The sequence below is a fragment of the Haemaphysalis longicornis genome, unplaced genomic scaffold (assembly GCF_048455015.1).
Source record: "Haemaphysalis longicornis isolate Haplotype H1 unplaced genomic scaffold, Haemaphysalis longicornis Haplotype H1 scaffold_3, whole genome shotgun sequence".
NCBI classification, from domain to species: domain Eukaryota; kingdom Metazoa; phylum Arthropoda; class Arachnida; order Ixodida; family Ixodidae; genus Haemaphysalis; species Haemaphysalis longicornis.
Window position 1 is genome coordinate 223,948,273 of NW_027526335.1, and position 286,440 is coordinate 224,234,712.

Sequence of the window (286,440 nt, forward strand, 5' to 3'; positions counted from 1 at the left end):
CCTGCTCCTCCACCGTATCTGCCGATGATCTCGTTCCCTCCGTCCGCGACGGCAGAGACGGAGAAGTGAGATCGTCTAACACCGGGTTTGAGCTTTAATTTTACATAAAAAAAGAGTTTCCGCTCATGTGCTACACCAATACAATTCACCCACCCACCATTCATGCATCATGCATTATTTGAGCCTTACCAACAATATCTCCTTGAAGTAATAGAGAGTGTGGTTAAATGCATTTCACTTCTTTCTGGTTTCACTATTTGCGGACCGACGTAAGTGACTTCAAGTGCCGTCGATCGCATGGGTAATCGTTGTGGGTGCCGTTTACAGCTTTGCTTTCCAAGCCCATTCGCAGGGTGGATTGGCGCTAATTTTTTTCTCTTCCCGCGCTTTCCTCGCGTGCTGTTGTTCAGGAGAGCGAAACAAAAAGAACAGGCCGCGCATTTTTGTGTGTTTGAATTTATGCTGACGCTCAAATAAGCGCCGAATGCAGGGCAAGGTAAAAAAAAATTAGCAGTGGCTTAGCTCGGCTATGCCAGGATATACGTAGCGTGAGCTGAGGTACAGGTACATTTGGTTATTCTTAGGTTTTCTGGTTGTGTAGGATTAGCTGATTATCATGCTTACTGCTGCTAAAACGATTTCCAATCCAATACAGTCCAGTCCAGTCACTGCTCCTCGCGCATGCGCAGCATGGCTGTCCAGGAGCCACGCGACACGGCTATCGAGCGGTTGCGGCGCAGCGTCAGACTTAAGCTACTGTGCAACCGAGACGCACAGATAGGCACGCGCCGGCGCCAGTGCGTCTGCCGCGGCTATGGCGTCACTCCTCTGGAATGCGCAGACCGGCAAATGTGGAGAACCAATTTCAATCCAACACAATCCAATTTAATCCAAGCCAAGCCAAGCCAAGCCAAGTCAAACCAAGCCAATCCAATCCAATCTAATTCAATCCAAGCCAACCCAATCCAGTCTGATCCGATCCGAATCAATCCAATGCTCCTCGCGCTTGCGCAGAACGGTCCTTCACGGCACACGCGAAACTGCTCAACCTCGGCCAGTGTAGCTTACGCTACTAAAAAAAAAGGGGGGGGGGGCGGCGAAGCGCTGCCTAGCTTCTGCCTCCGAATTGTTCCCTGCCTCAACGTTATATTTGTCTTTCTTTCTTTATTTGCAGACAATGCCAAGGGGATGAAACTCCGCTGTTTTTCTGTCCCGTGACTGCAGCGATCCTAACTTTTGGGGGCTGTACTACCTACCAGCATAAATGAACGCTGTTGTTGCATTTTATATTTATTACCAGGTTACTTATTAATTGCGGAATTTTTAATATGCAAGTGAACTTAAAAGTTGCAGCTCGAGATTGTGAAAATACGAGCGCCACCGCGAGTGGAAAACGGGAACCGCGCCTTTCTACTTCGCACCCCTGAAAAGGGGCGTTTCTTGTCGCGCCCACAAGTATGCTACGATCCACGGTGTTCCGAGGGCCGTTTTAAATGCAGAACATTTCAGTAACTCACGATGTCACCCGCGTTTACGTCCGTAGTCCGCACCGTCGTCCCTTATATATAAAAAAAATACTATCCGGCGCCCGGTTTCGATCCCTCGACCCTGCGGGCGGAACGCAATGTACATGGTGCTCTACCCACTGCGCCACAAAGCCGACACAGAATGGGACACTACGAACGCGCCTTATATCATTGACTCATTCAAATTACAGCTGACGAGCGCTCTCTCGTCAGCAGTTGCCACAAGTGCAACAACATTAACGTAACGCAAACTACTTAACGACGTGCGCCCCCGGAAATGCTCTGCATTTGATCGTGCCCCTCGCGAGGGAGATGTTTCACTGCGTCTTCTCTCGGTCGCGGGACCCGTGGCGCCATCTGGCGGAAGCGCGGCACAACTCGTAGCACTTTGAAAAGATGCGGCGCCAGCCAGCTGTGTGTGCGCGTGCCGCACTTGTACAAATGGCGAGTGCATTGGCTGTCCACAGAGCAAAGCATTCGTGCAAGTAAGCCGTTGCAGTCAGTCAGTCAGTCAGCCAGTCAGTTAGTTAGTTAGTTAACAACTCCGCAAGCATTTGCGTTTCTTCTTTACACCCTTAGTTCTCGGTCAAAAAGGGTGTAAAAAAGTTTCGCGTGTAGCAAGGAGAGTGTAAAATGGCCTGATTCACTTGCGGAACATAGGCGTTCGGCGTTCTTTAAAAGTGGCATAGAAGCTTAACTCATAAATTTCTTGCTCCGAATCTTTGCTACATATACTTGGGAACACAATTCTTTATGTTTTGTTCCACATGTGGCTCACGAGGAGACATTCGTCATGTCATATGCGTGCGCACAAAGAACATGTGCCGACAGACAGAAACTAATATTTTTTTACCACCGTAAAGTTCGTTTAATCGAAACAGACGCATGAATAGATTCGCGCCGTCATCACAGATAGTGCTGTATTGAGTGGTGTCAAAATTCTTCACGCCAGGACGCGTAACATTCTTTTGGATCCCGGCGGACGAAAGGTACGATCTGCATGGTGCTCGTTTTGCTTTTCTACGCTTGCACGATATAACAGGATGCGGTTGCAGCAGTAGCTTTATAATTTAAGTGAGCATACATGTGCACTTTGTTTATTACATTCTGATAGCCGTCTTTGACTCTTGAATGACGCATGAAATTTGCGGCAGAGCATCTGGTAATTAATCCAATGTCTACATTAGCTACACACGTTTGTTTATACGTGCGTTATTGATTTAATGCGTTTCGATCGTGTGTTTTGCATTTTAGCGCAAGTGAATGCACGGTATGCAGCAAAATGTATATGAGGCAACGTATACAATAACTAATGAAACAGTGTAAGCCTATGTGCACTCTTTTTAGTAGCTGTTGATTGCCTGCGTTGTTGTTGTTATTGTAATATTAATATTATTGTGAATATTTTAATTATTATCAGTATTATGGTTATCGTTATTACTATCAGCCTATTTATGTCTACAGCTGGATGAAGGCATCTACCTACATTTATGTCTCAAAGGGTGGGTCCGTAGGTTCCTATCGTGTTGTTAGCACTATGTTAACTAAGTATAGTGACTACATAAATTATTTTATTGCGTTTCAATTGTGTGCTCTGCATTTTCTCTTCACGTGAACCAACGGAATATAGCAGAATGAATTTGTAGCAATAAATATACAAACTAAGCAATTACTGTATATGTTTATAATACAATCATAACCATAATTCCACCACTTATAATTTATACTTTACGCTTCAGTTCCGTGCTTCGAGTTTGCGCTTTAAGTACAAGAACGATATATTCACAAAAACGCAGTTACGGCTATAAGTCGATAAATAATTAGACAATGCAGGCTTAACCTTTGCTGGTAATTTATTAGAGGTTCTTAAATAAGGTTTTTATAACCGGTTTACTGCACGGCCAGAGAAATACCTGAGGAATACATAGTGCGCGAAAGTATATACGCATGAATATTGCTTGGCGATTGTGGTGTGTGAGGGCTGCTTTCGTCTGCAGAAATGTATTTTGGATTAGGAGGAAAGGTGGGCCATTGCCACCGAACATTATAATCGCACAAATAGAAAAACGTATCCGCGTCTCTTAATAATAAATGCTGATTTTAATTTAAAATTTGCCTTTACGATTGGTGTTGTCACATGTCGTCTTTGTAGCCAAAATCAATTTAAGAAAGAAAGATTCGAAATATATAAGATCACGTTTATTTCGAATACAGATGCCCGTTCTCACTCAAAACTATGTGCGCCTGAAAGCAGCATGAAAGCTTATTCATTCTAACCCAAATATACAAACGTGCTTGTTGATGTTCCAGATCTCGCGTTTGGCTCCAGTGTGCCAGAAGGCAGGACCTGGCTCATTTACCACCTCGACAGATGTACAGCAGCTACCGGCTGCGTCCTGCCCATTTCGCCAGCAGAGACTACGCGGACCTTGACCAGACAAGGCACTGGACACGTATGCACTGGCTGGATACCTATTTATCAGCATGCTGCCATGTACCTTACATTTTTGTTTGCGACTAAAAGCGCAAAATATCCAAGTTGTGTTTTAAATGCAGAGCATTTCAGTAACTCACGATGTCACCCGCGTTGGCGTCCGTAGTCCGCGTCCGCATCGCTCCCCCTACACTAATATAAAAAAATAATACTTGCCGGCGCCAGGTTTCGATCGTACGACTCTGCGGGCGGAACGCAAGCTGCACGGTACTCTACCAACTGAGCCACAAAGCCGACACAGAACGGAAGGTTACGAACGTGCCTTATATCCTTGACTCATTCAACCGTCGGCCAGAGGTGCGCCCTCTCCCCCGCGTCCTCCTCGCCTTCTCTCCGCTCGCAACGCCCTCTCTCGCCGCGTTCGGTTCGGGCGCACAACAGGTGGGGACGTGCGCAACACCCTCTCTCGCCGCGTTAGGTTCGCGCGCAAGAACAGGTGGGGCGCTCGCATCGCGCTCTCTCGCCGGGGTCGGTTCGCGCTTAAACCACATATGTCGTTCGCGCGCGCTGCGGTCGCTAACATCTGTGGCGTGATCGTGACGTCAGCATCACGCGTTCGCGTGGTGGCGATTTCGGCGCTATAACACTCTCTCGCGAGGGGCATTGGATTGGATTCGATTGAATTGGCTTGGATTGGCTTGGATTTGGATTGGATTGGATTAAAGTGGATTGTGTTGGATTGTGTTGCATCATAGCCGCGCCACGTTGCGTCATAGCCGCTCCACGTTGCGTCATAGCCGCGGCAGGGGGTTCACGGCACGTTTCACCAGCGACTTCATCGACAATGTCTACGCTGGAAGACAACAATTACAACAACAACAACCAATACATAATCCATACGACTTGCAGGCGCGCCCCCCCGCAGAAATGCTCTGCATTTGATCGTGCCCCTCGCGAGGGGGATGTTTTTTACTGTATGAATGGTACATTTAGGCAATAAAAATTAAAATATCTCTACTCTTTATTCTTGTCTAGATTGTGTGCACTAATAAACCAAAACAACGTCGTGCTTATAATAAGTGGTGCAAAAAGGAGTGGACGCGCAAAACTTCATCAATCAGGACAAAACAATTGCTCTTTTGATAACGTGGCGGGTTGCGCAACAGGTACAAGGTAGTGCGCTGGCCATCTGAATATATTCCACTCGCTCAATTTACCTTGCATGAGCGTCCCAAATGAATTTGGTGCATCTCCCAGTGCATGTCTGCAACGCGCCGCCAAGTTTTTAGTACGGCCCCCATACACCAGGGGTTTGTCCGGCGCTGCTAGCGAATATCGCGTCCCATGCAAGGTATAGGAAGTTTCACTCCCCTGACAAGGCCACGGGTCGCGTGATTGTCTGGACCAATGAGCGTCGGTGTCGCGGCGACAGCTTCTGCTCGAAACGTGCTGGTTTTCTCTCAACGTAGCTAAGGCTGCGCGGAAGGTGTGCGCTGACCGCCCGTTGAGTTAGCTGGCCTGTGTCGGCGGGCAATGTGTCCGTATCGCGGTTTGCCTTCAATTCCGTGTGCTTGGTCCATCACTGTCTGTGTGCCAGCTGTCTGCGTGCCGTCTCTCTCTCTCTCCCCGTGACGACGTCTAACATTTTTTCACCATTTTTCACCTGGTGTAATGTTTTGGTGAAAAACAAACAAACAAATCGACTAAAAAATCGCTCATTGGATACCGATTCACGCAGAACAGTGTGTGATACGTGTAGTGCTGCCTATTTTGCGCCGATTACGGGTCGTCGTCCGCGCTGCGAGCGTGTTTTGCATCGTTGCGTGCTAGTACCGCAATCCTGACTGTTGCGCAACGGGTGCAAAATTAAAAAGAAATTGTTCCGCGTTATTGTGATATGCTCGTTCTTTTGTACGTTCGCGGAGCCTGATTGTGACTTTTTACTGCAAAGCAGTATATATCGAACCCCCCAGTGTTCATTCCGGGGTCATCGATTTACTCGACGCCGTTCCAAGGCTCCTCCTCACCACTGCTGACCACTGTTTCACAACTATTTTCCCCCTCGCCTTCACCGATGCCCCTTTAGCAAGTGGCGCAGTCGGCAGATAATGGCGGTAGTGCGGTTATCAGATGATTGCGAAAAAGAAACAGGTGCCCGGATGGGCGTAAAAAATGCACTCACGAATACTATACTTCCTAACAAGAAATTTGTGCGAAGCGCCAGCTGCAGTCTTCTCTGTCACGGCGCATTTCTGCTGTGTCTCAGGAAGTGTTCGCGTGATCAGCGAACGCAAGGGGGCGTGCGCTACTCAGCCGCTACCATGCAGCGTACCGCGCCGGCGGCCAGCTTGTTGTAAATCATGTTTGAACATCCCGCGCAAATGTCAAATGGTTCGGAATAACCCCTCAGCAGAGAGCAGCGAGCATGTTGTCCCAAATTGTGTTATAACCAGCCGCGCAAATGCCACGTGGCATGGATTAGGGGAGAATGGAACACCGTCTGGGGAAAGTCTCAGGGGAGGACGCTCTTTGGTGGCGACGCATGAGACATGTATTAGGGGAAGGCAGTCAGGGAGACGACGCCATAGCCGCACGTGTCGTACTCCACGTCCCCCTTCGCCAGACGCTCCTCTCTGTTTTCTTTCTTTCGTCGCTGCTGCGTTCCCTCACTCAGTCACGCGGATATAAACAAACGCCGCTCCCACGAAGCTCAGGTAACGGCTGCCGAAGGGCTGCCCCCTAAAACGACCGAAACCCGCTGTCCCCGTTTCCGCTCAAATTTCACTCCGCCACGCAACTGCGAATACTTTCCGGTTGAAGGGAAACTGGACCAGTTGGAACTCCGGCGTGAATCCAATTTTTTCAGCTTGGACGGCCTTCCGAGCGACACTTTCCCCGGTGTCTTTCACGCCTAAGTATGCGTGCACTCCAGTTTATGCGTGCATGGTTTGCGGGTGGAAAAAGGGGGACGTCCACACACAGCTAGGCTTCATGCCGCTACCGATGAAATGCCGGCTTGGCTGGTGGGAGATTTCGATGTAGAAATTACATGGCTCAAAGCGCTTAGCCGGTTATCATCCTACATCGAGTGGTTCAGGTGTGGGTTGATGTGATACACAGACACCTTACACGGACCTTAAGGTGCCTACGATGGAGAAGGGACACGGAGAGCCACATGTTTGTACGCGAGAATAGAGCTGGAGGGCTTCCAGGTTTTAAATCGTTACAGGACAGATGCATGCGGTTCGTTTGGAGGAGGAAGAGCAAGAATTGAAGTGTTGGCCCGAACACAAGCGCGAACGGGCGCATAAACAATGGAAAGCTGCTGGCGCCGCCATTACTTCCTCGAGTTCAGCTGATCGAGTAGCGGCGAATCCCTCCCCGATGAACAGCAACTTTCCCGCTTGAAACGCCGGCGTGACTCAATATCACTTCTTCAGAGGGCTTTCAGGAGATGTTTTCAACCGCGTCTGTCACTTCTAAGCTCGCGCACATGATCGGTTGGCGGTTCATACGTGCACAGGTTTGTAGTGGAGAATGGTGGGAGGGAGAATGGGGTCCACGCGCAGCTATAGGTTTTATGCCCGTACTGCTGGATGGAATACCCGTTGTGCTGGTGCGATGTTGAAACGCGGACGTGATATGGCCCAATAGAACTCTTCCTGAGTCTTTAGTGGTAGAGCGGGTTGGTTTTGTGTGTTTCACAAACAGTAAGAAGCTTATGACGCGGGAGAGACATAGCCAGCTTCATGTGTGTCTGCAAGAACAAAGCTTGGATCCTTGAGAGGTTCATAAGGCTAATTGGCTAGGAAGTATGCTTCATCGCAAGGTACAACAAACTTGTTTTGTTTCGTGCACTACGTGGACTGCGTCTAGCTTTGCGGGTCATCCATCTTCACAGAGTGGAAGGAGCATTGCAGGTGACGGGCGCTAATGTTACTCGTACGCGCTTTGAATTGAATAAAGGCGTTCTTAGACCACTGTAGCTTGCGCTGCTTTGAAGCGAAGATTGCTAGAGAAATAAAATATTTTGAGAATAGCTTTTTTTAGAATGGCAAATTCATTTCGGCGTAGGTTATCCATCGTCTTCGTAAGCGGTGCCGTATAAATTGCCGCACTGACTCGCAGCTTAATTTGTAGGTGTGGAACTTAAACACTACGTACACACAGCGTCCATTAAAAGTGACCTAGCGCCAAACTTCTTTTGTCTCCGGTAAGGCGGAACGTTCAATGCGAATCCTCGAAAAACTTGCAACTTTTGCCGGCATTTGTGTTCACCTCGGGTAGGTTGTCCGACAGAACAGGTGGGCCCGGTTGCTTGAACATACGTGCTTGTTGACAGTCTTATTGAGAGTCTAGTCTTATTCACACAATAAGATTCAGACCAGTGCACTTCCTCGAAAGCGCCAAGGCTGGGCTAAAGAGCGGTCTCATTGAAGAGTATGGGCCTCGTGCACTGCAGTTCAAGTGAACACGTAGCGCCACCTGGTAGCGGCGGCGAAGTTTTTCCAAAAGAGGAAGCTAATTTTCAACGGGGCTCAATTACAACACCAACGGGGAAGTTAGTATACAAAACATGACAGCGTTTCGTTACGTTCACAGTTGTCATTTCAATATAAATATTCCTCTGACCACATGTGCGGGAATGCATGCTAAATAATTTTACAAAGCGCGCTTCTCCTATACAAGCAGACGGCAGCACACGGATGAGCTGCTGGCGACAGCGACGTTTACAAAGCACACAGCACATAGTACCCTTTGCTTATTCCAAGTTCAGTGCAAGTGGTTGAATTTTTACAAGTAATCCAATGAGAGCTTGCTTCTGGGCTAGTATGTATATTATTTCTTGTAAAAAAACTGCGCTAAATTGAAATTACGAAGACGAAGGACGGCGGAAGACACGATGCAGACTTACGAAAGCGCAACTATCAACTGGCCTTTATTTTCCGACCCTATCAGAAAACACTGGAAATATAAACATAGAAACAGAAACGTTCAAAACCCCGCACAAAACACTATCTGTGTTAACTTCTTGATAGTTGTTATCGTCACTTCTTTTTTGCGCGGTCTCACTCACAGCTGGCCACGTGCGCTCGTCGTCCCCTCTCTCTGGATCACTGTCACACGGGGAACATCTTTCCGCAGAAGGCGAATTTCCTTGTTTTTTAGAGTCACCGATGGCTGGCTGACGCATGCACCTTGGCTCCCCGATGCCATACTAAAGGCTTCTATAACCTCCCTGGTCGTTTTGCTTTCGTATGTCTGCGTTTTCGTAAGTCTGCATCGTGTGTTCCGCCGTCCTTCGTCTTCGTAATTTCAATTCAGCGCAGTGTTTTTACAAGAAAAAAGCAATCCAGGCCGGTGCTCCGCTTTTACCATTGATGTTGAAAACCTTTTCTATTCCCTGCCGCATGAACAAGTTTTGGTGTCTGTGAAAGAATGCATCACCATCTACAACGACGAGGTTAAGTTTATGCAAAGTTGCAGAATTTCAGTGGAATCCTTCCGGGAGCTGCTGCGTTTCTACTTAGAATCAACTATTGTAGGATGGTGTAACAGTGTTTATGTGCAGAGTTCTGGAATCTCTATTGGGTTGAAAGTTGCTCCTCTTGTTAGTGATATTTTCTTGGCTCATGTTGACCGTGTGTTGGAACGGGACTTGGAGGGTCTGGCACTGAAAACGTTCAGGTTTGTTGATGACTACTTAGTATTTTGTGAAGACTATGACCCTACAAGAAAAATGGTAGACATTTTGAGAGCATTCAAACGTCGCGCTTTCGGGCTGACGTTTACGTGCGAACCACTGAGAGAAAGAACAATCCAGTTTTTGGACTTGTCGTTAAAGTTAGAGGAAAATCATGTCTGCTGGCTCCATGGTCCGCCATCAAGGAAGCCTCCACTGAACTTTTCATCGGCACATTCTAAGATTGTGAAATACGGAATTGTTTTCACCTGCCTCAGGTCGGACATTTTCAAGTCTTGCTTTCACCAAATTGAGTTTAGTGCACAGTAAGGTAGACTCAAAAATGCTGGCTACGTTGACGTAGTCATTGGGTCGACCCGTCGTAAGTTGTTGTACATGGTAAAGAAGAACTTGTCTCCTGCATGTGATGTTGTCAAAGAAAAGAAGAAGGAAAAGATCGTTGTAATCCCATACCTGCACAATGTTTGACACCGTTTGAAAAAAGTGAGGAGCAGATATAATGTCAATGTGGTGTTCACGGCCAAAAATAAGTTGAACCGCATCTGTACCGCCATCGAAAAGAGTATTAGTACAACGGGCCGAGCAAACAGCTGTGGTGTCAAACGCGAAAAACAGTTTGTTCCTTGCAGATCAAACGTGGTCTATTACATTCCTCTCAAATGTGGTCGCTTTTATGCTGGCCAAACGGGACGCTGCCTAAATGTTCGTTTGCGAGAGCATGACAGTTCACTTAAAGGGGTGCCTTCAGGCCATCTTTCCACCCATTGCGATAACTGTGGTTGTACGCCTTTGCTACATAATACAACAGTACTGTTCCGGCACGTTGACCAAAAAGCGAGACAATTAGGGGAAGCATATAAGATTTAAAAAAATTTCTGACTCGTGTGTTAGCGCTCCCTCTTTGTCGCTCTTAGATGCAGAATTTGCATATCTTGATGAGAGCGGTACACGAGAACGTGCGCCTGCGCAGTTGCTTTTAATAGGTTCATTTATCAAGTTTTTATGTTTGTTTCGTAACTTGAATGGCTTTATATTTGTGTCTCTTCTATAAAAAATGTTAGTTTTGGTCCAGCGCTTGTCCTGTTATCCTCCCCTTTGTCCCGTGATCTGTGCGCTGCGAAGATGGATCTGTACCAACTAGCCCGGTTTTCTACGTTACTTCAGTATATTAGCGATAATTTGCAATTTTTTAAATTTGTTGATACGCGAATATCAGCACAAATAAAGAAATGAAAGAGCAACAATCCGAGAAATAACACTCCGTACGCTTGAGAACTTTCGACTTAAAATAATTTCACAAAACTGGGATAGCATAGTTGCTCTTAACGATGCAGTGAGCCGTATGATCAATGTTGTTTGATGAATGCCTCAATGGAAAATTGGGCGAGTTATACATTATGAAAAAGGTATACGCTTTACACCTAGTTGGCTATAGGTCAGCCAAACCTAAATTACAAAAGCACTACAGGTACGTGCCATAAACTAACGCATGCAGCATCTTCATGTTAAATGTCAATCTTAAATGTCAACGCTTCAGGCACGTGCGGGGTGACGTACAGAGCAGGCACGTAGCCAGGATTTTTTTTCGGGGGGGGGGGGGGGGGGCAAGGCCTAATTGTTCGAAACAAGCTCTTTCCATGGCAAAAAAAAAAAAACAATTGCCCAGAAATATAGAAGGCGCCTAATTATTAGAAGAGAACGACAACAAAGGGGAATGCAGCGAAAGAGGCGAGTTAATCCGCGATGGAAAGCAAGTTTTTGACACTGCAATAAAGCTAGTGCCTGTGCATTTTCCATCCAAATAATCTCCACCAAGAAGGGCCGTACAGAGACAGTGACGTAAAGAGGAGTGACAAAAAAAGGGGGGGATGCAACGGAATCAGGCGCCTACTCAGGGAGACGTGCGGCAAATAAAAAAACAAATTGTCGGACGCTTTCTCTACCCGAATTCTCACTCGGTGTCTCAACAACAGGCCGGCGAGAAGAACGTGAGCCATTTTATGACAGCAATTCTTAAACAAAAACAGGCATATTTGGGAAATCAGTTTCATTGAACACAAAGAACGAAAACACGGGTGCTTTTATAATCACAAAGATGAAAAATGCTAACATTCGTTTCTACAGCAAACAATTTTAAAGAATGGCATTGAGATTGTTTTGCTATATAGTAAAAGTAAATGCAAAAGAAAAAAAAACGAACACGTAGCTTGGCCGAAAAGAGCGGTTCACGCTGCAATTTTCAAACGTCGTGGTTTCTCCATAAACACAGTGATAACTTCGTCGACACTGACTTGCATCCGGTGAATGGACATAAGGGCCAGGCCATTAAGCCGCTCTTCAGCCGTCCGGTTCCTCAAATATGTTTTCACTCTTTATATGTTTACAAGGGTAGTTTGCCCGGTATCTTTGTGTTCCTACCACCCGTGGAATCTCGCACTTCACTCCGAACTCCGCCGCTCTATCTTGACATAGAGAAAATATTTTGTGGAATTCTGCCTCCGCGTTAGTGCCCATCTCTTCGAGTTTAGTCAGCACCAGGTCAACCTGCTCCAAGGCGACGCTCATGTCAATAGCTGGGCTTTGCAGATACACAGACAAGTGGTGTGTGAGGCCTAGGAATGTCTCACTAACAGCGAGGCATAGAAGAAAGTTGAGTGAACAGATTCGCTGATGGAGGCAATGAGCGGTGGACGCTGTTGCTTTATCAGGGGAGGTGTCCATGAACTTTTCAAGTGAGTGAACTATCTCAGAAAGTGCTTCTCCAAACAATACGACTGAATCATGACGTTCCACCCACCTTGTTTCACAATATCGGCGCAGCCGGCGGAAAGACTTTGTAGACGCTTCCAGATGTTTTTTCAGGACCGCTGTCCTTTTGGGTGATAGCCGAAAGGAAGTGCATACCTCACTAATTGTTCCAAAGGCTCGTCGAATGTCTTGGACAGCTGAAGCGTCGCTCAAACAAAGGTTCAGGGAGTGCGACGAGCAATGCGTGTACAACGCCGTTGAGAAGTCGTTCCGGATGAGCGCCTGCACGCCGTTGAATGCCCCGCTCATCGCTGCTGCTCCATCGTATCCTTGCCCTCTCATCATGTCCAAGTGCAGGCCAAGATTCAGCAGCTCCCTTTTCAGTGTTTCAGTCAGGCTAGACGCCCTGACGTCGTCAACAGGTACTAAGGAGAGGAAATCTTCCCGAATGGTTGAAGTAGTAGGATCGACGTAGCGTACGCACAGAGAATTGCTCGGTTTGTGATACATCCGTTGTTTCATCTGCCAGCACCGAAAAAAATCCGGCCTCGTTTACCTGTCTTACAATTTTATCTTGTGTAAGTTTGCCAATTATCGAAATAATTTCTTTTTGAATGTGCGGGCTGGAGTAAAGAGCATTGCTGCCTGCTGTGCGAATGTGATTGGTCAAAATGACGTCTCCGCCATTCGCTCTATAACGTTGGAGCGCCCTGAAGTTGCCGTCGTTCTGCAAGGGTTCCTCAAGAGAAAGACGCCCCGAATCCTTGTCACCTCTCAGCGCGAGGTCTTGACGGCCGCACAGTAAAACTGTCTCGACAATCGCGCGCAACTTTGCCTTGTTGTCTTCGAGCTCGCCCTTTGCTTGTTGATTAAGCTGTACGTGGACACTGCTTGATTTTCCTCTGGCGACTCTGAGAAAGCATTCGGCGTCAACCGTTGCCGTCTTGTGGTATTCAGTCCGTGCATGATTCTCGAATGTCTCAAGGGCATCCTTCCACTTCGTAAACGGAACTGTTACGAGGTTCTTACATGTCTGGTGAGAGCCTTTACCCGCTCCGCTCTTACGACAAAAAAGTACGCAGGTTTTGCAGAAAGCTCCCTTCCGCACATGAGAAAATGCAAGCCGCTCATATCACTGCAGCCAGTGAAACTGAAACGTGCGCCTTTTCCCGTTTTGGGCGACCGAGATTTCAAACTTGTAACTCGGGGTTGGCACCCATACGTTAGAGTATACCCGTTCTCGGATGATTGACAAACATTCCGATATCATTGTGACAAAGAGGGCTGACAGTCTCCACACAGTCCTCGCAGTCATCCGTTCTCTCGGCATCCACGTCTGCAGGTACTGTGACGTTTTCGGAGGTAGAGCCGTCTTCTGATAAAAGAAGGCTTCCTTCCTAGATGCACGATAGAAATATAAAAAATAATCATACATAAGTTTTCTGACAATAGTTTTTACTTCATGTTTCAATTAATTATTGTCGTAGGACTTATGCTAAGTTCCCCTTTTACAAGAACCCTAAATAAAAACGACTCCGAGTATCCGTACCTTCAATACATTTCATTTTTCGCGCCATATGTGCCTGTGTATAGTGCTCTTTGATTTAGACTAGATGCAGTCGAGTCTCGTTAATTCAAACACGATTATATAGAATTGACGTTGTAGTCCTGTGGAAGTCATCTGTATTTTAATGGGCGAAAACGCAGTCTTATCATTATCATGGCATTGAACCCTTTTCGTTCCCTAGCGGTTCGTTATTAGAACTGAACTTACTCCAATCTAATGCGCACCTTTTGTCCCATTTATACGAGTCCAAAAATTGCCTGCACTTTGAAACCGAATATTGAACCGCAACCACGTTCGCGGGTTTTGTAACAGCCTCCCATGATCTCATCGAAGGGTTCAAATGGTGTGTTATCGACTCATCGTCATTACGAAAAAGCGACAGAGGTTATTTTTGCGAGTACGCGAACATTCGTTTAGTGTTCCAATGAACTCTAAACGGTGGTGCGCCGTTGTCATTATGAAAACTGTCGTGTAAGAAAAGACCTTTAGCATGTTGAATACAGCTGCGTCGCGTGTTTTTGCGTGCCCGACGTCGTGGTGACTGTGAGTAGCGCAAAAGAAGATATCCGTGCCTCGAACACAAACGCACTAGCGGAGTTTTGCCATCTGTGGAGGTCAAGGTAAAAGACCTTGAATTAACACGCGAACTGTATTATACAATAAATTTAACTGCCAGGAGAAAAACTGCTCAATCAAAGAGGGGCGAGCTGTACATGTCTCTCCATCTTTGTCTTCTTTTTAAATCGTCAACATAGGAGCATAGTAGAGTATTATCTTTAAAATCTGCTATCAATACCTTCAAGTGCATTTTTATATTGAAACTGCAAAAATTTGGTTTGCGTTAGACTGGAGTAAATTCGGGCGTCTGGGCTGGAATAGAATGCGTGTTTTACCGATGGCGTAACGGGGCCATCGTTTGCGGCCATGGAGACATCATTCCTGATGGCCCTATTAAAAAGTGGCATGGTTGTAGTGATAAGAAAACAAAAAAGCGTCGTGCAGTCATACCCGTAGCAAGTATACAAGATATTTAAAGCGATGACTGCACTCGCGCTATATGAGGAAAATTGCACTCCTCGACAGATGCATCGTGTTTAAATAGCCATCTCAGAAATAGACATTTATGGCAAAACCAGTATCATAGTATTGCTCAGAAGTTCACAAGCTCGGAATTACTAAGTTGCCCCTTCGCTAAAGCGGGCGTAACAAGCAAAGACAATAAGAAACACAGGACCCACCTTTGGAACTTTAGCGAAGAAGCTTGTCAATTTCATCGTTTGTCCTGGTCGCTTCCTGGCCGTTGAAGTTGAACCCTGGCTGGCACCTTCTTTCCCCATGGCTGCGTTCTGTTCCGCCAGAGCGCCCCGACACAAATTTGCTTGGTTTGAAGGAACGCCGAACAGAGGTGCTGAATCGGCTGAATCATGCCTCGCTGTGCCAGCCCGCGGCGAACATGCCCCTATATACATACCTGGGAAGGAGCGCCGAGGAGTCGCCCTCCCTTTTCCCTCTTCGGCGGACCCCAGCAAGTCCGTTCGTCGAATTCAAACTGCGGACAGTGGAGAGTACTACTTGGAGAGATATGAACTGCTCGCGCCGACTCGCGGCTGAAACGAACCTCCGGGCGCCGACGGCGCGTCCCAGCGGCGCGGCATTCAATGGAGTCACCCAGCTGAGAACTAATCCCGCACTTTGCTTTCTTTGGCATGTTGTGCATCCACTAAAGATGCAATCAGTCGCGAAGTCACCGCCGTACTTAGGCGGCCACACGCACAAAGTAAGAGGAGGCGACGCCGCCCGTGTACACTTACTGGAGAGCCCCATATCCACTCATTCCGGTTCACTCCTTCCGCCACGCGGGCGCTTGCCCGACGACACAGGCAGCGGACGAAAGTTGATGGGGTTCGCAGAGGCGCCAGCGGGGTCGAACGGGTTAATGGGTCGTCAAGACGTCGCTTTCCGTACAGAAGTCCCCTTTTCCTAGCTTTCGGTTAGCTTCCGCCGTCAGGTCGCGGAAAAACTCTGCGTCTGCGGCAAAGAAAAGCCGTACGCGTGCGTGTTCCCACGCCGCGCCGCTATCAGTCAAACAAAGCACTTGAATACTCCCCAAGTTGCCACCACCTCACGGCGGCGATCCGTGCTGCGGTGGCTAATCCGCTTATCGGCGACTTCGAGCACCCTCCGCGGGCCGAACGCGGCCCTAACGACCGTAGGTGATGACAAAAGCCCTGGGCGGCATCTCCCTTTCGTCGGCGTGCTGCGTGCTGACTGTTTCCCTCATTGGCGGCATGTGGCCGACGCCCGAGAAGCTGTTGTTCAACGAGTCCCAGAGCGTGGGAATGGAGGAAATGTTTTTCCGGGACTTCGATATTGGTGGTCCCGGGGACGTCGACCTTCCGCAGAAAGCGCCACCGGAGGCGACAGACTTCCAGCTACGAGAGGGGGAAAGATGCCCTCTCAGTGTGTGAGCGCGCGCGTGCGTGCATTTTGACCTTTTCGGAATTTTTCCTGATTGGTGCCTCCTGACCACAGCGTGGAGACAGGGAGAACAGGGATGGACCAAGCAAAGTCTATTTAATCTCGCGCCACCAGGAACGCAATGCCTGTTCACTCAGACCCTGAACATGTAAATACTAGTATAAAGCTTTCTTTCTCGATCGGCTTGGTAGGCAGGGCAGTTTGGAAACAGGCTCGGGATAGTATCACCAGGCCCAAGTCGTCGCAGCTGGAGAGGAACTGCAAGTAACACAACCTCGTCCACTTCGACCCCGATACCCCGCAGTCGCAACAACATGCTCTTGCTTTAATTCCGCGTTATTTTAAGTCTGTGGAAAGTTATGCGGCCTTACAAAATAAGGTCCTATTTAGCTGTGGGATAATAACCGGAATAAGCGTAGATTTTCAGTAATACTACGGTTGATTATTTCTTTTTATCTCTGACGACTTATTATCATTAGTATCTTTATTTGAAAAATCAGCGAAAGTAACATTACTTTTTTTCCGTTTTCCTGCGCATGCGAAACAGCTGCGTGACTGTGCGCAATTGCTTGGGGAAAGGAACCTGTCGCTTTCTAACGTTTTTAGAAGAACTTGTAAGATTCTGTGGCGTTAAAGGCCGACTGGACGAATTTCGGCGGGGGGGGGGGGGGTGCGGGCACCCCTGGCCCCCCCCTGCCTACGTGCCTGGTACAGAGGATTGGCCGTCCAATAAATTGCCCGGGAATCCGTTCGCTTCGCTGCAAAGGGCGTCTTCTGCTCCACTCCTATACCGCCCTTTCTCAGCCCCCTCCTTCCCCCTCCTCTCCGTGTCAAGAAAAGGACGGGGGAAGAGAAGACAGAGACTGGAGGACACCGTTCCGAGCCGCTGCTTCTTTCTCTACACTCCGGTCATAGTCCCCCCAGCATAGACGCACCGAAGGTTGGATGAATTCAACTTTCCCGCGTTCTTACTGCTGGCGCGCAATCTCTTGGGACCTTTCGTTACTGTTCCGCTTGGCGGTCAGACACGCGCTTGATGTTCCGTATAGCGAGCACGTTGTATTTTGTGGTCAAAGTATTGTTATCAACGCGTTTTTTGTGTTTGAAAAATTCCTTCCACGAGTACTTTTAATTAAAAGAGCCCTGACAGTATCAGTTATGTAGTTATGGTTGCTTCAAATGTCCCGAGCGTTTTCTTTTTCCTGAACATTGTTCACAAGTATGCAAGTATGCAAGTATGCTACCAGATTTACTAGCTTGGAAATGATCTGCTTTGATGTAAATGTATCGTTCAAGAATTTGTTAAATTTTTGGTCATGCGGCTGAGTCGAGGGGCAGACAGACAGACAGACAGACAGACAGAGAGACAGACAGACAGACCGACCAAAATTTTCGCGTTTTGCGGGAGGAGGGTCGGAGGCACGGATGGGCAACCTCAAGAGGTCTCGAGTTCTCGAGGTCGACGTCAGCCTCAGCCGACGATGTGAGGTCGAGGTGAGGTCACGGGATTTTCGGCCACAACATAAGCCAATGAGCTTGAAGTTGAGTGAGGTTGGGGCTGGAACTGTGGTTGAGTGGGAGTTGAAAATGAGGGCAAAAAGCCCGCGGACAAAACGATGCGGGTTGGCCAGTCATGGAGAACTTTCAGTGGCACGTTCGGGAATCCCTGTGAGGTGCAACACCCCGGTCTCCGACGAAGGAAAAGAGGCGCCAGGTCTCTCCAGTCTTGCACCCTTAGCGCTAGCTGTGCCAATTTTTTTTCTTGTAGCTTCATGCCGGCGTTCGTTCGGTTGGAGTCGGCGCACTGTCACGTGGTGCGGTCACGTGGCAGATTGTGTAAAGGATGGGCCGGACCACGCGAAACGAAGGGAATGCTCTTGGTGTGAACGGGGAGAAGACATTATATTCACAGACTTAACAGGACAGAGGTTTGGATCAACTACGAAAGGTTACACACTAAATGTTATACGAGAATTGTTAAACAGGAAAACACCGGGTGATCCGCTCCAGCGCCCGCAACTACCGCCCCCGCGTAAATGTCCCAAGAACAGAACCCGCTCATGGTCGGTCGTATGAGGACGCTCACGGTCGGTCGTATGAGGACGTCGCCCTCGTAGCGGTGCTTGCGTCGTCGAGGCTGGCTCCACAGGTTGCGATGCCGGAAGTATCTCAGCCGGGTCAGCTGAAGGGCTTGATCCCGCCTCGCGCCCGGTCACACGCCGTTCGGCACGCCGGAGCCCGGATGACGGTAGTCCGTGGTGGCGACGATGCCCCGGGCCTTGGCGGCAACGCCCGGAACAGTGGCGGAGACTGGCGACGGCCTTGCCTCGCTGTGGCACGTAGACCGGACGTCTTACGCGGGTTCTCACAGTGTCGTGCCCCGTTCGATCCGCCTTGTCTCTTGGCTGTTGTTGTTGTTCCTTCTTTTCGTGGCGCATACCCACTAGGGTGATTGGCCAGGATCGGGTGATATATTGGGGCTAATGTGCCCGCTTTAGGAGATGAATTTTGGAGGAAAACAAAAAATGTTGATCAGAATAATCGCAGTACAAATACAGGAATTTGTAGAAGAAAAATGTGCGCTATATGCAGGAATTTGCAAGAAAAGGCTATGCGGGAATTTTCAAAAGGCTCTTCTTTCGTCTGTGTAGGGTAGGCGCCTAGTCTCTGAGACGTAGGTGTGGACGGCTGTCCCCACCGGTCCTGTGAGAAAACCTAAGCGAAATGGCACCAAACGACAGTATGACCGGCATTGAAACGGTAAGTCCAAGGCGGTGAATTGGCTCCACGGGGTATTTTATTTTCATTAAAGACAAACCGCGGCAATGTAAGAGAGAGAGAGAGAGAAACAACATTTATTCAGACCTGCGTAAACCCGGTGGGTTACCTACTGGCGCTACTCGCCGGACACCGTGCAAGGGGTGGTGGAAAGTCGCACTTTCGGCCGCTGGCGTTCGATGGCCGCGAGCACGAGCTCGGCAGCCATCTTTTGGAGTTCGTAGTTGACGCTGGTGACCGCGTCCCTCACGCTTGGCGGGAGCGGATCATCGTCCTCCTCCGTTGTTGTTGTCGGTGGTTGATTGAGGCAACCCCACAGCATGTGCTGCATGGTCGCACGAGCGCTCCCGCACAGCGCACACTCGTCCGTTGGGTATAGTTCGGGGCACACGTGCTTGGCGACCACGGGCATCATCGCCCGCGTTTGGAGCTGTCGCACGAGCACCCCTTCCCTCCTGGAGAGTTTGCGGTGTGGCGTCGGGAAAGCACGCCTAGTCTCTCTGTACCACGCAAGCACATCCTTGTAGGAGCTGACCGGGGTTGCCTCCTCTTGTTCCCTGTAGTAGTCTTCTTCCGCGTTCGATGGAGTAGGAGGAGGGGGCAGACTCGCCTCGGCCGCACCCTCCGCCCGAGCCGCCGCCGCACCCTCCGCGGGCGCAGCAGCAGCAGCCGCGGCAGCGGCTGCACCAGCGACGGCGGCGCCATCGTGTCTCGTTAGCACGCGCGCCGCTCGGTCCGCCTCCTCGTTGCGGTTGGTCCCGGTTCCCACCGGTGCCACGTGTGCCGGGAACCACTTGAGGACCGACGGTAGCGTCCGTCGGGGCAGGGCACCGCACACCCTGTTCGCGCACTCCGACACCGAGTTCCGAGCGTAGCTCAGTATCGCGTTTCGCGAGTCACTGATCATTGTCGCGCACCGTGGGTCCACTAGGGCCAGCGCGATCGCCAGCTCCTCCGCCTGCGTTGAGTCCCGGGCCCTGACGCTGCCCGCCGAGCACAGCTTCCCGGAGGTCGCTGCAATCACGGCCACGGCGTACGTGCCCCGGCGGCCTGGGTATTCCGCCGCGTCCACGTAGAAGGCGTTGGTGTCCGCCGCGTGCACGGCCGTCAGGGCTTTCGCTCTGGCCGCTCGCCGCTCTCGGTTCTCTTCTGGGTCCATGTGCTTCGGCAGCGGCGGCACGTGCATGGGGGCGAGCAGCCCGCGCGGCAGCGACCGCGCCGGCTTCGGCATCGGCGGCCGGCTCGCCGCCCCCCCCCCGCCTCCGCCACCGCGACCACCGCCACCGCCACCGCTCCCGCCCACGCACCCGCCGCAACCCCCGCCGCTCTCGTTTTCGCCTTCTCGCGTTAATTCCGACCGGAAGCCTACCCTACGTAGAATAGCCCTACTGGTTCTCGTCTGCGTAAGCCTCGCGATCTACGTGGTGCCCTGGGCCTCGGCTATCTCGCTGAGGGTGTTGTGCACCCCCAGTTCAAGAAGCCTTTCTGTGTTGGTATGTGCGTATAGGCCCAGGGCCGTCTTATAAGCTTTGCATAGCAGAGCGTCCACTTTCCCTCGCTCCGCCACCGTCCAATTGTGGAATGCAGCTACATATGCAACGTGGCTGACGGCGAACGAATGGACCAGCCTGAGGAGATTCGCCTCTCTCACGCCTCCGTGTCTGGACGCCACTCTTTTGATCAACCTCATGGGCATTGCGACTTTTGATTCCAACTTGGCAACGGTGAAGCCGTTGTGTCCGAGGGCGTCGATGTGTAGTCCGAGGACTCGCAGCGTCTTCACCCTCGGAATGGCCGTCCCGTCCCGCGTCTTCAGGTGAATGTTATTGTTCAGCAGCTCCGACTTGGTCGGGGAGCACGTCAGACCCGTGTCTTTTAGGTGATCTTCGACTGCGTCGATGGCCTCTTGCAGGGACGCCTCGATCTCGCCGTCACTGCCGCCGGACACCCACAGCGTGATGTCGTCCGCGTATATGGTGTCCGACTTTCGGGACGCCCTGGAGGCGCTGGGCGACCCCGATCATTACGATGTTAAACAGCGTCGGCGAGATCACGGCGCCCTGTGGCGTCCCCATGCTCCCCGGGCTCTACTTCAGCAACTCCATGTCACCGGCAACGATCCTCGCGGTGCGGCCCGAGAGGAAGTCGCGAATGTACGCGAACGACCTCTCCCCCATGTTGAGGCGCGAGACCTGGTCCAGGATGGATGAGTGTCGGACGTTGTCAAACGCCCCTTTCAGATCTAGGCCTAGCACCGCCCGGGTGTCCATGGAGCCGGCCGGCCGGTCGATGACTTAGTTCTTGAGCAGCAACATTGCGTCCTGAGGGCTTAACTTGGCCCTGAAGCCCAGCATGGTGTCCGGGTACAGGCCTTCCTCTTCGAGGTATGTCTGCCACCTGTTGAGCAGGACATGCTCCAGCACCTTCCCCACGCAGGACGTCAGGGATATCGGCCGCAGGTTGTCTATGCTCGGTTCCTTTTCCGGCTTCGGGATCAGGACCGTCTTTGCCTCCTTGCAGCTGGCCGGGAGCTTGCCGGTTCGCCAGCACTGGTTGTAGTACCCCGTCAGCGATTTTATCGCCGCATCGCTCAGGTTGCGTAGCGCTTTGTTGCTAACCCCGTCCGGCCCCGGGGCGGACTTGCTGTTTATCGTTTGGATGACTGCCCGCACCTCCCATTCCTCGATGTCGGCGTCGAGCTTGGCGTTGGCCTCGCCCGCGTAACTCGGGAGGGGGGTCGGCGGGGTGGACGGGAGGTACTTGTCGTTTATACGCCGGCGGACCTCGGCCTCGCCGAGCTCCCTTTTCGCTTTGTGCAGCGTCGGTGCGAGGGTGTGATGTTGGGCCCCTTTCGTTTTGCCTTCGTCAAGGAGGTGCCGGAGCAGATGCCAGGTCCTGCTCTTATGGATCTGGCCGTCCGCTTCCTGACAGACCGCCTGCCACTGCTGTCGGCAGAGCACCGGGCTGTGCTTCTCGATTTCGATGTTTAACAGTGCTATTCTTTTGCGGAGCCTTCTGTTGTGGCGTTGCCTCCGCCATCGAGCCTTCAGCGAGTTCCTCGCCTCCAGCAAGTGCGCGAGGCGGCTGTCCAGCTGCGGGGTCTCTTCGTCGACCTCGATTTCCTTGGTGGCTGTTTTCGCGGCCGCGTTCAAGGCTCGCGTCCACTTCTCGATGTCTCCATCCTCCTCTTCCTTGGCCTGTCCGATGATCAGGGCGTCCAGCTCCGTTCAGTATTTATTCCAGTCTGTGATGGCCTGCTTGCGGGTTACCGGGGGTCGGCCGTGCAGCGGCACCGCAATTTGACGCAGTGGTCGCTGCCCAGCGTCTCGCCCGTGTTCCGCCAGCTTACTCCCGCGGTGGCTTTGCTGCAGAAGGCGAGGTCCGGATTCGTATCGCGCTGCACCGACGTGCCGTGTCGCGTGTAGATGTTCGTGTCGTTGAGCAGGTGGAGTTCCGCCTCGAGAGCCTAGTCGTGCAGATTTCGCCCCTTGGCCGTGGTCTTCTGGTACCCGCACGCCGTGTGCGGCGCGTTAAAGTCTCCGCACACGAGCGCGGTGTCGTCCCCGGCAAGCTGCTTCGTTCTTGCATGAGTGATTTGAACTTTTGTTGGGATTGCTTGGGGTTACTGTAGATGTTGATTAAATACGTGCTTTCTTTCTTCTTTCGGCCCGTCACGACTTCGATTGCCAAGTGTTCAATGGTACTGTTCTGCAGTAAGCCGTGTTCTATGTACGTGATTCCTTTCCTCACCAGGGTACACACTCCCTGCCCCGCGCCTTTCTCGGCCTTTCTTGCGCTGGGCGGGCTGGCATAGGAGCGGTACCCCGGCAAGCCCGGGGAGGGGTCTTCCATGTGCGTTTCCTGTATTATTATGACGTCTGGTCTCTTGCCGACACTCTTGATGTATTGTTGTAATGTTGCCTTCTTTCCTCGCAGGCCATTCGCGTTCCACTAACAAACCACAAGCTCGCGCGCTAGCGTTGTTCCGGCCATGTTGGGCGAGTGACTTTGGACACCTGCTGTTGCTGCGGCGGCTGTGGTTGTGGCTGTAGTGGTTGCTGTGGCGACTGCGGCGGCTGCTGTTGTTGTTGGTGGTGGGTGATGTCGGGGATTCTCGCTAGTAGTTGTTGCAACAGGCTTTCCACATTCGCTATGCGGGTACTCATGTCCGCTGTCACGGCTTCTACTTTAGCTATGCGGGTGCTCATGTCCGCTGTCGCGGCTTCCACCTGTTGTGTCGTGGGCGACGGCGAGCGGCCTCGGCAGCGACGGGAGCGAAGGCCGGCCGCCGGGCCCACCCACAAGCCCAAGAAGAAAGAGTGCGGCCTGCTCGCACCAAGGCCAGAACCCAAAGAGAACGTTTATTGTTCAACAAGACGACACCGAGACGCATACGCACGTGACCCGTCACGTGCGACCACAGCAACGACATCTAGTTACAATTAATACAACCAAGCGCACACAGTGAGCGGGCGCTCCACTAGAGGGCGCCACTACACCACATCATCTTCCCGTGCAAAAGAAGTTCGCACACTCTGCGAAATACGCCAGTACACCACATCATCTTCCCGTGCAAAAGAAGTTCGCACACTCTGCGAAATACATACAGCATCTTAAATGCACACTCCACATCATTCCCCCGTGCTTTGAAGAATGTGTGCATCTTCCTTTCACTTGACTCACACAACAGGCTATCAGTCGCTCACGACAGTTCTATAAGTCCCAAAAAAAAACCCGTCCAAAAAAACATTTTCGTCAACGACAGTTCTCTAAAGTCCCCCAAAAAAACCCGTCCAAAACACTTTCAATGATGATATACGATTCAACACAGACATGACACGTCCAACATGACGCAAAGCATGAACCGTACGTATACCCCTTACTGCACATATTCGCGAAGCCACTGAGGCTGCTTAGTCTTACGGCGCGGACGCGTAGACGTTGAACTTGCATTATTTGACGATCCAGAAGCCCCCTCATTTTCCCTTGTGTTGTCTACATGGCTATTTGGATCTGTTTGTTCACTATTTTCTTCCTGACATTCTAATGGTTCCCGAGGGACAATGGATTCAGACCTTGCACTGGTAGAAACCTCCGACAGATCAGGGTCTGTCTGAACACTGGGGCTTGTCCCTTCTGACAACTGTAGACTAGGGGACTGACTGTCACAAATGTCCAAGTTAGACAAAGAGTACAAAAACTCTTTATGCCTCGACGAGAGTTCAACATTGTCAAAGGAATACGGTGCTGAGCCAACCTCGATTCCCTTCGGAACGACTGTGAGTTTTGAAGCGTTCCAGATCTTTCCATCACTGAGCTTAAAGGTGAAAGGTGCAACCTGAGCTTGCACTGTCAACGGATTACTATACTTCAGAAATCCTTGCCTACGGAATTTTACCTTCACGACATCTCCCACCTTTATGCGGGTCTGCTGCGCACCTTTCCTTCTGTCAAAGTACTGTTTAGCTTTATGCTGCTTCGTGAAGACCTGATTCCGAACATGAGGCAGGAAATTGTCCGATTCTGCTGCCCTTTTACGTATCCTGAAGTTGCTAATATCCACTTTGGAACGAGGCTGACGTCCATGCAGCAAAAAAGCTGGAGAAAGACCTGTCACTGAATGTGGTGTGACCCTATACGACCCAAGAAATTGTGTAATGCTTTTCGAAGCATCCTTGCCTTCCAGTCTGGCTACCTGTAAATGTTCTTTGAGAACTCGGTTAAAACGTTCAATCTGGCCGTTAGCCTGAGGGTAATAATTCGACGAGAAGACGTGGCGGATACCTTTCTCCTTTAGATACTCTTGCATTTGTTTGGAGACAAACTGGGGTCCATTATCCGTCACTAAAACCTCAGGGAGCCCTTCCCGACTGAAAGAAGAGTCCAACAACTTAATGACATCCTCAGTTGAAATGGAATTTGTGCCCAGAACCTCAGGCCACTTAGAGTAGTAATCGACTAGTGTAACAAGAAATCGGGGGTATGACACATCTAACGGACCGACGATGTCCATTCCCAACTTTTGCCAAGGCCCTTCAGGCCATTCCACTGGCTGCAACGGAGCTACATGAGGCTTAGCAGACTTGTCTGCCAGCTGACAAACGTGACAATGCTTTACATGTTCTTCAACATTGCGATCCATTTGAGGCCACCAGTAACGTTCCCGGAGAAGTTGCTTCGTTCGTACTAGTCCTTGATGATTTTCATGTGCTAACTCGAGAAACGTAGGTACCAGTACACAAGGGATAACTACACGGTCATCACGCGTGAGTAATCCGTCCACAACAGAAAGTTCATCCCTTACATGGAAGTAAGCTGTTAAGTCACTGTGTACCTTTTTCTTATCAGGCCAACCCTTTGACACATACTCTGCTACCTTCTGCAACGTTACATCGGCCTTCGTTGCCAGCTGCACGGTTTCTTTATCGACTACTGATGTTACTAGTGACACTATCTCTTCCTCCTTAACAAGTTCTTGACCGGTCTGAATGGGTAATCTCGATAGAGCGTCAGCCACCACATTTTCTGACCCTTTGCAATACTCGATGTCAAAATTGTAGTACAGCAGACGAGCTGACCACCGTGAAATCCTTAAAGGTCTCCGACCTGAGTCTCCTGCGGCTAACAAAGCCACTATAGCCTGATGGTCAGTTCTAAGTGTGAACCGTCTGCCCCAAAGAAAAATGTGCCACTTTTCACACGCGAACAAACAAGCCAGCGCTTCGCGCTCTCCCACAGAGTATTTTCTCTCAGTCTCGGACAAAGTTCTAGAAGCAAAGGCTACTGTTTCAAGCCTACAACCATACCGCTGCTGTAGTACCGCGCCAATTCCCACATCAGATGCGTCGGTAGTAACTACTACAGGCAAGTCAGGATTAAAGACCTTCACAACCGGGGAACATGTGAGGCACGCTTTCAACTGATCGAAACTGCGCTGAGCATCATCAGACCAACAAAACGTCTGACCCTTCCTGAGCATGAGGCGAAGTGGTTCAACTATCTCTGCATAGTTCTTTATGAACTTAGCATAGTATCCTGCAAGACCTAAAAATGATTGTAGTGACTTTATGTCCGTAGGAGCGGGAGCATGAACTATAGCTTTTACTTTGCTCTCCAAAGGTGAGATGCCCTCAGCCGAAATCTTGTGACCCAAAAAATCAAGTTCTTTGACCGAAAACAGACATTTGTCGTTCAACTTCATGCCACTGTTTGCTATACATGTTAAGACTTCAACCAAGCTCACGTCATGCTCAGACTGAGTCTTTCCCCACACAAGAATATCATCAAGATAGCAAACGACATTTTTGCAATTCTTCAAGATCTGAGACATCATTTTTTGAAAAACCGCAGGCGCCGACGCCAGACCAAAACACACCCTCTTAAACCTGAATAAACCTTCATGAGTCACGAAAGTAGTTAAGTCCCTACTGCCCTCTTCCAGCAACAACTGATGATAAGCCGACGCCAAGTCAAGCTTAGAAAAACAAACAGCACCATGAAACATCTGCAACAGCTCTTCAACATGCGGTAAAGGATACCCATAAATGATAATTGCCTTATTCGGTTCCCGGAGGTCCACACACAGCCGAATGTCCCCGTTCTTTTACCGGACGACGACGAGTGGCGAAACCCACTCCGAGGCGTCGACACGCTCAATGACATCATTGTCCTCGAGGCGTCGCAGCTCGCTGGACACTGGATCACGGAGAGCAAGAGGCAATCTTCGTAGCTTAGATGCAACTGGAGTCACACCTGGCCGCCGTTGGATCTTATGCGAGACGTCCTTGACAAGACCCAACTCGCCGTTGAAGAGATGTTCGAAACCCGGGGGCACGTTCACGGGACACTGCACTGCACACACCGATGCTAGTCGACACGTAAGAGACGCACCGTCGATCTGAATGCCCAGTTGCGGGATGGCGTCGAGCCCCAAAAGAGATGTCCCTTTGTCGGTGACGTAGAATGTGACGGAGCAAGACCGTTGCAAGACTTGAACAGGAGCTTGGAATGAGCCGCGGATGCCGATACGTTGTTTGGAAAAATTCCACAAGTTGACGGAAGCCTTGGACAGCGCATGCTGTTTACTGAAGTGACGCTTGAAATCTTCGACAGTCATCAACGACACGGATGCTCCGGTATCGACTAAGAGTTGCATGGTCACTCCGCTGACTTCGGCTTGAACGACTAAGTCCTTTCTTGGAGGATTGTTGACGCTGACTTCAGCTTGGACGACTAAGTCCTTTCTAGAAGAAGTGCTGACTGTTAAGACGGAAGATCTTGCGGGTGCGTTGATCTCCGTGGATGCTGGATGCTCTACAGGTTCCGGTGTCGAAGCGGATCCCGTAGCTTCCTTCGAAGAAACTCGATGCACTGGTGCCGGCTTACGGCACATCGATGCGAAATGTCCCCACTTATTACAAGAGTTGCAGCGCCGATTTCGGGCTGGACAATTTTGAAATGCTGAATTATGCCATTTATTTCCGCATCGTTCGCACAACTGAAGCTTGCCTACAAACTTCTTCTGCTGAACTGTACCGCGGAACTCTACAGCTGACTGCGGATGGAAACGTCGATCTTGGAGGCCACCATCTTGCCTTCCCGAACCCGGTGGAATGACGTCACGGCCTCCCCGGCTGGCCAGGCCATCTTGAATTCCTGTGCCGCCATCTTGAGCGCGCCGGCCTCCCCGGCGGCCCAAGCCATCTTGATTCTCCACGCCGCCATCTTGAGCGCGGCGGCTTCCCCGACTGTCATCTTCCGCGACGCCACCTTCTCCTCGTCGACCTACTGCTTGTACTTGATGCGAACCGAAGGCTTGGTTCGCCAACGACAAAAGATTCAAAACTCCGACCAATCTCTTCAGCTTTCTCCAAAGACAACCTTTCGCCATGTGCGAGCAGCTTTTCTCTAACCTGGGGGTTAGACGTTCCATGTATGATTTGATCTCGGACGCGCTCCGCGTACGTCAGCCCGAACTTGCAACGTACGGCTTTCTCCTTTAGAGCGGTCACGTATTCTAAAAAACTTTCCCCCCGAAATTGACGACGGCTTGTGAACTCATGTCGTTCAACAAGCGTATTTGTGGACGCAGCGAAGAGCCGGTCCAACTGCTCCAAAAGTTGGTCAAATTTCGAAATGGCCGGAGCCGAGGATGCGGTCACACTACAGTCGGTCGCGGAGTCGGTCACGATAGGGCTGGTTACATTAGCGTCGGTCACGTTACTGGCGGCGTCCCTCCTTGCTTCGTCCTGCTCCGCCTCAGCAAAATACCTTCGTTGCCCCTCCCTACCCAAAACGCTGACGAGCGCCGACGCGCGTCGTCCGTCATTCCAGTCGCTGCCGCCAGCCGCCTCGAGATGGGCCTGAAACAATTTTTTCCAGTTATGCCACGGAATCGGAGGCGGCCCCGGCAATTCGAGGAAAACGGGCAGGTTATCGAAGAGGCCCATGCTGCCAAGCAGGAAGGAGAGAGATGCAGGAGCAGAATCAGAAGAACGAAGTAGGGCGAGACCTAGGCGATGGTTCGACGAGCGTCAGCACAAAAGAACGCTAGCCCTCGCGACGCCAGACGCGCCGGACAGTCACACTCGAGCGAGGTCAAACGCACCCACGTTTTCATTCTGCCGGACCCGTCGACGATGTCGTCGCAGCAGAAGAAAATGATCCCATCCTCGTCGCCAAAAAGATGTTGTGTCGTGGGCGACGGCGAGCGGCCTCGGCAGCGACGGGAGCGAAGGCCGGCCGCCGGGCCCACCCACAAGCCCAAGAAGAAAGAGTGCGGCCTGCTCGCACCAAGACCAGAACCCAAAGAGAACGTTTATTGTTCAACAAGACGACACCGAGACGCATACGCACGTGACCCGTCACGTGCGACCACAGCAACGACATCTAGTTACAATTAATACAACCAAGCGCACACAGTGAGCGGGCGCTCCACTAGAGGGCGCCACTACACCACACCACCTTTGCCAGCCTCTGGTTGATGGCTTCCAGCTCTTTTTCCTCGTGGTCGACGCGCTCCTCCACCCGCTGTTGGCGGTGTTCGAGCGCGTCTAGCATAATAACCCGCCTCTTGGTTCTGGGGCTGAAGTCTTCCATCTCCTCCTCTTCTTCTTCTGTAGTTGTTAAATCGTTTCTCCTCTTCATAGCTGCCATTACTTCTTCTTCCTCTCTTTCTTCTTCCTTCTCCCCTGTGGACCCCGCCGTCTGCAGGCCAGCCGCGTACTCCGGCTCCGACTCTTCCTGCAGCTGCATTCGTTCTTCTCGCGCGTGCGCTCGCCTGGGCGCCTGTCTTCGCGCGACCTGCGGTGGTTGAGTTCGCAACGGCAGCGATGGCTGTTGTTGCAGCTGACATTGTTGCCGTTGTTGTAGCTGATTGAGGATCATGTCCATTTTGGCACTGAGTTCCTGTATTTGCCTGTCTTTTAAGTGCGAATGCACTTTATAAGCGACCCTGAATTCCGTTGACCGCCGTCCGTACACATAGCAACAGCTGCGGGTGCGCGCGCTCCTCGTCTTCCTTGGCAACGGGGGGAGATGGGCGCGCGCTGCCTGGCCGCTGACATGGCACATACCCACGTGGGGGATTGGCCAGGAATCGGGCGTGAGAAGGGCTAATGCACCTGCTTAAAGGAGTACTGACACGAAATTTCAAAGCTGAGATCCGCTCTAGCAATCAAGTACAACGACAACACAAATAGGTGTCTGTACATGGCACATACCCACGTGGGGGATTGGCCAGGAATCGGGCGTGAGAAGGGCTAATGCACCCGCTTAAAGGAGTACTGACACGAAATTTCAAAGCTGAGATCCTCTCTAGCAATCAAGTACAACGACAACACAAATAGGTGTCTGTGAATAAATGCATCTTTCTTTCTTTGTAGTTGTGTGTGTGTGTGTGTGATCTCTCTATCGCGAACATTACCGAACCGCGCAAATTCAACTCCTGCATTCGCACTCTCACATTCTTCCCCTCGGGGAAATGCGGGGAAATTTTTCGCGCTAGCTGCGCCTTGAGACGTGCAACATCGTTCGTCTCCGGCATTGGTTGATGCTGTTGTTGCAGTTGTTGCCTTTGCTGTGGCCTCGGCTGCGGCGGTGCTGGCAGCGGCGGTGGTACCGCTGCCGCCTCTTCTGCCACTGCCCTGGCCCACGTGATTCCCTCTCGCAGCTGTCCGCCACCGCCGCTGCTGCTCCCTCCGCGGTTTCCCGCGCTGCCGGTTGACCTTTCCGCCGCCGGAGCGCTGCCATCTGTTGCGTTTGTCGTTGCCGTTGCGGCTGCCGTGACCTTTCGAGCGGGCTTCGCTCCAGCTGGCCCAGCCGCCGCCTCTCTGCCGTTATTGACGTCAGCCGCATTCCTTTGTGGAATCGACTGCCTTGGCTGCTGCATTTTCGCGCCGTTTTCGGGTGCGTGCTGCTGCTGCTGCTGCAGCTGCAGCTGCGGGAAGTCGGCTAGGCCTAACTTCGGCACGAGTTGCTGCCGCTGCTGCCTTTGTCCCTCCTCTGCACGCCGGCGCTCCCACCTTCGTTGCTTCACCAAATGGGGAGTCTTATATCGGTTCTTACAACCCGCCTCCCCGGTGGGGTGAGCCCCGCCGCATAGCTTGCAGCGGGGGTTGCATTCCCGCTCGTACGCAGGGCCCGGGTTGGACGCTCCGCACGCAAAGCATATCGTAGTGTTTGGGTAAGGGCACACGTCCGCGCGGTGCCCCAACCTGCCGCAGCACCGGCACACTTCGTAGTGTTGCCTGTATAGACTGCATTTGGTGATTGCCACCCCGAACTTTATTGTATTTGGTACCTTGGTGCCCTCGAAGGCTACGATCAGCGTGGTGGTATTGCCTATTCTGTGCGCTTCGAGCGCCGTTGGATTCTCCTCGCTGACTATAATTTCCTGCAGGTCCTGCTCCGTATACACGGTCGGAATGCCCCTGATGACTCCTTTCACGGTGCCCTCGGGTGCCGGTGCGTACGCGAATACTTCGTGCATCCTGCCCGCTATCCTGAGCGAGCTGATGCTCGAGTACTTCTGAGCTCTCTGCTCGTTCGGGGTGCTATTGACTATAATATTCTGCGAGTCGTTGGTGCAGATCGCGTCCTCCCTAGACGCTTGCAATGTGGTACCCACCATCTCGAAGATGGCCTCCATGAGTAGCGGTGCCGCCGTGCGAGCTACGTTAGGCCCGCCACGTGGCCGGAGTATTACCCTAAAATCGCCCTTCGGTAGCTCGCGCGGCATGCGCGCTGCCTTCGTTAGCCTGGCCGCGACCTGCCTAACGAACTTTGCCTGATTCTTAACGGGGGTTGCGGCGGGCGCGGCAACGGACGCGACCGCGGCCGCGGAAGCGGTAGAAGAAGAAGTGGGGACCGACTTACCGCCGGCCGCTTCCTCCCCGGTCGTCCGCCGCCGCATCCTTCGCCTCGCCTCTTGCCATCTGCCTTCTCCGCCCTCCTTCGGTGTTGGATCCTCGCCGGCAACTGCGACCGACATCCTCCATTGCGTGTAGTTGACTTGCATCGTTGGCGCTTGCCGGTGGTTGCCGTCCCTCTCGAACTCGGGAATCTGGGTGGTAGTAGTAGCGGTGGTGGTGATGGTAGTAATAGTAGCATTGCTGTCCTCGATGTCGGTGTCCATGGTGGTGGACATCTCTCCTTCCAGGATGGTCTCCGTCTTCTCCGCAGCGGCCGTCATCGGCGCGCCTGGCTCGGGGTCGAGCTAAGCCTACGTTAGGCTTAGCTGGCTCACCGCGTTGGCCGGTCTGTCGAAGCCGATAATTGATGAAATAATGATGCGACTTGCCCAAAGTTGGTCTCTGCTGATTCCCTGGGTTAAGCTGCACAACCCTGTACCGGAATCACTTCGATGAAATCGATTGGCTCAGCACTATTGATTCAAATCATCGGAGCCGATGCGAGGTGCGTCCGCTCCCTTCGGCGACCGCAGCGCCAAAAAATGCTCTATGCTCGGTCTCGCTCGCTCTTTCCCGTGCCCCGTTCACACCTCCTCTTCTTCCACCTCAGCCGCAACTGCTTGGACTTGGAAGCTTCTTGTTTGGCGTACAACGTTGGGCCATTCCCCTTCGCGGGTATATTTAATCACAGAGTGGCACGCGGGCGGGCTTGGATTTAACGTTTTATGGCTATGCTTCTCCAGTGGTGCCGCCTCCTAACTTCTTGCTTCCTTCCCCAGGCGCATTCAAGCGATCTATGACCGCTTTCCACCGGGCATAGAGTTTCATACAATAACAACTAGAGAAGAATCTGGCGCTGCGATCGTACGCCTCAATGGGCATTGTAAAGATGTCGACGGTTCTGCACAGAATGGGGAAGGCCGTTCACCCGGGCAGGATGGCAACCCGACCCCGGGAATTTCTCGCGGCGCACGGAAACCGGGAGGGACACGCGTGAGCCGCTCGCACGTGGGTATGCGTGACTCATCGCAGGCAGTGGTGTCGGCTGCCCGCGGCAACCCGTTCAGGAGGCCAAGGTACCACGTGCCGCCGGCCTGTCCGCACCCTTCATTTTCCGAGAAACACGCAGCCGATGAGGGCGACGGCCTGGGGGAATGCAAGGGGGACAGGTCAAAGAGTACCCCACGGGGGGAGAGAGGTATTTTCGTCTTGTATATTTCTGTGCGCTCTTGCCACACAGAGGGAGCGAGTGCACGTGTCCATCATATTGGTGGTGTGTCATGATTGGATGTTTTCTGCATGTGGGCTGGACTCTCCGTGTTCTAAAAACGGAGCGCGAGAGTCCGGCCGGCCGTTCTGATTTACGGTGCGGTGCGTGCACCATCGGCTTTGCCGAGGAAGTCAGTCCCAATGTTTTCCGCTTTTGACTGTAATGTACAAATGTAAATAAGTATACATAAATATTCCTTGCATTACTTGAACTTCGTCTTCGAGGCCCCATTTGTCTGCAATGAGGAGATCTGCTACCCGGAAGACCGCAAAGCCACCCCAACCTCCAGTTGGCGTGCGAGGCCGAACTCCAACGAACAATTACTGGCGCAGTCGGCAGAACGGGTAGCGGAGGGGGAGACTAAGAGCAACGACGAACAAGGAAGGAATGAAAAGGGAGTCAGCGGATTCAGCACAGCGGTCACCGGCTATGACGTCGGACGACGGTGTTCGAGACACCGGAGAGGCGAGCAGCAGCGGATTCGGGACGAGTCCACTGCTGGGTCAGCGGTGACAGCTGGGAAGCCACCACTTGGAGGGAGGGCGGCGTGTCACAAGGACCGGCCGCGTACTCCATTGGCAACGAGACCGGCGACGGCGGCAACGACAGCAACGGAAGTCAAGAGCCAGCGCGTCGCATCTCGTCGGAGGGTGAGTCCTCTTTGTTCTTCACCTTGGCGTGGGCATCGCTGTCTGGGTGGGCACTAAGGGGTGCATGAACACGCGGTTCGCGCATTTAAACCCGGACAGGCGGAAGGTGAGAACAATGGCCGACGGAGAGGAGACGGTTGTGTCGGACGGCAATGGACATGAAAAAATGTGAGGTCAGAGCTGCGGAGGAGCGGCGCCGGGCCCTCGAACTCGAGCTCGAGCTGGAAAAATTATGAGCGAGTAGGAGAGAAGAAAATGCGGCGCAAAACGCCACAGTATTGGAGAGAAGTGACGCGCGGGCGGAGTTGTGTCGGTACTCAAAATGGTTGTCAGGAGCGCTACCGAAGCTTCCGGCAGAAGTGCCTGTCTGGTTCGAGGCAGTCGAAAACACTCTGGAAGCGTACGCTGTCCCGAAGGAACACTGGGGCTAAATTGTATTCCCTCTGATTGCGGAGAAGGTGCGGTTCCTTTCAACGCGCTTGACACCATCGCAGCACAGGGAGTATGAAGTGCTGAAAAAAGTGGTTCTAGAGGAGTTGAAGCTCTCGGCAGGCGAATATCGAAGGAGGTTCCTAACCTCGAAGAAGCTACCTAGTGAAGGCTGGAGGGCGTTCGCAACTCGCCTGCAGAGTAATTTTAATTGCTACGTTGAAGAAAGGGGTGTCAACACGTTTGAAGGGCTAGTTGAGTTGCTAGTAGCAGACCAGCTTAAGAACACGCTATCTTAAGAGGCTCTCCGATATGCAGGAGGGTGAGGGGTGGAAGAAAACGCCAACATTGGCGGCGCTGCTGCAAACGTTCGAGGAGGAGCGGGGCAAAGACAGCGCGGTGAAAAAGCCCGAGCAGAGAACGGAGGAGAAGAGCTCGCATACACGAGAGGGAAAGAGAGACCCAGACCGACTCACACGCGATTCGGGAGGCACGCAGCGGACAGACACAAGGCAATGGTATAGAGGGTGCTTCTCGTGCGGCTCAATGGGACACAAGAAGGCCGACTGCCCACACAACTCGAGGGGAGCGGCACCCAACGCCAAAGGGGACAGCCTCTCCGCACGTGTGGCAACACAGGAAGGGGTCGCCGCACAAAGCGAACTAAGACTGGTAACGCTGGCGTGTCAGGATAGGCGTATTAACGCAATTTTGGACACAGGTGCCGAAATAACGGTCGTGCGAGAGAGCATGGTCCCTCCGGATTTGATTAAACCGTATGGATCCATTGAGTTAGTGTCAGCTTTTGGCGAGAAAGTGCAGGCTAAACTCGCAGTCGTGCCCCTTATAATAAACCGTGACTTGGGCATTTTCTCGGACATACGAGAGGCGGTGCCAGTAGTATGCGCCCTGACCGACAAACTAGTGTCGAAGACAGACTGCTTGCTGTCAGAAGAAGCCTGGGAGTCCCTGAGGGAAGAGTGGGACGTGAAAGGCGTGGGAGCAACAGATAACCGCCAGGTCAGAGACTACAGGGGGTCGAACAGGCAGAGCAAGCGTCGGCCGAACCGGACGTAGAACCAGTCAAAGAGATCGCAGCGCCCCACGCTGGAGTGCACATAGTCACCGGGAAAAAGAGTGAAAGCGATTTGCATGACGCGGAGAAAACAGATGACAGCGTAGCAGGGGAAAGCAGTGCTACGGCGGTTTTCAAAAAGGAGCAACGGAGTGATGTTACTTTGCGAGAATGCTGGGAAAACGCCAGGGTCGGGAAAGCAGGCATGACGGAGGTAGATCGGCTACTCTACCACAAGGATAAATTGCTGGGGAAACCAGTAATGCAGTTGGTGCTCCCCGAGTCCCGGCGGGAGGAGGTTCTTAAGTTAGCCCATGAGTCAAACTGGGGAGGCCACCTTGGGTTGAGAAAAACCAAGGCACGAATCAAGTACAGCTTTTATTGGCCAGGGATTGAGGGAGATGTACGGAGATATTGCGACAGCTGCCATGGGTGTCAGACGAGGTCCGATCGCCGCCAGACGGACAGGGTGTCGATAGAACCCTTAGCGAGGCCGCGATATCCGTTTGAGCAGATTAACGTCGACGTTATCGGCCCACTGGATCCACCCTCAGGGAGGGGCCATCGGTACGCATTGTGCATCATCGACTTGTGCACACGCTGGCCCGAGGTGGTGTGCTTGCGCTCCCTCAGCGCGAAATCTACCTGTGACGCCCTCCTGACGGTGTTCAGCCGAACAGGGATACCCGAGGTCGTCGCTTCCGACTGCGGGACGAACTTCACGGCTGAACTCACAAATGAATTTTTGAAGAGGTTAGGCTGCTCCCCAAGGTTTTCTACTCCGGGTCACCCCGAGAGCAATGGAGCTGTAGAGCGCTGGAACAGAACGTTCAAAAACATGCTGTACCATATAATCCAGGACGAAGGAAGAGAATGGGACAAATTTGTACCGTTCCTTTTACGGGCGTACCGCGAAGTGCCGCACGACACGACAGGAATAGCGCCGTTCCAAATGTTGTATGGGCGTGAGCCAACCGGCCCGTTAGCCGTGTTAAAGCGCGGCTGGGAAGGGCAGATGAGTGTACCAGCGACACTGGGACCGTCCCCATCACAGTATATGCAAGAGCTGAAGGCCCGTTTAGAGCATGCGGCGGAGGTAGCAGAGTTGATAAGCTCAAAGCAGCAGAACGCGTACGCGACCCAGCACAACCAAAGGGCGAAGGGCAAAGCCTTTGAGATAGGCGACAGTGTACTGGAGTAAAGTTTGGTTTGTTGGTGAAAGGTGGTTGGTGTCGTCGTGGAGGGTGGTGAAGGACCCGATGACGAGACGAGGCCAGTAGGTGATGAAGAAAAAGAAGTCTATTTACACGTATTTACAAGAGACGACGAAGAATAACATAAGACAAGGAAAACTGGATTAAAATTAAAAGGCGCCGCAGGGCGCAAGGGGTATCGCGGCACGATCCCTCGTGGGGGCCCGGAGGCCAAAAAGGTGCCAAACCGCCGCACGGTTGGCTGGAAAGATGCGTGGGGTTCCGGCGCCCAGAAACCGCCACGGGAGCGAGTCTTCGTGCGACCGCTTGCAGTCGCAGCTCTCGACAAACTCGTCGAAGCGTGTGCGCGCAGGGCGCGAGCAATGCCGCCTCCCCCACAGCTGCGCACATGCCAAAAAGGGTTTTGACCTCCGCTCCCCCCCGGCCGTCCCCGAAGGTCAAGATGAAAGGAAAGCCTCCCCCGACGCCGCACAAAAGGCGCCGGCGAGGCCCAACAAAGGGTGCGACTCGCTGGCGTCGGCGGAGGCCGCCCAACATTCCGACACCGGATGGGGAGACCCAGCAAGGCCACGAGAAGGGAGGGGGGTCATCGTCAAGACGGGGGTCCATCGGCGCTGCAATCATTACAGCTCCCCTATCAAAAGCCTGTGTCAGGACTGCTTGGAATACTACAGGCTCCAAAAGAAAGTGATCACAGCGCGGATAACCCCAACCACAACAAACAAAACGCGAAGAATATCCTTTGAGGGCTCCATGCGTGCAAGCGTAATTTCCGCGTGCCAACAAAGCACCAAGAAAAAAAAGCACAAATGATGCATAACACGCCCGGGGCACATCATGCAACCAGAAAAATACCCGCGTGCGGGATACAACGACAAAGGCAAAATTAAGACTGACTCGCGACAACAAGGGAAAGAACAAGAGAAAATGGCAGCAACATGAGCAGCGCAATCGTAAAACGAAGCAACAAACACAGGGTGGACCGATAATTTCCGCTCCAAGCACAGAGAAGAAAAAAAAGAAACAGCAGCGTAATGAACCGCACACGCACGTTCAATCCGTTCACCACAGTTCCTCCTCCATGTCGCCCGTAACACTCACTTAATCGGGCGCAGCTTCGAAGTGAGAGTCCACACCTTGGTTGTTGCGCCAACAGCGATATTTAGCGTTCGACGAGGCGCCAGGTGATCCGCCTCTGCAACCAGTGAGGGAAGCCCACAATGCCAGAACCACATGCATGGCCAGGAGCCGAAGTTGTAAGACGCTTCCGCTCTCATGTCCGCGGTTGACACTGTCCCCACCAGCGCATGCAACGTTGCTTTGCGCTGCCCCTTTGTCGACCTTCGCTCTCATTTCGGGCCCTCGATTTACTGCGTCCGCACGCAGCAGTCTATCAGCGTTCGGCGCTGTGGAGCTGCACCTAGACTTAGGAGACCCCAAAAGCTTGTCCAGCTCAACACGAGAGCCATTGCCACAGCTTGTCGACGGCTTGTTAACGCTAATAAGCACTGGCGGACCATGCTGAGGACGCGTACCAGCCAGGGCGGACAACGGCTCAGTGCCGTCCGAGGCCATGTCGCTCGCCAGGGCATCAACTGCCCGCGTTAGCCCGCTGCATACCACCGCCTCGGTGCATGCCGTCTTTCCGCAACCGCAAATGCCCGAGGGCGCTACTGCCACCGGAAGCCCGTTTGAGCAGGCTCGGGCTTGATTCGGCAAAGATTCCCGAGCAGTGCGGTGCTCAAACACGTTCGACGCCACTGCGCCTCGTCTACGCCTGGGGGGACCAAAGAAGTCACCCGGTGTACGACGCAAGCCTCTCATTCTACAGTACAATGGCCTGTCGAAGCAAGGGAGCACTGGCGGGTATGCCTGGGCGCGAGCACCGGTTTGAGCGGACGGAAGCCGTATGGCGTGCAAGTCTGGGTCTCTCGACATGGCACAACCGTCCTGTCCCCGTTCTCCGCCGTCAGCCGCCGTGCCTGCAGGAGCTTTATCACCGGAGCCGTCCGCAGTAGCGTCTGTCCCAAGCAAACCCTTTGGGCAGGGCCGGTCTTGATACGGCCGAGATTTTGAAGCACCCAAGTGCACGTTGGCTGTCTGACCGACCGCCTCTATTCCCACCGCCGTGGATCTCAGCGGAGCCGCCTCGGTATTGCCCGGCCCTTTTGTTTTGCCCGCACAGTCGCCGACCAAGCCCGCCACCACTTCCCCGGCGCATGCCTTCGCGGCGAGCGTGCCTGCCCCCGTGGCGTGAGCCGTCGACTCCGCTGCCCTTGGCTTTGTAGCCGAAGTGCCGCCTACAATAGCCCTCGACGGGATAAGAACCGCGGGGCTCGCGGTCGCGCCTTTACGGGAAGCCAGTGAGACGGATTTCACCGGCCTGGTCAGCTGAGCAGGGGTGAAGATCCTTTTCAACACCGCAATTTTGTTCACTGCGTCGAGGCTCAGCTTGAAGGGCTTAGCGGAGACCCTAGGCCCCACTAGCCGGCCGTCCACCTTGTATGGCCGTCGTTTTGAGATTCCGGAAACCGCCGCAGTGACCAGATGCGGCTTTTCACATGCCTCGGAATCGGCTACTTCGACCAACCGTTCCCTCTGTGGGGGTGGACTGGCTTCGCGATCGAGATAGCGGTAACGGCGGCAGTCAGCGGACGAATGTGTTGTCTGACCACAACTGCAGCACGGCCGCACAACGTTCTCGTTTCCCGGACGCGCTAGGAATTCCGCTTCTGCCAACCTCACAAGCCGCTCCAGCTCTCGCGTTTTTGCGCGTTCCGCTTCGAGCACTTTGTCCCTAGCCATGCTGGGCTCTGGCAATGAGGATATCCCACCAAAAAAAAGAAAAGGTGCAGAGACGGACCACTCACCGTCGATGATACGGCCGCTCCGCTGCTCCACACACGTCAGTCCCACACGTCTCGCGGGGATCGGAAGGTGCTGAAGTGAAGTTTCCCCGGCAGGAAAACTAATTCATCCGTTGCCGTTGTCTTGTAGGCGGCGCGCAGCCGCCCTGCTTCACCGTTGTCCTTGCGTGTAGACGACTTTTTTCTTCTACTCTCGCGGTCACCTTTGGGTCACACTTTGTTCACGAGATCGTCACTTGAAGCGACGAAGATACCCACGACGCTGTCGGGCTGCGCCAGTAAAGTTTGGTTCGTTGGTGAAAGGTGGTTGGTGTCGTCGTGGAGGGTGGTGAAGGACCCGATGACGAGACGAGGCCAGTAGGTGATGAAGAAAAAGAAGTCTATTTACACGTATTTACAAGAGACGACGAAGCATAACATAAGACAAGGAAAACTGGATTAAAATTAAAAGGCGCCGCAGCGCGCAAGGGGTATCGCGGCACGATCCCTCGTGGGGGCCCGGAGGCCAAAAAGGTGCCAAACCGCCGCACGGTTGGCTTGAAAGATGCGTGGGGTTCCGGCGCCCAGAAACCGCCACGGGAGCGAGTCTTCGTGCGACCGCTTGCAGTCGCAGCTCTCGACAAACTCGTCGAAGCGTGTGCGCGCAGGGCGCGAGCAATGCCGCCTCCCCCACAGCAGCGCACATGCCAAAAAGGGTTTTGACCTCCGCTCCCCCCCGGCCGTCCCCGAAGGTCAAGATGAAAGGAAAGCCTCCCCCGACGCCGCACAAAAGCCGCCGGCGAGGCCCAACAAAGGGTGCGACTCGCTGGCGTCGGCGGAGGCCGCCCAACATTCCGACACCGGATGGGGAGACCCAGCAAGGCCACGAGAAGGGAGGGGGGTCATCGTCAAGACGGGGGTCCATCGGCGCTGCAATCATTACAACTGGTGTTTGACGATCAGCGCCCAGGAAAGAAGTTTCCACAGTGGAAGGGGCCGGGAAGTGTTGTCGGAAAGTTTCGCGAACACTCATACTTCGTGGAGATACCCGAAGGAGGTAGGAAGCTGGTTCACGCCAGCAAGCTGCGGTCGTATCAGAGGCGAGCAATGACGGTCGGGGTGATTTTCGATGAGGACCGGGCGTTCGGGGAAATAGAATATGTACCTAGACCTAGGCCGACACGAGTGGCGGTATCGATCCTCCCAGAGGACATGACGGCTCACCTGAAGCCGGAAGAGCGCAGCCTAATTCGCAAAGTGTTCAGAGAACACCGAGGCCTATTCCATGACAGGCTAGGGGTAGCTAAAGTAGCGGAGCACAGGATTCTCCTTGAGGAGGGCTTCACCCCGAAGTCGGGCTACCCGTACCGAACACCCGCAAGCTTGAAAGGCGAAGTGGGCAAGCAGGTGGACGAGCTGCTCGATATGGATCTTATATACCCCTGCGAAAGCCCCCATGCTCACCCGGTTGTATGCGTCACCAAAAAGGACGGGTCGATAAGAATGTGTGTAGACTTCAGGAAGCTCAATGCGGGGACAGTGGCTGACGCTTACCCAATGGCATTGCAGCAAGAGCTCGTCATGAGCGTAGGAAGTGCGAATTACATCACTCTACTCGACCTTAGGAGAGGGTATTGGCAGGTGCCGCTAGCGCGATCAGCTCAGCTCCTCACCGCTTTTGTCTGCCACCGGGGGCAGTTTGCGTGGAGAGTGATGCCGTTTGGGCTGAAAAACGCAGCTCAGACATTTCAACGAGCCATGAACGAGCTCCTACTCCCGCACTCTGCCTACGCGTGCGCGTACCTTGACGACATTGCGGTGTTCAGCGAAACGCTGACCGATCACGTGCGACACTTGCACGCCGTCTTCGCGGCGTTGCAGAGAGCGAACTTGAAAGTAAAGCTCGAGAAGTGCCAAGTGGCAAGAGGGTCCATCCGGTACTTGAGACACGTAGTAGGCTCGGGGAACCACGCGCCCGACCCTGACAAATTGTCCGCAATTAGGGGGCTGAAAGCACCAGAAACCAAGAAAGAGCTCCGTAGTGTGCTCGGGCTGTGCGGTTATTACCGAGGATACGTGCCTAACTACGCGGAGGTGGCAGCGCCGTTGACGGAGCTGACAGGGAAAAAGATTTCTAGCAAAATTCCGTGGCCAGCCGAAGCTGAAAGAGCCTTTCAGAGACTCAAGGCGGCACTCTGCGAAGCCACAGCGCTCGGTACGCCAGATATCGACAAACCATTTTGGCTGCACACGGACGCCTCAGCGGTTGCGGCGGGAGCCTGTCTCTCACAGCGCGCTGCGGATGGCTCCGAGCAACCGATCCCGTTCGCGAGTCACAGATTCTCTCCAACGCAGGCGCGATGGTCAACCATAGAGAGAGAAGCATTCGCGGTGATCTGGGGGCTGGGAAAGTTCGACCTGTGGCTGTTTGGCGCCCAGGTTACGGTGGTGTCGGACCACAACCCCATCTCCTTTCTCACCCTGAACGTGCCACAGGGAGCAAAGCTAACGCGCTGGGCGCTCGCTTTGCAGCGATACAATGTGGCGGTTCAGCACCGAAAAGGGAACGCTCACGGTAACGCCGACGCACTGTCTAGGTTGCCGAACCAGAACTGGGAAACCGACAGCGGTGGTCGCGACGGGGAGAAGGGTGGAGAGGACACGATTCCTAGAAGACAAGTGCAGTGACACTTCCATGGGACGCAACTGCAGCAGACTCAACATGTGCACGGTGCGCGTAGGGGTGCAACAGTGTAGGGTGTATGCATGTGTAGAACTGAAGTTACAGTGTTTCCCTCGAGTGCGTGTTTGGCGCGTTTTGTTCGCGCTACACGAGTGTTGTTGAGCGTCTGCACGCAGTAATAAGGCGCCTATGTAGCATGGCGTATTTGTTTTTGTTTTGTTCTCGCTGCAAAGTGTTTTCAGCGCCGGCGCGCCGTAATTAGGCAAGCGCGCCCCAGTACGCGTCATCCCTCCCCAGGGCATGTACGGTCAACCGTCGATTCTTTGGTTGGGTTTATTCTCAAAGGAAGTCGTGGGACCCCTTGGAGAATTTTAGGAGGGGCGTGTAAAGATGTCGACGGTTCTGCACAGAATCGGGAAGGCCGTTCACCCGGGCAGGATGGCAACCCGACCCCCGGGAATTTCTCGCGGCGCACGGAAACCGGGAGGGACACGCGTGAGCCGCTCGCACGTGGGTATGCGTGACTCATCGCAGGCAGTGGTGTCGGCTGCCCGCGGCAACCCGTTCAGGAGGCCAAGGTACCACGTGCCGCCGGCCTGTCCGCACCCTTCATTTTCCGAGAAACACGCAGCCGATGAGGGCGACGGCCTGGTGAGGAATGCAAGGGGGACAGGTCAAAGAGTACCCCACGGGGGGAGAGAGGTATTTTCGTCTTGTATATTTCTGTGCGCTCTTGCCACACAGAGGGAGCGAGTGTACGTGTCCATCATATTGGTGGTGTGTCATGATTGGATGTTTTCTGCATGTGGGCTGGACTCTCCGTGTTCTAAAAACGGAGCGCGAGAGTCCGGCCGGCCGTTCTGATTTACGGTGCGGTGCGTGCACCATCGGCTTTGCCGAGGAAGTCAGTCCCAATGTTTTCCTCTTTTGACTGTAATGTACAAATGTAAATAAGTGTACATAAATATTCCTTGCATTACTTGAACTTCGTCTTCGAGGCCCCATTTGTCTGCAATGAGGAGATCTGCTACCCGGAAGACCGCAAAGCCACCCCAACCTCCAGTTGGCGTGCGAGGCCGAACTCCAACGAACAATTACTGGCATGATGGGTAGTTTCTGGATTCGGATTGGCGCTCGATCGCTTGTGAAAGTTGCTATGGATTGCAGGCAGTTTCGTTTTCGTTTTGGATTTACATGAACGTATTTCCCTACGCGGGGTAATGAGAGAAGCGATCAAAAATACGTTTCTCCTTGAACTGCATGCCTCGCGTGCACTGACGCCGCCTTGAGTGGATGTTATTAGAGTTGCGAATTGGGTGGGTTATCAATTCATTGCCGCACAGCGAGCACGAAAACACAAATGACGGCGCTCTATGCGGCGAAGTTGTCTGCGAATTAGGAGTTCCGGCGCTGCTCGTTCGGCAGAGCAATGTATTGTCAAAGCTGACGGCGGTTGCGAATCGCTTGGAACAGCCACACCTTTCGTGCGAACGCCGGCTCCTACGGCGTAGAACAGCCGGAACAGCTGCACCGGTGGCTGATAGGAACTTAGCTTGATGAATGTCCCTATTTCAGGCAAGAATAACTTCTCCAAAAGTAATCGGTTTCTTTTTTTTATGAGCACAATACTTTTCATAGTATTACATACCACAAGCGACGAAACTTTTACAAAGAGATTTTAAAGAAGTCCGAGTTTTGTTGTCATCATCATCATCATCATCAGCCTATCTACGGCCAGTGCAGGGGAAAGGCCTCTCCTATTATTCTCCAATTACCTCGGTCCTGTGCAACTGTGACCAATTTATTCCCGCAAACTTCTTAATCTTATCTGCCCATCTCACTTTCTGCCGCCCCCTGCAGCGCTTGCCTCCTCTAGGGATCCACTCTGTTACCCTTAATGACCAGCGGTTATCTTGCCTTCGCATTACATGCCCTGCCCACGTCACATTTCTTCTTCTTAATCTCTACTAATATGTCCATAACACGTCTTTGTTGCCTGACCCACTCCGCTATCTTCTTGTCCCTTAATGTTACACCTATCATTTTACGCTCCATTGCCCGCTGAGTCGTTCTCAATTTAAGTTGAACCCTCTTAGTGAGCCTCCAAGTTTCTGCCCCGTAGGTGAGTACCGGTAACATGCAGCTGTCACACACTTTCTTCTTCAGTGACAATGGTAGGCTGCTATTCATTATCTGAGAATGCCTGCCATATGCACCCCACCCCATTCTGATCCTTCTAATTATCTCTGCCTCGTGGTTGGGATCTGGGGTCACAACTTAGCCTAAGTAGATATATTCGCTTACCACTTCCACTGCCTCGCCACCTATCTCAAACCGCTGTGCTGTCCCGAGGTTATTGATCATTACTTTAGTTTTCTGCATATTAATTTTCAGGCCCACGGTTCTACTCTGTTCATCCAGTGCGGAAAGCATGCTTTGCAATTCGTCCCCCGAGTTACTTAGCAAGGCAACTTCATCAGCAAATCTGAGGTTACTGAGGTATTCTCCATTAGCCCTTACTCCCACCTGTTCCCAAACCAACGTTCTGAATACTTCTTGTAAACAAGCTGTGAATAACATTGGAGAGATTGGGTCGCCTTGTCTGACACCCTTCCTTATAGGTATTTTACTGCTCTCCTTATGGAGGATGATGGTAGCTGTGGACCCATTGTAGATATCCTCTAGTATTCTTACATAATGCTCATCTACCCCCTGGTTCCGTAATGCCTGAATGACTGCTAGGGTTTCGACTGAGTCAAATGCTTTCTCATAATCTATGAAGGCTATATATAGGGGTTCAGTATACTCAGCGCACTTCTCTATCACCTGATTGATCGTGTGAATATGGTCCATTGTTGAATAACCTTTACGGAACCCTGCTTGTTCTTTAGGTTGGCTGAAATCTAAGGTTGCAGAAATTCTGTTAGCGATTACCTTGGTAAGTACCTTGTAGACGACTGACAGTAAGCTAATCGGCCGTTGTTTTGTTGTAGTTGGCGGCAAATGGCAAACCGGCTCCACAAACCTCCTCGACTCCGCGTCTGCTGTTTATTTAAACGCGCAGTTTTATTTTGTGCAAAACCAGTTTTTGGTCACTAACTTTCTCGTTCGTCATGTAATTTACAAACGGAGTACCGGGCAATAAGAGTATTTTTGTAAAAAACAAAATTTGCGCAGCCATATCCTCTTTCGATGCTAAGAAATCCGGTTCCAGAACTACCCATCATTCCCATTGAAGCGTAAGCGCCGCTGCCATGTTCGCGTTGATACTAGCACCAGTTTCCCCTCTATAGTTATTTGTATGAAAGTCTATGCCGCCGGGGGCTTGGAACGAAAGCGACTTTGGCACAGCATGCCTGCACACGCTGCTGCATTTCCTGTCGCACCCTCAGGGGAGCAAGGCAGAAGCCGCATTTCCAGGTTAGGCTCCCTCGCGCAGATATCCACCCGCTTTAGTTTGGCTGTTCACCTGGCATTTTGACGGTGTGCATTGTGGTCATTGTTACGCTCCGGCGATCAACTAAATTCACCGTGGGCTTTCGAGTCACTCACCCTAAGCTTCACGCCAGTCCGTGCATTGCTCCTAGTGAAGAAATCGACGCTGTGAGAGCAGTGATGTGCGAAGTTCACCGAATGTTGCGTTCTGAGAGAGAGAGAGAGAGAGATAACTTTATTCGTCCAGAAGTAGGGAGGCTGGGCTCTCTCTGCCGCCGTGTCAGTCAGCAAGGAGATTTCGGTTCCTGGCGGCTTCTTCAGACAAGGCGTAGCTGCATCAGGGGTTCGGAGCTGCGCAGCAGTGTCTCCAGTGTTCGATGTCTGTGAGCGGTAGGGGGGTTTCGTTTGGCGGTTTCTTCTTTTCCACATAATGGGGGCGAGGTCGGCGGCGTGGCCGCAGTGTTTGCATTTACCCGAGAACACTTCTGGTAGGAAGCCACTACAGGCCACCATGCATCTACCTGTCTTTCTTTATTTACTTCGTAGATACTGCAGTACGAAGACGAAACATATGGTGAAACAGATATATAGAAGAGTGAGTACATCCAGAACAAAGCACTGAAAAACGATGCAAAGAAGTACACCATTAGAAAACGGCAATCCATTCAGGAAATCCTCATCATAGGGCTGTGAAGGACGCTTCCCATTGGCGGGAACAGCAGAGGGATGGGATCCACATTAAGGAGTAGTGACACGAAATTTCAAAGCTGGGATAACTGTGTAGAATGCTTCTTTTTTATCAGGACATCTTTTGTAGCAAGCTGAAATAGTAACCGTTCAGTGTAACATATTTTAAATAATTTTTAATCTTTTCCCGTACGAGAAACCCCACAGCGTGCCGGCATGACATCATCTGCTTTTTGCCCCAAACTGCGGATCCCGGGACGTAGGCGATGCATTGACTGAGGTGGGCGCGCGCTGCTACGCCGTGTGTACACACCATGGTTTTGGGAATGACGCTATGCTGCCCAGGCGCGTAGGACGGTGAAGATCACGGCCGGTCTGGGCGCGCACGCGCGCGCGTCCAAACTGGCAGCGGTGCGACAAGAATGGTGACGTCACGGGCGCCCCCCTGTCATGGCGGCCGATCGGCGTTCGAATCAACGTCTCCATTAATGATTCTTTACGCTGCGATCGACCGTCTAATGTCCCATTCTATGCTTAGTGGGCTGGTAGGCACCCATAGCAGCGAAAAAAACGTAACACGGCAATTTGGGGTCAGTGCTCCTTTAAATTTCAAGTGCTCATTTCGCGGCCAATTTAGAGAACGTTAACGTTCTCTGGATTTCTTGCTCAGTGGCCGAGCCAATTGGCTCGGCCACTGAGCAAGAAATAGCGTCGCAAGCGGGCTGTAGTTACGCATACGTGAGAGCAGACTGCACCGCTGGGCCACGTAAAGCGGAACAGGCTAAAGCATCTGCAGTCTCATTGAGTACGATACCTGCATGTCCAGGGACTCACACGACGCGCACAGTGACTACGTGATCGGGAAAAAAATGCTGGAAAATTTTGAGATGAATGCATTTCCGAGGTTAATCAAATTATAGAGACAGGCAGTACATTATGAAGATAACCTTTGGAATGGAGCTGGGAAGTTTTCGAAATGCCAGAGATCATTATGGGCCCCACGAGTAAAAGGAAATATGGTTTTGTCGTCGGATGACACCACCAAAAATGGCCGATGGTACTGCACAAACGGAGGTTCATTCAAACAATGTAACGGAATGCCTTGAAAATATCATTTGCTACAATTAGGCCCGGGTGGGAATCCAACCTGGGCCTTCGAGGTGCGAGACGTTCCGACTTCTACACGGTTCTGGCTGCAGATTAAAGGCGAGCCCAGTGCGTGCGCCATTGGCCACAGGACGGTGCAGCGAATGGGGAGGCGGTGCACCTGAGAACGGCTGCGGAGAACTTTGGTTTCGGGAAATTGGGGGCGGGAATAAGTGTCGCCAGCCTGCCTCTTGAAGCAGTTTTTAGTCGTGACTATGTCGAACGTGCTCCCAGTCTCTGCACTAGCTGAGGCGGTCCGCCATGCAAGTACACCTACAGGGCTGAAGCACAGGAGGCGAACATTGCAGCGGAGCTTGATTAAAGTCCATCGTGTGTGCTGGTTTGATGAAGCTACTAAAGGGCAGATTTTTGTTTTAATGAGAAACTTCAGTCATAAAAACGAAGTTTGTACAGAACACCGTTTGGACCGATAGCTCCATAGGTCCAAGAGAAAATTACAAGAAATTCACAAGCAATTCACAAACACTTAAGCGTCAGAGCATGGAGGGCTCAAGAAAATTGAGATGTACACAAGGTTGCATGTCATACAGCTGGAATTTTGCACATCACAGATAGGCACAAAAAATCCAACAGAAAAATAATGTCACTAAAAAGATGATTCATATAGCAAGAGTTTCAGATAACATTTCACAAGACTTGTAATGCTGTGTAGCGGCAATCTTAAAATTTCTCGCTGTTTTCACCTCTATCGAATGGTCGTTCCATATTTTGACTCCAGGGAACTCGATCAGGCGTTCACCATATACATTGTTACATTTGGAAAGGTTGAATTTGAAATTCGAGGCTTGCCTTGTACTACGAGAGGGTAAGGTGAAAAGGCTTAATGGAAAGGGAGAATTGGTGTTCATTATATTGTTGATCACGAGCGAAATTTTGTAGTTACGCAAGAACCAAAACGACAGTACGTGATTATCATAGAAAACGTTGTTTCTGGAAAGACCTGAATCAGTTGTCAATGCAGTCAATGCTCGTTTTTGCATACAAAGTAAAGGCGACACGTAGGTTTTATACGTTTGCCCCCAAGATTCACAACAATAACTGATATGTGAATGACAGAATGCATAGTAGAGGGAGCGTCGTACATCGTACGGAAAATAATATCTCGCCTTAAAGAGCGCGCGACACCCAAAAGCTAGTTTCTTGCATGTGCCATTTATTTGTTCTTTCCAGTGTAAATGACAGTCAAAAATTACTCCTAGGTATTTCAAATGCGAAACTTGCTGTATTTATGAGCTGCCGAGCGTAAGTGTAAAAAAACGTGGGTGGTCTTGTACCTAGAGTGAAAAATGGCGTACTTAGTTTTGTCTACATTAAGTGTTAAGCTTTTTTCAAAAAACCAAGAAGATAAGTTTTTCAGCTCACTGGTTATTCTGGTTTGAATTTCCTGAAGAGATGTTCAGAAAACAACAGCGGTATCATCTGCATACATTATTAATTGTGAGGAGAAGTGAAGAGCGTCAGGGAGATCGTTTATATAAAGTGAAAACAATATGGGACCCATAACGGAGCCCTGTGGTACACCGCAAGTTATCTCTTTATCGTCCGACAAAAACCATTGATAAGAACCCTTTGATTCCGGGAGGATAAATAGCTATGAAAGAATTTCAGTGTGCACTCTGTAAAGCCATGACTATAATTTCTGCAGCAACATTGGATGTTAAACCATGTAACCTGCCTTTTTAATATCCAGAAAAACAATGACAGCTATGTTATTCTGATGCATCGCACAATTAAGAGCCTGTGATAAAGTAAGTACGGCTGTGGAATCATGGTGATATAAAATAGCCAGCGCAAGAAAGACGAGGACGAGGAAGGTAACAGACACAGCGCGGCCCTCACAACTGACTTTTTATTGGAAAAGGAAAAACATACATACACCAAAAACCGCGCATGTCAAAACAGTTCAATTCAAGAATGAATCACTGCACAAGCCTGCAATTCGTCAAGTCACACGTTCTGCAACTTAACAGATTTCGCTTTTTTGCAAGGTCACAGAAGCTTGGCTAACCCAAGTTTCGCAATTTTTTTTATATGAAAAAAGCCTCAGACACTTCCCTAGTATGTTGATTAGTGTGTTTGAACAACACGGTTGTGTCAGATAAAACCGGTGTACACTTGTGTACACGTGTACACGTGCGGCAATGAGAAGCCAAGTTAGAAAGCGAATAGTTCTGAATGGACAGAAAATGTTCGCGCAGTCGCTTATTGACGCAACGACCAGTTTGACCTATGTAGCAAAAACAACAAGACAACGGGATATGATAGACAACACCTACAGCACACGCAACATACTTGTACTTGTGGTTGACAGTGCACATGTTGTCAACGGACTTTATATTGCTATCTCTTTTTTTGGCAACCAGTGGACAAATTTTTGATAACTTATTTGGAGCTTTGAATACGACGTTAACACAATAGCGGAAACCGACGTTTTTAAGCCCGCGGGCAATCCTATGGGTGTATGGAATTACTGCAAATTTCTTTTTCTTCTGTGAAGGATCACCACTTGAGTCACTTTTAGCACGACCTTTAACAAGTTTTATTAACTTATCGGTGACAGCCACGAGTACACTAGAAGGAAAACCCGCGTCTTGTAGACAGGCTACTTGCTTCGCAAAGCTATAGCTTCTAATAAATGTTTGCAGGATTTTTCTAGTGCAGATCTTAAACACAAAAAAGCGATGCCCCTTTGTACTACTTTAGAGTGGGCTGAACTTAAATTAAAGATAGGTTTTGCTGAACGGGGCTCATAACAAAAGCAAACGTGACTACTGTTAAAATACAAACTAAGGTCGAGAAACTGCAGCAAGTTATGTTTTGGCACCTCAGAGGTGAAAGACAGACCCGTTCCTTCGGTCTTAAACACTCCTAACACCTTATTGACAGCTTCAGGCAGTACAACGCATTGTTCAACCAACACCAAATAGTCATCAACGTATCGAAAGATGCGCTTCACGGCTCCATTTAGACATCCTTGGACACACCGATCAATTTTGGCTAAAAATATCTCGCATAAAGCGGGCGCCACGCGCGGGCCGATACACACACCTGATCATTGAATGAGGGTCTGCCCTTGCCAACCTACAAAAGTAGAACTCAGGTAAAAGGCCAGTAACTCCATAAACCCTTGAAAAGAAGTGCCACTACGGCTCCTAAAAACAAGCTCGTCATTTTCCTGAGTAATACACGGTTGAACGCATTGTAGCAACCTATTAGTTTGGATAAGGAAAAAACATGTCTTCGACATCAATGCTGAACCCCTCGCAGAAATCAGTCTCACCTTCTCGCTGGAATTGTACTACTGCCCCCGAATTTTCTACTTTGAAAGGATCCTGGAACCTCAGCTGCTTCAGGTGGTTCTCTAAAAATCTGGAAACGATCTTCTACAAAGAGATTGGTTCCGTAATTATTGTCCGAAAAGGCAAATTAGACTGATGGGTTTTGATAGTGAAGAACGGGGTGAGTTCCAAACTTCGGGCCTTTGAAACAGAAGAGGATAACCTCTCAAGGTTCAGGTCATGCAAAAGAGCCACTGCCGTATTTCTCACTTTGCTCAAATTCACAGAGGCAGTTTTGAAGTTTTTCTTTCCATTGCCTTACATGGCTTTTCAGAAAACATTCCCTCATCCAAAATCACAAAAAAAACCTTTCTTATCTGCCACAACAGGTCTTAAGTTCCTTTAGAATAGAAACGTGGCCAGCGGGTAGACAGGAGACACATTCATTTTAGGGCCGTCTGTCCTAGTCAAAGCATGAACCCACTCAACCACGCACCTTGGACGCAAGTCGTCTTCAACCCTCCCCGAGACTGTCCTAGCCCTCACTACCTTCTGAACCGGTCGTTTCCAGATTTTTAGAAAGCCACCTGAAGCAGCTGAGGATCCAGGGTCCTTTCGAAGTAGAAAATTCGGGGGCAGTAGTACAATTCCTGCGAGAAGGTTAGACTGAATTCTGCAAGGGGTTCAGCATTGATGTCGAAGACATGTTTTTTTCTATCCCAACCAATGGGCTGCTACAATGCGTTCAAGCGTGTATTACTCAGGAAAATGACGAGCTTGTTTTTAGGAGCCGTAGTAGCACTTCTTTTAAAGGGTTTATGGAGTTACTGGCCTTTTACCTGAGTTCTACTTTTGTAGGTTGTCAAGGGCAGACCCTCAGTCAACGATCAGGTGTGTGTATCGGCTCGTGCGTGGCGCCTGTTTTATGCGAGATATTTTTAGCCAAAATTGATCGTTGTGTGCACGGATGTCTAAATGGAGCCGTGAAGCGCATCTTTCGATACGTTGATGACTACTTGGTGCTGGTTGAACAATGTGCTTTACTGCCTGAAGCTGTCAATAAGGTGTTAGGAGTGTTTAAGAGCGAAGGAATGGGTCTGTCTTTCACCTCTGAGGTGCCAAAACATAACTTGCTGCCGTTTCTCGACCTTAGTTTGTATTTTAACAGTAGTCACGTTTGCTTTTGTTATGAGCCCCGTTCAGCAAAACCCATCCTTAATTTCAGTTCAGGTCACTCTAAAGTAGTCAAAAGTGGCATTGCTTCTTCGTGTTTAAGATCTGCACTAGAAAAATCCTGCACACATTTATTAGGTGCAAGCTTTGCGAAGCAAGTAGGCCGTCTACAAGACGCGGGTTTTCCTTCTAGTGTACTCGTGGCTGTCACCAATAAGTTAATGAAAGTTGTTAAAGGTCGTGCTAAACGTGACTCGAGTGGTGATCCTTCCGAGAAGAAAGAGAAATTTGCAGTAATTCCATACACCCACAGGATTATCACGGGCCTAAAAACGTAGGTTCCCGCTATGGTGTTAACGTGGAATTCAAAGCTCCAAATAAGTTATCAAAAATTTGTCCACTGGTTGCCAAAAAAAGAGGTAGCAATATATAGTCCGTTGTCAACAAGTGCACTGTCAACCACAAGTACAAGTATGTTGCGTGTGCTGTAGGTGTTGTCTATCATATCCCGTTGTCTTGTTGTTTTTGCTACATAGGTCAAACTGGTCGTTGCGTCAATAAGCGACTGTGCGAGCATTTTCTGTCCATTCAGAACTATTCGCTTTCTAACTTGGCTTCTCATTGCCGCACGTGTACACGTGTACACAAGTGTACACCGGTTTTATCTGACACAACCGTGTTGTTCAAACACACTAATCAACATACTAGGGAAGTGTCTGAGGCTTTTTTCATATAAAAAAAACTTACGAAACTTGGGTTAGCCAAGCTTCTGTGACCTTGCAAAAAAGCGAAATCTGTTATCTTGCAGAACGTGTGACTTGACGAATTGCAGGCTTGTACAGTGATCCATTCTTGAATTGAACTGTTTTGACATGCGCGGTTTTTGGTGTATGTATGTTTTTCCTTTTCCAATAAAAATTCAGTTGTGAGGGCCGCGCTGTGTCTGTTACCTTCCTCGTCCTCGTCTTTCTTGCGCTGACTATTTTCTATCACCATGAACCAATTCCAACTCGCCCAGCTTGCCATCTTGGCACGGCTGTTGAAGTATATCTATTTTCTACAATACCGTGCTGCTGAGGTGCAATAATATTATTTTCTTTAAGAAATTTTTTAACCTGTTGCGCAATTAGTTTTTCGAAGAGAGTGTTGAGCGCACTCAGTGCTGATATCGGCCTGTAACTGCCTGGTTCGTTTGGATCTCCATCTTTGTATATGGGGACCAGTTTTGCAACTTTGAGTATATCCGGGTAACAGCTATTTTCAAGGGAATGGTTGAAAGGTGGCATAAATAAAGGCCAATGATATCAATGTTTCCTTTTATAACCCGCATCTGGATGCCATCAAGACCCGATGCTTTATTTACTGCCATTTTACTGACACTAGATGGCACATCTTCTATAGAAATTTTATGAAAACAGAAGTCATTATTTGCAGTTCCTTGTGCAGGAATAGCTGATAACTGTAAAGGAAATTACCGAGCGAGGCCAGAACGAACACTATTGAACTAATCGTTAAAAGTAGAAGTAACGTTGTTAAATCGTTAAAAGTATTAGTATTAGTAATTGGGTGTGAGTGTTTTGTCGATCTTTTCCTATTACGTTTTTGACAATCTTCCATAGTTGTTTCGTGTCACCTTTGCTTTGTACATTTTTGCGTAATACAGTTTCTTCAATTTTCTAACCATTGCTACTGACCTGTTTCTGTAATACGTAAACTGCGTGCGGTAATACTCATTTGTTTTGTTTGTCTGTTGTTGTAAGAATCCTTACTCTTCAAAACAGCAAGTATGTCTCGAGTTATCCACGGGTACACAGGATCTTCCTAATTATGTTTGATGCATTCGTGTGTAGATTGGCTAATTACATTTGTGATGTAAGAAACAAAATTTTCAAATTCAATGTTTACACTGTCACTACCCAGGTTTTCAAAGTTATCCCGCTTAAGTAGTTTTCTAACGCTCACATAATCAATACGAGAAGTTCGCTTCGGGTGACTATGAAAAGGCGGTCTCATACAGGCTCGTGATAAGAACATAAATGTTGAGCAATGATCAACAACAACGACATCGCACACACCGGCTCGCAAATTCATGTCTAAGCTGCACAACATGCGATCGATGAGAGTGGCGGATTGACTGGTAATTCGGGTTGGGGAGTTAATGAGATTTCTTAAATTGAATTACTGCAAAAGGAAGACATAGTCAATACAATCGTCCGATAAAAGATCAATATTAAAATCACCGCAGACTATGATGGTTGTCGCATATGACATCAAAATGGTTTCCATTTCAGAAAGAAATTTTTGCACACTAGAATGCGGCGGGCGGTAAATAACACCAATTATGAGGCCACACTGCAACTTTAGAAAAAGGGATTCAGTTGCGTCACTGCTGTGTTTCTTAACTTCAGAAGCGCAAAAGGCAAGTCCAGTTTTGATAAAAAAGGCTACGCCACCGCTGCGTGTAGTGCTGCACCTAGGCATCGATAGCATTTTGTAGCCTGGTATAAAATCAGATTCACCTCCCTTCAACCATGTATCTACGACGGCAATGACGTCATATCGAAAAGAAAACTGTGACAGGTAAGCGGGAAAATTATCGGAATTTTTACGGATTTCCGAAATGGTAAGAGCCATCTGATTAAACAACTTTGTTCAGGTCTTCTGCGCATGTGACATGAAGTACTTTTGTTTTTTCTGCTTTCCGCATTAGAATTTTCCCGTCGGAAACCCAAGTGTATTTCCAGTTCTTTTCTCGCTTTGCTGCCAGAGCCTTTCCTTGTAGTAGCTTATTCGCAGGACAAAGATGTTCATTGATGAAGATGGGATCTTTTTCCTCAAAACCAAGCGCAGATGTATTAAGCCGGCATTTCTTGGCTGCTAGTAGGATACGGTTTCGGTACTTCAAGGAGGCAAGTTCACAATGATATTTGATTTAGCTCTATCTTTTGTTGGCACACGCTGTATAACTTCGATGTCTGTTTCCGTGATATCCTCTTTCAGCGAAGAGCAAATGGCCTGCATTGTTTCTAAGAGATTCTCATCTTGTGTCGAAGGGACGGCCTTAATTTCAAAATTTGTCTTCCGACTGTACTGCTGGAGGTCAACCACCTCACTCCTTACTTCTTTCAATTCTTTTACAAGACGGTTGTTTTCCTGTTTAAGGTGGCGGTTGTTTTCTTCTACAAAAAAAGGGTCTCTTTCAAGCGTCACTATCTCTGCCTTGAATTCTTCGAACTTCTTGTTTATAAATTTCAGCGACGCTTTCACACTTTCTAGTTCTTTCTCAATTACTTTTGTCAAGGCCTCTTTCAGCCTCTCCTCCTTGCCATTGAAGCGAATCTCAAAATCGGCAAATGCTTTTGCCAATCCTTTTATCGTGGTAGGTATCTTGTCAGCCATCTTACTGGAAAATTTACACTAACAACATAAAATATAAAAACACTCGCAGAAAAACACCCACGCCACTTAGAGCAGACCAGGAGCTAGAAAATTGTGGCTAAAAAAACCAACGAACCTGCGCAAAGAGTGAACAGCAGGTGAGTCACTCCGCAACTGTGCGGCTGCCTGGTCTGTACCGAAGTGATGGTTCCCCCAGGTTTGCCCGAGGTTATATAGATGCCACGCCTCCTGCCGTCATGTCGTGTCACAAACAGAGGAGGGCAGGCGTTGTAGTGGCAAATCCGTGGTGGTCGTAGTTGCGCGTGTGAAGCGCTGTGGTATCAGGCAGAATAGGCACTTGGTCCGGTCATCCGATTCAATTATTTAATCTTGAAGATTCCGCCTGTGGGAACTGCGCAAAGGGTGAACAGCAGGTGAGTCACTGCGCAACCATGCGGCTGCCCGGTCTGCTCCGAAGTGATGAAGCTTCTAAGTACAAGTTCCAGATAGGCTGTGGTCTGGAAGGCAATGATGACGAAAGGAAAGCGAATAAAAACACGCAAACCCCATGCAGCAGTAAATAAGTGTCACTAGTATCGCTAGCAGACGCCACACTGCTTTTGTTCTCGGAGCAGGAAAGCACAATTCAAATTTTTGTGGATCGTAGTGATAGTGTCGTGGCATGAAAATGAGCATTTTTGGGCGCAATAATATGCCTTATACGGCTTGGTCTCAGTTTGGCCTCCCGTCGCAGCAAACCTGGTGCCTCGAGACGATATTGCTGCTCAGGAGTAGGATGTGTTGAACAGAGATGTGTTGTAGTACCTGCCCTGTCGTGCCGGTACTCCATCTTTCGTTTTAAAGGGGTCCTGAAATACCTTCCGCCGGTGCGTGGATGTACATGTAACCAAATAAAGCAATGTATTAGCAATCTCCTCCCGCAAGAATTTTGTTGAAGCGATGAGTATTAGCTGAGAAATCGTAAATCAAAAACCGCGCATTATCGTCGCGCCGCGTTTCCTCCTCCTTTCAACTTACTCTCCGCTGTTGACGGCGAGAGAGCCTTCCCTCCCATGATGCTGCGCTCCTCCGCGGTGACGTACTTCCGCTATTGCGCTGGTCACACAGCCGTCTGCTACGGGCATGGCTACGGGCAAGATTTGTTGACACCATGAATCCCGCACTCAGCTCAAGGCTGGAAAAGCGAACGAAAAATCTGGCCCCATGTGTGCGGCGGCCTGGCCTTGCCCTTTCGCGGTGTACGTTGCTGCAGAACTTTGCTATCGGCGGCACGCGACTTTTTATCGGCGGCGAACTCGCAGCGCACTGTTTATCCAAAAAGCGCCGTATCAGATGTGGCCCCGCTGGTGCCGGGTCTTATTTTGTGGCGGTGGTAATTCCTGCCGGCGGCATGTGAAAAAGACATTTTAAACCGATCCAGAACCCGTGCACAAAACGCCCGTTCAGCTTCGGGCGACGCGTGGTGGAGAGCGGCAACGTTGGCAAAACATGCTCCGCCACGGCTCTGAGCTTCCTCGCGCTGGAGCGAGCACCATTTCTTTGACAATATCAAACAACGGTTGCCCTGGCGACAAGGCACAAACCGCTCTAGAAGTCAGTTACGGTTGCGTGATCCTGGTTCAGCTTGGGGCCCCACCTCGCGGCATATGGGCACTGCAGGCATACTACTCACTCCCATTTGGAAGTGCGAGATGCGTTTGGCATTACAGGAGGCTATGGTGTGTGTGTTGTGGACGCCTTTGTTTCGCGATGAAATGCGACGTTGTGCTTCTGCGGGTGGATAGTGCTTCCCATGGTCTGGATTATCTTTCTCGAGCGGCGTACGACTCAACCTTGAGTGGGGTATGTGCAGTGTGCGTGGCTAAAAGCCATCTCGGCTTGTGCGCCAGAGTTAAGTGACTTGCTGTTCGTCCACGCAAACCGCGCGCGAGGCGAGTGCCGAATTTACGAGGGGCAGGAGGAGGCAACCCATCGTCTGTCAATCGCGGTTCGGACTTGCAACGCATGTTGTGACGTTGTGTTCGTTCGAAACGCATCTCTGGATTGTTTGGAAGTTGAATAAAATGTATGCGTCAAACCCGGGCATTCGGCTCAGGGCGTTCTTTGCGATTGCAAGAAAGAAGTGCCACGGGGCTTCAACTCTTTCTTTATGGAACGTACTCAAGTAAGAGAATATTCATGTCGTATTATGGCCCTGTTGCATTCAATACAAACGGTTAAGCGTTTGTTTACACTTGTTTCGTTTGTCGTAAAATGTCCAAGCACTCCGGCACTCCGCTGGCAGATCAGCCGGCGAGCCGACGCTGAGCAGACGACTCATCCCTTTGTCGGAAGTGCGTGAAAAAGCCGCCCAATAGCAGGATGTCTAGCTCATGACGAACATCTGGGAATCGATGATGTAGACATGTGAAGATGGCGGCGTCCAAAAACACGAAGGAAAGGGTGAGAAAAAAGCGACAAACTTTGCAACAAAAGTGTGAGCTTTCCGCTGCGCGTAAAAGAGTAATACTTGGCACAAATGATGTTGACGACCCAGTCTAACGATTGCGCTAGTCAATTTAGTGTGCTCAAAACGCCTTTCAGGGCCCCTTTAAAGTGGTGGGCATTGTCAGGAAGAAGAAAGTGGGGTGAGATTCATGTAGACCGGGGAACGACCACGTGGGCACGTGTATACCCGATGTGCGGCAGCAGTGAGTGGCATTTGTCCGTTCTAAGTTCGTCACAACTGTGAGCATGCCTCCAGAATGATGCAATGAAAACATAGTAGCACCACATCTCCAGCTTATAGTAGATGCCTCTCTCGTGTCACTGCTAGCCGCAAACTGCAGAGGCCCACGGTACTATGCTTCCTTCCGCAACGTTTTATGCAAGAGCCGCACCTCGCAAGGGGACCCCTGTGGGTGCAGTGCGAGGTGTAACGACGATAAATACACATCATTCAATTTTTTTCTTCACCGAACAGCTTCTCAGTACGCGTTCAAACTTTACACAAAGTTCGTGTTTTTTAAATATATATATATATATATATATATTTTGTTTACACCATTGGGAACGGTGACAGCATTTCCCTGTTCATTTAGAAAATAATGAAAAACTATTTTTGCCTATTGGAGAGCGGTCCAACGTTACTGTTGCTCTATATAGCTCCCGCAAGGAGCTATGTATAGCGTATGTATCTGTGTATAGTACGTGGTGTTGAACTGGCCCGCAGCTGCTCGTTTAACCAGACATTTGGCTCGAAGGCTCCTCTTGAACGATGAGAGTGAGCCCGAGTGACGCCGACGACAAATGAGACAGTCTCTAAGCCGACGCTGCAGCCGCTGTACCGACGTCACGGTGCAATCGTCAGGTGCCCGGAAGCACGCGCCCTCGGCGCAGCATTGAGTTTCTATGCAGAGGAGAGCGCGTGCATCCGGGCACTCTACGCAATCGCTCGTTGGAGCGCCGCCCGTTGTCGCGCTCGCCGCTCAGGGTCACCGGCGTGACGGCGGCGTCTACTGAGAGGGACTCTGGTAGCAGCAGCGGCTCTCGTGTGCAGGCTGCACTACTAGGATTCCTGCCACCACTGCCACTGCGCATGGAGTCGCTGGCAGACGAATTTGTACACCTGGAACTCGAGGCCCAGCTTTCGTCGTTTCAGCAGTTTCCGCGTTGAGGGTTCCACCTCGCTTGGCTGGCGCAGGTTGCAGTTTGCGTGCGGGCCTGCAGGGAGAGAGGATTCTTGAATGAGACCGAAGAGGTCAGCCTTGCACAATGCTCGGCTTGCTACACAGATGTTTGAATGAGTAGTATGTCATGAGTGTTAAATAGAAAAAAGTGGCAATAATTAAATGGAAAAAGCACCGTAGCAACACACGCACATACAAAAAAGTAGCGAGAGATGCAGTCACTAGCTTGCGTCTAGTACGGAGCCTATCAAGAAACTCACAAGAGCTTTAAAACCCCGCACCGCATTGGCCTTGCTGAGGCAGGGGCCTAAAAAGTCTTTGCCGTAAACTCTGGGGCGTCATTCGCGCGATCGAAACGCGCGGACAAACATACAACGCAAGGGCGTAGGGAGGGGAAGGGGGGCTATGGGGCTTCAGCCTCGACCCCACCCCCGAAATTTTGTCGCGCTCTCATGCACGGCGACCAAGACAACCACCTGCGCCAGAAACCACCCTAGGATTTTGTCTAGAAGCCCAAGAATCGTGTCCTGAAAGCGCACCTACTGTGGCCCGTTTCCCTCCTGGAATGCCTAACTTATGCAGGGCCTTCATCCACGGGGGCCTTCTGAGAGCTCGCGCTCCGCGACCCGACGGAGAGTCGCTGCTCAGAAGAAACCTGGAGAGATTCGCCAGCGAAACATCAGGCGTGGCTGCTTCAGTACCTCCATGCAACCAAGGCCCCCGCCCAAAACCAGTGCACTGATGACGCCTCTATATATGTTGCGAATTTACCTGCGAATTTGGTGCTGCAGCGCCGTTCGTGCGGCGCCGTTTGTGTGGCAAAACGATATTTTGCTGCATGTACAATAATGGTCGTTTTCCGCACGAGCGGTGGCGCAGCAGCAAATTCGCAGATAAATTCCCAACCCGTAGAACGGGATATCTGTATAAATATACACTTTGTCGCCAGTGGCGCTTCTGTTGCCCTAATAAAAATATAGTATTCTTGCTTTTTTCACCGCAACTGCACATTTTGACGTATTGTAACGGCGTAATTTGGTCCAGCACCGCTACTGTTGAAGAATGAGTCCGACGAAGAAGCACTCGAAGGTTTTAGAGGTTCAAAGGTCAACTGATTTAATTACTGATACTTAGATTTAAAACATCGAGGCAAAACGTTACAACTGACACAGATAAATAGGAGACAACAGGCAATCAAGAGCACTTAAAAAAACATAGTTGGAGGGCGAAGGGCTCCCGGCGTCTGGCCCCGACGACCGGCAGCAAGGCTCTGGTGCAGCTGCCGCCCCCAATAGCCAGCGGAGCCGCGTTATATTCGCTTCAAGCGGTCCGGTGGGGGACGTATTGGGGGAAAAAGTGCATCCTGGAGCGTCCAGACGCAATGGAACAAGGCTTCCTGTAGAGCACTGCACGGGCCTGATTTCAAGGCCCGAGCCCGGCTCGAGCCCGCTTTGTGAAGCCCGAGTCCGACCCGGGCCCGTAACGCCTAGCTCGGGCCCGGCCCGGGCCCGGGCATTTGTAAGTGAAGCTGGCCCGGGCCCGGCCCGGGCACGTCGTCTCAAGCCCAGGCCCGGCCCGGCCCGGTCATTTATTTTTGAGCCTATAGGGAGGGCCCGCGTGTGTGCGACCAGGCCCGCTTTTAGACGGTGAAGAAAATTTATTATATTTTGTTCACTATCTTCGTAGCGGGCAATCACACGGAGAAGGTAGTCTGTACAAGCACGTCATGAACTAAAACGCAAAAAATAAGGGTATAAAAGTTTACGCCACATCGGCGTGAAAGCTCATATTCTTACACGAGAGAGTCGGAGAGACACCATCACCTTTGACGACCAGACTCTCGGCAGCTTCACATGGTTGTCTCAGCCACAAGTTGGTATCGCTGAAATTTTTTGCTCCACATTTGAATCCACGAGTATGTACGTGCGTTGAAATATTTTACCTGCAGTGGTTTTTAAGCGGTGGTGTTTCATCTAGCACGCGAGTTTGATTCCCGCCCACGGCAGCCGCATTTAGATTGGGGCGACATCTAAGACACACCTGTACATTGACATAGGTACGCAGCTCCAGGTCGTCTGAATTAATTTCTTTCCCCCTGGGGCATTCCTTGTAATCGTGTCTTTGGTATGTTTACACGAAAATATAAAATCTTTATGTGGTACATAAAACGTTATTAAAATTACAGTATAGTGAATATCAGACCCAGCAAAACACGTTTTTAAAACAATTCGTACAACTAACATCAAGAAGCGGGTAAAATTAAACTCAAAATATTCATTTCAATCCTCTTTTCTACACTTTCCGTCAGAACTATTAGCGACCGGGCCTATGAATTCAAGCCCGAGCCCTGCCCAGGCCCACGGCGCCAAGCCCGAGCCCGGCCAAGGCCCGGGCCATTGAGCCCGGGCCCGGCCCGGGCCCGCCGATAATCGACTTCGGGCGGCCCGGCCCGGCCCACGGACCGGGTCGGGCCCGGGCTTTCGGTCCGGCCCGGGCCCGTGCAGTGCTCTAGCCTTCCTGCAGCCAATCGGGGAGACGTTTCTTAGCTCCAATCAGCTGTTTCCGCCAAAGTGAAAAGGAAAAAAATCCCCCCACCTCCCCGAAGGGGATCGTGCGGAAATGCGAATGCATTGGGTGCACCGATGAGTGCGGTGCGAGTAATTATTATTAATGGCGTACTTAATGAAGAGAGACGAGAGTGCGAGTCCTCCAACCGATGATGACGTTGAAGCAACTGCAGTGACGTCACCGCCAGCGGGAGGTGTAATGCTCAGGTTGCATTGTGTTACACTTCGTGCTTGCGGTATCGTTGCCGCGAGGGATTCGACTTCACCGACTTCCATCGCTATCAAGGCGCCATGCGCGCGCTCCACTGCATTATATAGATTCCGAGCGCAACGAGCGGAGAGAGGGTACGCGGAGAGGAGAGAGAGCCCGCCGAGCTCCGCGATGCGAGCGCCCTCACACGCCAGAGCGCGCTCCTCCTCTCCACTCACTCTCCGCTACTCCGCCCGAGCTCCGCGATGCGAGCGCCGCGGGTCCGCCGCGCCGAGACGACGACGACGACGACGAAGGCAGAACTACGAGGCGCGCGCTCACGTGCGCTCGCGCTGGAGGAATGCAGGCGCACGCCGACGGAGCACGACAACCCCCGACTAAGAAATGCATTCGCATTTAAAAATCAAACACAGAAGACACCAAGTTCAAACTCGAAGGCGGCCGTTTCCGACAAAAGAATTACTGGTGAGAATAAAGTAGTACATACAAACTCGAAAGGGGAAAAGACAGGCGGTCGTTTGAACCAGACCGAGGGTTCGGAGCACAGAGCGGCCCGCGCAGACGCAACGGGGTGTCGGAGACGCCACTGCGGCGGGCGCGGTGGCGTCTAACCCTCGCAACCTAACCTAATCTAACCTAACCCTCGCAACAGCCGTGTCCCTGGCCGGTCGGCCGACGGGCAAACACACGCGCCGGAGCCGTTTCTCAGAAAAAAGGGGGCCAGGGCATCGCCGCGTCCGAACCGTTCTCACACAAAGCACTTGGAAGCAAGTGCCTTCGCAGCGGGCACAGAACTCAAAACAACAATAAAACATCAACAGACCTCCGCTTCGCGACAGTATTTTAGATGCGAAGCATCTCATGGTCGGGGCTATGTCCCTCCCTTGTCGCTGTCGTTGTTGCGCCGTCCACACCCCACTGCGCATGCTCGGCTTGCTGAACACCCGGAGCCTTCTATGGTTCCTGGAGCGACAGTGTTGCCGGGCCGGCACGAGACGAGCACGCTTCACGCGCCTTCGACGTTTCATCGTCGTCTGCAGCGGCGTGCGTCGGGGAGTCTCGGCGGGCCGTGATTACAAGCAGGCCCGGGATTACAACTATCCGGGGAAGGTGCATCGACGTCATCTTCAGCAAATTCAGGGTTCATCCACTACAAGAGTCCTTGACTTTACATTTCATACAAGGCGGTCATCATCAAAGCGGAACCCAAACCACAGCTCGACGTCACCTACGTTGAACATGATGATGATAATGCTTAACTAAAGACAAACTCATACCACGTACAACGTCTTTTCCTCTCTCTCTTTCTCTCTCTCTTTGATGCCTCTCCACCCTAACACACCCCACCCCCTCCAATAAAATTACACCATCTTCCCGTAGGGGAACCCTGAGTAGTATGCGAAACAGCCACGGGGTCAACGCGATTTCCCATTTCATAGTTCCGGTAAGTGAAAAGTGTGGTAGTTACCATGGAAACCAAACGGTAAATATAACGGTAGCTGCCTACCTGAACCTCACGGAAACGACGAACTGATAACTAATGGGCACTTGAATCGACCCCATGCCTGCTTCGCATGCTACTCAGGGTTCCCCTATGGGAAGATGGTGTAATTTATTTGTGTGAATAATTTTGGTGCAATTATCCGCAGTAGAAGCTGCTCATACCCAATATATTGGCATAAAAACAGAGTTGTTAAGATTTGTAGCTTACAGTCGAATGTGTACAGAAAAAAAAAATTCTAGGATGCCGAACCGAAGACAAAATAAAACGTGTGCCCACAAATTCGGTGCTCTTCCCATTTTAATGTCCTCTCCGTGTTTTGTTAGTTTTAGACGAATCAGTTCTTCCCTTCCATGTACTTTGCTTCGATCTTTGTGGAGCATATGGTTATACTTGTTCTTATAAGTGCTATTTTCTCTTATGTAGACAATACAGAAAATCGCAAGCAGTGATACCGATTTTGCCACAATTCTTGGAACGTACGTGCGAATAAATTTCTTGATGAAATAATTTGTTTTTCCTGTTATTTTATTGACAGTTAATAGTTCTGTATTTTCAGTTAATAGTTATAAATTTCAGTTAATAGCTTCAGTTGATATTTATGTGTGTTATCAGTTAATAATTATGACATATTGTTCACATTTTTGATCCCTTGAAAAAATCATATGAAGGAGGCCGAGTGCAATCTCAGCCCTTCCCCCCCAGCCAACAAAATTTCTGGCTACGCTCCTGACAGAAGACGAGCTCACTGTCCCCTCTGTTACCGCAAAAGGGGCACAGAGGTAACGTCGCCCGTCCGAACTTGCCAGGTGCGCAGTGCACGCAACGGTGGCTTCAGTGAACACCAGCGCAGCCTGCGAGTCACAGCTACCATGGCAAAAGCAACTAAAGCCTACGCCTTGCAAGCTCCGGCTTGGGCGAGTTGATAGGCATGGTCGAATAGGATAACACTTTGCCCATCTGCATGCCCATTTGCGAGTAGGGGCGGCGGCAGTAGCTCTGCAGAAGGGCTGCCCCATTCGTTGCGCTATAGAGCCGGTGGATGTGGTGCAGCCCCTTCCCTGAAGGTCCCGCATCTGGATGGTCCAGGGGCCGGCCTCTGTGTAGGTAGCCGCAGCCGGGGACCTGCTCGGGAGCCCGCGCAGAGGCGCATGGTCCGGCGCTGGTCCATCTCCAGCTCTTTCCACCGCAGTGGCTGCAGGTGTACCAGTGGCAGAGCATACAGGATGGCCGAGCACGTCATTCCATGAAACACTCGCCGGGCCATGGAGTGCGAGCAGCCCTGACCTCGCGCCAGCAGCCTCCGCACGCCGCACTGGATTCCCACCGTGCGCTGCTGGAGTGCCCTCACCGCTGGCATCCAGGTCAGCCGGCAGTCAATGAGGAGACCCAGGTACTTGACCCTCAGGCACCACTGCAGCGGCTGGTTGCTCAGAGGGAGGGGGGTGTTGTTCTGCGTGCCTGGTAGCCACGTGGGTGGCACGAGGTCGGCGGCAGAGACGGGGGAGAAGTGCCATGCGTTAGTGTGAGCTTCCTTTAATTTTTACTAACCCATAGCGCTTTACGAACAAACACGTAAACGCCCAAGCAGTTAGTGCGGCACTTTGCCGGCTGACACCGCCAACACAGCCGTCGGACGCGCTGGACCTTGTCTGAAACAACACTGACCAACTGCCGCTAACGTGACCACGTTTGTCGAGTCATAGCTTCAGCTTTAGAAAACTATTAGCATGAACGGTAATAAAAATACGGCAGGAGTAGAAGTCCGGCCAGAAGCAAAGTGCGAACACTGACACTTCAGCTAAGGTCCCTGAAATTACTAAGGTAGCGCCATCTTTAGATCTCGCCGCCTTTCGCCCTCGCCCGCGCTCCTTTCCTACTTCGTTTTTTGCCATTTTCTTTTTCGCCGGCGAACGTCGCGCGCCATTGGCGAACGGCCAGTGACGTAGTACCTCGTCCCCGCGATGTTTGTTTTTTCTTCTCTTCGCCGCCACTGTACATTTAAATTCACCATTTTAGGCTCAGCTGGCTCGGAGCAGGCCTTATCGATGCCGCCAGCGTATAACAATCGATAACAACCGAGGAGTCAGCTGCTCGTTTCAAACAAGTGTTGCGTCGGCGTCACTTTATGTAGCTTCGCGATGCCGAGTTGTTGTGCCTTCGGCTGCTCGAATAAGGTCAGTGCAGTCGCGGCCAGCTCGGCTGTAGCAAGCTGTAACTTATCAAAGCCCACACATGAATCAATGTTAGCTGTACAGCCCAAAAAGGATTCACAATTGCGCTTGTTAGCGCGCTTCTGGCCTTGGAATACGGTAGTTATTATAGAACTGGGCACTACAGCTAATTGTAAGCTGAGCGCATTCTTTAACTGCGCGTTCTTTGTGTGAGCCTGTTCCAGATATGCCCGACAGGGCCTAATACCCCTGTCACACGGGCACTTTCAATCGCGATTGAGTCGATCCGGATCGAGCTCAATCCGGATCGGGCACCTGCTACACGGCAGTTTCAATCGCGATCGAGCTCGATCCCGCTCGAACTCAATCCTGGTTTTTCAAGCGCGATCGAGGCTTCCAAGCGCGATCGAACGAAAGCGGCGATACTCTCGTCCCCACTAAGTAGTGACACAGAAGGTCAAAACTTCAACTAACGCCACAAATTGTGTCAAATAACGTGACCCAAATAAGCGTAAGGTAATATTTACATAGTTACGTATACCTACAACCGCGCGAGGTTACCAGAGGCCGGCCGCAAGTACATGGTTAGCGCCATCTGGCGAACACGAGCTCAACCCGTGCAACTTCTCAATCGCGATTGAAACGTGCCGTGTAGCAGCGGCAGTACGTCGAGCGCGCTCGAAAACTCGATCGCGATTCACTTCAATCGCGATTGAAAGTGCCCGTGTGACAGGGGTATTACTCGAAGTAATTGTGAACGCCAATCGCATGAACATTGCTATGCCACGGACGCACTGCCAAAAGTACAGCCGTCTTGGGCGAGGCCAACGAGGAGACGCGAGAACTTTGACGTTGACAGCAGCCTATAACGACGTGAAGGTGACATATATTTTGCAACAGCGTCAAAGCACCGGAAACTGCACGGAATAAAGGTGGCATGAATGTCAGTAGCTAATGCGGGTCGCATACTGAGCGCTGCCTAATGATCTACAACTAACGCAAAAAAGCCAGCGCAGCGCTCGAACTGAAGGTCACCTCGAACCATGCGCAAGCCCTCTGTACAGCGCTTACACGACCACAACTTAATCACGCAAATGCAAGAACGGAATTACTGTAACAGAGCAATTTGAAACGTCCACGTTCGATCCTTTCGCGTTCACGAACTATCCTGAGCATGCCGCGCACGTAAACAAACACCGCGCTTTCCGTATGCGCCAGCGGCATCCATCCCGCAAATATCCCCTTCTACACAAAAATATACAACAAAACAGCCTCACTTAGGGCGTGTTCGTAATACGGGGCTCTAGAAATACTATGTAACAGAGCAGTTTGAAACGTCCACGTTCGACCCTTCGCGTTCACGAACTATTCTGAGCATGCCGCACACGTAAACAAACACCGCGCTGTCCGAATTCGCCCGCGGCATCCATCCCGCAAATATCCCCTTCTAGACAAAAATATACAACAAAACAGCCTCACTTAATGCGTGTTGGTAAAACTGGGCTCTAGAAATACTATTAATGCTACCAAAGAGCGATTGCGGCGCGAAAACAAGAGCAAACTGCACGGAAAACTGCAGCGAGCGGCCCGAAGCGTTACGAGGGCGTCTGCTCTGAGGAAGCCAACAAAAATGGCGCGGCACCGCGGGTGAGGGGAAAGAAAAAAGAGGAGGGAAGCGGAGAAGGAGGGAGCAGTTGGCGCTACCTTAGTAATTTTAGGGATCTTAAAGGGGCCCTGAAAGTCATTTTGAGCACATTAAATGAACTAGCGCAACCGTTAGATTGGGTCGTCAACGTCCTCTGTGCCCAGTATTACTCTTTTACGCGCAGCGGAAAGCTCACACTTTTGTTGCAAAGTTTGTCGTTTTTTTCTCACCCTTCCCTTCGTGTTTTTGGACGCCGCCATTTTCACATGTCTAGATCATCGATTCCCAGATGTTCGTCATGAGCTAGACATCCTGCTATTGGGCGACTTTTTCACGCACTTCCGGCAAAGAGATGAGTCATCTGCTCAGCGTTGGCTCGCCGGCTGATCTGCCAGCGGAGTGCCGGAGTGCTTGGGCATTTTACGACAATCGAAACAAGTGTAAAACAAACGCTTAACCGTTTGTATTGAACGGTCATTCTTACCTGAGTACGTTCCATAAAGAAAGCGTTGAAGCCCCGTGGCACTTCTTTCGTGCAATCGCAGAGAACACTCGGAGCCGAATGCCCGGGTTTGACGCATACATTTTATTCAACTTCAAAACAATCCAGAGATGCGTTTCTAATGAACACAACGTCACAACATGCGTTGAAAGTCTGAACCACGATTGACAGAGTATGGGTTGCCTCCTGCCCGTCGTAAATTCGGTACTCACCTCGCGCGCGGTTTGCGGGGACGAACAGCAAGTCACTTAACTCTGGCGCACAAGCCGATGGCTTTTAGCCACGCACACTGCACATACCCCATGCGAGGTTGAGTCGTACGTCGCTCGAGAAAGATAATCCAGACCATGGGAAGCACTATCCACCCGCAGAAGCACAACGTCGCATTTCATTGCGAAACAAAGGCGTCCACAACACACACACCATAGCCTCCTGTAATGCCAAACACATCTCGCACTTCCCAATGGGAGTGAGTGGTACGCCTGCAGTGCCCACATGTCGAGAAGTGGAGCCCCAAGCTAAACCGGGATCACGCAACCGTAACTGACTTCTGGAGTAGTTTGTGCCTTGTTGCCAAGGCAACCGATCTTTGACATTGTCAAAGAAATGGCGCTCGCTCCAGCGCTAGAAAGCTCAGAGCCGCGGCGCAGCATGTTTTGCCAACGTTGCCGCTCTCCACCACGCGTCGCCCCAAGCTTAACTGGTCACATGATTGAAGCGTTTTGTGCACGGGTTCTGTATGGGTTAATATGACTTTTTCACATGCCGCCGGCAGGAATTACCATCGCCGAAAAATAAGACCCGGCACCAGCGGGGCCACATCTGATACGGCGCTTTTTGGATAAACAGTGCGCGGTGCATCAAGGGAACGAGCGCACGACCCTCCCCGTGCGGCTGCGAGTTCGCCGCCGATAAAAAGTCATGTGCCGCCAGCAACGTACACCGCGAAAGGGCAAGGCCAGGCCGCCGCATACATGCGGCCAGATTTTTCGTTCGCTTTTCCAGCCTTGAGCGGAGTGCGGGATTCATGGTGTCAAACAAAGCTTGCCCGTAGCAGACGACAGTCTGAGCAGCGCAATAGCGGAAGTACGTCACCGCTGCGGATCGCAGCATCATGGGAGGCAAGGCTCGCGCGCCGTCAACAGCGGAGAGCAAGTCGAAAGGAGGAGGAAACACGGAGCGACGATAACGCGGTTTTTGATTTACGATTTCTCAGCTAATACTCATCGCTTTAACAAAATTCTTGCGGGAGGAGATTGCAAATACATTGCTTTATTTGGGTACATGTACATCCATGCATCGGCGGAAGGTATTTCAGGACCCCTTTAACTTCAGCAGTATTGCAGCGCCACCTCTGAAAGCGGGCGATATACAAAGTACTCAAACGTGCGCCAGTGATACGGTTTCAGCGCTGGTGAGCAGGCTATATTTTAAGGCCCTGCTTTTATACGTCGTTGTTGACGTCACAAAAACGCACGATTTAGCTGGATAATTTAAATTTTGACTGAAAATATTTAATAGCTCACTGAATAAAGCATGTTTTTTTGCCTAAGAAGCCTTAGGGCTCTATAAAGCAATAAATCTTTCGAATGAAACAAAGTTGTATTTTGTCTGTATGGCCCCTTTGAAGGGGCCGCGAAGACAAAGTGCAAGTTTGGTTCATTCGATAGGCCGCCTCGTTGGAATCATAGTGACACCACTTTTAAGGTAACCTTCGCTCAAATAAGCAATATAATTAGGAGAGAACGGAATGGCCATGCGACCCACCAGCTCTTTTCCCGCGACAGAACCTATCATGTCATACAAGCCAGCTCTGCGATTGGCGGAGGCCGGCACAAGCAGACGCAAATTCGGTAGAGCTTATAAGCTTTCGGAACGAGCGATTTGCGCTTAAATTTAGGGCACATTCTTTTTAAAGCCGTAAGAATGGTGGGACCGACAGTGGAAGTTACGAAAGCTCACGTAAACATAGAAGTACCCATTCGTACTGCTGTTGGTACTGCGGTGCACTAGGCTTGGTTTAGCTGCACAGGACTGCGGGGCTTAAAGGGGCACTGACACAAAAATTTTGCATCTTGCTTTTTTTGTTGCGATAAGTAGCTAGTGACCAACTTTTAACCTGTAGATACCTCATTTGCTTCAGCGTGCGACGGTTGTTTAATTAAAGGCATTTTCAATGCGGCCAGTCGCAGTTTCGGTTTCAGCGGGTACCGCGAAACGATGGATTTTGTGAACAAATCTGACCATGTGACCGTCGGAGGGATATCACAGAGGAGAGCTGCCGTAGCACTGTCGAATCCGCATCGCCGGCAGTTTCTGCGAATGCCCCCACGTACTGATCTCGTGAGCCGCTTAAATTAAAAAATTCCCCCGCATTTCCCCGAGGGGGAGAATGTGAAAGTGCGAATGCACGGTTGTCGGCCCGCTTGCGGCGCTTGCGCTCGGCCCCCGCAGCCCACCACCTCGCCGCCTTCTCTTCCATCTCTTCCATCGGGTTTGTAGTATCACGTGTACACCACGCAGTTATCAAGCCACTATAACGCCGCTGAGTCGCCAACGCACGCCGCTGACGACGTAGTTTGAGTGCGTTAAAGATATAAGGCGCGTTCTGACACCGATATCAGCGTCGCGTCCGTAGCTTATTCGGTAGAGCGTCGGGCTGCGGCCCGCAAAGTCCTCGGATCGAAACCTGGCGCCGGATGCTGTTTTTTCTTTAAAGAGCACTGCGGACGCCGCCGCCGCCGACGCCGGCGGTGGATGGTTTGGGGTCGCTTATAAAGAGCATTCGCTCTTAAAAGAGCATTCGCTCTTAAAAGCGACCGTGGACGTGACGCAGGCGCTGCGAGTGCAGATGCTACCGCGGCTGAAGAACGACGCGCGACGCTCGAGTATTTTGGGTGGCAAGACGCGCGCTGGGAGCAGGCGGCCAGTCTGCCTAGAGGTCCGCCTACAGATGTGTTCGGCTTAGCACTGCGACGGGTATTCGATTACCGCTCTCGTAAGCGGTGCAGATGACAATTTTTATTGCAATCCGCCATCGCATCACTAACTCCTTTCTCATATAAGCTGCCATGGTTTGGACTTGACAGCGGTAACAAGCTATCACTCGAGGTACCTGCGCCGGCCTGGGCCACTTCGCGGCCGTGGCCGCCGCCTGCACAGTGACCGTGCGGCTCGCTCTGTGGGCTTTTCGTGTCTCCGGTGAGTTTTCGCATCCAATGTAAATAAAACGTAATAGAAAAGGAGTGCCTGGAATCGCTGTAGAACTTTGGTCGCGGCCAGCTGCGCGATGAGCCGACGAAATCACGGCGCCTCCGCCGCCAACGATCGGGTCGTTTGTTCTCGAGAGCAGAAGCTCCGCCCTCCGGCCCTCCGATTGGAGCGGCGAGCCGGGCGAGCCGGCGAAAAACGCCGGCAGTGCGAAAGTGGCAAACAAACTCGTGATGTGTTTGGATGTTGTTTATTTACACAATATCCACGGGATGTCGATTGCGCGTGGTCCTCTGCTGGCTGCTCGTTTGCGTTTCGCACAGTTTAAAATTGATTGTAATAATGTTCTAGGCTGTATTCTCCGCTGATATTTTGCAGATGATGTATATGTGTTCCCAGAAATCTATCTCCGAAGATATCTCACCTTCAAAATTTTGTGTCAGTACCCCTTTAATGTTGTCTCAGACGACACTGGCCAATGGACGCAAGCGACGTTGTCTTACGTGACCATATTTGTCGAGCGAGCACAATGTTCCACGACACGATTATTTTCTCCATGAACAAAAACAAGCCAGGTTTAAGCCGGTCACAAACAAACCAAAGACAGAAAATGGCTTGCGGCGGTGTGGTCGCGCCATCTTATGGGTGGACTAACAGTAAAATAGGATACTCGTCCGCCGGATGACCAAATAAAGTCTTCTCACTCACTCAAGTCTCCGCTCAACACCAAGTTTAGCTGAAAGAAATGTTCTTATGATGTCATGGCCAACGTCGTTCAAACATACGTTTTGGGGCGAGAATCAAACACGAAATCTTTTCAATAAAACAATCGTCCATTTTGTCTTTATGGCTCCTTTAAGGAACTTGGAAATCGTAACTTCCGGAAAAAATGTCAATAGCGCAGGAAGCAGGGGTCAGTTGGTGGTGGAGGGGGGGGGGGGGGGATGGTGTCCGGAGCCTGCATATAAAAATTCAGGGAGGGAGGGGGGGGGGGGGGGGGCTTTGGCCTTCCTGCCCACACTTTTCCAACGTCCCTGCCGTAGACAGCATGTACACAAGCTTTCGCTTTAAAACTGGACTTCTGCACATGCAAAACCGCCTTACGGTGTCGTCGCGGCCGCGTCGGAATGCTTCGCTCCTCCCCCCCCCCCCCCCCCACCCCCCCCTTCACCCCTCACCCACCTGAAGCAGTGAGCAGGTGCGTCAGCCGTGCTGTGACGTCCACTGCGCGAAGTCCTCCGGGAGATGCTCATTGCTTGCGGATGAGCTGTAAACAGTGCGGACTAAGTGCATTCTGTTGCTCAGATCACCGAGCAGTAAGCCATGCCCGATAAGATACGACTGGCTTGCTCTAGTTGCACACTACTAACGTCGACGCGAGGATAACGAGGCTCAGCTGCAGGATGCGGGGGGGGGGGGGGGCGGCAGGTGAGTACGGGGTAAGGACGAACGGAGGATTAGAGGAAGTTGGGAAATGGTGTGGCCATTAGAGGGAAGGAAGCAGAGAGGGGCAGCTAAGAAGAACGGGACAGATGGTGAGAGGAAGAGGGGTTTCTAACATGTAAACTGGGGAGAGGAGACGAACAAAGGAAGGAGAAGGCGCGTCATGCTAACCGCAGCTGGATGCACGTACCTGCCAAGCTGACTCTCCGCTTGCACTGCCCTTATTTTTCTCGGGCGTTTAGGTAACTTGGTGGGGATTTTAAAGCGAAGCTTTCTATGCCTGTCGCGCCAAAACGCACTGCAGGGAAGCCAACTTTACACAATGGGTTTCACGAAAAGATGATGAATATAAGCGCAGACACATGGACCGCCTAAAGAACAAAACGCTTCCCGTGGGCGTAATGAAAACTGGGTCCTTCCGTTATGAAGCCGACGTTTATGCGATTGCGCTATTCGGACACGGTCGAAGCTGTTTGAATTTTGGACTTTGTCTTAGGGTCCATGGGAGAAAGCTTCGCGTTTTAACCATATTTCTCTTCAGGAAGGGGCTTTCATTTCAAATGGTGACAGGCAAAGCTTTAGCATTTTTCTTGAACGACTCCTTCAGTTTGGTAGCAGTAATAACAACTCTTTTATTATTATGGGGGATATCAATATAGACATGAGTTCAGCGGATAAGTGGTCTCTGGAAATAAAAAAACGTACTGGCATGCCATGCATTCACAAATCTCGTAGAACTACCGACTAGGGTATCTTCTAGTAGTGCTACCCTGCTAGATATCTTTCTAATATCAACATCGATGAGATTCAGGCTGGCGTGCTTTCCGCTGATCTTAGTGATCATTTACCAGTGTTTTGTTTTGCCAACACGAAGGTTACTGTAAGCGGCAATACGTGTGACAGAAATTTTCGGCGTAGAATAACTAGTTCGGGACTGGAGCAGCTTAGAGACCTTGTCAGAGTTTTCGACTGGAAGGAAGTTTTCGTTCAAAACGACTCAAACAAAGCTTACGGCTTATTTTTGAGGTACATACTGGCGTGCTACGACTTAGCGTATCAACCAGTGGCACAACAAAGAGATTCCCGAAAGGTGCGAAAGCCCTGGATAGATCAACAACTTCTTAAACGAATTTATTTATTTATTTATTTATTTATTTACTTACAGAGACCTCACAGGCTCCTGAGAAGGAGTATTGCGTGAGGGGGGGCTAGAATATTTATCAACATAGGTAGGGATCTCGCGAAGAAGGTACATCCTTAAACAGTAGTTAACGGCATGTACACTTGAGGCCGGAGATATTGCAGGTAAGGCAGTCTATGTATACAGGAATGTACAACAATACTATGACAATGCACATAGGTATCAAATAAAAGGACATAGCAACTTGGCAATAAAATGTACCTAGAACACAAAGTTGCTCAGTTCGCCTCTGAATACTACGGGATTACGGATGTTAACAATGGAATCTGGGAGTTCGTTCCAGAGTATTATCCAGAGTATTAATTAAAAATAAAAACTCAATGTATCACTCTTTTGTGCGAACCCGTGACCCTAACCTGCTTCTAGGATTAAAAAAATATAGAAACATTTTGCCTCATCATTGTACTCTACCAAAGGGGGCTGGGGCCTCTGTCTGGCTTTGTACCCTTTAGTCCCAGCCTGCCTCCTCGTACTTCTGAGGAAATAAAATCTTTGAATCTAAATGTTGCAACATGGACCAATGCAACAACGTCCAATGCAACATAGAAGTTGTTTTGAAGCGTTCAAAAAATGTTTTCATCTTGTCCGTGGAGGACTCTGTTTTTACTAACAGCTTCCAGCCAACAAAAGCGCGGGTATATGGTTGTCTTGAGTGAAACAGTTCCACGAACGCCAGTGCCGCCTATATCGGTAATTCAGTAACTGAATGCAGAACTTGATACATGCGCGCGCGAAAAATTCTCTAGAAATGCAGGTGGGACTGAAGGACGGGGGACAGTCGGAAGCTAACAACCAGGAGGTTTGGTTTTTTCACGCCTTGAAATACACCTGAACAGGTGGCGTTTTAGGCGCTTAAGGGACACGAGGCGTGGTAAGCGGGAAACTAGATGGGCGAGTTTTGATCACCGACGACACATTAGTAAGGTAAGGTACAAATAGCACAGAAAGAACGCAATGCACAAAGCTGAATAAAAGAGACAGAAGGAAATAACGTTCCAGGATCATTACGCGTTAAAGGACAGCTCTGAAACTCGTCTTTCAGCAAGAGTATGTATACGGCTAAAACGCTTTCGGCAAGCATTGTGTGCGCTCGCGGAGGCATATCCGTGTTGCAGCCTTTTCGTGCTTGTCTGGGTTCTTGCTGGTCGCAGCGAAAGACCACTTCCCACGCGTCAAGTTTACAGAAGGGCGCGGAGACACGTTAAATGTTTTAATTGGGGGCTTCTCTACAACGTCTGCTATCATAACCAGTATTACTCGGTTTGGCTCTACACAAAGGACTGTGGGCATCTGGCACTACTTTTAAGTCTTCAGTGCCCTTCGGTCGTTGGCGCAGCAAGCAAACCGCATCTGAGGCAGTGCAGGACCTTAGTACGTGAGAACGTGCGAACCTTCTGCGGTAAAAGCACTCGATAACTCACGACAAAACAAAACCACGTCGCGGTGCCCCGAGTCCGCGTCGGCCCGTCAATGCTACGAGCCGCTCGGATTGCAGCGAGTTGGCGTGCATGCCAGAACTGCGACTGCCTGCACGAGTGCTTTGCCGTTGATGTTCTGCCAGCAAGGACTTCTCGTAGCATCTGGGGAGGCTCTGCATCTGAGAACTCAGCAGCGCCATCTAGCGTGGTAGCGTTGAGGTTCGTGGTTGAGGCTGAAGTTTTCCATGCTAGAATTGATTAAGGCACAGTTGTCGACACGCGGAAAGAAGGACACGCTTTCCTGCTTTCGTCGTTGTTGGCCTCCTTCCGGCTCACCGACCTGTTTATTGGCGCTTCATTCGTTCCGCGTCGATCCGAACAGCTAAGCAGGCCAAAAAATCAAGATGCGCATAACGCCGCATGATGGCGACGAGCGGCCGTGATTACCCGTCGCTATATACACACGGCCGCAACAGGGCCGCAAAGTTCTATCCCGGACGCTGCGAGCTCTTCGAGGGACGCCGTGGCGGCATACGGGGGCCACCGTCAGGTCTGTCGTGTTCGCTGTGCTCAGGTTCGGTCGCCGCGTGTTCGTCGTCGATTGCTGCGCTCGTGTGGTTGTCCCTACCCGTTTGCGGTCGAGTGTCCTTGTTATCCTTGCCGGGGTGGTTCGACATCTGGCCGGCTTTGCTCATCTGCATCGAGAGAAGCAGCGCGAATTACGGTAAGAGCATTCGCCTACTCGTATCATGTGGACGCTAGTGGCATGTCGAAATAACCTGAGGTCCTCTGCCCTGCTATAGATGGAGCGCTGCACGACGATCGAGTCAGGGAGAGAACGGAATGCCACTCTGCCACAGCGGAGCCCAGGGAATCGAATTGCGCAAAGTCCCCCCTTTAACCACACCCCTAAAAAAAGGACAGTGAGCGAACACAAACAGTCGAGCAAAAATAAAGAAATTTTATCAAAACTCAACAAATACCACCTGACGGTACATAGCCTTCCCGTCTGCGTCGGCCGATGGATGTTGCGCCCTGCTCGGTTTGCAACGAACGTAGAGCCGAGTAAACTATCGCTGGCGCATAAACAGGGATTGCTAGCCCCTGTGTCTTCGTGGACAGAGTTCGTGCGATAAATTTCAGGGTTGCCCTGTCCTCAGGGAAAAAATTAGAAAAGTTACCTCAAGTAGCTAAGATGACGTTTGAAAAGGAGCCAACTGGACGTTTGAAAAGGAGCCAAAAAAAAACATCGCCGGTTTTGGCTGGCGAGGCTAGTTACTACTTATCGATGACTTTTCTGAAGCAACCGAGCCGGAAACAAAGAAATAGCGTTTACTGCAATGAAGCTTCCTCAGCTGGTGGCACTAAGAATCCCGAGGAGTAGCAAACATGATCACAAAAATTGTTTACCTATGTTGCGGGAAAGCAAAAGTTCAACAGTTGCACTGGTTGACTACCCTCTATAAAAAGTTTCCTAAAATATCAAAGTCTAACAAAAGTATTCAAGGGATCATAGAACACCACTCCTTGCTACACCGCTGCCATTTGAGCCACCGTTTGCTACACCACTCCACTACTCCTTGCCTATTCACGGCCGGGCTAGAGCGGCGGCGCGTTGTTCGGTGCACTGTTCGATGTTCGATGCACTTTTTTTCGTGCTCTTTTTTGTGCTTCCTTCTTTTTTATCGTGTTCCTTCTCGTCTTCTTTTCTGGGTATATTTCGAAAAACGCGCAATAAACCAACCAGTTTTAGTCAGCGCCTTGTGTCGTCGTTTCCTTGTCCCGTCTGTTTGCGTTGTTTCGAATTTCAGTATGCACCACTAACTAGCCCAAACCACCGTTCTAACTGTACTGCTGCCTCTTTGCGGAAAAGAAGCCATACTCGGTCAGCTTTGTTTTCTGCGCTGAAGCTGGCCCAAATCTTTTTCAAGAGCATCTATAGGTGCTTCAACTAGCTAAGCGAAGGGTCCTTGGTGGAAACGAAGTCACTGAGAGAATACCATGCGTTGGGCCTCTTGCGAAGGTGCTACCCGAGTAGGCTGTGCAACCGCGTCGTCATAGTTGTCACTGCCACCGCTGTCCGCAGCACGTATCAGCGGAATGATCGCCTCTTCAGTGAGGCACTCAGTCATTTCCCAAACATCGGCCCTGACGTTTGATCCGCGGAAAAACGCAGGTAGTTGATGAGGCACCCAGTCAAATTAAAAGCAGCAGGCACGGGGACGGAACAAAGCGGCGGAATCGGGAGGGGTGTTTGGTGGTGTTGGCAGGAACGGCAGCACCCAACAGCCAGCTCGGAGCGTCAGCAGTCGGCACCCACGCGCGCCCTCGAGCCTTGGCGGAGGGGTCTCGTTCAAGGTGGCCCGTGGACCAGGCGTCCATTCGGTAGGGTGGTTTCCACGTAACCGCACCCTGTTGCGCCGCTTGGCCGTCGCCCTTCGAGCTCCCGCGATCCCCCACGCGCCGCCCCTGTCGTCGTCGCTGCAGTTCCCGCTGGCTCAATTGCGAGGTCAATCGCTCGCGTGGCCATTCATCGCACATGGTCAAAAACTGGGCATACTTTATGTGTGAAGGAAATTATATGGACTTCTTGAGTGTTGTGTGGAGTGCCAAAACGCTTCATGAAGGCAGGCGTGCCAGTTTTATATACAACTAAAGTGGTCAGTCAACTATTGCAAAAATAGGTGATATAGTGAGAGCGCGCAAGTGTTCAGGCAGATTGTCGTCGACGACGACTGCCACCGAGGAGATCGCCAACGAATTGAGGCCCTTCGAAGAGCACAGAAAGGAGCTTCTTGGCCCATTCCCATGTCACAAACCGAGAACAAATAGAATGCCGTAGTCACAGAGTACATAACGCGCTTAGCAGAGACCGCAGCTCTTCCCAGGTTGCAGCTCTTGCTATAGCTCTGAGACTAACAGCGCGAAAGAACGTGACAACAGAGGAGTAGACTAACACAACGCAGTGTTAGTCTACTCCTCTTTTGCCCCGTTCTTTCGCGCTGTTAATCTCAGAAATATGTACCAACTGGCCCGCCTACGATCCTTGTTGCCGTTAATTTCTTCCTATAGGTCGCGCTGAAGAGGTCCCGAAACTCTTCATCCACCAAGTTGTGCTGTGACATGGAGCCCCTGAAGTCCTAATCACGTACCGCGGAACGGCATTCACTGCTGAGGACATGCAAGGTGTCCTACGCTACAGCAACACCGGTCACTGCAAAACCACGGCGTACTACACCCAGATGAACGGACAATCCCAAGGGCTGAACAAGACGATCGCGGATATACTGTGCATGTACTTCGAAGTTGAACATAAGGCGTGGGAAGAGTGCGTACACCGTTTGCGAACAACTCGGCTGTCCAGGAAAGCACGAAGATGACACCGTTCAAGCGTCTGTATGGACGACAGCCGACGACGAGGCTCGACGATATGCTGCCACACGAAGACGAAGACCTCACCGTCGACGTGCGAGGGAACTTGCAGCGCGCCAGGCGCGTAGCCAGGAATTTTGTTCGGGGGGGGGGGGGGGCGACAGGGGGGATGGGGGGGGCGACGGAAAATATGTAGGCACGGCTTTTTGCGCGTTGTTTTTCAAACGAAGCTTGAAATAACTGACTTTAACATGCGATTTCGGTATGCTGAACGCTAACAGTAAAGCCCACCTTAAGGAGCTTAGATGATGATGATAATGATAATGATGATGACCTAAATTCCCCTTCGCTGGTCTATGGGTAGGCCATGGGTGATTGGTTCGTCCGTAGAGCTGGCGGTTATACGGCCACGCGCTCGTGAGCGTGATCATAAGTGTGCCCGTGAGTGGCGCGCGGTCCGCGAAGTTCGTCAGGTGCAAGTGGAGGCCAAGACTGGGTGTTTACTTTCAAGATTCGCGTGTTTTAGATTTTCCTTTAGGAAAGGGACTGATACGTTTTCTTATCAGCTATAAAGTACAGTCAAGCACAATTTGAAGGTTATCGCGCCAGCATCGAGCGGCCACGCGTGCCACCGTCCTACGGTTTCTTTTCGGAACCATGGAAATCAAGATTTCGCTGTTCTCTTGTTGGCTGTTCCATGCTGCAACAATGGCCCGCACGACTGATTTGCCACCCTTTGGGTTTCAATCTTTGCATACGCGTTGTTATCAAGCTCAGACTTGGTTGGCTTTTATGTACGCCGCCGAGGACAAAACTGGCATGGAAGATTCTGTCTGGTGTTCTGTCTGCTACATTTGAAAGAGTAGCTTGCCAGCGTTAGCCTTCGAATCGCAGTGGACTGTACGTGCGGCACATTCATATATTATGGCGGTGAAGCAAGCAAACGTGCGGCTTCGTCCTTAAGTAAGCGCCTTTTTGTTATTTTTTGTGCTAGTATAACGTGAATAGTAAACTTACGCTTAGCGGAACACTGATGCTGAAAGTTGAGCTTGTTCCATGTTTCTTGAATTTCATGCTATTTCTATCCGTTAAATCGAACAGACATGGCTTCAGTAAAATTCCGGGTAAGCAAATACAGAATGCTGATTCTAACCAAGAGGGAGGTCAATCAAACACAGGAATATTGCCAAAAAGACAGAGCTCCGCAATAAAGAGAATTGTACAGTTTTGTTGATGTGGAGGAAATACAAGATGGGCAGAGCAATGCTTTCATACAGCAGGCATTAGGGAACTACAATAGTCAATGAAATGCGATGTTGGTAGAAAAATAAACACATCAAGCATTGATAGTTGACTCAACAAAATACAGGGACATGCTCTGTCATGTTATTACACTTTGTACCAGTGTAAAGACAAGGAATGACACGCTAAAGTCCTGACCACACGTATGCCTATATGAGGCTTTTCCTCCTGTTCCGCCATTTCCCGGCCGTGCTGTTCCGCCAGCGAAACCACGGGACTTCCTTGATCGCTCGCGGCAGGTTCCAGGCGCAGCTCGGTGTATCCGGCGCGAAATGCAGTTGGACTGTATACGTTGACATCTACAGCATCTAGAGTGGGCGCAGGGATCAGACGTTGACGTAGCCCTTGTTTTCGGTTTTATATGAGCAAGAATGTCACTAAAACTGCAGGTTCTGCACCTGTAGGCGACTTCAGGTGGTTATTCAGGCTATTTAAACCGTACCCCAGCCTGGAACGACACATTTTTGGGGGGGGGGCACGGGCCCGGTGTGCCCCCCCCCCCCCCCCCTGGCTACGCCCCTGCGGCGCGTGGAGGAGACCCGCCAGCTTCGTACTACGGACCAGCAGCTGGTGGATTCTGTGCGCTACAACCACCGACGTCCAGACACCGACTACAACCCCGGTGATCTCGTGTGAGTTTGGACTCCTGTTCGACAACAGGTACTCAATAAGGAGCTCAGGCGACGGTATTTCGGACCCTGCCGATTTGAGCGACGTGTTGACTTACTTATCCAAGAGGTGATTTCCGACGCTGACTCCGGAACACCAGGACGACGCACGCACCCGAAGGCGTCCAGATGGTTCGCCTCGAGCCTTACTATGCCTGATTAAGGAGCTTTTCTTGTTAAAACTTCTCTTTCATTTTAGCATCGGGTCGATGCCCTCTTAGATGGGGGGGGGGGGGGGGGGGGGGGGAGGGGGGGCAAATAGTGCACACCACGCGTGTTGTTTTGTTTACTTGTCATGAGTGTCAGGCCGTGCCCAGCTGTGGTATGAAGCGCTCGTTTCCCTCTGTTTGTTTTGTATGCCGCGCAAGCTCTCTAATTTGATAAAAAAAATGTATCACCCTGTCTGGAACAGAATGTAGTGTTTGATCACTGATGTTCTAGATCCGATTCGATGGTTCTCTCAGCATTAACGCCGAAAGATAAACGCTCGCAAAACGAGAAAACCCGTATTCGTTTCGCCGAAGCGCATCTATGCACGTCACGCTGGTGACTGCTTCGTCTACAATGAAGTTTTCTTTAGTTCAATGAGGAGCACAAGATCAGTTCAGTAACGTCCAAGAACGTGCTTAAAGCCTTAGTCCTTGACTTCGTATATTTACAGTAAACTGAGAGCTGCAGCTCTTTCACAATAAATTTTGCCGCAAAGCTTATTCTGCCTTGAAAAACGACGAGTACAACTGCGACACAAAAGGTCCTCACCAGTGTGCCAGAACCAGTTTCGACCTAGACAATTTTCGAGCCCAAAATGCTGTTTAGCCAAAAGAAGCTTCAAAGGACGCGTCTCAAACGTGCAGAGCAGCAAAGTCCGAAGCTTCCACAGAAGCAAATAAAATCAGTGGCGTTTGTTTCGGCAGAAAGTACTCCGAACTGTATACCGCAAGCAGGAGCACGCGCCTTGTCAGGCTGCTCACCCGCACTCCGTTCCAGATGGCGTGCAGCTCCCCGTTGCACCAGGCCGCCGTGATGGTCGGAAGGAGCGTGAATGGTACCAGGTACAGCAGCGCCGGCTGGGCATTCCGCATCAACTCCAGGGCCGCGAATGTGGCAGCCATGCCCAATCCGTAGGCTGCGTGGGCAATAATCCCGTCTGCCATAAAGAAACCTCGCCCAAGAAAGTCCCCACCTAACATTGGGCCTTTTAAATCACTACCCTGGCAAGTCTGAAATGCAACCCTCCGGTGAAAGTGCGAAAGTATCGCAGGATTCAGAGGAGCGTAACAAGAAGTTCTGCGAAATCCTGATTTTTCAATCCAAAGGAAAGTTACAAATAAGATATTAGCCACTGTGCCAATCGGCACGCAACGTATGCAAACGCTTTCAAGGTATTCAGACAGCTTACAGTAAGCATTCCAAAAACCCGCTGTATTATATCGACCTTGTACTTAATTTGAGCTTGGGCCAAGTGCGTAGAATAACGAAAAGAGAAAACACGGTTATAAAAAACTAGACGGCAGGATTTAGGCCGCACCTACAGCGGTGGTTCAGTGGCCAAGGTACGATGGCACTAGATCCCGGCTGCGAGGGTCTCTTGTGGTGGACGCGAAAAGCGTGGAGAATCCCGAGTGAGAATTCATTTTTGCATAAGTACTGATGACCACGTGGTTGTTTAGGGGAAAATTACAGAGCAGGGGAAGGTTTGTAATTTTGTGTATTTATTTATTTATTTATTCATTTATTTACATGTTACTGCCGACCTCTGGTACAAGGTCCTTGGCAGGAGGGGGCGGTAAGAAAAAAAAAGACGGAAAAAGACGCGACATGAAGAAGTAAAGGGAGCAAGAATGTGGCACGGTGCCTGGGAAAGGTTTATGTGTAGTGGCATTATTGTAGGCACAATATAAAAGGCAAAAAGAAAACACCCCCCCCCCCAAAAAAAAAAAATCGTTATTGCTACTAACAGCGCCAATGAGGCATTAGAGCCGCATAATATGACAACAATGTGTGAAATTTGATAACCCAAAGTTGCTAAAAATCTAAACACACCAGACATGACAGGTCGAGCTCACTGAAGAGTTATTTATGACATTAAATTGCATTGACGTATACCCTCCCCAAACCAAATCCTTACAACTCTCCCGAGCTCTGAAGGCACGCCCTGTCCACATCATGCCTGTTCTACCAGCTTCACCTGGTGGAGCAGGCTGTAGCGGCTGGCAAAGCATATGGGGCCCTGAACTTAGGACTTCACCTGCTGAAGACACCATGCAAATTTGGCGCACACTAAAGATGTTTATCCTCCTACTCGTGTTCCTCCAGACTCAACTTAAGCACACGTTCTCTTCAAGCACTTCTCAAGCTATCGCAGTTATTCATCAGAAGGTATAGGTATATATTTGGCTCATAAAGGAAGATGAACGTGCGAAAGCATTCAGTGGCTCATTAAGAAAAACCGAAGGCATCCGCTGCAGCGACTGACTCCTAACAAAACGTGAACATGAACGGCAGCACAACAAAAGCCAAAAGGGAGTCGAGAATAATATTAGGTAAGCCCGGGCAAAGATGGGAATCGCAGTTAAGAGAAGGCCAAACGTGTGCTGAGGACTGCATAAGTTTTTAGCGCAGTATTTACATAAGTAGCCGCTAAGCGAGAAACACAATGAATTCTGAATAAGTGCTCTCGATAGGCATTGCAAACGGGACAGGGGTGCCATGGACGTCAGCAGTGTCATCATGCAGGATACACCGAGACCGGCAATCTCGCGCTGTTGCCCCTGCAGAAGGCGCGCGAGCCCTGCAGCGAACGCTAGTATGCTCCCGCAAAGCACTCAGCTTGACGTACAATGAGTTATATACGTTTATTGGCACGTCGTTATATTAAACGCGAATGTAAATACACATAGCGGCCGAATATAGGCTTAAAATATGCCAACTGCGGTCAATTGGCCTGCGATGATTACACCTGCCGTCCAAAGCCCGACGTCTTATGCACGTTCAGCTGCGATATCACCCTCAATTCTCGGATACATGCTCAGGGGCATTAGCCAATGACGATGACCGCTTTCGTCAGAAGAAGGGCTGATATACAAATGCCCATTTCGCTGCGACATCGAAAGGCCCACCCTCAGTGCTGACATACGTACTCAGGGGCATTGGTAAGTGACAACTACAGCTCTCGCAATAGGCTCTGGGCAGATTCGCCAATTTCCGTTTAGCTGCGACGTCAACATACCCCCTCCAAAGCTCACGTAAGCACTCCGGGACACGACGACAGCTCTCCCCAGAATCTCAGAGCCGAATCGCCATTCCCCATTTCCCCACTAAAACAAAGTTCCTGCGTTTTTGCAGCCGCCCTTTTCCATAGGGGAGATTTCCCGTGCAAGCCAGGTGAACTTTCCAAGCGTTGTAGTCCCACACAAGGGCCGAGCCAGAGAGTCGCTTGTACCTATTTTAGCGATACGTGCCCGGCGCCACAGGCACAGGAATGCACATGGCGCCTTCCACAGCCACGGTGGACGCTGACCTCGCAATCGCCAGTGGCAGGACACGCCGCCGGACTCTTTTACCCCCGGCAATGGCGCAACGCGGCATGATGGCCGGGGGCCCCGCCAGATGGACAAGGGTCAGGGACCCCTCTCAAGGGTAAAGGCAGCTTTCCAGGCGTGGATTCTCCTTTCGAGGGTCCGCACTCGACCAGGGACGTCTGCATCCATTAAAGAAACCGGTGGGTGCCCGGCGGTACCAGGATTGAAACCCGGTACCTCTCGCATACGAAGCGAGTGCTGTACCTCTGAGCCATCGCTTCGGTAAAAGTTCCTGCGCTTTTGAAGCCGCCCCTTTCTATAGGGGCAATTTCCCGTACAAGCAGGGTGAACTCAGCGATGGCTCAGCGGTACAGCACTCGCCTCGTATGCGGAAGGTACCGGGCTCGAATCCTGGTACCGCCAGGCACCCACTTGTTTCTGTAATGGGTACAGACATCCCTGTCGAGTGCGGACGCTTGAAATGGGAATCCACGCCTGGAAAGCTGCCTTTACCTTTGCGAGGGGTCCCTGACCCTTGTCCATCTGGCGGGCCCCTGACCATCATGTCGCGTTGCGCCGTTGCCGGGGGTGAAAGAGTCTGGCGGCATGTCTGGCAGCAGGTGGGTGCGAGTTGAGCGTCCGCCGTTGCTGTGGAAGGCACCATGTGCATTCGAGTGCCTTGGTGGCGCCGGGCACCTACCGGTAAGATGGGTACAAGCGACACCCCGGCCTAGCGCGCGGCCCTTGTGTGGGACTACAACGCTTGGGAAGTTCACCCGGCTTGCACAGGAAATGACCGCTATGGAAAGGGGCTGCTACAATAACGCAGGAACTTTTTTTAACTGCGGCATTAACATACCCACTGTAACCCCTGCTCGTACCACTGCTCTCGAGCCGTTCTAGCCTTCGACCTAAAAGGGGCTTTCTATTCTGCTGGAGCACTGCCACAGAGTGATATATGTGCATTTCCTAGGGCGGGACAGACCCGTAGGCACGTACTTTTACTAGGTACCTCGTGCCAATTTAGCGGAACCACTCAGAGTCGTCGCCTCCATGTGTTTGTCATTTAGCCGCTCAAATCAGGTCGTGAGGTATTAACCAACTAGTCCAGCACCAAGCTCTTAATTTAAACCGCAATACATAAATTTTAAGGTGTAGCGCAGATGAAGTAATCATGTTCTGTCAGGGACGATGAAGTGCTGTAATCCCGATCGGTGAACCTATTAAAGTCGTGCAATCATTTTACATGTGCTGAAGAAAATGTTCGATGTGTGTTCCGACTGCTATTTGGTGCGGGAGTTTGACTTGTCTATTAGGATATATACGACAGATGATTTAGCGTTGGCTTGCAACTCCAATCCTGCACTTAATGCTCCCAAAGTGTTCATTCTTTTCTATCTTCCGTGCTCCCGGCCTCTGCGTCTTAGGCGCTTTTTTTTATCTTCACGGTGCAAATGGTTCCCCCGTGCACTGGGGTGCCCGCTTGACTCTCATTCCTGAGGCGCGCGTTCCATTCCAATTCAGAAACGAAACATGCAACTTTTTTGCATTTTTTTCTCCACTGGTGGTGATTGAGACTTGTCCTGAAACTGCAAGCTGGTGTATTGGGAAAATTAATTCATGAAAATGATGCAGTTTTTGTTTGCACAACAAACACACATGCTGTCAGAGCCCGGATATGTACTACAATGTACTAGGGGAAGTACGCTAGCTGGATGGCAGTGCACTTACAAATGCAGGCGATGTAGAAATAAAATCGTCTCCCGTGTGCAAGGAGGTCGAATGCATGGCAGTATGATATCAAGAGGCCTGCACAAAGAAGGAAATGGGGACTGGCGTTACAACCAAAAAACAAAGGCATTAAGCATGGATTAGCCACCCAAATACGGTGCCATTTCATTGGGGAAGCAGTTAAGTTTAGCTATGACAACTGTAGGATTTAGGTAATCACATTTTATGTCTCAGTGGTAGAAACAAAAAGATTCTAAAGGTTGGGGTGGGGATCAGGCGAGGGCAGAGTGACTCCAAGCGTCAGCCGTTATTCGCCAATAGTGCGTATGCAAGGTGATACGAAAAATCAGTTTGCCGCTATTCAAGCATTTCGCAAAACTCTCACCCTACTCACTACTCGGTGACAAAGGCGACAGTGCTAGAGAAACCATAAATATCTCGCACGCATTAGAGACAGCACCAGACTAGTTATTGCCACCCCCCTCCCACCACCCTAAAAATGCCAGTAAAACTGTGGCGCACTGTTTGTGACGTCCTTCTCTCTAGAATTCAAAATCACCCAGCGGAGAAAATGGACAAGAAACCCTTTCTCTTCTGCCTGGCTCGGTGTTACGGAGGGATAGCAATTAGGCACACTTTTGCAAACACACTGCGATGAGGTGTCGCTGCAACAAGTCGAGAGGCCAATCCACCGAATTCCACGGGTGTAGCTGGCACAAAAGACGCAAGGTAAAGGAACAATAAGCGGTTCGGTCTCGGAGGCAGCAGAAGGCCACCCTCGCGGTGTAGGGCCGAGGACCATCGCCGGCTCTCCCGTCCGAGCCACCACCCGGGCTGTCAACGAGACGACAAGAAGCTGTTGCGCCCGTTGGAGGGAGCGGTGTTCCGGTGGCGTGGAGCGCGGGCAGCGAGGTCTCGCTGCGAATCAGGCCTAAGTTCTTCCCTGGCCAGTGGGGGCAACCCTTGTGCAATTAAATACAGTAACCTGCTCCGTTGGACCGCCACTACCCATCGTCGGTTACAGAGAAGTAGTCATCACTTCGACACGCTCTCGTTCTATGACCGTCGCAAGACTTGTGCCTTTTAGCTGTGTCCACTCTCGTCCGCCCTGAATGTGTGGAATCCGTGTCTACTCCGTGCGCGGGCCTAATTGTACATCCCACTGTGTACACATCTTACGTTAATCTACGTGCCCATACACGTTGCCAGTTACCTTGGTAGCGTTTTTCATTGCTGACGAAGAAGAAGCTGTGTACGGGGCGCAGCCGGCGCGGGCTCGGCGATGACCGCCGTGTAAATATTGTAAATCGATCCCTTCACCACCAACCGTGGGTCGCCTCATTTGTAATTTGACTTCGGCCACGTAACGGTCCCAGAACATCGATGCTGGCCGATGCAACGAGGCAGCGTCCCAAAGCCCTTGGACTCACGCCGGAGAACTGGACAGGGGACCGGCATCGGCTTGTTGTTTCCGCGGCTGTTTACGTCGGCAGGTCTCGGGGGATCATTGGCTGAGGAAACAGGGCTGGGCATAATCACGTCCAGGGCTCACCAGGGCTAGGGCGGACCGACGTGATCTAAGAGGCTTGGTGTGTTCACTTTAGGGGCCGAAGCTTGGCCAGTCTGAGGCCAGGGGGGGATGCACCCCGCACAATCCACCAAAATGTTGTTAGTACTCTTTACTTGACAATAAACAGAACGAGCCGTGCAACCCTACCTCACTCGCCCCTGTTCCCCTTGTACGCGCCATTGCCCCAAGATTTCCCACATCGGCTCCGCCTCCTGGAAGCAGATTCTCGCTACAATCCTCTACAGCAGGGGTTCTCAAGCATGTTGGTCCCAGGGAACCCTGCTAAGTTCCGTTAAGTGCCAAGGAACCCCCCCCCCCCCTCCCGCCATTTTTCATTCCGTTCATGCTACATTAACCTGCAATAAATTCAAAAGCAAGCAAGGGTATCGTTTTTTTTCCCGTCGACTTTACGCGAAAGCGTACGCTAGCGGCACCTATCTCCAAACAGGAGTAATGCGCATGGGGGTAATATAAGACCGAGATTGAAGTGCAATAGTTCAACCACGTGGCCCGTTTTCGGAGTCTGGCTGGCTACAAGCTGCTGGCGAGATTTATTGCGCAGCTCGCGCGTTTCTGTTATGCGCCGAGATGTGCTTACTGACACTCGGGCGTAAGTAACGGAGGTTCCTTAGATCGATCGCACCTCAAGTTCACCATATAAGATTTTGCGACTGCGGAACCAGGGAAAATTTATCAGTGGCTCGCGGAACCCTGAGAAGGGGCCTGCGGAACCCCTAGGTTCCGCGGAACCCACTTTGAGAAACCATGCTCTACAGCATGGAGTCCGCGGTGAATATGCCACAGAAACCCCCGGAACCAGCTCGACCTGGTAAGAGCAGCGTAAAGGTTATGGAAACAGTGAACATGTTGGGCATTGTAGTGACATCAGCGTGGCACGTCAGTGGCGTTTAGTACTCAGACGTTACGATGCAGAGCTGTAAGGGATTTTTAATGCTAATAGAAATGAATCTCGTGTTATAAGTCAAGCTGTTTGTTTGATCAGGTGATCCTGGCAAGCATTTGGTAATCGACTCGGCGTTGAATGCAGGTGCAGATGCATGGTGTGCGTGATAAGCAATAGTGCTACATGGATGCACAAGGCACACTACTGCCCCGGAAAGATACCGGCCTAGTACTGATGATATTGAAAGGGTAACATCTCGGCAAGTTCAGCACTAACTATAGTCATGCTACACAAATTTTTTCATTATATTCCGGTAGGCGTTAACCCAAAGGTAGACGCGGCTAGGCCGAAATTCCTGAAGTGGGCACCATGGCGTTAACCATGGGAGTTTGATGTCGACTGATCTCCCATCCCGGGGTCAAAGAGGTCCGTTTGCATTTTTTATACATTTGTCTTTGTGATAAAATTTGTGTTCGTTATAAATTGTGCCCTCCCAAAGTTTTGGAAAGTCGGATATCAAAAGTTGCCGTAATCAAAGGGCCACTGCACAGGCCTTAGTTCACCATAAATCTCGTCCAGTACTGTCAAACTGCGAAATTCGTTTTGAAGAGCTCCGCTCTACACATTTATTTAATTACAAAAGACGGCTCCCGTAGCTCCCGTAAAAGGTTGCGCGGTACTGCCTGAATTTGAGGAATGGTCGAGTGATGAGGCATCCTGGTGGTTCTTCCTGACTTGACAAAAACCCAACATTCGGGGCCATGCCACAGGGTTGCCTATAGCGTGGTTTCTGCCATCTCGCTGTGCGTTTCTTTAGGAATTACTGTGGCACCAGTACACGCGGTTGTCCGTATATCGAGAGAAAGAGACTCGCCGGGTGCCAGGATGTCGCCGAGGCCCAGGATGGAGAACCTTCGGGGGAAGCACTGGTGATAGACTGCCCGGTAGAGCCTCGGGAACTTGACAACCATGGGCAGCACCTCCATGACGCCCCCGCCCTTGGCCACCTCAACCATCACGCTCTCGCGGTTCTGGTGCACCGGAAAGTAGAGCACGCCATAGTTCCCGGCAAGCAGCCGACTCTCTTGCACTATTTGGCTTTATTGAAACATTAGCGGCTGCTCAGGCTTGCAGTCAAGAGTTCGAAGTAGGGGGCCAATCAGCAGGAGAAGCTGCGACGGAATTGTTCGGGGATCGCCTTGGTGCCCTATTTGCCTTCGTTGCCGTCTTTTCACCCGCTGCTAAAAACAGGGTCCCGCCTCGCCAACTGTCACGTTTACCAACATTAGTGCGTACGTTATGATTCCGCAATGTAAACTTAGAACCGTGTTGGAATTTGCCTGATGGTGACATACGCAGATCACTCAACGCATTTTGTGTTCGTCTGGAAAGTACAGCAGCACTCCGATCTCCGAAGCTGAGCTATGGCCAACGCGAAAAAATTGGCGTCATGTTGCCCTAAATGTTAAACTGCGAGCCGAAATTTCGCCTTCCCTGCTCGAGACGAAAAGTTAAGATTAGATTATTCAGTGTGTTATGCAAATGTTAATTATGCTTTTCTTCACAGCCATCCCAATTACTACATTTCATCATGCAGACCATATTCCAGCCTGCACCATTCACAAACCCACGCCGCTCACCTGGTTACTTTCAGCACCTCCACTGCAGAGGCGCTTCCCACATGCGACAGCCTGAGCAGACTTCCACTAAAATGTTGGCTTCAGTTAAAGCTAGGTGCACTCGTGTCCGCGCTGGTGCATACGACGTTTTCATTGGTACCTTCTATATTCCCCCCTCGTAGACACCAACTACACGAGATTTGCACGAAGTCATTAATTCCTTGCTAACTAAGGCCTGCACTAAGCAAAACAAGAGGCAGTTGTCGCAGGTACACTTCTATGGAATGCACTTCCCTTCACTATCAAGAGGCATTATTCTCAACGTTCACTCGTACTTTAAAATTATTCCTGCCTAGCAATTTTTCTGAATAATACTTTTTTTTCTTTTTTCTTTCTACGGTACTAAATCTGTTTATCCAGAGCTATTCTTGTATAATTTCCAGCTCTAATGCTTAAATATATTACTGGTGCCGCTAGACTGGCTGCTGTCTTGACTGCTTATATGATAAAAAGAGTTTCTCTGTGCAGTATGGCCGTACCCTTGGTCAAATGTTCATGTAGTGCGTTACATTTCACTGCATAAGCCCGGTGTTACTTGTTTGTGGCTACGCAAAGCATCATTGGGCGAGAGGGATTTTCGAGAAGGATTTTCTTGCCACCACATAACAAAATTCATCCAGGGGTTTTCTAATAGGTTCGCTCATACCATTTTTTTTTTGTGTGTGGTTTCGAGAAAATGTTTTTTACCGCGATTTTTCCGGCATTTTTCATATTTCTCGCGTTTGTTTTCTCCGCCAGTATAATTGGAAGTGGCAAAGTTACAACGCTGATTACGACTCTGTCAGGATTTCTGGCATTCAGAATTTTATTAAACATTTCGTAGATACAAACTTCCCGCGTAGCTGTTAGTACAGAGGAAGGTTTTAAAGATTTGGTGTTTGCAATGCCGCAAAAATGAAGCATTAAGTTAGAAGCGAGGAAGGTACATTCTAAAAAAAAACGGCTAAAGCACAAAAGGCACTGTACAGCGTGTGGCAGCAACAGTTGTATTTTAACATATCAGGTATGGTGAAGAACAAATGACGAGTAAAGCAGTGCATCTTACCGCTCTTAACAGCGGTGTTATAAAGACGAAGAAAACGTCGTAGATGAGCAGCAGCATCAACAGCAATGACAGGAGCTGAAAAACAGAAACGTGCGGGAGCTTAATAAAATCGCATACCTCACAGATTGTGCGAAGGCAACGACTAACGACAATTGTTGGCCGCCATTTCAAAAAAAATTCTCGCGGGTTCGCTGCACCCTCGACGGCCGTAAATAAGGAGCCACCGCCCCACACAGAGAAAAGTTAAGGGAGAAGAAAGCTGTGCTTTCGAGTTCCGGAAAATTGAAATTTACAATTTAGTACGTCGCACACGCTGAGCGTCTGGCTCGTGTTCCAGGTGCGGCCACCACGGCGGCCACATTTACGGGCTAACGTAGAATGTCGGGCTAGTTTAAACCAGGCATGATGCGCGAGCAATAGAGGAAGCAAATGATCAAGTTCCTCTCGCCGCCTATACGCGCACAGGCAGCACAGAACTGCGAACAAAACAGGGCGGGCTGGGCGGCGAAACAACAGGCGTTGGATGTTGTGGCACCCAGTCTCTGTGGGCCTGGGGACAATGGCCGATCTGGGCGGCGAAGCAGCTGTTTGCCCGGTCAGTGCCGTTTCTCCTCGTGTAGAGCGCAAGCAGGGCCGAGCTGGTGCAAGGGGAGATGGAATCACAGCTACAGAACGCCGCAGCTGTCGAATAGAGGGAGTGGCAGTCTAAGCGCACAAGGGAGACCTCCTCGTCTGCGGAAGAACGCAGTTGGCACGGTGGGCGGATTGGGCTCTCACGCGGCCCCAATAACGACGATTTGCGGGCATCGGAAGCGAGAGCAAGACGAGCGCGTCGGGCCGATTTTCCTAACGTGCCACCAGTTACCTCAAAGAGTGGGACGCTGATGCGTTACAAAGGATCCACCGATAGACCTTCGATTAACTTTTTTGTCATTCAATGAAATGCGCGGCCGATGTAGAACTTTAGTGGCATTACGTAGACGTTAACGACAATCACCGCTTTTGAGAGCTCACTCGCTCAAACTTTGCTTGCTAAAATTTCTGCAGGCTCTTTTTAAAGCAAAGCTTTCTAGCTCTACCAGCCTTTCTTTCATGGCGTGCGGAACCAACCTTTACCAACCTCTACCAACCTTCTTTCGTGGCGTGCGGAACAACAAACTACCAACGCGGCGGAGGCGGCGGCGGGAGGCACGGGGGTGGGTGAAGGGTTTACCTCACGGAGAACTCTGTAGAGGGCGCGGATGATTTACCCAGCGTTTCCCCCGCGGAAGTGCCTGCCCGCTGGCGTCGGCGTCAGCGGTATGGCTTTGTCGTCTGCTTTAGCGACGGTTGTTTTGGGCGTGTTTTGGCGTATACTATAGCTTCGCGTCCTCTGTGCGCTTCCTTCGCATGGCTTGATTAATGTGTTCGGCAGCACCTCCAGGGTAACCCGCACCCGACGGAATTAAGTGGTCGTACTACAAACACACGTTAATGATTGGTTTGCAGGGCGGGAAAAAAAAATGTGCAAACCACATAGAGAAATCTGGCCTCTGGCGAAACGCTGCCTTTTGCGCACTGCTTGCGACGATTGCGACTCCGTCTTCTAAATTAGTGAATACCAATTCAGTTTTGTTTTAAGAGGTATTACAAAATGCGAACGTCAGAACTGATTCTGATAAAGAGCGGTTATAAAGTTCTCTCAGTAGTCTCGTAATTCTCAAACTTTCTAAACTAACTAGTCTAAATCGGTATAAATGGGAATCACTAAGCTCACATGCCCAATTGTTTCGGTGTCTGCGCTTGTGTCGCGCGGTTGTGTATCCCCAAGCTAGCACACCAGGATGGCTAGGTTCTGCTGTCACACCCTTAGAAAGACGCTCCTCTCCGTTTTCTTTCTCCCGACTCACGGCCGGGCTACAGCGGCGGCGTCCGCCGCTCTAACCTGGCCGTGTCCGACGCTGCTGTAGCGTTTGGGACGCCGCCCCCGCAAATTCTAGGTGACGGCTAGCAGAATCTCTGGTTTCACTCCTTGTAAAGCCACGTGTGTGAATTCAAGTTACGTCACATGGGCAATTGTTGTGGGTGTCGTTTAAAGCTTTCGTTTCCAACCACCTTCACGGCGTGGATTGGGGCCAATTTTTTCAGCTTCTGTTTTTATGTATTATACCGCTACTGAATTGGCGGTTGTTTCTGTGAAGTACATAGTGACACGGATACACCGTATGCAGCCAAAATTCTAAACAATACATGGTCAATACATAGCAAACTATGCCAAACCATTGATAATGTTAAATAACATAAAACAAAAGTTATAAGCGCCCCACATCGAAGTGTATGCGGCCACTGCTTCAAGTTGATAAAAATACAGAGATAGCGTCAGTGCAAGCAAAAGAGAAAAGTAACTAGCATACATTTGCAGGCTATCTAATGACGCCAGGTGATGTTGTAAGCGTAGATCATTGTTTTGGTGATGGAAAAAACGACTATTTTTGGTGCAAGGAACATTGATGGGTATGTGACCACGGCTTGGACACGTTAAAAAAAAATTCGATTTACATAGCACAGATACTACGGGCCACATAACGATGAAGCACGGAAATGTAGAAGGGTTGCTGCGAATAAGCCAGAAAGCTTTCGCTATGCACGATAGATCTTCTGGTTCTTTGCAGTTAAATATAGGATGCATTGTTTAGGTAGATAACAATCCTACCCACTAAACTTTTTTACACCCTTTTAGGCAAAAAGGGGCGTAGCATAAGTGGAAAAAAGGGTGTTGGGAGGCCTTGACGCCCTTTTTCTTGAACCTCAACACCCTTTTCCTAGCTCTGCTGCACCCTTTTTGTGTGACAAAAAGGCTGTTGATCAACTTCAACACCCCTGGTTTTTCTTAGGGTGTTGAAAGGGTGTGGAAAAGGTGTTTAGCTGTTCATTGAATAAGGTTATGTTTGGATGCTTAATAGCACTGTAAAGAAGAAGACCACATCCCCTCATATACTCCTCTACTCGAAAGAAATTTTCAAACGCAAAAATAAAAATAATTGCTCATATGCAATGATCGCTCGTTTCCATATGCGGTGCACCTCATGTCCCAAGTTTAGCTTTGGCACGTGAAACGCCAATTTAAACTTTCAACATTAAAAGAGTATAATCTTGTTGAGAAGATGGTGTTGACCTACCGCAACACGCTTGGCTTTCTTTATTGCGGAAACAGTGTGAAATAGGAGTTCAGTTGCAAAAAAAGAACAGTGGAGCGGGGGGTCGACCTAGTTCCTTCCGGTGTTGGTAAGTTTTGTTATCTTTGCTAAGATTTGCAATGTTCTTGCTAAGCTAAGATGACCGCTGAGGGGTGAGGCCAAGTTTAACTGGATCCTACAAGGCTGTTTCAGTGTGCCCACCCTCCCCCACAGGCAGGGGATCCAAGGGGGAAACAAGCTAGGTTGACCCCCAGCTATGCCATTTCTCAAGCCTTGGACCACTATTGCAAGCTGCGCCAATTTTTTGCCTTTTAGAATCCGAAAAAGAGTAGTAACTTTTAAATGGTATGGTAAGAGGTGCGCATACGCCCTTTTTGCTCACACTCTAACAAGCTCGAAAGCCTACTTCACTGTTATAATACCCTATCAGCGGTGGTGGACCGTTTACAGGTACCGCAGTTCTTTTTCTTTGTTTTTGCTAACACCACCGAAACTAGCTCAAGCTTAACGAGCTTCACTGGTTATAAATTATGCCAATTCATATTGCTTTAAACATCTTGAGGTACAAAACACCCCCCGCTTGTAGAAACTGTTGAGTCGACCCGTGTAAACAGGTACAAAATGCCTCCAAAGTTGGAGTCTCTTCACCTGTTTTCTTAGTTCGTGGTCTTTTCTTACACCTTTTTCTTACAAACTTTTTCTTTACACCCGTTTTCTTAATTTCGAACACCCTACTTACCCTATATTTGTAGCTTTACACCCTTCTTGGAAAAAGGGTGTTGAAACAATGAACACCCTTTTTGGAGGGTGTTGAGGTGGCAGCGAAGATTTGTTTACATTTAATAAAATTCTATAAGTTATTGAACACAAAAACTACCTCGTAATTAAAACGTTTTTGCAAATCCGCATGTTATTTGTATGTTCGCATAGTAAAATCAATACTTCCAAAATGAGGGCTAAAATATCTGTTTTTTGCGACAAGGCCACCGAGTCGATCGGGGGGCTTTCCTCTCCTGGATATAAAAACAAGAACAGCACATGTATTACTAAATATGCACTCCCTGTACCGCTTGCATCCCGTTGGTTTTCTTACTCAATTCACTTGTGTTTCAAGTGTAACTTGTGCGTATTGACTGCATGCTTGTGTTGAATGCTGCGCGCTCCGCCGATTCACATTGCCACTGCTCATGTCATCACCTTAAAAAAGTGTGTTGAACTCAACACCTTTTTTTTATCTGCACACCCTATTTTTTGCCAAAACACCTTTTAAGGGTTAGCCACGGGAGAAGATTTTTACACCCTTTTCTGTCAAAAAGGGTGTAAAAAAGTTAGTGTGTATGGTTAAAAGAAAGGTATCTGAAAAAGACATTAAAAGCCCACAGCTTGGCATTCTTGGTTTGCGGTCACTTAGACATCCGCTGCAAATATTTTGGGTGATGTTCGGCCCTTGCAGCTACAAATGTTTAGCAAATTATCCCGAAAAGCCAACTTTTGAAAACTGCTTTTGAAAAACAAAACTTCTCCGCTTCGAATGCAATGCTATATCTTAATTTGAAAAAAAAAAAACACTATGGCTCATTCTATGAAGATCAAAAGCGGAGCATTGCAGAACAAGATGTTCCACGTTTGCTTCACACACAGTGAGACAAAAGGTACATGTGCAGGGGGCAGCGGTGCCGATGCCCTTCTTTCGGTCAGCAAGTGTCTGTCATTTATGAATATGAGGTGTAGAAGCATTGCATAGGGACATCCTTGAACATCCTCAACACCTGGTGACCTTAGCCGAGATCGGCGTTGCCAGTGGCCTGGCGAGCGTGATTTAGTGGGCGTCTACCTCACTCCATGTTCCAGCTCTTAACCCACTAGCGACCTTCGGTCCTCCCATTCCTAATAAAAGAGTTTGTCATTATCATCCGCTTCGAACACACTTGACGAAGCTATAAGCTGAGCCCATTGTTGTATTTTAATGAGCATGTTTATATTGGCTGAGCTCTGTGCGGGCGGGATTGTTCTTTACCTTTCCTGTTGGCAAAGTCACCTCTCAACTCCAGCAGTTTCTAAGCGTTCTCGCTGCGCCCCTGACGCTTACTGAAATAGGAGCTTGCGATGCGCTGCAGCGACTCTAGAGAACGTTTAACTGGAGCCCTGTTTCTGGCGGGTTTCGAACCACAGTGCGCGTAAACTTAAGCCCAGCCATATACGGTTCGCGCTGGTAGTTGCAACGCCGGATCCGCTTTCTAAAGGGTGCCTCTTCACCTGCTTGAGGACTACATCGGAAGTAGAAAGTGCTCCGCTTCGGACATGCCGTTTGCGCCACTAAATGCGGGACAGAGCAACTCAAAGGCAGGAAGCCCCTTCAACACGGTGCCGAAGCCGTGGGCACAAGTACGGTGTACTTGAAACGAGAAATGCGTAGTCCCAGAATGCGTCGGCAAATAGAAGAAAGAACCGTCCACGAGCCAAACGCCGCTGTTGACCTGTTGTCGCAGGCGGCCTAGCTTTCATGTCATGAACGCTCCGTTATGAACCCGCCAACTGCCCAGCCACTGCGTATCTGTCGTCAAGGTGGCTGGAAGGAGTGAAGCAGGCCCTTGCATGCTGGCGGTTTAGCAGTGCGTACCCTGAGGTTGGGCAGGTGCACGCTCTTGAGCATGTTGAGGCAGAAGGCGATGCCCAGCAGGTCCTGGAGGACCCAGCCGCAGGCCTCGTTGTGCCGCGTCACGAACCAGGCGGCCGACACGCAGAAGCCGAGTGCCAGCAACGCCACCTGCCGCATTTCCATGGGCGCCGAGCAGCACACGGCCAGCCGCTCGGGGACCCTGCGGCCACCGTGGTGGACGTAAGCAGCGCTGTATGGAGGGAGTAACACCTAGACTTTTCAGGCCTGAAGGCTGCCGTCATGACGTCATCAAGGGGAGGCCGAAGCAGGGCCCGGTCGCAGCATCGGAGTAAATTCCGTTTGCACTACGACGTAAGAAACAGACACCTCCATCACTAAAGAGAAAGGTATATGTAGCTTTAAATCTTTATCTGCAAATAAATCTCGCACACTAGAGCAATCCCCCTTTCCGAACCGCCAAAAACGTGCTTGCCAAAAATGAATTGCAAGCACTTAAAAACGCCGTTCCTGGAGCTTCTAGCCCTATATTTACAGCGCCGTAGTACACACGAACAGAGAGATCTGGTGCCCGAAGCTCAATTTTTTTCAGACTTTTGTTGAGTATCTAATAGGTAACAGAAAATACGGTCTTAATGATATATACAGAACAATACAGACCGCACATATGGTCATCGCTGCATCCCTGAAAGAATTTAAAGGGACACTGAAGTGATTTGTAATCATTGCGGGATTACGAGCGAGCGCCACTTGTAGCCCGGAGTCCCTATAGGCCCTCTTTCGACCACTATGAGCGCGTTTACGGGAATTTATTTAGTAGAAAAATCAATTCGAAAATGCTGTCCTTCTCTCTGCACCCTCGCCTATTTTCTGTGGCGTTTTCGTGTGACGTTAGGAGGAGATCAGCTGGCAATTGGCTGCGCTACGGCACGGCTCGCCGACCTTCCGACAGAGTCAGTCGGCCCAGAGTTCAGTCCGCCGACAGGTCGTTGCAATTCGCTCGCTCAGTTGAAACTAAGCCACAACACGTTTGTGAATGGATAAATGCGTCTTTCTTTACTTTGTAAGTTTGTACAATGTATCTAGCTCCAAGTCAAGGCCGCTTCACACAAGCGCTGCACCAGCGCACATGCCACGCTTCGCTGACTGGTACGCCAGTAGGAAAATCTAAGGCCACTTGAAGGCGAGAGAAGATTCAGGGAAGTCAATAGAGGTACTAAACGGAAATAAAATCAACTGATACTTTTACCGTACAGCGTAAAATTGGGGTGCAGAAAGCACTTTTTTTTGCGCTGGGCGAACAAGCGCAGCGTCCAGCAGCACGACTACGCATCTGCGAACGCTTTTCCGTCTAAGAAATGCAATTGCTTGACGTGAGATATTGTGGAAACTTGGGGTGCGTTACTGCACGAACGCAATACAACAAATAGTCATCTAAGCTGCTTGAAATGCTAAAACTAAATAAAAGTGTAAACTGGTTAAACATTATATACCTTATATTTCCAAGGTTGGCATCGCTCGCCCGTGGAAGACTGGTAATAAAGAGAAAAAAAGTGGCCAAGTGGTCTGGAGCGCTAGGTATGTTATTGCAAGTGTTTTGCAAGTCACGAGTTGGAATCCCCTAGGGTACGTTGTTTTTTTTTTTTTATAAGTTGGCTTTTTCGTTTTCGGCCGATGTTTTCTATACTGAGTTCACCTTTTCTTGGGCCGTAACGTTCATTGCTTCACGAACTAGTTCACAGAACGCGCGCAGGCTGACACTGACGCGCTAGCGAGTTCTCGTTGCCGTGGTGTTGCCATAAGCACCGACGGCTTGCGGGCAGAGGGCACAGGCCGGAATCAACAGAACCTTGGCCTGGTGCGAACACGCTTTTAAGTGCGAATGCACTTCTTAAGCGAGCCTGAATCATCCGCCGCCGTCGTCCGCATAGCAACAGCTGCGGGTGCGCGCGCTCCACGTCTTCCCTAGCAACGGGGGGAGATGGGCGCGCGCTACTCTCCTCCTCCTCTCTCCGCTCAGTGACTGCGGGTGTTGGGCGCCTCCTCTCCACTTCGGGCGGGAGAGCTCTCGCTCGCGTAGCGGGCGCTCCGCATTCCGACGCGTGAGGGCGCTCGTGTAGCGGCCGCGTGGCGCGGGAGGGTATTAGTCGAGCGCGCGCCGTCGTCGAGAGCGGTAGCTGGTCCTGCATCTCGATAACGATGATGGCGGACCGGGCAACGGTACCAGCAATAACGAGTGAAATATCTTTCTTTGTAGTTGTGTGCGTGTGTGATCTCTGGACTACTCATTAAGATCACGATATCCACCGTAATCGCGCAATCAACAACCGTGCATTCGCACTTACACACTCTCCCCCTCGGGGAAGTGCGAGGGAATTTTTTACGGTATATGCATGAGTGAGGCAAACTGCAAATATGAGGAAAAGCGCACGGCATTTTAGCGTCTGCGGGGACGCGGAGGGCGTTCATCCACTGCGTAGGCCTCGGCTAGTGATTGCTACGATTTGAAGCCGTCCTGGGAGGCTCATCTTATGCATTTTACAGACGACAACATGGCAGAAGGGCGGTACGACGATTACTAAGATATCGAGAATGCCCATCAGACGATGCCATCGGATGTCAAGCATGTTGTTTTACAGAACCGAAACCGAAACTTGTTTGAATGCTAACCTTGGATATCGTCCAATTACGGTGCACCTCCTCCCGTCGTCACAGCCTTTGTTTGGTGCGGCCGCCGCAAATCGCGCATGGTAGTTTTTCTTCTTTCCCGCTTTGTAAAATAATTACCGACTTGTCAATCGGATAAACGATGAAAAGTGTGCTAATTTGAGCCGTTCTACGCAGTGCAAGCACAAACAGGAGCTTGACAAATTCACTTCAGTGTTCCTTTAATACGCGTAAAATATTCTGGTATGTTCAAATCATCAAAAACCACTCGTATACGCACGTGACACACGACGTTTCTTAAAAATTAAAGGTTGACTCTTCGGTCGATAATACGTATTTGTCACACATTTTCCCTCCTCAGCTGGGATTGCAAGCAGTCGGCAAATTCTTGGGCAGTTGGCAAATAATCTATACCTATAAAAAGAAGTGCCCGACTGACTGACTGGCTGACTGACTGACTCATCAACGCCCAGCCAAAACTGTTAGACCTAGACACTCGAAATTTCACGAGTTTATTTGCGTCATTGAGTAGGTGCTCACTAAGGCGGGTTTTTCAGAAATTGCCCTCCTAACCAAAGAAAAGGGAGAAATTGTGGTTTCGCGAATTCGTGATTTTCTCGGTCACCCATTCACATATCGAAGCGCTTTTTGCTGACATAAGTAGCCCTTAGGAATACCTAAAAAGTAGTTTTTGGATTTCGCCCTAACCTACACCATCGAGGTGATTCCGCATTCCGGAACTAGAACGGTGTTCCCAAAGATTCTCAAATAAATCTTTCACCGATTCAGTAATCCAACTGATTTTTGCTAGAATATGTTACTCATACAAATGCACAGACCCGTTTTTAAGGATTTCGCTCTGCGACGCCGCTAAAAGGGTCAAATTGTTTTTTACAAATGACACAGCTGATGAGCCAAAAAGGCCTGACAGGTTATGTAGACGTCTAGCCAAACTGCTCTTTCAAACGGCTACAGATTGCAAGGGCCAATTCTGAATACGGTGTTGGAGGTCCATATTTCTTAAAATCTTAAAAATTTCACCATGGAGAGAGTGAAAAGCGGTAAAAGAGTTTTTCAGAAATTAATTTTTTTACCGCCCGCCATCTGAGATATCGAACTGTATTTCGTTGGGATAGGCACCTTACTCACGTATCTCAATACTGTTATACAAGAGTTTGCAATGATACCCTCCCAATAGAGGCAGGCGGGATTTCGGGAAAACACTGTGTTTTTACACTTTCGTAAATAACACCCAGCCAGTTGATATCTCCCATTCGTTTTTTCTTGAAAATGTTGCCCATTTAATTGCCCAAAAACACTTTCAGGATTTTGTCCTAATATGCGGATAAGAAGGGCAGCGAGATTTCTAAATCTGCATTATTTTGGACGTAAAATTCAGTTGAGTTTTCCCGCGTTCGCTTAGCGGTCGCCATCTGTTGACACCTTCGGCAACTACGCCTCTCCCGTAGGAGCAGGTGTCATATATCATAAATGTAAAAGAGAAGATGTACCAGTAAAAAGCGCAAAGGTTAGCCGTCGGCATCTGCTGGGACTTCCTGCAATCTCGCGCCTCCCGTAGGGAGCCCATGTTACTTATGATAAAACTGTACCGATGAGCATCGTTCATAACTTTTGAGATAGCACTTGCTACGAGGAAGAATACTCCTCACCCAGCCGGCCTCCATCATGTGTTCCCAGCGTAATCTCCTGCCGAATTCAAGTTGTGTTTGCAACCTGGCGCTCTTCCTCATATCATATTAAAAGAGCAAGCAAACCAAGCTCCTTCTTTCATCCACTTTTGCAAACTTTGAGCTGTGGGAGAACCTGGGGACTAACAGCGATCTGGATGTCCAGACAATACTTCCTCCAGAGCGAAGGCTGCCCACTCATCACATGGCTTTCTGAAATTGGGAACCACTCCCACTTCGCCGGCTCAATAAAACCTTTTTCACTCACTGACTCATTCGCTCAAACGCGCCATCTTGGTGCAATTTGTTTAGCGAGAGTTGGAGTAAAACACGAGTACCAGTCGTTTCACATTACCACGATGCGCCTGCAGTAGGAGCCTATGTACTGACAGCAGGCAGACGCTCCCGAGTGTGTACCGCTTCCCAATGAAGTAGCCTAATATGGCGACTAACAAATACCAATTGCTGTCCCTAATATAATGGCCCACCCGGGCACCGCCGGGTACTACCGCTAGTATCGTAATAAAGGTAATAGGGGTCGAAAGGCATTCCGCATTTTAAAGCAAAGCTTCCTACCATTTTAAAGCAAAGTTTCAAGATGTGTTACAAAAAGCGAAAGGAACAACTGGTTCTGATAAATAGCACCATTTGGCCAGCTGAGAAAAACATTGACCTATGACCTAGAAAGAAGCAAACAGGACAATCGCTAGACTTCAACTGTTTGCTTATCTCTAGGTCCGTGTCTTTTTTTCGCTGGTAAAGTGGTTTTAAGTCAATACCAACTAGCCCAACTTTCAGCCTTAACTGATAAATTTCATTTCATGTTCATTACATTTTATTTTCCTTAATGACCCCCAAATTTGGATATTACACAAGGGGTTGTGTGAGCACAGGAAATAGCAATTTGTAGCCACAAAAAAATTTAACAGGGCAGGTGAGCCGTTACTTCAGCACTGAAAGTAGACGGGCTGGTTATGGCGGCGATATGGTGGGGAAGGCCGTCCCAGTCCTTAGCCGCACGGGGAATAAGGAGGCAGCGACGGTGGTGGTGCGGGTGCGGTGACCTGAAACTTGAAGTGCATGACCGGTGCGATGAGATTTGTACGTCGGTTGGGTGATGTAAGGTGCGCAGTTGAGTGAAGATTAAAATAATCTATGAAACAGAGCAAGCGTGGCGCACGACGTCGAAAAGAACGAGGCTCCAGTCCCGATTGTGATTTTAAAGATGAAATGCTGATATCGTTGGAGTATGCAGAATGGATGAACCTGGTAGCACGGTTTTGAACAGATTCAAGTGCGTTGATGAGATGTATTTGGTGTGGGTTCCAGATGGCGCATGCGTATTGAAGTTTGGAAAGAATAAAGGATTTGTATGCGAGTTGCTTGATATGTGTTGGAGCATGGCACAGATAGCGTTTGAGAAAACCAAGCGTTCTATTGGCTGAGGAGACAATGTTGGCTACATTAGCCTTCCACGAAATATCATGCGTCAGAATAACACCGAGCTATTTGAATGAAGGTACTAGGTTTATAGACCTTATGCAAAAACTGGCGCCCTCTCGCGGGAACCGCGTGCGCTTCCGCTATGTTGGGGGCTTCCCGGATCTCCGGATACCGCAGTATACATGATAGCCCGGGGTTAGCGGCGCGCACGTCGGCATTTATCGTTATCCAAGATGCTTAAGTACTGCCGTGTAACTTGCTGTGCACAAAGATGATACGAGGACGACCACGGAAAAAGCGTACACATCTTTTTTTTATTTATTTATCAACAGAAGCGTGATTCGAGCCCTGCGTGAAGTCGCTTGCGGGTGTCGCCTTCTTTGCGCAGTAATATAGCTAGATCGCATGAATAGTCACGAAACGAATATTATGTGCAGGACTAAAAAGGTGCCAAAGTTAGCTATTTTCTAGCCCTGTATTTGCCGCCGAGCACTCTTCCCTGCTGGTAGTTAAGGCGCACTGAATCGGTCAGCTCGTACTTTATCGTGCGGGTAGAGTTTTGAGTCGGCCGTTCGTGCTTTGCACGCCCGCGTTTTCTTTTTTCTCTGGACGTTCGGTAGGCTTTGATGGAAGTACTACGCATACTTTCGTTTGCCAAACGTTACAGGAAATAAAGGATCAGCGATAGTTACAACCTTCACGTAGTGCCATGAGTAGCGCAAGTAACGAACGTAGTAAACCGTGTATCGGTCATTTACCGCTCGTCGCCTGCTGTTTGTTCGTAGCCTATTTTCCCAAGATCAAATTTTTCGAGCGGAATTTTCTAAGCGGTAGTGTGCACCCAGTTTTGTTGTCCAGGGTGCGAGCAGGAGACGCTCAGCTGTCGCCGCGAGGCACGCGCTCACGAGCGCTCGGAATTTTCTCGCTCTCTAAGGTTTTCGCAGTTTCTTTTTTTTTTTCGCTAAAGCCTTTGCGTGTGCTGGGGATGCTCGGTGGTCGCCGCGAGGCACGCGCTCACCAGTGCTCGGCAATGCATTGGTAGATTAATTATTCATTGGCAATTTATTGGTAATATATTGCCAATGTTTAACGCGTTACACACCACACAGGTTACGTGCTACACATTACGACCAGCTACAACAGCTCCGAAGTTAAAAAATGCAAGGTATGCAGTTTACTCAATTTTGCTTTTTTTTTGTAGGTTTCCTCTGCATCCCAGAGGACCCTTAGCGTATAGCTATATCGCGGAGTGCCCCCCTCCCCCATTTCAACCTCGGGGCAGCCCACATCGGCTCGAAGCGTTTCACGAATGACCTCCTGAGAAACCCGAAGGATGCGAACCAACACCGATGTACTTTCAATATTCGCGTTCTCACATTCCCCCTCCCCCCAGAAAAAAAAAAGGAGAAGAAACGCGACAGCCTCCAAAAGCTTCCCTGCCGGTGCCTCCCTGACTGTTTTTTCGATGCATAATGCGTATTTACGAAGTCGCTCGCAAATGTGGCCAACAGAGAAAGGTCCACAGATCACTCGTCGCTCATTTTGCTGCGCCTAAATCTGTATATAAAAGGATCGCCAAGCCCAGAAAGCCCCTCACACGCTCCGTACCAAGCTATCCCACGACCGCCATCCCTCAACATGGCGTCGCGGGCTCGTTTCGTTTTTCTCCCGGTAGATGGCGGCACTTTTGCATAAGGTCTATTGAAACGTTAGAAATGCTGCACGGAAAATTTAAAGGATTATGCTGGCGGGTAAACGATATAACACTACATTTGGACGGATTGAGTGTCATCAGCCACACATCGCACCATCCTTGAATATGAAGAAGGTCTTGCTGTAGGGCAAGCTGATCGGATGTGTTGGTGACGGGCAGGTATACGACGCAGTCATCTGCGTACAGACGAATATGACTTGAAATATGCAATGGAAGATCGTTGAAGTATATGAGAACCAGGAGGGGGCGGGAACAGACCCTTGTGGGACGCCGGACGTTACAGGATGCGAAGTTGAAGACTGGTTGTTTACTGTTACAAATTGTGAGCGCTTGCTTAGAAATTCTCTTATCCAGTTAAGAATGTTTATGTCTAAGTTGAGCTGAGAACGTTTTAGTAACAGACGTTGGTGGGGAACCTTGTCAAAGGTCCTAGCAAAGTTGAGAAATATGACATCTGTTTGCAGGTTAGCATCAAGGTTATAAATGGTGGTCTTGAAGAAAGATGGCCAGTTGGGTTTCGTAAAAAAAACCCTCGACGGAAATCATGCTGGGAAGGGTGAAAGAAGCTGTTGGAATCCGAGAAATTCATGATTTCGGAATAAATGACGTGTTCCATGTGCTTGCAGGGAATGCTGGTGAGAGAGATGGGACGATAATTGAGTGGTGAGTTCCTATTACCTGATTTAAAGATTAGAAAGGCCTTCCCAACCTTCCAGTCGTATGGTATATCGCCTGTAGAAAATGATTGTGAGAAAATTAAACACAACTACATTGCAGAAATATGCATAGTTTTTTTAGCAGTTTCATGTCAATGTCATCTATACCAGAAGATGATGTTGCTTTGCTGTTTCGGATTAGTGACACAATGCCGTCTATAAAAAAAATTAAGAGGGGGCATACAAGAGGCAGTGATTTCAGCTAAGGGAAAACAAGGTACATCGCTCTCCCCAGTAAAGACCGAAGAAAAAGCGGAGTTAAAAAGACCCGAAGAATCAGCATCAGAAACAACTTCTCCAGTATCACTTGTGAGTGCGATCATGCCGTCAGGGTTTATAACCTGCCAGAAACGCCTCGGATTATGGTTTAGTATGCAGGCCAGATCACTAGTGAAGAACGTGTATTTCGCGCCTTTGATTGCGACAAGATAGTCGCTCCCCGTGGCATAGTATGCGCTCAGCAGTTATGAAATGTCCCTCAGATATCTCCAGTTCTCAAACTTCTTCAACTAGCTAGTGTTAAACGGCATAAATGGGAATCACTGAGCTCACATGCCGAATTGTTTCGGTGTCTGTCTTGCGTCGCGCGATAGTGTAGCCCTGAGCTAGCACATCAGGATGGCTAGGTTGCGCTGTCTCACCCTCCGAAAGACGCTCCTCTCCGTTTTCTTTCTACCGACGCACGGCCGGGCTACAGCGGCGGCGTCCGCCGCTGTAGCCCGGCCGTGGCTGACACTGCTGCTGCGTTCGGGAGGCCGCCCCCGAGAATTCCAGTTAACGGCTGGCGGAATCTCTGGTTTCACTCTTTATAGAGCCACGTGTGTAACTTAAAGTAACGTCTCATGGGCAGTTGTTATGGGTGCCGTTGAAAGCTTTGCTTTCCAATAACCTTCACAGCGTGGAATGGAGCCAATTTTTTATAATCGATGTTAGGAGACTGCCAGAATTTCGTATGAAAGAGTTTACTACAGAGGATACAAAGGGTCTTTCATAGCTACTTTTAGCCTAGCATTTGAAACTCCCTTTTTTCAGTACAAGTGAGCGTTCGAAATCTCATCGTTCATCCCGCTACAAAAGTTCTTCGTTAGAATTGTCGCGCTACACGACAGAACCTTCTTCAAAACTAGGTCGATGGTGTGTCCGTCCTCGCTTGTGTCAAAGTCTGACGAGTCGCCCGTGGTTCGACGGTGAGCTCTGTAACCACTTCGCGCTGGTTTGGCAGCTTCAATAACACTGCCTCATGTGGAAATAGCTCCACGAAGGCGATCTCGTTTACAACAGGAATTGCTAGATGCACAAGGTCCCGTCGATCAATCGCTTTGTTGAGGTAGTAATGCTTCTCAGCAACGGACACTAAAATCGCCTTGTTCAGTGTTGTTGAGGCTTGGGTGTTCTAATCCCACCGCGGCCACCAGTTGTTGCGACTTGCGTGGTCAGATCCCACACCGTTTAGAAGTTGTTCCAATTCCGGGGTTCGGGAATCCATCTTGGTAGCGTGACTGGTGACCAGAGACGTTAGTCAAGAGACCGATGCTTGCTGATGAAGGAGGAAAACTTTATACAAGTATTTACATGATGATTACAAGTTTGTATGCTGTGCTCAAACAGCAACAGCAACTGTAACTCTAACAGTAACAGCTCCAGCAACCTTAGAGTTTCATACAATAACAACTACAGAGGAATATGGTGCTGCGTCGTCCGCCGGAATGGGCCTGATGGGTCGTCCTAGGATTCAGATTGGCGCTCGATGGCTTTCGGAAGTTACTATGGATTAAGTTGTGCAGACAGTTTCGTTTTCATTTTGGACTTTCATGAACGCATTTGCCAAAACGGGCTGCATTCCAATTCGCGGACAGCTTCGTAGACAGCCTACGAAGCAGTCTAACTAGACGTCTAAAGGAATAAAATTGGAACGGCGCCGCGGTCGCAAGCGCAACGCCAACGCAGACGACAGCGTCGTAGCAGACATGTTGAGTTGCGCAAACCGCAGGTTTCGTAACTAATATTACCGTTGTTATTACAAACGTTAAGTAATTTAAAAATTAAACAAAGTAATCAGCACTCCTAGTAACTTATACCAAATATTTAAATACAGGAACAAGTGCTCTTATTTCAACATTAATACGCAAAAAGGTGGCACTGGCGTCACTTATTAGTTTAGACAGGAAGGTAGCCTGCATCGTTGCTGACTTCGATGCTGTCTCCTCCAAGCAGTCTTCGTTGACTGCTTCGTTCGAATTGGAACGGGGCTTAACATGGCGTACTGTCCGCGAAGACGGCAACGAAGCTGTCTAAACGGTAAATTGGAACGCACCCACGGTGTGGTGAAAGACGCGTTCAAAAATACGTTTCTCCTTGAACTGAATGGCGCACGCGGACTGACGCCGCCCTGAGTAGAAGTGTTTTATAACGCAGAGTTGCGAATCGGATGGGTTATCAATTCATTGCCGCACAGCCGGCACGAACACACAAATGACGGCGCTCTGTGCGGCGAAGTTGTGTGCGAATTAGGAGTTGCGGCGCTGCTCATTCGGCAGCGCAATGTATTGTCGATGCTGTAGACGTTTGCGAATCACTTGGAACAGCCACACCTTTCGTGCGAACGCCGGCTTCTACGGCGCAGACCAGACCGGCGGCTGAGAGGAACGCAGCTTGATGAATGTCTTTAGTTAATGCAAGAATAACTTCTACAATGGTAATCAGTTTCTTTTTTTATAAGCACAAAACGTTTCTTAGTATTACAAACTACAAGCGCCACAACTTTTACAAATAGTGTTTAAAGAAGTTCGCGTCCTGCTAGTTGGCGGCAAATGGCAAACCTGCTCCACAAACATGGCAAACCTGCTCCACAAACCGTGGATCCACGACTCCGCGTCTGCTTTTAAATGCAGAGCATTTCAGTAACTCACGATGTCACCCGCGTTGGCGTCCGTAGGCCGCGTCCGCATCGCTCCCCCTACACTATATAAATACTTGCCGGCGCCAGGTTTCGATCCTACGACTCTGCGGGCGGAACGCAAGGTGCACGGTACTCTACCAACTGAGCCACAAAGCCGACACAGAACGGAAGGTCACGAACGCGCCTTATATCCTTCACTCATTCAACCGTCGGCCAGAGGTGCGCCCTCTCCCCCGCGTCCTCCTCGCCTTCTATCCGCTCGCAACGCCCTCTCTCGCCGCGTTCGGTTCGGGCGCACAACAGGTGGGGACGTGCGCAACACCCTCTCTCGCCGCGTTAGGTTCGCGCGCAAGAACAGGAGGGGCGCTCGCATCGCGCTCTCTCGCCGCGGTCGGTTCGCGCTTAAACCACATATTCGCGCGCGCTGCGGTCGCTAACATCTGTGGCGTGATCGTGACGTCAGCATCACGCGTTCGCGTGGTGGCGATTTCGGCGCTATAACACTCTCTCGCGAGGGGCATTGGATTGGATTCGATTGGATTGGCTTGGATTTGGATTGGATTGGATTAAAGTGGATCGTGTTGGATTGTGTTGCGTCATAGCCGCTCCACGTTGCGTCATAGCCGCGGCAGGGGGTTCACGGCACGTTTCACCATCGACTTCATCGACAATGTCTACGCTGGAAGACAACAATTACAACAACAACAACCAATACGTAATCCATACGACTTGCAGGCGCGCCCCCCCGCAGAAATGCTCTGCATTTGATCGTGCCCCTCGCGAGGGGGATGTTTTTTATATAAACGCGCCGTTTTATTTCGCAGAAAACCTGTTTTTTGCCCGTAATTTTCCTGTCCGCCATGTGATTTGTAAACGGAGAACCGGGCAATACGAGTTTTTTGTCAAACAACACAATTTGCGCAGCCATAGGCCCGTTTCGATCCTACGCAGTCCGGTTCCAGACCATTGAAGCGTAAGCGCCATCTCGGGGTTCGCTTTGACACTCGCGCCAGTTTCCCCTCTAGTTATTATTGTATGAAACTCTATGCCAGCAACCACTCGGCGGCTCGCAACACCGCCTTTTTGTTCAAGCCAAAGTCTCTACAGTTCGCCGAGGGTTCAATCCCAAATGTGTGGTACAATCACAGACCCACAATCTCACGCGCACCGGCACCGCCATCGCGCGAAGCCGTTCGGGTTGCTTGCCCCTGTGACCACGAGGGAGAGGATGTGTTGGCGCCGCTGGTACTGGAAGGCCTTTTTTCCCAGTACGAGGTGCGCCTGGGTGCTCAATTCATGATGCTCGCCGGCCAGCTCTTCTGAAGTCGTTTCTGCTGTTTCATCAGAATCGCCTGTGCGGGGATGGCTCAGGAAGTCGCGTGCCCAGACTCGCCTGCTCGTTTCCGCTAAAGTCACTCAGAGTTGAAGGGGTGCGGCTGCCGCAGGGTTGACGAACTGCTGTATTCAATGTGGCTTGACACGTGGCACGAGCCGATACTGACGAACGCGCTAATTAGCGCCGAAGTCCGTGCTTGGGTGCGCCGGGTCCGCAACCCTGTGATAACAGTGTCAATACATCTTCCATTTCTCACACTTGAGCTTGTTTGTTCGTCGACACACGAAGTCTCGTGAATAACACTTTCGGGTAAGAAGTGCATCTCCCAAACCTATGAATAAAACGAGTCCTCGAATGACTCTAAACTTTTTTCGAGTACGCGTGGCATAAACTTTCAATATCGCGTTCTATTTGAAGACGAACGATTGCGTACTTTTAATTGCTACTATGACTGGCTTCCATACGAGCAAAATAATATCAACGTACTCATACGAAAGACCTACAAGGCGGCCGTCGGCTAGCACGGCGCTCTTCCTTCAGCTAGGCGTTCACAACACGCTCGAGGAAATTGCCGAAGCCCGGCAGCACAGTTAAAACGGCTCTCTACAACCCAGACGGGGCGTCAAATCTTGGTTAGCCTAGGGTACAACAATCAATACAAGGACTACAACCTAACCGCCATACCACCGCATATACCCCGTCAAATCAGGGTAGACCAGCTACCCAAAACCATGCACCAGATCTTCAAAAAGTAACGGCGCTCGACGAGAGCGAAGGCCCTAGTCAACCGCCACGCAAGCGACCAGCAAGCAAGATACGTATACGCCGAGGAATACCAGCACGAAGCCTTTGCGGTAACCGTCGTCCGAGCAACCACGGGAGAAAGTACCACTGCAGGAGCACGCGATGCACCAAAGCAGCAAACCCAAAGTAGGTGGTCATCGCCATGGCATCACCGACCCAGACTGCACGACAGTAATCAGCGTCTCCAGAACAGCTGTTCGAACTTCGCCATATCTGCACGAAAGCGGCGCGGATACTACGTCACCTGCCACGAGCGAGCTCAAGGCGAGTATGTGTCCGAGGCCAACACGAACCATGACGGGACGGCACACGCGGCCGTACAAACCCACCGCACCTGCGCCCCCACCCCCCAGCCGTTCGGTGGAGTGGTTCTGCATCAAGTACCGCATGACCGATTACGGTGAAATAACCAAGGCTTATCGATTGGTCCCGCCAGACCTTCTCGCCCGCATACCGGGGTCTAAGGCCACCAGAAGCCGTCACGCTACGCCAACTACACACAGGATGGGTACCCACCCCTGGACTACTACACCAGATGTACCCCGAGACCTTCCCAACCGTCGAATGCGAAGTCTGTCGCAAGGGAAGGGCCGACTTGGCGCACATCCTATGCGAATGTAACAAGCACCCCAACGCATCTACATCAGGAGCCATACAACCACGGCTCGAAGAAGCCGTACGGACTTGAGCTACAACTATGGGCCGTCCGGCAGGCCCTGGGGGCGCTCGAAAGGCAGGGGGCTCGCGAGCCGGCAACGGCGAGTTTCAGGCCCTAGCTGAGTGGCCACACCACCCCCGAGACGAGGAGAGGCCCACGTCGCGGCGCGTAATAACGTCTGCCGTTCTGAATACACGTTTATTCAATCAATCAATCAATCAATCAATAAATCAATCAATCAATCAAGCAATCTCGGAAGCACGAAGAAAGTTCCGCTGGATGACCCACCGAGTAATTACTCCGAAAAACTCAAGCCCTCTCGTGGAATAGCGCGCACCCATTTCCTGCGTCTTGGCGAAATGTGAAAATATGCACCTTGCATGGAAAATGGAAATATCCACGACACTGACTTGCTCGGCATGGTCAATTCAAGAAGAGCGTGTTGATTTAAGTTCGCACCATCGCCCCTGCCCCACTGATATTCAATATTTCAAAAAGAAAACCAGGCAAAATAAGAAAATTGCCACGCAACCAGAGCCATAGGTTGGCAAAACAGAAAGAACTCACTCAAACTCAATCACAATTTTTTTCATTCACGCTGTACTCAATCAAACTCAGAATCAAAAAGCTCGTCTGGTCTCAAAATCACTCATCACACACTCATTTGTAATCGTACTCACTTGTACCCTAACTCATTTGCCCTCACGAGTATTCGTACTCAATCTGTACTCATGAGTACTGAATCAGTACTCGTGAGTACTTAATCTTCTGTACTCATGAGTACTCACTCTATACTCATGAGTACTCAATCTGTACTCATGAGTACTCAATTTGCATTGCTCACGAATACTCAACTCAATACTCAACCCCCAGGCGCAATTAAGTGTCCGTGTAGATTTGCGCCCGTTCGTATCCAGATCACTGTCCACTTATTCGCAGTTGCTTGACGCTGGCGCTTGTTTTTTTGTTGTCCCAGATACTAGAAACTTCGTTACAGGACGTTTGTCTCGATCAGGTTAGGTGAATATCAAATCGGCTTGTTTTTTTATGTGTGTGCCGTGGTATTCGCTTCGTCGGACCTGAAATTGACAGCGTTTACGGAGTTACGTTAGTCGCGTCGCTTCCGTCGGCGGTCTTGTTCCTGTAGCTGGTTGCGTGCTTGATGCATGTGGGAGCGTAGACGTCCATTTTGTCCGCTGGGGAGCTGCAGTGTGCGGTGGTGGCTTAGGTCGGCGCGTTGAGGGCGTTGCTTCGATTCAGGTGTGCGTCGCGTATGGTGCGGGAGCCGTTTAACTTTTCGTTTAGCATGCGGTGACGTGGCGTTGTCGTAGGGTGGCTTGGCGAATCGGTCAGAATCGTTGCGGCTCCGTCCTCGCTTTCTCCGTGGTTGCTTCAGAAGTGAAACCGTTGTGGTGGGGAAGCGGCCGTAGTTCGTCTCGTCCGTTCGGCCCACATTTCTCGGCGACCCGCCGCGGTGGCTCAGTGGCTAAGGCGTGGCGCTGCTGAGCACGAGGTCGCGGGTTCGATTCCCGACCGCGGCGGTCGCTTTTCTGATGGAGGCGAAAAGCAAAAATGCCCGTGTGTACGAGATTTCGGCGCACGTTAAAGATCCCCAGGTGGTCAAAATTAATCCGGAGCCCTCCACTACGGCGCGCCTCATCGCCTGCGTTGCGTCGGCGCGTTAAACCTTACAATCAATCAACATTTCTCGGCGTCGTAAGCGTCACTTCATCGGTAGGGCATTCGGTGCCTTCGTCTGGATCGGGCTCATTCGTTGCCGTTCTTCCCGTGTCCGTTTCGTCGCTCAAGCTCTCGTGTTTTGCCCGTTGTTTAGAAAATGCTAAAATCGCTATCTCTCCCGTACAAGCAGGCTCGAAAGCGTTCCGTTAGTACCAAGTCCGTTTGCTCGCGGTTGCGTCCCATTGTACAAAATGGGGTTTGTCGTGTGAGTCTCGATAGGAGCAGCGGGTGCCGGTGATCTTGTACGTTCCGGCTTGGACATGCCGCAAGCGCTGGCCGTGTCGTTGCTGTTTGACGGACATGCCTGCACGAGTGTAATGTCGTTCGTTCGCTGTACTCGAGTTGGAGCAGCGGGTGCCGGAGAGCTCGTTCGTTCAGGTACTGGGCTGAACAGCGTGCGCTGAGTTATTTGTTGCTTATGGCAAGGTTGATTTCTGCGGTTGTGACATTCGCTGGCCTAGTCCGGATAGCAGCACCGGGAGCAGAGGATGTCGCAAATAGTGGTTTTCTGCGTATGTGCTTACTTGGTCGCGTTCCGTGCGCTTTGCATTTCGTTCGCCGTGGTCAGCTCCACCTGTCCAAGTTGGATGTCGTTCGTCTACTCTGGTGCGTCTCGTGCGCTATGCGTATCGTTTTTTCTGAAAAACTCCTCTAGCATTGGTGTGCTATCATTCGCCACGTATGGTGCGTTCCGTGCTCCGTGCGTGTCGCTATTCGTGGCCTATCCACCAATCCAAATGCGATGCCGTTGGTTGCGCTGCCCGGGGCCGGGAGAGAACGTGCGGAAAATGAACGTGCTGGCTCCGTTGCGTTCCGCGCTCTCAGCGTTTCGTTCGTGTACGTCTGTACCGGAAGAGTGGGTGCCAGGCACATGGTGCTTCTTGGCTCGTGCGCGCTGCGTACGTTGCGCGCCTCGTTGCTCGTTGCTGGAATGACGTGCACGCGGGCGATGTAGTTCGTCGATTGGCCCGGTGTTAGAGCAGCGTCTGTTCGTGATCTCGCCAGAAATGCACTGAGCTTCGCTTGCGTTTTTCTAATCGTGGTGATTACCTGGGAGAGGTCCGGTAAATCAGGCAATCAGTTTTGCATGCGTCGTCTTGTTCGTGTGTGTGCCGTCATGCATGCAGCCTGTGTCCGGATCTCGTGCAGACCAGGCAGCGTGGGAAACGTCTGGGCGACTCTGGGCAGTTGTCTCAGAAAACTTTCTTGTTCTTCACACAACATCCTCCTCAAAAACAGCGCCGCTTGCATGTTCCTCTGCCATTTGTCGTCATAAGCAGCCTGAAGTATCGTTGGAACATTCGCTCGTTTGGAGAGCTGGCGACGTTGCTCGTTGTCCGCTAGAAGACGCGAAACGATCTCGTCCTTACGGCTAGAGGAAGGCAGCCCTCGTAATCATTGTGCGCTCACAAACTGCTGTTTCTTCGTTGAACACAGGACCTAGCGTTCCGTTTTAGTCAGTAGTGGGTCCACCACCATTAACGTGGAGTGCATCGGTACCCCACGCCTGCGTGTGGCACTCTCGTAGTCGTGGTGCGGTTGGTCCGCGTCGTTTGTCTTGTTCGTCCGTTCGGCCTCCCGTGACCTCAAATCCTGATCTTGTCAACTGCACCATGTTAGCTAGGACGTGGCTCGAATGAAACGCTAAAGAGGAAAAATTTAAAATGTTTAACTAATTAGAAATACTGAGGTTACATATAAATTAGGACAAAGGAGCACGGGAAGAAAGCGTCTTACACTGTGTACTGTCGTAGGGCGACGCACTGCGCGAAGGCGCGTACACGGGAGAAAGAAAAAACTCCCACCTCCCCTCGCGGGAACCCCTGTGTAGATGCGACGCATAGGCGGAGCGGCGAAGGGACCGCGTTTTATAGCGCGCATAACGTTGAGGGGACTGCCTAAGCCGGTCCCAGTCGATGACGACGTTGGCGTACTTGTAAAGCGGCGTGGACTCTAGGTGTTTGAGCCAAGCGTGGATGTTGCTTCGCCGGAGAACGGCACACCGGTTATATGCGAAGCGCGCCCGAAGGAGAGGAAACCGCGGAAGAGAGAGTACTGCACATGCGCCGGCCCCAGCGCGTCTGCCGCGGCTATGACGCAACGTGCCGCGGCTATGACGTAACGTGCCGCGGCTATGACGCAACACAATCCAACACAACCCACTTTAACCCAATCCAATCCAAATCCAATCCAATCCAAGCCAAGCCAAGCCAAGCCCATCGAATCCAATCTAATGCTCCTCGCGAGAGAGTGTTCGCTATCGGAGAGGAGGGGGGTGAGCGGCGGAGAGCGCAGCTGGCGCGGCGAGGAGAATGGTGGAGGGGCGGACAACGCCGACGACGACGACGACGCCGGAGGTACAAGGCGAGTGAATCAGATGCTCTGCATCTAAACACGGAACGTAACCACTCGCGTTGCGTCTGGCGTCTCCTTGTGTACTCAGGAATAAAGCACCAAAGTCTAGGATGCGTCGTGTTCTCGTGGGGCTCGGGCTACTAGACGTTGCCGTGGCCATCAATTGCGGTTTTTTGCTTGTCTTCTGGCGGCAGCTTTTCTCGTCCGTTTTCGTTTCGGGGCAACGTCGTGACAGTGGCGACTGAGCTGGGATGAGCAAGTCCCAACAGTGTGTCTGTGTGTGTTTGGGGGGGGGGGGGAGGAGGGACGGGGCGTGGAGGGGGTATCGGTTGCAGCCAAGGGCCGCAGTGCACCCAGTTGCTGCCGGTGCTTGGCAGCCGTTACAGCACTGTCCAACTGCTGTGCCGTGCTTTGTGAACTGGAACGTCACGGCACCGCTGGCTCACTCGCGGCTCCAGGCACGAGCCAATCGGGCAAGCGTCGGAGACCGTGAACACGCCTCAGGGGCACAGAAGTGGTGGGAGCCGGCGGCTTCACCTCCAGGGGATTTAAGAAGCGCGCTCTTTCGCCAGGCGCGTCGCGAGGCACGGGACAGCCGACGAGTCGTTGGTTCAGTGGCGGATGGTGCTCAGGTACAGCATTGGTTGTGCGCCGTGTTTCTTCTTCGTCCACCGGCACCTCACCACAATGTTACATACGATTATGTATAGGACTAAGCAGGACCAATGCTATGCTGATAACTCAGGGCTATGTTTACCCTTTTGACTGTTATATCTTGTGTTTGGCTAGGTGTCACACGGTTTGTATATGAAGATTATTACATTAGTTTTGAGTTAAGTTCTCATTATAACTCACGTAACTCTTGCAAGTCCAGTTCAGAAATCTGGAGTGACTCCCTGACATGTTGATCCGTCGAGGTGTACGCACGGAGATAAGCGGCTGCAAACAATGTTTACGCGCTAGGTGAGCATTCGCACTTGGGAGTTTGTGAAAACGTTTAGAGGGTGCCTGAGAAGTCAGGGCATGTCCACTGAGCGAATATTGCGTACAAGCCGCACCGAGATCGGCTGCAACGTGCTATTTAAGATAAACAAGCAGAGCGCGACCCACTTTGACGTTCCGATGTTGATCCTGTTGACCAGTGGCTCGAGGCACGAAACCAGTGCAGCTGCAGACGCCATGGCGAACAGAAGGACGATGGCGTGAACTGTGGCAAACGCAAAGCGAAAATTTAATGCAGTGCTGGTCTCTCGGCAGGAAGTACATTACGTGAAGTGTTAAAAGCATGCGGCAAATTAAACACTAGCATTAAAATATGACATACGCCTTAATGTTCCACAAAGGACTCTTTTTTTATAGAGCGGAAAACGCCTCGGTGGGAAAGACCACACATTCAGCGAGGCGATTTAATTCGGACTGCGTAAGCGAGTAGACAAAAGCAGCAGCTATTGTTGGTGAAGTAAAGCGAAACCTGTGGAAGAAAATGCAGCACGCAGAAAGGGAACTAAAGGGCAGCCATCGCACAAGGCGAGTCCAGTGGCTCTGGTTGTGCTTTGTTTTTTGAGTGCAGGGTCTTTTTCCACTGGTTTTGTTTATTTTATCCACTATGAACCAAAATTCCCAGCTCTCAGCGTTAGTCAACTACACGTAGACTGCGTAAGCATACACCCACTAGCAAATCTTTGGTGGGTGCCCCACTAGGGCACTCCACAAGCGGCTGCCGTGGCGCCAAGGTGCGAGAAAGGCTAGACAAAGGCAACCGACGGGAATACGCAGTGGGAATCCCCGCCAATAATCTTGTTCGCTTCCGTAGTGCCGCTGTTCCGCCGGGGCTCCGGCATACTTGGCCGTACGGCCACTGGTCGGCAACTTTTGGCTAGTTTATTTTTCGAACATGGCCCTAGAGGCGCGGCCGGGTGTTTATTTCTTTTTCCCTCAATGTTTCTCTGTCCACCTCTCCGCGGGCCGGGGGCACCTTCGGCCTACAGCTCGCCATCGCTCCACTGTCCCAAGAACTGCGCATGCGCAACGACTCGTCTTGAGGTTTTCTTTCGGCTCTGCGCTGGGTCGTGACTTCGGCACTTGCTGTTCATTGTAATCCAGGTGGTCTTAGCAGGCGGCAGCTGCTGACTTTACTGAAGCAAGGACATGCGTTCACAGAATTTAGTTGCGGTAATGAATAATTCTGCACCTGCCGCTCTTTGCAAGATGAGACAACAAAGAAAGCTCAACCACTTGTCCTGACAGGTGAAGGGGAGCCCCAGTAGAACAGAAACACCTTGAAGATTTTTGCTTCCCGTCAAGTAAGCAAGTAAGAAACAGGTAATAAGCAACAGGTAATAAGCATGACAGGCAAGCAACAATTTTCAGAAATCTTCTCGCTCATGCAGTGCATATGAATGCAGTGCATTTCATACAGTGCAAATCCGTATTTCGTACAGTATTCCGTGCATTTCGTACAGTTCATACAGTGCAAATCCTCCCGCTCGTCCATATGCAACTCCACGACGGTTGACAGCTCCATACGTGGCTGCACGACGGTGGTGTCATACAACAGCCGCCCGCTCCCTATAGACGCATAGAGTTTCATACTGATATACACCAGGTTGACATCTGGCGCCACTGTCCAGGCGGGCCGCGCTTCAGCGGGCGTTCCGTCATGTACCGGGCAGGCACGCTCCACTTGTCCTTGGCATGGCTCATGAACAAGCTGGAAAGTTTCTTGTGGCCGCAAAAAGGTAACACTATACTCGGTTACAACTCAAGAACGGCACCACCTTATGTAGTGTATCACTCCGCCAAAGCGCCGGACCCGCGACGTCAGTGCGCGCGCGTTTTGAAAGGGGTTTTCTATGAATGCGTGATATCGTCTGACTTGTCTCGCGCAGTTTGTTTGTCGTCACTGGAGTTGTTTATAAGCATATTAGGTCCAAAAAATCACAGAAACGGCTCACGCCATGTTTAACATATTCCCAGTAACGCCCTACTTGCGCCGCGCGGAGAAACATCCGGCTACGGTGATAAGGCACAGCGGCAACTTCCGGTGCCGTTCTTAAGTTGTCACCGAGTATACTACTGTAGACGATCGATCAAATTTGTTCTGTTAGAAAATTGAAGCACCAAAAAGACTTATTTCTCAGAGAATATTTACAATCTTCATGCAAAATGAACCACGAAAAAAAAATTTTGTGAAATTGAGTTGAGAGACAAAAAAAAAAACCCTTGTGGCTAGGCAATACAAGTTGGCGAGAAACGTCGCTAGCTGCAATGGCGGCGCCAATGCCTGCCCGCGATTCATTTCATTTCATTTCATTTCATTCAAAATACCCCTAAAGGCCCTCACTAGGATGGTATTACATAGGGGGCGAAAACACTGGAAAGAACAATGCAAGTAAATTTAATAAACAGGTTATAGGCAAAGAAAGCAGGTAAAAGTTGGTGCATGGCAAAAAATGCATTTACAGCAAAAATAGCAAAAACTTAAAAAAAAACACATACACACACCTTCAAAAATATTTAGTGAAGTTAAAATGCTATGGTAGTGCTTATTAGTTCTTGAAACTTGATTGGATTGGTGACAGTTGCTATATGAGATGGGAGGGCATTCCAATCAATAATTGTGCGAGGTATGAATGATTGCGAATAGCTACACGTGTGGCACTTTACACGCGGCACCTTTAGGCATGGTCATGTTGGGGGAAAATGGCTGGTGACAAAGAAAAGAAATCGGCATGAAGTGAAGGGTGATGGTACAGTTTATGAAACAATGATAACCGTGATAGTTTACGCCGATGTGACGTGTATGACGTGAATAATCCGAAAAGATGAAACGAGCGGCACGACTTTGAAGTGATTCAATTCGGGCAATTAGATATGCTTTGTCAGGGTCCAAAATGGCAGATGCGTATTCAATTTTAGGCCTTGCAACAGTTGTGTAAGGAAGTTTCCGAAGGTTTGCGAAGTTCTGATGGGTTATGTTGCAGTCTGTGTTTTAAATAGCCCAATGGACGTTTGGCGGATGCAAGAATGTTGATGTGGTGATTCCATGTCAGGTCAGAATGTAGGTTAAGGCCAAGACACTTGACTTGTAAGTGTTATTAAGCTCAACAGTTGTGTTCTTTAAGGAATAAGAAGTTTGATTGCGAGATGCGCGGTTTGTAAAACATTACTCAAGTAGAGCACCAAGTAGATATAGAGTCGAGGTCAGTTTGGAGGGCTAGTTGGTCAGGGGCGCAAGTTATTTTACAATAAATACCACAGTCATCGGCAAAAAGCCTGATTCTCGAAGTAACACAATTAGGTAAGTCATTAATAAAAATTAGAAACAGTAAAGAACCCAGGACGCTGCCTTGCGGGACACCAGAGTGGACTTGACCGAATGAAGAATTAAAGTTGTTAGCCGATGTGAATTGAATTCTTGATGACAGGAAGTCTTTAACCCATGCGGGTAAAAGAGGATGAATATTGAGTTGTGCAAGTTTGATTAGCAATCTGTGGTGAGGTACACGGTCGAAAGCCTTAGAAAAATTTAGAAATATTGAGCCTATTTGGAGCCCAGCGTCGACGGATGAGTGAAGGTTGTAATGAATCCAGTAAGCTGAGTGTGACACGAATACGCTTTTCTGAATCCGTGTTCGTTTTTAGATGGTATGCTCTTCCAATTAGTTAATCACATATGTATGCATGATTTGTTCGAGAAGGTTACATATGGAGCTTGTTATTGATATAGGTCTGTAGTTAAGCGGTGATAAAGAATTGCCGGATTTGAAAATTGGGGTTACTTTTGCTATTCTCCATTCTTCAGGGATTATACCAGACGAATGAGACTGCGGGAAAAGGTGGGACAAGATGCGATAAATACCATCAGAAGCATTCTTGAGTAATTTGCTATTGAAACCGATGTGGCTGGATGCAGCAGATATTTTTAGTTTGTTTAGTCAAGATAAAATACCGGCTTCGCTAATGATAGTCTCTACCATTGTGCTATCAGTGACTTGGCTAAGATTAGAACTAGTGGTGTTTTCGCGTGTAAATACGGAACAAAAACTATCATTCAGGACCTGCGCACAGCCAGCCTCTGGAACCATGCCACCGTTGACCGTTCAAAGAGTAATAATCGGATGAGACCGGGGGTTGGTGATGCAGCAGAACCTTTGTGGATTGTTATTTAACATACAGGGTAAATCATGGGTGAAAAAATGACGACGGGTTGTTTTAAGAAGCGCTTGATATTGCTGGCCCTACAATTTATACTGGAACCATGACGTATATTCTTTCTTCTTATCTACTTTCCGGTAAAGACGTTTCTTATTGTTGTTAAGGCCACCAAGTTGATTGTTGAGCCAAGGAGCGGTGTACGTTTAGTGCATGATATTGTTGTGACAGGTATGTATTAGTCGATGAGTTGAGAAGATTTATTTCTGAAAAGAGCCCAGTTTACATCGAGAGAACGTGACAAATACTCGCGTAGAAATTCTTCTAAAAAGTGGATAACTCTTGGTTAATACAATCGAAGTTTGCTCCGTTGTAACGCCTTATCTGTTGTTTTGTTATTTTTTATGAGGTGAATGCGTTAGATATCCCGTGATGATGCAATGATCAGAGAGCCCATTGAGTTTGATAATGTCAGAACAAAGATAGGAATTATTTGTCAGGATTAGATTGAGAATGTTGGCTCAGGTGGTGGATTGTCTGTTGGGCTCGGTGATCAGCTGAACCGGCGACAAATCAAAGCAACACTTAAGGAACGTATGAACTTCACAATCGTTGGCGTTAAAGATAACGTTGACCAATTGATGACCGGGAAATTGAAGTCACCAAACACTATGAGCTCTGAATTTGGAAAACGCGTACAGATTTCCTTCAACACTTGATAAATTCGTGAGCGAACAATATATTCGCGTCTGGGGGGTGATAAACAGCACCAAGAATGACACTAGATATTCCACACTTCAATGACACCGATACACACTCAAGAGATGACGTAATTTGAATCGATACAGCAATAAGTTCCTTTTTGACCGCAAGAAGCACTCCAGCGCCTCTACGACTGCTACGCCAGGTTTCCCTCTAGTATGCATTAATATGAAACTATGTATAGAAGAGCTGCCAGATGCCGTCGAGAAAACAAGCATAGTGACCCCAAAAGAAGCTCCCAAAAAGCGGCGGCGCTCTTGCCAGAAGCCCAAAATAAGCGGAAGTTTAAGAAATATTCCCCTTCTTAAAAATTGCTTTGTAGTATGAAAAATTACAACGAATACAAATGGAAGGTGAACAAACAACATTCATTTTATTTATTTTTGCATAATAAATATTCACGCGTTAATGATTGAACGGTATTTGTTCTCGCACTACGAAGAGTCATCATAACTAGCATCCAACAGATCGGGAAAATTCATGGCATCCAGTTCCGCGGAACCGCACATGTTCTTTGCGTTGAAGAGTTACATCAGCTTCACTGATTGGTGATTGATTGATTGTGGGGTTTAATTAACACGCCGACGCAACGCAGACGATGAGGCGCGCCGTAGTGGAGGGCTCCGGATTAATTTTGACCACCTGGGGATCTTTGACGTGCGCCGAAATCTCGTACACACGGGCGTTTTTGCTTTTCGCCTCCATCAGAAAAGCGGCCGCCGCGGCCGGGAATCGAACCCGCGACCTCGTGCTCAGCAGCGCAACGCCTTAGCCACTGAGCCACCGCGGCGGGTGAGCTTCACTGTCGGTTGGAAGTCTGGACAGCTGACTCCTCGAATCCTAAGGCCATAGTGAACGTGCAGGATTGCCCTGATCACTTCATTTCTCCGTCTATTTGGGATGCGTGATTTCAACACGTTCATATGTGAGAGTACACTCTCGACATCGGTGTTGCTCAGGGGCATCGCCAACAACGACAGAGTGAACTCTACTAATTCTTTGAAGCAGCTTTCACCACTCGCACGCGCGAAATGCAGGACTTCTGCCTAAAACGAAGCGATGTCATTTTAGGTCATATATTTCCCTGGAAGCAAGCACAGCTGCCTATATTGGGTGTCCAGGAGACCTACATCTCCCTTGAACAGTTTTAGGAGGGGTACATCCTGTAGCGGCTGTTTTGCTTGACACTTAGTAAGGTTGACGTCTGGGCTGGTTGGTTCCACATATTAAAATTACAGCGCAATAAAAACACACACAAAGACAAGTAAGAAACATACGCAGCACTGACTTCCAACTGATACTACATGACACGGGAGACATTTATACATGCAAGATATAGTGACATTACAGCATGAAAGCAGATAAACAAGATATAAAACGCACTGCAGTTTATCCGCCCGCCGTTGCCGTTCAGTGCCAAAAACGTGCGTCATTTAAATAAGCTATTTCCTTCGCAGTTAGTGAGAAGGAACACTGATGAAGTCGTCCCCTAACCGCACAATCTCTTCTGCTTCAATTATTTTCCTTGTGGTTTGATTGGCACTTATGCTCAACACCGTACTAGATTTTTTGCGAAAAGACCACAGTCCAGAATCCATCGAACAGTCCCATCGAACATGAGGTGTTTATTGACACATACCCCAAAGAAAAGAATAAAAAGATGGTGCGTGCGTTCAGACTAAGTTGGTTGGAAACCTGAATGATCACTTTTTAACCATTTGACGACCTCTGATGATCCAAAATCGCTCACGTAACTGCACCAACGTATCTCGAACGCCGGCGTGAAAAAGCCGTCCGTGCTCGTTTTCAATTATTAATCTTGTAAATTCGTCGTCTGGAGGAAGTGCGATTGGGTGTTGCTCACTGGTCGTGAACTCGGAATTCTGTAGCCTTTCCTCCCACTCTAATCAAACGATCATCACGGTAGGGCAAAAATTTGCTGATCACTGGATGGGTCAAATATTGTGCATGAAACGCCCGTTCTTGAGCTTTGTAAATCCAAAATGTCTTGGCGTTTTCAGTTTCGCAAGTGATCAGGGGTCCAGTTATTTTGCGGACAAACCGCATTATCCAAGCCGTGATGTTCAAGACCTTTGTCATGTTGTTGATCCTTGTACGGTCGAAAAGCTCGGAACCCTTCCTTACAGTTACGGGTAAAACCTGTGTCCGTTCTTCTGTGGGTTCCGCATACGGTTCACCGGGACATGTTCTATTTGGCCATTTGTCGGTTCCTTTGAGCAGCCAGTCAGGTCCTTCCCACCAAAGTTTGCTTTCTTGCAATTTCGTAGCCGATATTCCCGACGTTAACAAATCTGCAGGGTTCTGATCTGTCGGCCAGTAACGTCACTTTTGAACATCGGTTATGGAATGGATCTCACTCACTCTGTTTTCCACGAACGTATTCCACTTTCCTGGGCCCGAGTTCAACCACCCTAGAACCGCAGACGAGTCTGTCCAAAACGAAACTTGGCAGCGGGTACCATACTGCTTCTGTACGGTTGACATCAGCCGAACTGCTGTTAGAGCCCCAAGAAGTTCCCACCTTGGTAGGGTCTGTGTTTTCACGGGGGCGACTCTTGTTTTGGCGATCAGCAGTCTAGTCATTGCGTCACTGGTAGCTTCGACTAGCACGTAGACTGCAGATCCATAAGATGAGGTGCTTGCATCAGAGAACACGTGGAAGGTTGTTTTGCTGGGTTCATTTGACAGCACAACGCGTGGTATCTGTATCACGTTAAGAAGACGAAGGTCTTCGCACCACTTGTCCCATTCAGTTTTTAAGTCTTCCGGCAAATTTCCGTCCTAGTTCACCTTCCTGTTCCAAGCCTTCTGAAACAGTACCTTGGCCTTCACTGTGTATGGAGTAATGAAGCCATATGGATCGTATATTTTGGCTGTGATTTTCAGCATAATCCTCTTCGTGCTCGGAATTGAGGCTACCAGTTGCATAATTTCAGACGTGTCGAACCCGTAGGTATCCTCATCCGGGTGCCATAACACGCCTAGAACTTTCTTCCTTTGAGGGATCGTGAAATCAACATAAGAGGTAACGGCGTTGTCCTCTTCAGCAGCGGTCTTCAGCTGCGGTTCATTAGTCGTCCATTTTCTAAGGTGAATGCCTGCTTTGCTAATTACTTTGGCTGCATTGTCACATAACAACAAGGCATTCTCGGTAGAGTTGGCGCCTGTCTCAAAATCGTCAACGTAAGATTGATCTTTCATGGCTTTTGTAAGTTCATCATGCGGACCTGTCCAAGTTTCAAAATGGTAGTGTACCGTTGCGCTCAGTACAAAGGGACTTGAGGTAGCACCAAAGGGAACACGGTTCATTCTCCAGACAAGTTGCTTCGGCAAGGTCTGTCCAGGAGTCGGCGGGTGTTCGTACCAAAAGTACCGAAGTGCGTCACGGTCGTTCTCCGACAACCAAATTTGCAAGAATTCTTTTTCTATGTCGGCTGTTACGGCGCCTCTGTACATCCTTAACTTGAGAAGAAGAGAAAGTACAGATGGATTCAGGTTCGGACCAGAGTGTAACACGTCATTCAGTGACAGTTTTCCAGGTGAACTAGATGACGCGTCAAAAAACACAATTCGAGTCTTGGTTGTTTCCCTGTCGTTGCGGATGAGTGCTCGGTGCGGCACGTAGTAGACTGGACCGGCTGCTTCTTTTTCGTTGCGGGTTCGGTGTAGTTGTTCTAGACATATTCGCGTATCATCGCATCGTACCGAACGAGAAGCTCTTCGTTTTTCTGAAGACGTCGCGTGAGCTTGGCGAGCCGATCTTTCACTTCCTTTAGATTGCAATCAAGCTCCGGAGCGTTATCCTTCCAGGGAAGACGAACTTCATACTTGTCATCTTTTCTCCGTATTTTTCTTTTGAATTCAGTGAGAACAGGATCCTCGACAGATTCTTCATCCTTGTGGTTAAGGATACCAATGTGCTCAATCTGCCAAAAGGCTTGCAGCTGTTGAGACAGTTTTTCATTGTCGTCACTGAAATTCTGGGCCAATACCTTCATGACGCCAGTGGAAAACGTGCCTCGGATATTCTCCGTCCTTTTTACCGGGCCCTGTAGCGTCCAACCGAAAGACGTCTCAACGGCAGTTAAGCCATTTTTAAGCCGCCGAATTTTTCCAGTTGTGACTTTCCAGTAATAGTCGGATCCTATGAGTACCTGAATACTGCCATCTGTTGAGGCCTCAGCATCATCGGCGAGGCGAAGATCCCGAACGTCCTCTCCCACGCAAGATGTAGGAACCATGAACGGAGTTCCACTGCATATTGTTGGTACCTCGAAGGTTTCGATCAGAATGGCCTCGCCTCGGTGTCATGACGGCTTGTAATCCAGAGTTTCACGCGTCGTAGAGTTTGCTTAGACGGGCCCATTGCTCCGAACGTTTGCACACTCAGGGTCTCCTTTCCGATTTCCTTGCAACTAAGGTTCTTGGCTGTGTCTTCCGTGGCGAACGTTCGTTGACTACCGCCGTCAGAAGGCAGCGGACAAGTCGCGGCTGAGTGGAGCCACGTTCCCAAACTTTAGGTGTTTGTAGAAGAATGGTATCTTCGGCCTGATTCACAGCGCTGGTCACTTGAATTCCTTTCGTGACGAGCTGCCTCTGAGTGTCAATTATCAAAGGAGCAGCGTATTTGGATTCGCAGAGGAACGTGAAGTGTCGGCCTTGGCAATTCTGACAACGCAGATATCTCCAATTCCGACAGTCCTTGGCTCGGTGGAATTTTTTGCAACACTTATACCTTCGGCCGCTTCGCTTGAGTATGTTCTGGTTCAACAAGGACGACAGAAAGACCAGAAACACAAGCGCTCAATCGCAACTAGTTTTACGGGAGGTATCTTCCCATATATGTATACACCAAAATTCTCCGGACCACGTGCCCAAGAACACCACAAACAAAAAATGCTGCAATCAGAGAGAAGATTCCAAACAATGAAATTCACTCGCACGCAGTAACACCGATGTCTCACTGACGCACTGGTCCCATTTCTTCTTGATATGAAAGGCTTCCAAGGGCTCCCTGGCCAATGTGTTTTCACTTCTGCCCAGAATAGTAAGTTTCTCTAAGAAAGGTCTGCATCTGGACTGCGAAGGACTGAATGGCCTGCACTGATCAGAATGCGCTGGTAAATGCGCGCCCGTATTTGTCTAGTGACGAATTGTGCCCGCGGGCCCGATCCTTGACACAGTTGCCCGTCTGGCCGATATAAGCCGTTTTAGCGAAGACGCACCAACTTGCCCCACAGTGTGTTCTACTGAAGGACAGTGTTGCCGAGACGAAAGAAAGTACACGCCAGGTGCTGCGCCTGCGCAGTGCCATTTGTTCAACGCCCAGTGGTTTGTAGCATGCTCCCCAGACACATCGCCAGCCGTGCTCGCAACTCCCGCAATCACACCGAAGCGTCTCTCGACCGGAAGATAAACATAACCACATTTCCCGTAATTAACGCGCCGAAGCTACGCGGGGGCTACGAGGCGCGCCGTAGTGGGAGGCCCCGAAATGATTTCGACCACCTGGGTGTTTTTAACGTGCGCCGAAATGTCGATGCATGGACGTTTCAGTTTTCTGCTTCCATTAGGAAAACGGCCGCCGTCGCCGGGAAATGATCCCGCGTCCTTGGGCTCAGCAGCGCAATCCTTACCCATTAAGCCACAGCGGCGTGTTTTTCACCGGAGTTGACGCCAGCACCAACATTGCGTCACCTAACTAGAAGAGGGGGCTAAGGATTGTGGGAACACATTGATTACGAGCAGACAGAACTCCAAAAAATCCAAGCCTTCAGGGTCTAATCGCATGAATTTTCAAGCTGCTTTTCAATATTCATGTGGTTCTGTCTCCGCTGCATCTCTACTGGGAAAGCGACGGCGGGTGACGCACAGCCAAGTTAAAAATCACCCTGAAATAGGTACCAAATGACCTGCCACGTATACGAACGCTCGGCGTGGCTCTGGACTCAAGCAGCAAAGCCACACTCGCAGTCGCCAAAAAGTGAAATTTTAACCGACTGACCACACCCCAAAACGACCCGTCGCGGTGGCTAAGTGGCCAAGGCGTTGCGCTGCTGAGCACGAGCTGGCGGGTTTGATTACCGGCTCGGCGGACGCTTTTCTGATGGAGGCGAAAAGCAAAAACGCCCGTGTGTACGAGATTTCGGCGCACGTTAAAGATCCCCGGGTGGCCAAAATTAATCCGGAGCCCTCCACTACGGCGCGCCTCATCGCCTGCGTGGCGTCGGTGCGTTAAGCCCTACAATCAATCACATTACAAAACGCGTATCCAAGAGACGCGCTAAAAACAAAGAAGAAGAAATGGTAATACACTTTAAGCCACTGATCAGAAGCCGGATTTCGCACAGCCTACCACGCCTTAAATTCCCCCGCACCACGAAAGTCAAAGAAACCATCAGGACAGCATATGAGGCAATTCCCGACATCGAAGTCTTGACCTTGAGAGCAATTCCCAACCTGTGGACCACCAGGGCAACAGGCGGTTCTGAAATAAGGGGAAGGGCATGGACGAGATGGCGGGATTGGATAACATTCGGAGGCCAAGAACGGACTCGGGAAGCGCAGGAGAAGAGCGGGGAAGGTCAATGCCAGGCTTCGTCCGACAGTAGACGTAAATAGGAAGTTGATGATAATTATGGTGAATATGCCCAGAAATTGTGGTTTAATGACGCTTTAGAATAAATCACAGAAGCCACTTTAGTAGAACCACGAGATTGGTCGGACAAACCAAGTCGAAACTAGCATTGTATAGAAGACTGCTATCTCGTCGGAAAAGAAACGACTGCACTCCATGACAAAAATGTCACCGATTTAGCGACTCCGCGTAAAACTATGCTTTACGAAGGAAATTGGCACTAGTCCACGCTGTGATGGTGGTTTGAAAAGCAAAGCTTTAAACGACACACAACAATTTCCCATGCAACGGCACTTGAATTCACACACGTGGGTCTACAAACAGCGAAACCAGAGATTTCATTTAACCTGGAATTCGCGGGGGCGGCCTCCCGAACGCAGCAGCGTCGGCCACGGCCGGGCTAGAGCGGAGGACGCCGCCGCTGCAGCCCGACCGTGCGTCGGCAGAAAGAAAACGGAGAGTAGCGTCTTTCGAAGGGTGAGACAGTTGAACCTGACCATGCTGATGTGCTCGCTCGGGGTACACCACCGCGCGACGCTAGGCCGACACCGAAATAATTCGGAATGTGAGCTATGCTGATTTAAACTAGTTTAGTAAGTTTTAAAATTGCGAGAAAGCTGAAGGAACTTTTATATTCGCTATTGATCACAACCAGTTGCTCCTTTCGCCTTTTGTAATACCTCTTAAAACCCAACTGAATTAGTATTCACTAATTTAGAAAACGGAGTCCCATTCGTGGCAAGCAGTACGTGCGCAAAAGGTAGCGTTTCCCCAGCGGGCAGATGTCTGTATGTGGTCTCTACATTTTGTTGTCCGGTCCTGCAAACCAATCCTTAACTTATCTTTGCCGTCATAATCATCATCATCATCACCAGCCTATCTATGCCCACTGCTGGTCAAAGGCCTCTCCTATTACTCTCCAGTATCCCGGTCCTGTTCTAGCTGCGACCAATTTATCTTTGCCGCACTACCATTTAATTCACTCGGGTCCGGGTTACCCAGGAGGTGCTGTCGGACAAGTTAACCAAGCCGTGCGAAGGAAGCGCGCAATAGACGCAAAGCTGCGCCAAAACAGGCCCAAAACAACTGTCGCTAAAGCAGACTGCAAAGCCGTACCGCCGACGAGCCCGCCGGCGATCAGGCACCTCCGCGCGGGGAGCGCTGGGTAAATTCGCCCTGCAGTGTACACTATACAGTGTTCTCCGTGGGTGAAACCTTCCGCCCCCCCCCCCCCCCCCCACCCCCTGCCGCCGCCTCCGCAGCGTTGAGAATTTATTGTCCCGCACGCCGCGAAAGAACCGTTGGCTGTAAGGTAGAAAGACTTGCTTTAAAAAGAAGTAAATTGCTTTTTGATATTTTGTTTTGGTTTTTCGGTTTGATTTTTTGTTTCGGTTTTTGATTTGGATTTTTTTGGCTTTGATTTTTGTTTTTGATTTTTTGGTTTGATTTTTTTTATTTTTGGTTTGACATTTTTTAAATATTTTTTGGTTTTGGTTTTGATATTAGTTTTTGACATTGGTTTCTGATATTTTTACTCATTAAACAATTCTCAAGTTCATTACACGCCAATTCGCCGTCACCAGTGGACGTAAAACAATGTGGTGTTCAAAACTGTTTTTTGTGTTCGAGGATATACAGAAACATATCTCCTGTGGAAGCTCCCTATCTTAGGTGTACAAAACACAGGGTGAGAAGTTGCGGGAATAATGAACACACATTATATGCGGCGTTGGGCGACATCATGCGAGTTACGAACCAACTTTATAAGCGTGGAAGGAACGACGTTTGCCGTCGTGTAAAGGGAGTTGAACGTCATGTAACAAGTTCTATGTATGTACGGATTACACCTTTGGCAGTAACGCCAGTGGAGAGCGTCGGTTGGTGTGTGTTTTACCTTGCTAGGGGCATACATCTGCGCGACGAGGCGAATTCGGCGCACGGAGAAAAGCACATTAGCAACTCGTCAGGAAAGCAACGCTCTGGAGTCCAACGAAATTAACGTCTATAACTGAAAACTTCATTTCGAGCGCCAAGAGCCCGCTGCAATGACATAACAAGAATATCTAGTACCACGGCCTCCTGAATATAATGTTCAAGAGGTTATGACAGTGAGCAGTGAGTGCAAGACACAGAGTTCGACGCACCAAAGCGAGGCGCAGGATTCATCTTTGTAGATCGCAACACTCTTGTCATATGTTATTTCTGCGTCAATGACCGTGTGGTGGGGGACATGGGTTTCGCACGAACGATCGCTTGCAGTTGGCCACGGTAGCAGCTGTGTTTGAAATCGAAAGCATACGCGCACTCACACGTAGGCGGACTCAGCACGGCGCTCTAATAATACGCAGCGCGGAAGTTCGTCGGGAGCGCACTTATCACTCCCGCAACCCGAGGCGGCAGAAGTGATGTAGAATGTCCGTGGTCACCGTCGTAACGTGATACGCGCAGTTTAGGCGGCCGCACACGCGCAGCGTTCCAATCATGCGCTGCTCATTACCATAAGTACTCTCCAGAAGTTCTTCGGGAGCCCCCTCACCACAATCGCAAGCCAAACCACTGAGCACAAAGCCCGTGGTCACAGAGAAAACCACGACGAGAAGCGCAGCGAAGGAAGCGGACCACAGGTCGACAGCAGCTCATTCATTCGTTCATTCATTCATTCATTTATTTATCCGTCTTCTGTACAGGATTAATTTTCTGGTCAATCTAAGCACGCAGTGCTTGTAAAGTGACCAGGCAGCTGGTGAAACAACAGCACATTTCCATGAAAAGTAACGCAATAATTCTCTCGTATTATTGCGTTACAAAACAAAATAACACATAAAGCGCACACACGAAAGAAGCGTCTTCTCGCTCCCAAAAATTCATCAAACGAAATTAAATGTTACAGAACTCTTATGAAATGAACATACCAATAGCACACTCACAGGAATACAATTCAATTCGACCTCGAAAGCGTATAAACATAAAGTAACATGAATACAAACAAATTGAACACAAGGCGGTAAAGAAATCCCCACATGTCAAGTGGCATTACCTACTCAGTGTTTATTAAACCTCCACACCATTTTGCTATTGCTTTGTTCAGTTTCCAGTTCGAGTTTATCGTGCATAGTTCATCAGTTAATTCATTGAATATTTCCGGAACATAGTAGTTTCGTACTCTTTCCATAGTTACTGTACACTCGTGGTTTTACATACCTTTCGGTTTTTCGCAGTGCCAGGCTCTTTCTTACCGCAACCCGAAACTCTTTAGTGAAATTGAAATAGCGATTCTTCAACACTACACATTTAAACAGTTCTTTCATTGGTAGTATACCCAGGGCTTGGTATTTTTCCTTTGTACCAACGCTATCTAACGCTGTACCGTAGGTTATGCTTTTGACTATTTTTCGAATTACTCGATTAATTTATTGTTTTTTTGTTTTCCGAGCAAGTACCGTATAATGTGAACCCATACGAGAGTAAAGATTCAGCTAGCTATCGTTCTTGACGTCACATCCGGCAACCGTCACAAGCGGCAAAGTCGCTTAATTTGTTTTTTTGATGCCTGGTTGGCGCATGCGCATTAGGGCTCGTCCACCGTTCGTGAACGTCTGGTGTGAAGGTAGCACCGAGCGCATCGTGTTGAGCGGGGCCGGACCCCGGCAGTTGCTGCCCCGGTCTCTCGCGCCACCGCCCTGCGGTGCAGTTGGCCGAAGCAGCCACGGAGCCCGGGAGGCCCGGCGCAGGCGGCGTGAGGTTTTCAGGAGCAGCCGCTGTGGGCGCCGCCCTTGGGGAGAAAGCCTCGAAAGCGGTGGTCGCGTCAGCAAGCGACCTCCGCATTCTTCGGCTGCGGCTGCCGGCTACTCCTAGATCTGCCAACCTGCTGTGCCTCCCAACCACCAGAGACTCGAGGCAGTGCAACGCGTTTGCGGGTTTTCTAAACGAGCTTCGCGGTGACAGGCATCACACTGCGAAAATTTGGGTGAACTGGCATGGCGAGGACGTTTGTTGGCGTATTGAGGTTTTCCAACGACTCTTGTGCAGTGCGGCGCCGCTTGAATTCTAGTGGCGTTCATTCAGGGGTCTGTGAACTGTGAAAACCCGCTTTCCCAACTTGGTGCGGACGATGCGCCTGCGGCGCTCGGAGACGAGTACGACTGCGCGGCTGTTGTCGGTGGCCTTGGAGAACAGCTGCGGCCACAGAGGGGTTCTCTGGCGCCCTTGTGAGATGACGCCACCGCTTCGACTCACGGGATGCGCCAGCGCGGAGGGCGAATGGAGGGCTTCGGCTGCGGTGCCTGGTGCAGGCCGGTGGTTGCGCCGAGCGAGGACGTCAGGACGTGCGGCGTCGCAGCAACCCGGCTCCTTTCCTTCTACGCTTCACCGACCATCGTCCACCGGTAGCGCCGCAGCAAAACAACTCCGGCCGCTCAAACAACGCGGTGTACATCGACGACGTAGAAGACGGGAGCGCGAAGGTGGTTTTGGGAATAAACCCTCTCGGAGGTTGGCGTAGGTTGCCTTCGCGTCACACCTGCCTCCCACGGCGGCACCGTAGACGCGGCAGTCGCGTGTGGGGGAACCTCTGAGTCAGACCCACACCGCAAGCTGAGGTATTAGTTTTCTAAAATGTTGACAAACTTGCAAATTCACGTAAAGTAACTAGAATGGGAGGGCCATACAGGAGCGAACTACATTCATATTAAAAATACCATAAGATATTTGTAAAAAGCGGACGATGAAATTAGTTTAAGGACATTCTGAGCCCCGTACTGTGGCAATGTTGGATGCACAGTTTCAATTGTTGCACTCGATTTGCGTGGCGAGATCTTACTTATAAATTAAGGGATCAGCAACACTTCCTCCTAGGTAAGGCTAGACCATGGATAAGGAGAATGTATTTCATTAAAGCACTATGCACTGCATGTCAGATGACATCTGCAAGCAGCCACGGTACACGAGGCAAATGGCGTTTAGTTAGTCCTGACGCATAGTCGGCGAGGCCAGCACGCACCGAGGTATCGGTAGAAGTAGTACAGCACGAGCAGCATGACGCTCATGTGCATGACGAACATGAGGACCACCTTGGAGGAAACGGGCACGGCAAACTCCTCCTCCATCTCGGCCATGCTGTCCGTGAAATCAGAGCGCTCGGTCGGCACGCCTACGGAGCTGCTTTGGTTCCTGCGGTTGAACACAACGGGCCTGAAACGAAGGTAAACGGATGCGGGGGACTCGCGTGCAAGTTTTTAAGTGCCCCTGGCGGGGTTCGCCGTTCGGTGATAGTTTCACCGCCGCTGTGCCTGTTCATAGGACTAAAGGGGCGGCCGCATGGTAACCGTTGGCACGGCATCATACTCGACTCGTGTGCGGCACTTTTCGATTGGCCCGCATTTTTATGCAGGCTCATCAGAGCGGTCACTTCGGAGTACTAAAATCCAAGGAAAGACTTTCTCCCGCCATGAGAATGATGTGACGTACAGCATCCTCGTAGTAGCGACAGAGTCGCAGTGAGTGGAACAGACTTTCTGGATGGGTCATTGCACGTTTTCATCCCATCAGTACGCCTCAGTACAAAACAAAATCCTCCACTGAGAGACGAAATTAATGCGGAAATCTGTTACTGCGTGGCGGGCGACATTGACTGGCAGGCGCGAATAGTGCTGGCGCTGCACTCGTGCTTGTGCAGTTACCAAGTGGTTGTAATGCGGCCCAAGACTAAACAGGCAAATTCAAGTGCGCAAACATGGACAACGGAACAGTCCGTGCAAGGTCAGAGAGGCAGACACGGTGCCTGAAAGTGTTCTGTGTGTTCTGAGGCCGCAGCTGCGGTATATAAGACGGGGACGTCACCGCAGTTGCAACTTGCATAAACGCCCCAGCTTTGAGCGGCTGGGGCCGAAGAAGACCTGCTTCCGCGCGCAATGTACTCAGCCGCCGGGAAGAGTCCGCGAGACTGGCAGACAAATGTCACATATGCAAATGCAGCCGCTGAGTCGCCGTCCCAGAAAATTACTAGACCACATTGCCAAGTTCCTTTGCGTAGAGGGCTACTGAAGGAGCACTCGCGCTTCCAAATTTCGCGTGCGCGTCCACCCCTTCCCCCCTTGCCCTACCCTCTAACCACGATGTTAACGGCTGAATCTTCCGCCCTAGCGACTCTTGCACAATAAAATGCACAACTAAAAGAACAATTAGCCGAAAACGCCAACCAAATTGCTACCCTCCAGCAAGAGCTCTCGGAGCTTAAGGCACTTCTCCCACAATCACCCAGTCCCTTCGTCCCAGCCTCACCACCAATGCCCGACAATTCCGCACTGGCACCCATTGTCTCTGCCCTGGATGACCTCAAGCGACTTTTTCAAACCAATTTCCCCGCCCCACAGGAAGAAGTCACCTCGCTGTCGGGCCGAATCAAGGTTATACAAGACCGCAACGCTGAAAAAGTAAAACGCAAAAGGCACCGCCTTCCCAGTTCTATCCCTCCACCCCCTACAACCACTCTACTTGACGAAGCGATCGAGGAAGACTCAGGCTGTTTATAATGCCTTAATGTACCACCTCTCCATCCCTTCACATTTGGCATTAGAACTGTCGCTCCTTCGCCGTACAAAATCGTCCCTCCACCAGCTTATCGCCCCTAACCCCCCAGCAGTACTCGCCTTACAAGAAGTAGAATTCATCAATCCCTCTCTCCGAGACTACACAACATTTCAAAATCCCAACTCGCCGCGCACCGCCACGTTCGTGCACAATACCTACCCAGCGCAACATCATGCGCTCAGCACTGCAATTGACTACATACTAGTAGAACTCTTACCTACCAGAAAGAAGGAACCAAGTGTTTTTATCCTCAACGTCTATTCTCCTCCCTCTGGCAGCCTCCCGGAACTTCCTCTACTCCTCCGTAATGTCATTAAAATAGCTAAGCACCACCGATTAGTAGTCCTCGGCGACTTTGTTACACCGCACACTGCATGGAGTTACGCGCGCAATGCGAAATCAGGAACTACCGTCTTGGATGCAGCACACCGTCACGGCTTTACTCTTTGCAACATTTCCCTCATCCCGACCTGCCTCGGCTCCAGCGTCACCCTCGGATACTTCCCCAGACCCAACATTTATTCGTAACGTCTCCCAATACACATGGCAATGACTCCCCCCATACTCTCGGAAGTGAGCAGAGCATCGTTCACCTCACCATTTCAGGCATTACCCAGACCAAACTAGGCGCCGCCCGCCTCACACATTGGAAAGTCTTACGGGATACTCTAGAAGCTATTCCACCCGCCAATTCGGACCTCGATGAATGGACGACCACCATTAAACATGCTCTTCAAAAACACACCAAAGGAATCCTGCTCACGACCGAGTACATCGCACTAGATCCGCACCTCGATCACCTTTGGACAGCCAGGCACAGCCTGGTAACACGCTGGAAACGTAACAAAACCAGCCGGTGCCACAAGTTACGTACAGCTCACCCCACAAAGCAAGCGGAAGACTACGCCCAACAACTAAGTCAGCAGAATTGGCTCCAATTTTGCGCACAGTGACAAGGAACGCTTAGTACGCGCAAAACCTGGCACCTACTTCGATCCCTAACGGGTACCCGAGAGAAGAAGACCACCAATCAACATAACATCCGCCGCCTCATGCATGCCTTCCCAGGAGATGAACAAGGCCTCTTCAACACCTTACGACAAAGGTACAAACTTTCTCCACAGACCCCTCTGTCTTTTTATTCAGACTATACTGGTGGCCCTAACGCAACGCTGGACACGCCGTTTACCTACGAAGAACTCGAGGCAGTGATCCGCAACCTCACGCGCAACGCAGCACCAGGTCATGACAAAATGACTAATCGTCTAATACGTAACGTTCCTCCTGCGAGCTTCGACCAGTTCCTGAATCTTACCAATGATCATTGGACACAAGGGACGCTTCCGCCTGCCTGGAAACACGCTGACATCTCACTGATCCCCAAACCTGGCAAACCAATCGAGATACCCAGCCTGCGTCCTATCTCCCTTACTTCATGCCTCGGGAAACTGCTTGAACACATGGTTTGCAATCGCCTTACGGCGTACATAAAGATAACAACCTCTTCCCCACGACGAAGTACGGATTTCGACCTCAACTGTCTACCCAAGACGTCCTCCTGCAGCTCAAGGAAGACCTTCTCACTAACACAAACATTATATCCTCGCTCTCGACATCGACAGCGCGTTCGATAACGTTTCCCACGACGCCTTACTAAACAGCCTGGCCCCTCTCTATGTTGGGACACGACTATACAACTATGTGAGAGCTTTCCTTAAGTGAGGGTTTCCGGCCCACTGTCAAACTGTCTTTAGCAGCTTTTATCCCGGACGACCTTCCGGTTTCTTCTGGAGAAAAAGATTATCTTATCTTATCAACCACATCACTACAGTGGGGATCGCCCACTTACGCATACCCTCCTTCCCAGCGCTCCTCCGAGGAACACCACAAGGCTCCGTCATTTCAGCTCTCAAAGATCGGCCTCCGCTACTGGACACCGTCCCATCCCTCCACCATGCCCTATATATATGCCGGCGACCTTACGATATGGACCAACTCTGGTTCCATGGCTGAACAAGAGTCACTTCAACGAGCCATCGGCATCACTACCATATATCTCTCTAAATGTGGTCTGACCTGCTCCCCGGAAAAATTCGCACTGCTAATCCTTCAGCACAGAACTCGGGGACGACACACGGCGACGACGCCGGACCCGGCTCTTACTATAGAGACCCGCCCCGTTCCTCTAGTAACCCATCTCAGGGTACTCGGAATCACAATCCCATGAGATGGCTCAGGCTCGCACACCATCCTCGCACTTCAACGCACAGTTACTCAATTGGCACAACTAGTTAAGCGCATCACCTACCAACGTACTGGTCTCAAAGAAGCTGAAACTGCCCGTCTGGTTCACGCTTTCCTCATCTGAGGCCTTACATACGGAGCTCCTGACGTGTCCCTCAAACTAGCAGAGCACAAGAAACGGGACATTATAATTAGGCAAGCGTACAAAACTGCACTCGGACTCTCCACTAACACCTATATTGATTCGTTCTTACGCTTGGAAATACATAATATTTGGACAGAGCTGTGCGAATCTCAACGTACTTCGCAATTTCAACGCCTTAAGCTTACACCCACTGGCTGTAGTACCTTAGCTCGCCTGGGCTATCCGACCCCGACTCAGCCTCACCGCCTAGAACGTCTTCTGCCCCCCCCCCCCCCCCTACTACGCGCTCGTATTGAAGTCGCCCCGCTACCCCGCACCGCCCGCACCAACTACATCTGCACCCACTATCAGCATCCTCCAGACACGCTATACGTGGACGCATCCCCATATCCAAACCGATCAACTTATGCCGTCGCCCCTCTCGACAGCCAACACGCATTATCGCCACTGCCTCCATGCGGGTCTCAACACAAACTGAAGCGGAAGAGACAGTCATTGCGCTCTCCCTTACCTCCACTCGTCGGGACTACGCGACAGCAATCACGGACTCGCAGGAAGCCTGTCCGCATCTTCAAAAAGGTTTACTTCCTCGCACTGCCCTACAGATCATCGAACACTCCACTTACCTTCCCGAGGAGTGCCACATTTTATGGACTCCTGGCCATTGTGGGTTGGCTGACAATGAAGCGGCGCACGACGCGGCCCGAGAAGTGGTTCACCAGGCCATTGCCCCCGATCCCCCTCCTCCCACCCTGGATGCCCACCCCCTACTCACGTACAAGGATATTCTCACACACTACAAGCTTTCTCGTCGCACCTTCCCACCACCTCACCCGTCTCTAACAAAAGCCGATGAAATCACTCTCCGTCAACTTCAGACCCGGACCTTCCCTCACAATACACTTTGGCATTTGATCTTCCCCACCTCTCACTCACCACAGTGCAAGTTTGCCCCGAAATGGGCACGCTTTATCACATAGTATGTGAATGCTCCCACACACCCGACCTCTCTCCCACTCCCCACCCCTCCCCTTCACAGTGGGCGGCGCAGCTGTGCAGTTCTGAACCCGGCTCCCAGCTTACTTGGTGAGACGGGCCCGGACTGCCAGCCAGAGCCAGGGACTCCTGGACTAAGGAATCTCCCAACTGGTCTGCCTCCACGCACGATGTCGGATTGGGCCTCAATAAAAGTATATTCCTCCTCCTTTTCAGCACATTCGTATTTTGTAAACGCAGGGAGCATTTGAAGGATTTGCAGAGCGTGTCAAAATTGCTTCCAGTTCCAACTCGGAGGGACTAGGCAGGCTTCTTCAGGTACTCGTTAACTTATCACCCGTTTTGCCCCACTATACACACGACCGCATGCGACGGGAACCTTATATAAACAACTCTATTGCGGCAGGAAACGCTTTGCGTGCCTAGTCATCCATCGAACCTTGGAGCGCGGAGGCGTATTGATACAAACTTTTTTGTTTGCGGCCGAAAACGCGGTCCGCACACCAGTTTTTCAGCCGATCAGGTGGGAAACAGTTGTTTTGGGGGATGACCCTCAGGGGCTCCTTTCACATTTTTCCTTGCATCTCGTTTTTGTTACTCAAGCGGACATTTTTTAGTGCTGCCTCGCTAATGCTTGAAACCAAGGCCTGCTGGTAGCCTGCCGAAAGCAACCGCTCCATTTGGGTGTCCAAGCTGCGGTCAGGCGTAAGTAGGGCAAACCGGGCGACGCCAAAATGAGCGCCACAGAGAGCATGCCTGCTAGCTCCAAGTTGGAACTGGAAGCCATTAGGTTGAGCACCGCAAATCCTGCAAATGCCCTCCGCGTTCAGAAAATGCGCAGGTACGGAGAAGGTATCGCGGCAAACGTGCACACGAAATTGTTGAAGCCACGTGGGTAGTAGACACCCGCGGTGAAGACTGCGTAAGCACTCCTCCAGCAGCATTCTACAAGAAACCTGGACGCGGGATTTACTGGGATGGTGATTCAGTGGCTTATCGGACATGCATGTCGGACATTTGTTTGTTTTGTGTGCGTATTGTTTACTGACGTATATCTGACGTAACTTCCAGAAACTTAATTCCATTCATGGCGGACGTGCCTGGACAGAGCTGCGCGAGCTCAGCTTCAAACTAGCCTGCTGAGCGTCACCTGAGAAGCTCAGTTCTCTGGTCAGCTGAGCTTCTAGCTAGCCATTTTTCGTAGCTATAGACTTGAGCATGGCAGTAGCTTGCCTTTCCAACGGCGAGACGTCAGTGAATCTCACCAGTAAGCCAGCGCGTCAGCTCACTCCTTCGGAACCGCGCGTGTAAAACTCAAAACCGACAAATGGTGGCTCAGTGTCCCTAAACGCGGGCGCGACAGCGTCGTCGGCGGTGAACGTATCTCGTTCCCTCGCTATTTTTCGTCTGGCTCTCTATGCTCAGCCCATGCAGGTATATAGGGCTGCCCGCTCCGGACGTAACCCTAACCCCAGATATCTTCCTACCCTGTGAAGCCTTCCTACCATGCTAGGAAGGCTATTAGGGACACAAACAGCACTCCTTCACCAGAGAAAGATCTCGCCACCCTAGTGTACACGTTGGTGTAGTAGTTGTAGCAGTGGTCCAGGAAACGCTGCAAATAGGGGTATGCTTGAAAGCAAGTAAGAGAAAGCTGGCCATCGGCAAAGACAGGATGTACGCGCCCAGAGATGAGCAGGGAAACATTACACACAACTTGGACGCGATAATTACACCAGGCTGCATGCCAGCGGCGTTAGAGCAAGGGAAACTACAGAGTATGCAAGCTCAACTTGCGATTTCCCACTGTGGAGATGACGTCGGTAGCAAATACGGCGGAAGGAGAAGGGGCGATCGGTTGCAGACCCGCCGTAAGAGCACGAGTCTCATACGCCTGTTTGCCTACCGTAACGACGTGACGCTTGCTGCACCACCCGAGCAGCTCACGCATGCCACGCCCCGTGATCAGCCCCATCGCCGTGCCTTTGCTGATAGCGAAGACGGTGCGCTGTCACACAAGACTCGGGGGCCCCTGGCGTCCAGCTGGCACTGCACAGGGTCGCCTCTTTCGCTTGTTACCCTCTGCGTCGCCTCTTCCTTGTCTTGCGCCGTAGCTGGTGCCTGTGCGCACACACAAGCTCAAACAGCCATGCACCCAGCTACGACCTGCGCTTCGCAGCGTTCCCCTACGGCGCAGGCGTGGCGCGTGCTGATATCAGACGTCCTCGTTCTTCGTAACGTTACTGCCATTTGATGTCTGCCTCTTCCCGCTCGCCTCGCAGAGACGTTAAACAACACGAGACCAAGAGATTTTCGCGGCTTAAGCCTCAAGCGCTAGTACATATGCATGAAAATTGTAGGATCCCTTGATGTACATTGTTTTCATCTCCAAAAACCTTAGAGCCCTCGCTTTTCTTGCACAAATCCAGTAGATGATTGCACATTGAACGCCGAAGAACGCGTATCAGCAGCGAATGACCTACGGCTTCTTGTTCGGCTCGCTGGGCTTCCGCAGTCTTTTACTGATCTTTGGCTTCTTTTCAGGCCTTGATTGCGGCTGATCCTTGGGCTTGTACCTGCGACAACAGGTAGTGCGAACACTGTCAGGCAACGAGGTCCAGAGGAGGCGTGTGTTGGACAAGAACGTTCGTAATTTAAACAGAAGCATATAACCAATTGGTTTTGTAGCAATACCTGACGTCTACGGAAAATGTGCTTGGTCTGGTCCTGCGCCGAGCAATGCGTTGGGAGCCCAAAGAGAGAAAGGTCAGGTAAGAGGCAGCAAAAGAGAACCACAACCCGTTATAAAACTGCGAGCGGTGAAGGAATGATGTTTTGTGCTGTGGCCGCTTCGAAATGTTAGACTTACAGGAGCAGTGAATGGACGACGGTTCCAGGGCGCCTGAAAATAGCAAAGTAGTGGTCAGAAGAAACCCTGCCGGTGATACTAAACGCTACGATTACGCTCTGTTGCACAGTTTTATTTTGTGAAGCGTCAGGTAACTACAACACGGTGGTCGGAGGGCAACTCCGTTTTGCCTGTTTGCCTTCTCGTTATACCAGGGTGTCTAATTGAAACACATAGTTTGGGTAAATTCATTTCGTTCCGGTTCAGTTCGGACACTACTAAATGACGTACCGAACAGGTTCACGAACCGCTTCGGAAGCTCTGAACCGGTTCGCGAACATGTTCAAGGATTCGTAGTATTGCCGAAGTGCGGGAAAATTCTTTGTAGTTTAAAACCACTATAAACAACACAATTTTTCCTGCTCAAAAATGCTGCTTTTATTATATGAAACTGGTGCAAGTTTAAATTCATCTCTAATGATTAGTCCAGATATCTGAGCAAACGTAGCATCATTTTTTTGCTCATAACCAAATTATGTCGTGCTAGTGACTATATAAAGCAACCGCCCGGTGTACTGTGCTTCTGGTTGCTGGCCATTGTTTTGTAGCTAGTGCACTTCCAAATCTGTTTAGATACTTAGTCTATCACTGACACTCCTAAGCAAAACATTTGAGTTTGTTCTATGTTTCTCAGCTTTTCTAGTGAAAACGTTTATTACACCTTAATGGAATGATCGAGTGGCCAAAGGCGAGTAATTTAAAATAATGCAAGGATAGCTTTTTTCCTCGTGATCCGTTTAGCCTTCCCAGACGCGCGTTTCCACGTAAAGCGGGCGCGCAGGAACGCGCACACAACATGCCTTTCCAACCGCCTGTGAACAGGAGACTACCACAACAGACTCCTGTGGAACTCGAAAGTCTAGTTCACAACGGTGGGCACACCTGTCAATTCGAAGATATGCAATCGCTCAAGTTTCCACTTGACCAGCGCAATTTTGCCTTGACACGTGTGTGGTGTCTGACGGATAAACCAGACGGCGCCACCGTCCCTGGGCGTACGCTTGAAAACCGAAACCCAAACGTAAACACGGGCGGCCGGAGCGGGGCCGCGGGAGGCGCGGAGAGGGAGAAAGGAAGCGCACTGGCGCTAGGTTGTACGCTTGCATCTCGTCTTTCACAATAAACCCAGTATCCGTTTAACTGAGTGTTTTAATAAGAAGCAAGAACACTACAAATTTCTGGCGACGAGGATGGGATCCCTGAGGGGATACCGAGAAGACCCTGCGAAACAGCACGCCTAGAGAAGATAGAAACTCGAAGAAAAGATCACGAGACGAGCCACGCCCAAGGAGCTCCTACAGAAGGACGCAGCGAAAGAGAGCAAGTAAGCCATCGGGATGGAAGCCCAAGTTCCTACCATTCTTCCTTTCGATCCGTATGTGGACCCGACATCAGTCTCCTCGAGATGGATGAGGTGGCATGCACGATTTGAAAATTACCTCGTTGCGGCTAATATCACAGATGATCTGAGAAAAAGAGCACTACTGCTGCACCTAGCCGGAGAAGCCGTCCATGATATTTTTCTTACTCTTCCGAACACCGGAGCTCTCTACGACACGGCTGTTGCGAAATTGAAGGCTCACTTTGCGCCCAAGAAAAACTCTGTCTTCGAAAGGCATCTGTTTCGACAAGCGAAGCAAGAGGCAACAGAAAATATCAGCGAGTTTCACGTGCGCCTACGCCAACTAGCTTCTTCCTGCGAGTTCGGCGATGTGGACAAAGAAATCCTATCTCAGGTGATAGAGGGAACCACGTCGTCGATCCTAAGAAGGAATGCTCTGCGGGACCCAGACATTACGCTGGAGCGGCTACTGCTTGAAGGTCGCAGCCTTGAGAACGCCGAAAGACAAGCAGCTGACATGGAGAAGAAATTGCCAGTTGCAGTGAACAAGGTGAACAAGGTGACCCAAGAGAAGAAACAGTGGCCGAAACAGCAGAAGAAAGCAGAACCAAAGGTTGCAAGTGGCAGATGCACATGCTGCGGAGGAAAGTGGCCGCACGAGGGAGGCAGAGAGAAATGTCCTGCGTGGGGATCCACTTGCCACAGCTGCAACAAGAAGAACCATTTCGCCAAAATGTGCAGGACGCCCAAAGAAGTGCGAACGGTCAGAGAGAGAAACAACCCAGAAGATGACCCAGAAGAACTGTACTACGTGCAAGGAAAGAACTCAAAAATTCCTACTGTGCTTGTCGAGATAGAAGGAGCCAGAATGGAATTTTGCGTGGACTCTGGAGCAGGAGTTGACGTGATTGGAGAAGGAGCGTGGAGAGACGTCCTGAAAACACCTTTGCAGGAGACCAACATTCACCTGGTTCCGTACGGAGTGAACCAAGTCCTTCCAGTGCTGGGAATGTTCAGAGCAACAATAAAAGCTAGGGAGAAGACAACGGAGACCAACGTGTACGTCATAAAAGGACAACACGCGTCCCTCCTGAGCTACAGCACAGCGACCAACCTTGGACTTATACAGCTGCAGTATGGCGTTGAAGAGAAGTCAAGAGTAGATCCTGAGAGGGAATTTCCAAGTCTCTTCACCGGACTCGGGAAACTGAAGAACTTCCAGATAAGCTTCAGAGGAGAGCGATAGAAATTGCTCACAGAGGACATCAAGGTATCGTAAAGACGAAACAGCTGATAAGGGAAAAAAATTGGTTTCCCGGTCTGGACAAAAAGGTGGAGGACCTGATCAGGGACTGCCGTGCTTGCCAGAGCACTGTTCCAAGAGACAAACCACCACCTCTTCAGATGACAGAACTACCTCCAGGGCCATGGCACACTCTGGCAGCAGATTTTGCAGGTCCTCTTCCCGGTGGAAAATACCTCTTGGTTGTGGTAGACGAGTACTCAAGATTTCCCATGGTCGCAACCTTGCCTTCGCTGAACACGCCCACAGTGACAGCGAAAATGCTGGAAATGTTTGCCATTCATGGAGTGCCACTGAAGGTCAAAACGGACAATGGACCCCCATTTTTCAGCGCTGACTTTGCGAGCTGCATGGGAGCAAACGGAATAAAGCATCACAGAGTGACACCTCTGTGGCCGCAAGCCAACGGAGAGGCTGAGAGATTTATCAAAAACATAAAGAAGACTGTGAAAGCAGCAGCAATAGAAGGAAGAAATTGGGAAACAGAGCTGCAAGAATACCTGCTCAACTACAGGGCGACCCCGCAAGGAACAACAGGTCTCTCTCCAGCGGAGCTTCTCTTCGGGAGAAAAATCAAGACAAAACTCCCAGGGGCAGCAACCGAAGACGAAGACAAACAACTCCGAGAAAGGGACACGCTCAAGAAACGAAAAATGAAAACATACGCGGACGAGAGACGTCATGCAGCTCCACACTCTCTTCAGGTGGGAGATCGAGTACTGTTAAAGCGCCCAGTGAGATTGGCCCACGAGTCGCACTACGACCCAGATCCATACGTAGTAACCCGCGTACAAGGGACTGCGATCACAGCAAAAAGAGCAGGGAAGAAAACGATCAGAAACTCATCATTTTTCAAAAGAATCGAAGGGTCCTCCGAACACACATCTGCCGAAGAGGACGCAATGGCGGGTTTCAGGACTGCTACAACTGCAGACGACTTCAGTGCGAGCCCTGGGGCCGACGACACGCCTGCTTCAAACGAAGACACCGCGAGACTTCCCGCCGAAGCTGAGGAGCCAGAAAACTCCGAGGGAGCCGAGGATTTACCACAGCCTCCACTTCAATCACCCCAAGCCGAAGCGGCGCCGCAGCTACGGTGGCCACGGCGTTCAACAAGAAATAAAACGCCGAGCCGGCTCACGGACTACGTCGTGGAGACACGCTAGGCGAACATTTCCAAAAGCACAAGAGGAAATGTGGTGTCTGACGGATAAACCAGACGGCGCCACCGTCCCTGGGCGTACGCTTGAAAACCGAAACCCAAACGTAAACACGGGCGGCCGGAGCGGGGCCGCGGGAGGCGCGGAGAGGGAGAAAGGAAGCGCACTGGCGCTAGGTTGTACGCTTGCATCTCGTCTTTCACAATAAACCCAGTATCCGTTTAACTGAGTGTTTTAATAAGAAGCAAGAACACTACAACGTGTATTCTGTTTTCCCTCTGTTGTCTGTTCGAAGCTTAAATCATGCGGCCCCATTTGCCCATTTTTCTCACCTTCTATTTACGTACGGTTTGCAACGCTTGTTGTGCATACATACCGAATGTCGGGGACCAGTAAAAACTGAAGTCCCCTTTTAGAGACAGAGCGTTAATACGTGCGGTTCTCTCTCACGCAACCTCAAAGTGCAAAATTTCAACTGCTTCGAGCAGACGGAATGGCGCAGTCGGATAGAAGTCGGCTTCATAACGCGAGGGACCCACGGTTTTTGAAGACTTAGTCCTTCTTGGGCTACTTGACCGCGAAAATTTTGGTCTGTCTCTATGTCTGTCTGTCTGTAACTCGATACAGCCACCCCACCAAAGCGAATCAGGAACTACAGAATAGGTTTCTATACCCACAGCCAAATCTAAACGCCTAAGTCCGGTGGCACTATTCTTACTTGTCAACATTGTTGACGAAGTACAAGACAATACAGAAATATGAGGCAGAAAATCAATACATAAGTGATATTTGCAGTATTCCTTTATGACAAATTTATGAATGCTTGATTTTTGAAATGAAAAAAAAAATTCTGCAGAACTTTAGAGAATTATCTGCGAATGCATAGCATGCTTTTGCCGCTTGCCTTGAGTGAGTTTTTTTCCAGCCAATTTTTTTGGTTTTTCTAAATCCTGTCCGACCAATTATCTCCATTTACGCTATTATAACTAGTAGAAGTGGAACTCTCGCGAAATCGACCTTATTGTGGAAATGCAGGGCGTTACACGGTTCGCCATTTCGCGTAATTTTTTATATTTTTCTTATTTTTTAATGTTTCGGAACCTCTTCCTACTAATTATCTCAGTTACGCCAATATAACGACTATATTGTGGAACTTTCGCAAAATATTCATTATTCTGGAAATGCCATGCGATATACGTTTTGCCATTTTTCACGTTTTTAAAACATTCTTCTTATTCTTTAGTTTTTCAAAATTTCGTCTGATGAATTATCTCCATTTACGCATTTTAACAATTGCATTTGGAAATTTCGCGAAATCTGCATTACTGTGGAAATGCAGGGCGTTGCACGGTCCTGGCTGGGGGGAGGGGGTACTCGTGAAAGAATGCTGCATCCACAATTTAAAAAATCCACACACTCGCCTGCTTTCGACCGAACTACTACAGCTTCTAAGGGCTTCTTTTTTTAAATCAAACGACAAGAGTTACGAAGGTCGCACGAGAGAGATTCCACGTTCCGCTTAGAACGCACGTGGCGTAGGACAACGTCGGTCTAGAAAAGTTGAAGTAGGGCACCTCCATTCACGCGTGTCTCCTCCGTACGGCAGCGCTGGCACCCGGCCTGGAGCAGTGGAACGCGGTAAATTTAAATTGACTTGAGCAAACCTCTAACGTGTTTACCTTGGGAGGAGCGCGACGGGAGAGGAACAGGAGGAGAGGTGAGCGGGAAAGCGAAGGGAGGCATGTACTTGGCAAACGCAAATGTCGACGAAAGATCGTCGGCATTTGGAACGAAAGGAGCCGATACCCGGGCAATTTTTTTTCTTAAGGCTATCATACTGCTTTTACTTATCATCATCATGATCATCTGTTTTGCGAAACCCATTGTGTAAAACACACTTTCCTGCAGTGAGTTCTACCTGCACGTCATTGAGACGCAGAAAGCTTCGCCTGAGGAGCACACGCTTACTGGCCAGCGCGGCTCTTTCCTCCCGTGTCCCGCCCATGGAGCCGCTGTTTTGACGGGAAAGCTGTACACCTCTGCCCCGTAACACTTTCGTCGCCGCTTTACGCCAAGACCCAAGACGCCGAGCGCATGCGTCCAGCTAATCAGAAATACAGCATAAACTCAGAGTTCGTTTAAGGAAACCACAAAAGAAGCATCGGAACTTAATTACGGATGTTAAGGCGCCTGTGAACAATGAGACCCACCTACCGTGTGTTCCCGGTAAACATTATGCTTGCAGATTATCTTTGAAGGCTAGGCAGCACTAGTGTAACTAAATAGAGCAGTTCTTTCCCAAGACGCCGAGCGCATGCGTCAGGCGAGGCAGGACCCAGTATATGCCGAATCTTTTGGACACACTTATGCTGCCGATATGCTGCTACACGCGTTATCTTTGATTCGCATTTGAAACGACGTCGGCCGCACGCGGCCGCAGAGTAGGGAAAACCAGAGCAAACCAGAGCTGACCGACTAAAACGCGTAAATAACAAAATAGCGGCGCCCATGAACCATCGCAGTGTAAACAAATGTCACGTGATGCGAACTGACCAATGATCATCTCCTCAGCACGGAATAATAGGAGAAAAGTGCCGATACTCTGTACCCTTATCTAGTGACGATAGCCGAGCGCAAGCGACAAGCTCGCCGAGGTGACGAGAAACGTTTCATACCCTCCTCCATAACCATTTGTAGTGGTTTTGGACATCCACTTTTGGGCGGTATTGGACATCCACTTCCATATAGGGCGGGATGGCGACCGATTTCCATCGTCACGATTATGTACCAATCAGTCAATGTCTGACACTTTTGAGGTGGGAGGAACGTTTAGGGTTGGAGCCTTGGCTTTCGCGCTGTGCATGCAGCAACGTAGCGGCCTGATTGTCCGTGCACAGTGCTAGCGGTGTCAGAACAAAGTCGGTCTCTCGTATCCTTTCCAGGCGGCGGAGAGTGTGACATTTTGTTCCCTCAGTCTTGTACTCCCCTCGCACGACCAGCGTCCACATGCCAATGCAATATTGTCAATGCAAAATTGTAATCAGGAAGTGCGCGAGAGTCACTGATGGTGCGTGAAACAGTAAAGCACCGAATGACAACGGCGCATTACCAACAATGAATGGTCGTAACGTTTAATCGCGAACCAGTAACCGCTATTTCAATTACTTTGTTATGTTCCTGCTCGGCTTATACGGGCAAAAAAATAACAGCCCGCCTTCGATCTCTGTTCCGATAAAATACCGGTTCGGTTCCAGTACGACACAGTGCATTATACGACGTTTCAAACAGGCACCGCTAGACAATTACCACACTGAACTTTGTTTGACATCACTTCAGCCTTACCTTCAAGACCCACCTAGCACAAAAGGGTTACGAAACGCATACGCTGCGTATATCCCAGGTGGAAAAAAAAAAGTCTACAAAGGCGCCCACCGTATGCACACGCCTCATGCCTCTGCTCATTATGTGCGGCTTGCTAACCCTTTTCTAGACTATGTAAATCCGGTTTCGTAAACGTATAAAACAATCAGGTTAATACAGTATTATAGAACACCTGTAAGATGCATTTTGGCTGTATTACTGAATCAGCGTAAAGGACGTCTCCTAAACGCCTGTAAAAGCTCGGTTTAAAACTAGTCTTTGGGATACCATTGAAATCTCTTTGTTGGCTGCTTAAAGCCGCATTTAAGTCGCCGGATAGACGACCATCACGTCCCCTTTGTTTTCACTTTACACGGCACTGTGGAATAGAATAACGGAAACAGTGCAGTGCGCTATAAAATACAGCGCACCGCACGCCATCCGCGCGTTCCAGTCTTCGGAATAATAGAAACACAATCCGTTTTCAATTCAATAAACAATTTATTGAATTCAGTGCGACATACTTGTAAACTCTAGAATTTGTCTAATGGTTTGATTTTTATTTTAGAATGATTAGTGTGAAATGATTATAAATTTCATCACAATATCCCTGTCTGTCTAGCACCGGTCTGTCACTCCCTCGGCAACGGCGACGATTTCATTCGAGCGTTCCTTTAAAAAAGGGGAACGCAAAAAACGAGATTCCTCAACCTAGTGGGGTGCAACAACACGAGAACTCACTCGTGCAAAGTAACGCTTCCAAAAACACAGAAATGCACGATGGTATACGAGCAGATTCAACCGTCGGACGTTGCATACGGCAATGACGTTTTGAAACCGGAGTCAAGTAGAACTATACAAAACTGTCCCATGCCTTACTGTGCCAGAAGAACACGGTATTTCTCACAATCCGGCGCCGGGCGCGCATGTGCAGTACGTGTTCCGACGGCCTCGGTTGGCAGGCATGTGGATGCATCAATTCACGCCTTGTCGGCAGCCCGGCGTCGCTGCTGCTCGCTCTCCCTTGCCGGTGCTGTCGAGGCGGGTATTCCGCTGCGCCCTCGGTGTGAGCAACAGTGTGCAGTGCTCAAACAAACGGGGCGCGTCGTGGCTGATTAAAAGTCCATGTACGTTGTTCGCCTCTGCACGTGTTTGAACTAAAGGAAGCACTCGGCCTTGGTATAACAAGATGGCAAGTTGGACGAGTTGGTGCTGATTCATATCGACAACAGGCGCGGAAAGACGTAGACTAAGAAAGAAATACACAGGACGACGCGCTTAACAGTTTAACAGTCTTATGAAGACGAGATGGTCGTGAAGTCCTTGAAGAAACCGTTGACTGCTCAAGGCTCGGATCGGCAAAGTTGACAGGAAGGAGGCCAGTTCGGCTACAGTCTCGTGCTAAGGCGCCACTCGCGCACAAGCGCTAACCCTCACATTTTCAAACGCGACTCAAGGTCCGTGCTCTTACGTCCACACTGGAACGAACCTTCAAATGTACTACCCAATTTCATGAATGGTGTAATACCGATATGTCGACCAAACACCTCAAAGCAAAACAAAGTCGCACAAAGCAAGCGAATTGTGTGGCGTAAAAGAGAGAAGAGCCTGAAAGATACCTGTCTTCAAAACAACGAAATCACCTCTCAACAGCCGCGAAACATGCCACGATTAGCATTGATGGCGCGAATAACTTCCCCAAATCCAGAAAGCAAGCACGTCAACAAGCAAGCGGTGCTAGCTTCGCTTCGAGGCACCATATCCTTCCCAATGACTTTCCCATCCTTCTTGAACCCGAAGCATTTCTGACCAGCCGCCGAATTATTGCAAATTATTGCCGTTGACAAAAAACGTACACGAAAATATGAAAGGTAAGGCTGCAGCAATTTCAAGCACGGAGCATTTTTCGCGTCCTGCTTGCAACACACGGCATACCGAACACATACCGAATTTCAGTAGCATTGTTTATTTGCTTACTTGCGGTGCTGGTAATCGGCGTCATATGCATCGAAGAGGTCATCTCCACGGCGAGTGGTGGATGCAAAGTCATCCTCAGCATTGTAGGCTTCCTCCAGCTAAACTGGCGAAGCCTGCACTAGGTCGAGAAATCTTGAACCGTTGCGAAACTGCGGGATTTCTTTATACCTGAGCACTGAACGACACATCCCCACGCATTTGTGCAAGTTTGCAATCGCTTATGTTTATTTACATGCTCCGTCGTTGCTTAGCATTGTGCTAGTAATAGTCATCGTCACGTGCACCGATGTCGTCGTGTTTCTCATGCCGAGCATTGCATGCGTGGTAGAGCTTGACTACAACGCTGCTCTTTTTTTCTTGTTAAAGCCACTGCACGAGCCGAGGACTCGGCCGTCGCCGGGAGGCACGCGCTCACGAGCGCCCCGAATTTTCTTGGCATTTGTCCCTGCAACAGCGGACTCCAGGCTTGCACAACAGCTCCACTGTTAACAATCAACAATATTTATCAGGCCTGAAAGAGTGCATAGAAGTCTTGTGGGAACGCGACCTTAGCGCGTTCCCTCTCGTTCGGCTTCGCCGCATTGCTTGCTCCACGCGGGAACTTGCTCGACAAGACGTCGGCGAGGTCGACCAACCTCTTCGGCGAAGGAGTCTCTTGTGGCCGCCGAGAGCGCGCGGGATGCAGGGTGCGGAGGTTGGTGCTAGGAAAGCAAGGTGACAGGACGCGCCTGGCGACCTCCTTCCTTCAACGATCGGGCAAGAAGAGGAATGCGACAACGCACCTTCTCTAGGTTTGGACAACGCCTGCCTTCGTCGTGTGAGCGGGGTAAACGTAAGGTGCTGAGGCGCCCCCCCCCCCCCCCCCCCGGAGATGACTGCAGTCGCGGTGAGTCGAACCTCTCGATTCCCTTAACTTGTCCGCGCGAGAAAATAGATCCTTGCTGTCAACCACCTAGCCTGCAGGCTCTTTGTATGTTTTTTATCTATACCTATACAATAAAGTGCCCGACTGACTGACTGACTGACTGACTGACTGACTGACTGAATGACTGACTGACTGACTGACTGACTGTCTGTCTGACTCATCAACGCCCCGCGAAAACTGCTACATCTACAGTCTTGAAATTTCGGGAGTACATTTGCGACATTGCGTAGAGGCTCACTAAGGGTGGAATTTTGGAAATTGTGCTACTTACCAAGGGAAAGGAGGAAATTGTGTTTTCCTAAATGCGTGATTACCTCCTTCTCCCGTTTACATTTTGAAGTGCTTTTTGCTGATACATGTAGCCCTTTAGAAAGTAGCCCTCTAAAAAGTAGTTTTTGGATTTCGCCCTAACCAACACTACCGAGGTGATTTCGCATTCCGGAAAAAATTGGCGTATCTAAAGAGTCTCAAATAAATCTTTCACCGATTCATTTATCCAAGTGATTTTTGCTAGCGTATGTTACTCATACAAATGCAGAGAACCGTTTTTAAGGGTTTCGCCCTGCGACGCAGATAAAGGGGCAAAATTGTTTTTTACAAATGACACGGCTTTCGAGCCAAAAAGGTCTAACAGGTGATCTCCACGCCTAGCCAAACTGCTCTTACAAACGGCTTCAGATTTCATGAGCACATTGTAATCACGTTGCAGAAGGTCAATATTGTTGAAAATTTTAAAACTTCCACCATCGGGAAAGTTAAAAGCGGTGAAATAGTTTTTTTAGATATTAATTTTTTTTTATCGCACGCCATTTGAGATATGGAACTGGTTTTTGTTGAGATACGTAACTTAGTTATCTAAACACTGTTCTACAACATTATTCTATGACACTCACCCAATAGAAGCAAGGAGGATTTCCGGAAAACACTTTGTTTTTACCCATCGTCAATAACCACACAGCCAGTTGATATATCACATTCGCTTTTATTGAAAATGCTGCCCATGCAATTGCCCAAAAATAAATTTCAGGATTTTGTCCTAACAATTCCCGCGTTCACGTAGCGCTCGCCATCTGTTGGCTCTGTCTTCAACCACGCGCCTCGCGTAGGAACCCCGTCATTTATCATAAATCTGGAAGTGAAGACGGACTGGTAAAAAGCGCAAATAAGGTCCCTGAAATTACTAAGGTAGCGCCATCTTCAGATCTCGCCGCCTTTCGCCCTCGCCCGCGCTCCTTTCCTACTTCGTTTTTTGCCATTTTCTTTTTCGCCGGCGAACGCCGCGCGGCATTGGCCAAGGGAAAAGTCACGTGGTTTTTTTTTTTTTTGCTCCGCCGCCGGGTCGCTCGCCGGCTGGGACATTGCGCAACGCCGCCGCTGCGACGCCATTGCTGGCTTCCGAGCCACCGAGCTTCAGTACCGGCTTTATCGTAGGCGCCAGCTAATAGCAAAGTAAAAATTAGCTGCTCGTTTCGAAAAAACGTCGCGCCGGTGTCGTTTTATGTTGCTTCTCGGTGCCGATGTGTTGTGCCTTAGGCAGCGCGAATATCGTCAGGCAGGGCACAAGACTTCGTTATTCCGTCCGGGAAACGCGACGCAGAAAGGAGAAAAGTTTAGTTGCATAGATTTGAACAGGCATACTTCAGGCCGACGCTGCCATCACTCTTTAGCGAGGTAAGTTTCTGAATGTTTGTTCTTTCTCTGTTAAAGGAGCACTGACACGAAAATTTCATGTTCCACTTTCATTGTTTTTATCGATGCTTAATGGTCTGGCGAACCCGAAACAGCCCTTCAAATACTTCAGCGCGCGATAGTTAATTACATTGAACGGCCTGAAAATCGTTTGTTTCAAATTCCCGCGCTTTCATCCCGAACGGCGCATATGACAGACTCCCGGACAGACGTCACCGCTTTGTGCGGACGTCACCGGCGCCCGCTTGAGAGGGTGTTGCGCCCGCTCGCCGCTCGTGGGGTCGCGCGCGTGAAGGGACGTCACGAGTTTTTGACGAGCGCTGTCGCGTCACTTCTTTTCCGCTCTTGAATTGACGTCACGCTGATGTCCATTTGCTGAGTGCCGCTCCGCGCGCTGCTCCGTCGGCGCGATAAATGAGATCCAATTGAACTACGTTCTTCGCGTCGCAGGCCGCTCATATTTCAGCCAGGGTATTATGTTGAGTGAAGGAAGCGAACTGTGCAATAATATTAACGCCGAAAATTGGTGTCAGTGCTCCTTTAAGTTCTGCGCGAGCTTGAGCGGTCACTTACGAAGAAATGCGTATTCCCTTCGCGACCGTCGTCCACGCTTTGTTCTGAGTAGGCATTGCGCGCAGCGCCGAGTTCGTCCCGTCGTAAGCTTTGCTTTGGATAAGAGGCCGTGTATTTGTCATGTGCGCGCTTAACTTCCAGCATAAATATCAGCGGCGTAGCATGTTCAGTCAGTTGTCGTAAGGTTTCCGTGACGCGAGAATTGTTCACCTGAATTCATGCTTGTTTTGGCCGACGGCAGCTTGCGTCTGACCATGTATCGTGTGCGTTCCGAGTGCGTGTACGCTCTTTTTTGGCGTGAAGTCATGTTTTGTGTGTTAGCGACCCGGGTGGTATCATAATCCCGTTGTTATGACATTGGAGTGATTTGCTGCGTAATATGGGCTTGGTCGGTGCGGCGCAAATTGAGGCTGTTGCGAGAAAAAAAAATGCGGCTAGGTAAAACAATTTAAGGCCAGCTAATATAGGGACCGCGCCGTTGACGTACGTTTGATTCGCAATTTCTGTTATCGCTTTATTAAATTCGCGCACGTTTGAATGAGCACTTTCAATGCATATTCGCACCGTAACGGCTGTACGCCCTTTCTTCCGTGTATGCACAGAGGAACGTTAATTACACTTTGCGTTTGCATTACACGTGATGCCGTATATTTGCAGTGTGCGCGCTTACTTCATCTTAGTAGTCAATGGCGCAGCGTATCCAGTCATTGCGATTTGAACCAAAGCACACTGGGCGACTCCCCGCCGCGGTGGCTCAGTTGCTAAGGCGTTGCGCTGCTGCGCACGAGGTCGCGGGTTAGATTCCCGGCCGCGGCGGCCGCTTTTCTGATGGAGGCGAAAAGCAAAAACGCCCGTGTGTACGAGATTTCGGCGCACGTTAAAGATCCCCAGGTGGTCAAAATTAATCCGGAGCCCTCCACTACGGCGCGCCTCATCGCCTGCGTTGCGTCGGCGCGTTAAAGTAGCCATGAAGAGAAAACAAAAGCTTGTTTTATTCGAAAGATTAGGTGTTTCATAGTACCCCAAGCGCTTTCCCGGAAGCAAATGATGCTTTATTCACTGAGAAATAAGGCAATTTAAGCCAAAATTTTAAATCTCCCGCTAAAATTGAACATTCCGTGACGTGTACAATGGCGTCATAGAGCCGGTCCATGAAACAGATACTTAGTATGTCCACTCAATGGGCCTCCTCGATTATCAGTCCCGGATCGTCCGCGGACTGCCCGAGACGCGATCCGGCGCTCGATTTTCTCATGTATTCCTATGGGAGCTCCGGTCCGGAAGCAGTCCTCGGACTGCCCGCGGACCGTCCAGGACTGGTAAATCGAGGAGGCCCAATATAGCACCCACTCGCGGGAGTCGATCGAGACGGCGGCCATTTTAAAAATACTAGTAAAACCTAGTGCACCCGCAGCCCTAGTCATGGAATCGCCTGATCCGGAGAACAAAACTCTCGCCGAGGAGCTCGGGCTTGCATTTAACAACCTCACACCACTAAAACGCTCAATGCTTCTAAGTGCACGAGCGGCAAGAGTTGTGGGATACGCGGTGGACGGGAAAGCGACCACTCCGCGATAGCCACAACAGACGAACGCCCAGCCGTCGGCACCGCTAGGGCCTCGTCAGCCCCGTGGCGACGGACGAATATAGACTGGTACGTATGTGCCGTATTTTGATTACGGTTAATAATAGTTCAATTTCAGTAGCAGTATCACTTATGCCAGTTGGCCGGTGTCGTGTATGGAAAGCCGTTCACGCGAGCTCTCCGCTTCGACCAGAAAGATACGAGCGTCAATGCGCGGTGTTTACGGCATTTTTTTCACCAAGGTCAGAGCGATTTGACGAAGTCGGCGACGAGCGCCAGCATGTCCCAGGAGTGAGCTAACGTAAGGGTCCCTGCCGTAATCACTTCCTCGGAGATGAAGCGAGCACACTCGTACTTCCTTTAGCTCTCTTTCTCCTCCGTTTGCAAAGTTCACAAAACGTAGCCACTTGCTTCGCCTAGGTTCGTCGTTGGGCAGCACATGAAAGGAGATCTCCTCACCGGCGGGGATGTCGCACTCCCTCGACGATTTGCCCGTACTACATGGGCATTTCAAAACGCAGCAACGAAATTTCATTGTAAAGTACTCGAACAAACTGAAGTTTTCAGTGGTTGTAAACCGGAAACGAGCTCGTAACGACAGCAGCAAGCCAACACCATTCGAAACTTACGCGACGACTGGCACTATCTCGTCGCTTCTTGCTGTTCCTTACTCCCCTCGTTTCTATTTTGTGGTGCCGGGGTTCTTGCACCCGGCCGCGGTTCCCCAGAAGGACACCGAGCCCCCTCGGTCACACCTTTACTGGGAGTCCCGCTCCGCCAAGGTACACTGCTCAGCCGATCCGGCTGCACACACGTCGCCCAGCCGAGTCCGCCATGTTCCGCCCTAGCTCGTCCCGCGCCACCTCTTCATCCTCAGCCGGCACATGTCCATCCCGTGGGATTGTCCCCCGCCACTATTGCCGGATTACCACACTCTCCCCCCCTCCGAAGAAAAGGCCGACGCTGGCTGCCCTCGGCTGCAGTCGTCGGCACTCTCGAGGGACTCCCACGGCTCAGCCCGGATGGCAGTAGACCGGTGCCACAGGTGGCCTCCTAAGACCCGGGGGTCCTTGCAGAAGGTCCAAACGTGGCAAGGTCCTGTCCGCGGGCCTTGCTCCGCGGGGGTGGTGTCCGGCGCAGTCGTCAGCAGCTGTCCGCCTCGAGCTCCTGCTTCATCTTGGCGAACTCCTCCTTGGTCATGGAGCCCTCGCCCTCGCCGAGCTTCTGGAGCTTCTCCCGCGAGGCGTCAAAGTCCGGCCGCGGAGGGGCCGGGGGAATGATCATCCCGGCGTAGTCCTCGCTCTCCTCCAGGGCGTCATGGAGCCAGATGAACTCCTCGTGCTGCCGAAGCACAGAGAACTCCGGCTTCTGGAAGTCCGACAGCGTCGTCTTGGTGTGGACAGTGAACTTGACCTTGTCCCTCTCGCTGAGGGCATCCGAGATGTCCACCACCAGAGACTGGTCCGCCAGGTCGATCGTGTCTGACCGCATCCTCAGCGAGCTGTCGGTCACGTTTGCCGTGGAACACCAAAACGAGGAAGAAGACCACAATGCCCTTCCCAGGAACCACGGCCGGCCCCACGTTCAGGGCGCCAAATGTGGTACCGGGGTTCTTGCACCCGGCCGCGGTTCCCCAGAAGGACACCGAGCCCCCTCGGTCACACCTTTACTGGGAGTCCCGCTCCGCCAAGGTACACTGCTCAGCCGATCCGGCTGCACACACGTCGCCCAGCCGAGTCCGCCATGTTCCGCCCTAGCTCGTCCCGCGCCACCTCTTCATCCTCAGCCGGCACATGTCCATCCCGTGGGATTGTCCCCCGCCACTATTGCCGGATTACCACAATTTTTACCTTTGCTGGGTGGCGATATGACGGCCAACCTCCTGTGAAGGGATTACGATACGAACCAAGGTCGCGGCTGTGCGTGCTGGAACGGTTCGTTGGCCCCGAAGAGCCTCGAACCCGAAAATTCGTCTGCGCGACGGCGAGATGTAGAGCTCGGCCGGCGCTAGTTTCGTAAGCATTGGCGCACACGCCGCTATGCCTGGAACGTCGCTCTTTTTCCAATGGAGAGCTCCCTGCCGCGTGTTGTGACCAGGCACCGTGCGAGAGCGCTCGCCTTCGTACCGCTTGGTCACGTGACATTACCGGAGCAGCCAATGGAGTAGCCGGGAGCAGCCGGCCTCCGCGCTGTCCGCCGGCGGAGACCGCGAGCCCGCGAGCTTCCGTCGGCGTAGATTTCAGCGCAGCCGACGCCGCGCTGAAACCTACCTGCAACTCTGCAGCAAAATTTTGCTCTGAAACAAACTGGCCAGCCTCAAAAAAATACCCGTAAGGTGACCCGCGTGATGTAGTCATCCAGCCACAGCAGTGGTATCTTTTTTTTTTTCCTGGGAGATTTTGTGCGTGCGTGCGTGCATGGGAACGCGCAACACAGTGAGCGCTCGCGTGCTCCTACTTCGGGGTCATCTTCGGGGTGCCTGCCGCGCGGACTGGGTCCGGCCGCTCGCCGTTGCCGGTCCGCCGGGCCCCTGCCGTAGGTGCTAGCGCCTCGATGACCTGCTGGACGGCCCAGTGCTAATATTCCGGGTTTTCGCTCCCTGCGGCTGCTTCTAGTCGCGGTGGGATCCTTCCTGACTAGGCTTCTTCCGGGTGTTTGGTGCAATAACCCAGGATGTGCATGAAGCTCGCCGTCTCTCATCGGCAGCCTTTGCACTTGTCGGTCGGTTGCGTCTCAGGGTACATATGCGATGTATCAGTAACGGGCTGCAGCTGTCTAGATAAAACGTCTTGTTCTCGACTCAACCTCGGGCATGGGGGCGGGAGAGTTCTGCGAGCCAAGCAGAAAGCCTTCGTTATTTCGCTGTACTCGGTCATTCAATCTTTCGTGCTGAACCACATCGGGCGGTCTGCCGAGGTGCGGTCCGTCGAGTGCTCGCGCCTCGGTATGTGTTCCGTCTCGTTGTGGTTGGTCATCGCTCGGCGAACCGAATTAATTAAGGCACTTCGACCGTGCCTATTTTGGCCTGTGCCAGGCCTACGTCTTGATATGCTCTTTCGCTTACCTAAAATGAGTTTCAAGAAAGTGGAATTCATTTTATTTCGCAATTTGTTGTCTCGCAACAGCGATAAAGAAGCCGCTTGAGTGTTGTGCGGTGACAAAGCGCGGTCGGCAAGGTGTCGTCTGCTCGCGGAACGGGCGGCTCTGCCCCCGGCGGCCGCGGGCCGGCTTGTTTACAGGAGCGACCGCCAGAGGCGCTCGCCTTCGTACCGAAGGGGGAGAGAAAAATCAGAGGGTAGGGCAGCGAGTTCGCGGCTCACGTTCCAGGCATAGTTTTTCCACCGTTGTTTGTCATAAAAAGAATGTGCAGTATGTTTCACGGGCATTTAGCTCGCTATGCAAACTGTAAGCCCTGCCTAACATGCGTTTGCTTTTGCCGGCCTCCGCCAATCGCAGAGCATTCCCAAGTGACATCACAGGTTCTGTTGCGGAAAATGAGCTGGTGGGTCGCATGGTCATTTCCTTTTTTCCTAATTATGTAGCTTATTTGGGCGAAGTTTGCGTTATAAGTGGTGTCGTTATGGTTCTAACGAGGCAATCTTTCGAATGAACCAAACTTGTGTTTTCTCTTCATGGCTCCTTTAAACCCCCCCAATCAATCACACTGGGCGACTATATTATTTTCAGCAGACGTATTTTTGTCCAGAAAAGCGCTTGCTAAACGGGTTTAGTGTAGCGAGTTGAGCGGACGCGGCACTGAGCAGATCCGCGAACACGAATTTGACCATGCTACGGTAGAACGGTCACTAAATCCCTTCTGCAATGCATTATTGCCTATATTTGCGGAGTGTTTGAGGCGCATCTCAAACTCGGTGGCGACATTTTTTTCCCTTCTCAATAGGATTATTTCACGGATCAATTTGAGCAACGGATATTGGAGAGGCTTGGCGTTAAAAAAACTAAACCCAAATGCCACTCCCAACATTTTTTTCTCACGGGAAGCCACGTCAGCAGCACAAGCCACCTGCACGACGTCATTACGGACGTTTGTTCCAATAAAATATCTATTTGGTGGCACCAATTCATTTTTGTGATTTATTGTTTTCTCTTGATAATCATCGTGACATTGGTCCTCTTCTGAATTTCTTTCGGGTGTAACCCTGTGTTAGTGCAATGTACAAATATGCCAGAATATATCCCAGCACAAAACAATTCTGTCCAGGCGCGTCCATTAATAACGGCTGTAAACGACCGCGCCCCGTGAGAAAACGTATTGCATGATTAATTAACTGCAGTAACTAGTTACATAATTTGTACCTAGAGGGACTCGATCTCTGGTTCGTATGAGAAATAAGAGGCCACAAATCTGTAATTTCAGTTTACCCGATCGATTGATCGCAGTCTTCTCTGGCGCGTATTCCCAGAATTACAAGTCTGCGTTTTTCACTCGGTTCGCACATGAACGTACGGCCGCGAGTGCAGTTTAGTGTATCCGGCTGCGAAGTCGGGGAAGCAGGGGCTTTTCACGTCGCTGTACGTGCACACACGCACAACAGCATGTGCATCTTTTTAATCTACTCACAGGAGCCTATAACGACATGAAGGTGAAGGAAACATTTCTACAAAAACGGCAAAGCACTCTAAACTGCGCGGAATTAAGGTGGATGTAGGTCGTTAGTAAAAGCGGGCGCAGAGTGAACGCCGCTGAGGATTCACAATTATCGCAAGAAAGGCGAGTGCAAGGACGCCAGCGCAGCGCTCGAACTACGGCATTTGCGAATGAAGCGCTCTGTATACTGCCGAGAACCGTGCGCAAGACCTCTGTGCAGTGATTGCACGACCACAGTCACGCGAATGCAAGAACGGAACTACCGTAACAGAGCAGTTTGAAATGTCCACGCTCGATCCTTTCGCATTCACGCGCTATCCTGAAGTGTTACCGATCGTGAACTACGCCACAAATCGTGTCTCCCACAGTGCAGTGAGGGTGTGCGGGGCCCTACCTCCCAAAGAAATGACGGTGACTATTAGGTGGTTCCCGGCGCACGCCGGCCCGTTGGGCACGGGCAGCAACCGCAACGAGGAGGCGGACCGAGCAGCGCACGCGCTCACCGGACACGGCGCAAGCTCCAGCCCCCAACTTGCAGAGCAAGAGCTCGACGAAGCGTCGCCACTCACCACCTATAGGGACATCCTTGAGTGGTATCGAGCTAACCGCCGGACCTTCCCACCACCGCACCCTCGTCTGACGAGACGAGAAGCGGTCGTGTACAGACAACTACAAACTAATGCGCTAATGACTCCGGTGATAGCCAAACACATTTGTCCAGAAGTGTTCCCAAGCGACGTGTGTGTGTTGTGTAAGAAGGACAGAGCCACAGCATCTCACATTCTGTGGGACTGTAGACTACACCCCAGTGAAGCCAATACAGCCAAAACGCTCCCGCCGCTCCTCGCAAGTGCGACCAGAGACAAGGACTACGAAATACAACATACGGCCTTCCAGCAGGTGTTGGGGGCCCTCGAACGCCAGCGTCCCGAAACTGCTGCCTCCACTGGAGGCAATGCATGAGTAGGGAGCCGACGACGAGTGGCGGCCCGACACGACGACTAGGCTGCGTCCCAGCTGCCGGACTCAATAAAGATGTTTGCTCTCTCTCTCTGCCGCAGACGTAAACAAAAACCGCGCTGTGCGTATGCGCCAGCGGCATCCGCCCCGAAAATATCCCCTTGTAGACAAAAATATAAAACAAAACACTATCACTCAGTGCGTGTTGGTAAAACGGGGCTCTATAAATCCTATAAATGCTACCAAGGAGCGATTTCGGCGCGAAAACAAGAGCAAACTGCAGCGAGCGCCCTGAAGCGTAGCGAGGGCGTCTGCTCTCAAGTGGCCAACAAATATGGCGGCACCGGCGCGGAGTTAAAGGGATCGCGGCGCCGCGGGTGAGGGGAAAGAAAAAGGAGGAGGGCAGCGGAGAAGGAGGGAGCAGTTGGCGCTACCTTAGTAATTTTAGGGACCTTAAGCGCAAAGGGGTAGCGCTCGCCATCTGTTGGGACTTCCTGGAACCTCGCGCATCCCGTTGGGAGCCCGTGTTACTTATCATAAAACTGTACCGATGAGCATCGTTCATATATGCTGAGACAGCAGTTCCCACGAGAAAGAATACCCCTCACCCAGCTGGCCTCCATCTTGTGTTCCCAGAGCAATCTCCTGCCGCATTCAAGTTGTTTATAACATGGCACTCTTCCTCATATCATATTAAGAGTGCAAGCAAAACCACCTCCCCCTTCTTCCATCTACTCTTCCACTAAAGAGCTATGAGAGAACCTGGTGCCTAACAGCGATCTGCATGTCCAGACGATTCTTCCTCCAGAGCGAAGGGTGCCCGCTTTTAAATGCAGAGCATTTTAGTAACTCACGATGTCACCCGCGTTGGCGTCCGTAGTCCGCATCACTACGTAGTCCGCACCCTACACTATATAAAGAAATAATACCTTCCGGCGCCAGGTTTCGATCCCACGACTCTGCGGGCGGAACGCAAGGTACACGGCACTTTACCGACTGCTCCACGGAGCCGACACAGAATGGAAGGTTACGCACGCGCCTTATATCCTTGACTCATTCAACCGTCGGCCACAGGTGCGCCCTCTCCCCCGCGTCCTCCTCGCCTTCTCTCCGCTCGCAACACCCTCTCTCGCCGCGTTCGGTTCGCGTTCATGTGGTGGCGCGATTTCGGCGCTATAACACTCTCTCGCGAAGTGCATTGGATTGGATTCGATTGGATTGGATTGGCTTGGCTTGGCTTGGATTGGATTTGGATTGGGTTGGATTAAAGTGGATTGTGTTGGATTGTGTTGCGTCATAGCCGCGCCACGTTGCGTCGTAGCCTCTCCACGTTGCGTAATAGCCGCGACAGGGGGTTCACGGCACGTTTCACGTTTCACCATCGACTTCATCGACAATGTCTACGCTGGAAGACAACAATTACAACAACAACAACCAATACGTAATCCATAAGACTTGCAGGCAACGCCCCCCGCGGAAATGCTTTGCATTTGATTGTGCCCCTCGCGAGGGGGATGTTTTGATTTTTAAAACTGTCCGCACGCCTCGCGCGGATAACTTTTAAAATTGTCCGCACGCCTCGAGCCCGAATGCAGCCAATGCAGCGCCGTGTGCCGAGTTTCTTTTTCACATGGCTTCCAGGAATAGGGAACCAGTCCCAGTTAACCGGCGTAATAAAACGTTTTTCACTCACTGACTCACTCGCTCTAGAGCACCACCTTGGTGCAGTTTGTTTAGCGAGAGTTTGAGTAATACACGAGCGCCACACGTTTCGCATTACCACGACTCGACTGCAGTTGGAGACCATGTGTTGACAGCCAGCAGGAGCTCCTGAGTGTGTACCACTTCACGATGAACTAGCCAAATATGACTACTATCAGTGTCATTAGTATAATTAGTGTCATTAATATAATGGCCCACCAGGGCACCGCCGGGTACTACCGCTAGTTCAGTCATAAATGTCAATGAGAGAAAATGCTTGTCGCTTTCTTTGATCCGGCGTGCCAGCGCCCGCCGCGGATGGCGTGGTACAGCGTGCAGTCGCGGGGAGGGAGATAGCTTGCTATAAAAAAAATATCTGTGTGGAACAGAAGACAAAGGCTCATTTGTCTCTCTCGTCGCCGGCTCCGGTATTGCCGGGGAAAGTACCTACGTACCCCATTTTACCCCTCTAAATTCCAGTCTATAGAGTTGGACGGAATCATGGGTGTCTTATGAATTGGCTGGCCGCGGTGGCCCAGAAGACACTTAAACATGTTGGCGGGTAGCGAATTATTTTTCAATGAATCCCAAAAAGTGGAGTGCCATTCCACCCTGTGAAGAAGGATGACCAGCCAAGCTGGGAGGAGTCCCAGGAGTGCACAAAACAGAACAGGTTTGTTCGTAATTTGGGATTGAGCTCACCTGGTAGCGAATTAGCTGAGTGAAACATGCACAGATTCGAGCTGTGTCCTAGCGGACAAACATGGAGCTGTCGGTTTCCCAACCGCGCCGTTGGCCTCTATACTCTCTGCGTAACACCAACGCAAAACGCTTGACCATGGAGGACAGCAGAAAAGCGGAACTGGACCGTGGGATGTCCACGTTTAAATTTCCCACCAGTACAAGCGGCACGCCATCGGTGAGGGCAGTGCAAGCGAACAGGGCAACTATCGGTGCCTGGCTGACCTCACTTCTTGCCAATGGCTCACATTTTTTTCTTTGTTCAAGTGAGTTGTAGTAGATAAACTGCTTACCAAGATACCTTGCATTCTCGATGCGCGTGTTGATCGTCTTTATTTTGCGTTGCTGTCTGCGTGTTAAAACGCTTTGTTGTGTTTAAGAAAACGATTTCACGTTTTGCCATTGAAATGTGCCCGAAAACTTGTCGCCATCCCGCCCTGAGAGAGTGGATGTGCAGCAAAGCTGTTGCAAACCACGACAAATGCTGGTGGAGGAGTTTATGAAATGTTTCTCGTCGCCTCGGCGTCCATGTCGCTTGCGCTCGGGTAGTGTCGATAGATAAGGCTATCGAGTATCGGCACCCTTTTTCTCCTGTTCCGTGCTGCCGCCTTGATCATTGGTCACTTCGCATTATGTGACATTTGCTTACACTTTGACGGTTCATGGACGCCGCCATTTTGTTTATCTGTTTTACAACACTGGTAGGCTTAGCTTGTCGCCTTGCTTTGCGGCTGCGCGCGACTGACGTCGTTCCGAATGCGAAAGATAACACGTGTAACAGCATTTCAGCAGCATAAGTTTGTCCAAAGATGCGGCAAATGCTGCGTCCTGCCTATAGCCTGACGCATGGGCTCGGCGTCTAGGTAAACAACTGCTCTATTTAGTGACACTAGTCCTGCCTAGCCTTCAAATATAACGTGCAAAGATATCCTTAACCAGGAACACATATGGGGGGTGCGTCGCATTGTTCACAAGCGCCTTATGATCGACGATTCGTCTTTTCGATGCTTGTTCTGTGGTTTGCTTAAACCAATTCGGAGCGCTGTGCTGTATGTCGGATTAGCCTGACACATGTGCTCGGCGTCTTATAGGCCTCGGCGCCTTCGCGGTTTTGCCCACGGAGATCGTTTTTGCCAACGGAGATGCAATCATTGGGGTGTAGATGTATACAGGCTCGCGATGGTTCGATTGGTTGGTCTTAGTTTTCTTTCTAGATTACAACGCTGTCTCATTCGCTTCCGGTGTCCGTATACGTCACGCGAAAAGTCATGAAATCGAGCAAGGGGTGAAATGCGATTCTCAATTTGTAATTTCTCGGCAGCTAAAGCATCTGGCGCCACCGAATAAACGCTGAGAGGGCTACGGGGCAGTTGGCAGCTGAGCCCAAGGACGCGGGTTCGATTCCCGGCCGCGGCGGCCCCTTTTCTGATGGAGGCGAAAAGCGAAAACTCCCGTGTGTTCGAGATTTCGGCGGCCGTTAAAGATCCCCTGCAGGTGGTCGAAATGATCTTTCGTCTGAGCCCAACTTTATACTGGCCTTCAGTGTCCCTTTAAGAAGGGCAATAGGTTTTGTAGTGTAGATCTCCGCCGAAACGCCGGACTCGCATGTCAATGCGGGGGCGCGTTTTGAAACGAGATTGTGCTAATGCGTAATATCTCATTCTTTTTTGCAGCTAGTGGTTTGTCGTCGCTGCGGGAATTTGTATGCAGATTAGGCGCGAGAAATCACCAAAACGACTCGTGCCCGTTCAGAATATTCGCACTAAGGCATTCTTTGTTCCGCGCGGAGTAACAGCGGGCTACGGTGATGAGGCGCAGGGTCAACGGTCGTTGTCGGTATTGAAGGGGCCGCGAAAACAAAATGCAAGTTTGGTTCATTCGAAAGATTGCTGCGGTAGAATAACACTGGCCTCACTTGTTGATGGATTGTATGGTATAACGCGCCGACGCAACGCAGGCGATGAGGCGCGCCGTAGTGGAGGTCTTCGAATTAATTTTGACCAGCAGTGGATCTTTAACGTGCGCCAATATCTCGTACACACGGGCGTTTTTGCTGTTCACCTCCATCAAAAAAGCGGCCGCTGCGGCTGGGAATCTAACCCGCGTCCTCGTGCTCAGCAAGATTACGCTTTAGCCACTGAGCCACCGGGGCGAGTCGAAGACACCACTTCTAACGTAAACGTCTCTGAAATAAGCTATATAAGTAGGAAAACACCCACTAGCTTATTTCCCGTGACGTATTATGGGCAGCTGTGCGATTGGCTGGGGCTTTAAAGTGCAAACGTAAGTTTGGCAGGGCTTATAAGCTTGCAGAACGAGTTATTTACGCTTAAATGTAATGCATATTCTTTTCATAGCAGTTAGTATGGTGTGGTATTCACAATGGGAGTAACGAACGCACACGCGAACCTAGAATCGTCACCGTGTGCTGCGCGCACTGTGCTTGCTGTAGCTGCACAGCATGCGGTGCTTTGGAGTTGTCTCACACGACACTGGCAAATTGGAATAAGAGGCATGGAATTAAGTGACCCGGTTTATCGAGCATACCCAATGTTTCACGAAAGGATTACTCAGTGTTTCACAACAACCCACCAATCTTTAACCCATATCCAATGTTTAAAAAAACTAAAATAGATCAGGTACACATCTCGTCAAAAACAAACCGAGTGCTGACAGCGGGCCTGAGCGGTATTGTGGCGTCATCTCGAGGTAGGACGTGAACGAAGCAACGAAAGACGTTTTGTCGTACTCCACGCCCTAGCCAACATATTTAATATTCTTTTCAAATACCTGTCCTAGGTACGCCACATTTGACGTCAGGGAATGCACGATTTAGCGGGAGAGTTCACATTGTGACGTATATAGTGTATTTTCTCAGTAAATAAAGCATCGTTTGCTGCCGAACAAGGGCTGGGGGCACTATCAGACGCCTAATATTTCGAACAAAACCTACTTGTGTGTTGTTTTCATGGCCCTTTTAAGTTGTCCCCACGCCTAGCGCTGTTAACAGCCGATTGTGGAACCTGTAAAAGGCGAATCGGTGGTAGCGAAGGGTGTAAAACTCATGAAAGAGGCGTCGGCGGTGGCGAGGGTGAGCGGAAAAGTGGCTTCACCGGAATGAACACGGTGGTTTGTAAAAAGCACCACTCAATCGAATGGCGGTGCTCGAGAGGGATTGCAGTATTGCTGAGCGCCCCCAACCGGCGCCCGGGTTAAGCGCCTGGAGGCGACGCACTCACTCGGCGCAGAGAGCGATGCCGGACCAGTAGGCGCCTCCGCTGACCGTGGCCACAGCCATGAGCCAGATGACCAGGAAGCTCCAGTCCAGCGTCGTGGGCCGCGTGAAGATCTTGGCCATCAGGCTGCCGTTGTTCCTCTCCTCGAATTGCTGCCAGTGGCGACAAGCCGTGTTACTATTTTTTATTAGGTTCGCTCTCCATCAGTGCGCATGCGCTGTGTGGGCTTGAATGGCACCCTTCATTATTCCATGCCCCGCTGTGCAAGATACACGAGTACGGCGCCCATGAGAACGGGCGCGGTACTCGTATATACGGCGCCGGTGAGAACGTGCACGCCCAGGCAATCAAAGAACACTTGCGGGCACATATCAGAGCTGACCTTGACCAGCTTACAGCTGAGACGACTGCGATGCTTTTACGGTGAATATAGGTCGTGAGTGCTCGGGAAAGTGCGGGAGGGAGACCGAATAATCACCCCGGTATTCCGGACTACATAAGCCCTCGAACCCCCTTCACCACGCAGATGACCGTCTCCGCAATCCTCACGTGAACAAAAATGCTTGTGTGCCAATGTTGGCACTAAACAGTTGTACCATGCGTAGCGGAGGTTATCGAAATCGAATCGTTGCCTAATTAGATGTTCCATGGCGTACTTTGTTTTTGTAACTGCAGCTTCTTAATGCAACGAGGTATTGAATAATGAACACCTGCTAACGCGTCGAATTGACCTTCCTTTGGACGTTTTTACGCCACGACAATGGGTGCGTAGTACGGGAGCATTCAGCCTAATCCTTGAAAATTGAGAGTAAATTCTTAGTAGACTTTCTTGTTTCTCTAGTTCGGAAGACGCTCCAATTTTGAAAGGTGGCCTCTACATTGCCTACAGAAAGACAGAAGCAATCGAAAGGGTGAGACGACCGTCTTCTCGTCGTCCTCCCGCAACGTGGCCGGTTCGAGGCAAGCATCAGTTCTTTGCTCCCTGCCGGAGCGTTGCGTAGTACAGAGAATAATATTTGAGCGATTTGCGCAATCTATAAAACAGCTACAGGTACGGTTTTCCGTGGTGGTCAGTATTCAGAAAAAATAAATTAGGGTAATCCGCTCAACTTTCGCGTAACGCCAAAAAATTGCAGAATACATCGTTCGAAACGGAACTGTTGTTAACGTCTGAGTCTGGAGTAACAATTTTTACACTTGCACACCCTTTTTATAATTACGGCTTAAGTCTGAACAAGATGAAGGTAACGTTTGTGTCAAGCTCTTCTGTCTGCATAAATTTGTTGGCTCAGAGGGAACCACAGACTACCTTCCCAGTTGTTTTGTTCATAACAAACCAAAAAAAGTGCGGAACGCTAGACAGAGGGAGAAACAAATACCAAAAAATGTGAAGGAGAGAGTGAATATCGAGACAAAAGTGATAGGGAGATCTATTCGTTGATTTTAATGAATGTGTGAGCAGCTAGTTCATCTCCCTTGCGAGCATGAGATTCGGCCCAATGCGCTTCTCTTGCTACTCAGAGGTCGGCAGTTATATGCTTTAAGTGGACCCTACGTACACTGTGCCAGCCTTACGTTCCGTTTCAACCATCCAAACCATCCGTTTGTTCGCTGTAGCAGCCGTATTGGCTGTTGCTGTCTCTTCCTTTGTTGCCAACCAGTGTCGCCATTTCGTCGCCGTCATTTCTGTTCCATCCTGTCTTGCGCGTACTCCGCCCTGCAATCGCGTCACCCTCTATTCTCCAACGCCAACAAACATTGATGCGGCGCGTCGAGGTGGCGCACGACGCATCCCGTTTTGACACGACATCGCCCTAACCACTGCGACCGCAGCGCCACGGTCGCCCACGTGGCTGCTGCCTCCAGGTTCGGCTTTACGCCCCCATCTCCACAGCCGTTCTGTCGTTTCTGACTTCACGTCTAACTCAGGGTTGACGAATCGACGGTGCAAACTATTTGCGAATTGACCCCTCTATTTTCCACACAGTTGAAGTTAACTCTTGCCATTGGGCTGCCGCTCTATGGATGTGTTTACGAGCAGTTGGCTTTCGCTAAAATATTGACAGTTTCTTTTTGTCCTGTTGGGAATCACTGTTTAACCGCATGTCGTAAACAGTTCAAGGAGCCGTAGATGCTCTTCGCCAAAAAATCTTCCCTTTGCACCCCTTCAATCCCGAAATAAGTGGTGGACCATACCGCAATTTGGCGACCCGTGGAGTTCTTGAGGAAGGTTATGACTATGTCCACCTTCTTGATGGTGGTAGTCGTCTCCTTTATCTGCGAAGGCAATCAGAGAGCAAAATGTACAGCCGCGTTCAGTAGCCGCATTTTTGTTTTAGGCTGACATATCACGAACACTTTTTTAAAAAGAACCTTACACCGCTCATGTGCAAGTCCCTGAGCACCTCGACTACCACGAGTATCATCATCATGACGAGCCGTACAGGGCTCCGCTCTTCTGACGTCGCGTAATGGGCAACGTCGGTCATCTTGCGGTTCATTAATGCGAAAAGAAAGGAGGATGACTTTTTCCACACGAGAGACGAAGACGAACGCTTCGACTGATGGAAAGAGAGACACTCCGAGACACTTCATTGCCTGTCCTCAACACAGGCACCACGGGGGCCGCTTTCAAGATGAAACTGAAGCAATACGGCAAGTAGGACTAGCTGGCGCATTACTAAAAACTTGAAAGCGCTCAAATAATGGCAGTGACGTCATAACTCGGCGACATAGGTCAGAGAGAAGTGATGGTCATGCCATAAGAAAAAGCTTGGTGTCGCAATAGTCTTTCAAATAGCATCTCTGCCTTCTCATCGGCGCAAATACGCTTTTTGTTTGCTGCGGTGATTCTAAGTGGCGCCCAAGGGCGAAAGCTGTGCACCTGCTGCGCTTAGCTACTAAGCCGCTGGCGGTTGTGCAGCCCTTCCTCGTCGACGCTCTATAGTTGGCACGTTGGTGTCAGGGGTTTTCGTGCATCCCTAGGAGAACAGATCCTCCGCTCACAATCAGTGATAAAGCGGTTTGTCTTTGGTACCAGCTCTCGCCTGTTGCAGGCTGGAAAGTTGGAGACTAATAAAGGCTCGTTTTATGATGGTAACAGCACACGGAGAGACTTGCTCCCAGTTGTCTGAGCTTGTCTCGATCCTCGTGGCCGCCATGCCGAGAGAGCAGAGCAGCGGCCGCAGTCACTTACTTTGCCGGGATTTTGTCACGATTTGGTTCTGTCACGTTATGCCGCACAAGTGAGATTTAGAACAGATGACGAACCGCTTTGGGGCCTAACAAGGATAGCAACACCGCCCTTGAATTTCTTCGCGCCGGCACCCTCCTTCCTTTACCACCACCCTCTTCCAACCCGCGCACGCATAAACCGGCAACCGGTCATCCGCGGGGGCTCAGAAGTGAGATACTGTCGAACATATCACTCTCAAACCCCATTATGCTGAGTGGTATTGGCCCGCGTCGGCGTTCCAAGCGGGCCAGTTGCTGTTCATCCAGGAGGGATTCGCAGCTACATGACCAGTTGGAACTTCAGGCGGCAATGGCGGCGGCAACGGCTTTCCGTGGTTTTCGCGCCCATTCACGCTTCTGTTCGGGCTGACGCTTCTTAAGTTTCCGCTCTCCCTCCAAGCGAGCGACATGCGCCCGTCCCATAGCGAGTTAACACCTCGAGGGATTCGCCCTCTATACAAGTGGACACACAAGGCGGTGCCACTTTCGCTGCCCAGTCGTAGGCACCACATTAGCGAATTTTAGCTGACCGTTTTTCTCGGCCCGCTCCGCCCCCATAGCAAGCGGGAGCGCCATCGCGCCTGTGTGGAGCGGAAGTCCGCGGACGGCATTGGCTCCGGTTGCGCCGAGCGGGACGCCGATACCGGAGCGGCCGTCGAAAACGGTCAGCTAAAACTCTCTATTGTCTGTGCAATACACCAACCCACACCCAAACCGCGCGATTGTGGAGGAGCGGAAAGGGTGCATTTAGCCATGACAATGCCACGTTTAAATTTCCCACCACCCCAACGGGTATGTCATAGTAGCGGCATTAAGACCTGTTGTGCGTGCGTGCCCCTCTCTGCAGCCCCAATCCGGCAACCGGGGATAGGCGCCTAATTAGGCGTGAAAACACTAGTGTATGGAGAAAGGCTATGTGGAGCAGACTAAGATCTGTCATTATTCTTCGCTGGAAGAACTATGACCAGCTGGTCAAGGAGGACCACCGACGCGACAATGTTGCTCGGAATAACTTTCAAAAGAAGGAAGAATATGTGCTCACGCTGGCTTCCCAACGGGGCATGTTGCTTGAAACCAGCAGGGACGCGCAGATAGTGGGAAAGGTTGAACTTCAAGTGGCAACGGCTGCGGCTACAATTTCGGCGGCGGCGGTGGCGGCCGCTTTCGGGCGTCTTTACACCCATTCGCGCTGGCGTTGATTCTCCGCTATCATCTGATAAGGGCGCTACGGCCGCTGTCAGTCGACTGCGAAACTTGTGAAAGACGCATCAGTGGTGGTGAGGGGTAACCGTTGAGGGGTAATCGTTGTGGTAACCGTTGTAAAAAAGGGGTTCGCGGTGGCGAGGAGGAGCCCCGCAGCGGCGCCGAATAAATCTGCTTCGCCGGAATGAAAACTAAGGGTGGGGTGGGGGGGGGGGGGGAGGGGGGGGGGGAGGGGGGGGGAGCGGTGACACATATACTGCTTTGCGGTAAAAACACTTCCCATGGTAAGAATCGTACCTGAGTCCCTCGTGTTGTGAAGCTTACGTGTATCCGGTTAAAAAAATCGCGCCAATTCACGCTGTGAATGTGGTTGGAAAGCAAAGCTGTAAACGGCGCCCACCACGATTACCCATGCGACGTCAGTTAAATTCACTGACGTCGCTCTACAAATAGTGAAACCAGAGAAAAGTAAAATGCACCTAACCACACCGTTTTATTACTTCAAATAGATATTCTTCGTAACGTGAAGGAGCACTGACACGAAAATTTTGTTACACTTTTATTGCGTTTATCGATGCTTAATGGTCTGGCCAACCTGAAACAGCACTTCAAATACTTCAGCGCGCGATAGTTATTTACAGTGAACGGCCTGAAAATCGTTTGTTTCAAATTCCCACGCTTTCATCCCGAACGGCGCATATGACAGACTCCCTGCCTGACCTCACCGCTTTGTGCGGACGTCACCGGCGCCCGCTTGAGAGGGTATTGCGCCCGCTCGCCGCTCGTGGGGCCGCGCGCGTGAAGTGACGTCACGAGTTTTTGACGAGCGCTGCGCGTCACTTCTTTTTCCTCTTCTGGAGTGATGTCACGCTGATGTCCATTTGCTGAGTGCCGCTGCGCGCGCTGCTCCATCGGCGCGATAAATGAGATCCAATTGAACTATGTTCTTCGCGTCACAGGCCGCTCATATTTCAGTCAGGGTATTCTGTTGAGTGAAGGAAGCGAACTGTGCAATAATATTAACGCCGAAAATTGGTGCCAGTGCTCCTTTAAAACAATTATGAGGCATGAACGGTGTTTATCTGAGTTGTATTGCTGTAGCACATGAGTGGAAACTTTTTTTTATAAAAGTAACTGAAGCTCAAACCAGGTGTTAGAAGATCTCACTTCTCCATCTCTGCCGCCGCGGACGGAGGCCACGGGATCGGCGGCCGAGACGGTGGAAGAGGACGAGCAGAAGAAGGAAAAGAAGGAGGAGGAGCAGAAGAGGAGGAAGTACTTCTATTCATTAATTATCAGGATCAACAACAACAACAACATATTTCTGAACGGCCCAGAGTGCGGCCCAGGGGAGTGGTTCCTTCTTCACTGGAGCGCATATGCAGTCCGTGCCATCTGTGCTCTGTCCACCAACTGAAGCTGGGTAGGCAGAGAGGGGCTTGTTGGGTAGTTGATGGAAAGAGAGGAGGGTGCTCAGGTCTAAAGCACAAAAGGCGATAAGGCTGGGTTATGTCCCTGAACGAGACAAGCGGGTGACTGTCCTCATGCGGCTCCATCGGGGGGGGGGGGGGGGGGGGGAGCAAAAGCGCGGGCTTGGTGGGCGCATTCGTTGTCCTCAATAGAAGCGTGAGCGGGCGTCTAGATAAGCTGAATGAAACCGTTTGGGGAGGGGGATTTTGGCACACGCAGTACACGTCGGGACACCCAACCCGACTGCTAATTCCGGTAGGCTTGTTGGGAATGGGTTACTACCTTCCGAACCCCTGGTTGAGCGAGCGCCAGGGCGGTGGTTGCCTCTTCTGCTGCCATCATGTCTTGGGTCTTGAGTGAGGCACACGCAAAGAGGTTAGTTCTGGAGGAAGCCACGATGATTGCGTACTACTGTCCTCGGTGTTGGGAGGTGTCAGTGTAGATGATGGCATGAACCCCACCACGGGTGATGTTGAGCGCTTGAGCCCGTGCTTGTCGGCGACCCTCGTCGTGTGAGGGGTTCATATTTCTAAGCAAAGAGAGCATCTTTAGTTCTTGTCGCCAAGAGTGCGGGAGTACATCAAGCGTAGTGACACTCTGTGCTGCTAAGCCAATCTGGTGAAGGATGCGGCGACCACCGCAGTTCTGCTCATTTGGAGCTTCTGGTTAGAAAGATGGCCCTCTATCAGCTCTTCCACAGTGTTGTGGAGCCCCGTGCTAAGCAGCCTCTCTGTGGACGCACTCAGAGGAAGACCAATGGCCTGATCAACCGCCTTTCTAATTATTATATAAAGCATCTTTATGTCCTCCTTGCCGAGAAGAAGACAGGGGGTTGACGTAAGTGATTCTCGAGAGGAAAAACGCTTGAATTAATGGAAAGCGAGGCCTCAAGGAATCCGATATATGGGATTCCTTGAGGTTTCGCTTCTTTGTGGCAACTCACCTGATCCTGTGTATGATTGAATTGATGCTGTATTTCAGGCGCTGCAAGGATACGTCACTCTTGGTGTTGGCGTGAAGTATCCTAATACTGGGGCTTGGAGTTTTGGCCTGGCCATCAAGGAGTATATTTGTGTTCCTTGATGTGTCTTTTGGCGTGAGGCCCGAAGACAAAGAGCTGTGATTTTTTACGTGAGCACTCGAGGCCACACGCTTTAGCACACTGGCGTAGTAGAACTAAGATGCCATGCGTTGGTGCGAGCTTCCTTTAATTTTTGGCGCGCACAGGGCCGCTGCATGTGCCGTGGACGGAGCGCACAGCGGGGCGTGAGGTCGGGTAACGCTATCACGTGGCATTAAGCGAGAATGCAGGGGGTAAACCCGTAGATGTGCTTGGTGAGTTTACCACCTGTCTTCCCCGCCTCCGCGTGGGCTCGTAGCTAAATCTTTAAGACAACGGGCTCTCGCTTTGTTACGCTATTAGTTCGAGAATCGATTCCTGGCGGTGCCAGTAAATTCTTTTATTTGTTCGCGGGAGTTTTCTGTTGACACCAACGGTCGCGAAAGAACGCTTGGGTGGTAGAGGTAAAAAAGCTTTGCTTTAAAAAAGATTGCCGCATTTTAACAATGACGGAGTAGCTTAGATTTGACAGAAAAAATTAGCAGTGCCTTAGCTCAGCTATGCCAGGACATACGTAGCGTGAGCTAAGGTTCAGCTGCTTATCCTTAGGTTTCCTGGTTGTGTAGGACTGGCTGATTATCGTGCTTACTGCTGATAAAACCATTTCCAATCCGATTTAATGCAATCCAATTCAATCAAATCCATTCCAATCCAGTCGCGGCGGCGGCGGCTCTGGTGCGCTAGCTGTGCACCGTGACACGGCATGCTCCCCGTGCATGCGCAGCACGGCTCTCCAGGAGCCACGCGAAACTGCTCAACCTCGGCGAGTGTAGCTCATGCTACAAAATTACGCACCCCTCCCCCTCATGAAGGCGATGGTTCAACGCAAAGCTGTCTCCATGCGAAATAAAATAGCGAAGGTTCAAAATCAAAGCCCCTGCCATCAAAAGTCCCAAATGCGTGCGAGTCAAAGTCAAAGCTCAACGAGTCCAAGTCGAAACCGCCTGTGACTTAGTCTATGCTCGGGCAACAACCAAGGATATCCCCACAAGAAAGCTTCGCGTTCAACCATCGTCATCGCTAGACAGTGGGATGGATAAGATTTTTAATCCTTGGGTAAAAAGTAGCATGGTGTAAGAGCTAGCGCGGTCTAGCGCGGTTTATGCCAAATGTGTTGTCGTTACAAAGAGTGAAACTCCAATCATTCATGGTTAGGAAAGGCTGATATCATTCTAGGCTTTTAGGATATGTTTAGGTCGCTACCCCATCAACTTTAATTGTTCGAACTAAGCTGTAATTATAGGTCAGTATCTCATTCACGCGAATTGGTTGCTTACATTAGATTAAAAATTTCAAATGTGGGTTCACCTGCATATTTTGAAACGTCAGTAGCACCATATGGTTCTGTACTGGACTTTTCAGTTTTTTTATGGTGGCCTTTGTGTTGTATGTATTTGGTTACCATATACAGGGTGTCCCAGCTATCATGCACCAAGTTTTAAAAAAAGAGTAATGGCGTAAGTCGAAGAAAACCTAATGCATAATGTTTGCAGTACTGTGGAGAAGCGGGCAGCATTTTTTCGTTAATGAGACTTAACTAATTAATTGTAATTAATTATCTAACTCGAGAAGTACTGTTCTAATCACTAAAGTGTCAATGAGGCACTTGTAGGTACCCACGAGGGGCATCTAACTGCAGTATTTTCAGCGACGAACTAATTGCGTACTCATTTATTCTGACTGATAAAGAAAACCCGCGAAATATGAAAAATACCACGTGACGGCGCCTCCGCGCGCATTAGCGCGCACCGTAAAGCAATGCCCTCAAACAGGCTGCCTCTGAGTTAGCCAGAATGAAATAAACAAAAGATAGAAAGAATAAATCGCGACCGAGTTTGTGCCTTATCTGCACACGCACCCCGCAAACCTTGCTGCTGTTGCTCCTTCCATGCATGCCATTATCAAGGTGATGAGTGTCTCTTCAGGCAGGTGACAGGCGAAGCAGTTGCTTTCAATCAGGTTATTTGGGGACGCTACTTTACAATGCGCGCGGAAGCGCCGTCACGTGGTAATTTTCATATTTCGCGGGTTTTCTTTATCAGTCAGAATAAATGAGTACGCAATTATTTCGTCGCTGAAAATACCGCAGTTAGATGCCCCTCGTGGGTACCTACAAGCGCCTCATTGACACTTCAGTGATTAGAACAGTACTTCTCGAGTTATATAATTAATTACAATTAATTAGTTAAACATCATTAACGAAAAAATTACTATCCGCTTCTCCACAGTACTGCAAACATTACGCACTAGGTTTTGTTCGCGTAAAGCCATTGCTCTTTACTTAAATCTTGGTGCATGATAGGTGGGACACCCTGTATGGTTATTTATTACTCGGTTATTTATTAACACATGCTTTGCTTTATTGTGGAAAACATCGAATACCTATCTTAGTGATGCAATGTTTGGCTAAAGTGTGAAACAATTGAAATTCCTCCACCAAAAAAAAATTAGGTTTCTTTTTGGTGGCGCGTATTCCGGATATTGCGGGCTCATTTGGGATTAAATATTCGTCAGTGGGGCGAGAAGTGTCTGTCCTCCCGGTAACTGCCACCAATCGTTTCGCTATCACGCGGGTAGATTGCGATGCCGTTCCCCGAGGTGGATAGGATGGCCACAAAATAATCGTAATTTGATTAGAAAATAACAAGATTATTTGATGCCTGTAAACCCGGCTTAGAATAATGTTACGCGGCTCCAGGACGCGAGCCATAATTCATAATGAACAATGTATTTACAATATTTACAGGCGGCCATGACAGAGTACGCGCAGACTCCATGCCAGGCCCTCCCTCGGCGTCTTCGATGACAGGCCATGGCGCCATGGGGCATTGTCAACCTGTCCCGTGACAGTAGCCTGTGCAATGACTGCCGTCCCACGAAATGTCCCCAAAGAGCTCGCTACAAAAGGGCGTCAGAACGTTTTAGCAGTATCGCGGCAACATGACATAAGCCAGATAGTTTAGCGTATTATCGGCCCGGCTGAGTGTGCGGACAGATTTGGGCGACCCTCACTGCGGTACTCAGCAATAATGATAGTGTCTTCGAGTGGCAATAAATGTATGGCGGTGGTGCGTAGATGGTACTCGGAATAGAAGTACTCACTGCCTGTTTGGGGCAAAGTGCTCTTCTGCCGGAATTCGCCACGGCGAGGAACATGCTTTCTTTGTGCTTTCAGTGCGTCCTAGTGTACCCAGCTCGTTCAAGCTGCCCTTAATGCTGCGGGACGTACTTTGTGCGAAGGTAGCTGAATTTTACGAACCCCTGCAACTGTCGGCCTTACGAGGAATTCCGAATGCGGATTTGACGAACGTACATGACAGTATTCCCTCCTGGTGATAGAGACGCGAACATTGCTACTGCACAAACTGCGAACTTTGATACCTCATTACGCGAAAAGCTTCTCAAAATTGACGTGCTGTCAGTGGATGAGGAGAGAACAACAAATACCCTCCCTGTACATGAGACTGCTGCCCTTGCGTACCTTCTGAATATTCAGTTGTTCAGCTTCCAGGACAAATAGGTCTACCGTGAACGGTAATTGAAACACACAACTTGTGGCGTGTGTAAGCGTACTCCTGAACAGCTAATGCCAGACTAGCGGCGGAGTCAATTTTTTGTTGGTAAGCCAATCGAACAATTGCTTAACACACAAACTAGAACACTTAGGCGCGATCCCTCGGAAAACCAGCCTTAGTGTAGGATTCACATGCACGGCGCATGGGTGACTCGAGGAGGAGACGGGCTCTCACTGGGCGCTTCTCGTTGAAGACCATGACTATGGCTGCGGCCTTGGCACTCTTGGCCTTCAGGACGATGTCGTCGTTAGAGGAGTTGTCGCAGCGCTCCATGAGCACCACCTTCCCCTCGAAGCCCTGCCGTTCGTAGTCGCAGTCCGAGTCGTTGAGCACGTTCACCAGTGGCCGGTACTCCTGCGACAGGAAGTGTGCAACACCAAAGCGGCTGGAGTCTCAGCCAGAGATTCTGTGTACCGCGACCGATATAAACACTTCCGCAAAGAAGCGCTGTGGCTGGCGATAGAGCAGCGATAACTGAGTAATGAGCTACCACACAAATGCTTTATCGGTTTCCGAACGACAAAATATGTCAGGGTAGCTGGCTTTAGGAGTTCGTCGGAAAATGCGTGGACGTGTTAGAATGAGAAGTTATGATCTTCTTTGCTGTCCCTCCATGTCCACATATGCAAATAATCAGGGTCATCAGAAGTATCTAGTATCGTAACTCGATGAATCCCACTTTCAGTGTGAAATGTTGGGTGCATGTTTTTGGGAATCGGTCGGACGATGATATGATTTCTGGATGATGATTTGATGCAGCACACAGACTCAGGGCTTTGAGTTGGGCCGATCCCGAGCCTCTGCAAGAGGAGTCTGCTCGCACAGCAGCGCCCTAGGCGGTTCACCTGGCCAGTGCCTTGGCCTTCGATTAGTTCTGCTACCGTATTGTATGTCCCTGTTGCGTATAGTCTGGCAGTGGATGCGCTCGTTGGTAACTGCAAGGCGGTTCAGTATGCTTTGCGGATGAGACAATCTACTTTCCTCATTTCGCTGTCGTTGAGGGGAAGATATGGAAGAGCTATAGAATAAGTTAGTCGGCTGATAAGAAACGCTTGTACGAGTCTCAGGCAGTCTTGTTCTTTCAGGCCGTGCCCTCGGGCAACGATCCTATGGAGCAGGCCAATTATTAAGGTAACATGCGGCGAGAACGTTTTGATTTCCTCCGTATCGCACCGATTACTCTGTAGCATAAGTCCTAGAATTTTGGGGCTCGTGACCTGCGGCACAGGCTTCCCGCCCACTAAAACATAGATTGAAACCTCTCGCGAAGGTTCAGATGTTTTTGCTGGCAAGACAAGCATCTCTGTTTTGGTGGGAGAGCATTGCAGGCCCGTTACTCGGGCTCCTTGTACGACGGCTGTAGCTCCAGCTTGGAGGGTTTCTTCTATGTATACATCACTTCCTCTGTATGAATCACTTCCTCAATACATCAATAGAGTTGTATTGAAGACCGGGCACTCGATCCTAGTCTATGTGTGGCACTACTATATTAAACAGTAGGGGGATATGACCGACCCCTGCGGTGTTCCACATGACGGTAGCTGTATTTCAGGAGATTTTAGGTCACCCAGTGTCAGCGTGGCTGTTCTCTGTGATAGACAGGCGCGAACATAGTTGTACGTCCGTACGCTTGGCCCTATGCGTTCTATGCCTGCCAGGTAGGCTGAGTGAGATACCTTATCGAATGCTTTTGTCAGGTACACGGCTAGAATGGCCGCTGAGTCACGTGAGGGAGGGGCCTTCAGCAAATCCCAGTATAGCCTCAGGTGGACAGCGTTTGTCAGAAGACCTGCCCTGAAGCCATACACGTTCGGCGACAACAATTATTTTTCTTCTATTATTCATTCGTGCCATAATTATTCGTTCCATTACTTTTCCTATACATGACGTTAGCGATATCGGACTGAGAGTTTCTACGCTACGAGATAACGACCGAGTATAGCGCGAGTCGTCGCGCGTTAGCTGAATACGCGATCACTTCCTGAGACGCAGGAACCGTCGCCGAGAAGACGGCAGGTCGTGCTTCGCTCAACTTTCACATTAAAGAGTCTCGTAATCATCAGTCAATTTTGTTTATGAAACTGTGGGTTTATAAGCCAAGAATAGAATCAAATTGAATTATACAAATAGCCTAAACTAAATTATCAAAAAGAAACTTGCGGACATAAAGAGTAATTCTTTCACATGCACACACATAAGAAGCTTGTGTGTCCCTGTGAGCCTTTTATATCTTTTCAGTAAATGTTGTAACCGCTGACTTCCCATGGGAAACATTTTGCAGCGGATTGTGCAGTGACAGGAACCCTACACAACTTTCACTCTTTCCTTCGTGTCTGGAAGCACTCAGAGAGCTGTAGCTATCGCAGCACGGAGCGGCACTGTCTGCTTTCTTCGTCGCAGCAGATACGCGTTTCGTTTCTGCATTGCTTTTTTGGCTTTCCCTAAGGGTTGTTTAGGCTTTAGTTTGGTCCGGTGGCGTTATCAAAAAAATACCAAGAATAAGACCTGCGCCACCTGTAAATGGTGCACCACCGCAGAAAGGATGTTATAACAGAGAAGCCTGCTCAAGTGGGAGCACAAGAGACATATGTGTATGCGCACCCTTTTTAAGTGCAGAGCACTTGAGGCGCTCGCCTCGTCGTCGTAGCTCGCTCGCTGGACCCAAGTAGAGTAACAGGGCGTCCCGTGGTAACGCTGTCGTTCGCAGCGTACCCCAGAGGCTTCGAAGGCCAAACGGTTTAATTAGTCATAAGCGTTCGAAACTTGTGAACCAAACTCGTGAACTATCAAATGCTTTCAATGCCGTAGCTGAAGGAAAGCCGGCCAAAAGCCGCTCTACCGCCGTAATCACGTAATTCCGCAGGTCGAAGAATAGAAAGGTTCTGAGTTACCTGATGGGCATATAGCGGTAATTTTTTGCTAAGGACGTTTGCGACCCTCTCATATAAGTATTGGATGTGTTGGTTGTCTACGTTCTGTAAGCATTTAAGTTCCGAAAAAAGTTGAAAAAGGGTGACAGGGTCTCTTTGAATCGCCCAAATGAAAAACGCGTGCACAAAAAAAATCTAAGATATGATGTTTTTTATGCCGACGTTACAATAAAACGAAAACGCAGCACTACAAAAATTAAACACAAAAACAATCCTGCTTTTTTTCCCCGAACCCGTTTGAACCGGTTCGAACAGGCTGAATGGTGCTCCGGAACCGATCGTGGAACTGAACAAGAGATGCCTGAACCCGAAGCCAAATCGAACCCGAAAAATTCTTGGTCGACACCCTGGTTTCAGGCGTACCGGGGTGATGAGAACTGTAATTTTTAATACCAATTTTTGGTTTTGAGAATGCTTGGATATCCCTTTTAAGTGCGAATGCACTTTATAAGCGACCCTGAATTCCGTTGACCGCCGTCCGTCCACATAGCAACAGCTGCGGGTGCGCGCGCTCCTCGTCTTCCTTGGCAACGGGGGGAGATGGGCGCGCGCTGCCTGGCCGCTGACATGGCACATACCCACGTGGGGGATTGGCCAGGAATCTCCTCGTCTTCCTTGGCAACGGGGGAGATGGGCGCGCGCTGCCTGGCCGCTGACATGGCACATACCCACGTGGGGGATTGGCCAGGAATTGGGCGTGAGAAGGGCTAATGCACCCGCTTAAAGGAGTACTGACACGAAATTTCAAAGCTGAGATCCGCTCTAGCAATCAAGTACAACGACAACACAAATAGGTGTCTGTGAATAAATGCATCTTTCTTTCTTTATAGTTGTGTGTGTGTGTGTGTGATCTCCCTTTCGCGAACATTACCGAACCGCGCAAATTCAACTCCTGCATTCGCACTTTCACATTCTTCCCCTCGGGGAAATGCGGGGAAATTTTTTGCACCCTGCGACTTGTACCCAGTTTGGGGTTGGGTGCATCGTGTATACAATGAAACCTCGTTAAACCGTACCTGACGTGGACGCCAAGAAAGTGCGTACTAAACGACACTGTGGTTTTACCGAATGCATTAAGTTAAAGGGAAACCGAGTCGGGGATTCGGCTTAACTACGTATAAAAAGAAACTACTGCTTATGAGGGTACGGTTCAACGAGATTCCACTGTATTTGGATCCTAAGACGACGCCTTCCATTTCAGGTCCCCTCTTTTTCCCACCCCATGATTACGACTACTGAAGATACTCGATCAGACAACTGAAGAGCACGTGTATTCCACCAACACTGTCTAGTCGCAGCTTCTATAAAAGCTCATCGAAGCCACCGCGTTAAATAAATGTGCGTTTTCAGAGCGAAACTTTCGTTGTCTCTTGTACCGGATTTCCTTTCTTGTCGGACCACAGCGCGGCGCTGGGTTTTTGTCTTGCCCCCGCGTCCAGGGGCCCGTAAAGCGAGTTGCGGGGGTGCGCTCAGGGAAGTTGCGTCATGTAAGGCCAGCCTCTCCACGCAGCGCCTGGGAGACAGTCGGACAACCGACTTGCGAGGAATGGCGCCTGGGCACGCCCTGTTCCGGCGTCCTCTCCACTGCGAGCTGGTGGCGTCTTCACCACAGAGATTGAGACGCTAAACTTTTCTCATTTCTACTCGCATTTTTGGACGCACTCGCCACTGCTCATTAATCTCAAAGATCAGCACCTACGGCAAGTGCAATAACACTCGAAAAAAATGTCCATTTTCAGCTCAGGCGTGCCACAATGAAAGCTTCCCGTTCTCACCTATGCGTGGGACCAGCCGATTCATTTCTTTATGCACTTGCAGCTTGAAACCAGCACAGCCTCCTAGCGCTGTGTCCCCGTGCGCTCCCGTGCGCTCCCGTGTGCCGTTGCGTTTTTCTCAAGTTTGAAGAACGCCCCAGAGGTATTCGAGACTTCCATGGAATTATCCAACGCTCAGTCCTTACGCAGCATTCCTGGCTGATCGCGGCTACTTTGCACCGCAAAAGCTACAACGGGAGGCCTTCGCCACTCGGCCTAACTGGGTTCCTGATCGGACAGGGTTTTAAGTGCTTGAGAGATACGCTGCCGACGTTAAACGCCAAATCGCCTTTCCGCTGTTCTATAAGCCGCGCAGCTAAATGCAGTACCATGGAATACAAGGCACCATGAATGGAGTACAGTGCCCTTTGTGAAGCCACTCCTTAATTATTGGCACTGCAAGAAGAGAAGTCTGCCATATCCGAAGACCATAGAGCAAACGTGTGGGTAAAAACTTGCATAGGTATATACACACCACGTTACAAAAATGTGTGTTTGGCTGGTTCCAAATCTTTGTTCACACCCGTTGTTGTGGACCTCCAAAACGTCCAAGTCACAAATAAAAGATCGGGCCTCGGGCGGCAAAATGGCGAGCGTTAAACGCAGTGAGTGATCGCGGCCACAATGTTCAGCACTCACGGCGTCCTCCTCCCGTTTGGGGACGTCCTTGATGGCTGGCACGTAGACGGCGCAGTGCACCACGGGGCCGCTGCTGTCTGCCGCCTTCACTAAAAGCACGGCCGTGTCCAGGGGATTCCGCGCCTAGAGAACGGAGAGCAATTGGAGGAATCAGGCACGTATCTTCTAATTGATCACCAAAACAAAATGACCAAAACGTAAAACAACGCCACATCTTCATATTGATCGGCTTCATTGCGGTCTGTCGAAATCCACAACTTTCCTCCATTCCAAAACTGATAACATACGGAGGCAGAATCAAGGTAGAAATAGGCTGTATGTTTATGTCCACCATCTTGTAAAATGACTAAAGATGAGTCACTTGCACTGTAAATCGTAGCGCCAAAACGCACTGCAGGAAAGGCAATTTTACACAATGGATTTCCGCAAACGGTATTTGATGATGATGATGTTGAAGCAAGAAAACAAAAACGGTTCTTGAGGTGGGCATCGAACCTGGGTCCCTGGCATTATGAAGCCGACGTCCATTCGATACTTCGAAGCAGCTTTAGTTTTGGACCGACTATCATTCCGGTTGTATGGGAGAAAACTTCTCGTTTGAACCACCTTGCTCTTGAAAACTAGCTTTGATTTTTCTCCAGTAGTTACAGCACATTATGGACAGGAGTGAACCCCATCCTTCCAACTGATCCACTCGCACAAAAATTGTGGCTTTACTAGATGCGCCGTGACCGGAGCACTCGCCTTGTATGCGAACGACTTTTCAAGATGGCGGTTAGTACAAAGCATACACACTCGCAAAAGTTTGATCAATTGACTTGCATTGATTGTTAAATATCGATGTTAATCTTGATTTCGTGGCTCCAATGCCACACGATCATAATGCTTTTGGTTTTCGTCTGTTATTTGGTTGAGTGATTTTCATTGGATGTCGATTTTCTCAAATTCATTACCGCCTCCTAGACCACTTGTCTGGTCTCTGTGCAGCTTGACCGCACAAAGAATTTCTGTCGTCTCTGGATACGGTTCAGGCACTTGTTTCAAGTGGTGCTGGATTGTTGCTGCAAGAGGAAACCTGCTTGGTTTCGTACCGAATATCACTCTATCCGTGCGGCAGGTTGGAATCTCGTTCAGCAGGTTTCGTCCATTGTCTTCGCTCGTTTCGCCGCTTCCTATCGTGACAAGGCGGTGACCAACCCGCCGATCGACGCCCCGCATTATTATTGCAAAATTCGGCGGCTGTACAAGCGTTGGCGTACACAGAGCCAACCGGCGTGTTTTTGAGAAAATGGTGCAAGAACGAGGCTCCCTCTTACAAGAGGTGCATTAAAAAGGTGCCATTGCATATTTCCCGGTAAACTGCAGGCTATCAAGAACTGCTCTCGCCACAAGAGGTGTTTGACAAAAAAATACGTAGTTGCTCAAAGACAGTTTTGGTAAGTCAAACTAGACAGTTTTGGTAAGTCAAAAATGAAAAACAAAAACGCGCCAATTCACCCTGTTAATGTGGTTGAAAAGCAAAGCTGTAAATGGCACCCACAACGATTACCATGTGACGTCCCTTTAAATTTACTCACGTTGCCATACAAATAGTGAAACTAGAGGGAACTGAAATGCACTTAACCACACCCTTCATGACTTCAAAGAAATATTCTTTGTAAGGTTAAATCAATTGTGATGTTGAACGGTGGTTGGTTGAGATGTAATGAGTGGAAGCATTGAGTGGAAGCATTTTTTTATAAAATCAAAGGAAGCTCAAGCCCGGTGTTAAGTTCGGGCCCCTCACTTATTAATTAAAACCGCCCGGCAGCTACATATATCTTTCGCTGTGGTTAGCTTGTTTACCTGTATTGTGTTTGTTTCCCCGCCGTCCGAGCTGAGTTAGGCGCGAGGGGCCTAAGAAGAAATCCCGGAGGCTTTTGTTGTTCGCCGCGCTTTTGTGTCCAAACGACGAGCTGGCCCCGATACGACGCATACAAACGCGTCGGTCACTCCATAAAAGCTGAAAGCGATGTCAGCTTTCGAAGAAGGATTTCCTTGCGAGAAGCCAGCAGAGGGGGACCGCTGACGTCTTAACGAGCGCGATTACCGCCACGAGAGTCCCCGAAGCGGACGAAAGCTGAAGTGGGGTCAAGGGGTCAAACAGTGGGTCAGACATAGGAAGAAGTAACCAGACGTTCGGTCTGGGACAGTTGCACTGCTCAAAGTTACTGGGCGAAGTTCAGTTCGTCACGCGTCTGGGCCTGGCGACTCGGCGGCTGGCGTGCGTGAATGGGTTAGGCGACCAGGCTTTGTTAGGCGGTCCACGTGTTAACAAAGGAAAGGAGTTCTGCCAGCGCGGAGGCCAAACACAGGCGCGCAAAGTATGACAATACTTTAAGACGTGTCGCCCGAGAGCCGATTCGTGGAGCTGGGTCTGCCTTTAGTTGACTGGTTTTCATTTGTTATATTTGTGTTTTGCGGAATACCTTTGGGTTTCTGTATGAGAGTGAGAGGTGGGTCACGTGGCTATTTTAGACTCACCTAGCTTTGTTTGTCACGACGCCCAATCAGTGGCCTAGTATGGGCTAATCAATGAGCCATCCGCACTCTCCAGTTGTGACGTCCCTTTTGTGGGCATGGTTTTGTTGGTAAAACCGAGGAGTTTGATGTTTTTGGAGACAGGAAGACAGACAGAGGAGAGGGAGCTGGAGAGCGGCGAGCTCCCGTTCGACCCGGGCCTTGCTCCACCTCTTGTTGGCGATCACGAGCCATGAGTTGTAAACACGTAATGTAAATAAAGTGTAGATATTGTACATTTTGAGTTTGCTTGGAGTACACCGTCGTTCGGCTATGTGCCGTCCGCCTACGAGCCAGCGAGTCATCGTTTCATCGGATCATCGCTTCGATCATTGACGTCGGCGACAGATCGACACATTTGAAAGTTTAACTCCAGGTGTTAGACGATGTCACTTCCCCGTCTCTGCCACCGCGCACAGAAGCGACGAGATTGGCGGCCGAGATGATGGAGGAGCACGTGAAGGAGGAGAAGGAGGCGGAGGAGCAGAAGGATGAAGCACTTCTATTCAGATTTCTGAACGGACCAGAGTGCGGCCCAGGGAGTGGTTCCTTCATTATAGCCCATATGAAGTCCGCACCGCCTGTGCTCTGTCCACCAGCTGAAGCCTGGTAGGCAGAGAGAGGCTGGACAGCAGCATCTCCATTGCTCTTGTTGGGTAGTTGACATGAAAGAGATGAGGGCGCTCGGGGCTAAAGTCACACACCCAGATTATGTGGCGGAGTGTTCCTACTTCTGAGCAATATCTACATTCAGCGTGGTAGCGATTCGGGTGCATTAAGTAAGACGCGTCGAGTGTGGGAAGGAGCCGGATTGTATGAGTCGTAGGGTAGTTCGTTTTTCTCTGGAAAGGTCAAGGTAACGCGAAGGTAGAATCTGTCTATGAAGGCGATAAAGCTGGGTTATGTCCCTTAACGAGACAAGCGGGTAACTGTTATCGTGCAACTCCATAGCACAGAGGGTAAAAGCGCAGACTTGTTGGTGGGCGTATTCATTGCCCTCCATGGAAGCGTGAGCGGGTGTGTAGATGAGCTAAATGAAACCGTTTGAGGAGTGTTTTTTTAGCACACGCAGTGCACGTCGGGACACCCAGCCCGACTGGTAATTCCAGTAGGCTTATTGGGAACCGGTTACTACCTTCCGAACCCCTGGTTGAATGAGAGCCATGACGATGGCTGTCTCTTTTGCTGCCACCATATCTTGGGTCTTGAGTGAGGCACACGCGAGGAGGTTGGTTCTGGAAGTAGCCACAATGATGGCGTACTACTGCCATCGGTGTTGGGAGGCATCAGTGTAGATAACTTAATGATCCCCACCGAGCGTGGTGTTGATCGCTTGAGCCTGTACTTGTCCGCGACCCTCGTCGTGTCGCAGACACGACGAGGGTTTAAGCAAAGGGAGCATCTTTATTTCTTGTCGCCAAAAGTCCGGGAGTGCATCAAGCGGAGTGGCATTTTGTGCTGCCCAGCCAATCTGTCGAAAGATGGTGCGACCCGCCGCAGCTCTGCTCATTCGGAGCTTCTGGTTAGAAAGATGGCCCTCTATCAGCTCTTCCACCATGTTGCGGAGCCCCGTGCTAAGCAGCCTCTCTGTGGACGCACTCAGGGGAAGACCGATGGCCTGCTCAACCGCCTGTCTAATCATTATATAAAGCATCTTTATCTCCTTCTTGCTGAAAAAAAGAGAGGGGGTTGCCGTAAGTGATCCTCGAGAGGACAAAGGCTTGTATTAATTGAAATGTATCGGATTCCTTGAGGCCTCGCTTCTTGTGGCAACTCGCCTGATTACGTGTATGATTTGATTGATGCTGTGTTTGAGGCGCTCCAAGGACACGACACGCTTGGTGTTCGCCTGAAGATGTAGGCCCAGCTGGGGCTTGGAGTGATGGCCTGGCCATCAAGGAGTATTTGAATGTGTTCCTTGATGAGTCGTTTGGCGTGAGGGCGGGAGAGAAGAAGCTGTGATGTTCTACGTGAACACTGGAGGCTGCAGGTTTTAGCACATTGGCGTACTAGAAGTGAGATGCCATGGGCTGGTTTGAGCTTCCTTTAATTCTTGTAACTGCTAGCACACGCGCAAGGCGCGCACAGGGCCTCTAGACGTGCCGCGGATGGAGCGCACAACGGTGCGTGAGGTCGCGTGACGTTATCACGTGGCATTCAGCGAGAATTCAGGGGGTAAACCCGTAGATGTGCTTGATGAGTCCACCACCTGTCTTCCCCGTACCCGCGTGGGGTCGTAACTTACTCGGTAAGACAACGGGATCTCGCTTTGCTGCGCTATTAGTTCCAGGTTCGATTCCTGGCGGTGCCAGTAAATTCTTTTGTTTGTTCTCGGGAGTTTTCTGTTGACACCAACGGTCGCGAAAGAACGCTTGGGTGGTAGAGGTAAAAGGCTTTGCTTTAAAAAAGGTCCCATGCTTCCAGAGCACGAGTTCCTGCTGCGCATAAAAAGGCGTTGTCGACACAATTCATTTCTTGACCACGCAGCGCAACCACCGCGGTAGTTCCTTTCCCCTTCAAACGTGCACTGAGAACCAAATCATTTGCAACGATGCTTGTAGCGACACCCCTGAAGGAGCGTTCGAATACTCACGCTGCGGAAACCTCTGACGTGCTATGAGCGTTCTCGATGAATGCCCGTACACATTCAAACAACCCGCGCCTAGTATACGCTCGTTTAAACTAAGTATGTCTCTACTCTCCGTACGTTGTACAAAGGTGTTCCTCACTTGCGCGTTCTTCCGTTCTCAAGTATATGCACAAGCCCGTCAAGTGCGATGCAATGCAGTATGCTAATTCAACGTGCTGATATGGCGCGCACAGCCGTAAGCCGGCTTAGAGATATCAGCCATTGCTGTTTGCGAAACGAGCGCACAGGAGAGACCTGACAGAACGTGTTACAGTAAATAAATTACTGGTCGTGCATAAAAATACTGGTACTGCCGGGGCTCACACTCAGGCCATTCTTGCCAGCAGCAGCCCTTACACCCTAAAGGTACTAAAGCCAAGCAGCGGAGTTGCTTTAGCAGCTCCTAGAAGAAATAGAAGGAGTGTCACAAGCAAACCAGTGCACAGAATGCACCGGGCTTGTACCCATCTAGAAAACGGAATTATCGCACCGTTCCCGTTGCTTCGAAACACGTGCAAACGGAAGGCGTAAAACTTACAACGCCTAGGTTGGCTAGGAGCAGTTGAATGCAGGCGGGTACCAGGATGGCGTAGTTCATCATGTCTGCAGTTCAGTGCTTGTGGGAAAGCAGCACAGCTCCGACAGCTCGCTATCTGCTGCTGCTGTGGCAAAAATGGCGGACACTTCTACGCGCGAGCCACACGACCTCGAGGAAGTCTGTGTGAAGAAGAAGAGGGACAATAAATCGAAAATATCTTTAAAGGCCGCCCTAGATGCCGTCATTGCTTCAGCCCACTTTGCCTTGTGTTGTAAGTGCCTAAAGATAGATCAGCATACCATTTCGCTAGTTTTCGACAGCTTGACAACGGCAGTGATGTCGATGATTCGGTGCTGTTGGTAATGATGATGGTGAGGTCCTGCATGAAACCGGCATGCGCTTACTTGAGTGCGATTGGCCAGTCTCAGGCGGTCTACGCGACTAAAATTACATGGTTAAGATGAAAAACCAAGTTTCAGGAGCGAAAAATAACTACTTTACTGTAGATTGCCAAAAAGGCCTGGTCGCCCGCCAGGGGGCCCGGGAGTGCTAACATGATGCACGTCGGCTCCACGAAAGAGTGCGTTTTCTGGGAAAACTCGTGCCCCTCCATGTAGAATCCTCGGGTCTTACGGAAGCTCTGAGGAACCGCTGGAAACCAAATATACGCCGGTGGGTTCATTTTTGGACTGTTTGTGGCCTTTCTGTGCGCTACGGTTCACCGCCTAGCCAGGAATAACTCTAGCGGCAAACAACGGCGTCTCGGCGGCAGCAGGAGCCGACGGCGCTCGCTTCGAAGCCCCTTTGTGGAACAAAATAGACCCCTTGAATCGACTCTGAAAGGTCCTCCGCGACTCTAAAGGAGGAGTTTGAGAAGATAGGATCACCGCAATCTAGAAGTATTACAGAGAGCTGCGGGAACAAGCCAAGGGGGAACAGCAGAGGAAGCCAAGTCGCCGGCGCCCTGGTTCCCGTGAACTACAATTCTAGTTCACGGTACCCGGGTGGAGCGAGGCGACGATCCTGGGAAAGGCAGGAAGATAACGTCGCCGGTGTCGGCGATGGCCAACAAAGTGACGAGGAACAGATCGGGGAGCTCTCAGTTGTTTCGAATCTCACGATACTGCTTGGCGTGGGCTGCAAGGTAACTCTGATACCGAGGAATGGGCTGCATCTCGCGAGTTGGGCCTCATTTGGGCCTCAACGATTTGAAGGAGCCATGAAGAGAAAACAAAAGTTTGTTTTATTCGAAAGATTAGGTGTTTCATAGTACCCCAAGCGCTTTCCCGGAAGCAAATGATGCTTTATTCACTGAGAAATAAGGCAATTTAAGCCAAAATTTTAAATCTCCCGCTAAAATTGAACATTCCGTGACGTGTACAATGGCGTCATAGAGCCGGTCCATGAAACAGATACTTAGTATGTCGACTCCATATAGCCCCCACACGCGGGAGTCGATCAAGACGGCGGCCATTTTAAAAATACTAGTAAAACCTAGTGCACCCGCAGCCCTAGTCATGGAATCGCCTGATCCGGAGAACAAAACTCTCGCCGAGGAGCTCGGGCTTGCATTTAACAACCTCACACCACAAAAACGCTCAATGCTTCTAAGTGCACGAGCGGCAAGAGTTGTGGGATACGCGGTGGACGGGAAAGCGACCATTCCGCGATAGCCACAACAGACGAACGCCCAGCCGTCGGCACCGCTGCCTCGTCAGCCCCGTCGCGACGGACGAATATAGACTGGTACGTATGTGCCATATTTTCATTACGGTTAATAATAGTTCAATTTCAGTAGCAGTATCACTTATGCCAGTTGGCCGGTGTCGTGTATGGAAAGCCGTTCGCGCGAGCTCTCTGCTTCGACCAGAAAGATACGAGCGTCAATGCGCGGTGTTTACAGCATTTTTTCCCCCAAGGTCAGAGCGATTTGACGAAGTCGGCGACGAGCGCCAGCATGTCCCAGGAGTGAGCTAACGTAAGGGTCCCTGCCGTAACTGAACAAACTGAAGTTTTCAGTGGTTGTAAACTGGAAACGAGCTCGTAACGACAGCAGCAAGCCAACACCATTCGAAACTTACGCGACGACTGGCACTATCTCGTCGCTTCTTGCTGTTCCTTACTCCCCTCGTTTCTATTTTTACCTTTGCTGGTTGGCGATATGACGGCCAACCTCCTGTGAAGGGATTACGATACGAAGCAAGGTCGCGGCTGTGCGTGCTGGAACGGTTCGTTGGCCCCGAAGAGCCTCGAACCCGAAAATTCGTCTGCGCGACGGCGAGATGTCGAGCTCAGCCGGCGCGCTAGTTTCGTACGCATTGGCGCACACGCTTGCGAGTTCGTTCGGACCTTCAACCGTTTACTCCACCGTTCTTTGTCATAAAAAGAATGTGCAGTATGTTTCACGGGCATTTAGCGCGCTATGCAAGCTGTAAGCCCTGCCTAACATGCGTTTGCTTTTGCCGGCCTCCGCCAATCGCAGAGCATTCCCAAGTGACATCACAGGTTCTGTTGCGGAAAATGAGCTGGTGGGTCGCATGGTCATTTCCTTTTTTCCTAATTATGTAGCTTATTTGAGCAAACTTTGCGTTATAAGTGGTGTCGTTATGGTTCTAACGAGGCAATCTTTCGAATGAACCAAACTTGTGTTTTCTCTTCATGGCTCCTTTGAGAGATGCAATGAATGGCGCAGCGTGGATCCCGCGAGAAGATTGAAACACGTATTCGACCGTGGTGAGCAGAACGCAAAGCGCCTTAGTGTACAGCGTGCCGAAAGAGTCATTGATGGGAAATATTGCCAGAGTTTCTTCACTAAAGATCGACGGTAGGGAGTGAGACGTCGCAGCGTACGTGGCACCATACGGACGTCACGGGCTTTAGACGAACTCACGAGGAGCTGTAGGCCAACTTTACCAATATGTGAAATCCTTTAGCTATCTCGGTGCGAAAATTGGGCCAAACAAGATTGATAAACCTAGTTTTCAAAAAAGAGGAGGCCTCATGGACAGTGTATTACGGAGGACAACCGGTGAGGTGCCCGCTTTGCAATAAACGCTTTGAAGTGTGCTACCGGTGCGGTAACGTGAGGCATAGGTGGGACTTGTGCGTCAGTCTTTGGTTTAGGTGACCGAAGTGTCGAATCGAAGACCCAGCGAGGGTAACGAATACGTATGCAAGTCTGAGTGTCAACTGTGCGGACTTGGTCATCCAACGGTGGACGGTGGTAAAGAAGCGTTGATTTCATTTTGTAGCGCAAAGAGCACGCGGTGGACGTTGTACGAAGAATACAGCCGCCGCCACTTTCAAAACACCTTTCTCGCTGAGAATGTCATTGATATCAACCGGTCAATTTCTTAACACAATTTCCTCAAAGCGCAAGCAGGTCCTTTTTTTCTTAGGTAACCATGTGTTGTTTCATAAGCGCAGGAGCACAAGAAGGAACTAGCGTGCGTTAACGCTCCCTTTCTTCCCAGTTTTTAATGTTAGATGGGTCTGCTTTGAGTCGAAATGAGTCGGCACGCCCATAGTATATGGAATGCAGTGCCAGGATGAGTACAGTGACCACAAAGGGAAGGTTGTTGGGTGGTGAAGATGGTGTGGAGGTGGGTGGGATGGCGGCAGGTGTTTTTTGGGGGGTCGGCGCCAAATTGTAGCTTGCTCTCGATAAAGGCGCCGGTAACGAAGAACGGCTCCAGCTTACGGAGATTCAAACCGAGCAAAACTGCCCAAGGATACCGAACAATCCTTTCAAAGAAGAGAGCGCGCAGGATACCCAGCGTGATCGCTACGAGCTCGGCAGGGCCTCCCGCTGCTTGTCCAGGGGCCGCCTCTATATTGTCGGATCGTCTCTGTTTTGTGTACCCAAGTAAACGCAATACAAAGGAAATGATACCAGGAATTAGCCAGTGATATTGTTGCACAGAAAAGTAACGTCACCTTCATGTACAGCAAAAATGGTACGGCCTCTAACTACGCCCATATTACGGTGATGCGGTAGAGTTAGCAATAAAGTATCGCGTTGTTTTTTTGTTTGTTTCTGATTAACTAAAAGCACCAAAATCGCAACCATAAACCACATATAATACCATTTGTATTGTTGAAGCACTACAACGTAGTCTATTAGCACCCTGAAACAAAATCTTAAAACCGAATAGCTTCGACTAAAGCGGAAATGAATATGTGAAGGTGCTTTGCGACAGCTTTGCGACAGCTTTGCTAGCAGGGGCAGTGCCTCGGTTGCTTTTTAATAGATCTGGGAAGAAGCGGTTTTAGAATTAGAGGTAACGACGGGCGTGTTCCTATCGGTTAATCAAAAATAGTAAGGCAGGGACGTCACATATGCAATTTTAAAACAATAAAGCGTGCGGTAAATATTACGAAAAGTAGCAACGCCATGCGTAAAACGGTTATCCCTAGCGGGAGTCTACAAACAATGGTATGCGAACAGTGAGCGGCTGCAGGACCCAGTTGCCGACGCTGTTCCGCGCCGGCCCTGGAGCCTATTGGCGTAGTCCAAGCTGTCAGCACCGCCCCAGAACAAGACCTCTTGGGCATAGCCACGCTTCCTTCCGCCTCGCGGGATCCTTAGGCCTTCTTCACCGCAAAACGTCCTGAGTGCCTGGGTGCAGCTGGAACAGCGCCGTCGTCATGATGCTGCACAGTGTGTCGTCAGGTGCCGAGCTGCTGCGGCGGAATCTGCGACAGAATCTGCAGACGGCGCAAAGCCGCCGTGAGGCCGCCATCACCCTGACGGTCACTGGAGGCCACCTGATGCTAGTGCCGGTCTCAGTCGGCCTTGGCGTTTGCTCAGGCCCCGGCCGAAGCAGCTGGTCGATTTCGGACCTGAAGAACCCTCGATGCTCAGGAAGACAACGCCAAATGCCAGCATAGACAGTCGGAATTGCTCTGTGAAGCTGGCTCGTGGCCCCGGCTCCGGGGCGGGCAACCTGTCCTGTCGGCTAGGCTTTGTGCACGGCCGTGCCTCCAACGAGACCGGCTCTTCGCAAGAGGACAACCACGAGGAACTCGACTAGGCTTAGCCTGTGCGGATCGAGAAGACGGGCAACGGGGCGGCGGCGGACAGCCGCAGACCAGCAGCGAAGTTTCAGCACCGGGAAAAGAGACTTTGTAACGGCCTTGCTTGGGTAGTTTTTCTTCGCTTGCATGCTATTGTTTGTGACTGAAAGCTGCAACAATGCATGTCAACGTACTCGTCAAATATTATGCGAAATCAAGGTTTGTTAACTCCTAATCCTAAATAACAATTGGCAACCAGGGTGCGATTTCCGGAAGGAGAAATTTGTAAATTTGCAAGGACAATCATAGCATTTTGTTTAAAGCTAACACGAAAACACAGAGATTGGTCATGGCCCATGCATGTTAAAGGCCGCGCTGTCAGTATAGTGCGCCGAGTGTCAGTGTACGCCAGGTTATCATTTGGTAAAGTTCCTCATTACGAATTATTTAAAAAAATTAACACATATTAATGTTCCAGAAGTTTTAGTTTCATAGGTGGCCAGGTGGGTGGTGGGATGAATAAAGAGCAGTATGTTTTGTTTGATGGTCATGCCGCGAGCTCTCTTCCTGAGTAACATCCGGGGTGCTTCAAGGTTGTGTTCGGGGGCCGTTGCTTTTTCTTTGGTGTATTGATAATATTGTCACTGTAGTTACGCCCACCACTCATATCCGACTGTTGGCGTATGACTATTTTATACAGGGAAATCTCGAACATTCAAGATTAAATAGAACTTAAGACACACCTGGACGATATATACAGTTGTGCAAGGAATGGGGCTTCGTTGCCAGAGAAAACTGTTTCCTTCCTCATAACGCGTAAAAAAATATCCATTCGAAGTTGAGTGCATGTTGGGATCATGTGTAGCTCACCAAGTCAACAGCTTCAACTACTCAGATGTTACGTTTACTACTAATCTTTCCTGGAACTTGCGCGTCGACGACACCAGCTCCTTCGCTTTTTTAAAACTGCGGTTTTTGAGAGGCCGACTTTGTAGTTCGCCTCCAAGTGTGGCAATTCTTTGCGGCCATTCATTTATTACATCAAAACTTGAGTATGCTGCTGTTATATTTATTTATTGTTTATTTTTTTATACGTGCTGCCAATCCCATGAGGGGTTAGAATTAGCATTAAAGCGATGCTTTAGTTGATGGCTTTTGGAGCGCGAAAACTCCCTGCAGGAAAGCCAAATTTCTCTGGCGATGATGATGAATGATTGTCGGTTAAGTTCACTAAACTGGGGTGCCCGACGACTATCTTCTTTCGGCGACATTTGCAACGAAAGAAACAGATACGCGGCCATTTTTTGTTATTTTCATGGGCGGAGTCATTGACGCCTCGCTCTGGGGAGTTCCATGGTTTTCCCGGGGTGAATAGAAAGGATATCGAATTAATTGGACGACTGGATAAAAATACTTAGGCGCCGTAAAATAATATAAAACATTTGTGGAATATATTTAGACGCCGTACACTCGAATTTTTGACAGTAAGCAACCGCAAGCTTAAAGGCGTTTTGAACACACCTGAAAGGTGTTTTGAGCACAATAATCAGCTAGACCAATCCTTAGTCAACGTCATCTGCGCCAAGTGTAATATTTGCACGAGCGGCGGAAAGCTGATACTTTTGTTGCAAAGTTTTTTGCCGCGTACCCACCCTTAACTGCGTATTTTTGGGCTCCGACATCATTCTCATGTAGGTCATTGATTGTCCCATGTGCGCCACCAAGCAGAAATCTTGCAATTGGACGGTTTGTTCTCTCACTTACGACGAAAGGAAGCGTCGTCTGCTGAGCGTCTACTGGTCGCGCCGGCGCCTTTGGTTAATTAGCGCATCTTGTATCACGCTTAACGATATTGTGTTCGCTCATACTTATCCTTTCTACTCTATTACCACACTTCTTAGTTGAGGCGAGTTGGCTAGGCCGATACGACGGCGACGCCGACTTCGGAGCTGACAGACCGCCTTGTCACATGAAGCCGACGGCAACACGAGCACGTCGGCCGATCGAAAGTCCACGTAGTGTGACTGGCTCGCTGACCGAAGAAATCGACAATGCCGATCGGCCGAATGGTCGTCGGGAAGCGAAGACCGCGCCTCGACAACACTCGTGCCGTAACGAATTTGGCTCTGTTCTGTTAGTTCATAGAGTGTAATAAACATAGTAAGGTCCATGAAGTTCATACAACTCAACCCATGCGATCCGTATTGAGGCTTACGACGCTTCCGCCGTTCGCTTTGACGACAATATACCTTATGCAAAAACTGGCGCCCTCTTGCGGGAACCGCGTGCGCTTCCGCCATGTTGGGGGCTTCCCGGATCTCCGGATACCGCTGTGTATACATGATAGCTCGGGGTTAGCGACGCGCACGTCGGCATTTATCGTTGTCCAAGATGCTTAAGAACTGCCGTGTAACTTGCTGTGCACAAAGATGATACGAGGACGACCACGGAAAAAGCGTACACATCTTTTTTTTTATTTATTTATCAACGGAAGCGTGATTCGAGCCTTGCGTGAAGTCGCTTGCGGGTGTCGACTTCTTTGCGCAGTGATATTATAGCTAAATCGCATGCATAGTCACGAAACGAATAATATGTGCAGGACTAAAAAGGTGCCAAAGTTAGCTATTTTCTAGCCCTGTATTTGCCGCCGAGCACTCTTCCCTGATGGTAGTTAAGGCGCACTGAATCGGTCAGCTCGTACTTTATCGTGCGGGTAGAGTTTTGAGTCGGCCGTTCGTGCTTTGCGCGCCCGCGTTTTCTTTTTTCTCTGGACGTTCGGTAGGCTTTGATGGAAGTACTACGCATACTTTCGTTTGCCAAACGTTACAGGAAATAAAGGATCAGCGATAGTTACAACCTTCACGTAGCGCCATGAGTAGCGCAAGTAACGTACGTAGTAATTCCGTGTATCGTTCATTTACCGCTCGTCGCCTGCTGTTCGACCGTAGCCTATTTTCCCAAGATCAAATTTTTCGCGAGGAATTTTCTAAGCGGTAGTGTACACCCAGTTTTGTTGTCCACGGCTGAGCAAAGGACTCTCAGCGGTCGCCGCGAGGCGCGCACTCACGAGCGCTCGGTATTTTCTCGCTCTTTAAGGTTTCACAGTTTTTTTTGCTAAAACCTTTGCGTGTGCTGGGAACGCTCGGCGATCGCCGCGAGACATGCGCTCACCATAGGTCGGCGTACTTACTCGTGAGTACACTCATTTGTACTCAAACTCACGAGTGAGTACAATGATGAGTGATCACACACCCAGAAAAAAACAGTGAGTACGATGACGAGTGAGTACAGGGGTAAGTCCACTACTCGTGAGTACAGTACTCATGAGTACACTACTCATGGGTATGAGTACTCATGAGTACAGTATTCATGAGTATGAGTACTCGAGAGTTTGAGTACTAATCAGTATGAGTACTCATGAGTACACAGCACTCATGAGTACAATACTCATAATACTGTGTACTCATGAGTACTGTCAGAGTCCTTCAAGGACTCTGGTACTGTGTATTCATGAGTATATGCACTCCTGAGTACAGTAGTGCAAACAAGTTTTATCACGAGCTCGAGTCCGGACGCGCGTGTACGAGTCGCAAACATTTAGCGGTGCCGCTGTGCAGCTTGACTGTCAAGGATGGCAAAATTAGACAACGAAAACTGCACCTCCCTCCTTTCCCGGTCCCTGTTTGGCGCTGTAAGCGTTTTTCGGCGGTCGCTCGCAAAGGGGTCACGGTGAAGAGGGAAAAAGGAGGGGGTGAGGGCCCGGCGGGAAACGCGGCCGCAGTTGCTCTTCTCTGATGGGGCTTGTTGACTGCCGCAGTTATTTTTGTCGCTGCGTGTCTTTTGCGGGCCGGTCGTCCCAAGCATGATTTGGTGCGGCCGTCTCGATGGGAAAAGGAGAGTAGACTCGGTGGCGCCGTTTGCCGCCAGTTGCGGCACGTCTGCCGCGGGCTGGCTGACCGAGGCGCGAATCGGGCCCACCGTCGGCGCGTCGCCAGGTGCAGCAAATTTGTGTCGGGTGCTCTGGTTAACCGCACACACATGCATAGAAAAATTAGTAAGATCAGACCCGTGTAGGCTTTGGCCTAGCTGTTAACGGAAATAGTCCCTTTTTCATGGCGGGACCTCCCTCTTTGGCTTTTCGCGCGCTAGCCGGTTTTCGTCTTTCTGTTTATCTCTTACTTTGCGGGCTGGCGGCGGTTGCGAGGGGTACGGTTGCGCAATGTTCGCAGAATTCGGAACAGCGTCGGCAGCGTCTCTTTCCAGATGGTTTTAAAGACGATAGTCTTTCTTTGGCCACTTGAGCGCGACAATGTTGGCCTGTCTGTCTGTCTGTGTCCGTCATAAAGATAATTCATTATTGCAACTTAATATCACGCCCCGCTGTACACATGGGAGCTACTGGGGTCGCCGTTAAGTAGCTTCATGTACATAATGCGCCCTCTCTACAACTGGCCAACTGCCCCGCGATTCAGCCGCGATTCAGCCCGCGATTCAAAACGCGAGTGCGTGCGTCCCGTTTCGCTCTCTCCCGTGTACGTGCCTTCGCGCAGTGGGAAGCCCTACGACAATGCACCGTGTAAGACGTTTTCTTCTCGGGCTCCTCTGTCCTGATGTATATGTAATCTCAGTATTTCTAATTAGTTAAACATTTTATTTTTTTCTGTTTAGCCTTTCATTCGAGCCACGACCTAGCTAGGATGTTGCAGTCGACAGGATCATGATTTAAGGCCATGGGAGGACGAACGGACGAACAACCTGGACGGACCGCACCACGACTACAAGAGTGCAGCACGCAGACATGGGGCACCGACGCACTCCACGCCAGCGGTGGTCGACACAGTGCTGACTTCAACAGAACGCTACGTCCTATGCTCTACGAAGAAACAGCAGTTCGTGAGCGCACTACGATTACGAGGGCTACCCTGCTCTGGCCGTAAGGACGACATCATCTTGCGTCTTCTAGAGGACAACGAAGAACGTCGCCATCTCTCCAAACGAACGAATGTGCCAACGCTACTTCAGGCTGCCTCCGACAACAAACGGTAGAGGACCCTGCAAGCGGCGCTGTTTGAGAGCAGAAGGCTGCGTGATGAACGAGAAAGTTTTCTGAGACAACTGGCGAGAGTCGGCCGCACGTTTTCCACGGTGCCTGGACTGCACGAGATCCGAGCACAGGCAGAATGCACGACGGCACGCACATGAACGAGACGAGGCATGCAAAATTGTGATTGCGTGCTCACTGGACCTTTCCCAGGTAATCGCCACGATCACGGAGACGCATCGAAGGTCAGTGCATTTCTGGCGAGATCACGAACACACGTTGCTCTGCTACATTGCCCACGAGCTACATCGCTCACGCGCAGGTCATTCCAGCAACGAGCAACGAGACGCGCAACATACGCAGCGCGCACGAGCCAGAAGGCACCACGTTCCTGGCACCCGCTCTTCCGCTACAGACGTACACGAACGGAACACTGAGAGCGCGGAACGCAACGGAGCCGGTACGTACATTTTCCGCACGTGCTGTCCCGGCGCTGGTCCACGCAACCAACGACATCGCATCCGGATTGGTGGATATGGCCACGACAAGCGAGCAAGACGCACGGCGCCCGAAATGCACCATACGTGGCGAACGACCGCACCCCAATTATAGGGGAGTTTCCTAGATAAACCGATACGCACAGCGCACGAAACGCACCAGAAGTGACGAACGACATCCAACTTGAACCAGTGGAGCTGACCACGGAGAACGATATCCACAACGCACGGAACGCCACCAAGCCGCAGCACACACGGAGGAAACTGCTGTTCGCGACATCCTCCGCTGCCACTGCAGGTGCTATCCGGACTTGGCCAGCGAATGTTACAACCGCAGAAATCACCTGGCCACAAGCAACAAAAGACCCAGCGCACGCGGTTCAACCCTACCGGAAAGTACGAGCTCTCCGACACCCACTGCTCCCGCCCGAGTCCAGCGGACGAACGACATGACACTTGTGCAAGTAGGTCCGTCAACGAGCAACGACACGGCCAGCGCATGCGGCATGTCCTAGCCAGAATTAACAAGATCACCGGCACCCGCGCTCCGATCGAGACTCACACGACAAACACCATTTCGTACGAGAGGACGCAACCGCGAGCAAGCGGACTCGCGATAAACGGATCCTGCTTGTATGGGAGAGATAGCGATTATAGCATTCTCGAAACAACGGGCAAAAGACGAGGTCTTTAGCAACGACACGGACACGGCAAGAACGGCAACGAATGAACCCGATACAGACGAAGCATCGAATGCCCTCACGATGAAGTCACGCTTGCGACGCCGAGGAATGTGGGACCGAACGGACGGCACGAACTACGCCCGCTTCCCCACCACAACGGTTTCACTTCCGAAACAACCACGGCGACTGCGAGCACGGAGCCGCAACGACTTTGACCGATCAGCCATGCCACCCTACGAAAACGCCCCGCTACCGCACACTAAACGAAAAGCCAAACGGCTCCCGCACCATACGCAATGCACGCGTCAATCAAGCAACGTCCTCAACGCGCCGAACTATGCCATCCCTACACAGCGCAGCTCGCCACCGGACAAACCAGACTTCTACACCCCCACATGCATCAAGCACGCGACGAGCTACACGAACACAATCGCCGACGGAAGCGGCGCAACCAACGCAATGCCGTAAACACTGTCAAGTTCAGGTCTGACGAAGTGAATCCCGCGGCACACACACAATAAAATCAAGCAGATTTGAAATTCACCGAAACTCAACGAGACGAACACCCTCTTAACGAAGTTTCTAGTATCTGGAACAACAAAAAACAAACGCCAGCATTGAGCATCTGTGAACAAGCGGACAGTGATCTGGATACGAACGGACGTCAATCTACGTGAACGCTTCATTATGCCGGGGGGCAGGCGCATTTCGGATTCAGAGCACGATTAGGATACGTATCAGCGCGCCTGGAAACGAAAACGGACGACAAAAGCTGCCACCCGAAGACACGCAGAAAAACGCAGTTTACGGCCACGGCCGCACCGACAAGCCCTGAGCTCCCCTGTGCCCGACCCGGCCTGAGAACAAGTCGAGACGCCAGGCGCAACGCGAGTGCTTACGTTCCGTTTCGCTTTCTCACATGTACAGTCTACTTGCCTTCGCACAGTAAGTCGCCCAACGACAGTGCACCGCGTCTGACGTTTTCTTCCTCTGTCCTGATTTATATGTAACCCCTGCTTTTCTAATCAATTAAACAATTTAATTTTTCTACTTAGTCTTTGATTCGATCTACGACCTAGCTAACAGTGCAGATAAGTTGATTATTCGTGAGTAATACAAATTGAGTACTCATGAGTACTGATTGAGTACTCATGAGTGCAGAATGAGTAGTACTCGTGAGTGCAGAATGAGTAGTACTCGTGAGTGCAGAATGAGTAGTACTCGCGAGTGCAGAATGAGTAGTACTCATCAGTAGTACTCACGAGCAGTAGTACTGATTGAGTACTCATGAGTACATATTGGTAACTCACGAGTACAAAGTAAGTACTCATGAGTACAGATTGAGTACGAATACTCGTGAGGACAAATGAGTTTGAGTACAAGTGAGTACGAGTGATTTTGTGAACAGACGAACTTTTTGAGTCTGAGTTTGATTGAGTACAGCGTAAATAAAAAAATGTGATTGAGTTTGAGTGAGTTCTTTCTGTTTTGCCGACCTATGGCGCTCACCAGCGCTCGGCAATTTATTGGTACTTTAATTATTCATTGCTAATTTATTGGTAATTTATTGACAATGTTTAACGCATTACACGCCACACACGTTACGCGCTACACATTACGGCCAGGTGCAACAGCTCTGCTGTTAAAAAATGCCAGGTATGCAATTTATTTTGTTAAGTGTTTTTTTTTCTTTTGCAGGTTTCCTCTGCGTCCCAGAGGATCATTAGCGTATAGCTATATCGCAAGTGTCCCCCCCCCTCTCCCCCATTTCAACCTGAGGACAGCCCGCAAGTTTAGAAGCGTTTCAGGAATGACCTCCTGAGAAACCCGCAAGATGCTAACCAACACGGATGTACTTTCAATGTTTGCGTTCGCAAAGCAAAAAAAAAAGGAGAAGAAACGCGACAGCCTCCAACAGCTTCCCTGCCGGTGCCTTCCTGACTGCTTTTTCGATGCATAACGCGTAATTACGAAGTCCCCGGAAATGTGGGCAACACAGAAAGGGCGACAGATCACTCGCCGCTCATGTTGCTGCGCTTAAATCTGAATATAAAAGGATCGCCGAGCCGAGAAAGCCCCTCACACGCTCCGTACCAAGCAATCCGGCGACCGCAATCCCCCAACATGGCGTCGCGGGCTCGTTTCGTTTTTCTTCCGGTAGATGGCGGCACTTTTGCATAAGGTCTATTGGAGTAACTGAAGGGTTACTAGTAAGGCAGGGACATCTACCAAAGTGTTTAGCGTAAGGCGTAAAACAAAAGCCCGACGATACTATTACCGCAGGTGAAATTGCAGTCGCATACGAAACAGTGCCGCTGCTGGAGGTCAGCTGTGGTGGGTGATTTATGGAACTGTACAGCACAACTCTAATCAGGGACTGCGGAACCGGGGGGGCAGGGGGGGCGGTCGCCCCCGCCCCAACATTTTTGCACAGGGGGCAGGGCCCCCCCACTTTTCGACCGCTTACTCTGAAATCAAATTTTTCACAAAACCTATAGTTAAGTGTTCAAACTGGCGGTTGTGTGGTCCAATGCTTTCCAAAAGTCTCTCTTTGCGAGCTTTGCGAGTCTCTCCCCAGGCTCCAGAGGCTCTCGCACTGCGCACTGCCGCGTGAGGTCGTTCTTCACAAACGACAGCAGTAAGTCAAAGACCCCCGGTGTCACCCTGTAAAACTTGAAAAAAAAAAAAAAAGCGTGGTCGCCCTCCCGCATGAGCCGCATCTGAAAAATAAGGAAAAAAGATGTCTGGAGGGTGGGAGAAATGTGCGGCATCGTAAAATGCACCCCCTTTCAAAATGCAGAAGGAGAATAGGTCTGCATAGGCGCCGGCCAAGTTTTTTTCCGGGCAAAGCAAGTGCGAAATGTAGGCGAGAATATACTCATGCAAGGCAGAATTGGATGCATAAAAGGAAGTTTATACTAGTGCCGTCCAGTAGACCCCTTCCCGTTTCCTGGCAAGGAAAACCGGTCGGACCCAACAGCCCGGCAGATCACGTGTGACAAAGTCGCATATCCTTCGAACTGACGTTGTTGCTTCGAGCGTGCGACCATTAAAGAAATTCGCGTCTAAACACCTATCAGATGCATGGGCTTACAAATAACGCAGCACAGCAATCAAAATAATTGCGGAGGGGTGCAGCCCCAGGCAACGGCCCCCTCGGGTCAGCTCAGCCCCAACCACGCTCAGCGCAAGGGACGCCAAAGCCACGCGTTTTCGTTTGTAAGGTGAATTCCTTGTACAGAAAACTGCAGTTTTCTGTACAAGGAATTAACGGAATTCAAGGAATTCAATGTGTGGTCGGGTCACAACATACATGAAAACAAATAAATATACTCCAACCAAATACCTCTTCAAAGCTTCATAGGTTCCCTTTATCATAACTGACTAAATTTGGCCATGAACGGCAGTTATACAGAAAATGTTTCTTTTAAAATTTTTTTTCTCCCCATGGCGCACCGAAGGTCGTGCGTGGCCTTGGAGGGGGAAGCACCAAGAAAACTATTATTCAGCTTTCCCCGACTTGGCCTGAGGAGAATGCCTCGAAATAATTTCTCTGGGTGTCAGTCACCTGCGCCCTTCCGATGTAAATGCGGTGGTCTTATGTTTCGCAGTGTTAAGCTAATGGGCTGCGCTGCTTGACATCAGGACGTCATTGTGTGTCGTCGGAGTCATTCCGGGAAGTTTTGCGTTTCACCGCTGTAAATGGTATGGCACGTACTGCCCAAAGGAATTTCGCAAATAACCCCTCGCGCTTTTTCTTATGGTTTTGTGGGCTACAAGAAGGCCTTCCTTTTTGGGAATTCGGGATATCGTCTTGCTTTCCGCTTCGGCGTACACGTAAAGCAGACGCGGGGAGGTCGTCCGGAGATGGGCTTGCCTGGGCGTCATTTCGCTTTTCCCCGCTTCTTGTAATATGTTGTGCCCGTACTGACCGAGACCCGTCTGCGCCTGCGCGCGCGGAAGGGCGAGGAGGCGCGCGCGGAACTAATCCCCCAACCGCGACGAATGCCCTCTCTAATACCACACCTCGGCGACGCTACGTGCCACCGGACATGCCCGGAAGGGAAACGCAAGGCTTCATCTCAGCGGGGAAAATTGGCGCGTCACGCTTTGGAGGGGGAAGCAAGGAAGCACTGGAGTAATTTGAGGCGGGAAGAGAGGGACGCTTGTCATTGATTGCTGAAGAGCGCTGTGATATATTCTCCGAAGGGGACAGGTAATCTTCCCCTGTCTATGCAGCACTGCGTGAAACACAAGCACACTGCAGCACAGGCACCGGCAGACTGCTACAATAAGTGGCCAATTAGCTCTCCCAAGCGGCAGAACAGTGATGGGTCAATGTATCCTGCAAATGGGTGCTTTAGCTGGAAGTGAGTCGAGCGCGGGCAACATTCATGGAGGTTTTGCGGAATAAGCACGCAATAAAAGATGCCCATGTTCGTTGTGTGTGTCACCCCTGAACCCCTCTCTCCCGTTTCTTACGAACCGGCAAGGGTGCCGTGCCCGTGTTGACTGTACCATGCGGTCCCCACATCCCCGTATGGCGGAACCCCTCCTGAGGACGGTTTTGCAGAAACAGGCATTTTCATTCTTGCGATTGGGTAATTTTGTTTTGCTGCGTTTATCCCTAGCCTAAGAGTCTAGGGAACGGTGCTTCAAATTGGCAGTGCCGAGGTTCTCCGGACGCAACAACGGCAATGTCTAAAAAACAGAAACGCCTCTCCGAGTTTTGGGAGAGCTCATCATTAAAGCGTCCACGTACAAGCGATGCCTCGACCTGTAAGTCAATTTCTTCAACTGATCTTTCTTTACATTGTAACTGATGTCTTGTGTTGGCTGGCAATGTGCACAATGTTTCTGAAATATATGCATGTTGACTTCATGATGTTTACGCGAGTTCATAGTAATTTTGAAGTTCATTTATTTCGCCTCATTTTACTTGTTTCTATTCCACCACTTCCACATTCTTTTGTATAAATATTGCCAGTTCCTCTTCAGAGAGACATCGCCTTTCCTAACAAACTATTTCAATGGTTTTGTTCGCGCTTTCGTTTTCGTACATGCATTTTGTATTTTTCCATGACATATCGCCCGTATACATTCTTTTACAACCTGTTTTACGATGTAAGAGGTTTTTCTCACACTTGTTTGTGTTGATGGTCATGTCTCGCCCTCAATTTTTAACTTTAATGTCGTATCTTTTTGTTACACATCGCATAGCATTGTATTTATTCTTTTACTTATCTTTTAAAAACTGCATTATTTTTGCCATTGCCCCGCCACCTTCCCCTAGTGGCTTTTCCACATGAGCGGTGCCATGAATGTTTGAATTAGAACTTTACAATTCTTTTCTGAACGATCGCCATCTGCGGGAGATTACAACTGCGCACGGCAAAATACAACCACAATAATCAACGTCACTAGCATAAGAGACCCGAAACGCGCTTTATAAACCCCCGAGCGGACGGTTGAACCTTAGCCCCCCCCCACCCCCCCCCCCCCCCCCCGAAAAAAAATCCTGGCTACGCGCCTGTTCACAAGGTATATTGCGTCACATTTTTTTTGTCGCCAGTTTGATTATTAATGTGTTTATAATGACCCTTCGTATTTGTGCTTGTGCTGGCAGCAGGAAACAACTGTCATGAAAGTCAACCGGATGACCATGCGAAAGGAGCAGCGAATATTGACTGTACGTCTTTGCGATGTTTTTTTTTTTCTACCATGTTATTCATGTGCTTTTCATACTCTTTTGTGCGTGTCGCGCATTTTTAGCACTTCTCGCTATTTTTTTCAACGCATTATAAAAACGACTCATACAGTGTGGATCGACTAATAATTATTTTTATCTCACTTGTTACAGAGACCCCAGAAATGGTGGCACCAGGTGGTGAGGCCCGCTCGGCAACAGACTTCAGTCAGGCAACCTCGAATTGCGGCGCCTGCGCTCCGATGGAAATGACAAGCCACAACGACCCGCCCCCCGCATGTTCGATCACTGCCGCCAAAGAGCTACAAATTCCCAAGCAACCACAGTGGAAGGTCCTGTAAATATGCATGGTTTGAGAAATTCACGTGGCTCTCGTACGACTACGAATGCGACGTCGTGTTTTGCCATTTATGTCAACTAGCCTTCAAGGAAACAGGAGAAAAAGACGTTGCAGCAGTGGAACAATGTTTTATTCGCAACGGGTTCAATAATTGGAAAAAGGGTATTGAAAAATGCCAGCGCCATGAGAAGAGCCAATTTCACTGCCTCTCCGCGAGCCGCCAACTGTCGAGAGAAAAGGGAATCCGTGTAGTGCAGTTGTTATCTCAACACAGCAGCAGACAGCAGGAAGAAGCCAGGCAGGCTCTGCGCGCAATAGTGAGTTCAGTGCGCTACCTATGCCGTACGGGACAAGCTTTGCAAGGGCAAACCAAGGATGACGGAAATCTTCTTGACCTGCTAGATGAACGATCACAAGACGTGCCTGCTTTGAAGAAATGGCTGGAGCAGCGAGATAAATGGCTCAGCAGCGACATACAGAACGAGCTCATTGAAATCATGGCGCACAATGTGCAGCGGGACATCATCAAAGACATCAAATGCAGTCCATTTTATGGAATCATAGCTGACGGTACTAGTGACGTAACAGGGAATGAGCAATTCACATTTTGTGTGCATTGGGTAGACGGAATAACACTGGAAGTTCGCGAGGAATTTCTCGGCATGTACAATGCACCCGACAGCAGGGCTGAGACCTTGTATAAAGCCGTGAGGGACATGATTTTGCGTCTGGGCTTGGACTTCCTTAACCTAAGGGGGCACTGTTTTGATGGGGCCGCGAACATGGCAGGCAGATTTACTGGCGTGCAGAAAAGGATTACCGAAGCGGAACCACGGTCAATATTTGTGCACTGCAGCAACCACTGCCTAGACTTAGCGCTCCAGGAGGTAGCAAGGAACTGCGGTGTCGTCGGCGACGCCCTGAACATTGTAAAGGATGTTTCCAATGCAATCCTGGAATCGAAAAACAGGAAGACTGTTTATTCAAGCGTCGTACTTCCTCCGGGTAATGATGGCGGTGAGCAGGATTGTTCCGGGCCAAGCACCCTACTGTTACCACTGTGCCCAACGAGGTGGACAGTAAGAGTAAAATCAATGGAAAGGTTCGTTAAGAACTATGAAAGGGTGCAGGTGACTTTGAAGGAACTGCTAGAAGTTCAAAGCTCTCTAAGTGGCACAAGCAAGACAGCTATGAAGGGATATGAGAAGGTATTAAAGAAGTTCGAAACTTTACTAGGGATTAGCCTTTCTATAGCACTGTTTGGCCCATGCGAGCAATTAGCGAGGATTCTTCAATGCCCAGTTTACCGCGCTGCAGGAACGAAAGAAGCAGCAGAAGTCCTTTGTGACCGCTTGGCAAAGTTACGGTCTGACGCATCATTTGACGTACTATGGCAGCGCACAAACTCAAGGGCAAGAGAGTTAGGTCTAAAGGAACCTAGTGTGCCTAGAGTTTCGCAGCCGCCCAGAAGGCTTCAGTTCACAGACAAGCCTCGGGAGCCTGCAGCGCTTGACACCAAGTCGTCACAGAGAAAAGAGTTTTTTTCCGCTATCGATCGTATTACCAACGAGATCCGACGGCGATTCGAACAGCCTGGCATGGAGCAGCTGATTGGCCTCGAGCGCATTTTCGCCGACGCTGCTGAAGGTCGATACTTCGCGGCAGACGACCTAAAGGATCTTTTAGGAGTACACGCTGCAGATTTTGACATCAGTAGGCTTTCAGCGCAACTCGTGCTTCTCCCAACGCTCCTGCGTGACGAGGGTCCGGCTGCAAGTGAACGCATTCTACAGATACTGCAGGGTAAGTCTGCAGATCTGCTAGAGATGATGGACCAGGTTGTGCGGTACCTGCAACTCGTGTTTTCTGTGCCTGCGTCAGCTGCTTCAGGAGAGCGATCTTTCAGTGCTCTGAGGCGAGTAAAAACATTTTTACGCAATCGAATGACGCAGAGGAGGCTGACACACCTTCTTCTGCTCCACGTGCACAAGAAGAGAGCTGCGGAACTGCACTTGGATGCCGTTATGAGAGAGTTTGTGTGTAGAACGGCAGAACGAACCTCAACCTTCGGCCGCCTTTGAGAGCCTCCCCTGCCCTGTCCCTCCCGTGCCAGCCATGAAGCTCGTCTATCAGCGCTAATAGCTTTGTAACTATAGTGTCTACTTTCTTGTTTATTGTAACATTTCTGGAGTTTCGCCCGTTCAAATTTACTTCACTGCAGGAGTGAATGCTGAAATATTAAAAAACATGTTTTTCCAGCTTTCGAACCCGTTTCATCATTTGCGCAGTCTGCGCAAGCATTCCTTACTTCTGAAACTATTTTAAGTGTATACCAATGCAGAATAAACGAGGATACAAACATGTGAAATAAATACGAATAAATTTAAACAAAAAATAATAGACGTCAATAAAGTTATACCAATTAATAAAATAATGAAATACAAATATATAAAATGGCCAAATATGAGAAATAAAAATAAAACAAAACATACAAAGCCGACAGATGAGATCAAGAAGCTTGCGGGTATAAATTGGTCGCAGTTATGGGAGAAGCGTTGCCCTGCAGTGGGCGTAGACAAGATGATGATGATGATGATGATGAAAAATACGGCAGTACTTGCCCCCCCACTCCCAAAATAGTTCCGGAGTCCCTGACTCTAATTAAAGAAATGTTCAGTTAACTAGGAAGGAATCTCTGAAATCAGGTAAACAAACATTGATGTGGCATGATGGGTGGGTCTCAATGTAGTATACAAGTTATTTCCCCGCAATCTCTAGTTGTGTCGTGACTTAGTGAACTCTAAAGCATCGCGCCAGCTCAATCAAAGTCGCGGGTTAAAATCCCGTCAAGGTCTGGCACTTTTTCTTTCTGCCTTCTGTATTCGCGAAATTAAACCAAAACATTTTGGTTGAAGTGTGTCACGACCATATCAAACGTCAATGCATAGTTTAAGTCGTAGGCACGACTTGTTCAGTCTCAAACTCGTTCTTTGTATGCATAAAAAGGCAATTGTGCTCTCAGAGTAACAAGTACTGATGCGTGTAGTTTGCAAAATTGGTATGCATTTATTTATATAGAGTCAACATAGTTTCCTCCATCCACTTAACCAAAACACAAAGTAGGCTTGGGGGGGCGGGGGGGGGCGGGGGGGGGGGGCAATATAGGGCTGCGGCCGACAACCAAATCCTCCTCATATTGCAATTTGGCGCGTAAAAAATGAACAGCCTTTGTAAAGAGAAGAGGGCATCCAGGTAGTCAGACGGAAAAGCGAGGGTGGAATAGTTGTTTTGTGCAATCATATGGAAGTCGAGCAAAGAGGCAGGCGCACACAGCCCCAAAACTCATACTACTCTTCCGAAAAGCTTGTTATATCTTTTACGGTGTACTTGTCTAGTAGTTGACAAACACAGGGTCGCGCAGAAGTTTCCAGGAAAGTAAGGGGGGGACGGGAATTGGATTGCACGATGCACTCTAAAAAAGTCCCTGTGCCGTACTTTGCAGCCCATCGGCTGCTTTTTGTTACAGTTTCAAATATTTAGAACCGATCGGAATAACGGAATGGAATGCTATAACTGCCTGTGTACTGCATGGTGTCACCATAACACGACCAAGCTCGACGTTGGCGCGAACGAGCGGCCAATTAAGCAATCAAGTTCGCTGTGGTTCCATCCAACAATAACTAGTAATCATCTGTGATCCCGTATAACTTTCATTCTGTCCGGGCACATATTTATGACTTCACATGAACTAGTCACCGTACCTCATCTGGCACGGTGCCGAGTTAGTCCAGTGGTAACTCCCTGAAACACACTTTCAAATCCTACAAAACCAAAATGTGCTTTTAATTTCCCCTTCACAGCGTGGGCATTGCGGTATCATTCGTATTGACGCTGCCGCCGACGACGACAGTCACTTTGTCGTTTGATCGGGCTACCGCGCAATAAAATCTCTAATAAAGCATCAACGTGTGATTTCGTGCCTTTACAACACTTGTGTGAGAAAGCGGTCAGTTACCGACGAGTCCATGCGCAGTCCTGGAGCGGTTGGGGGCTTTTTGCGAGTGCGTGACAACCACGTCGTATGGGAAGCAGAACCCGTCAGGTGCCACCGACGACATTTCGTGCCGCGTGGTTTTGCACTCTCGAAAGAATGCCTCGCGTTTCGAACATGGACGTTTTTTGTCCAATTTGAAAATTGCTAATATGTGTCTGAAAAAGGAGAAAAAAAGAACAACCAACAATGTATTTTTTAACAAAAGCAATGTCTGCCAGGACCTCCTCACCTGCAGCTAGTGGGCACGTACATTGGAAGCCCAGGCCAAGACAGCTAAGGAGAATGCTAGTGAGTGTATAAAGTCACGCGCCAAATAAAGAGGCGTGTTGTACACAGTGCTACGACTTTAAAGTGTCCGCTCTGTTTCGTCTATCGCCTTTCTTCAATCAATTTGACAACTGCAGTTCATACGTGTGCAAGGGGAAGACAAGAAGCCTGCGATAGCGGCTTGACTATGATCTACGCCCCCTTAATTGTAACACATTGCTGCATCATGTAGAAAGGTAGAGGGCGAGAGATAGAAAAAAGAGTAACAGAAAAGAGAGAGAGAAAACGGAGAGAAAAGAGAACACAGAGAGAAAAAACAAATAAAAAGAAAACAAATCGCAACAACAATTGTTTCAACACGGTTCTTATACAATGTTTAGAACAAGCGAATGGGGCAATGCACTAATGGGGCATTGCAAATTTGCTCGAACACATTTTGTACATAATTGTAATCAGGCGAATATGAATTTTAAAGATTGAGGTGTAATCCAGGGTTTGCGCGAATTTTTGGGTTTGAATGTCTCGCAGGGGAAGCAGTCCTGCTAGGCCGATTTTGATTTTGACATATATCGTCTCATATGCGCTTCCAGGGTAACTATGAGCATACACTTCTTCCCAGTTTACTTGCGAGAGGTTTTTTCGGAACTTTTATAACGTCGAAGGGCTTATATCTTGAAATGTTACACTGTGCGCCTGGTTAAAAGTTTTACGAACTCCATTTTGATCTGTCATCAAGAATAAAGGCAGATGACCACTAATATCAGCTGCGACAACGTCTGAAGCTGTTTCCGAAATTTCTATGTTCGTGATGAATACATCGATTAGTGTTGCAGACTGATTTTGAATACGACTGGGTGTATTGATGGCGTTAACTAGCGCATTTGAGTTTAGTAGTCTTACTAGGTCGCCTTGGACTGTTGATTCGTTGAGCAGGTTGATATTTACATCACCGCCCAAGACCAGGTGGAAATTGTGTTCAGTAATCCAACCAAAAAATGTATCCAGGTAAGCACGGCCTCCGCGATCGGCTGCCGGCGGCGCGCCGTTGCTCCGGCCGTCCCAATCGCCCGGAGAGAGCGTAAGTTGAAAAGGGGGCGTGGCCGCTTCTTTCGCCCGCACCGCGGCGCGCGGAGCCGATGGTTGAAATGAAAGCCGTGTGTGCTGCAGCGCTCCTCGAAATGGCGTTTCGTCAACTTTCGCTTTTCGTATCGCAGTAAAAAGAAAGCATATCTGATGTCATGGATGCAAAGCGACTCATAGAACCTGATAATGCCTTCGTTTTAGCTAGGATTGCAGCTATACGACTTATTTAATATGTGCCGCATGACGCCCTCGACACACGGAAAATATTCGCTGCTACCAATGGAAAATCTCTGGCGCGTAAATAACGTTCAGTTCGCTTTATAAACTTACTAATCGCTTTATAACGTTTAATGTATTATATACAATCTGCATGGCCAATGCAGTTCAGTAGAGCGAAAGGCGCGATCGCGTCAAACCCACGATGGATGGCTGTGCTCTTATGTAGCCTTCGAATTATTGCCTGCTGGGTGGAAGCACCCGCCCTATTTTTAGGATTAACACGTTTACGGAGTATTACGCTGAGCGATAGCATCAAGCAATGCGGCAATCTGTTTTATACATGCGCGTTAAGGAAGTTACGGTTTCAATTTCAGTCGCAACAAATAAAAAAAAACCTTGAAGGCAGATGCACCCCGATTTCATTGCATTCTTAACGTATTTCGGTGGCCACAGGCAAGCCCAATTTTGCCTCTTTTAGATTGAATATACAAGACATTTAAATTTCTAATTACTGATTTCGAAGCACATCCATGTGTTAAGCAATAATGACAGCTTTCATGTTTGCTTTGTACAGACTAAAAGTTCGAAACCAAATGTCTACTGAACGCTCGTCCAAGAGCTGTCTAGTTTTTGTTGAACGTCTATTTACGAACTACACTGCCCTTATGTTCACAAATGTACACTTTCAAGGCATCTGCATGTCTTGACAAACAGAACAGTTCACACATGAAGCACTTTGTGATGCAGGGGCTTGGAAACCAGTCTTTTTCTGGAATGCACCCTACTCCGTGACAGTTGCACCAACATTGGCAAGTAGTGGTCTCACAAACTTAGCCATATGGACAGAGTGGTTGTAGCGTATGTTCATCATTCCTTGCTGTGCACGTGAACAGAAGGCAACGTTTTATATGAGGCAAAATCAGTGCTTTGTACGCAGAAGCAGCACGCGCTTTATCAGCATTTAGGATATATAAAAGCTGCAGCTGTTTTCAAAAAGGCCCGTTCTTCCTCTACGCCAATATCCTAGACTTGTCCGTATAAAAAAAAAGCTGGCGACAACAGTGTTCGCAAAATCTTTTGAGTTTGACAGCACAACCTACATAAAACTCCTTATAAGATTTTCAGCACTTGGGGGGGGGGGGGGGAGCAATTCAGAATGCCTGAGCTGCTTTCTTTGGATAGTGACGGTGTGCGTTTTATTTAGAGAAAACTGCATAAAGAATTACGAATTATACCATCGTAAACGGAGGCTAATTGTCTTAGCTGAGTTGCATGCCGCAAAAAACGAATATAAATTAAAATCTTGTAGTAAAAAAAAAGCATGTTCGCAAGAATATAATTACTAGGCTGCATAACAGGTGTTCCCTGAACGAGGTAGCAAACAAAAATATACAAATTTTCAATTTCTAACAATAACTGGCAGAAATCAAACACGGCGCCCATTTACAAATGCAATCACTGTTCTCAATTGTTATCCATAACCCACCCTATGCGGAAATAGAAATATAACGGCTGTTCCAACAAGGAAGCACACGATAATTCTGTCGCCGAAAAGTTTTTGCACCCAAATTTCCGCGCGCCTGAATGCCCGCACCGAAACGCCCTGCACCGAAATGTCCTGCACCGATCAAACGCAACAATCACAACGCGATTAACTTTTCGCCGTACAGTGACATATCTTGGTTTCAGTGCTATACCTTGAAGCTTCTGAGACAAGCGGACTTCATGACCTGGTCGTTCGGTTGATCAGCTCAACAAAAATAAAGCTGCAACACAGTTACGCGAATTCCGGCAACGAAGACACGCAGCAACTGAGGCCCCGCAAAGCCGCCGAGAGGAGTCGGTGCGAGCTGCCAAACCATCGGCTAACACCGCCACCTAGCGGCGCGTTGCGGAGTTAGCCAAATTACAGGTTTTTGCTGGAGGATGCGCCGAATGGGACGGCCGGAGCAACGGCGCGCCGCCGGCAGCCGATCGCGGAGGCCATGAGGTAAGCGAAGAAGTTAGAAACGTTCCCGCTAGGGGGATATTTTGATGGCATTTGCGGGTTAGGGCTTCAAATTCATCAGTTATCTGAGTAAATTCCGGCCGTAGCTTCCGGCCTCTTACAAGGCGACCGCTACATTTTCCTGCACAGTTATAAAAGCGAGCCCTCTCCACAAAAGCCGTAAAACGAAGGCAGCATGAAGTATTCTTCCGACCGTGCTAATCCTGAGATAGAAGAGATAGTGATAGAAGCGATTAAACTTATAGGCACGTGCCAATAGCTATCGGTTGGCAACGCATTTTAGCACTGCCATTTCAAGCGGTATCGACACTGCGGAAAAACTTCGACCAAAAGTGAACTGAAGCCAACCATGGAATTAATTCCCTCCAATAGAAAATATTAAGCTTCAATTATGGAAAGAGGCACTGAAGACGAAACACAAGTTCCTCTATATTGATGGATTTGACGACCGATGACATGGACGTACCACTCATAAACGTAGGTTTTCTAAAACGACGTACAAAATTTCGAGAAAGTGAAAACAGGTATCGCCGCTACTCGCCGTGCCACGCAACTTACACCAGAAGTGGTTAAAATTGCGTGGAATACTTCTTCGGGCATACGCCTGAAGAAGTTTATAAAAAATTATCTGTCCCAAAAACACGGCACATAATTACCCATAGGCTGCAAGTGCCTGAGCGGATACCAAATAAACACTTACCTTGAGGCACGGCAGAATTTGTCCATGTACTCTAATTATTATTATTTTTTCAATAATTATTATTATAAGAAAATGTCATCCTTTTCGTACTCTCAGCTCCTGTAACCGACAGTGCCCGCTGTTCAGGCTACACAGCACGTGCAACTTTTATTCTGCAGACGTTGATATTTTTCACAGCTCCTTCAATCACTTCAGTTCAGACACTTGCCGAATTTTCATTCGTTAATACGCTCCATCTTATTCTCTTACATGGAACTATATGAAATATTTCTTTGTTCCGTCATACTGAATGGATCTTGTTCTGGTTAAAGTAACTTCTTTTTACCTGCTTGCCTTACTATATGGATACTATGCTGTTTGTTCGACTTTTTTGTTGTTTTCCATTTTATGATTTGCTGTTATAACGTAACACGATTATCTGTAGTGTACAGATGTTCTGTTTCATCTGTACGACGTAATTACGAATTCTGTTGTATCCTGTCAGTTGTGTTTGTGTTCATTGCATGTAGTGTATACGCTATCTACGTTTTGAAGTGGTTTGTACGGTATACTTTGTAATATACATTGTAAAAGTTATTTTTTTTTACTCTTATATCTTTTACGTTGTCAAAGTGTTCTTTCTTTTCACTTTTTCCTTTTTTTTCACTTGTATCCATCTGTGGGCCAGCACCAAGCCCTCACGGCAGTTCTTGGGCCCAATAAATATACATGATTGATTGATTGATTGATTGATTGATTGATTGATTGATTGATTGATTGATTGATTGATTGATTGATTGATTGGTTGAATATTATTATTCGTCCATTGGCCGATTCGCCGATGGTCCACTGTCTTGATCCACTCTGATGTTGACGGGCAAGTCAACTGCTTCACTGAAATTGTAAAGAATGGTATGGACCGGTTTATCCCAAAGAGCAAAAATTTTTATTTTTGGTTCTCCAATGAACTCGAAGCTGCCCTTAAGCTGAAAGATCGCGCACATAGAAAGGCACGTGACTCTGGCCTCAATAAGTGGAAGGAAGAGTTTAGAATTCACCGTTCACCGTGTAAAAAGCTCTATAAAAAAGACTATAGTTCCTACCTTGAGTCCGTGATTGCAATGCGTGACGCTTGGAAATTCTGGAAGTTCATTCCTTCCCACTCAAATAACGCAGATGATCGCATTCATTTAGTTGATTCTTCCGGGGCTGAGGTAACTGATGTAGCCAATTCCTTCGCGCGCCACTTTGGTAGCACTTTCGCACCTCCCCGAGACAATGAGACATCTGGACTTATCTACAGCGTGCGTGAGGCAAGTTCAGTTCTTCTTGATGAGAAGCTTGTATTCGAAAGCCTCAAGCACATGAAACCATCTTTGTCGTCTGGCCCAGATGGCATTCCTGCGGCCATACGTAAAGCTTTTAAAGATATTCTAGTTCCTGTTCTAACATCTATATTTAATAACTGCTTAACTACAAACAAATTTCCAGCTACATGGAAAATTTCTAGAATATATCCTATCTTTAAGTAAGCAACCGCACAGATCCAACGAACTACAGGCCGGTTTCAATCCTGTGTGCCGCGTCCAAACTTTTTGAGTCCTCGTTACACACAGTTTTGTCTTCGTGCGTAAAAAATGCGTTGATACTCGATCAGCATGGCTTTATAACTGGGCGGTCAACGATAAATATACCTTACCTTCTTTATGACGCATGCATCCAAAGCAGTCACAGAGCGAGGTCAGATTGACGCAGTGTACTATGATCCAAGTAAGGCTTTTGATCTTGTTCCTCATCCACTGTTGCTGAAAAAACTGTTGCTCCGTGGCGTCAGTGCTCGGCTAGTTGCCTTACTGGGCAGACGCCCAGTAAGGCAACAGACGCTGTTATGTCAGTGTAAATGGCTAAAGATATGTCGACTAAATTTCTACCAGCGGCGTACCTCAGGGGTTCATGTTGGGCACTCTTCTGTTCTCTCTTTTCATTAACGACGTATCTACCTCTATTAAAAGCTCGTTTTTCCTTTTGTGTGCTGACGATACAAAGGTTTACAAAATAATTAATTGCCCAGAGGACTGCCTCACCCTTCAACATGACATTTATTTATTTATTTATTTCAGATACTGCTAGCCCTTACGGGCTGTTACAGGAGTGGGCAAGTACATCATAAACAACACTCACACGCACAAAAACTGCTCAAGTCACAGTGCAAACGAAGGACAAGAAAAGAACTCATATTATTTTAGAAATATTTCCAAGTGTTTCACAAAGCTATCAGTGGTATTTGGTTCCACAAACACTCGCTGGCCAAGGTTATTCCAGTCTACAATAGTTTTGACAAGAAAGTAATGCTTAAAAATATCAACCCTTGGATAATAAGGCAAAACAGCATACGGATGATTGATGCGAGGAGAGACTCGTGTGGGAATTTGCAGATATAACTCAGGACGTAAGTTTAGTTTGCCGTTGAACAGTTCGTGAAAGAATTTAAGTCACCATTTTTCTACGCGAGGCCAGTAACGGAAGTTCTGCCTTGGCAAGTAAGGCCGTCACCGACTGATTTCTGCGATATTCTGCATAAATAAACCTGGCAGCTATTCGTTGAACTCGCTCAAGCTTATTTATTTGATACTGCTGATACGGGTCCCAAATTATACTTCCATATTCGAGAGTTGGCCGCACGAACGTTTTGTATGCCATCAGCTTTACCTCCGCAGTTGCAGCTCTGAGCCTTCGTCTCAGAAAACCTAGCTTTTTTTGGGCAGTACCACATATATTGTCAATATGTTCATTCCAATTCAAATTTGCAGCAATTGTGAGACCAAGGTATTTTAGCTTACTCGTTCGCTTAATATCTGTATCATTCATGGAATAGTTCAAATTCATAGGGGACTTCTTCTGTGTAACTGTTATACAAGCACTTTTTCCATAATTTATCTGCATATTCCACTGCACACACCAATCATGCACAACTTTCAAAGAATCATTCAACAGTTCCTGATCCCGAACGCTCCTTACACGACAAAACAGCAAACAGTCGTCAGCGAATAATCTCACTTCAATAGATGGATGCACAGAGTCCGCGATGTCGTTGACATACAAAAGAAATAAAATAGGCCCCAAGACAGACCCCTGAGGTACTCCGGATGTTACGGGTAAACTGGATGACCGTTCGCCAGCAATTTCAACAAACTGTTGCCTGTTATGTAAGTAGGCCTGAATTCAACGAATAATCCCCGGATTAATACCGAAATCATACAACTTATCAATAAGTTTCACATGGCAAACTCTGTCAAAGGCTTTCGAAAGATCAATCGAAACTGCGTCAATCTGCTCTTTCGAGTTGATGGCTTCGGCGAAGCAATGCGAAATTTCAAATAATTGTGTTACAGTTGAGAGCCGCCTGCGAAACCCGTGCTGTTTCGAATAAAAAAGGTTGTTGTTTTCAATGTATTCGACTAAATATTTACTGATTATGTGCTCTAACATTTTGCATACTGCACACGTAATCGAAATGGGGCGGTAATTTTGCACATGCAGTCGGCCTCCTGTTTTAAATATCGGCACGATTCTCCCCAGAAGCCATTCACTCGGCACAACGGCTTTCTGCAACGACACGTTGAAAATTCTAACAAGAAAATAGGACACCCATTCACAATATCGCTTCAGAAATGCATTTGGTATCATATCAGGCCCGCATGATTTCTTTACATCCAAGTTTACCAGCAACGCAAGCACACGTTCTTGCGACACAACAATACTATCGCTTAAATCCCCGGTTTGCTCTTCCACGAAATTCATAGTCGTCTGCGCTGTGAAAACGGACCCGAAAAAATTGTTGAAAGCCTGCGCAATGTCCGTCAGCTGACTACAAATGTTCCCATTCACAAAAACTGCGTTTATTGAGGGTTTATTACCAGATAGATACCGCCAAAATTTCTGAGGCGAATCTTTCGTATATTTGGTCAATGTATTACCGAAGAATTGAGTTTTAGCCTCCTTCAACTCTTTTCGCACTACGGCACTGAGCTTTGCTATCAACGTGCAATTTTTCGTAGGTTTTTTTCGCGCGCGCTTTAGCCTTCTTTTTATATGCATGAGATTTCGCGTTATCCAGGGGTTGGCTTTTTTAACACGCTTACGTTTTAAGGGCACAAATCGGGAAAGGCAGCGACCAACGACAGATTTGAAGTACTCCCAGAGCGAATTTACATCATCTTCTTGGGGCATTCTGTCAAGAGCCAATTCAAGGTAATCCAGTATTGACATGTCATCGGCATTTTCGAAATCATAAACGTTCACAGTTGGAGTTTTGACTTTGTTTATTTTATGTTTAATTCTGAGTCTAGCTACTACAACTTTATGATCAGAAATTCCGTCTTTGACGTCGACTTCATACCCGAACGTTTCATCTGATAAGAATAATAAGTCAAGGGTAGTCTGGCATTGTCCCTGAATTCGAGTCGGCCCGTTTACAACTTGAATTAGGCTATGTTTGGCCATTATCTCTAGCATAGTGTCAGCGTGCATCCGATCTGCGGTCCCCGCAATCCTAGCATCCCAGTTTACATCAGATATATTAAAGTCCCCGGTAAGAATAATTCTGGTTCTGTCATTAGTTAGCTCTGATAAGTGGTCATCTAGCTGAGTAAGAAAATCTATGGGACTTCCGGGGGGCCGATACACTACTCCAATTACTAAGATGACATCGCCCACAAAAAGCTTGCACCACATACTTTCATGCGTGTCGATTAACGGCAAGGGCTCGTATCTGAGTGTATATTTTATTAGCAATGCCACACCCCCACCCCTCGCCGCTCGGTCTTTACGAAGAAAGTTAAACGATTTAGGAAAAACTTCATCACTGCTTATATTTTTATTTAGCCAGGTTTCTGTCACCGCAATCAAGTGTGGGTCATGTAGCAAAGATAAGCATTCCAGCGGTTCGGTTTTATTAACAACGCTTCGGGCATTTACGTTGATTATCCTTAGTTCGGATGGTTTTGAGTGTCAATCGTGACGGTCAGATTTACTAGGGGCAGTGTATTGGCGACGTGGAAGTTGTACACGAACATTAGACTGAATGTCCCACGTGTAGGCATGATCGTTGATGAACAGCTTATCGTTAACGAGTCTAACTTTCGCGCCGTTTTGTTTGTCAGTTTGGGCGGAGAGCCAAAGAAGCTTTCTTTCCTTCAGTGTTTCTTGCGAGTAATCATCCGATATACTTATATTCGTTCCCTTCAGCTTCTTACAATTCTTAAAGACTTCCACCTTTTCGTTGAAATGAAAAAATCGTAAGATCATAGGTCGTTCTCGATCTGCGAGCATTTTGCCCAGCCTATGTATACGTTCCACTGACGAAACCTGGACGCCAAGGCGATCAGAAAATACAGCTTTAAGTACCCTCTGTTCAATGACCTCTCTAGTTTCATCGGCGCTTTCTGTAATGCCAAAAACTATTAGATTGTTTCTGCTAGCTCTATCCTCCATTGCAGTCAATCTGTCTTGCTGACGCTGAATTACATTCTCAAGGTTTCGCACAGTGCCCTCTAAGGAAACCAACTTGGCGGAGTGGTCAGAGATCAAAGCCAATTTTTCTTCGATATCGCCAAGTCTCTTTTCTATGGTGGTCTGTTTTGCTAGAATTGATTCAAGTATTTCTTCTACCGTGGGACCAGGATTGGTCTCGATGTCCCCAGAAACCAAAATTGCAAAACCAGACCACAGCATACTCAAAAGTTCTGAACAGCCTTTTGGGAGCGGCAGCACGATAAGACAGAGGCAGTTCGAACGAAACTGCAAGGTAGGCGAGTAAAAACCGACCTGCAAAGCGATCCAGGCATGGTTAGGCGACATTGTTGCGTCCGTGCCGCCACTCCCACTGAAGGCGCTCCCGTCCAGGAAGGGCTTTATATGTCGTGAGTCTGCTGATGATGTGCATCCCCTTGAAGGAGTCCATTGGTCGGTTCCGATAGCGTCACCCATTTCAACCCACGATGACGACGGCAGGAATCCAGGGCCTCTGGTTGATAGCGCGTAGCTTGCAAAAAGTGGCAAAACCTGCAAAGCGATCCAGGCATGGTTAGGCGACATTGTTGCGTCCGTGCCGCCACTCCCACTGACATCTCATCTTTCGCGCGCTGGTGTGCTGAGCAGGATTAGAATTAGCTCTTAACTCTTATAAAACCAAATTTATCACCTACAGAGTGAAAACACATCCTTTCCAATTATCTTACACGCTTAATAACCCTCGTCTGTCAAAAGATTCCGAGGTTAGAGACCTCGGAGTGCTGTTCGACAGTGCCGTCAGTTTCACTCCCCATATACGACAGATGGTCGGGCGGGCCTCCACTCTCTAGGTGCGGTGTGCAGGTTTACAAGATATTTCACTTCTCCTGTTCCTTTTTTAAACCTTTACTCATCAGTTTGCCTCCCCCAATAAGAATACTCATCTGTCGCTTGGAATGGTACCTGCCAGTCCAACCACCAGTATCTTGAACGAGTGCAGAAAAAATTCCTGTCAATATATAAACACTGGCTAAGACGCAGTTCTGTTTCGTCCTCTAGTTAACATCACCTAGCTAAGCCTATTTTTTTGAGTTATAGGCGTGATTGAGCTGATCTTCTTTTTCTGCACAAGCTACTACACGAAGTCATTTCCTACCCAGAACGTCTGTCTCAGCTTATGCTCCGAGTTCCCCAGAAGTGTACGCGATCGCGCTATCCACCAACTGCAAAGCCTGTACAACTTTCTTGGGGACATATTGGATGCTTTTAATGGCTCCCTGGCCCAGTTTCGTGCAGGGTTGAGTAGTGCTGTTTGTAGCTAACAGTATATGTCTTACTCGGTTCACATAATCTTGCCATGCCGCCTCCCTTTATTTGGTTCGTTACTGCATTTTATTAAAATTCTCGTTTGTATACCTTTTTTACATCACTATCTTCTAAATGGTTGTATGTTCACCTAACTAGTACATTATTTGTGGCTAAATCTTCCGACCATAGAGTGTGATATTGTTATTACCGTTCGTTGTGCTTCTATTAGTGTAGCGTACTTTTAGTGATACGTGTTGTATGTATCACGTCATTTCGTTTGTTTTTATGTTTATTAGTGTACCAGCACTCAGACATCATCGTCGTTCCTGGGCACTGAAAATATATTGATTGATTGATTGATTGATTGATTGATTGATTGATTGATTGATTGATTGATTACTAGCTAGCTAGACTAGCAAGGATTGCTAGTCTCATAGCAAGGATTCTATGCTCTTGCGTTTTTTAAGGTAAGCAAAAGTTTTTCCGCTGCATTTCCTGTAAAAAACGCGTGCACACGAAGTGTGTTGTATGGCCACATGCTGAGCTTCAGCTCCTGAATCTGGTGCACGGCCGTTCAAGTGCAATATTTGCCAAACGGTTGAGAAAGAGAGAGAGAGTGCGTAAACGTTTATTAAGACGACCCATGCCCGGGTCCGCGCTCTAGGAGGTTGAGATCAAACGACCTCCCCCCTGATGGAGCGACGTTGCGGTGTGTGGGCTCTGGGACAGGTCCAGTAAGTGTGTGTGAGTGTGGGTATGAAGCCGCACACTTGGCAATGCGGTCTTCTTGGATTGTTCTCTATTTGATGCAGAGTGTAGTCGTTTGGTAGGGAGTGTGTTTGTTCTTGCCTTAAGAGTGTCATGTACTTTTTCGGAAGAGAATCAGGTGGTCTGGGGAGTTCTCTGCGGGCTATTTGGAGTGTCTTCATATACCCTCTTCGTTCCTGATGGCGCTCTTTCCTGTCCTCAGCCGGGAAGTAGGTCTCGGGCCAGGCCTTGGAAGTGTCGGAACACCAGGCTGTTGAGGCTTTATCGTAGACGCGAGCATTGCCTAAGGAAGAAGAATGCCCTGGGGGCCATCCTAAAGTGATTGAGATATCAGGATGTCGCTGCCCATAGTCAGCTAGCGCAGCTCGTATATTTGAAAGTAGTTCATTGCGAAGGAAAGCCTGCAGGGCTGAGGTAGGCCTAGCGGAGGCAGGGCATAGCAACGTTTATAAACGCTGGGGCACAGTGGAGACTAGGCCTAGCGGAGGCAGCGACGACATCGGCCCGTCCACAAGCAGGGCTTCTTCCCCCTGCTCCCTTCGACGTGACTCGTCGGAAGCCGTCGAGAAGGCCCTGGCGCCCCCGTCCCAACCGGGTGACCTTGGCGCTGAAGCTGCCGGTGTTCGAGCGCTCCTCATTGACTCGCTGGAGGGCATTTTTGCCCTCAGCGACTAAGTGGCCCGGCTGCGGGAGGACAACGACCTTCTGCGCCGGGAAAACGCGCAGGCTTTTCACTGCCTACGTCAGGAGAGGGAGGGAGACCGCACCCATTATTTGAAGGTGGTCGCTTCTCTGCGTGCAGAGGTTTGCTCTTTGCGAGCCGAATTGCTTCGCCTCCCGCCCAGCTGCCTTGCATGAAGGAGCGCGTAGCAGCTCGGGGAAGCCTTCTTTCGTCCACGCTGTCAACAAGGAAGTGTCATCCTCGCCGGCTACGTCGGCTCCGCTTCAGTCGGTGTCTCCGTCGTCTCCTGCACAGCCTCCAAATCCGTCCCCACCTTCCGCGGTCCTGTGCTTGCCTGTGCTTGAGTGTCAGCGTCCTACTATTGAGAAGAAGCGCCGAAGCCGGGCTTGTGTGTGTGCATCGAACACATCTGAACTCGTCGTCGTTTCGCAGCCGAAGCGCCCCAAAGCTATGCTTGTTTCAAAGCTTCCTCCGTCCACCACCTATGCTAGTCTCAATGCCCTTCTGTCAACCTTAGGGGTCTTGCCCTTGAGCTGCGACGACTGAAGAATAAATTTGACACGTATGCATTCTTTTATGTTTCCCCAAGTGAAGAGTTTTTCGAGCGCTTGAATGACCCCTCTGTGTGGCCGAAAGACTGCTTCTTTAAGCAGTTTCGAGGCATGTTTCGTCAAGGCATGCTTCACAGCTCTGAGCGAATCACGTAAGACAAACAATGATGACTAGTTTAGGTGTGTTTCATCAGAATGTGCGAGGTCTACGTACTAAGGCAACTGACTTTTTTGGTAATGTTCTATCATCTTGTTTTTCGTTAATAGCTATCACTGAAATTTGGTTGTGCCCTGATTTCCTGTTCAGAGATTATGCACCTCAAAATTACCATGTATATCGTAATGATCGTGCCTTAACGGGATGCAAACAATAATGAGGCAGGGTCCTTCTCACCGCTGACGAATCTCTCCCGTGTGTGCTACGTAGCGATATTGAAAACGCAGATGAGTCTCTGGGTTGAAATTCATCTCTCTAAAACTGAACAACTTCTAGTTGGTCTTTTTTACATTCCTCCTCATGTAGCTCCTGACGCGTTCAATAATTTAATCTCCTCCATTCAACAGGTGCTTACTACTCATTGCAACCGCAAGGTCCTCCTCCTTGCAGACTTTAACGCTCCTGGTGTTCAGTGGAGACAAATAACCTGTTCCCACTTTAACCACCACATTGAACGGAAGGGTAATGGTTACTAGAATTTTTTGTCTTTCACTTCTATGGTGCAGTTTAGTCACATACAAAACTGCAGTGGAAATATTCAGGAACTCTGTTTTTTCGAACTTTGATGACGTTAGTGTGTTGTGCTCTGATTGTTCTTTTGTAATACCCGATAGATTTCCTCCTCCTCTTTCTATTTCCTGTTGCCTCCCTTCAGTGCTCCACCGTTTCGTAAATTCCAGCAGAACAGTACCTCGTTACGCTTCCGCCCGGGGATGCTGGGTTGTATGGCTACTTTTCCGCTGCCCCTTAATCGCCAGTCATAGAGGACAATGATGTCAATGAACAAGTTAACCGTTTTACTGAGATTGTGCTTTTGGGTATGAAGAAATACATCCCGCATTGTTTACCCCAGAAATTGAAGTTCCCACGCTGGTTTTCTTCTGAACTGCGGCATGCCCTGAAACTCAAGGAACGTGCGCGCAGAAAGATAAAGCGCTCTGGTGCCAACCACTTTGCTCAGGTATTCCGGCGACTACGTACACTATGTAAAATATTGCACAAACGCCATCATACTTCGTACCTGGCGTCGGTAGAAGCTAAACCAACTCATCGAACGGGAGCCTTCTGGAAGTACATCCAGTTTAGATCTAGTACAACTAAAGAAACTATTCGTCTAGTGGCCTCCAACGGCGGTGAGGTTGCCGAGGTGGCCGACTGCTTTTCTCGACAATTTTCCTTTTTTTGAGATTAGCGGTGGTAGTGATAACAGCAGCGTCACTTGTCACCAGGGCGGGAACTCCGGTTGTTTGCAACTGGACGAGAACATCGTGCGGACCAGTATCAAGCGGCTAAAGCCCTCGCTTTCATGTAGGCCAGATGGTATTCTAGCTGCCTTTCTAAGAAAATATGCAAAGGTATTTGTTCCTGTGTTGACTTCAATATTTAATAACTGTCCCCGGTCTAGCACGTTCCTGCGCTGATAGAAAATCTCGTGTATTCCCTGTTTTCAAGTCAGGCCTAAAAACTGACGCTATAAACTATAGGCCGGTCTCGATCCTTTGTTCTGCCTTTAAAAGTTTCGAGTTATCTCTTCATACGGTCTTGTCTTTCTCATTTAAATACGTCCTGATTCCTAACCAACATGAATTAATGCGTGGTGGTTCAACTTCCATGAACTTTGTGTGCTTCATGGAGCAGGCTGCCCCAGCAACCGTTTCAAGCTAGTTTGATGTGGTCTACTGTGACATGAGCAAGGCCTTTGATGTTGTGAACCACTCTTCATTGCTTGCCAAGCTCATTCTGTTAGATATACACGATTCTTTGGGGGGTCTTATACGCTGCTATCTCTAGGAGCGATATTGCTATGTAAGTGTTAACGGTCAAACATTATTTAGGTACAAAGCAACCAGTGGTGTGCCCCAAGGCTCTGTTCTGGATCCCCTTCTTTTTTACATTTTCATTAAACATGTTGCTTATGCCGTTCACAATTCTTCTTTTTTGTTGTAGGCTGTTATGAAAATCTTTAGAGAAGTGCCTAATGTTCAGGACTGTAATTCCCTTCAGGCTATCGTGTCATTCCATCGTTGGTGCACCATAAACGAACTAATTTTGAACTTCTCAAGACCTAAAGTTGTCTCCTATAGTATAAAAACTCAACAGTTGCAATACTCTTATAAAGTTACAAGCACTGCACTGCCGAGGGGACCGAAATTCTGGACCTGGGAGTATTACTTGATTCTTCTCTGACTTTCTCTTCCCACATTGCACAAATTACCCGTCGGTCTTTTCGTTGTCTGGGTGCTGTCTGCAGGTATTCTAGAGAGTTTAAAAGTCCTCTTCCTTTCTTAAAGTTGTATTCGGCTCTGTGCTTACCTCTTCTCGAATACGGTTCTGTTGTTTGGAATGGAACTTGCAAGTCCAATAGTGACCGCATCGAAGGGGTTCAAAATAAGTTCCTCTCAATCTTTAAGCACCGTTTCTGTCATGTGCAACGAGGCACAAGCGGCAGCATGTATTCTCTGAAGAGTATTACTTCCCTTTGGTATCGACGAATGCGAGCTGATATTACGTTCCTTTATAAACTTCTTCATGGCAATATTTTGTGTGACGATTATGTTACACTTATCAATGTCAACTTGCCAAATAAACTTTTCAGGAAATTTCGAGCTTTCAGACCAGTTGCTTTAAATAGCCGACGCTCGTCCATCTGCAAAATACAATGTGCATACATGAATACTCCGATCGTCTTCATATGTTCCAGAGCTCCCTTACTTTGCTCTCTAATGAGTTCAAAACTGTTCTGGCTTAGGTGCCTTTATGTCATCCCAAATTTATGTGCCGTATTTATTATAAGCAAACCGTTTCTTGCTTGTTTGTTTTCACGTTTCCTTGTGTTATGTTGCTTGAATATATGTAGCTTTGAGTATCACAGTGGGTAAGGAACAAGTTATTTTGTTCATTTTGGAACTTCCTAAAATTTTGTTTGAAACCTTCGTTTTATACCTATACTCTATGTCATGTTCATTGAATATCTGCTTGTATGGTTCCTATTTTTCACGTGTCTTAAACGTTTCGCTGAACAAGTGTCAAATGGCTTGCCACACTAGGCCTTTCTTTTCTTTTTTGATTTTTTGTTCTTGTTTTCCTTTTTTGCTTTCTGAGATTTCAGTAACTATTTTTACTTTATTGTTTCTGCCATACATATGGTTTTTACATACAGGAATCATCAGCCGGCACCGCAACTTACTACCGAATAAGGTTAGAATGCTGTTATATTGTTGCGGCTTAGTAGACGGAGGTGTAGACAGCAGGATGGAGATGTACCTATTTATTAGGCGTAGCGCTACACCGAAGAGTACAGGCAGCACGGCGAGTCTCAGCGAAGATGGCTGAATCGTTCTGGCCCGCGAGCGGTGGACCCACCCCCTTGCGTCGTCGTCTTCGAACACCTGGCTGGCAAGGAGAGGGAACGTAACACTCGCTGGGGATTGAACACTGCACGGCGATCACGCATACCGCAAGCAGGGGATCGCTGCTTGATAAATATCCACGTGACAATGTAATTCCTTATTCATGTCTCACCTGAACTATGCTCACTTAGTGTGGGGAACAACAACTATGGTAAATAAGCACCGAATTTTTGTTTTGCAGAAACGAGTACTGCTCCGCTCAATTCACAATCTCGGTTATACGGCGCACACGGCACACTTATTTGAAATGCATAACAATACAAAAATGTTTGTCATGTAGCATGAGAGGCTCATCGACGCGTACACAAAAGAGATAAAAAAGGGGTTCGATAATGTACGAACACTTGCCGGCCTATGTGTGAATGAACCTGCTTATGCCAGCCGAAACCCAGAACACTTCCAAGTGCCTACTTGTCATACGGGTTACGGTTTGCAAAGTGTATCGAACATGTTGCCGCGTCTTTTAAATAAATTTTATGCACAAAATATTGATCAGAAATAAATTTCCTAGGAGAGTTTAGAATACATGCCCATGTTAGTACTTATCATTTGGTGTCTTTTTCTTCTCGTATTCACCGTTTATAGATGTACGGATTTTTTTTTGTTGTTAAGCTCTACAAATCGTAAGTGTTGCACTTTAAATCATGCTGTGCCAGAATGGGCCTGACACAGGTCGCTCAGTGGAAAGACAAGTGTGTCTACGGCCGTTTCTTTATTTTTTAATATGAGTTACATCTATTATCAACACAGCCTGCCAAGCCAGCTCTTGCGTATATTTATTTACCCCCCTCTTTTTTTCCTTTTTTTTCTTTTTCATTTTTTCGGCCTGCAAGGTACTTCGGCGATGTCACGCAAGCTATATCATTTTGCATGTGTGTGTGTGTGTAGCAAGGCTGCTACAGTTGCCTGACACTATGTTTCTATATAATAGCCCGTTGCTGCCAAATACCCAAGGGGCTGCTGGGCCCATCAAGCTGCTTTGGCAGCTTTTTTCCTCAGCATTTTCATATTATCAATGTATAAATAGGCAAATAAACTTTATCTTTATCCTTGTGTGTTGTCTCGTCTTAATTTTAGTGTCTTTTTGTTTTGTATGGTGTACCAGCACCAAGACCCTAGGGCTGTTCCTGGGCTGCGAAAATAAAGGCTGATTATTATTATTATTATTATTATTATTATTATTATTATTATTATTCTCTTCTCTTCAGGCTGATATCGTGTCATTCCATCGTTGGTGCACCAAAAACGACTTAATTTTGAACCCCTCAAAAACGAAAGTTGTTTCCTATAGTAGGAAAACTCAACAGCTGCAATACTCCTATAAAATAGCAAGCACTGCACTGCCGAGGGTGACCGAAATTCGGGACTTGGGAGTACTATTTGATTCTTCTCTGACTTTCTCTTCCCACGTTACACAAATTACCGGACGCTCTCTTCGATGTCTGGGTGCTGTCTGCAGGTATTCTAGAGAGTTTAAAAGTCCTCTTCCTTTCTTAAAGTTGTATTCGGCTCTGTGCTTACCTCTTCTCGAATACGATTCTGTTGTTTGGAATGGAACTTGCAAGTCCAATAGTGACCGCATCGAAAGGGTTCAAAATAAGTTCCTTTCTATCTTTAGGCACCGTTTCCGTCATGTACAAGAAGATGCAAACGGCAGCATGTCTTGTCTCAAAAGTATTCCTTCCCTTTGGTGTCGACGAATGAGAGCTGACATTATCTTTCTTTATAAACTTCTTCATGGTGATATTTTGTGTGATGACTTGGTTGCACTTATCAATGTCAACTTGCCGAACAAACTTTTCCGAAGATTTCGAACTTTCAGAACAGATGCTTTAAGTAAACGATGCTCGTCCATCTGCAGAATACAATGTGCATATAATGAATATTTCGATCGTCTTGATATATTCCAGAGCTCTTTGTCTTTGTTCTCTAATGAATTGAAAACTGTTGTAGCTTAAGTGCCTTTATGTCATTTATGTGCCGTATTTCTTTTCCGTATTTATTTTATGCAAATCATCATCTTGCTTGTTTGTTTTTCACTTTTCCTGATTTTGTGTTGCTTGAATTTCTGTCGGTTTAAGTGTCAGTGCTTGTAACGCTGAACTTCGTTTTTCCATTTTGAAACTTCCTAACATTTTGTTAGAAAACCTTTGTTTTATGTGTATAATCTATCTCCGTCATGTGCATTGAGTATTTGCTTGTGTATTTTCAATTTTTCACGTGCCTTCAACGTTTTGCTGGCCGGGTGTCCTGGCTCCTAACACTAGGCTTCCTTTTTTTTTGCTGTTTTGCTGTTTTGCTTTCTGGGATCTCTGTAACTATTTTTATCTTATTGTTTCTTTCATATATATGGTTTTCTGTGTTGTGTTGTCTTGATTTTAGTTTGTTTTTATGAATGCTTGTATATGGTGTACCAGTACCAAGACCCTAGGGTTGTTCCTGGGCACCAAAAATAAAGGTTGATTGATTGATTGATTGATTGATTGATTATTATTATTAATGCTATACAATGCAATATGTATACCACAGTTAGAATATGCTTCTGTTGCCTGGAACGGCATCTCCAAATCTAGTAGTGAATTAATAGAACGTGTGCAGAAGAAGTTTTTATCCATATTTAAGCACCGTCATCACAATCACAGTTTTCATCCTGATTCTGACTTACCCATAGTCCCTTTCATCCCTTCCTTGAACTGCAGACGTATGCGTGCAGACCTTACATTTCTTCACAAAATTGTTCATGGCGACCTTTCTTGCGCAGACCTGCTTAACTGTTTAGAGTTTAGTGTACCACAAAAGCCCACCAGGTCGCATCGCCCGTTCTTGACCGCTGCGCGCAACTCCAATCATTCTCCTGTGCGCAGAATACAGAATTGTTACAACCGCTTCTTTGAACGCCTTGACATCTTTCAGAAATCCTTTACAATTTACCGTACAGCGCTGTTGAATACAGTATGTTAAACACCTATGATATGTCTGTCGCTCTTTTTTTTCTGGAATTTGGTTTCTCTGCGGTTGTGTCTATCCAACTGATAGTTGCCTATTTTTGAAGCTGTTTACTGTCATTTGTTCGTATTATCATTTGTCTCTACACTCCGTTGTTTTTGTTGTATTACTGTCAAACTTTGTTGCTCTGCCTGTCGTGTGGCCTTTACGACAGGCAGAGCAGAGCAACATAGGCATCTTCTTTTTTTATTTTTTACCTGTACCCAGGCTCCGCCTGTGCTGTATTTGTCATTTTCACTACTTCAATTTGTGTGTCTTGTCGCTTGTTTGTTTCTTGCTATATGTTTCTTGTATTTTGTTTTCATGTAACTACCCGTGCGCCAGCACTCAGGCCTCTGGCTGTTCCTGGGCACGTAAATAAACATCATTGATTGATTATTATTACTATTATTATTATTATTCAGCGGTCAACCAGCGGTCAACCACCTGGTTGACCGCTCCAGCGGTCAACCAGGTGCGGTTCTGAGTGATTTGAGTTCCCCATCGGACTGCCCCTTGCCTCCGCCTCTACAGTCCGACACTGCGAGTAATGGCCCGCCGGTGAACTTAGTGAAGAAAAGAAGCCCTCCTCGCGTTGGTGCATCGGAAGCTTCTGAGTTGGTTGTGGTGCGCCGACCGCCGAGCTCCAGGGCCATGTTTGTTTCGAAGTTGTCGGCTAACACGACATCTGGGCAACTGTTGGCCCACTTGTCGAATGTGCAAGTAACGCCATTGTCGTGCAAACGCCTTAAAACCAAGCATGACTCCTATTCCTCTTTTTGTGTAACTGTTGACGCAGAGTGTTTCAGGCGCCTGTGCGACCCGTCTATGTGGCCAAAGGGCTGCCTCTTCAAGCCGTTCCAAGGCAAGCTCCACCCTGGCATGGTGCACAGCTGTGAAACTTCTGAGAATGACCAGTAAGAACGACACTCTCGACATCTATTATCAAAATGCTCGGGGTCTACGTACTAAGTCCTCCGAATTTCTTAGAAATGTTGTGTGCTCCAAATTTTCTACTATTGTTATTACTGAAACTTGGCTTTGCGATGATATATCATCTTCCGACTATTTTCCTCCGACCTATGAAATTTTTAGAAGTGACAGAAAGTTAACTGGGCCTAAGCAAAAGGGTGGCGGTGTTCTCATTGCCATCGATCGCTCAGTGCAATGCGTGCGGCGTGCAGACCTCGAGACTGAGGAATCAGTCTGGCTTGAGGTAGGCCTCAAGAGGGGCGAGAAGTTGCTCATCGGTGCATTCTATGTAACCCCGGATATCTTACCTGCTGAATATAATCTCAAGCTCACATCTATTGAAAATGTTTCCAATTCACACTCCAACCATAAGCTAATTATACTTGGGGACTTCAACACCCCAGGTATTCACTGGAACAGTCTTTCATTTCAGCATAAAAACCATTATGCAGCGCAGAAATGCACCATGTTACTAGATTTTCAATCATTCACCTCCTTGCAGCAGTTCTGCCACATTAAAAACTTCTGTGGTAATGTCCTAGATGTGTGCTTCTCGAACTTGAAAAACGTACAAGTGTGTGCCTCCGAAATATCTCTTGTACGCCCCGACAAGTTTCACCCCCCTCTTATTGTCTCTATCTCTGTCGCTGCCCAGCATTGCTATGGTGGTGTTGACGATTGTGCAGCCCCGCGATATGCTTTCAAGCGTGGAGATTATGTTGGGCTCTATCACTTTTATTCATCTGCTGAATGGTCTAGTGTTTTTGATGTCAATGATGTTGACGAACAGGTTCGACGTTTTACCGAAATTGTCAGGAGTGGCATGGAAAAGTACATCCCTTTTTATAAGCCTGTTCATTCCAAATTTCCCCACTGGTTCTCTAAAGAACTTCGAAGTTCGCTTAAACTTAAGGACAGTGCCCACAAAAAGGCCAAGCGGTCTGGGCTTGACAAGTGGAAAGCGGATTTTAGTCGGTATCGCTCACTTTGTAAAAGCCTCTACCGGCGTGACCACCAGCTCTATATAGAGTCGTTAGAGGCTTCTGCGTCTCAGAAACCGGCTGACTTCTGGAGGTATGTACGCGCCCGTTCTAAGGCGTCTAAAGAACACATTAGTCTGATTAATTCCGATGGGGAACAGGTTGAGGATGTCACCACGAGCTTTGCTCAGTACTTTCATTCTGTCTTTCAACTGCCAGATGGTCCCGACGAACGCCTATCGTTTAATAATATGTCTAATTTTAGTACACTTATGTTCGATGAAAAACTTGTCAATGATAGCCTTAAACGGATGAAACCGTCATTTTCCTGTGGTGCAGACGGAATTCCAGCAGCCCTCATGAAGGCTTACGGCAACATTTTTGTGCCTGTCTTAACTTCCATTTATAATAACTGTTTGCTTTTCCGCAAATTTCCTCGTGCATGGAAGATTGCTCGAATTTTTCCAATATTTAAGTCTGGTGATAAGTCAGCCGTTACCAACTATCGCCCAATCTCACTCCTTTGTGTCGCCTCAAAACTCTTTGAGTCAGCTCTGCACAACGTTCTTGCTGCCTGCGTCAAGAACGTTCTGATACCAAATCAGCACGGCTTTTTCTCGGGTCGATCGACGGTTACAAATCTTGCAAGCTTCATGACTCAGGCTTCGGCTGCAGTTTGTGAAAACGGCCAGTTGGATGTAATTTATTTTGACCTCAGTAAGGCGTTTGATGTAGTGAACCATAAATTATTAATTAACAAGCTTACTATGTCCGGTGTTGATGCAAGTCTTGTTGCCTTGTTGTCCAACTATCTCCTTGACCGGTCCTTTTACGTAGATGTAAACTTCAAAAGGTCTAGTGTTTACACTGCAACGAGTGGTGTACCTCAGGGTTCTGTGCTGGGTCCACTATTGTTTTCTATCTTTATCAATGATGTGTACACAGTGTTAACAAAATCTTCATTTCTTCTCTATGCTGATGATGTCAAACTATTTAGGCACATTAGCAGTTTTCAGGACTGCTGTGCCTTGCAGAGGGATGTGTCGGAATTATCGGTCTGGTGCAGCAAAAACTGTCTAATTTTAAATCCAGCTAAAACAAAGGTTGTCACGTACAGCCGGAAAACCCATCGTCTACTGTTTTCCTACAGTATAGCGGGAGCTCCTTTGCAAAGGGTTGAGGAGATTAGGGACCTCGGGGTTCTTTTCGACAGTACCCTCTCTTTTTCTTCTCATATTAGGCTCATCACCCGGCGAGCGCTCCGAAGTCTTGGAAATGTGTGTCGGATTACAAAGGAATTCTCTTCTCCAGATCCATTTCTAATGCTATACAATGCAATATGTATCCCCCAGTTAGAATATGCTTCTGTTGCCTGGAACGGCATCTCCAAATCTAGTAGTGAATTAATAGAACGTGTGCAGAAGAAGTTTTTATCCATATTTAAGCACCGTCATCACAATCACAGTCCGGGTCCTGATTCTGACTTACCCATAGTTCCTTCCATTCCTTCGTTGACCTGCAGACGTATGCGTGCAGACCTTACATTTCTTCACAAAATTGTTCATGGTGACCTTTCTTGCGCAGACCTGCTTAACTGTTTAGAGTTTAGTGTTCCACAGAGGCCCACCAGGTCGCATCGCCCTTTCTTGACCGCTGCGCGCAACTCCAATCATTCTCCTGTGCGCAGAATACAGAATTGCTACAACCGCTTCTCTGAACGCCTTGACATCTTTCAAAGCTCCTTTACAATTTACCGTACTGCTTTGTTGAACACAGTATGTTAAACATCTATGATATCTCTGTCGTTCGTTTTTCTGTTTTTTTTTATTGCTGAAATTTCGTTTCTCTGTGGTTCTGTTTAACCAATATAGTTGCCTGTTTTTGAAACTGTTTACTTATCATGCTTGTCTTATCATTTGTCTCTATACTTTGTCATTGTTTTTGTCGTCTTACTGCTAAACTTTGTTCTCTGCTTGTTGTGTATTCATTACAATAAGCTGAGCCACAAAGGCATCTTCTTTTTCTTTTTTACCTGTATCCAGGCTCCGCCTGTGCTTTATTTCTGTAATTTTCGCTACTTCAATTTGTGTGTGTGTTGTCGCTTGTTTGTTTCTTTCAATATGTTTCTTGTATTTTGTTTTCATGTAACTATCCGTGCGCCAGCACCCAGGCCTCTGGCTGTTCCTGGGCACGTAAATAAACATGATTGATTGATTGATTGATTGATTGATTGATTATTATTATCTAAACTCTCGTTTTATATGTACACTCTGTCTCTATCATATGCACTGTGTATCTTGTTGTATATTTCCTTTTCTCAAGTGCCTTGAACGTTTCGCTGGCCGAGGGCCATAGCTTGCAACACTGTTTTTTTTTTTTGCTTTTTTTTCTGAATTTCTGTAAGTATTTTTACTTTATTTTTTCTGTCATATCGATGATCTTGTGTCTTGTGCCGTGCTGTTCTACGTTTCTTTTATTAATGTTTTGTATATGGTGTGCCAGCACCAAGACCTTAGGGTTGTTCCTGGGCACCGAAAATAAAGGTTGATTGATTGATTGATTGATTGATTATTATTATTATTATTATCTGCTTAAGCGCGATAGGTCCAGTTATATTGCCGCGGTTGAAGCCGATGTGCCGCGCAATGCTAAAGCTTTCTGTGGTCATGTACGTGCACAAACTTCCAAAGACAACCCTGGAGATATTAACCTCATTGACAAGAGGGGTGACAGCATTCCTGACGTTCCTAATGCTTTTGCTCAACAATTCAGTTCAGTATTCGGCAAGAAAAGTGCAGCCTGCCCCCCTCAAGTGTTTCCGGGGTATGATAAAAGCTCAGAATGTTTTCAGGGCAGAAATTTGGGCTAGTTGGTGATGGGACTTCGACATGGTAAAAAGCGCACTAAAACGAGGACACAAGAAAAAAGCGGTGACACGGGACGAGCGCTAGCGCTCGTCCCGTGTCACCGCCTTTTTCTTGTGTCCTCGTTTTAGTGCGCTTTTTAGCATGTCAGAATGTTTTATTTCGGAAAGTCTTGTATCAAGAGCTCTAAAGTGAGTTAAGCCCTCATTTTCGTGCGGCCCTGATGGCATTCCTTCGGCAGTACTGAAGGCGTTTGGGGATCTTCTTGCTCCGGTCTTGGCGCGAATATTTCGAACGTCACTCAATACCGGTAAGTTCCCTACTCTTTGGAAGACTGCGCGGGTTGTTCCTATATTTAAGTCAGGGTCAAAGTTAGACCCCACAAACTACCTCCCGATTTCTATTCTCTGCGCCGCTTCAAAACTCTTTGAGACTGTACTACATACACTACTCTCTTTCAGCGTAAAAACTATATTATTACCTCAGCAACACGGCTTTCTCGCTGGGAGATCGACCACCACTAATCTTGTAAATTTTATGCTGCATGCTTCGGAAGCTGTGCAGGGAAGAGGACAACTCGATGTCGTCTACTTCGATTTGAGCAAGGCCTTTGATGTCGTCTGCCATGATATATTATTTAGAAAGCTGTGTCACCTCGATTCACAACCATCCATCACATCCCTTTTATGTAATTATTTATCGGATAGGTCATGCTTCGTGCATGCAAACGGGCAGTCTTCCCTCTCCTACGAGGCCACAAGTGGTGTCCCTCAGGGATCTGTTCTGGGGCCACTTCTTTTTTCAATTTTTATAAATGAAGTTTCCTCAGTAATTCATGATTGTCACTTTCTCCTATATGCTGCTGATGTCAAAATATTTAAGGCTGTTTCAAACACCGCAAGCTGTTCCGCTCTCCAGCGAGCGATCATGTCTTTTTCAGATTGGTGCTCACGCAACAAACTCCTTATCAATACATCAAAAACTAAGGTAATGACCTACACTAGGAAAACTGACAGTATATTGTTTTCCTATAACATTAACGGTGAAGCAGTACTACGTGTTGGGGAGGTTAAGGATCTTGGTATTAATTTCGACAGTAAATTGAGCTTCTCCCCGCACATCCGGGAGGTCACTCGGCGGGCCATCCGATCTCTTGGCGTTATATGTCGCTTATCAAAGGAGTTCAAGGAGCCGGGCTCTTTTCTCAAGCTGTACACGACTATTTGTCGTCCGCACCTCGAGTATGCTTCTGTGGTATGGAATAGCGCATGCAAAACACTCTGTATGCATATTGAAAGTGTCCAGAAAAAGTTTATCTCTATCTTCAATCATCGCTTCACTAGCCATAACAATTTTGGGTCATTCTCTGTACCGATACTAGAGTGCTTACACTCCAGACGTATTAAGGCTGATCTTTTTTTCCTATACAAAATCATTCACGGCACAGTGTCTTGTGGTGAAATGCTGCAACATGTTGCACTCCATGTGCCGCAAAAATCCACCAGAAGACACGACACATTCTTTAATCCGAGCTGTCTGCGTGGCTTGTGCCCCTTGTTTCGCCTCCAGTGTACGTACAATCAGTACAACGAATATTTAGACATATTTAATAATTCCTCCACACAGTTCCGCAAACACGTCTGTGAGCTTGCCATGTAAGTGACCTTTTTTATCCTCTGTTCACACGCGGTCATTTGAGCATGATGTGATAACACAAGACTTTCTTTTTTATATATTCCCCTTATTCCATGTCTGGTTTTCTTTACATGTACATTCCTTCCATGCTCCTTTTCTTACATATAAGCTATCTTGATTCACTCCGTTTCAGTGCAACCAAACTTTAACATTTATGTATATTTTTGAAATTATCTGTGTATGACGACCACTGGCGTGATGTCACATGCCTTACTGCAAGGCACTTTACTTGCTTTTGTGTGTATGTGTGTGTTTGTGTTTTCTGTGGGTGCATGTATATTCTGGTGTACGACTGTGTGTAATTTTTGTGTGTGTGTGTCAGTATCGCTGTCCTTTCATTGCATTACCTGTGTGGTGTGGGCATCTATCTTACATTGCCTGTTCTTTCTTTCTTTTTTCTTCGTGCGCCAGCACAAAGGCCCTCCGGCTGTTCCTGGGCACGTTAATAAACGATTGATTGATTGATTGATTGATTGATTGATTGATTGATTGATTGATTGATTGATTGATTGATTGATTGATTATTATTGCGCGCAGACCTGCTTAACTGTTTAGAGTTTAGTGTACCACAAAGGCCCACCAGGTCGCATCGCCCGTTCTTGACCGCTGCGCGCAACTCCAATCATTCTCCTGTGCGCAGAATACAGAATTGTTACAACCGCTTCTTTGAACGCCTTGACATCTTCCAGAAATCCTTTACAATTTACCGTACAGCGCTGTTGAATACAGAATGTTAAACACCTATGATATGTCTGTCGTTCTTTTTCTTCTGGAATTTGGTTTCTCTGTGGTTGTGTCTATCCAACTGATAGTTGCCTATTTTTGAAACTGTTTACTGTCATTTGTTCGTCTTATCATTTGTCTCTACACTCTTGCCGTTGTTTTTGTCGTATTACTGTCAAACTTTGTTGCTCTGGCTGTCGTGTGGCCTTTACGACAGGCAGAGCAACATAGGCATCTTCTTTTTTATTTTTTACCTGTACCCAGGCTCCGCCTGTGCTTTATTTCTGTCATTTTCACTATTTCAATTTGTGTGTGTCTTGTCGCTTGTTTGTTTCTTGCTATATGTTTCTTGTATTTTGTTTTCATGTACCTACCCGTGCGCCAGCACTCAGGCCTCTGGCTGTTCCTGGGCACGTAAATAAACATGATTGATTGATTGATTGATTGATTGATTGATTGATTGATTGATTATTATTAACCTATTTCATACACCCCTTCGGTCTTACATGTGCGACCTTCTGACTTCTGTCTCTCCCTGACTTGGTTCAGACGAGTTTTAATTCTATTTTCATTGCCCTATTTCCGTTTATGTTGCTCGCCTTTGTTAGTGTTCCTACTCATATATATCTATATCTGCCCATTTGTATTGTCAAATTTTTATGACACTGTGTTTTATCGTTTCGTGATTGTTCAAAATTTAGTGTGGTGAAATCATTGATTTTGTTAAATCACCTTCATTCTTCATTCTAGTTTTTTTCTTGGCTTGTATTTTGTTGTTCTTCTCACGCGTGGATGTATTCGTGTCGTCGTCTGTCTTTTTCTTAAGTGCGCCAGAACAAAGGCTACGGCTGTACCTGGGCACTATAATAAAGAGATTGATTATTATTATTATTATTATTATTATTATTACCAACCGCTTCCAACCGCGTTTCTTAAGTGCGCCAGAACAAAGGCTACCGCTGTACCTGGGCACTATAATAAAGAGATTGATTATTATTATTATTATTATTATTATTATTATTATTATTATTATTATTATTATTATTATTATTATTATTATTATTATTATTATTTATTGTGCCAAGATGGCGCCCAGCACAGATGTCTGCGTGCTGTGCTCCGTTGTTTTTTACGGCAGACAGGAGTATTTTCGATGCACATCGTGCAAAAAACGTGCGCACTCCAAATGTATTCAGCTGCCCGACATGGAGCTGCAAGCTGTGAAGACTGGTGAGAGGCCCTTCCAGTGTAATCTGTGCCTGTGTTCGGCGTCGGAGGTGGTGAGTAGGCCTAGTGACGATTCCGTACACGAGAGCCTGCCGGCCACGCAGCCACCCGATCCTCAGAACAGCGCTCCTCGACCAGGCGACCTTGGAGGGGACGCGACCGACATCCGCGAAATGCTTCTCCACGCTCTCGAGGGCCTTTCATTCCTGACGGACGAGGTGGCAAAGCTACGAGAGGCCAACGACCGCCTGAGCAGGGAGAACGCGCGTGCTTTCGCCCAGCAGTCAGGCATAATTGCTTCTCTGCGGGCGGAGGTTCGCAGCCTTCGAGGGGAGCGGCTCCCGCGGTTACCGCGGGCCGGTCCCTCGCCTCCCGAGCTGCCTGCCCCCCCCTTCGACACCTGAGCTCAACGTGGCGATGGCGACCCTTCCACGCAGCAAGTGGACGTTTCATCCTTTGCCACTGCTGTGGCGAAGATAAATGCAGCGTCTACGCTTTCAGCGAACGAGCAGCTGACCCCAGCCCCTTCCGAGGCTTGCCTTTTGTTAAATGATGCATCCGGCAAGCCACCTTCCAACGACTCGGCCCAGTCAAACAAACGCAGAGGGAGTGCAGTGTGTGTGGGTGCTTCAGATGCGTGTAGCATCTCTGTCGTTCGTCCATCTAAGCGTCCGAGACACATCTTCGTGTCTAAACTGTCACCGTGCACCACTTCAGCCCAACTGACGGAGCATCTTTCGACGGTGCATGTCATACCTCTGGCTTGTCAGCGGCTGAAGACTAAGTACAGTTCATATTCTTCCTTCTGCGTTACGGTCGATGAGGACTCCTTCGAGCGTATGAGCGATCCTTTGTTCTGGCCGAAGGGCTGCCTTTTCAAACCTTTCCGCGGAAAGCTGCATGCCGAAATGTTCTGTTCCACTGATGTCCCACACGATGAAAAAAACTAACAATAGGGTGGACATTTACTATCAAAATGCGCGCGGCCTTCGCACTAAAGCGTCCGAATTTTTTGCTAATGTACTTTCCTCAAATTTTCCAATTATTGTAATTTCTGAATCCTGGCTCTGTAGCGACATTAGCTCAAATGGTTATTTCCCTCCAAATTACCAAGTTTTCCGCAAAGATAGGAATTTTACTGGGGCTAAACAAAAGGGAGGGGGCGTATTAGTTGCGGTCGATTGTGGTCTTCAGTGTAAGAGGCGACAAGACCTTGAGGGCGACAATGAGTGTGTCTGGCTGGACATCCGACTGACTGGGGGCGAGAGGCTCTTAATAGGGGCGTTTTATATTCCCCCCGATGTTCCTATTTCTTCGTTCAATGAGCTACTTACTTCTGTAGAAGAAGTTTGCGCTTCACACCAAAATCACCAGTTTATCATTCTGGGGGATTTCAATGCACCTGGTGTACAATGGGACAGTCTAACTAACCAGCATTACAATTATTACGTACAGCAAAAATCTCGCATTGTTTTAGAGTTCCTAGATTTCACATCCATGACACGACTGAATAACATCAAAAACTGCTCCGAAAATATCTTAGACCTCTGCTTCTCAAACATTCAGAACGCGCGAGTATCAATGGTGGATATCTCTCTTGTCAAACCCGACAAGCTTCATCCTCCATTTTCAGTTTCGGCTCCCGTTTCGATTCGGCGTTGTGGTACCTCACTAAAGTATAATGAACTCTCTCCCTTCTGTTATGCACGTGGGCTTGTATAGCTTTTTTTCTTCGTTTGATTGGTCGGAAATTCAAGAACTCCCTGATTGCAATGCACAGGTCGAACGGTTCACCGAAATTGTCAAAAGCGGTATGGACCAATTTATTCCCAAGTATAAACCAAACCACTCCAAGCACCCACATTGGTTTTCGAAAGAACTTCGTACGACTCTTAAATTAAAAGACCGCTGCCACAGAAAGTATAAGAAAACCGGGAGTGACGAATGGAAACAGAACTTCTGCTCTTACCGTAAATTATGTAAAAACCTTTATGAGCGGGACCAGCGCTCCTATCTCGATTCTGTAGAGAGTAGTGCGAATTCTCAGCCTGAAACATTTTGGAGATACATCCGGTCCCGTAAGAACAACTCACATGATCTCATCAATCTTGTAGATTCCTCTGGGGAAGAAGTTCATAACGTCGCCAACCACTTTGCTCAGCACTTCAGTGCCACATGCGGCCAGCGTGACGTCTCTGAAATGAATATATTGTTAAATCGCGTGCAGGGCTCTAGCTTAGTGCTTTTGGACGAGCAGTTGGTTTTGGAGAGCCTAAAACGCATGAAACCGTCATTGTCGTGCGGAGCTGACGGAATACCTCCAGCTATTCTCAAAACATACGGCAGCATTTTTGTACCTGTTTTGACGGTGATATTTAACCAGTGTCTAAAAACAAACGTGTTTCCGCTCGCGTGGAAAATTTCTCGAGTGCGTCCTATTTTCAAGTCAGGCTCCAAATCGGATGCAACAAACTACAGAGCAGTTTCTCTCCTTTGTGCTTGTTCCAAGCTGTTTGAGACAGCGCTGTACAAATTACTGTCAAGTTCTGTACAGAATCTTCTTGTAAGTAAACAGCACGGCTTTATATCAGGAAGGTCGACAACGACTAATCTCTCCTGCTTCATGGAGCAGGCCTCGGCAGCCATTTCTGAGAGGGGCCAGCTCGACGTTGTCTACTGTGATCTGAGCAAAGCATTTGACGTTGTTTGCCACACGCTGTTACTTATAAAGCTTTTACTGGTAGGAATTGATACACCACTCGTGGCATTGTTGGGTAGTTATCTAGATAACCGGTTCAGTTTCGTTAGCGTTAACGGGCAGACGTCTGCTCTGTACAGATCAACAAGCGGTGTGCCTCAAGGCTCCGTGTTGGGGCCTCTCTTGTTCTCCATTTTTGTTAATGATGTGTCAGCCGCAATTAAGATGTCTTCTTTCCTTCTTTACGCTGACGACATTAAAATATTCAGACGGATTGAGTCCATTAATGACTGCATTGCCCTGGAGAAAGATATATCCTCATTTTCCAAGTGGTGCTCAGACAATAGATTAAATCTTAACTCTAAAAAAACAAAGGTCATGTCTTATAGCAGGAAAACGAACCGCACTTTATTTTGCTACAGTATTAACGGCGGTTACTTGTCTAGAGTTGAAGAGATCAGAGACCTCGGCGTGCTTTTCGACAGTGCCTTAACTTTCTCACCTCATGTCACTCAACTTACTAGGCGGGCGCTACGCTCTCTTGGGGCTGTTTGCAGGTTTTCTCGAGAATTCCGGTTTCCTTCTTCGTTCCTAAAACTATTCAGAACGCTTTGTATTCCGCAACTAGAATATGCTTCTGTCGTTTGGAATGGAACCTGTAGTTCCAACTGTCAACGTATAGAGCGTGTACAAACCAAATTTTCATCAATATTTAGGCATCGTTTTCCTTCGGAGCCTATCCCTATAACGGTTTCTCTAAGTTCCCGGCGGACCCACTCAGACCTTCTTTTCATGTACAAATTGCTTCATGGTATTATTTTATGCCCGGAACTACTTGAATCAATCAGTTTTCGCGTTCCACAAAAAGCTACAAGGCTCGCCCACCCTTTCAAAGCAGCTGGAGCTCTCAGCACACGTTCTCCTCTTCAAAGGATGCAGCATCTGCATAATGTTCACTCCGAGAAGCTCGATATCTTTCAGCGTCCTCTTCGGGAGTTTTTGGCCGGGTTGTCAGCTCTGACACACTAGGTTCATCTTGGCAGTGCTCTTTTTCTTCACTTATCGTCCTGACGTGTGCATTGACTTCACCGAGCTTGTTCTTGTTCCTGTTATTCGTGTATTGTGCTGATACTGCGACTGTAATTATCGTAGAATTTTTCTTTTTCTGCCGCTTTTATCATTAAAAGTTGCCATATTCACTTCATGCGTCCATTTGAAACTGAAAATGTACGCTTCCCGAATCTTGTAAAAACTTTCTTCTTTTCACTCACCCTTCCGTATAGTTACGCTTATTGTAAGATGTCTCTTGCAATTGACCAGACATTACAGTTTCTATTGATTGTGTAATGTTGCCTAAAATTACACTATGGTATTTTTATTCTTCTTTGAAGTTGTAGTTTCTTCATATTTTTTGCTCGCTCACTGTTCTTTTGCCAGCTGTTGATGCATTTCATTGCTGTCTTATACCTTTTCTGTGCGCCGGCATGACTTGATTGTGTAAAGTCGGTTGGATTGCACTATTTTATTACTAATCTTCTTAGCCGTTTTTTGTAAGTCTTTCTATCTTTTTTTCCTTTTTTGCTCACTGAGTGTTTATTAGCAAATTGTTGATGTACTACAGTGCTGCATTTTCCCCTCTGTGTGCTCCAGCACGAAGGCCTCCGCTGTTCCTGGGCACTATAATAAACATTGATTGATTGATTGATTTATTGATTGATTGATTGATTGATTATTATTATTATTATTATTAATATTGCTGTCTTATACCTTTTCTGTGCGCCAGCACGACTTGATTGTGTAAAGTCGGTTGGATTGCACTATTTTATTTCTAATCTTCTTTGCCGTTTTTTGTAGGTCTTTCTTTCTTTTCTTTTTTTTTTGCTCACTGAGTGTTTATTAGCAAATTGTTGATGTACTACAGTGCTGCATTTTCCCCTCTGAGTGCTCCAGCACGAAGGCCTCCGCTGTTCCTGGGCACTATAATAAACATTGATTGATTGATTGATTACCGTCTAAAGCGGAGTTTAGACGGTATCGCTCACTTTGTAAAATCCTCTACCGGCGTGACCTCCAGCTCTATATAGAATCGTTAGAGGCTAATGCGTCTCACAAACCGGCTGAATTCTGGAGGTATGTACGCGGCCGTTCTAAGGCGTCTAAAGAACACGTTAGCCTGCTTAATTCCGATGGTGAAGAGGTTGAGGATGTTGCCACCAGTTTTGCTCAGTACTTTCATTCGGTCTTTCAACTGCCAGATGGCAACGACGAACGCCTATCGTTTAATAACTCTAATTTTAACACACTTAGGTTCGATGAAAAAATTGTCAATGATAGCCTTCAACGGATGAAACCATCATTTTCCTGTGGTGCAGATGGAACTCCAGCAGCCCTCATAAAGGCTTACGGCAACATTTTTGTGCCTGTCTTAACTTCCATTTATAATAACTGCTTACTTTTAGGTAAATTTCCTTGTGCATGGAAGATCGCTCGAATTTTTCCAATATTTAAGTCTGGTGATAAGTCAGCCGTTTCTAACTATCGCCCGATCTCACTCCTTTGTGTCGCCTCAAAACTCTTTGAGTCAGCTCTGCACAAAGTTCTTGCTGCCTGCGTCAAGAACGTTGTGATACCAAATCAGCATGGCTTTTTCTCGGGTCGATGGACGGTCACAAATCTTGCAAGCTTTCTGACACAGGCTTCGGCTGCAGTTTGTGAAAACGGCCAGTTGGATGTAATTTATTTTGACCTCAGTAAGGCGTTTGATGTGGTGAACCATCAGTTATTAATTAACAAGCTTGCTACGTCCGGTGTAGACCCAAGCCTTGTTGCCTTGTTGTCCAACTATCTCCTTGACCGGTCCTTTTATGTAGATGTTAACTACAAAAAGTCTAGTGTTTACCCTGCAACAAGTGGTGTACCCCAGGGTTCCGTGCTGGGTCCATTATTGTTTTCTGTCTTTATCAATGATGTTTCAACAGTGTTAACAAACTCTTCTTTTCTTCTCTATGCTGATGATGTCAAACTATTTAGGCACATTAGCGGTGTTCAGGACTGCTGTGCCTTGCAGAGGGATGTATCGGAATTATCGGTCTGGTGCAGGAAAAACTGCCTAATTTTAAACCCCACTAAAACAAAGGTTGTCACCTACAGCCGGAAAACCCACCGTCTGCTGTTTTCCTACAGTATTGAGGGAGCTCCTCTGCAAAGGGTTGATGAGATTAGGGACCTAGGGGTGCTTTTCGACAGTACCCTCTCTTTTTCTCCTCATATTAGGCTCATCACCCGGCGAGCACTCCGAAGCCTTGGAAATGTGTGTCGGATTACAAAGGCATTCTCTTCTCCAGATCCATTTCTAATGCTATACATTGCAATATGTGTACCACAGTTAGAATATGCTCCTGTTGCCTGGAACAGCATCTCCAAATCTAGTAGTGAATTAATAGAACGTGTGCAGAAGAAGTTTTTATCCATATCTAAGCACCGTCATCACACTCACAGTTTTCATCCTGATTCTGACTTACCCATAGTCCCTTCCATCCCTTCCTTGAACTGCAGACGTATGCGTGCAGACCTTACATTTCTTCACAAAATTGTTCATGGCGACCTTTCTTGCGCAGACCTGCTTAACTGTTTAGAGTTTAGTGTACCACAAAAGCCCACCAGGTCGCATCGCCCGTTCTTGACCGCTGCGCGCAACTCCAATCATTCTCCTGTGCGCAGAATACAGAATTGTTACAACCGCTTCTTTGAACGCCTTGACATCTTTCAGAAATCCTTTACAATTTACCGTACAGCGCTGTTGAATACAGTACGTTAAACAGCTATGATATGTCTGTCGCTCTTTTTTTTCTGGAATTTGGTTTCTCTGCGGTTGTGTCTATCCAACTGATAGTTGCCTATTTTTGAAACTGTTTCCTGTCATTTGTTCGTATTATCATTTGTCTCTACATTCCGTTGTTTTTGTTGTATTACTGTCAAACTTTGTTGCTCTGCCTGTCGTGTGGCCTTTACGACAGGCAGAGCAACATAGGCATCTTCTTTTTTTATTTTTTACCTGTACCCAGGCTCCGCCTGTGCTTTATTTGTCATTTTCACTACTTCAATTTGTGTGTCTTGTCGCTTGTTTGTTTCTTGCAATATGTTTCTTGCATTTTGTTTTCATGTGACTACCCGTGCGCCAGCACTCAGGCCTCTGGCTGTTCCTGGGCACGTAAATAAACATGATTGATTGATTGATTGATTATTATTAATATTATTATTATTATTATTATTATTATTATTTCTTTTTTTTTCAAGATGGCGCCTAGCAAGGATTGTTGTGTTCTTTGCTCTTGCGTTTTTTATGGCAAACAAAAGTTTTTCCGCTGCATTGCCTGTAAAAAACGCGTGCACGCGAAGTGTGTTGTGTGGCCGGACGCTGAGCTTCAACTCCTGAGATCTGGCGCTCGGCCGTTCAAGTGTAACATCTGTCAAACGGTTGAGGTGGCGGCGAGGCCTAGTGGAGCCAGCGACGATTTCGGCGCGCCCGCAAGCAGGGCTTCTTCCCCCTGCTCCCTTCGTCAAGGCTCACCGACAGTCGTCAAGAAGGCCCCGGCGCCCCCGCTCCAACCGGGTGACCTTGGTGCCGAACCTGCTGGTCTTCGCGCGCTCCTCGCTGACGTGCTGGAGGGAATTTCCTTTCTCAGCGACCAAGTAGCCGGGCTGCGCGAGGACAACGACCTTCTGCGCCGGGAAAACGCGCGGGCTTTTGCCTGCCTCCGTCAGGAGAGGGAGGGAGACCGCGCCCATTATGCGAAGTTGGTCACTTCCCTGCGTGCAGAGGTTTGCTCCTTGCGAGCTGAATTGCTTCGCCGTCCCGCTGCTTTGCAGAATGGAATGCCCGGCAGCTCGGGGAAGCCTTCTTTCACCCAAGCTGTTAACAATGAAGTGCCATCCTCGTCGGCTACGTCGGCTCCGCTGCAGGCGGTGTCTCCGGCGTCTCCTACACTGCACCCAACTCCGTCCACCCCTTTCCCAGTGCTTTCCGTGTCTGTGCCTGACTGTCACCCTCCCAGTTTTGAGAAGAAGCGCCGAAGCCGGGCATGTGTGGGTGCGTCAGACACATCTGGACTGGTCGTCGTTTCGCAGCCGAAGCGCCCCAAAGCTATGTTTGTTTCCAAGCTTTCTCCGACCACCACCCCTGCCAGTCTCAATGCTCATCTGTCTACTTTAGGTGTCTCGCCCTTGAGCTGCCGACGACTGAAGACTAAATTCGACACCTATGCATCCTTTTATATTTCCTTGAATGAAGAGTGTTTCGAGCGCCTAAATGACCCCGCTGTTTGGCCGAAAGACTGCCTCTTTAAGGAGTTTCGAGGCATGTTTCGCGAAGGCATGCTTCACAGCTCTGAGCGCATCACGTAAGAAAAACAATCATGACTAGTTTAGATGTTTTTTATCAGAATGTGCGAGGTCTTCGAACTAAGGCGACTGAATTTTTTGGTAACGTTCTGGCTTCTTGCTTTCCGTTAATAGCTATATCTGAAACTTGGTTGTGCCCTGATATCCTATCCAGGGATTATTTTCCTCAAAATTACCATGTATATCGTAATGATCGTGCTTTAACGGGATGCAAACAAAAAGGGGGCGGGGTCCTTCTCGCCGTTGACAAATCTCTCCCGTGTGTGCTACGTAGCGATATTGATAACGCAGATGAGTCTTTATGGGTCGAAATTCATTTCTCTAAAACTGAAAAACTTCTAGTTGGTGTTTTTTACATTCCTCCTGATGTAGCTCCTGAGGCGTTCAATAAGTTAATCTCCTCCATTGAACAGGTGCCTATCACTCATGGCACCCGCAAAGTCCTCCTGCTTGGAGATTTTAATGCTCCTGGCGTGGAGTGGAGCCAGCTAACTGGTTCCCACTACAACCACCACATTGAACAGAAGGGTAATAGGTTGCTAGATTTTTTGGCTTTCACTTCTATGGCACAGTGTAATCGCATAAAAAATTGCAGTGGAAATATTCTGGACCTGTGCTTTTCGAACTTTGATGGCGTTAGTGTGTTGCACTCTGATTGTTCTTTAGTAATACCGGACAGATTTCATCCTCCTCTTTCTATTTCCTGTTGCCTCCCTTCATTGCTCCACCGTTCCGTAAATTCCAACAACACGCAACCTCATTACGCTTTCGCCAGGGGAGATTATGCTGGGCTGTATGGCTATTTTTCCGCTGCCCCTTGGTCGACCGTCATTGACCACACTGATGTCAATGAAACAGTCGACCGTTTCACAGAGATTGTGCTTTCGGGTATGAAGGAATACATCCCGCAATATTTACCGAGGAGGTTCAAGTTTCCACACTGGTTTTCTTCTGAATTGCGGGATGCCCTGAAACTCAAGGAACGTGCGCACAGAAAGATGAAGCGCTCTGGTGCCAACCAGTTTGCTCAGGAATTCCGGTGCTTACGTGCCCTATGTAAAATATTGCACAAACGTGATCATACTTCGTACCTGGCATCGGTAGAAACTAAAGCAACTCACCAACCGGGAGCCTTCTGGAAATACATTCATTCTAGATCTAGTACAACTAAAGATTCTATTCGTCTTCTAGACTCCAACGGCGATGAGGTTGTCAAGGTGGCCGACTGCTTTGCTCGTCAATTTTCTTTTTTTGGGATTAGCGGTGGTAGTGACAACAGCAGCGCCCCTTGTCACCAGGGCGAGAACTCCGGTTGTTTACAACTGGACGAGAACATCATTCGGACCAGCATCAAGCGGCTCAAGCCCTCGCTTTCTTGTGGGCCAGATGGTATTCCTGCTGCAATCCTAAAAACATATGCAAATATATTCGTTCCTGTGTTCACTTCAATATTTAATAACTGTCTCCGGTCGGGAACGTTTCCTCGCTCATGGAAAATCTCTCGCGTATTCCCTGTTTTCAAGTCAGGCCTAAAAACTGATGCTATAAACTATAGGCCTGTCTCGCTGCTTTGTTCTGCCTCTAAAATTTTCGAGTTATCTCTTCATACGGTCTTGTCTTTCTCATTTAGACATGTCCTCATTCCTAATCAACATGGATTTATGCGTGGTCGTTCAACTTCCACGAACCTTGTATGCTTCATGGAGCAGGCTGTCCCAGCAATCGTTGGTAGAAGCCAACTGGATGTGGTCTACTGTGACATGAGCAAAGCCTTTGATGTTGTCAACCACTCGTTATTGCTTGCAAAGCTCACTCTGTTAGATGTACACGCTTCTTTGGTGGGTCTTATACGTTGCTATCTCAAGGAGCGATTTTGCTATGTAAGTGTTAACGGTCAAACATCATTTAGGTACAAAGCAACCAGTGGTGTACCCCAAGGCTCCGTTCTGGGTCCCCTTCTTTTTTCCATTTTCATTAACGATGTTGCTTCTGCCATTCAAAATTCTTCTTTTTTGTTGTACGCTGATGATATAAAAATCTTTAGAGAAGTGCGTAGTGTTCAGGACTGTAATTCTCTACAGGTTGATATTGTGTCATTCCATCGTTGGTGCACCAAAAACGACCTTATTTTGAACCCTTCAAAAACTAAAGTTGTCTCCTATAGTAGAAAAACTCAACAGCTGCAATACCCTTATGAAATTGCAGGCACCACACTGCCGAGGGTGACCGAAATTCGGGACTTGGGAGTACTTTTTGATTCTCCTCTGACTTTCTCTTCCCACATTGCACAAATTACCCGTCGGTCTCTTCGTTGTCTGGGTGCTGTTGGCAGGTATTCTAGAGAGTTTAAAGGTCCGCTTCCTTTCTTAAAGTTGTATTCGGCTCTCTGCTTACCTCTTCTTGAATACGGGTCTGTTGTCTGGAATGGAACTTGCAAGTCCAATAGTGACCGCATCGAAAGGGTTCAAAATAAGTTCCTTTCTATCTTTCGGCACCGTTTCCGTCATGTACAAGAAGACGCAAACGGCAGCATGTCTTGTCTCAAAAGTATTCCTTCCCTTTGGTGTCGACGAATGAGAGCTGACATTATCTTTCTTTATAAACTTCTTCATGGTGATATTTTGTGTGATGACTTGGTTGCACTTATCAATGTCAACTTGCCGAACAAACTTTTCCGAAGATTTCGAACTTTCAGAACAGATGCTTTAAGTAGACGACGCTCGTCCATCTGCCGAATACAATGTGCATATAATGAATATTCCGATCGTCTTGATATATTCCAGAGCTCTTTGTCGTTGTTCTCTAATGAATTGAAAACTGTTGTAGCTTAAGTGCCTTTCTGTCATTTATGTGCCGTATTTCTGTTCCGTATTTATTCTATGCAAATCATCATCTTGCTTGTTTGTTTTTTACTTTTCCTGATTTTGTGTTGCTTGAATTTCTGTCGGTTTAAGTGTCAGTGCTTGTAACGCTGAACTTCGTTTTTCCATTTTGAAACTTCCTAAGATCTTGTTACAAAACCTTTGTTTTATGTGTATAATCTATCTCCGTCATGTTAATTGAGTATTTGCTTGTGTATTTTCAATTTTTCACGTGCCCTCAACGTTTTGCTGGCCGGGTGTCATGGCTTCTAACAATAGGCTTCCTTTTTTCTTTTTTGGCTGTTTTGCTTTCTGGGATCTCTGTAACTATTTTTACTTCATTGTTTCTTTCATATATATGGTTTTCTGTGTTGTGTTGTCTTGATTTTAGTTTGTTTTTATGAATGCTTGTATATGGTGTACCAGTACCAAGACCCTAGGGTTGTTCCTGGGCACCAAAAATAAAGGTTGATTGATTGATTGATTGATTATTATTATTACCAACCGCTTCCAACCGCGTCGTCCGCGGAAACAATACCCCCCACTCCGCTGTCGCAGAGCGCTTCGCCTGCCGCATCGCCTCTCTCGGCCGATCCCAGCTCGAAGGTGGTTTCTTCGAAATCCCATCGCCTGGACCATCCGCCCCTGCACCTACCCCTGCAGCAACGCACTCCCAAGAACTCCGTACCGCGTCCCCTGGCTGTTGGTGTATCTGAGGGATCTGGTCTTGTGGCTGTCAGCCGTCGCAAGCCCCCAAAAGCTGTGTTTGTAACAAAACTGGTTCCGTCTACAACTTCAGCTCAAGTTTTCGAGCACCTGTCCGGTGTGGGGGCCGCCCCGATTGTGTGCAAACGTTTAAAGACGAGGCATGACTCTTACGCCTCTTTCTACGTCGCTGTGGACGACGGGTGTTTTGAGCGGCTCAAAGACCCTGCGCTGTGGCCTCGGCACTGTCTTTTCAAGCCCTTCCGTGGTGAATTGCATGAAAAAATGATTCATGCAGAGCAGCAACGACTTGATGATGATGGCAGGTAATAGTAGCTTTGATTGCTTTTATCAGAACGTCCGTGGACTTCGCACAAAGTCAGCTGAATTTTTCTCAAGTGTCGTTTCTTCTTGCTGGCCTATAATTATTCTGACAGCAACTTGGTTGTGCCCGGACATAAGTTCCAATACCTTGTTCCCTCCGCATTACCAAGTTTTCCGGCATGACCGTGACCCGTTGCACGATAAACAACGGGGCGGTGGTGTGCTTATTGCCCTACATGACTCCATCAAGTGTAAACGCCGCCTTGACCTTGAATTAGAGAGTGAGTGTATTTGGTTAGAGGTGTTTTGTCATCGGGGTGAACGGCTCTTAGTGTGTACATACTACATTTCCCCCGAGACACATGCCAGTGAGTTCAGAGATATCCTTAACACAATCGAAACTACAGTAATATCTCACAGTGATCACCATTTCCTTATCACTGGGGACTTTAACGCACCGGGGATTTCTTGGGAGACTCAGCGGGTCAGTCAGGCGTCTCATCCAATATCTCCGAAGTGTGACTTTCTATTTGATTTTATTTCCTTTACTTCCTTGCAGCAGTGCAACCTCATTAGGAATTCATGTGGGAACGTCTTAGATTTGTATCTGACTAGCTTGGAAGCTGTCGACGTTTCGCGCAGTAATACTAACCTTGTAAAACCGGACAAGTTTCATCCGTCATTACATATTTCATTGCATAACGTATCTCTCCTTCATTACAGTCACCCTGTTTGCACACCAGGAAGCAGTAGTTACGACTTTGCTCGTGGTGACTGCATTGGTTTATTTCACTTTCTTAGTAACACTGATTGGTCACCAATATCTAACCTCAACGACGTTGATGAACAGACCGATTTTTTTACTGAAGTTGTTCACGATGGCTTGAGGAGCTTTGTTCCCCGAAAATTTGAAAAGAAAGGCAATTTTCCGCGTTGGTTTTCTGCTGAACTTAAACGAGCTTTGGGGAGGAAAAATCGAGCGCACAAGCAAGCTAAGAAAACGGGGCAGGAAAGGTGGAAGAATGAGTTCCGTCAACTCAGATCTCTTTGTAAATGTCTGGTTAGGCGCGATAGGTCGAATTACATTGCCGCGGTTGAGGCTGATGCAACACGCAATGCAAAAGCTTTCTGGGGCCACGTCCGTTCTCAAACATGTAAAAATTCACCTGGGAACATTAACCTCATCGATGAACGAGGAGAGAGCATATCGGACGTTGCCAATGCCTTTGCACGACAATTCCGTTCCACTTATGGCAACAACAGTGCAGCTTGCCCCCTCCACAATCTCTAGGTTACTGTAAAAACTCAGAAGTGTTGGTTTCGGAAAGTCTCGTTTTGAAAGCTCTGAAACAATTGAAATCGTCATTTTCATGTGGCCCTGACGGCATTCCTTCTGCCGTACTGAAAGCGTTTGGTGATATCCTAGTTCCAGTATTGACGTGTATATTTCAAACTTCTCTCAAGTCTGGCAAGTTCCCCGCTCGTTGGAAGAATGCAAGGGTTGTTCCTGTATTTAAGACAGGTTCAAAATTGGACCCCACGAACTACCGACCGATATCTATTCTATGTGCTGCTTCTCAATTGTTTGAGTCAATACTGCATAAACTACTCACATTCAGTATAAATACCACATTAATACCTGAACAGCATGGTTTTTTTCGCGGGCCGATCGACCACTACCAATCTCGTCAACTTCATGCTGCATGCTTCGGAAGCTGTGCAAGGGAGAGGTCAACTTGATGTAGTCTACTTTGATTTAAGCAAGGCTTTTGATGTCGTCTGCCACGAGCTCTTAGCCAAAAAACTATCTGAGCTTGATATACAACCATCCCTGATATCTCTTATATGCAATTATCTATGTGATAGGTCATGTTTCGTGCATGTAAATGGACAGTCTTCTCTTTCCTATGAGGTCACCAGTGGTGTCCCTCAGGGCTCAGTTCTCGGGCCACTTCTCTTCTCAATCTTTATAAATGATGTCGCGACAATATTTAATGATTGTAATTTTCTTTTATATGCCGATGATGTAAAAATATTTAAATCTGTTTCCAACTCTGCCAGCTGTTCCGCTCTCCAGAGAACAAACTCGTCCTTCTCGCATTGGTGCTCATGCAACAAACTCCTCATTAATACATCTAAAACTAAGGTAATGACATACACAAGAAAGACTGACAACATCTTGTTTCCCTATAACATCAACGGTGAATTACTCCCACGTGTGGTAGAGGTTAATGACCTAGGCGTCACTTTCGACAGTAAACTGAGCTTCTCTCCACATATTCAGGTAATTACTCGTAGAGCTCTTCGATCGCTTGGCGTTATCTGTCGCGTGTCCAAGGAATTCAAGGAGCCGATTTCTCTTCTCAAGCTCTACACAACTATATGTCGTCCTCAGCTTGAATATGCATCTGTTGTCTGGAACAGCATGAGCAAAACAAACCGTAAGCTTGTAGAAAGGGTCCAAAATAAGTCCATATCTATCTTCAACCATCGCTTTGGCGATAGTAGTAATTATAACCCTGGATCGCCCTCTTCATTGACGCTATCATGCTTAACTTCCAGGCGGAACAAGGCTGATATTCTCTTCCTCTTTAAAATTATGCACGGCATAGTGTCTTGTGGTGAGCTGCTACAGCATGTTCGTCTTTATGTGCCGCAAAAGTGGACCAGGAAACATGATACCTTTTGCAACCCCAATTGTCTGCGTGTCGTGTGCCCTGTGTTCCGACTGCAATGCACGTACAATCGGTACTTGGATTACCTTCATATATTTAATGATTGCCCTACTCTGTTTCGCAAACATGTCTGTGAGTTTGTATTGGCGTAACTGCCAACTTTTCTTATTCTGCATTTGTCTTTTATCCTTGAGTTCATGCACCTAAATGACTTTCATTCCGTAACTTCAACATAAGCTATCCTTTCGTTTTTTTTTTGTTTTTTTTTTGTATTTGAGAGATGTGTACATTATGTTTCGTGTGTTTCTGTTTCCGTGCGCCAGCACAAAGGCCCCCCGGCTGTTCCTGGGCACGCAAATAAATGATTGATTGATTGATTGATTGATTGATTGATTGGTTATTATTATTATTGATTATTATTGATTATTATTTTTTTTTGCTGTTTTGCTTTCTTTCATGCATACGGTTTTCTGTGTTGTGTTGTCTTGATTTTAGTTTGTTTTTATGTATGTTTTGTATATGGTGTACCAGTACCAAGACCCTGGGATTGTTCCTGGGCACCGAAAATAAAGGTTGATTGATTGATTGATTGATTGATTGATTGATTGATTGATTGATTGATTGATTGATTGATTGATAGATTATTATTATTATTATTATTCAGCATCTGCATAATGTTCACTCTGAGAAGCTCGATATCTTTCAGCGTCCTCTTCGGGAGTTTTTGGCCGGGTTGTCAGCTCTGACACACTAGGTTCATCTTGGCAGTGCTCTTTTTCTTCACTTATCGTCCTGACGTGTGCATTGACTTCACCGAGCTTGTTCTTGTTCCTGGTTATTCGTGTATTGTGCTGATACTGCGACTGTAATTATCGTAGAAATTTTCTTTTTCTGCCGCTTTTATCATTAAAAGTTGCCATATTCACTTCATGCGTCCATTTGAAACTGAAAATGTACGCTTCCCGAATCTTGTAAAAACTTTCTTCTTTTCACTCACCCTTCCGTATAGTTACGCTTATTGTAAGATGTTTTCTTGCAATGGACCAGACATTACAGTTTCTATTGATTGTGTAATGTTGCCTAAAATTACACTATGGTATTTTTATTCTTCTTTGAAGTTGTAGTTTCTTCTTATTTTTTGCTCGCTCACTGTTCTTTTGCCAGCTGTTGATGCATTTCATTGCTGTCTTCTACCTTTTCTGTGCGCCAGCACGACTTGATTGTGTAAAGTCGGTTGGATAGCACTATTTTATTTCTAATCTTCTTCGCCGTTTTTTGTAGGTCTTTCTTTCTTTTCTTTTTTTTTTTTGCTCACTGAGTGTTTATTAGCAAATTGTTGATGTACTACAGTGCTGCATTTTCCCCTCTGAGTGCTCCAGCACGAAGGCCTCTGCTGTTCCTGGGCACTATAATAAATATTGATTGATTGATTGATTGATTATTATTATTATTTATCCTTTTATATGTGCACTCTGTCTCTATCATCTGCAGTGTGTATTTTGTTGTATATTTCCTTTTCTCAATAGCTTACAACACTGTTTTTTTGGCTTTTTTTTTCTGAATTTCTGTGAGTATCGTTACTTTATTTTTTCTGTTATATCGAGGATTTTGTGTCTTGTGCCGTTCTGTTCCACGTTGCTTTTATTAATGTTTTGTATATGGTGTGACAGCACCAAGGCCTTAGGGTTGTTCCTGGGCACCGAAAATAAAGGTTGATTGATTGATTGATTGATTGATTGATTGATTGATTGATTGATTGATTGATTGATTGATTGATTGATTATTAAGACTGGTGAGAGGCCCTTCCAGTGTAATCTGTGCCTGTGTTTGGCGTCGGAGGTGGTGAGTAGGCCTAGTGACGATTCCGTACACGAGAGCCTGCCGGCCACGCAGCCACCCGATCCTCAGAACAGCGCTCCTCGACCAGGCGACCTTGGAGGGGACGCGACCGACATCCGCGAAATGCTGCTCCACGCTCCCGAGGGCCTTTCATTCCTGACGGACGAGTTGGCAAAGCTACGAGAGGCCAACGACCGCCTGAGCAGGGAGAACGCGCGTGCTTTCGCCCAGCAGTCAGGCATAATTGCTTCTCTGCGGGCGGAGGTTCGCAGCCTTCCAGGGGAGCGGCTAACGCGGGTACCGCGGGCCGGTCCCTTGCCTCCCGAGCTGCCTGCCCCCCCTTCGACACCTGAGCTCAACGTGACGATGGCGACCCCTTCAACGCAGCGAGTGGACCTTTCATCCTTTGCCACTGTTGTGGCGAAGATAAACGCAGCGTCTACGCTTTCAGCGAACGAGCAGCTGACCCCAGCCCCTTCCGAGGCTTGCCTTTTGTTAAATGATGCATCCGGCAAGCCACCTTCCAACGACTCGGCCCAGTCAAACAAACGCAGAGGAAGTGCAGTGCGTGTGGGTGCTTCAGATGCGTGTAGCATCTCCGTCGTTCGTCCATCTAAGCGTCCGAGACACATCTTCGTGTCTAAACTGTCACCGTGCACCACTTCAGCCCAACTGTCGGAGCATCTTTCGACGGTACATGTCATACCTCTGGCTTGTCAGCGGCTGAAGACTAAGTACAGTTCATATTCTTCCTTCTGCGTTACGGTCGATGAGGACTCCTTCGAGCGTTTGAGCGATCCTTTGTTCTGGCCGAAGGGCTGCCTTTTCAAACCTTTCCGCGGAAAGCTGCATGCCGAAATGTTCTGTTCCACTGATGTCCCACACGATGAAAAAAACTAACAATAGGGTGGACATTTACTATCAAAATGCGCGCGGCCTTCGCACTAAAGCGTCCGAATTTTTTGCTAATGTACTTTCCTCAAATTTTCCAATTATTGTAATTTCTGAATCCTGGCTCTGTAGCGACATTAGCTCAAATGATTATTTCCCTCCAAATTACCAATTTTTCCGCAAAGATAGGAATTTTACTGGGGCTAAACAAAAGGGAGGGGGCGTATTAGTTGCGGTCGATTGTGGTCTTCAGTGTAAGAGGCGACAAGACCTTGAGAGCACAATGAGTGTGTCTGGCTGGACATCCGACTGACTGGGGGCGAGAGGCTCTTAATAGGGGCGTTTTATATTCCCCCCGATGTTCCTATTTCTTCGTTCAATGAGCTACTTACTTCTGTAGAAGAAGTTTGCGCTTCACACCAAAATCACCATTTTATCATTTTGGGGGATTTCAATGCACCTGGTGTACAATGGGACAGTCTAACTAACCAGCAGTACAATTATTACGTACAGCAAAAATCTCGCATTGTTTTAGACTTCTTAGATTTCACATCCATGGCACAACTGAATAACATCAAAAACTGCTCCGAAAATATCTTAGACCTCTGCTTCTCAAACATTCAGAACGCGGGAGTATCAACGGTGGATATCTCTCTTGTCAAACCCGACAAGCTTCATCCTCCATTTTCAGTTTCGGCTCCCGTTTCGATTCGGCATTTTGGTACCTCACTAAAGTATAATGAACTCTCTCCCTTCTGTTATGCACGGGGGGATTACATTGGCTTGTATGGCTTTTTTTCTTCGTTTGAGTGGTCGGAAATTCAAGAACTCCCTGATTGCAATGCACAGGTCGAACGGTTCACCGAAATTGTCAAAAGCGGTATGGACCAATTTATTCCCAAGTATAAACCAAACCACTCCAAACACGCACATTGGTTTTCGAAAGAACTTCGTACGACTTTTAAATTAAAGACCGCTGCCACAGAAAGTATAAGAAAACCGGGAGTGACGAATGGAAACAGAACTTCTGCTCTTACCGTAAATTATGTAAAAACCTTTATGAGCGGGACCAGCGCTCCTATCTCGATTCTGTAGAGAGTAGTGCGAATTCTCAGCCTGAAACATTTTGGAGGTACATCCGGTCCCGTAAGAACAACTCACATGATCTTATCAATCTTGTAGATTCCTCTGGGGAAGAAGTTCATAATGTCGCCAACCACTTTGCTCAGCACTTCAGTGCCACATGCGGCCAGCGTGACGTCTCTGAAATGAACATATTTTTAAATCGCGTACAAGGCTCTAGCTTCGTGCTTTTGGACGAGAAGTTGGTTTTGGATAGCCTAAAGCGCATGAAACCGTCATTGTCGTGTGAAGCTGACGGAATACCTCCAGCTATTCTCAAAACATACGGCAGCATTTTTGTACCTGTTTTGACGGTGATATTTAACCAGTGTCTAAAAACAAACGTGTTTCCTCTCGCGTGGAAAATTTCTCGAGTGCGTCCTATTTTCAAGTCAAGCTCCAAATCGGATGCAACAAACTACAGAGCAGTTTCTCTCCTTTGTGCTTGTTCCAAGCTGTTTGAGACAGCGCTGTACAAATTACTGTCAAGTTCTGTACAGAATCTTCTTGTAAGTAAACAGCACGGCTTTATATCAGGAAGGTCGACAACAACTAATCTCTCCTGCTTCATGGAGCAGGCCTCGGCAGCCATTTCTGAGAGGGGCCAGCTCGACGTTGTCTACTGTGATCTGAGCAAAGCATTTGACGTTGTCTGCCACACGCTGTTACTTATAAAGCTTTTACAGGTAGGAATTGATACACAACTCGTGGCATTGTTGGGTAGTTATCTAGATAACCGGTTCAGTTTCGTTAGCGTTAACGGGCAGACGTCTGCTCTGTACAGATCAACAAGCGGTGTGCCTCAAGGCTCCGTGTTGGGGCCTCTGTTGTTCTCCATTTTTGTTAATGATGTGTCAGCCGCAATTAAGATGTCTTCTTTCCTTCTTTACGCTGACGACATTAAATTATTCAGACGGATTGAGTCCATTAATGACTGCATTGCCCTGGAGCAAGATATATCCTAATTTTCCAAGTGGTGCTCAGACAATAGATTAAATCTTAACTCTACAAAAACAAAGGTCATGTCTTATAGCAGGAAAACTAACCGCACTTTATTTTGCTACAGTATTAACGGCGGTTACTTGTCCAGAGTTGAAGAGATCAGAGACCTCGGCGTGCTTTTCGACAGTGCCTTAACTTTCTCACCTCATGTCACTCAACTTACTAGGCGAGCGCTACGCTCTCTTGGGGCTGTATGCAGGTTTTCTCGAGAATTCCGGTTTCCTTCTTCATTCCTAAAACTATTCAGAACGCTTTGTATTCCGCGACTAGAATATGCTTCTGTCGTTTGGAATGGAACCTGTAGTTCCAACTGTCAACGTATAGAGCGTGCACAAACCAAATTTTCATCAATATTTAGGCATCGTTTTCCTTCGGAGCCTATCCTTATAACTGTTTCTCTAAGTTCCCGGAGGACCCACTCAGACCTTCTTTTCGTGTACAAATTGCTCCATGGTATTATTTTATGCCCGGAACTACTTGAATCAATCAGTTTTCGCGTTCCACAAAAAGCTACAAGGCTCACCCACCCTTTTAAAGCAGCTGGAGCTCTCAGCACACGTTCTCCTCTTCAAAGGATGCAGCATCTGCATAATGTTCACTCTGAGAAGCTCGATATCTTTCAGCGTCCTCTTCGGGAGTTTTTGGCCGGGTTGTCAGCTCTGACACACTAGGTTCATCTTGGCAGTGCTCGTTTTCTTCACTTATCGTCCTGACGTGTGCATTGACTTCACCGAGCTTGTTCTTGTTCCTGGTTATTCGTGTATTGTGCTGATAATGCGACTGTAATTATCGTAGAAATTTTCTTTTTCTGCCGCTTTTATCATTAAAAGTTGCCATATTCACTTCATGCGTCCATTTGAAACTGAAAATGTACGCTTCCCGAATCTTGTAAAAACGTTCTTCTTTTCACTCACCCTTCCGTATAGTTACGCTTATTGTAAGATGTTTTCTTGCAATGGACCAGACATTACAGTTTCTATTGATTGTGTAATGTTGCCTAAAATTACACTATGGTATTTTTATTCTTCTTTGAAGTTGTAGTTTCTTCTTATTTTTTGCTCACTCACTGTTCTTTTGCCAGCTGTTGATGCATTTCATTGCTGTCTTATACCTTTTCTGTGCGCCAGCACGACTTGATTGTGTAAAGTCGGTTGGATTGCACTATTTTATTTCTAATCTTCTTTGCCGTTTTTTGTAGGTCTTTCTTTCTTTTTTTTTCTTTTTTTTTTGCTCACTGAGTGTTTATTAGCAAATTGTTGATGTACTACAGTGCTGCATTTTCCCCTCTGAGTGCCCCAGCACGAAGGCCTCCGCTGTTCCTGGGCACTATAATAAACATTGATTGATTGATTGATTGATTGATTGATTGATTGATTGATTGATTGATTGATTGATTATTATTATTATTATTATTATTATTACCAGCAGCAGCAGCAGCACCACGGACCTGATGATGATGGCAAGTAATAAACGCTTTGATTCCTTTTATCAGAACGCCCGTGGACTTCGCACTAAGTCAGCTGAATTTTTCTCAAATGTAGTTTCTTCTTCCTCGCCTGTACTTCTTGTGACCAAAACTTGGGTGTACCCGACCATAGGTTCCAAGGCCTTGTTCCCTCTGCATTACGAGGTTATCCGGCATGACCGAGACCCTTTGCGCGGTAAACAGCGTGGCGGTGGTGTGCTTATTGCCCTACTTGACTCAATGAAGTGTAAACGCCACCTTGACCTTAATTAGAGTGAGTGTATTTGGTTAGAGGGGCTTTGTGCTCGGGGCGAACGCCTCTTAGTGTGTATATACTACATTTCCCCCGAGACACATGACACTGAGTTTCAAAATATCCTAAACGCAATCGCAACTACTGTATTATCTCACAGTGATAACCATTTCCTTGTCACTGGGGATTGACACCGGGAATTTCATGGGAGACTCAGCAGGTCAGTCAGCCGTCTCATCCAATATCTCAGAGGTGTAAAGTTTCTCTAGATTTCATTTTCTTTACTTATTTGAAGCAGTGCAACCTCATAGAATTTTATGTGGGAACGCCTTAGATTACATTTGTGTTTGAATAGCTCGGAAGCTGTCGACGTCTCACGCAGTAATACTAACCTTGTGAAACGTGACAAGTTTAATCCTCCATTACATATTTCATTGCATAATTTACCTCTCCTTCATCACAGTCCGACTCTTTGTACACAAGGGGCACGGGAGAGCAGCTACAATTCTTTCGCTTTCAACGCACCGCTCTTTGTGCAGTTTTTCCTATTCGGCGCATGGAATCCTATCTTGGGTGACGCAGCTGCTCTTCCAGCGTCTGCTGCTCCGTTCGTCGTGGAACCAACAAAACGCACAGGAGCGTCTCTACTTTCAACATTGGCCAGAGACAATTACTACCCTAGTAACCAGCCCAGCAGCACCATCGTCGCGGATATCACATAATCGGGCCGACTTGAACGACTTGCATCGCTTGTCGTCCATAAGTGGGCACGGGAGAGCAGCTACAATTCGTTCACCTTTCACCGCACCGCTCTTCTTTGTGCAGTTTTTCCTATTCGGCGCATGGAATCCTATCTTGGGTGACGCAGCTACGCTTCCAGCATCTGCTGCTCCGTTCTTCGTGGAACCAAGAGCCACACAGGATCGTCTCTACTTTCAACATTGGCCAGAGACAATTACTACACCAGTAACCAGCCCAGCAGCACCATCGTCACAGACATCACATAATCAGGCCGACTTGAACGACTTGCATGCACGGGAGAGCAGCTACAATTCGTTTGCCTTTCAACGCACCGCTCTTCTTTAAGCAGTTTTTCCTATTCGGTGCATGGAATCCTATCTTGAGTGACGCAGCTGCACTTCCAGCGTCTGCTGCTCCGTTCGTCGTAGAACCAAGAACCACACAGGATCGTCTCTACTTTCAACTTTGGCCAGACACAGTTACTACCCCAGCAAACAGCCCAGCAGCACGATCGTCACGGGCATCACCTAATCAGGCCGACTTGAACGGCTTGCATCGCCTGTCATCCTTAAGAGGGCACGGGAGAGCAGCTAGAATGCGTTCGCCTTCCAATGCACCGCTCTTCTTTGTGCAGTTTTTCCTATTCGGCGCATCGAATCCTATCTTGGGGGACACAGCTGCGCTTCCAGCGTCTGCTGCTCCGTTCGTCGTGGACAGGAGCGTCTCTACTTTCAACATTGGCCAGAGACAATTACTACACTAGTAACCAGCCCAGCAGCACCATCGTCGCGGATATCACATAATCGGGCCGACTTGAACGACTTGCATCGCTTGTCGTCCATAAGTGGGCACGGGAGAGCAGCTACAATTCGTTCACCTTTCAACGCACCACTCTTTGTGCAGTTTTTCCTATTCGGCGCATGGAATCCTATCTTGGGTGACGCAGCTGCGCTTCCAGCGTCTGCTGCTCTGTTCGTCGTGGAACCAAGAACCGCACAGGATCGTCTCTACTTTCAACATTGGCCAGAGACAATTACTACACTAGTAACCAGACCAGCAGCACCATCGTCGTGGACATCACATAATTGGGCCGACTTGAACGACTTGCATGGCTTATCATCCTTAAGTGGGCACGGGAGAGCAGCTACAATTCGTTCGCCTTTCAACGCACCGCTCTTCTTTGTGCAGTTTTAAAGCAAAGCTTTTTACCTTTACCCCCCAAGGGTTCCTTCGCGACCGCTGGTGTCACCAGAAACTCCAGCGAACAAATAAAGGAATTTACTGGCACCGCCGGGAATCGAACCTGGAACTAACAGACTAACAAGGAGAGAGCCCGTTGTCTTACCGATTTAGCTACGAGCCCACGCGAAGACTGGGAAGACAGGTGGTGTACTCACCAAGCACATCGACTGGTTTACCCCCTGCGTTCTCGCTGAATGCCACGTGAAAGCTTCACGCGACCACTCACGCCCGTCTAGCGGCCCTGTGCGCACGTTGCTCATGTGCTAAGAGTTACAGAAATTAAAGGAAGCTCACACCAATGCATGGCATCTCACTTCTAGTACGCCAATGTGCTAAAGCCTGTGGACTCCAGTGTTCACGTAAACAATCACAGCTCCTTGTCGTCCGCCCTCACGCCAAACCAAGGAATACATTCAAATACTCTTTGATGGCCAGGCAATCACTCCAAACCCCAGCATCAAGATTCTGGGCCTACATCTCGAGGCTAACACCGAGAGTGACGTTTCCTTGCAGCGCCTCAAAAACAGCATTACTCAAATCATGCACATGATCAGGCGAGTTGCCACCAAGAAGCGAGGCCTAAAGGAATCCGGTACCTTTCGATTAATTGAAGCTTTTGTCCTCTCGAGAATTACTTACGTCAACCCCCCGTCTTCTTCTAGAGAAGGAACACATAGAGATGCTTTATATAATGATTAGAAAGGCTGTCGAGCAGGCCATTGGTCTTCTCACGAGTGCGTCCACACAGACGCTGCTTAGCACGGCGCTCCACAACACGGTGGAAGAGCTGATAGAAGGCTATCATTCTAACCAGAATGTCCTACTCAAAACTGCGATGGGTAACCGCATGCTTCACCAGATTGGTTGGACAGCCCAGAATGTCACTCCGCTTGACGTACTCCCAGACTCTAGGCGACTAAAACTAAAGATGCTCCCTTTGCTTAGAAATATGAACCCCTCACATGACGAGGGTCACCGAAAACAATGGGCTCAAGCGCGAAACACCACCGTCGGTGGGGATCATGCAGTTATCTACATAGACGCCTTTAAACATCGAGGGCAGCAATAGGCCATCATCGTTTGCTACCTCCAGAACCAACCTCCTTGCGTGTACCTCGCTTAGGACCCAAGAAATGACAGCAGCAGAAGAGGCAGCCATCACCTTGGCTCTCGCTCAACCAGGGGTTCGGAGGGTACTAATCGATTCACAGCAAGCCTACTGGAATTACCAGTAGGGTTGGGTGTCCTGACCTGCACTGCGCGTGCTAAAACCCGCTCCCCAAACGGTTCATTCTACTCATCTGGACATCCCCTCACGCTTCAGTTGGAGGCAATATATACGCCCACCCAACAAGCCTGCGCTTTTACTTTCCGTGCTACGGAGCTGCACGAAGACAGTCACCCGCTTGTCACGTTCAGGGAGATAACCCATCATTACCGCCTTCTGAGACGCACTGTACCTTCGCCTTACCCTGACCTTTCCAGAAAACAACAAACTACCCTACGGCTCACACAATCCGGGCTCCTACGCACAGCCTACGCGTCTTCACTTAATGTATCCGAATCGCTACGACGCTGAATTTAAATTTAGCTCAGAAGTGGGAACACTCTGCCCCGTAATCGGGGTGTGCGAATTTAGCCCTGAGCACCCTCCTTTCTTTCCGTCAACTACCCAACAAGAGCAATGGGAGATGCTGCTGTCCAGGCCCTCTCTACCTACCCAGCTTAAGCGGGTGGACAGAACACAGGCCGCGCGGACTGCATATGGGCCCCACAGAAGAAGGAATCACTCCCCAGGTCTGCACTCTGGGCCGTTCAGAAATCTGAGCAGAAATATTTCTTCCTCCTCCTCTTTCTCTGCCGCAAATCTCGTCGCCTCCGTCCGCGGCGCAGAGACAGAGAAGACAAGTCGTCTAACACCGGGTTGGAGCTTACTTTAATTTTATAAAAAAAGTTTCCACTCTTGTGCTACACCAATACAACTGAACCAAAAAGCGTTCATGTTTCATGCATTGATTTAACCTTAACAAGAATATCCCTTTGAGGTAATAAATGGTGTGGTTAAGTGCATTTCACTTCTCTCTGGTTTTGCTATTTGTAGAGCGATGTGAGTGAATTTAAGTGACGTCGCATGGGTAATCGCTATGGGTGCCGTTTACAGCTTTGCTTTCCAACCATATTCACGGGGTGGATTGGCGCGATTTTTTTCCTATTCGGCGCATGGAATCCTATCTTGGGTGACGCAGCTACGCTTCCAGCGTCTGCTGCTCCGTTCTTCGTGGAACTAAGAGCCACACAGGATCATCTCTACTTTCAACATTGGCCAGAGACAATTACTACACCAGTAACCAGCCCTGCAGCACCATCCTCACGGACATCACATAATTAGGCCGACTTGAACGACTTGCATCGCTTGTCGTCCTTAAGTGGGCACGGGAGAGCACCTACAATTCGTTAGCCTTTCACCGCACCGCTCTTCTTTGTGCAGTTTTTCCTATTCGGCGCATGGAATCCTATCTTGGGTGACGCAGCTGCGCTTCCAGCGTCTGCTGCTCCGTTCGTCGTGGAACCAAGAATCACAGAGGGTCGTCTCTACTTTCAACATTGGTCAGAGACAATTACTACACCAGTAACGAGCCCAGCAGCACCATCCTCACGGACATCACATACTCGGGCCGACTTGAACGACTTGCATCGCTTGTCGTCCTTAAAGGGACACTGAAGTGATATGTAAACATTGCGGGATTACTAGCGCAAATTGTAGTCCGGAGTCCCCAGGCCATGTTTCGACCACTCTGGGGCGTTTACGCGATTTTATTTAGTATAAAAATTAATTCGATAATGCTGTCCTCCTCTCTTTACGCTCGCCCATTTTCTGTGGCGTTTTCGTGTGGCGTCGAGAGGAGCCGAGCTCGCAATTGGCTGCGCTACTGCACGGCTCCCCGGCCTTCAGACAGAGTCAGTCAGCCCAGCGTTTCGTCCGCCGGCCGTCGACGGGTCGTCGCAATTCGTTCGCTCAGTTGAAACGAAGCCAGGACACGTTTGTGAATGGAAGAATGTGCCTTTCTTTACTTGGTTAGTTTGTACACTGTATGTAGCTCCAAGTCAAGGTCGCTTCACACAAGCGCTGCACAAGCGCACATGCGACGCTTGGCTGACTGGTACGCCAGTAGGAAAATATAAGGCCTCTTGAAGGCGGGAGAAGAGCCAGCGAAGTGAATATTTATTTATTTTTATTTCAGGATACTGTCAATCCCGTGATGGGATTATTACAGGAGTGGTGTCACATTGTAAAAACAAACAATACACAGACTAAAAATACATGTTTCAAGCACTTGGGATTTCAAGCATATATCTCGGACGTAGTGCAAAATTCGGCGTAGTGATAGGCAAAGAGTCTTCATGAATATAAACATCGGTTGAATTGCTGGGGCAAGCAAATAAAAAACAAATACAACACGTAATTGCACAGACAGAGTTAAAACTTGCAACATCGTCAACTCAAGAAATCACGGCTACATAAAAGTCAGTACAGATTCACTCGCTCTAATAACAAATTTGTGAACTGTCGGCTGTGTCAACACAGTGGGGTGCAGGGCATTCCAAGCGCGTATGGCTCGTGGAAAAAAAGAGTGGCCAAAAACATTGTTCTTGAAGGGATACTCATCAAGTGTGTGGCAATGCTTATTTCGTGTTTGACGCTTACAGTTAGCCTTAACATAACTGGCTGGATTTATTTTGAAAGAGTTGTGTAGCACCAGATACAAAAATCTCAGACTATGAAGCTTGGCGCGGCTCGCCAGGGTGGGCAGATCCGCTCTTTTCAAAAGAGCGGTAGGCGAATCGGTACGCCTATAACGGTTATAGATAAAACGAACTGCTTTACGTTGTACTCTTTCAAGCGCGGCTACATGTTTGTTTGTGAAAGGGAACCAGGCCACACTCGCATATTCGAGGATTGGACGGATAAGCATGGTATACGCTAGAAGTTTTGTTTGGGGTGTCGAGTGACGAAGGGTTCGCTTAAGAAAAAATAACTTGCTGAGAGCCTTCATTGTAACATGTTCGACATGCGCAGTCCAATTTAGGTCGGACGATATCAAGATGCCGAGATATTTGCAGACAGCGACGTTGCGAAGTGGGACATTTCCCAGCGAATACGAAAAATTTGCCTTCGTTTTTTTCTTTGTTATTGACATGGCGACAGTTTTCTCAGTATTTATTTCCATTTACCACTCCCGACACCAGGTTCCGACCTTTTTTAGCGACTCATCTAGTTTTAACTGATCCTGGTAGCTGTCTATTCGCTGGTAGAGGATACAATCGTCTGCGAACAATCTGATATTTACTTCGGCTACGTCAGCGATGTCATTAATAAAAAGAAGAAACAACATGGGGCCTAAAACAGAGTCCTGGGGCACTCCCGATAATACTGGAACCGTTTCGGTGCACCATATTGAACAAATTGGTAGCGGTCGGTCAAGTAGCTTTCGATCCACTTGGTCATAGGTCCGTTGCCCAGTATACTGGTAAGCTTTTGGATCAGTTTGGGATGGGAAACGCGGTCAAAAGCTTTTGACAGATCTAGAAAGACTACGTCAATCTGCGATTGATCGTTAATGCCATTGGCAAGGTCATGCAAGGTCTCAACCAGTTGTGTGACAGTAGATAGGCCGCGACGAAAACCGTGTTGATTGGAATGGAGAATAGCATTTTCTTCCACGTATTCAGTAAGGGACTTTAGAATAATATGCTCAAGCATTTTGCAGGAAGTACACGTAATAGAAATTGGTCTGTTATTAGACGGACAAGACGAGTCACCGCTTTTGTGGATGGGAAGAATTTTTGCAATTTTCCATTCCGATGGAACCTGGCAATCTTTAAGCGATTTGGAAAATATAAGAAAAAGGTATTTACACACTGATTCAGCGTAACGCTTTAAAAACTCATTGGGAATACCGTCGTGTCCACAACCTTTTTTTCCCATCAATGTTCAATAAAAGTGATTGCAAACCCGGCTCAGACAATTGAGGCAAGCTTAAAGTACTTAAGTTTTTATCCTGAAACGAAGCGGCGTATTTTTACCATTGTCAGCTGTGAAGACAGACTGGAAGTAAGTGTTAAATGAGTTAGCTTTAATTAATTCCTCCTCCGCTGAAACGACAGTAGGGGGGTTGTTTTTTGAACCAAGATATTGCATGAACTTCTGGGGCGACTCTCTTATAAACTTACTTAGTGTTGTGCTGCAGAAGTTTTCTTTGGCACTACGGATTTTTACCTTCAATGACCGAGACAAGTAAGTTATTTTTTCTTGGAACCCATAGACTGAGCTTGATTTCTTAGATTTTCTTAGTCTTTTTATTTTACGTTTAGTATGAATAATGTCACGTGTGATCCAAGGGTTGTGTTTTTTGTTACTTTTGCAACCTGCGGAACAAAATTGGTCATACAATGAGCAATAATAGCTTTAAATTTAGCCCAAATTTCGTCAATCACCAAGGACCCATCAGCACACATATCGAAGAAGTCGTGGAATTCATGCTCTAAATACGTCATAACTGCAGCGTCATCGGCCTTGTGAAACGCCGGGACAGACTTAACCGGCCCTCGCATGCGAGCAGGGCATGGTACAGGCAGGCAGCATGAAACGATTTTATGATCAGATAACCCCTCCAGAGTTTCTGTTAAGATATTCTTTGATGGGAAATGGTCACTAACAAAGATGAGATCTAGTAAAGAACTAGATTCCCGTTGTTCACGGGTTGGCGTGGCAACAAGTTGTGCGAGATTAAATGAGAATATGTAATCGCTTAAAAGGTCATTCATAGCTGTTCCTGTACTCAGACATTCCCAATTTACATCGGGCAGATTGAAGTCCCCAGCCATGATTACTGCGCCACCGGTCACATGGTTGTGCATGTAGTCATATAAAGATTCCAGATATGCCATTTGCGCATGCGGGGGTCTGTATACCGCACCTATGGATACAGTGACACCATTTAGGGAAACCTTACACCAGACCGCTTCGACGCCCGGAACATCTGGCATGACTGTAAAACTTATGACTTGTCGTACGACAATGGCAACGCCCCCACCTCTGTGCTCTCTATCTTTGCGAACAATCACGTAGTTTGGCGGAACAATTTCGCGGTCCAATATTTCTTTGTGCAACCAAGTTTCTGTGACAGTGACGATGTCTGGCTGATTCGCGATCAAAATGGTCTCAAACTGGTCGGCTTTGTTCACAAGACTTCGCGCATTAACGTTAAGTAACGTCAGTGGCGTCGGCTTCTGGTGACCCGACCTTCCGTAAGCGGGCGATTTTCGTTTTTTGACAGAGCAACAAGATCTCCGCGATTGTTGCCCCAGCCGTAAAGTTTGCCATTAATGCTCACTTTATCATGAACCAGCATCACCTTTTGACCTTTGTCTCGATTTTCTTTTGTTCTATCCCAGAGTTTCTTCCTCACATCTCGCATGGTACGGGAGAAGTCGTCACTAATTGAGTAACCGGAACCTTTCAGTTTTGAGCAGTTTTTGAATATTTTCGTTTTGTCCTGGTTATTCGACAATTTCAAAATAATAGGCCTGATCTTATTAACGTCTTCAGTAGACTGTTTTCCTAGGCGATGAATCTTTTCTATATCATCGGTATTTACTTTTAGTATACCCGCAAATATTTCCTTCGATACTACACTTAGCAATGTTTCCGGGGACTCGTTTGGCTTCTCCTCTACGCCATAAATGATGAGGTTAGACCTACGGCTCCTGTTTTCCAGTTCATCAAGTTTTTTTTTAACGGCTTGAAGGTTGTCCTCTAGACTAGCTATTTTTTTCACGCAGTCTGAAACCTGTTTTTCAAAACCGCTAATCTTTTCCAGTTTTTTGTCTATCGCGCTTAGCCTTTGGTTGGTTTGTGCTTTTGCGTTTTTTATTTCTAGAATATCGGCAGCGATATCGCTAAGTTGCTTGGCGAGCGTCTCCAAGTCAGGACCAGGGTTTTCTTCAACATCCCCTCCCAAAAGCAAAAGGAACCTCAAGGAAACAATCACACACTGAAACATTTCATACAGTGACCGTGGGCACGGCAGCATAACAAGGCAACGGTTGCTACTTCTAAAGCATTTTCCGTAACTCTTCCTCACCTGAATGAAGAAGAGAAATGGGTTGGACGACTGCATCTTGGCGTTGCCGCCGTGCCCACTGCCAGGAGGTCGCTGAAGATCTTCTTTTATACTGTTTTCCCACGGTGGTACTGCCCATGCGCTTAACCGCCTACCCGACGACACAGTAGCACCGCCAGGCATGCAGAAATGATCCGTGAACGTCATCGTTGCTGAGAGTTCTTCAGGATCCGTTGATGCGCGGAAGCGCGTCGTGGACAGCTGGCTTTGCGCACATAGCGCCGGTGATTCACTTGATACGGACAGCAATCCAAGCAGGGCCTGAATGAAGAAGAGAAATGGGTTGGACGACTGCATCTTGGCGTTGCCGCCGTTGCCGCCATGCATGAACGGCCTCCGCGTCCCCGCAGACGCTCAAATGTCATGCGCTTTTCCCCCATATTTGGAGCTTGCCTCACTCATGCCTGTACCGTAAAAAGTGTGTTCGCACCAGACCAAGGGTCTGTTGATTCTCGCCTGTGCCCACTGCCCGCAAGCAGTCGGTGCTTATGGCAACAGCACGCCAACGAGAACTCGCTAGCGCGCCAGTGCCAGCCTGCGCGCGTTCTGTGTAGTTTGTGAAGCAATGAATGGTGCGGCCCAAAAAAAGGTACTAGGAAATAAAATCAACTGATATTTTTACCGCACAGCGTAAAAGTAGGGTGCGGGAAGCACTTTTTTGCGCTGGGCGAACAAGCGCAGCGGCCAGCAGCACGACTACGCATCCGCTGTGATCTGCGAACGCTATTCCGTCTAAGAAATGCAATTGCTAGACGTGAGATATTGTGGAAACTTGGGGGATGCTTACTGCACGAGCGCCAAACAACAAATAGTCACCTAAGCTGCTTGGAATGCTAAAACTAAATAAAACTGTAAATTGGTTATACATTATATACCTTATATTTCCGAGACCGGCCGCGGTCGCCTGTGGCCTAGTGGTTTATAAAAGGCTGCAGATAAACCATCGGGGCCCGGTGTCTTTCCAGTGTTCAGTGTCCAGTGTTGTCTTTCCATTCGGCGCATGGAATCCTATCTTGGGTGACGCAGCTGCGCTTCCAGCGTCTGCTGCTCCGTTCGTCGTGGAACCAAGAACCACACAGGATCGTCTCTACTTTCAACATTGGCCAGAGACAATTACCACACTAGTAACCAGACCAGCAGCCCCATCGTCGTGGACATCACATAATCGGGCCGACTTGAACGACTTGCATCGCTTATCGTCCTCAAGTGGGCACGGGAGAGCAGCTACAATTCGTTCGCCTTTCAACGCACAGCTCTTCTTTGTGCAGTTTTTCCTATTCGGCGCATGGAACCCTATCTTGAGTGACGCAGCTGTGCTTCCAGCGTCTGCTGCTTCGTTCGTCGTGGAACCAAGAACCACACAGGATCGTCTCTACTTTCAACATTGGCCAGAGACAATTACCACACTAGTAACCAGACCAGCAGCCCCATCGTCGTGGACATCACATAATCGGGCCGACTTGAACGACTTGCATCGCTTATCGTCCTCAAGTGGGCACGGGAGAGCAGCTACAATTCGTTCGCCTTTCAACGCACAGCTCTTCTTTGTGCAGTTTTTCCTATTCGGCGCATGGAACCCTATCTTGAGTGACGCAGCTGTGCTTCCAGCGTCTGCTGCTTCGTTCGTCGTGGAACCAAGAACCACACAGGATCGTCTCTACTTTCAACATTGGCCAGAGACAATTACCACACTAGTAACCAGACCAGCAGCCCCATCGTCGTGGACATCACATAATCGGGCCGACTTGAACGACTTGCATCGCTTATCGTCCTCAAGTGGGCACGGGAGAGCAGCTACAATTCGTTCGCCTTTCAACGCACAGCTCTTCTTTGTGCAGTTTTTCCTATTCGGCGCATGGAACCCTATCTTGAGTGACGCAGCTGTGCTTCCAGCGTCTGCTGCTTCGTTCGTCGTGGAACCAAGAACCACACAGGATCGTCTCTACTTTCAACATTGGCCAGAGACAATTACCACACTAGTAACCAGACCAGCAGCCCCATCGTCGTGGACATCACATAATCGGGCCGACTTGAACGACTTGCATCGCTTATCGTCCTCAAGTGGGCACGGGAGAGCAGCTACAATTCGTTCGCCTTTCAACGCACAGCTCTTCTTTGTGCAGTTTTTCCTATTCGGCGCATGGAACCCTATCTTGAGTGACGCAGCTGTGCTTCCAGCGTCTGCTGCTTCGTTCGTCGTGGAACCAAGAACCACACAGGATCGTCTCTACTTTCAACATTGGCCAGAGACAATTACCACACTAGTAACCAGACCAGCAGCCCCATAGTCGTGGACATCACATAATCGGGCCGACTTGAACGACTTGCATCGCTTATCGTCCTCAAGTGGGCACGGGAGAGCAGCTACAATTCGTTCGCCTTTCAACGCACAGCTCTTCTTTGTGCAGTTTTTCCTATTCGGCGCATGGAACCCTATCTTGAGTGACGCAGCTGTGCTTCCAGCGTCTGCTGCTTCGTTCGTCGTGGAACCAAGAACCACACAGGATCGTCTCTACTTTCAACATTGGCCAGAGACAATTACCACACTAGTAACCAGACCAGCAGCCCCATCGTCGTGGACATCACATAATCGGGCCGACTTGAACGACTTGCATCGCTTATCGTCCTCAAGTGGGCACGGGAGAGCAGCTACAATTCGTTCGCCTTTCAACGCACAGCTCTTCTTTGTGCAGTTTTTCCTATTCGGCGCATGGAACCCTATCTTGAGTGACGCAGCTGTGCTTCCAGCGTCTGCTGCTTCGTTCGTCGTGGAACCAAGAACCACACAGGATTGTCTCTACTTTCAACATTGGCCAGAGACAATTACCACACTAGTAACCAGACCAGCAGCCCCATCGTCGTGGACATCACATAATCGGGCCGACTTGAACGACTTGCATCGCTTATCGTCCTCAAGTGGGCACGGGAGAGCAGCTACAATTCGTTCGCCTTTCAACGCACAGCTCTTCTTTGTGCAGTTTTTCCTATTCGGCGCATGGAACCCTATCTTGAGTGACGCAGCTGTGCTTCCAGCGTCTGCTGCTCCGTTCGTCGTGGAACCAAGAACCACACAGGATCGTCTCTACTTTCAACATTGGCCAGAGACAATTACCACACTAGTAACCAGACCAGCAGCCCCATCGTCGTGGACATCACATAATCGGGCCGACTTGAACGACTTGCATCGCTTATCGTCCTCAAGTGGGCACGGGAGAGCAGCTACAATTCGTTCGCCTTTCAACGCACAGCTCTTCTTTGTGCAGTTTTTCCTATTCGGCGCATGGAACCCTATCTTGAGTGACGCAGCTGTGCTTCCAGCGTCTGCTGCTTCGTTCGTCGTGGAACCAAGAACCACACAGGATCGTCTCTACTTTCAACATTGGCCAGAGACAATTACCACACTAGTAACCAGACCAGCAGCCCCATAGTCGTGGACATCACATAATCGGGCCGACTTGAACGACTTGCATCGCTTATCGTCCTCAAGTGGGCACGGGAGAGCAGCTACAATTCGTTCGCCTTTCAACGCACAGCTCTTCTTTGTGCAGTTTTTCCTATTCGGCGCATGGAACCCTATCTTGAGTGACGCAGCTGTGCTTCCAGCGTCTGCTGCTTCGTTCGTCGTGGAACCAAGAACCACACAGGATCGTCTCTACTTTCAACATTGGCCAGAGACAATTACCACACTAGTAACCAGACCAGCAGCCCCATAGTCGTGGACATCACATAATCGGGCCGACTTGAACGACTTGCATCGCTTATCGTCCTCAAGTGGGCACGGGAGAGCAGCTACAATTCGTTCGCCTTTCAACGCACAGCTCTTCTTTGTGCAGTTTTTCCTATTCGGCGCATGGAACCCTATCTTGAGTGACGCAGCTGTGCTTCCAGCGTCTGCTGCTCCGTTCGTCGTGGAACCAAGAACCACACAGGATCGTCTCTACTTTCAACATTGGCCAGAGACAATTACCACACTAGTAACCAGACCAGCAGCCCCATAGTCGTGGACATCACATAATCGGGCCGACTTGAACGACTTGCATCGCTTATCGTCCTCAAGTGGGCACGGGAGAGCAGCTACAATTCGTTCGCCTTTCAACGCACAGCTCTTCTTTGTGCAGTTTTTCCTATTCGGCGCATGGAACCCTATCTTGAGTGACGCAGCTGTGCTTCCAGCGTCTGCTGCTTCGTTCGTCGTGGAACCAAGAACCACACAGGATCGTCTCTACTTTCAACATTGGCCAGAGACAATTACCACACTAGTAACCAGACCAGCAGCCCCATCGTCGTGGACATCACATAATCGGGCCGACTTGAACGACTTGCATCGCTTATCGTCCTCAAGTGGGCACGGGAGAGCAGCTACAATTCGTTCGCCTTTCAACGCACAGCTCTTCTTTGTGCAGTTTTTCCTATTCGGCGCATGGAACCCTATCTTGAGTGACGCAGCTGTGCTTCCAGCGTCTGCTGCTTCGTTCGTCGTGGAACCAAGAACCACACAGGATCGTCTCTACTTTCAACATTGGCCAGAGACAATTACCACACTAGTAACCAGACCAGCAGCCCCATCGTCGTGGACATCACATAATCGGGCCGACTTGAACGACTTGCATCGCTTATCGTCCTCAAGTGGGCACGGGAGAGCAGCTACAATTCGTTCGCCTTTCAACGCACAGCTCTTCTTTGTGCAGTTTTTCCTATTCGGCGCATGGAACCCTATCTTGAGTGACGCAGCTGTGCTTCCAGCGTCTGCTGCTCCGTTCGTCGTGGAACCAAGAACCACACAGGATCGTCTCTACTTTCAACATTGGCCAGAGACAATTACCACACTAGTAACCAGACCAGCAGCCCCATCGTCGTGGACATCACATAATCGGGCCGACTTGAACGACTTGCATCGCTTATCGTCCTCAAGTGGGCACGGGAGAGCAGCTACAATTCGTTCGCCTTTCAACGCACAGCTCTTCTTTGTGCAGTTTTTCCTATTCGGCGCATGGAACCCTATCTTGAGTGACGCAGCTGTGCTTCCAGCGTCTGCTGCTCCGTTCGTCGTGGAACCAAGAACCACACAGGATCGTCTCTACTTTCAACATTGGCCAGAGACAATTACCACACTAGTAACCAGACCAGCAGCCCCATCGTCGTGGACATCACATAATCGGGCCGACTTGAACGACTTGCATCGCTTATCGTCCTCAAGTGGGCACGGGAGAGCAGCTACAATTCGTTCGCCTTTCAACGCACAGCTCTTCTTTGTGCAGTTTTTCCTATTCGGCGCATGGAACCCTATCTTGAGTGACGCAGCTGTGCTTCCAGCGTCTGCTGCTCCGTTCGTCGTGGAACCAAGAACCACACAGGATCGTCTCTACTTTCAACATTGGCCAGAGACAATTACCACACTAGTAACCAGACCAGCAGCCCCATCGTCGTGGACATCACATAATCGGGCCGACTTGAACGACTTGCATCGCTTATCGTCCTCAAGTGGGCACGGGAGAGCAGCTACAATTCGTTCGCCTTTCAACGCACAGCTCTTCTTTGTGCAGTTTTTCCTATTCGGCGCATGGAACCCTATCTTGAGTGACGCAGCTGTGCTTCCAGCGTCTGCTGCTCCGTTCGTCGTGGAACCAAGAACCACACAGGATCGTCTCTACTTTCAACATTGGCCAGAGACAATTACCACACTAGTAACCAGACCAGCAGCCCCATCGTCGTGGACATCACATAATCGGGCCGACTTGAACGACTTGCATCGCTTATCGTCCTCAAGTGGGCACGGGAGAGCAGCTACAATTCGTTCGCCTTTCAACGCACAGCTCTTCTTTGTGCAGTTTTTCCTATTCGGCGCATGGAACCCTATCTTGAGTGACGCAGCTGTGCTTCCAGCGTCTGCTGCTTCGTTCGTCGTGGAACCAAGAACCACACAGGATCGTCTCTACTTTCAACATTGGCCAGAGACAATTACCACACTAGTAACCAGACCAGCAGCCCCATCGTCGTGGACATCACATAATCGGGCCGACTTGAACGACTTGCATCGCTTATCGTCCTCAAGTGGGCACGGGAGAGCAGCTACAATTCGTTCGCCTTTCAACGCACAGCTCTTCTTTGTGCAGTTTTTCCTATTCGGCGCATGGAACCCTATCTTGAGTGACGCAGCTGTGCTTCCAGCGTCTGCTGCTTCGTTCGTCGTGGAACCAAGAACCACACAGGATCGTCTCTACTTTCAACATTGGCCAGAGACAATTACCACACTAGTAACCAGACCAGCAGCCCCATAGTCGTGGACATCACATAATCGGGCCGACTTGAACGACTTGCATCGCTTATCGTCCTCAAGTGGGCACGGGAGAGCAGCTACAATTCGTTCGCCTTTCAACGCACAGCTCTTCTTTGTGCAGTTTTTCCTATTCGGCGCATGGAACCCTATCTTGAGTGACGCAGCTGTGCTTCCAGCGTCTGCTGCTCCGTTCGTCGTGGAACCAAGAACCACACAGGATCGTCTCTACTTTCAACATTGGCCAGAGACAATTACCACACTAGTAACCAGACCAGCAGCCCCATCGTCGTGGACATCACATAATCGGGCCGACTTGAACGACTTGCATCGCTTATCGTCCTCAAGTGGGCACGGGAGAGCAGCTACAATTCGTTCGCCTTTCAACGCACAGCTCTTCTTTGTGCAGTTTTTCCTATTCGGCGCATGGAACCCTATCTTGAGTGACGCAGCTGTGCTTCCAGCGTCTGCTGCTTCGTTCGTCGTGGAACCAAGAACCACACAGGATCGTCTCTACTTTCAACATTGGCCAGAGACAATTACCACACTAGTAACCAGACCAGCAGCCCCATCGTCGTGGACATCACATAATCGGGCCGACTTGAACGACTTGCATCGCTTATCGTCCTCAAGTGGGCACGGGAGAGCAGCTACAATTCGTTCGCCTTTCAACGCACAGCTCTTCTTTGTGCAGTTTTTCCTATTCGGCGCATGGAACCCTATCTTGAGTGACGCAGCTGCGCTTCCAGCGTCTGCTGCTTCGTTCGTCGTGGAACCAAGAACCACACAGGATCGTCTCTACTTTCAACATTGGCCAGAGACAATTACTACACCAGTAACCAGCCCAGCAGCACCATCGTCACGGGCATCACATAATCGGGCCGACTTGAACGACTTGCATCGCTTATCGTCCTCAAGTGGGCACGGGAGAGCAGCTACAATTCGTTCGCCTTTCAACGCACAGCTCTTCTTTGTGCAGTTTTTCCTATTCGGCGCATGGAACCCTATCTTGAGTGACGCAGCTGTGCTTCCAGCGTCTGCTGCTTCGTTCGTCGTGGAACCAAGAACCACACAGGATCGTCTCTACTTTCAACATTGGCCAGAGACAATTACCACACTAGTAACCAGACCAGCAGCCCCATCGTCGTGGACATCACATAATCGGGCCGACTTGAACGACTTGCATCGCTTATCGTCCTCAAGTGGGCACGGGAGAGCAGCTACAATTCGTTCGCCTTTCAACGCACAGCTCTTCTTTGTGCAGTTTTTCCTATTCGGCGCATGGAACCCTATCTTGAGTGACGCAGCTGTGCTTCCAGCGTCTGCTGCTTCGTTCGTCGTGGAACCAAGAACCACACAGGATCGTCTCTACTTTCAACATTGGCCAGAGACAATTACCACACTAGTAACCAGACCAGCAGCCCCATCGTCGTGGACATCACATAATCGGGCCGACTTGAACGACTTGCATCGCTTATCGTCCTCAAGTGGGCACGGGAGAGCAGCTACAATTCGTTCGCCTTTCAACGCACAGCTCTTCTTTGTGCAGTTTTTCCTATTCGGCGCATGGAACCCTATCTTGAGTGACGCAGCTGTGCTTCCAGCGTCTGCTGCTCCGTTCGTCGTGGAACCAAGAACCACACAGGATCGTCTCTACTTTCAACATTGGCCAGAGACAATTACCACACTAGTAACCAGACCAGCAGCCCCATCGTCGTGGACATCACATAATCGGGCCGACTTGAACGACTTGCATCGCTTATCGTCCTCAAGTGGGCACGGGAGAGCAGCTACAATTCGTTCGCCTTTCAACGCACAGCTCTTCTTTGTGCAGTTTTTCCTATTCGGCGCATGGAACCCTATCTTGAGTGACGCAGCTGTGCTTCCAGCGTCTGCTGCTCCGTTCGTCGTGGAACCAAGAACCACACAGGATCGTCTCTACTTTCAACATTGGCCAGAGACAATTACCACACTAGTAACCAGACCAGCAGCCCCATCGTCGTGGACATCACATAATCGGGCCGACTTGAACGACTTGCATCGCTTATCGTCCTCAAGTGGGCACGGGAGAGCAGCTACAATTCGTTCGCCTTTCAACGCACAGCTCTTCTTTGTGCAGTTTTTCCTATTCGGCGCATGGAACCCTATCTTGAGTGACGCAGCTGTGCTTCCAGCGTCTGCTGCTTCGTTCGTCGTGGAACCAAGAACCACACAGGATCGTCTCTACTTTCAACATTGGCCAGAGACAATTACCACACTAGTAACCAGACCAGCAGCCCCATCGTCGTGGACATCACATAATCGGGCCGACTTGAACGACTTGCATCGCTTATCGTCCTCAAGTGGGCACGGGAGAGCAGCTACAATTCGTTCGCCTTTCAACGCACAGCTCTTCTTTGTGCAGTTTTTCCTATTCGGCGCATGGAACCCTATCTTGAGTGACGCAGCTGTGCTTCCAGCGTCTGCTGCTTCGTTCGTCGTGGAACCAAGAACCACACAGGATCGTCTCTACTTTCAACATTGGCCAGAGACAATTACCACACTAGTAACCAGACCAGCAGCCCCATCGTCGTGGACATCACATAATCGGGCCGACTTGAACGACTTGCATCGCTTATCGTCCTCAAGTGGGCACGGGAGAGCAGCTACAATTCGTTCGCCTTTCAACGCACAGCTCTTCTTTGTGCAGTTTTTCCTATTCGGCGCATGGAACCCTATCTTGAGTGACGCAGCTGTGCTTCCAGCGTCTGCTGCTCCGTTCGTCGTGGAACCAAGAACCACACAGGATCGTCTCTACTTTCAACATTGGCCAGAGACAATTACCACACTAGTAACCAGACCAGCAGCCCCATCGTCGTGGACATCACATAATCGGGCCGACTTGAACGACTTGCATCGCTTATCGTCCTCAAGTGGGCACGGGAGAGCAGCTACAATTCGTTCGCCTTTCAACGCACAGCTCTTCTTTGTGCAGTTTTTCCTATTCGGCGCATGGAACCCTATCTTGAGTGACGCAGCTGTGCTTCCAGCGTCTGCTGCTTCGTTCGTCGTGGAACCAAGAACCACACAGGATCGTCTCTACTTTCAACATTGGCCAGAGACAATTACCACACTAGTAACCAGACCAGCAGCCCCATCGTCGTGGACATCACATAATCGGGCCGACTTGAACGACTTGCATCGCTTATCGTCCTCAAGTGGGCACGGGAGAGCAGCTACAATTCGTTCGCCTTTCAACGCACAGCTCTTCTTTGTGCAGTTTTTCCTATTCGGCGCATGGAACCCTATCTTGAGTGACGCAGCTGTGCTTCCAGCGTCTGCTGCTTCGTTCGTCGTGGAACCAAGAACCACACAGGATCGTCTCTACTTTCAACATTGGCCAGAGACAATTACCACACTAGTAACCAGACCAGCAGCCCCATCGTCGTGGACATCACATAATCGGGCCGACTTGAACGACTTGCATCGCTTATCGTCCTCAAGTGGGCACGGGAGAGCAGCTACAATTCGTTCGCCTTTCAACGCACAGCTCTTCTTTGTGCAGTTTTTCCTATTCGGCGCATGGAACCCTATCTTGAGTGAGGCAGCTGTGCTTCCAGCGTCTGCTGCTTCGTTCGTCGTGGAACCAAGAACCACACAGGATCGTCTCTACTTTCAACATTGGCCAGAGACAATTACCACACTAGTAACCAGACCAGCAGCCCCATCGTCGTGGACATCACATAATCGGGCCGACTTGAACGACTTGCATCGCTTATCGTCCTCAAGTGGGCACGGGAGAGCAGCTACAATTCGTTCGCCTTTCAACGCACAGCTCTTCTTTGTGCAGTTTTTCCTATTCGGCGCATGGAACCCTATCTTGAGTGACGCAGCTGCGCTTCCAGCGTCTGCTGCTTCGTTCGTCGTGGAACCAAGAACCACACAGGATCGTCTCTACTTTCAACATTGGCCAGAGACAATTACTACACCAGTAACCAGCCCAGCAGCACCATCGTCACGGGCATCACATAATCGGGCCGACTTGAACCAGAGTTAATCAATATATAAGGTTGCGAAACTCCGCTTCAGAATCCGGGTGGCGCTAGCCCCCCTGCTACGTGGAAGCTGAGGGGCATGGTCGATGCGTGCGGCACCTAGGAGACAAAAACTGAACTTCGCTTAACTATTAGTATTCGGAATTTTTTTGTTAAATAAAGATTGCTTTTGAAATTAGAATACATTAATTAGGGGCCATTTATCTGTCTTTTTCGGCTTTTCTTTTTATGACTTACGGCAGCAGCCGCAAGCACTCGAGTACTATCTCAACGTCCTGCCGACAGACGACAGGCTAGTCAACTTGCCCCGTGCTTGCCCCGGCACAGGGGGGCATCCGAAGACCGACTTTCGATACATGGGGCCTATGGGGAGTTTCGCAGCTTGTATATATCCAGTAACTCTGGACTTGAAGGACTTGCATCGCTTGTCGTGCTGAAATGGGCACGGGACGGCAGCTACAATTCATTCGCCTTTCAATGCACCGCTCTTCTTGTGCAGTTTTTCCTATTCGGCGTATGGAATCCTATCTTGAGGGACGCAGTTGCGCTTTCAGCGTCTGCAGCTCCATTCGCCGTGGAACCTAGAACCGCACAGGATCTGCTCTACTTTCAACCTTTGCCAGAGACAGTTACTACCCCAGTAACCAGCCCAGCAGCACCATCGTCATGGGCATCCCCTAATCGAGCCGACTTGAACGACTGCCATCCCCTGTCGTCCTTAAGTGGGCAGGGGAGAGTAGCTATAATTCGTTCGTCTTTCAACGCACGGCTCTTATTTGCGCATTTTTTCCTCTTCGCACCGCTATCTTGGGTGACGCAGCTACGCTTCCTGTGTCTGCTGCTCCGTTCATTGTGCAACCAAGAACTGCACAGGATCGGCTCTACTTTCACCCTTGGCCAGAGACAGTTCCTACCCCAGTAACCAACCCTGCAGCACCATCGTCATGGTTATCACCTAATTGGGCCGTCTCGAAAGACTGACATCGCATCTCGTCGTTAGGTAGGCACGGGAGAGCAGCTAAAATGTGTTCGCATTTCAACGCACCGCTCTTATTTGCGCACACTTTTTCCTATTAGGCACCGCTATCTTGGGTGACGCAGCTGCGCTTCCTGCGTCTGCTGCTCCGTTCTTCGTGTAACCAAGAACTGCATAGGATCGGGGCTACTTTCACCCTTGGCCAGACACAGTTACTACCCCAGCAAACAGCCCAGCAGCACGATCGTCATGGGCATCACCTAATCAGGCCGACTTGAACGGCTTGCATCGTCTGTCATCCTTAAGAGGGCACGGGAGAGCAGCTAGAATGCGTTCGCCTTTCAATGCACCGCTCTTCTTTGTGCAGTTTTAAGTGCGAATGCACTTTATAAGCTACCCCAAACCATCCACCGCCGGCGGCGGCGGCGGCGGCGTCCGCAGTGCTCCTCTATATTTAAAAAAGAAACAGCATCCGGCGCCAGGTTTCGATCCGAGGACTTTGCGGCCGCAGCGCGACGTTCTACCGACTAAGCCACGGACGCCACGCTGATATCAGTGTGAGTAACGCGCCTTATATCTTTAACGCATTCAAACTACGTCGTCAGCGGCGTGCGTTGGCGACTCAGCGGCGTTATAGCGGCTTGATAACTGCGTGGTGTACACGTGATACTACAAACCCGATGGAAGAGATGGAAGAGAAGGCGGCGAGGCGGTGGGCTGCGGGGGCCGAGCGCAAGCGCCGCAAGCGGGCCGACAACCGTGCATTCGCACTTTCACATTCTCCCCCTCGGGGAAATGCGGGGGAATTTTTTCCTATTCGGCGCATGGAACCCTATCTTGGGTAACGCAGCTGCGCTTCAACCGTCTGCTGCTCCGTTCATTGTGGTCATAGTGCTCAACACATAGCTGTTTTCGTTTCCCACAATGCCCAGCAATGCGAAATAGACAAGATAGTTCAACCTTCGCGAGTAAACCATGTTGCGGCGATAATTATAGCGCGGTCTTGCTACAATCACTTGCTGCGGCGGCCAGCGAGTGACCCAAAATGGAGATGCCCACAGGTACGTACCTCCACCCATCGCCTCCTGTATTTCGCCCCACCCTTCCGGCCGACGCGCGTGAATTGAGGCCCTCTAGCAAAGAAAAGAGCGGAGTGACAACGTGGCCTTGAAAGACACTGATAAGCTGACAGCAAAGATACAGGGAGAACGAGCATAGTGAAAGGAAGAAAAGATCGAGCGGGCGGGGAAAGCGGCGGTTCGGTGACCGCCATGGGGTTGTGTCGTTTGTGTTTTCGCGTTCGTCGGCGGCTCAACGGAAGGTTCAAATTCACAGTTCACCTGCCACCTAAACTTCGTCTTCTTGCGGCGCGTTGGCATACTGCTGCCGCGTGCGGCCGTCGCTGGTTAACTTTCGCTCATGAGTACCCGCCTGCTTGCTTGCATCTGTTCAGTAAGTGGTGTGGCCCATCAAGCAGCGCCAAACGCGGGTAAGAATAAAGAAGGTCAGGAGGAGGCGGGAAAGTGGTGTAAAATATGGGAAAAGCGCCGGCTTATCCGTGCCAGGGTCCGTCGTATGAAGCTGACCATATGCACGCGAGTGTCATGTCGCTGGGTTTTTAATGAATTGTTTCTATGGGAAGTTTACCGGTACCGCAGTGATCCGTCGTAACAGGCGGGTCGTCGTAAGTCCAGGAGACGTATCAGCGGGGTTTCACTGTACCAAATTCTGATTCGATAAATCGCTGTTAAATCACCTGGGCAAAAACATCGCAAAAGCAGCCTGTGCGTGCGCAGAGAGCAGCCTGCAGGTGTAGGTTTGCCCAGGCCAGGCAAGGGTAGGCTCACGTGGCCCTCCCACGGTGGCGGCCAACTGTACACCAAGACTGGTTTGCATTGTTCTCACCGCCGCTGCGAAGGCCGTATCAACACAGCGCGCGCCCCCCCTTTAACACGGCTGTGGCTCAGCCAGCGGGGCTGAGTGGGTGGGTGGGTCGGTGATACCGGTGCCACTGCGGTGACGCACTTGGTGACGCTGGTGTTGTTGTGACAACGAAAATGCCATGATCTCCCATGTACACACGTCCGATGTGCCAATGTCATCGCAAGCACATGATGTGGTTGACCTTCTAAGTCGCTTCTTTGGCGCCCATGGCGACGGCGAAAACGGCATCAACGCGGTGGCCACTGTGGACAATAAAATCGGCAGCGTGCGCATTGAGCAGGCAAAATAATGGTCTTCTATTCAATTTCTGTTTCTTGCGTGGTCGCGTAGCGCTACAGTGGACAACGAGGCAGTTTCCTTCTTTGCGTGCTGATAGCTGTGCACCCAACTCAGCATACATTGCTGTAAATTATTTTTGATATAACGAAATAATTTTAACGAGGTTTGAGTGCAGATTTTCCGCTCAAGATCATCCGACTTTTGTGCCCCTTGGAGAAAATATAGCGTCATATGTAGGCAGGAGAGAATGACGGAGCTTCTTGCTTCTCTCGCATAGCAGACGATGCCCATCACCTCTGACAACAAACCGGTGGCACACGCTCGCACTGAACCCGCAGCCAGTTGCATTAAAGCCCTCATCCTAATCTGACGTGTGCTCTCCGCTCTTTCACGATGGCTTGGCAGCAAGATGACCTTGATGTCCATTACAAAATTAAGGCGCTTTGGTAGGGTGCTTCTGTCAAAAGTTAGTAGAATATGCGTTGTCTAAATCCGTTTGCCATCATGCCTGATGGTAATCTGCCTCAATGCTATTGCACCCTGGTCACCAAGAGACCCTGTTTCGTGCAGTTCCATTAAGAGATTACCTACTCTCTGCAATGCGTGGAGGATTAGGTGTCGAATTGGAATCACGCGTTTGTCAGCTCAATTTATCTTACGGGTCTTTAGCTATGTATTTGGATAGCAAATTTTTAGTCTCGTATCCACAACTGATCAGTGGTGACGATCTGGAAATATGGGCCAGTGATCAGAACGGCTGAACATTACATGAAGCTGTTTTAGATGCGACTGCATCTCATTCACTCGCCTTGTCCATGCAGCGTCGGCGTTGTTGTCGTCCGCCCCTCCCCCATTGTCCTCGCCGCGGGAGCTGCTTTCTCCGCCGATCACCCCCTCTCCTCTCCGATGCCCCTCTCTCGTCCACACCCCTCCCCCAGCACTATGAAAAAAGTAATAGTTAGCGGCGCCCGGTTTCGATCCCACGACCCTGTGGGCGGAACGCGAGGTACTTGGTGCTCTTCCCACTGCGCCACAAAACCGAGACAGAATGAAATGCTACGAACGCGCCTTATATCCTCGACTCATTCAAACTACGTCAAGAAGCAACTGATACAACGCATGATGGGGCAATGATTAACACTTGCAATGAAAGAAAAGAAGCTCCCACTTACAGCAACAATGATGGAGTAAAGGTCGTTGCGAAAGCGAAGCCCCAAGCATACCACTTAGAGAGATTGACCAAGATTGGACAATATAACATAATAATATTCATAAAACATAATAATCATACGCGTTCCCGACACGTTTCACGCGATTTCAGAATCAATCTAACGGAAACACCAAGTGAACCCCACGATGCGTCGCATCTACACAGGGTTCCCCTCGCGGGGAGGTGGGCGCAATTTTTTTTAGCAAAACATTAACTCACAGCCTGCAGCCAGTGACCGGGGAATCGAAGTGATAGGTAGTGTAAGCAGTTTTTCTTTTTTCGCAACCACTGAAAAAAAAGCACTTCTGATGCTACATTCCACAGCACGAAGGCGACATGCCACTGTGAAGCTTAACCCTGGTGGTTTTAGACCTTGGGAGTGGTGCACAATTCCACACAGAAGGTTCAACAGAAACGGACATTGTAGTGCATAACTGGGTCAACTGGATTGGGTAGTTGCTTCATTGGAAGTGAATTCAAGGCAAGGTAAATCACTTAAGAGACAAGGGCTAAGAACGGCGTTTACTGAGGCGTTCGAGCCGCAAGCACCGCAGAACACACGATGATGATGATCATGTCCGTAGAAGATGACGGAACAGTGCCGCATTGCTGGTGCTGATGGGTATGTACAGATGAAGACGAGGTGCGGGAATTGTCCTCTGGAGTTCTCCACCTCCGGGAGTGTGGTCGCAAATGAAATGTCTGCAAATAATGTTTTTGCCTAACCAAGGGGGTAGCGGTTTTTCTTACGGCATTTGTTACACACTTTTGAGAGAGGGCAGTGGCTTGAGCAGGCGCCCAGCAGCACTGATTTAGAAGGTACTTCACCCCATTATCTACTGCTAGCAACAGGGGTGCGACACCCAGAACAGCTTTTGGAGCACAAAAAACCACCTTTGGAGCAGCTTGCACAGGAAAAGGATATACTTTTGGAGCAGTACACGAGCAGAGTACGGTAAAAAAACTTGTTTTAGAGGGCAAAACATGTCTTGGGTGAGGGAACAGGTGGCGCAGTTTTTTAGATGAAATGCTGCAAAACTGAACATTGAATCTGCAAATAATTCAAACTGCATGCTCAAACAGATTTTATCCTGTTTGCCGCAGAATTAAATGTTAATGTAAAAAGATTTCATCCTGTTTACATGAATGATGCAACTTCTTAGTTCCTTTCTGATCAAACTGTGCAAGCTCTAGAAGAGCCTGCTTTAGGGCTGTGTTGCCTTTTTGAAGTAGCACTTGGCCACTTTGCACCTTGTTGAGGTCGCTATGCTTAGTTCCTGAACTAATGAGCGCCTTGGCGCTCGTGAGCGAGGCTCTGCTCGGTGTTCTTTATTCTCCAAGACCTTCCTGTCTGCCGGCCCAAGTCCTTCTGCGGCAATATCTTCTGCCACTTTCCGCTTGTTGGTGCTCGCCTCAGTGCTGCGCCTTTCAGTATACAGTCGAACACGGATATATCGAATACGGGTATATCGAATTATTGTCTATATCGAACTCATGAATTATCCCCTTGAAAATTCTGTGTAAAAGTATAGGAATTCGTACGTTTATATCGAACGGTATTTTTCCCGACATTTGGTATATCGAACAACGCCCAAGCTGGAAGGTGCTCTTCGGCGGTCGCTGCACCCCCGATTTCCGCGGTCGCTTAGTGCCTTCGCCGAAACCCAGCAGGGACAGAAGCGTCACGCTTGCCTTCTCATGGATAACTGCTCGGCCAACCAAACCACCTGCGAGCTCGACAACATCGAGCTCAAGTTCCTGCCTCCGAACACAACAGCCAGGCTGCAGCCGCTCGACCGCTCGACTAAGTCGTTCAAGGTTGGGTATAGGAGGCGACTCCTCGATAGGCTTTTGATGAGTCTCCGCGTGGGCACCGAGCTTAAAGTTGACCAGCTGGGGGCCATACACATGATGACGGGTGCCTGGAACAGCGTAAAGCAGAGCGTGGCCAACTGCTTCCGGAGGGCAGGCTTCGTGACGGCCGAACATTCGGAAGCTTGCGAAGACGGCGACGACGACGAATAGGGCATGGACGACACGTTTCGCGAGCTGTCGTCCCTTTTCCCGGCTGCTGTTCCAGCCGGACTGTCTGCCGGCGACTTCGTGAACGCTGACAGCAATGTTTAGGCTGTTGCGAGTGTCGGTGACGAGGATATCGTAGCTGCGGTTGCAGGAACCCAGGCTGATAGCTCGAGCGGCGAATATCGTCCGGACGAGGATGCGGCCACACGATCGTACTCCGCCGGTGAACTGGCGGCTGCGTTCAGCTTGATTCTGCGTAGTTGCGGCGACATGGGAGGAACTGGGCTGTCACACCTGGATAGCCTCGAGAATATCGAGACCAGCGTCTTTAATTCCATGTACAGGGCGAAGAAGCAGGCCAAGATCAGCGATTTCTTTTCACGCAAATAAAGCATCCTGTTGCGTCGTTAGTGCGGAGTTAGTTGTCATTCTTGAATGCGCCGATCGGTAAGTGGTCGTCCGCCACAGGTGAGGTCTCAGAGCCCATATTTTTTATATCGAATTTTTCATATATCGAACTATTTCGCAATCCCTTTGGAGTTCGATATATCCGTGTTCGACTGTACTTTGTCCGGGTCTGTTTGACACGAGCTCCTGACAAGATCCACAGTCAGCTGAATTTTAGTGGTGTCACCTAATGATGACTTCAGGTGACTTTTTAAGACTGAAGCTCTTAGCAAATCGTAATTTTTTGTGTCTGCGGTTAAAACACCAAGAAATTGCCGAGCGCGCGCTTGTGACTGCGGGCCTCGAGGCTTCCACCCGGCAGTTAGCAAAATCAAGAAAATGCCTAACGCTTGTGTGTGGGTGCCTCGCGACGGCCGACCAGCGTCCCCTGCGCACGTTGGTCCAGCCCACTTTGGGAGATTGGCCAAGATTAGCCAAAAAAGAAAGAAACAAACAAACAAAAAACACACCTTTAACGTTCACTCTAATCGTGGCAACACTTGCCCTGTGCCACCGAAACTTTCCAGAAATATACACAGATAAGTGCAAGTGGTGCGGTGCCGCAGCCGCCACGCTCCAACACATGGTTTGGGCGTGTCCCAGTAAACCGGAGACACCACATGTACGCATTACGAGGCACGAGCAATGGGAGGCCGCGCTGCTTAGCTCCCAACCCGACGTCCAAACAGCAGTCGTCCAGCTGGCGGAAGACGCCGCCAGGACCCATGCGTTCCTGACCGCCGTCTGAAGGGACGAGGACACTGCCACTCCGAAGCAGTGACTCCGTCTTAACAGAGACGACTATAATAAAGTTTTTTCATCGTCATCATCATCATGCTCTGAACGAGGACACTTCACAGCAAAGGCCCCTCTATGATTATCACTTCCAAAAAAAATGGGCCCATCTCCCCGCGAGGGGGACTCGAGTAAATGTGTCGCATAGGGGGTGGGTGTATTGCGTTAACGTTTAGTGTTCGGGGGGTTGGTGCTATCACGTGTACACCACGCAGCTGTCACGCCGCTAGCACACCGCTGAGTCGCCAACGCACGCCGCTGACGACGTAGTTTGAATGAGTCAAGGATATAAGGATATAAGGCGCGTTCGTAGCCTTTCATTCTGTGTCGGTTTTGTGGCGCAGTGGGAAGAGCACCATGTACCTCGCGTTCCGCCCACAGGTAGTGAATGCGTTGTATCAGCAGCTTCTTGACGTAGTTTGAATGAGTCAAGGATATAAGGCGCGTTCGTAGCCTTTCATTCTGAGTCGGTTTTGTGGCGCAGTGGGTAGAGCACCATGTACTTTGCGTTTCGCCCGCAGGGTCTTGGGATCGAAACCAGGCGCCGGTAACTGTTATTTCTTTTTATAGTGAGGCTGGCTGCTGCGGACGCCGACGCACGGGTGACATCGTGAGTTATACAAATGCTCTGCATTTAAAATGTCCTGCATTTAATACTCGTGAAGAAAAAGTCGTTGCGGCAGAGAAGAACTGATTGATTTATTGATTGATTGTAGGGTTTAACGCGCCGAATGCAACGCAGGCGATGAGGCGCGCCGTAGTGGAGGGCTCCGGATTAATTTTGACCACCTGGGGATCTTTAACGTGCGCCGAAATCTCGTACACACGGGCGTTTTTGCTTTTCGCCTCCATCAGAAAAGCGGCCGCCGCGGCCGGGAATCGAACCCGCGACCTCGTGCTCAGTAGCGCAACGCCTTAGCCGCTGAGCCACCGCGGGCAGAGAAGAAGCAAATCAGCTGCAATCGTGGGCTTAAACAGTCGATGGTCGAAAGGTTGTGTACAGCTTCGCTACATTCAAGTCTTATGCGTTAGTGTGAGCTTCCTTCATTTTTTTATCTGGCACATTCCATTGATGCTGGCCACATTGAGGCCACACATCCAGAAGGTGCTTGTTTCTGCTCAAGCCTCTTTCTACGTCTGCATTTCCATGAGGGAGAAGGCCTTGACCCCCTTTGCCAGCAGAGGACCTCCTGACCCCTCCCTACAAGGCGATCTTCTGAAGGAGGGAACGCAACTTGCAAGGGAGCGTCGGGCCCCCTTATCCTGTGCCAAGTAGTGTTTCCTACGAGGGCATACGCTTTCCCTCGCCAACGCTGCCCCAACAAAGGCAGTTCGAATTTCCTTCGCCAGAATAAACCGCCTTTTTAACTGTTTTCCCGCATCATCTTGTCACCAACTATAGGGGACACAACAGACCCTTTGCCCTTGGGCAGGAAGTTCTCAGCTGTGTGCTTTCTGCCCTCCCCCTAACTGCATTTCCAGGCAATGAACCTTTTTCCAGTACCGGTCCCTCTAGCGGCCGCCACGGCGAACTAAAAATGGCAGTAAGGGCACGCCCCCCAAAACATTTGGCTTTCGGGGAACCCGTGAATGAAATATCCTGGCCCTGCGGTGCCTCCCGCACTGACCCGTCAACCGTACCTCTCACATGAATGTCACGGTAGCAGACATGATTAATCTGCAGTGTTCAAAGCGCCCCTTCTTTCTCTTTTTTTTCGTTTTCGTTACCTCCTCACTGGCAGCCACGCGCTGGCAGCGTGGTCAGCCTCAAACGTCCTTGCCCCTTTCCTTAGAAAGCCATTATTGTGTGGACGTACGAACCCACCACAGGGTGTCGAAAGGGAAGAAAAAGAAAACGTGCATCGCTAGGCAGTATAGCAGCCCCCTAAGCAGAAAACTGAGGGGCGCCCTTTTGTTTTAAGTGCGAATGCACTTTATAAGCGACCCTGAATTCCGGCGACCGCCGTCCGTCCACATAGCAACAGCTGCGGGTGCGCGCGCTCCTCGTCTTCCTTGGCAACGGGGGGAGATGGGCGCGCGCTGCCTGGCCGCTGACATGGCACATACCCACGTGGGGGATTGGCCAGGAATCTCCTCGTCTTCCTTGGCAACGGGGGGAGATGGGCGCGCGCTGCCTGGCCGCTGAC

At 49.0% G+C, this 286,440-nt stretch overlaps 3 protein-coding genes across 3 annotated transcripts; 1 reads left to right on the plus strand and 2 right to left on the minus strand.

Annotated features, from left to right (window-relative positions):
• Nucleotides 1–74,850: 74,850 nt before the first annotated feature.
• LOC144176012 (signal peptide peptidase-like 2B) lies at nt 74,851–180,814 on the minus strand. Its single transcript, XM_077705110.1, has 15 exons — nt 180,698–180,814; nt 175,489–175,668; nt 166,909–166,989; nt 164,716–164,864; nt 139,513–139,545; nt 139,338–139,370; nt 139,127–139,219; nt 131,670–131,839; nt 115,207–115,303; nt 96,080–96,278; nt 90,284–90,358; nt 88,434–88,590; nt 85,086–85,163; nt 80,805–80,959; nt 74,851–75,186 (listed from the first exon to the last, which is right to left on the minus strand). Exons 2-15 carry the CDS (start codon nt 175,585–175,587, stop codon nt 74,980–74,982), a joined length of 1,626 nt encoding a protein of 541 aa, XP_077561236.1. The 5' UTR covers nt 175,588–175,668; nt 180,698–180,814; the 3' UTR covers nt 74,851–74,979.
• LOC144173771 (uncharacterized) lies at nt 140,767–142,139 on the plus strand. The gene has a single exon (XM_077702042.1). It carries the CDS (start codon nt 140,889–140,891, stop codon nt 142,137–142,139), a length of 1,251 nt encoding a protein of 416 aa, XP_077558168.1. The 5' UTR covers nt 140,767–140,888.
• Nucleotides 180,815–265,403: 84,589 nt separating the features above from the next.
• LOC144175735 (uncharacterized) lies at nt 265,404–266,619 on the minus strand. Its single transcript, XM_077704764.1, has one exon. The coding sequence runs from the start codon at nt 266,607–266,609 to the stop codon at nt 265,404–265,406; it is 1,206 nt and encodes a 401-aa protein (XP_077560890.1). The 5' UTR covers nt 266,610–266,619.
• Nucleotides 266,620–286,440: the final 19,821 nt, after the last annotated feature.

Coding starts and splice junctions, on each gene's coding strand:
- LOC144176012 (XM_077705110.1), bottom strand. CDS start 175,587: ATGGAGCGCTGCGACAACTCCTCTAACGACGACATCGTCCTGAAGGCC. Junction 166,990..175,488: donor TCTTCAACGAGAAGCGCCCA/GTGAGAGCCCGT, acceptor TTGCCTTCGCAG/ATAAAGGAGACGACTACCAC. Junction 96,279..115,206: donor ATCAACATCGGAACGTCAAA/GTGGGTCGCGCT, acceptor CGGTGGCCGCAG/GGTCCCCGAGCGGCTGGCCG.
- LOC144175735 (XM_077704764.1), bottom strand. CDS start 266,609: ATGCAGTCGTCCAACCCATTTCTCTTCTTCATTCAGGCCCTGCTTGGA.
- LOC144173771 (XM_077702042.1), top strand. CDS start 140,889: ATGGAAGCCCAAGTTCCTACCATTCTTCCTTTCGATCCGTATGTGGAC.